This window comes from Centropristis striata, chromosome 19 (assembly GCF_030273125.1).
Source record: "Centropristis striata isolate RG_2023a ecotype Rhode Island chromosome 19, C.striata_1.0, whole genome shotgun sequence".
Classification (NCBI taxonomy): domain Eukaryota; kingdom Metazoa; phylum Chordata; class Actinopteri; order Perciformes; family Serranidae; genus Centropristis; species Centropristis striata.
This window is the reverse complement of record NC_081535.1, coordinates 31,079,337-31,367,694: the sequence shown is the minus strand read 5'-3', so window position 1 is coordinate 31,367,694 and position 288,358 is coordinate 31,079,337. Positions and strand designations below refer to the sequence as shown.

The following is a 288,358-nucleotide window of genomic DNA, read 5'->3' as shown; positions in this document are numbered from 1 at the left end:
GGACATTTGTGTCAATACATACTTTCAATATAAAGTGTATCAACAATACCAACAATACCTCGGTTAAGCCATGGTCACCTAACACACACATATATATATATATATATATATAAAAAAAAATTGCTCTTCTTTTCTCTTCTTTTCTTCTTTAACATATAGCACTCCTGTAGCGATGACAGTTAGCTCTTGAAGTTATGTACTTACTTGATTCCTGTGGTCTATGTCTAGTACCTTCAGGTTGAATGCACTTATTGTAAGTCGCTTTGGACAAAAGCGTCTGCTAAATGACATGTAATGTAAATGTAATGTAATATCAATGCATATTGCAGGTTTTCTTCTGGAGTCGGTGTAAAAAGGGACGTCCACATGGACAGAAAAGGTGAAAACTGGTTATTTTATAACATTTTTACTAAAGAAAATGTGGCTTTTGAAAGATGAAACACATGACTTATTTTCTGTAATTGACTTTGCTGTGGTGGTAAAATAATCTGATCTCTGGGATTTAGCCTGAACCAGAAGGAAGGAGTCAGCTAGAGAAGTTGAACAGAAGACTGAAGCAGGTTGCTGCTGGCTGAAACTGACCAAATGCACCAATAAAACCAGACTCACCATCTGCTCTGATTCTGCTCACAGCTCGTCCAAAACAGAGCTCCAGTTCTGTTGTCTGGGTTGAAACAGACGGAAAGAAAAAGAGCGCGACACCCAATCGACCAAAGTTACATCTGGTCACAAATATAAAGCTAACAATCAAGGAAATCACATAAAGTTGATTATAGGGGACATCAGATTATTGCATAGCATGTAAATATTTCATTAAGATTTTTAATAGTTAAAAACATTAGGAACTATGTTTTCTGTTATGACATTTTTGATTTGCAACAAAAATTGTATTTGCAACTGAAAATGTTTTGATTTGCAAATAAAAAACGTTTGTTTGTGAATCCATTTTTTTTATTTGCATATCAAAAAATATGTTTGTGAATTAAAATATTTTTTTTTAATTTGGATTCGCAAACAAATGTTTTTATTTGAAAACAAGTTTTATTTTGCAAACTTTCTGTTATTTGCAAATGAAAATGTGTTTGCAAGAGGACTTGATTTGCAGCTTTTTTTAATATATTTTAAAATTTTTTTGATTTGCAAACAGTTTTTTATTTACAAACAACAGCAGGGGCAGCAGATCGTTCTCCAACAGACTCTTTCAGGTTCGGTTTAACAAGTCAGCTGTGTTTATATATTTAATGTTTATATAATTTCATTACTCTCTGCACGAGTCTGTCTATAGAGTTCTAATTATCATTATTATTGTTATTATGATAATGTTGCACAAACCTTTATTATTTTCTATGTTGCTCATCTTCTTTGCTTCTTAATTTTATTCATAACAACTCCACTTACAATAACAGTGAATACAGTGGAACTGTTCAGGGTCAGACGAACATGTTTCAGCTTCTGAAACTCGTTACAGACACAAACAGAGAGCTGGTGTTGCTGCTGAACGGATCTAGAAATGTTTGTTCTTTTGGTGGAAAATCACACAAAAAGATATCAAGATATTCATGCAGGGTATCATATTAAAGTCATTATTTTGGTATTTTAACAACACGACAAGCTACTTAACCACTGATTTGGAAAATAATTCCGGCTTCAGTTTCTGTCGTTGGACCCAGTGAGGAGGAGCTGTTGCCTCTCTAACATCCAGGTCAGAGGGTTCTAGTGAAGCTGTGATAAAGAACAGGAGAACGCACACATGGAGCTGATGTTCATTTCACAACAAGAAAGATTTATTCTTCTTATTTTTTCCAAAAATCATACTTCAGGTTTCAAACATAGCTGCAAACTAGAGGCCTTCAATTCAGTCCCGTTTCCAAAACATGGCCATAGGATCACTAAGCTAGGAGTATAACAGTCTCTTCACATTCACCAATAACAAATCATTCAGTTAGGCTTATTTAACCTTTTTACAATCTCATTTTGCAGTATTCTTGTTAACATGTTCACTTTAAAATTACATTCACAAACAAAAATATATGTTTGGTACTTTAACTTATTGTGTTTTTTTCTGGCGGCAACCTCCAGGTCTGAGCAGGGAGGCAAACAGGAAGATCCTGAAGCTGCAATCTACCAAAGACTCCAGCAGGGGGCGCTGACGGCGGCTGCAGAAGCATTTTGGTCCATTCATTTCAATACAAAATTAGAAAACTTCTCACTTGATTTATTACTTCAGAAATGTTTTTTAGTACAACACTATGGTCTCAATCACTAGTAGAAAATCTCCTTCAAGACAATTTGATGTTAATAGTGTAAATAATGGCCCCATTTAGAAGAAAATAGAAGATAAAGAATCGTATGATTTGGGGCGTGGCTACCTTTGATTGACAGGTGGCTAACAAGGCGAGTCATAATCAGGAGAAAAGCAGAACAATACGTATCCACGGCAACAAGTCAAAAAATACAGTGAAAGGGTAAAAGTTATGAGACCAAACCGATAAACCGCCTTTATATATATATAGCTTCATTTACCAGCATGTGCAAACTATCTCATGGCAACATTTTATACTTTGAAAGTCTGCAATGTGCCCTCAATTTACTGACCTGTGATAAAGAACAGGAGAACACACACACTGATGTTCACTTCACGAGAAGGATTTATTTTTCTTTTGTGTGCTTACGCAACTCTTTACCACCTGCCTGATTAGCGCTACTAGTGGCCTGTATGTGGAGTAGAATTAAATATTTAAGCTCCACTGAACCAAGTAAAGGGCTACACGGTGGTGTCGTGGTTAGAGGGTCGCCGGTTCGACTCCGTCCTGCAGCTCTTCTGTGTGGAGTTTGCATGTTCTCCCCGTGTCAGTGTGGGTTCTCTCCAGGTCCTTCGGCTTCCTAACACAGTCCAAAAACATGCTCTTAGGTTTAATTGGTGACTCTAAATTGCCCGTAGGAGTTAATGAGAGTGTGATAGGCTGTCTCTATGTGTCAGCCCTGTGATAGTCTGGTGACCTGTCCAGGGTGTACTATTCATTAAGGATAATGAATTAACCAAGTGAATGATTGAATCAATAAAGTAAGTAAACAAAATGTATAAAAAGAAAACTTGATCTAATTTTGACGTCCCCACAGAGGCTTATGTTATTTGACTTGTCACCCTTTTACTGACTGTACTGACAGTTAGTAATTGAATTTAAAACTTTTTATCTGGCCTAAAACTATTAATTGGAAATGTATTAATACCACATTGACAAAATCCATCCATCCATTTTCTTCCTCTTATCTGGAGGCGGGGCACAAGACCAGAGTCTGGGTGTGAAGGTGAAGGTGTCCAACAGGTTTTCTGATCATGTGATTTCAGAAAAATCTGTGGTGAGTGAAAGCAGAGCGGACTGTTTGAGCTCCCAGTGCTGCTTCACCTGCACCGTCTCAGACACACAGGTAAGAGCTGCTTAATTTTTATCTGTCATCTAACAGAGTTTAAATCAGCTTGGTGTCTGTGTTTTCTCTTTTCCTTTCGCTGTTCTGTCTGAGGGCTACATGGTGGTGTAGTGGTTAGCGCTCTCGCCTCACAGCAAGAGGGCCGCCGCCCGATTGCGGATAAGCGGTTAATGGTAATGAATAATGAATGTTCTGTCTGAACCTGTTCTGGGTTTCATCTGCTGCGTTGACTCCGTCCGCTCTTTCACATTTTTTTTTTAAACATATGTTTATTGCACATTTTGTTAATTTACAAACGGTGAACAACATAGAACAAGAAGGCACATACAAGAAAAAAATAATAACAATAATGATAGCAATAATTATGATAAAAAATAAATAAATAAATAAAAATAATAAATAAATAACTGGGGAAAGAAAGAGAGAGAGAGAGAGAAAAAAAAGGGGGGGGGGGCTTTATAACCACAAAATAAATAAATTAAAAAATAAGTAAATAAATATATACATACTTATATCTATACACACACACAGATACATATACATGTCCGTAAAGCTCTAAATGTGTATGCTAAATCAAGATAAAATAAAAAGATAAAAAGATTAAGATAAATAAATCTTCAGTTCAGCTCATCATTCCAGCCATCTACTTCAATATCATTTTTCTCAAGGAAATTACAGAAAACCTTCCAGATTTTCCAAAACTTGTCAAGCTTGTTTTTCGAGGTGTAGCTTATTTTTTCTAAAGCCAAGTAGAAAGACATCCCTGTTAGCCACTGTGAAGTAGTACAAGGTTTATCCTTTTTCCATGCACAGGCTATACATCTTTTAGCTTCCAGAAAACAAATATTGAGTAAGGATTGTTCATTTTTGGAGGTCACAAAATTGTCCGGGTAAATATTCAGTAAACATAATTTTGGTTTGAGAGGTATTTCTTTTTCGATGATTTGACTGGCCAGGTTCAACACTTTTCCCCAAAAAGAAAGTATAAGAGGGCATTCCCACATGCAATGGAATAAAGAACCTATTTGTTGCTTGCATTTAATGCAAGTATCTGGAATATTTGGGTTGAAAAGGTGCAGCCTACTTGGGGTTATATACTGTCTGCTTATCCATTTGTATTGTAATAATTTAGAGTTTGTATTCACTGTTTGAGTTTGAGCTGTTAAACAAGCTCTACCCCATTCTTCCTCTGTTAGATTTTCTTGCACATCGGATCTCCATGATTGTAATATGTTTTGTGATGACTCTTTGGATTTACTTACAAACAAGTTGTAAAGAAAGGACACCTGCCCCTTGGAGTCTGAAAATCTCATTGAAAAATCTTCAAGAGTAGACAGCCGGGGAAGTTTCAACCTATTACATTGCCTAGACAGTATGAAACTTCTCAATTGAAGATATTTAAAGAAGTGTTTTGAGGGCATTTCATACCTGGCCTTAAGTTCTTCGAAAGACATGAAAGTATGATTGTCTTTAAAGAGGTCAGCTATTTTAGCTACGCCTCGAGATGACCAGATTTTAAACCCGCTGTCTGCTCTTCCAGGCTGAAACTCGTCATTACCAAAGATAGGAGAAAACTGTGATAACTTGGAAGTCTCTCCCAAGTATTCCAAAGCACTGTGCCAAATCATTACTGTATTTTTGAGGAAGGGGTTTTTGGTCTGTTTGACTAATTTGTTTTTGTTGGCTGAATATAAATACAAATTCAAAGGAATATTAATTGAGTGAGATTCTAATGAAACCCAGGCTGGGGGATGGTCTTTCACAAAATAAAATATTCCTGCTCTGATTCGAGCTGCCCAGTAATACCACATAAGATTTGGCAGCTGTAACCCACCTCTATCATATGGTAGATATAACAATGTATTCCTAAGCCTGGGACGCCTGTTGTTCCAAATGAAAGAGGAGAAGAGCTTTTCAAGTGACCGGAAAAAAGAAAGTGGGGGAGCAAGTGGAATAGATTGGAAGAGATACAAATACTTGGGTAAAATTGACATTTTCAAAACATTGATGCGCCCGAACATAGACATAGGTAATCTCGTCCACCTGTTTATGAGCTCTGTAACTCTATCTGTTAAGGGATTGTAGTTCACTGGGACAATTTTGTCAATGGTAGGAGTGATCATCACACCCAAATATACAAAGCCTTTCAATGAAACCATAAAAGAAGTATGAATTGGAGGGTTGATCCTCTCATTTTCATTCATAAATAATATTACTGATTTGGTGCTATTTATTTTGTAACCTGCAAAGACCCCAAAAGTGTTTGTGAGAGAAAGTAAAGTAGGTAGGGTCTGTTTCAAGTTAGAACAAAACAGAATAACATCATCTGCATATAAAGCTATGCGATGTTCGATATCTCCTATCTTTATTCCATTCAGGTCGGTGCTTTTTCGAATCGCCATAGCAAGTGGCTCGATAGCAAGGGTAAATAACAGGGGCGACAGGGGACAACCCTGTCTTGTCCCCCGGTGTAGTTCAAAAGGTGTTGAAAATAATCCGTTTGTTAAAACTACGGCCTGTGGAGCAGCATAAAGAAGTCGAATCCAGCGAAGAAATATACCCCCTATACCAAACCTTTGCAGAGTCTCGAATAAATACAGCCACTCCACCCTGTCAAAGGCCTTCTCGGCATCCAATGACAGAATGGCAGTGTCCGTACAGCCAGATTTGTTAAACACTATATTAAGTACTCTACGGATATTGTGAAAGCCCTGCCTTCCCTGCACAAAGCCATTCTGGTCAGAGTGAATTATTTCCGGCAAACTCAGTTCAAGCCGCCTAGCCAATACTTTACAAAGAATTTTGAGATCATTATTAAGCAATGAAATTGGTCTGTAAGATCCACAGAGAGTGGGTGTCTTCCCTGGCTTCAACAACAAAGTAATTACCGCAGTATTGAGAGAAGGAGGAAGGGATCCGCTAACTAAAGACTCACGATACATATCAAGCAAAGGTGGTATTAGTTTAGTTCTAAAGGTTTTATATATCTCGATGGGAATCCCGTCCGGTCCAGGGGTTTTCCCCCCCTTCATGCTACATATAGCCGCAGACAATTCTTCGGCCACTAGGTCTAGCTCTAGAGCAGCCTGAGAGTCTTCCTTTAAGGGGAAAAAGTCTAATAAATCAAGAAAATCCTTTTGTTTTTGAAAAGCTAAGGTTGAATAATCCGAACTGTATAAATTTTCATAGAAGCTTGAAAAAGTCTTATTAATTTCTTTAGGGTCACTAGTTACCAAGCCTTCATCTGTTTGTATTGCATTTATTGCCCTTTCAGTTTCCATCTGTTTAATACGCCAAGCTAGGAGCTTACTAGCTTTCTCACCCTGTTCGTAATAGGACTGCTTCAGTTTCATCAAGTTTTTAGTTGCCTTATTTGTAGATAAAACATTGTATTTAGCTCTTAGCTCATTAAGTTCCACAAATAAGTGTTGAGAAGGATTTGCAAAGTAGTTTGTTTCAGTATCCTTTATCTTTTTTTCCAGTTGTTCCATCTCCAATCTAAATTGCTTGTGTTTAAAGCTTGTGAAGCTAATCATCTGGCCCCTCAAAAAGGCCTTAAAAGCCTCCCAACGTATAGCAGCTGATGTCTGATTTGTATTAATTTCAAAATAATAATCAATTTGTGTTCCAATAAATTCTATAAATTTTGGATCCCTAAGCCAAAATGCCTGGAGACGCCACCTTGGGGAGTAATTCAAAGATTGGGGCATGTTCAGGATAAATGAAACCGAAGCATGATCTGAAATTATAATGCTATCATACCAGGATCGTGAGATTGTAGATACCAAGGAGGCAGAAACCAAATAATAATCGATTCTGGAGAATGTCTGACATGTAGGGGAGAGTGGGGTAAGATGTGCCACTTTTTACTTATGTTGTCCTGGAGGTAAGGAAAAATGACACAGAAACAGAATGAAAACATATACCTTTATTTCTGGATGTCTCCCATCAAATGAAATGATCAGAATGCATATCTGACAAAGCTGCCCAAAATAATGACTTCTCAAAAAAAAGTTCTCCTGTGGCTCAACTTGCCCCAGGTAAGGGGTAAGTTGAACCAAGTTAGTGGGTAAGTTGAGCCATCTGGGGGTAAACTGACCATCTGAGTTTTAAAATGTAAACCTGAGCATATTGTGCTAACTAACAATTCTAAAAGTTTTGAACTTGTGAGGACAAACCACCAGTTAGTTTCAGAACAGTTAGTTTCAGAACCATTTAACCATTTTATCAAAACAACTACTCAATATTCCAACTGTCAAGGTCGCAGGGAAATATGAACTGTTGCTCCCTTCTTGCAGTTCCGCCAGCCTTTTGAGGTTGAGGTAGTTTCTTCAGCACATCACTCTGTGGGAAAGATGCCTCATCCTTTTCCTTGAATGCAAAGGTGGGTTTCTTACTGTCAGTGATCCCTCGGATTCTTCTGAGAAATCTGGCACTCACTTCGTTGCCTGCAAGGCTGTCAACCAAGCCAATGTAATGGTGGCTCCTGCATTTGGATGCAAATTTTACAATGACAAAGTCACCAACTACCAGATCTGAGAGATCTGGTTCACTTCTTTCATCGCTGGAGCTCTCATGCTCAGAAGCGTCATCAAATGGGATGGCAACATCACTCTCCTCAGAGCTGCTTTCCACTGTAATTTTCCTCTGGGTTTGTTTTCTCTTAAGCTTTCCTTGTGCTTTGATGGTTCTTTCTGTTTTGCCTTTCTGTTTATTTTTCCGCTCTTCATGGGCACGTTCGATTGCCTGCTTTTCAGGTGTATCAGTCAGGATTCTTGTCTTCACACGCTTTCGGTTTGTTTGTTTCCTAGGCTGCTGACTTTTGGGTAAGGGTAGAATCTCAGTAGGAGACACATATCCAGCATGGTTGGGGTGTGAATCTGTGTCACTTGGTGAAGCACATGCATGGGCAGGGCCTGGTGAAGGTGGCTCAGCAGAAAGGGAGGTGGAAACCATGGGTGCATCACCTGCAGCTGCAGGCTGCTGCTCCAGGTTGGGCCTGTCTGACACCATGGATGGCTCAAACTCTGCATCAGAGAAGACTTCTCTGTTGTAAGGGAAAATACCAGTGGATCTGAATCCAGAGGAGATATTCCGTGGTGTCACTGCTGACATGAAAGCCTCATTCACACAGCCAGGGATTTGGTATATGCTGGCTGTTTTGCCTGGGTTGGATCTCATCCAACCATCAAGAGCTCTGTTGTAGTAGGTCTTAAATGGACCATACACAGTCTTATCCAGAGGCTGCAAGCGATGGGATGTGTGGGGTGGAATTGTGAGCATAACAATACCATTTGTTTTTGCTATGTCCAAAGCCTTCAGTGAAATGTGGGCTTCATGGTTATCCAAGATTAGCAGCAGTGGCAGGTCAGGGGAGCACTTGGTCTGCTGAACCAGATGTTCAAGGAACTCAACAAAGGTGTCTTCATTGATCCAGCCTGATCTGGTGGAGGTACCAATTGATCCTGGAGGTGCTCCTGTAATGAAGTGGTCCTTGTATCTAACCCTTGGGAAGATAAACATGGGAGGGACTGCATTACCAGTCGCATTGACTGCACAGACCACAGTCACAAGTTCGCCTCTTTCAGCAGATGTGATGGCGCCCACTTGCTTCTTTCCTTTTTCTGCCACTACCTGCTTTGGTGTCTGTACTGTTGTGACACCTGTTTCATCAACGTTAAAAATCATGTTTGGGGGGAATTTATGCCTGCAAAACAAAGAAAAGTGCAATGACGATAATCAGAATAGTTCAACTTTAAGTAATGCAAAAACATATTTGCAAGTACACACTCCTTAATATACCATGGTAATTATAGCTGGTAAGTAAGTTGTTATAAATAGTTATTAATGTTTTCAAATATATGAATTATGTTACCTGTCCATCACCTTTGCGAGATTGTCAAAGAACTCCCCAACTGTAGTTTTATTGAAGGCTGTAGCCCTTCCCAAAGATGTCGCTTCAGGCATACGGCAGGAGAGATGGTGGCGTGCCATAAAATTCTTGAACCAATCTTTACCTAAAAAAAGTAATGGTACTGTATTGAACTACACAAAATAAATGAGATGCCAACCTAATGAGTCATGTTATTTCTTGCACATCCTACCGGCTAAACCTTTCTCTATCCAGTTGCTGGGGGTAGGAATATTATTCCTTTCTGCCAATGCCAAAGCCAGTTCACGGCATTTCTTTGGAGTAAGGCCATGGAACTGCTCCGAGAGCTTCTTGATATGCTCAGCTAGCTCCTTCTCCACCTCCTCTGAGAAGACTCTCTTTGCTTCTGCTGTTCCACGGTACCCTACTGTTTTCACTTCCTTTACCTCCCTCTTTTTCACGTATCTCCTCAGTGTTGACCTGTCAATATTTCTCTCTTTTGCCACTGATCTGATGGACTTTCCGCCCTTAACATCAGTGGCTGCTCTCTCCATCTCTTCAAGGGGTGTTGAGCCCCAGCTTGTTTTCCTCTTGTAGGTTCTCGGCATGATACCTTTTCTACAATGGTTAACATATGACAAACACACCAAACCAGTTGAGTATACTCAATTGAAATATAATTTTACATGTCAGAGACATAACTGAATTTCAGTGCCTTATGGTGGGGTAAGTAGAACCATTGGATCAATTTACCCCATAGCCTTTGGCTCACTTTGCCCCATAGCCACCATTTTGGAAAAAACGGGCTAGCTTAGAAATTCAGGCTAATCTTAAGTGAAGTGATTCACATGATTTTATACGTTAGCAGATCACCAACATGTATAATATATAATTTTAGACCTGGATAAATTTGTTTTGACATGACAATGATTTTACCTCATATGCAGCAAATTTACTATGGCAAGCAAAAAACAGTTTTTTGTGTAAAAAAATACTTACCACTTCTCCCATGTGCTTCTCTGCATCACAGCAAGATGGAAATGATGTGTACTTCCTGAATTTATGGTCACATGACAAAACATGTGCACAGTTACCTAGATACAAGGGGTGGGTCAACTTACCCACTGGCTCATCTTACCTCACTCTCCCCTACTAGAGTAACAAGAGAAAGTTAGTTGGTCAGGATGGTTCTTTCTCCAAATGTCAATTAAATTAAATTCTTTCATATACTGTAGCAGCTCCTTTCTTGTCTGATTATGGGAAACATCGATTCCAGTAGATCTATCCATTCCAGGCTGTAGAGCCCAATTAAAGTCCCCACCTATGATAAAGTTGCCAGGTAAAGTGGCCAAGGACAAAAACAGGTGTCTAAAAAAAGACGGATTATCTTCATTGGGCCCATATATATTAACCAGATTTAATCGAACTGAGAGAATTTCACACTGAATAATGAGGTATCTGCCTAATCGATCTTCATCCACACTAATAAGGTGAAAAGGCACAGAATTGTGTATCAATGTAATTACTCCACGTGAGTGTGAACTGAAAGAAGCTGAGAATACTCGACCAGGCCACCTCCTCCTCACTTTGATTACATCTTCAGGGGTCAAATGCGTCTCCTGAATAAAAATTATTTTAGCTTTTAAATGTTTGATCCTACTCATAACCTCTTTTAGCTTGACAAGTTTGTTTAAACCTCTTACATTCCAAGATGTAAACTGAAGTTCAGATGACATATAATGACAAAGAAATTGGCTGTAATAAACTCGGAATGACTGAAAACTAAAGGCAAAAGATAATAAATAAATGAAGTGAAAAATATGTGCCTTATAACACTATGAACATAACTGAGTGTACATCCCCAACTGAGATACACCCATCCCTCCCACAATACACACATCCAAACCATGGAGCCTAACTGGTCCGCCTGCGTCCACCGTGCAGCGAGGAACAGCATGCCCAACAACCGTAGCAGAGCTCCACATGAGATATTATTGATATAGGTAAAACTACGTTTATAGCAACCAAACAGCTATTTGCACGATTTAAACAGTGTTTAAATTAGCTCCCTGGGAAGTCAGAGAGCGTAGTTCAGTGACTTAAACAAACATACCAGCCATACAATCAGGTCTCAGGTAGTCTCTTTTTCCACGGATCCCGGGACACAGTCCTTCAATCCACGCACAAAGTCCTTTGCTCCCGCTGCGGTATCAAAGATGTGTCGTCTCCCCTTAACAGTCACCAGAAGTTTAGCCGGATGAATTATCCCATAGCGCAGAGTCGGGATGGAGAGGGAAGCCAGCTCTTTTTTCACCGAGTCAAAGATTTTCCTCCGTCTGACCAGATCGGTAGAAACGTCGGGGAAGAACATGACTCTCTGGTTGTCGTAGAATATTTCCCCCTTGCTCCTGGCAGCCTTCATGACCCGAGACTTGTCCGCGTAGTTTAGGAACTTCATTATTACCACTCTGGGACGCACACCAGAGCGGCCGCCTGCCGCAGCCTCGTTAGCGCCAGCTCCGCCGATTCTATGCGCCCTCTCTATCAGTGCGGGTCGTGGAAAATTATGTTCACCTAGCATTTCAGGGATCCACCTTTCCAGAAATGCACACATATCAGACCCTTCTACCTTCTCTGGGAGACCGACCAGGCGAAGATTCGAGCGGCGGGCTCGGTTTTCCAGGTCATCCACCTTTGAAACTAGCTCTTCGATGGCCGCTTTCATGGTGTTGGTCTGAGTTTTCAATGATGCTACATCGTCTTGATTGGTGCTAATTCTGTCCTCCGCTTCAGTGACACGTGCTGACACTGCCTTTAGATCACTCTGTATTCCTTCAATGGCACTGAGCAGGCCGTCAAACCTTAGTACAAATTCTCCTTTCATTGCGCTAATGGCGTTAAGAATTGGGCTAGCCGCCACATCTGAGTCGCAACTGCTAGCATTAGTATCTGCCATTCCCGGATCACCCGTAGCTTCTGCTTTAGATGATTTCTGAGTTTTTGCAGCATATTTCGGAGGCATTAGGGCTGGTTGTTCTTGATTCCGCACAAATTGTGACAATTCACAAGTCCTACACTGGCTATTTGGTTAGATTATTCTCTGAATTTTCATGGGAGCTCCTTCACACGTGTGTTCAGCACAGCGCCATAACCGGAAGCCTCCGCTCTTTCACATTTAGTCTGTGGATGGAAATGTTTATTTTATAATGACAACTCAGAACGCTTTAGTCTAAAGGAGACCTTATATTCAGCTAAATGCTTTTGTTCTGTATGAAATGTCATTTTTAGTTTCAGTTTATTTCAGATTATATTGAACATTCCAGCCAAAACAAGTCATTTGTTAAGAACAGAGCATTGCAGTCACTCAGAGTGCTCCTGAACCTGATGAGGTCAGTCGATCCACCCAGTTGGCACGAGAGCCAATCAGCAACAACAAACATGCAGAAATATGATGATCAACCAGATGAACCTGACCAGCAAACTGCAAACTTTATGCATTATGAAAGTATGATTTGCTGACTGAATGCCAGCAGTAAAAGGATTCTAAAGTTTCTGTGCTGTGAACTCTGACAGCCTGAATTCAACGCTGGACACATTCATTTCAGCCAACATGGTGGTGTAAACTAAATGAAATAGTTTATAAAACATTACATGACAGAGAAGATGTTACAGTTTTTCTCAGTCGCTTTGGTGCATTTCTCACATCACTATTTACATTTGCACAACAGTTAATACATTTCTCAAAACAATTAGTACAAACTGCAAAACCTAGTTGCATGGGCTTAGCACCCCTAAAACTTGGAGTAAGAAATGTTGTTATTCTAAAATTTTTGTTCATCTTTGAAAAGCTTAAATAATGTCCAAAACAACTCCGTAGTTTGTGGTTTAAATGTATATGTTAGTGATTATAATGAAAACACCCCCGCTTAGCAAATGGTATCATCCTCCTCTCACCAGCTCCCTCTCCTGGCTGCAGCGCTCCGCTTGCCGAGCGGCATCCAGCGACACGCAGAGTGAGAATCCTTTAGTTGTCGTGTTGTGAATCAACTAAGTAAGTTGCTCCAAAGCTCTGTCTCATACTTTCCTTTTACCTACAGTTGTTCTGATTCCAACACCATATCGGCGAGTACTGGAGTAATAATACCGACATAATCACTGTATAATACCAGTATTGAACATGAACAAAATAATGCTTTGGAGTTAGAAAAGTTGAGACAGAATGCTCGCCTTCAAGAAGCAGAACTGGCTCATGTGGAGAGAAGGAGTCAGTTAGAATTGGAACGTTACAAGTTGGAGCTTATAAGTGAAGGGAAGCTTCAACCTGAGTCATCAAAGGTTAAAGGGGCTGTAGTTTCTGATTTTCAGATTCCGTCATTTGATGTTGCTCTTAATTTGCGGTTAATTCCCAAATTTAATGAAAAGGACCCTGATATTTTTTTTGTGTTGTTTGAGCGTTTGGCAGAGGCTCGAAGTTGGTCTGACACAGAACATACCTTGTTGCTTCAGTGTGTACTTAAGTGTTAGAGATAGCGGTATCTATCAGTTGGTTAAAGCGGCAGTACTTAAAGCGTACGAGTTAGTACCAGAAGCTTATCGCCAGCGGTTCAGATCTCTCAAGAAAGAGAGGCAGACCCACACTGAGTTTGCTCGTGATTTAGCCACTCATTTCAACCGTTGGTGTGCTGCTTCCCACGTAGAGACTTTGGAGGATCTGCAGGATCTTATTTTGCTTGAACAATTCAAAAACACGTTGCCTGGTCGCGTTGTTACCTACATTAATGAACAGAAAGTAACCAAGGTTTCTGATGCTGCCCAGTTGGCGGATGAATTTGTCCTGACACATAAGGTTTTTTTTGCTGAGAATCATGGTCGTAGAGAAAGTTTTGTGGGGGCTTACTCCAATAAGTGCTTTTCTGAAGACACAGAAAAGGTTCCTGTTAAAGCTGATCGTGGTTTACAGGGAAGATTGGACCCTAATCGTGTATGCAACTACTGTTTTGGTAAGGGTCACTGGAGAAATTAATGTCCTGTGTGGAGGAGAAAATCCAAGGCTGGTTTTCCAACAGCAAAACCATCTGGGGCTGCTGTATCTTTGCGTGCAGAAGAAAGAGCCAGTGTCATTGCTGCAGTGCGGGCACCTACAAAACCCCATTCCACTGAGTCTGTGATGGAGTTTCCTGTAGTGGACCAAGAACAGACGGGTTCATTAGCTGATGAGATTGACTCTGGTTATACTCCGTTTGTGTCTGTTGGTTTTGTTTCATTGGTGGGGAGTGACACAAAGGTGCCTGTGAAGATATTAAGAGATACTGGGGCACTGGACTCATTCATTCTGGGCTCTGCGTTACCGTTCTCCCCTGAGACAGAGACTGGTTTCAGTGTTGATGTCCGAGGGATGGGTTTGACAGTCTTTGCTGCTCCACAGCATAAGTTGATGTTGTGTTCAAGTCTAGTGACAGGTGATGTGGCCATGGCAGTGCGTCCTTCTTTGCCTATGGGGGGTATACAGGTCATCTTAGGGAATGACCTGGCTGGAAATCGAGTGTGGCCTGATGTTCCTGTGCCAGTAGACACTTTCATTTCCCAGGTGGAAGATTCTGAGTCTCCGAGAAATGCGTTGATCCTTCCAGCTGTGTTGTGACACATGCTCAGTGCCGCCCAAGTGATGGTTCTGATATGGACAAAACAGATAGACGGAAAAGGGAGTCTGTGTCTCCTGTGTCCACTCCTGGTTCATCACTGTTCTCTGTTGCTAGTGCTGTTACGCTGGGTCATTCATCCTCACCTCTTGTGCCAGAGGGGGAAGTTGAGGAGGGGTTGCATATACCAGATGATGGGATTTTGAGAGGTCGTCTGAAAAACTCGGAGTCACTTGCCAATCTGGAGGAAATGTTGAGGCATTTACCTGAACAAAGGCGTACAGAGTTGGTGAATCTCATTAAAGAATATACCTGTCTGTTTGCAGATACTCCATCTTGTACTCATGTAATTGAGCATGACATTGATGTTGGAGATGCACCACCAATCAGACAACGCTTCTACCGCATATCTCCAGACAAGTGTGTGCAGTTGGAAGCAGAAGTTGATTACATGTTGAAAAATAATATTGCTGAACCCTGTGCATCTAGTTGGTCTTCCCCATGCCTGCTTGTCAGTAAGCCAGATGGTACATCTAGACCGTGTACTGACCTCAGAAAAGTAAATAAAGTGACAAAGCCTGACTCTTTTCCATTTCCGCGTATGGAGGATTGTGTGGATCAGGTTGGTTCGGCAAAATTTGTTAGCAAGTTTGACTTGCTTAAAGGTTATTGGCAAGTTCCTTTGTCTCCAAGAGCTAAAGAGATAGCTGCCTTCATTACATCCAGCGGGTTGTATTCATACAATGTTATGCCTTTTGGGTTACGCAATGCCCCAGCCACCTTCCAGCGCTTAATGAATAAAGTGGTGTCAGGGCTAACTGGTTGTGCTGTTTATTTGGACGATGTTGTGATTTACAGTGACTCCTGGGAAGATCATTTACAGCGCATCCGGGCATTGTTTGACCGTCTGGCCTGGGCTCGTTTGACCATCAATCTGGCAAAATGTGAGTTTGCAAAAGCAACAGTCAATTACTTGGGAAAAGTTGTTGGCCAAGGTCAGGTGAGGCCAGTAAGGGCAAAGGTGTGGGCAGTTGACCACTTTCCTGTTCCGACCACCAAAAAAGAGCTCTCTCGGTTCTTAGGTATGGTGGGTTACTATCGTGGGTTTTGTAACAACTTTTCCACAGTTGTTGCTCCCCTTACTTCCCTGCTTAGCCCGAAGGTTAAGTTTGAGTGGTCTCCTGCATGTCAACAAGCTTTTGAGTCTGTAAAGTCTTTGTTGTGCTCTGCCCCTATACTTGCAGCTCCACAGATGGACCGGCCTTTTTCGTTGTATGTGGATGCTAGTAAGGTGGGAGCTGGTGCTGTGCTCATGCAGACCAATGGAGATGGTGTCGATTGTCCGGTGAGCTTCTTTTCTAAAAAGTTCAACTCATATCAGTTGAATTATTCCATCATTGAAAAGGAAGCACTTGCACTCATCTGGGCTTTAAAACACTTTGAGGTTTATGTGGGAGGTGGAGTCACACCTTTAGTGGTGTACACTGACCATAACCCTTTAACTTTTCTCCACTCACTCCAGAACCCAAACCAGCGGCTTATGCGTTGGTGTCTTTTCCTCCAGCCTTTTCATTTGGACATACGGCACGTAAAGGGAGTTGAAAATACTGTTGCTGATGCCATGTCCAGAGCTATGACTTAAAGTTGACTTGTGTTGTCTTTTCTCCCAGCAGAGTCTCTAAACCATTCTAGCTTTTCTCTCTTAAATTGTGCTTCCTAGGTACCAAGGTTGCTGAGAGGGTGGTTTTGATGGTCCAGGTTTGCGACTCCCTGCAGGTTGAGTAGACATTTCACATGTTGACATTAGAGTACTAGATTGTATTGGATTAAAATCCATAGTTGTATTTGTTCGTAGTTTTTCTGTTGTACCTAAGTTGGGAATCCTAGTGAGGACCTCCCCTCTGGGGGGGGGGGGGGGGGGGGGGGGGTGACGACCCCTCCCACTCTGCCTACATGTTTACCTCTGCTTTTGTTGCAGGTACTGGGAGTGGTTAGGAGGGTAGAGTGGGAGGGTCGTGATTGTACCTGCCTATGTGGGCTGGGCTCTCCAGAAGGCATCAAGGAGGCCTTCTGCAGAGCTTCACTCTCTCTCAGCAGGCTCCAGGCCCAACACTGTGGCTTCCTTTGTTTGGTTTGTCGCACCATACAACACAAACCTCACCATATTTTCCACGCATCCACACACTGCTGACATGACTGACTCCTTTCTTATCTACACACCCCACTCATTTGAAAATAAGTTAATTAAATGATGTTAAATAAACTAAGTTTTCATGATCTATCTGTGTGTGACCTCCCTCCTTGTTGCCACCTTAGAGCCAGGTGGTAACACTAGTTTATATTTGCTATTTTTCAGTTGTGTCTTACTGTCAAAGTAGACAATAAAAATAGTTAAATGTTTTTCTTTGCTGTATTTATTCATGTTTTACAGAGGATTTAACCTGAAACAGACTTTGCAACAATAATAATCACATTACATTCATGCAGGCACACACAGACACACACACACACACACACACACACACACACACACACACACACACACACAATAGGTCTATATATGTAGGCTATTTATAACACACAGGTATGAGATGTGTGAAAGATAACCTCTCTCTCTCTCTCTCTCTCTCTCTCTCTCTCTCTCTCTCTCTCTCTCTCAATGGACATACGACAGTTCTTTAAAAGAAAAAAGACAGATTCAGGTGAGAGACTAGGGACAGTCCATAATGATCTCTGTCTTGTTTTTTTTTCTTCTTCTGAAGAGTGTTAAGCTAAAGTAACAGATAATATAAACCAGCTATCTGCTTGTTGTATCATATTACTTATGTAGGAAATGGTCTGCTACACTATATTTGTGTATGATTGTCAGTATCAAGAGAAAGAGAGAAAGACAGAGAAGGAGAAAGGGAAAGGGAGAACACACAGGAAGAACCAGGTGAGAAAACAACAACAATAAATTGATATATAGTGAATAGTGGCGAGCAAAATAATAACAACTCATACTCCTATACTAATTTATTAGCATTACTTTAGGTGGCCTATATTTTGCATTTTGTTGTCCAAGTAGCTGTTACTTTGTTCAGTGACAATAAAGTTCAATCTAATCGAATATAATGACTGTTGTTTGAGGGTGGGTGGTGGCAGCGGGGCTCAATGGGTGCTCAGCACCCCTAAAGCTCTGACCCTAGAATCGCCCCTATCAAAATGGATAGTTCATTCCTCAAAAGTACGTATTCATGTAAATGAAAGTGTCAGTGTCATCAAGATGAAACGTCCTGATACCATGTTTATGAACAAGATAGTCAAATGTCTCTGTCATGTTTTCATTATGACACTTTACTCTGGAAATGTTTTCCAGTGCAAAAAAGTCAGATCTTGGTGACATTACCTGAAAATGCTCAAGACAGACACTATTTTGTATTCATTTGAAAACTACTTTAAAGTTACACATTACAGTGTTTAGTGAGGTAACTGAGTACAAGAAACTGAATATGATTGTTTCATATATTTATTGCATATGCTCTTTTTAATTCTAATTTGTTTACAGCATTGTGCAAAATGAAAAAAAAAAAAAAACCCAGTTGTGCACAGTAGAAATGGTCCACACTATGTCCTGCTGGTTCATATATGTTGTAAAGTGTTTATGGTTTATGGATTCAGCTCTGAGTGATTGTAGAGAAGTGGCTTATCATTGGTTCAACTAATGCTTCACACAGCCTTCTCATCAGTGAATGCTGAGGATCACCTGTGAGATATTGTTCAATTTAGGAGACATTTTCAGTAAAAAATAAAGATTTAAAATAATGTTCAAAATTTGCTTGACAGATTTTGACAACTAGTTCAACATTTTTGTATGTAATGACATTAATGTTCCTACCAAGGTTATAATAGTTTTGGATTTTTCATTAGTTTTAGTTTTCATTTCATTGTGAATTTTTGTTTTCAAATTCAGTTAGTTTTAATTAGTTTTTAGAGTGAGTTTGCTAGTTTTAGTTAAGTTTTTAATTATTTATATATATAGTGTTGGGCTTAGTTTTCAGTGCCGCTGCAAAAAAAAAAGAGGTTTGTCATATCATGGGCGAATTAAAGACTTCTACTAATGCACAGTGAAAGCACAACATCCAAAGTTATAATAACTGAACGGTTTACGCTATTTGAAAAATTCCAGTAGTTTCTGAATGCTGTTGTTGCTCTTTAAAGATGATATGGTGTAATTTCAGTAATTTCACTTGCGCCTCTCCTGGAAGCCCACAAAGCAGGAATACACCCACTCAGCAATTGAGAAATAGAAACACTGGATTATGTATAAGAAGGTTGACAAAGATGAAAATGAAAGACATTTTCGCAATGATTTTAGTTAGTTTTTGAACCACACAATACAGTTTAGTCATCGTTTTTTAAAAACTCTCGTTTTTATTTTTATTTCCTGCAGAGCCTTCATGTTTTAACCATTAGATCAGGGTTGCTGAACTACAAGCTGAACTAAATCACTACCTGAAACGATGCGTTCATTTCTCGCTCAGCGACAATCGAACAGCAGACTTATCTTATATTAGACACTATAAGATCCTTTCACAGCATATTAATGGATCCATCACTGCACCGACAGACCTGATGCACCATCCCTCATGCTCGACCTCCTCCCTCTCATGTTTTGAAGCCTTGAGATAAGAAGTACAACCAACTTTTTGAATAATGAGGTATCACAAAAATATACATAAAAAAGGTCGGACTTTAGCTTTTAGTTTGAAACAGCATCTTTATCAGTGTACTAGTTCGTAGGGCTGAGTAGAGTACTTGGATGAGTTAGACCAGACCTGGGCATTTGGCAGCCCGCGGGCCACATCCGGCCCATTGGCTGTCCCTGTCCGGCCCCCGTGAGGTTACTCAGAAATTAGAAATCAATACAACCGCAGTGCTTTTATTTTGAAGGTGATTTACGTATATCTGAGTTACCCGAGTTACCTTGGTACCTTGTCAAAAACATGTATTGCTTTTTGCATAAAGTTAATAAATTACTGTTTTACTGTATAACATACATGCTCTATATTGTTTCTGCGGTTTGAATGTATATTTAGTAGCATTCCTGGCTGAATGACGCTTGACTCTTTAACTGATAGTTCACAAGATTTATTTAAAGTCGCTCCATGACAATAAAAACTAGAAAATTTCCTCTGGGGAAATTCTGAAAGGGCCACGGGGGCTACTGCCGGTGTGTGTACACTATAATTAGATTCTTCAGAGATTTCAAACTATGCCCTTTAACCTCAAAATGTGCGTGTGTGTGTGTGTGTGTGTGTGTGACTGTGTGTGAAACGTGTATCTGGAGGAGAGTGCGCGCTTACGCGTGCATTTGTGTGTGTAGCGAAAATCGCATAAACTTACCTGTGTGTGTGTGTGTGTGTAATTAAAATCACATAAAGTTACCTGTGTGTGTGTGTGTGTGTGCGCGCATGTGTTTGAAGCATATGTGTGTGCGTATGCATGTGTGAGGAGTGTGCGCACTTACGCGCATGTGTGTGTGTGTGTATCTGTAACTGTAATCACATCAAAGATCAAAGGCAATCAGATCAAAGCAATCAACAGAGTTAACTGCCACCTGTCCCGGCTCAGTGACAGCAGAGGTGGACAGACTGGAATTTCCGGCCTCGAACAGAAAGCATTTTTGGCAAAATCATAATACCTATCATTGATCCGACTTCACTTTGAGCGTCCTGAGTTCTTCCTGAAGGTCTACATATGTTTTTTTGTAAGAAAAATTAAAAAATAGCTTTGTTAGAGCGATCTAAAAAAACTGTTACATCTCCCTTTTTCAGAAATCTTCCTGTGTTTTTAATATGGGACCCAATGAGGCTGTTGGTGCGTGTTGGTGGATCATCTGTGCGTCCTACGCCCAAACTATAACTCATTCATGTTTGTTGATTCTGATGATCTCTTCTTGTTTCCACAGAGCCTCTGATCAGCTCATCACACTTTAATCACACAAGAAACTCCTCAACACATCCAGTCCACAGGAAACTGTTCAACACATCCAGTCAGCAGGAAACTGTTCAACACATTCAGTCCACAGGAAACTGTTCAACACATCCAGTCCACAGGAAACTGTTCAACACATCCAGTCCACAGGAAACTGTTCAACACATCCAGTCCACAGGAAACTCCTCAACACATCCAGTCCACAGGAAACTCCTCAACACATCCAGTCCACAGGAAACTGTTCAACACATCCAGTCCACAGGAAACTGTTCAACACATCCAGTCCACAGGAAACTGTTCAACACATCCAGTCCACAGGAAACTGTTCAACACATCTAGTCCACAGGAAACTCCTCAAAATGGCCTCAACATCAAGAAGAGACAGCATAAACCTGCCTCCTGACCTGTCTGAACTGATGAACAGACTCAGTGATATTGCAGCTTCTTTCAACAGAGAGTTTGACAGCAGAGAACCCAGGATGAGAGAGATTGTAGGAGAGTTTCAGAGGATTGCTGAGCAAGTAAGAGAGATGCAGGAATCAACAGATACATTCAGACAAGTAGGAGCTGTTGTTGTTGTAGGAGCTGGACTAGTCGGCATCATGGTCGTTGCAGCTCCGTTCACTGGGGGGCTGAGTTTATTATCAGAAGCAGCTGTTACTGCTGCTGCTGTAGGAGGTGCTGCTGCTGTTGGTTATGCAAACACAATCAAATCAATGAAAGAGAATGAAAGTGCAAAGGAAGTAGAAGAGCTGGAGAAAGAGTTCATAGAGATTGTTGAACCTCTGAAGAACAAACTGCAAGAAATGAAGACAGTGTGTGAAAAGCTGCAGCAAATATCATCTAAAGTTGAGGCAGTAAGCACTCTAGGATATCTGGAGAACTTTCAGCGGATTCTAACACGAGTGTCTGAGCTGGCAGCAATGAGTGAAGAAGTTTTTGATGGAACTCTCTCAGTGGTGACTGTGATTAAATCAATGAAAGAGAATGGAAGTGCAAAGAAAGTAGAAGAGCTGGGGAAAAAGTTCATGGAGATTGTTGAATCTCTGAAGAACAAACTTCAAGTAATAAAGACAGTGTGTGAAAAGCTGCAGAAAATATTGTCTAAACTTGAGGCACTATGCCCTCAAATAAATCTGGAGAAATTTCAGTGGATTCTAACAGGAGTGTCTGAGCTGGCAGCAATGAGTCAAGAAGTTTTGGATGTAACTGTCTCAGTGGTGATGTTAATACTCAGTGTGAGCAAGTTTAGACTCACTGCGACCCCTGAACAGGACAGAGAGATAACACAAGCCATCATCAAGTCAGCTGATCGCTGTCAGAAGGTCACTGATCAGTTTGTGATGATGAAGGAAGAACTTAAAAAAAGTGTCATGAGACTGTGATTATCCTAGAGGTCACAGCAGCTCATTTTATACATTGAGCTCAAGTTTCACTGACTAACATCATTACACGAGAAAATTAGGGAAACTGTTCAACACATCCAGTCCACAGGAAACTCCTCAACACATCCAGTCCACAGGAAACTGTTCAACACATCTAGTCCACAGGAAACTCCTCAACACATCCAGTCCACAGGAAACTCCTCAACACATCTAGTCCACAGGAAACTCCTCAACACATCCAGTCCACAGGAAACTGTTCAACACATCCAGTCCACAGGAAACTCCTCAAAATGGCCTCAACATCAAGAAGAGACAGCAGAGAACTGCCTCCTGACCTGTCTGAACTGATGAACAGACTCAGTGATATTGCAGCTTCTTTCAACAGAGAGTTTGACAGCAGAGAACCCAGGATGAGAGAGATTGTAGGAGAGTTTCAGAGGATTGCTGAGCAAGTTAGAGAGATGCAGGAGTCAACAGATAAAGTAAGAAAAGTAGGAGCTGTTGTAGGAGGAACTGGACTAGTCGGCATCATGGTCCTTGCAGCTCCGTTCACTGGGGGGCTGAGTTTATTATCAGCAGGAGCTGTTACTGCAGCTCCTGTAGGAGGTGCTGCTGCTGTTGGTTATGCAAACACAATCAAATCAATGAAAGAGAATGGAAGTGCAAAGAAAGTAGAAGAGCTGGGAAAGAGTTCATGGAGATTGTTGAACCTCTGAAGAACAAACTGCAAGGAATAAAGACAGTGTGTGAAAAGCTGCAGCAAATATCGTCTAAAGTTGAAGCAGTATGCACTCTAGGATATCTGGAGAACTTTCAGTGGAGAGTCTCAGCTTTCCTGTCAGACCCAATTTATGCAGCTCACAGACTGTTTAGGGACCCCAGGATGCACAAAGATTCTCACACAAGAGGACACAATAACATACTTTACTGCAGGTTATCAGCATAAAGTGGCCATGTCTGTAGAGAGTACCCATAGAAGTTTCATGAGCTGCCAACATCTTCTCTGTAGCATTAAAACTGTTCACGCTACTACCAAAAAGAGAAAAGCATCGGCTTTGGACAATAAGCAGTCTTTGGCACTGCAGATGTTTCATCTCAGGCTTCCTCCAACAATTCATGTTAAATATGTTGAAGAAGAAAAATCAAACAAATAATAAAAAAAGAGATAATCTGATAAAAAAAACTAGGGCATCTTTCCACAAGTGTCTCAGCTTTCCAGTCAGACCCGATTTATGCAGCTCACAGACTGTTTAGGGACCCCAGGATGCACAAATATTCACACACAGGGGGACACAATAATGAGAGAAACTGTGGGTTTTATGCACTACTATGATTTTTTTGCTACAGCCTCTTATAGACGAAAAAACTGCCACAAAAAAATAATCTGATATTCTGTCTCTGCTGGTTTGTTTGTGTTTTTCATGACAGTAAATATGTACATTTTAAGCTTTAATTCTAAATGTAAACAAATCAATCAGTCTGCTGATTGCGAGCTGTTCAGGTCTAGATCTTGAAAGTGTTCTGTGTATACGTTTATGTAAATCAGTTGGTCGCCATGGCAGCATATATGTACATCAGCAGGAGTGATTTCCATGATTAATCAGAGAGAATCTGCTCGCTGTGTGTCCTCTTCTGTGTGCTCTGACACTTCATTAAACCTGCACATTATCAACGCCACAAACCACACAAAGACAGTTGTTGGGTTCTTAATATGCAGGAAATTGTCCACAAATTTATTATTCATGTTCCTGAGTGCATGTGCAGATTCTGAGCCAGCAGGCCGCTGGGCACCAACATGTAGACCACCCTGACACGGACTTTAGAGTCATTTAGCTGCTTCTAGTTATGTTAGTTACAGTTAGTGGTTTTCTATTGTCTTTTAGACCATTTATAGAAGGAAAATAGTGACGAGCTTCTGCAGGGCCACCCAGCAGGAGTAGACTTTTATATTTGGTAACATTTTGCAATCTTTTTATAGTCATTTTGTGTTTTTATTATTTTCAACCTCTTTAGATTGTTTAGAGTCTTTGGGTTGTTTTTCTAAGTCTCTTTTTTTGGTGTTTTGAGTCTCTTTTTGGTTGTTTTGAGTCTCTTTTTGGCTGTTTTAAGTCTCTTGGTCTTTGCGTGATTGTGAACACTCCCTGTGCTTCAAGCAGGCGGCAACCTCCGGATCTGACCAGGGAGGCAAACCAGGAAGTGCCTTAAGCTGCATTCTACCAAAAATTCCAGCAGGGGGTGCTAAGTGTGGCTGCAAAAACATTTGTATCCATTCATTCTATGCAAAAGGAGAAAACTTCTCACTTGATTAATTACCTCAACATTTTTTTTAGGACAACAATATAGTCTCAATCGCTAGTAAAAAATCTTCTTCAAGACAATTTGATGTTAATAGTTCAAATAATGGCCCCATTTAGAAGAAAATAGAAGATAAAGAACCATATGATTTGGGGCGTGGCTACCTTTGATTGACAGGTCACTAACAAGGCGAGCCATCATCAGGAGAGAAGCAGGACAATATGTATCCATGGCAACGTGCCAATAAAATTATATATAATGTTATGTAGAGATAAAAAAGGACGTTTAGCGGTTTGGTCTCATAACTTTGACCCTTTCACTGTATTTTCACTTATTGCCAGTTTATTTGAACATTTTGTTCAGTAAAAATGTCTTGTTCAGCGTTTGGTTGGGCTAACAGACACTCCAAGGAGTCACTGTTCATTTTTCTGAGGTCAGTAACATACATTTAGTTTTTTACTTGCCAAAACTAACATCCTAGTTAGTGCTCCAGTTAATGCTAACATGAATTAGCAGCGACTTCGGTCAGTCAGGTTGAGGTGTAGAGAGGCGTTTAGGTCAGTGATCAGATCCCTCTCCTCCTCCACAGTCCAAATATGGTCTGCTCCCCGTATCTGAAACAAGATGGCGGCGATGCTTCCAACGGGCAGTCCACAACCAACCATTATTTATATACAGTCTATGGCTCTAAGGTTATTTAATCATAGAACAAGGTTTACATTTGGTAACCTTACATTCCACTAAACTGCATTTTGCATTAAAAGTTGAGGGAGAAAAGACAAAAATGTTGCAGGATTACGTCCAACACGTTTAACAGCAGTGAGGACACCATTAGAGTTTAAATATTTATCCATTATAAACGTTGTGAACGGAACGTCTGTGCAGCCCTTTAGCTCTTTGCTCGACATTGGAACAGCAGCGAGTGTGACATGTGTTTTCTCTGTAAAAGGCTCCAGGATGGAGACAGAAAGCCTTCAGTGTGAGTCCATCATGAGCTGGCAGGAAGCTGCACACGGATGGTGGGAAGAGTCCATTAGGAATCAGAACACCTTTGACACGGAATATTCTCCAACATGTACTGACTGGTTTTCATCAGCAACATGTTGGATCTGGATCTGCGTGTCTGTTGGCTCTGACGGTGACTGGACACAGTTTACCGCAGGATCTCCTCCAGCCAGAGTTTTCTCAGCCAGTGAATTATATTTTACACAGCTCCAACAAAAAGCTGCTCAGTGGGACGACAGCGCCATCTGTTGTCTAAACACGAAAAACACAGAGAATATGTTTATCCGGTGGGATTGTTTCTGTTCCGCCCTACAATGTTTGATTATAGATTATAGAGAGGGGGTTAATGTTAATGTCGTCAACCTTGGTCATAAAATGGCCGGCCAAAAAAAGAGAAAAAATGCTTTAATAGAGTCACAAACCTTATTTAGGGCCTTACAATGAAAACAAAACAGCCCGCTAAGTCTAAATTAGCCTACCAATATTACTAACAGCTCATAATGCAGCATTTATTAATATGATTTTGTCAGAATGCACCGAGGACTTATGTGCAAATGAGGCTGGACACTGAAGAAATATCTCAGGAGATGTGGGATCGACAGCTGGACTAGCGAGGAAACTAAAAACTAGACTTGAAGTTGGTAAATTTAGAGGTTAAGGCTGCAGACTTTTCGTCAGCATGCACCTTTTTGTTGACTAAAATGTTAAAACACTTTCCTTAATGCTGTTTATAAGCTGCACATTTTTACAACTGAAGAATACAAATGTATTTGGACCTGCCCCAGTGATAAATTAAAATATAAAGAATTCATTTTATTTGGTACAATTTTCTGGTCACAGCCTCAGGGAGCGGCTGCAGACACCCTTAAGAGGTTGCCTCTCCCTATCTAAACCTGGGAGGAACAGGAGTGATGAACCACATTTAATTGTCAAGAGAGGAACATTGGATTCATGCAAACCACTCATGCAAACAGATTAATCAATTATAGAAAAGATTACTCTATAATTGATTAGAAGATGTCTCTTGTCTTTTAATTCTCTATTTTGCACAAAGACAATTTACAAGAACGACAGACCTGTTATACGAGGCACGTGCAAATTTTCGCTCATGCATTGGATATTTTTTAATTACAAATTCTTAAAATTGCAAATGGCAAAGTAGATAGGAACAGGAAAATGTTCTTGCAACGAGGCCAAACGACCTGCTGGAGGAAACAACAGCTTTTGGGTGGATTTCGTGGCTGTCAGCATGAATTTAAATTCACCTAACAATCACAATACGGGAGTAGATGTTCAGATATGTGAACAATGAAGTGCAAGAAGGAGTGTTTGACCTTTCTGCTCCGTTCTGACTGTGTAATAAAGCTGCAGCAGCTTCATTCATTCAGCTCGTGGAGGTCACACACACACACACACACACACACACACACACACACACACACACACACACACACACACACACACACACACACACACACACACACACTGATGCTGACTGCTTTGTGTGTGTGTGTGTGTGTGTGTGTGTGTTTGTGTGTGTGGTAGGTGATGTAAGCTATTGTTGTGAAGCTGTCAGAGCTTATCAAAATGTGACAGTCGTGGAGAAATGGCAGAAAATGTTTCGGGGCTATGAACACCGCCAGGAGCTCTAAGTAATTTGTTTTGGCGAAGCGGAGCCGTGATGGCCATTTGCCGCTCGCCACCATCCTGCACACGGCCCCGAGCCCATCACACTGTTGTGACAACTCTCCTCTGCCACGTTGCTTCCAGCAGAGTGGCCAGAATAAAAAAAAGGTCTGTGTCTGAGTGTGGTCAGAGCAAACAAGACATCAGGAACTCAAAGGTAAAAGTGTCTATTTTCACATGACTTAATGGATCCATCAGTGTTCCTTCTGTCAAAATCTCTAAAAGATTATTATGAGGCAGAGATCAGGTGTTAGAACCTGTCCTCTAGAAATGTTTATACCAGAAATGTAAAATAGTTGAGAGATAAATGTAAAAAAAACTGATATTGTCATCAGCATAATGAAGAAACATTTTTAATATCGTGTCTGTAAAATGTTTACTGGCAACATTTTCAATCTATTTTTCCACAATAACCACCTGTTATTAGTCTGGGTGAGTGAGGACCAGCAGGTTGTTATCAGCTCATTCAGTGATAACAAAGTGGGAACGTTTAGTTTCAAGGCTGCAGTTTCATTACGACTAAGCTACAAACAACAACATCTAACATCAAGACATAAAACCTCCAGATTTTGTGTTATTAAAGACAGTTTAAAAAGGTGGTATCGTAAAAGCATGATGCACTGAAAACCCTCTGACTCCAACATCATCACCATCGTGATCGGCTGGAGATGAGACGGCCCACAGCGAAGAGGTGGAGAGGCTGGTGACCAGGAGCCGAGACAACAGTCAAAAGAAATGACCCTGGACTGCAGACGCACACACAGCGGACACCAACCAATCAGCATCGGAGTAGAGAGGGTGGAGACCATCCAGAGGTTCAAATACAAGGGAGTCCACATCAGCCATGAGCTGACACGGTCCACCAACACAACACTGTTGGGCAAGAAAGGTGCTGATCAAAATCAAAATTACTTTATTTATCCCCGAGGGGAAATTCAGTTAGTCTGGTAGAATATCTGTTAGAATGAGACAGCCTGATGGCTGTAGGAGAGAAGGATCTTTTGTATCTCTCCGTCCTGCAACACAGAGAGAGGAGCCATCCACTGCTGTTTTTTTGGTCCATAAAGGTTTTGTGTAGCGGATGATCTGGATATTTCAAGTTTACAGATGCGCCATAGAGTCCATCGTTATGTACAGCATTACATCACGCTACACAGGCTGCACCCTAGAGAACAAAAAGCACTCCAACACATCCTAAAGACAGCCCAAACGATCATTGGATCACAGCTCCCATGCCCAACCTTGAACTAGTTATTTGCTTTTCGACTGCCAAATAACTGGCTCTCAGCCAGGAAAACTGGTTCCAGAGCGGCATGTAGGGAATTTAGGATGTCCCAGAATATGTGTATGGTTACCTCTAAACGGGGCACCATTTGCTGGGATATCTGGTACAGATATAGGATACAAATGGTGCCCCGTTTAGAGGTATCAATACACATATTTTGGGAAATCATAAATTCCCAACAAATTGTGCCCCATGTGAGGCATCATTTATTTGCAATTCTATATCTGTACCAGATACCACATCATTTCACCTCTCAAGTAAAATGATGTTCCTTGACAGAAAATACATTTTTTTAAAAGTTTGTTTCCTTGTAAATTTTGTGTTACATTTGCAAGTAAAAAAACTAAGAAATCTCAGATAATATTTGATCTTTTTTTCATGTAATTTTTTTTTTTGGATACATTTCTGACTTTGAGGCTTTTTTTTTGGAAATATACAATTTCTCAACATTTGATTTGATTTTTCTTATATCAATTTGTGATGTTTTTCTCGTAACTTTACAGCCTTATAGTCATACATTTGTGAGAAAGAAAGACTTGATATTAATCTGAAAGAATATTTTATATATATATTTTACAACTTTCATCTCTCGTTTTTTTTTCTCGTAGCTTTGTGACTTTTTCCTTGTAAATGTACAATTTTATACCACCTTTTTAAGTAATAAATTTGCAAGTAAAATAATCAGTTTCAACTCTGAAAACATTTGTTATTTTTTCTGGTTTTTCTTATAAATCTACAACTTTTTAAAGTCACAAATTTGAAAGAAAAAAAACCTCTTATTTACTCTTATTGTAAATTATTATTATTGTAAGGCATTACACTCGGATATTCTGAGAGTCTTTCCCTGAATATTGCCCCCTAATCCAGCTTTATTATTATTTATGATTATTATTTTTAAAGCTACATGTTCCTGATACGCTGCCGTGCTCTCTGGTGCTCGCTCTTCCTCAGCCGGGCGAGCTGCCAGCTCAGTAACAGCAGTCAGAGTGAAGCTGAGGACGGCTCCACCGGGAACTCGTCCTCCACGCTGAGAACATTAAGCCTGTGCAAACACTTGATGATCTCTGTGAGTGTGAAACAAGCTGCATGGAGAGCGGATGCTGATGTGTCTTCAGTGACCTCCATCAGCACTAATGTCTGCTAAACGACACGCGAAGGAACCAATTATTCTCCCTCCGAACACACAGAGGTAACATTCATCCACTGGAAGTTAACGTTCAGACATCTAATCTGACTTCTTCTTCATGTGCATTTTACAGCAGATTCACACAGATCACACCTGTTGTTGCCATTTTATGTTTTATTTTTAATTGTGGTAGCGTGGAGGCTGCAGTGGAGAGGCTTGTTCCTCTTGAAAACCTCTGATATCACTCAGATAATTCATTAAATAGCAACTGTGAGGTAAGATCAGCAGAAAATACAAGATAGAAACTTTAAAAACCTTTAAACTGAGATCAACTATTAAAACTATTAAAAAACTTCTGCAGGATTTTATCCAAAGAATATTCTAGTGAAGTAGAGGTTCACCTCAAATTAATCAAACTCTTAATAGACAAAATCGGGTCCTTTTAGATAAAAAGTTACCTGTAACTTTATACATTTACACTTTAAAATCATCAGAAATCATAAAATGAATACATTTGAACCAAAATAGATGATTTCTGTTCCTGCAGGCCTGTTTTATTGTCTTTTTCATGAATGAATATGTGATTTTTTAGTTTTAATAGATAATAAAACCTTTCAATCAGCCTCAGATATGATTAATAGAATGTGTACTTAGTGCTAAATAGCACATGCTAAGTTGCTAATTTGAAAAAAGTGGAAACACATGATTGTTCTTGTAAGAATCCTACCATGAAACACCTGCGTTATTGTGGTTTATCAGCTGTTTGGTATTCAGTGTTTGTACACGTGGAGCCTGGAGGTCTGTGGGTCAGCCGGGAAGAAAGTCATTAAATTAACTCCTGGCTCCCGGGACACTGAACCTCACTCATTAAAACCTCGGACTGGAACAAATAAAAAACATGATTTTTTAAATTCATTTTTAACATGCTAAAATAAGGCATCTAAGCAATTATGTGTTCTCCCCTGCTCCGCTGGTTATTTTAAGCTGCATTTTAAAATGTCTTTGAGCACACTGAAGGCTCAGCTGGCTCTGGCTGCTGGCCATATCACAAACCTTTTCCCTCCCTGTCAGCTGAAGTGAAGCCTCCTCTCTGCAGGCGTGGCCCCTTTTGGTCCTGACTTTTGTTTGGTACACATGAAATGCCCCCCTCCCAAAAAAAAGAATAAATTTAGCTCCCTTGTGGCGAGGACGTCAGCACACTGAGTGAACCTGTTTCAGACTTTAGGAACAATCAGCTTAAACTTGAAAGGAAATATAGGAGCACATGTACACGTGTTTAAACCCTTTAGCTATAGAGAAGAGCCTAAATGATTATGTTATGAGAGGGACAGTTCTGGTCCTTGATTATGATTATCAGAGAGTTCAAAGATTTAAAAGTTTTGTCATGGATTCTAATTTGCTTTGAGGGAAATAAACACAGCAACAGGAAACCAAGTGCAAACCGAGTCACTTTGATTCGAGCTCCTGTTGAGGCTCCGGGGCGTCAACAACGTGTCGATCCATTATTTCCAGAGACGATATGCTGCGATCAGACAGCTGTAGAACCAGAGAAGAAGAGCCTTGATGCTGCTACCACCATCTGCTGCTACCACCTAGGAAATATTCAGTTATTCTGAGCAATATGTTGATCATTCTGAGCAATATGTTGATCATTCTTAAGTAGCGTTTTAGTTAGTTCATTAGTTTCTTTAGATTCTGGTCGGTTTACGTTTACAGTGAATCAACTGCTCCAGAGACAGAGACCCTCACAGGAGGTCTGGGACCAAACCAGAGTACGACTGGAGCTTTCACAAGAGACCAAACAAACCGGAACAAGGATTTAACCAGCAGAGTTCCTTTAAAACGGACTAAACAACAGAACCTAGGATAAAAAAATCAAAGGACATAAGGTCTGTTTGCTGTGTTCAGAGCTGGTGTGCAGAGAAACATCTGGACACTAGTTTTTAAAACAATCACCAAAATAGAGCAGAAGACTCTTCTCCGTTAGTTTTATGCCACCTGTGGTATCAGCAGTTGTTGGTTTACAAAATATTTCGGGTTTAGATTATAAACTTTGTAAAGACCACAGACTGTATATAAAGATGGAGGACACTCGTGAGGCCAAAACATCTGATGCGCCCCCTGGTGGCGGGCTGCAGTACAGGTTATGAACCCTGCCTCCATGTTACTGGATGGGACATGAGCCAAACTACAACACTTGGAGTAGAGGTCAAATAAATATTTCCCAAAGATAGATTACAATTTTAGATTGTTTTTATGACGCTGATGTTTTTTCAAATGTTAATTTTCTGATCAGTTTGGTCTTAATTAGTTATTTGATTCTATAAAACCGGGCTGTGACATCATGATTGACGGCTGTAACTGACTCCTGATTGGTCAGGTGAGTGTTTGAAACTTGATGGAATGTGCGGCTTCACTCCATTTCCAATTTTTCAAAAAAAAAATTATATGTATTGATGCCATGGCATCAATACATTGGAAGCAAGAGGAGCCACACCCAACAAGCAACCAACTCTTCCAGACTTTTCCTGCCTATCTTCATCGTAGGATGAGACACATTGTTAGTTTTACTGAACACAGATACAGGCTATTGCATGCAATCTAACCATTCCCTTTCTAACCTAGCACCACCAGATCTCACACACAATATACTTTGAATTGGCTTTCTAACAGACATAAATCTTTGAAGACGAATTCAAAGTTCATGGCACGTGGTCCTTTGTTCTGACACACCAAAGAATGCTCACTGTGTGGTAAGATTTCCATTTTATGGTATTGAAAGTAAGAAAGTGGTCTGTGTATTATTTAAACTATATTTTATTGAGATATTGGAAATGTGTTAATAGACAGGACTGCAAGTAAAAAATTAAGCAAAACACTTTAACCTTAACCTTAACCTTAACCTTAACCTTAATTACAAAACAATTAAAAACAAAATCCTACATTACAGAACAAAATCATGGAAAACCCTTATAAAATAAGCTAATTCAATAGTTATAAAAATACATATTTAAAAGGGAGCTTCAAAGTTGAAACATCCTCAAATAATCATCTTCATAAAAACCTTTTCTTCAGTCATTATGACTATGACCATACAAAAGTCCATATGATTTTACTGTTCAGCTTTTTGTGAAATTCTGAAAAAAAAAATCACCTCAAAATATATTATAACACGTTCATAATTTACCTTAAGATGTGAGAAATTCTCAGTGGATTCTTGTTCATGATGACTGACTTAAACCATGTCAAATCTTATATTTTACTGAGCAGTGTTACAAAACAATAATTACAGGTTAAAGGTGACTTATTGATATTTTGACTTTAAAGCTCCCTTTAAAAAAACAAATAGAGAAGAACAGTACAACAACTTCAGATATTATTAACCTAGAAAATGTATTAACAATGCAAAAAACAAATAACACTACAAAGCTTAAAATAAAGCCTGTGTTATGAACCGAAGCTAGTCAATCATAGTTCTATCTTATCTTATCTTATCTTATCTTATCTTATCTTATCATTCAAACCAGATGGCTTCAAATATATGGTTCTCACAAGAAAATCAAGACAGAGCTGCCTGGTTGAATTTTATTCAGCCAGAACTGTCTGCCAGATTTATACACAGAGGTTTGGAATAAAGTGATGAATGAAATTTGGGGCTTGGATGTTCTCAACATCTGACAGTGGTGCAAACATGATGCACGCTCTTGAAATCAATAAATGAAGAAGACTCACATCACTCTTGGTAAATTACACGATTCAAACCCCATTTAAAAGGTCCAGTGTGTCCGTACCAGTGGATCCTTTACTTAAGTTAAAGTGCTGATACCACATTTCTAAATGACTCCACAAGTAAAAGTCCTGCATTCAAAACGTAAATGTAAAGTAAAAGTACAAAAGTATCAGCATCAAAATGTAATTAAAGTATTAAAAGTAAAAATACCTGTGTTGCAGATTGACAGCCTATATATGTTACATTTACAAATGTATAATTTGATTATTACTATTGATTCATTTATGTAGGCAGCACTTTAATGTTAGAGCGAATTTCAACCTGCTAAATATATATGTGCTTTTATTTATAATCATTTTAAATTGATAAATAAATGCATATTACCCTTCCATGTCTCTGTTTGATAAGGATACATACTATTTACTTATTATATTTCTCCAAATATTGGCTTTATTTACATAAGGGGACAGGCCAGGCTACTCTTCACAAAATGTATCAAAACAAATATTATGATATAAAACCGTCACAGTCCAAAGGGTTAAAAAAATGACGTGATAATAATTTTAGTTCATGTCGCTCTCCCATAATCAAGGGTAAGCTGGTTCCAGTGATTGGTGATTGACCCCAAAAAACCTTGATTTTGGCATTTCAGCCGCCATCATCTTGGTTTTTGGCCATCTCCATCATTTTCTGGAGCCAGAAGTGACCATGTTTAAAGAGCGGGGGATCTGCTAAGGAATCAGCTAGCACTAGCTAAGTGTAAAAATAAACAGCTGACTTCTTATGTCTTTAGTACCAGAAGAAAAATGTTACAAATATTACAATTAACTTTGATGAAGTGACAACACACACTGTGAAAGAGTTCATAGATAAAAACACCTGAACCAGACATTGACATGGTAACAACCTGTCAATCACAGGGAAACGTACGGTTTTGTTACCCGTTTTTTGTTTGACTATTTTTCTCCCAAAATTATCTCTTAATATTTCAAAAACTGCATATCACAGTAAACAAATTCCAGTATCACTGGTGTACTGAATAATACAATTTTCCACAGACTAGAGAGCCATGTCATTACGTCACTGTTTACGCCTCTATATGTCTCTGCTCACTCAGCAGTCGGCGGACTGCAAAGGCCGTTTACAAATGTTGCTCCTGGCTTTGTAAGCCTACATTGGCATCCAAGCACGACATGCAGAACACATCTGTGCTGTTCACCTTGACTGCTACGACAGCAATTATATTCTTATTAACACTGAACGTGAGATGTTAACCTTGAAGGTGCTCAGCACTGGCCTGGAGGTTGCCTCTTGGGTGCTCCTCTGCCCCCTGAGCTGCTTCCTCTTCAGCCAGCCCTCCCTCAGCAGCAGGAACACCCAGGTTATAATAATCCATCTCCATGTTCTCCCGTCTGCTCGGCTTCTGCCCCCTGGTGGCCTGGAGAGACATGACAGCACTCAGATATGACTTCCTGCATCACTCCTTTCAACCAGTTTCAGTTATGTAAAGCACTTTGGTCAACCTTGGTTGTATATAAGGTGCTCTAGAAATAAACGTGACCTTGACCTTGAACCAAGAAACAACACACAGTCAGTACCTTACGGTAGAAGTAAAGGGCAGCGTTCAGCAACAGAAGAGTCAGCAGCAGGACGACCACTTTGATGATAAGTGGTGTTGGATCTGAAACACCTGGACAGTGACCACATCACACAACTCAATGAGTCCAACAGTATATTGGTTGCTGTTTGTACACATTGTACAAGTTTGGTTACTGTATGCCATGTAACCCAATAACAATAGTCACAGTGGAATTTCGACAACAACAACATGAATATTTTCACGCAGTTTGAATCATCCTTTTGAATCCTTTTTCAAACCTGTAAACTTAGTTTACCTGAGACAGAGACAGAGACAGAGAGCTGACGGCTCTCAGAGGAGATGTTATGAGGAAAAACGTAGACATGATAAACACAGCTGTAGCTTCCTTGGTGGGCGGGCTCTGCAGCAGGAAACAGGAAGTGGGCAGAGTGATTGACAGCTGGCTGGGTGTAGTTGATTGCAGAGTTGGAGGAGGTGAAGGAGAGCTGGAAGGAGCCTCCTGGGTACTGTGGCTGGATGGAGCAGCTGATGGTGAAGTTGGAGCCCTTGAACACCTGAAACTCCTCCTGCTGCTGCTGCTGCTGCTGCTGGGCCTCAGAGACCTCATCCATGGAGGAGGACGCAGAGATGTTGGGCTGATGCAAAAGGTCTGTAAATACAGAGAGATGATAAATTCACATTCACATACACACATTCACACTACGGTCCTGCTACAGACACTTCTGCTGTCATTCTACTTTCACTTGTTGTGATCATAACACAGGTGAATCTTGGGTTCATTTGTGAATTTGAACTGATGTGGATTAAATGCAGCAACATTTCCATCCACCTTCATTTTGGCTCTCCAGAGATCTCCACTCCAGTTTGGGCATCTTACAAGGAACAGAGAGATGCCTCTCTCCCAGGATGCCTTGCGTTAATGACACCTACAGATGAGTTAATTGGTCAGGAGACCTATGACACCATAGGTGGTCTACTGTAAAAAACCCAGCACACCTCTAATCTCTCTCTTTCTCCACCGGCCTCAGAGAGATACAGAGCTCTGGGTTCCCCAGAGACAAGAACCCTATCCACCTCTTGCTCACCTCCTGCAGAGAACCCCCGCATCTCAGGGTGAGGCCTTTTCAGAAAGACTCCTTTTCAAATAAGGAGTAATATCATTGCAAACGCCAGAGAAGACTTCCTCAACAACAAGGGCGAACCAGAAACTTAATCTGCATGACGGCAAATTATTGAAACCAAACCGAAGCCCTCTCTGACATGACTCCTACCCTTTCTCAACTTGACTATGAGGAATGTAACTGGGCCTTGATAACAAATTCAGCAAGGACTTTAAGTACAAATGATTTGACCTTTAATCAATTTTTTGGTTTATGTATTTAAGTATAATTGTTGTGATATTGGCCTACATTAGATAAGACCTTGTATAAATCTATACTCCATAGATTGTGTGCCTTTTGTTTGCGTTACTTTGTTTATTTAGAATAAATACCTTTTTGAACATACATGCTGTCTATTTAATGATGTACACTGTGAACGATATGTCAAAGTCTTCTATGAAAAGTATTCCAAATTCCTTCAACCATTACTAAATATAAATATGGTAATTTGATTATAATTATTAAGTTAATTATTAATCAGTGTTCCAAATTGATAGTTTACTAACTTTATGAGACTGATTTAAGTGAATTGGCTATATTTTCCTAAGTGGTGCCCCGATAGAGATGACTTAGAGTAAATCATCATATCAAGTCATATCATTTATTATAATTAATAATTATTTATGAAAGTTATTAATAATTCTTATAGCCATCTAAACACACTTTTGAACCGTGATATCCACACAAGTGTTGCTCAGGTTCATCCTTACATATCTGATATCCTTATGGGAGGGATAGCATTTATGATAACCTTCTTTTTACATATTTGACGCCGCATGCAAGGTATAATTAATTAATACATGAGGCCTCCTAAATTCCCAACACACTACTATGACTATTATCATTAGTCCTATTCTTTCTATTATTACTATTACTACTGTTAATACCGCTGTCATTTGACTTGATCTACCAGCACCACATCTACCTTCATTAGTCACAGACTTTACTGTTGTTATCCATTTTTAAATGCTTTCAACATAATTTCTAACAACAACACAACATCATCATCTGCAGATTTCTCTGTTCTGTTCATTCTGCTCAGGTACTCCACAATCTTTGATCTCCACACAGAGAAACTGAAAAGTTCTTATTCTTGCTTATTTTCTCTGTAACTGAGAACAAAATTCTCTTTTGAAAATGATCCCTGAAACCTAACAGTGATGTGGGCTGCACGTGCACAGCGTCACTCACTGCTGAAAGTGAGGAGCGTTCAATGACAGAAACATGGTATTAAATTGTTTATTTAAATCAGTACGCGCATCACGCATAGAGAGAGAGAAAGGCGGGCGAGCAAGAGAGGCCTAAGTTTTACAGTTAGTTAATTTACTTCATGTGTAATGTGTAGGTGTGTTATATATTAAAAAATTAAATAAAAATACCAATACAAGTAGTTATGTCTCATATTAGTTTATCCTCCTGTTATTGACATAATGCACATACGCAAATATTCATACATATGTGTTTTTTAGAGTGAATATTCGAACGTCATTTTGGAGCTATTTTGACAGCCCTAGTTGTCACCTGATTATTTTCCCGTAGTTCGGATCATCTTTTCCAAACCTGTAAACTCAGCTTACCTGAGACAGAGACAGTGAGCTGATGGCTCTCGGAGGAGAAGTTACGAGAAAAAACGTAGACGTGATAAACACAGCTGTAGCTTCCTTGGTGGGCGGGCTCTGCAGCAGGAAACAGGAAGTGGGCAGAGTGATTGACAGCTGGCTGGGTATAGTTGATCGCAGAGTTGGAGGAGGTGAAGGAGAGCTGGAAGGAGCCTCCTGGGTACTGTGGCTGGATGGAGCAGCTGATGGTGAAGTTGGAGCCCTTGAACACCTGAAACTCCTCCTGATGCTGCTGCTGCTGCTGGGCCTCAGAGACCTCGTCCATGGAGGAGGACGCAGAGATGTTGGGCTGATGCAAAAAGTCTGTAAATACAGAGAGAAGATAAATAGGACACATTGAACAGAATGGACCATGGTTGTGTCTGGACTGTTGCTGCACCTGCTATGGTCCTGCTACAGACACTTCTGCTGTCATTTTACTTTCACTGCTACTTTGACTATAATCATTAGTCCTATTCTTTCTATTATTACTATTAATACTGTTAGTACCGCTGTCATTTGACTGGATCTACCAGCACCACATCAACCTTCATTAGTCACAGACTTTACTGTAGGGTTAGTGCTATTATTGTTGGCATTGCTCATCTTGTTCTTCTCTCTCTCTCTCTTTCCCTCTATCCTCCGTCCCTCTCCCCTCTCACACTTTACCTCTCCCGGAGGTTTCTTCTTTTTTTCCTGTTAAAAGGGTTTTTTGAGGAGTTTTGCCACCCACTCTAACCTCGCCAACTGCATCACTGAAATAAAATCCTGGCTACAAACCATCTTGCTCAGACCCAACCACTCTTTGACCGAAGTGAACTCCTCTGAGCTGCATTTCTGTGAAACTGATCATCTGATAAGAAGCTGGCACATTACAGGCCTGTGGTTTCAGGGCAGACGGAGACGTCAGTGTGGTCATGTTGTTTCCGACAGGTGTCAAAATCAACAGTGTCATTCTGAGGAAAGTGAATTACAGCTGCAACTAACTAACTAACTAACTAACTAACTAACTAACTGACTTGTACTAACTGACTTGTACAATTTTAACACAATTTTCTTTAATTTTGAGTCTTGTTGAAGACTAAAGACTTTGTTAAATTGCTCAATTAAAGATGATTTTCACTCTCTGTGGTCTGAAGTGAACTTCTCTAAACTACCTGGGAAACTTGTGTTTGTATGACCAACAAACCACACTTAGATGTTCCTGTTATATAAACACTGTCAGTGTGGTCAATGTGTTTACATCTCTCATGAGTAGTGGCCTGTTTTTTTGTATTGAGTATTTGATACATTAACATGTTTGATTTATCAGATAATGTCAAACTTTTTCATTTGCATTCTCTGGCAAAAAAATGCTCTCTAAAAGTAAAAGTATGTTTGTAAAGTTTTCATATGAACTTTACCAACAAATGCAAATTAACGGTAGTTGTTTGTTTTTCTTGTTAACAGTAGTGATATCAGTTTTATTTACAATGGAATATTAAATAATCCATTTTTGCTCACTTTATCTTAATCTTTCTTACCCTCAGGTTTGAAAGAAAGTACAGGTTGTAAAAAATGTTTTATATCAAATGTGAAATTGTTTGTGTGGTAGGTTAAGCACATTGTGATTGTCTATAATGGGCAGTTAGATGCAGGTCAGATCACATTTTATGACCACCAATCTGCTGTTCGGCAAATTTTGTCATTTTCTGTAACCAGTGTAGAACGAAAGGATAGAGCTAGCCCGCTAACTAACTTAGCATCTGTGAGTTTAATTCATGGAGGTACAAAGATAATTTAAGGCTTAAATTGTCAGCTGGCAGCCAGTAATGTTAAGTCAAGGCAAGGCGTACTAGCCGATCACAGCACAGTCTAGTCATTCATGAAGCAGATATTTACTGTTTTAGATAAACTGGGTTGGAAAAATCATAAATGCACCCAAAACAGGATGTGATGTCATGAGTCAGATGTTAGCTGTCAGCTGACTATGAACCCACTGCTCTCAGGTTCAGCATTGACCTCACATGGTTTGGGGTCAGGATAGCTTATTGGCCAGGGGACAGGACCTGAATAAATCAGGTTTCCGATACCTTGTGTGAGCAGGAATGCCTGGCTATTCTGTGTTTGACCCTTCCAGAAACAAGTCCACTTATCTACACTAAAGAAAGTCATCATCACTGACTGCCATTATAACAGATGAGAAACAAACTGGAAACATTACTGTTATAGATAACGGCACTGATAGGTATACCTGAGCAGGTGAGCTGCAGGAAGGAGGAAGAGTGAATTATTAATACACACTCCCTCAGAGCAGATCCAGACTGAACACAGCGAAATATGACTCCCCACACATCTTTGGCTAAGGATGTCCTTCCGTCTCCCACAGAAACAGAAGAGCCACAATCCAACTGTCTGCAGACAACGGCTGCTTCCTTCAGGGTCCAGCCAGAGAAACGTTGATTCACTGGTCTCCACTCTCCCTTATGTTTCAGCTCCAGTGTTCCTGCACAGCTACTGTCTCCTCCCACCAACCTGAAACTATCAGGCTCTAAACAGAGCCAAGAAAGTAATCAGAAAAGGAATAAAGTGAGTTTCATCAGAACAGAAATGAACTAAATGAAAGCTGCAGCTCCTCTTCTACCTGAGCAGGTGAGTCCAACAGCCCTGCCAGGTGAGCAGGTGTTTCTATCTGAGCCTGAGTTTCTACAGTCCAGGAGAGCAGGCTCATCTCCTCCACACTGGAACTCTTTTGTCCACACTGGAGTCTCCACTTCTCCATAGGGCGCCCCCTGGAGGACTGAAGGAGCCCCACAGCCAAGCTCCCTGCAGACCACCTCTGCATCCTGCTGGTCAAAGTCAGCTTCACACACTGAGGACCAGCTCTGGTTATACTGGTCAGACTTAACCTCAAGTCTGCCTGAGCACAGACTGGTCCCATTCACCAGCCTGACAGAGTCTGGAGTGATGAGAGAAGAGAAACAGAGAGTTAAAAGACACAATTCCAGCATCAGTTCATCATTAACAACAGAACACATAAAAGCATCAAACTAAATCTCCTCCAAAGATATCCTGATCTGAGCCTCTACTCATCACACAACACTAGACATGACTGGATACATGAAGTCATGTGGAAGACAGAACAAAACCAGGAGGTCACCAGAACTCCACACAATGCCCAAAGGAATCAGCTGTTAGCTCCGTAGCCACACGGCTGACTATCAGCTAACCAGCTCTCATCCTGACAGTTACAACACAAAACTTATTCTAACCACCTTAACAAAGGCCTACCCTAACAATGTTATACTCGTTTGTGTGTACGCTGAATTAACGATATGTTCACTGATGTTTGTTGCTATCCACAGTCGTTTTATTTGGCACTATTTTTCCTCAACTGTAGAACTTCCATGTTCCTATGCACGAGTGCAGCAGACTATTTTGGTCCGAATCAAACAGAAACAGGTCCTAGTCGTGTCAGCAGCAGCTCTCTCTGTAGGTCTGTAGGCAGTTTACAGTTTACACAGTGGAGCCATCAGGTAGCTTTGGCTTCTTCTTGGGCTTCATTTTGGTGTCTTTTTTCCACAGAAGTTTCCCCTCTCTCTCTTTCAGCCCGTTCAGTTTCAAACTGCAAAAGATCTTCTTCTGTAATTTCCGGTTCTTGAAGATATTTTGTCTCCATATTGAATGGCATTTCATTGTCGCTGTCATAATCCCTCATTTTGATTTTCTTGTATTTGTTATCTCTTATAAAAACTAGTGACTGGATTCTGACCAGCTGATCTACAGCAGTGCACGAAGCATAAACATGTGCTTATGTGTAGGAACATGGAAGTTCTATGGCTGACAAAAAGTAGTGCTAAATGAAACGGCTTTGTGTAGCAACAAAAATTGGTGCACAGATCAATAATATAGCGTACACATAAGACGTGTTATGACTGAGTACTTTCTGAGTACTTTTTGGAAAGTGGCTGAGTGTTTTGGCTCCGCCCACTAGTTAGTTCCGCTCGGCCTCTGTTCCCATACAGGTACTTTTGTAGTGGCTAACCAACGGAGTTAATGTGACAACAGACCGACGAGGCAAGCAGTGTTGCCAACTTAGCGACTATTCAGACCCTCTATCGACTCCTTGTCTCTATATTTTGACTATTCAGACCCTCTAGAGACTCTTTGTCTCTAGACTATTCAGAACCTCTAGAGACTCTTTGTCTCTAGACTATTCAGAACCTCTAGAGACACTTTTTCTGGTGTTATTGGAGACTTTTGGAGACTCGTTCCTCCTCTTCTAAACGAGTAGCTGGTGCCATCCCAAAGCATCACAAGGCCCAGTCTCTCCCACCCCTCAGCGTCCAGTCTGCAAATGAATCACGCATGCGCAAACTTGCCGGTCAGTAGCGGCTCAGAAAGAACCTACCCAAGGCAGACACTTTCTGAGCCACTACCTGAGCCGCTAACCGGTGAAGATGGGCGTATCCTCTCTCCCAAGCCACACACATAGCGGCTCACTAGTGGGAAAAGTACCTAATGGAAACGCACCTATAAACATGTATAACATTGTTAGGGTGGGCCTTTGTTTAGGTAATTTAAATAAGCTTTTTTAACAGTTCCAATCTGCAGTCTGCTTCCTGTCTGGAGCATCTGGTTCTCCAAGCTGGGAGACCGTCATCTACTGCAGGTAATACACTGACTGTAGGTCAGTACCTCATACAGCTCCACTTCAAATATTCTGAACTATCCCTTTAAGAAGTTGCCCAAGGTGATGAACACCACGTAGGTGTGGAAATACTGACGAGCCCCCGACTGGCTGAGCTGAGCTGCTTACAGTTGGGGCCATTAGGTCATTGATGGTTGTTTTGGTGATAAGTGAAGAACCAGCTGGTGGAAACCAGTGGCCAAGAAAGCTGTCAAGCTAAAGGAGTTCTTTCAGGCTGGTTGGTGGGCGATCCAGGGGGCTCCTGCAGCAGCAGAACTGCTGGGGACAGTCTGCTGCCATTCTAGCTGCTGCATGTGAGTCAACCTGGGTACATTACTGTCATGGTGTCACTGATGGCCTTACCTGAGCAGGTGAGATGCAGGAAGATGGAAGAGTGCCATGATATTAAACACTCTCTCACAGCAGATCCAGACTGAACACAGCTAGGCCAGATCCCCCATGCAGATCTGTAGGGGAACTCCTTTCTCTTCGCTAAAGAAACAGCAGCGCCACAGTTTAACTTTCTGCAGACAAGATCTGCTGCCTTCAGGGTCCAGGTAGGGCTAAAGAATTTAACATCTTCAGTCACTGGTCTCCACTCTCCCTGTTTCACATTCAGTGTTCCTGCACAGCGACTGTCTCCTCCCACCAAACTCATAGGCTCTGAACAGAAACAAGAGAGTCATCAGTAAAAGAATAAAGTGGTGGGATAAACAATTATCAAGGTTTATTTGGGCAGGGGTAAGACCAAGGGTAAGATTTAAAACGCTCCAAGTTGATAAAGACCATGGAGGCCTTGTAGTTCCAAACTTTAAGGAATACTATTTTGCTGCCCAGATGAGATACTTTGTCTGCTGGTGCTCTCTGGAGTACCAAGCTAAGAAATAATAAAAATAAACACAGACCGAAAGGAAGGAGATTCTATCATGGAGGATGCATTTAAGAACTGGTATGAGACAGTTAAAAAATATAAACTAGAACAAGACAGTAAACTTCTAATTTGGCCTCCCCAAACATCTCAGTTTAGTTCCGGAGAAACTGACATAACATTTGCAAGGTGGAGAGAAAAGGGGATTACAGCCATGTGTACACTCTTAGAGGGGAAAACATTTAAAACTTTTGGAAAACTCAAAAGACAATTTGATTTAGACAATAGTAACATGTTTAGATACTTACAGCTAAGACATTTCTATGAGACACAAATCAAAAAAGGATTGTCAAAAGATTGTCTCCAAGCTATATAGAGGTCTACAAGAACGAAATGGAAGAAACTCATTGCATGTGAAGTTGAAATGGGAGCTAGAACTGAACACTAAACTGTCAGAGGGTGATTGGCACTATACATGTAGAATCCAGCAAACCTCCATCAGCTCTAAAAGATGGAGGGAGTTTGGATGGAATAATTTGATTAGCTTTTTCATTACACCACATGTCAAAAGTAAACAATTAGGTGAACAACAGCATTGCTGGAGACAATGTGGGGAGATTAGTAACAATCACACTCATGTTTTTTGGACATGTGTAAAACTACAGGGATTCTGGGACAGAGTGGTTCAAATTCTTGAAGATATTTTTTCTTACAGGATACCCAGGGACCACCGGATCATGTACCTGGGCTGGACTCTAGACAGTACTATTCAAAAGAAGGACTTGTACCTCTTCAAAATACTGATCCTGGCATGTAAAAAGGCCATAACAAGAAACTGGCTGAAAATTGACCCTCCAAGCCCAACACAATTGCTGGATATTGTTGAGGAGATCTACTCAATGGAAAGACTAACGTTCGAATAAAAGCGGGGACCCTGGACCAACAGTGGCATAAATGGACTGTGTACACGAAAAAAGTTGGGCCAATTACTAGTACTAGTAGTAGACAGAATGGAAATTGATAAAAGCTGCAACTAGAGTGGTGTGCCCCACCCCTACCCCCCTTTTTTCCTTTAACTTAAGTTTACTTTATTTTACTCTATTTTCTACGTTACTTTCTTCTTGTCTTTCCTAGTTGTCTTTTTGGATATTTGTATGTTTTTGTCTATAAGTAAAATGCAAAATAAATCAAGAGTTTTTTTAAAAAAAGAAGAAAAGAATAAAGTGAGTTTGATCAGAACAGAAATGAACCAAATGGAAGCTGCAGCTCCTCTTCTACCTGAGCAGGTGAGTCCAACAGCTCTGCCAGGTGAGCAGGTGTTTCTATCTGAGCCTGAGCTTCTACAGTCCAGGAGAGAAGACTCATCTCCTCCACACTGGAATTCTCTGGTCCACGTTGGAGTCTCCACTTCTCCATAGAGCGCCCCCTGGAGGACTGAAGGAGCCCCACAGCCAAGCTCCCTGCAGACCACCTCTGCATCCTGCTGGTCAAAGTCAGCTTCACACACTGAGGACCAGCTCTGGTTAGACTGGTCAGACTTCACCTCCAGTCTGCCTGAGCACAGACTGGTCCCATTCACCAGCCTGACAGAGTCTGGAGAGATGAGAGAAGAGAAACAGAGAGATAAAAGTAGTGGAGCTGGACATAAAGCCTAGTGATGTTAGGCAAGGCAATTTTATTTGTGTAGCCCATTTTTACAAATAATTTGTCTCAAAGGGCTTTACATCACATCATAACAACATCCTCTGGGGACAGTTCCCCATTGACAACCAAAAAAATAATTGGCACAGTATACTTGATACTTGTTTATATCTGCAATGTTCAGTCAAACGGTTGTTTTACTTTACAGTGAAAAGCCTAGGGGCCCTGTTCCCTCAGTTGAGGCTGAACAAGGATAAGATGAGCGAGGAATTTACAGACTACCAGGTGACAGATAGACAGCAACTCCCCCAAAAACACAGAATCAACAGGTTCTGGGGCCTGGTAGGAAAGGACATGAGGTTCAGTGAGTTGCCAAAATGTATGAAGGCTATGCATCCCCCATAGCAATGCAAGTTCAGAAAGGGTGTTTAGCATGGTTCGAAAGATTGTTACAGAGAATAGGATGTCGTTAGACAACAGAACTGTTTGCGCTCTAATCTCATGCAAAATGAACCACTCTGGCCGAGCCCACAAATACACTCCTTCCAAAACAGTCTTAAAGAATGCAAAGTCTGCAACAAATGTGTACAACAAGTCACTAAAAGAGTAAAGAAAAGTTATGTGAAATGAAAAGAAAAACTGTAAACGTAAAGCAATATGAAATGAAAATAATGTGTGGAATGAAAAAAATTGTAAATATAAAAGACAAGCAATGTTAAATGAACAGAAAATATGCAAACACGCCTTTAAATAAATGCTCTTCATATATACCCTATTGTGTTTTCATTTAGGCTATAATGAATGTTCACAGCATGTCAATGTCAACAAAGGTAGGCCTATCATTGGCTTTATGCACAGCTGCACTACTTCCTGAACTTCAGCCAGCTCCTTTGTTTCCTGTCTGCCATTACTGGACAAACGGATTAATCCAGGGGCCTATTGCACAAAAGTAGGATTAAGACATCCAGGATCAGTGACTGAGCCGGGCTCAAAGAATCCAAAACAACAGCGTCCAGGCTCAGTTGGTTGCACAAAGCCCAATCCAGGATGAGCAGACACGGATTCATCAAGCCAGGTGAAACCTATCCTGGATCAGTGCGCGCTCGCGGCTCCTCAGATAGACCCCGCCACCGATCACTGATTCATTGATTCACCATGACTAGTAGAGCGGCGTACTTTACCCCGTCGGAGGGAGAAATCCTGATGGAGGCGTACGAGGAGGTCAAAGAAATCATAAAAAAGAAAGGAAACACCGCCACAGTTATTAAGCAAAGAGAAAACGCGTGGCAAAGTATTGCTGACCGTCTGAATGCGTAAGTAAACACAACTACACACTCACCGCTCCGCTGAAACCTCACAATTACAATCCAAAATATTTAATTCACAATTTAAAAAACGCAGTTGTACTCTGAGAATGAGTCAGTTGAATTTTTAATTGAAATCGACTGCAAATATGAGTGAAATTGTTTAAATTGAACTCCAACAGACTGTATAATTATTTGATAAATAGATGAGCTAATAATAGTAATAACTCTAATTTATATAGCGCCTTTCAAAGGACTCAAGGTCTCTTGCTCACTGGCTTCATTTAATTTCCTTTTGGGATAAATAAAGTTGTTCTTTTCTTATATTGTGTGTGTGATGTAGATTAAACATGACTGGGCCGAAACGGACATGGCAGCAAGTTAAAACAAAATATAAAAACATTCTGCAGAATGGTAAGGGCCCTGACTACTACTTAACAATGCACAAGCACATATTGTTCCCAGAAGGTGCCTGCTCACACACTGTCTGTACTGTTTTAGCGATTAAAAAGAGAAACTATATAAAAGGCACAGGTGGTGGGATCCCAAAAGCGGACCTCACCCCAGCAGAGGACATGGCTTTAGGGATGAATAAAGGCAGGCCCGTGTTGGAGGGGATCCCTGGGGGGACAGAGACGAGCACATGTCCCTCCCAAGATGCCACCCGCTTCATACAAGGTATATTCTTCCATCTCTACATGGGACACAACCACATTCATATTGAATCCATTTGGACTGTCTGACTTTGGTTTGCCTATTGCCTTGCAGTTTCTGGCACCACTGTGTCACTGTTGGAGCCACCAGCACCAGACGATGCTGATCCAGTGAGTACTCCATCAAAGGCATACTGTAGGCCTGGCATGTTTTCTTTACTAGCTTCAATATGAATCCCATTAAATGTGATAGGGTGAAGGCACCAGTGCTGCTGCTGCTGCTGCTGCTGCTGCTGCTGCTGCTGCTGCTGATGATGATGATGATGAGGAGGAGGAGGAGGAGACCGTCTCTCTGGATTCCAGATGGCATGAGGTATCATGTCAAGCCTGTGAAAGTACTATTCAGTCTACAATGGTGAGGAGTCATCATTTGGAGCCCACACAAAATCACAAACTCTTAATTCTGTAACAGGACCCAGATGCTGTACAGGGGGAAAGCCAGCCTGGTGACATAGTGAGTATTAATGGAAGGACACTCAATTGTGCAAAATTCCCGCTGTGCTAATTGTCATGTGTTTACAGAACTCACAAGCTATCAGACAGCTGTATGCAAGACACCTCAAGTGCCAGATACAGCTGTCCCAACTGGAGATGCAGTACAAGCGAAGAAGGATGGAAGACCTTGCGCTTGATTCAGAGATAAAAAAGAGGACCATAAGAAAATTGGACCTTGAAATAAAAAAACTTGAGCGGGAGGTGAGTTATGCCTTCAATGCACACTGTATGCTGACTGTAACACAAATGTATTAATCATTATTCTCCGTTCCTCCCCTAGCTCAAAGAAGATGATCCATCTTAAATAAAAGGTCAATCTGAATTTTTGTGTTGTCTATTTGTTTAATGTATGCAGTTAGGGCTACCATAGAGATGACACAAAGCACACGTACTGTGGAATTTCCATCTGTCATCCTAAGTGCTATGATTAGTTGGAAGTTGAAAGACTGTATTAAGGCTAGTAGAGAGGCACATAATGTACCCTGAAATGCAATTTCCCTGATGTATCAAAACACCTTATCACATTAAAAACATTATAAACATTTAAAAAATGAGGAGAGGGAACAGTTTCATTATCTATTCTTAAAGGTAGTGGGTGTAATGATGACTTTAAAAAAAAAAAAAAAAAAAGGGTATCATCATGTCTAAGCATTTGCAGCATGTGAGGGTGCAAAGGTGTCCCTCATAAAGTCAAATGAGCCAATTGCCTATAAGAAGGCCCAAAGTGTTGAGTTCCTTTCTACTCTAACAATGGCGTGCCCATTCTTGCATGACATTATTGATGAGGAAGCACTTGTGCTCAGGAGAGCCTTCAGGCGAGAGAGGGTCTTCAGGGACCGGTTGGACCCCCTTGCCTTCCCTGATGACCATCTGTATGAGAGGTACAGGTTTTCAGCTGATGGCATCCGCTATCTCTGCAGACTGCTGGGTCCCAGTATAAAACACCGCACAGCACGGAGCCACGCATTGACTGTGGAGCAGATGGTTTGTGTGGCCTTGCGGTTCTTTGCAAGTGGGGGCTTCCTGTATTCGGTGGGGGACTCAGAACAGCTTAACAAGGCCACAATTTGCCGCACAGTAAGGCGTGTGTGCCTTGCTATTAAGGCATTGTCTGATGTTTTCATCTCGTTCCCTGGCCACAGAAGACTCCGTGACATCAAAGAGGAATTCTATAGGATTGCAGGTGAGAGAATCTACAAATTACAAGACAACTGTTACCAGTCATAGTAGGATACTCATTACTTTGTGTTACAGGTTTCCCCAATGTCATTGGTGCACTGGACTGCACACACATAAGGATAAAGGCCCCCTCAGGTGCCCATGAGGGGGACTTTGTGAATAGGAAATCCTTTCACAGCATTAATGTTCAGGTGAATATAGCTTTTTGATATTGTCAATTGATGAAAACTGTTCATTGCTTGCAATGTGCATTGATTGGTTTAATAATCCTCATCTGTCTATAATTACAGATGGTCTGCAATGCTGACCTACTGATCAGCAATGTTGTGGCAAAATGGCCTGGCTCAGTCCATGACTCCAGAGTCTTTCGGACCTCTGTAATCTGCCAGCGCCTATCACAAGGTGAGCCACACAACCATTAATAACCACTTTTTACATCATGGCTGTGTCTAGAATGTCACTCTGTTAATGATGTTGTAATGATGAGATTTTGTGCTGACAGGTGAATTCTCTGGTGTGTTGCTGGGAGACAGGGGGTAAGCCTGCCAGCCTTTCCTCTTGACACCATTCGCTGACCCCCAGGAAGCACAGCAGGCCTATAACCATGCCCATGCCAAGACCAGGGCCAGAGTTGAGATGACCTTTGGCCTCCTGAAGGCACGCTTTCAGTGCCTTCATAAATTAAGGGTCAGCCCTTTGAGGGCATGTGACATTACTGTGGCTTGTGCTGTCCTCCACAATGTGGCCTGCCTGAGGAAGGAGAGGGCCCCCAGAGTGCCCCCAGCCATGGACTGGGACAATCCAGCAATAATCCCAGATGACGACAGTGGTCGTCTCATGAGGGAGCAATATGTGTTGAATTATTTTAGTTGATATGCATACTTTCAATTTAAGTTAAATATGTCCTGCAGTGGCAGAGGAATTTGTGTTTATTTATTTATTTTTTATTTAAATTTATTTGGCCTCTTATGATGATTGTGCTGTATACTGTGTGTATACAAGCCTGCAGGGAGGCTACTGCATCATTCGTCTGTTCATTTCATGTGTATGGATTTGTCCTGCATTTATTTCAGTGTGCAGACATGCAGGGTGTAATATATTCAGACCTTTTAATGTGTATTTATCCTTGTGTTGTATAATATACTTTGACTCTGTGCTTTCTATCTTGAAGAGTCACTGTGTCTTCAGTTTTGAAAGGAGCTGATAGTTTACCTGTTTTGATTTATCCTTATTCAATAAAGGAACATAATGTTACACTTTGTGTATATATTTATTTATATGGGATGTGTATTTTATACGACCGAGTTTTAGGGCCACATTGAGGAAGACAACAAAAGTCATAAATTTATGAGACTGATTCTTTCTGTGGAGAAGATGTATTGTCTTGCATCTTTTTAAAGTCCTGATACTTCTTTTTTAAGATAATTTTTTTGGTATTTTTCATGCTTTATTGAAAGTGACAGATAAAAAGGGGGTGACATGCGGCAAAGGGAGCACAGGCTGGATTCGAACCCGGCTCCGCCACAGCAAGGACTCAGCCTTAATGGTAACGTTCTACCAGTGTGAGCCACCGGGACACACTGAAGCCCTGATACTTCTGAAAATCTGATGCTGGCTGATGTGCCAAAAGATTAAGTATCTCCTTGTTGGTGAAACCTATACTGAAGTACAATTCCACAAAAAGCTTCACGGCCCTCATTTTAACAACTCTCAAGCCTTATAGTCTATGGGAAACTGTAAATTATCTAATGATTGCAACATCATCTAAAATAATTAATTATCCAAAATGATTGAAATGAATGATCACAAACGTTTAAATAATGACAGTGGGTCTAGTTCTATGTGATAACAATGTGTAAAGGGCAGTGGAATAACTATTGGTGTCCGTTTGTGGTGACTGCTGACTGAGATAAGGGATGAGATTAAATAGATCCTGGAACATAACCTGGTCTGGGGCAGGTTTGCTCCACAGACTAAATCTCCATGGTAACTTATACCATAACATATCCTACTGCCCCCTATCCTGCTTTTGTGCAACCGGATCACAGATAAGTTGAGCCAGGATAACCAACATATCCCGGCTTAATCCCTTATCCTAGTTTTGTGCAATAGGCCCCAGGTGTGTCTGATTATTGTTGTTGTGACAACTGAGGTCAGACACACCTGGATTAATCAGTTTGTCCAGTAATGGCAGACAGGAAACAAAGGAGCTGGCTGAAGTTCAGGAAGTAGTGCAGCTGTGCATAAAGCCAATTGTAGTTTATAAGTGGTTGACAAGTGGTGATTTTAGCTTTCTTGTACACCTGTCTTAAAATGTAAGGGAAACTGGAGCTTGGTTGAGGTGGTGGCACTGCTCGCGGCGGGCGCCGGAAAAATGTCCTTATTTTCAAATTCAGGCATGATTAGAATGTGTACAAAATTATCTCCCGGACCCCCCTAGATGGTTAGGTGCCCCCCGACTCTCATTAAATCCTGTTGGAAACACTACCTAGGTACATTACTGTCATGGTGTTACTGATGGCCTTACCTGAGCAGGTGAGATGCACATTGGTGAAACGTGGCCATGATTTTACACAGTCCCTCAGAGCAGATTCAGATTGAACACAGTCAGTGTCGATCCTCCACGCAGATTTCTCTGAGGACACCTTTCCCTTTCTCTGTGGTACAGAAACAGCAGAGCCACAGTCCAACTTTCTGCAGACAACGTCTGCTTCCTTCAGGGTCCAGTCATAGCCATCCACTGATCTCCACTCTCCCTGACGTTTCACCTCCAGTGTTCCTGCACAACGACTGTCTCCTCCCACCAACCTGACAGGATCTGAACAGAAACAAGAGAGTCATCAGTAAAAGAATAAAGTGAGTTTGATCAGAACAGAAATGACCATATGAAATGAAACCAAATCAGAGCTGCAGCTCCTCTTCTACCTGAGCAGGTGAGTCCAACAGCTCTGCCAGGTGAGCAGGTGTTTCTATCTGAGCCTGAGCTTCTACAGTTCAGGAGAGCAGACTCATTTCCTCCACACTGAAACTCTTTGGTCCACATTGTAGTCTCCACTTCTCCATAGAGCGCCCCCTGGAGGACTGAAGGAGCCCCACAGCCAAGCTCCCTGCAGACCACCTCTGCATCCTGCTGGTCAAAGTCAGCTTCACACACTGAGAACCAGCTCTGGTTATACTGGTCAGACTTCACCTCCAGTCTGCCTGAGCACAGACTGGTCCCACTCACCAGCCTGACAGAGTCTGGAGATATGAGGGAAGAGAACCAAAGAGACAAAAGACACAATTCCAACATTAGTTCATCATTAACAACAGAACACATAAAAGCATCAAACTAAATCTCCTCCAAAGATATCCTATTCTGAGCCTCTTCATCATCACACAACACTAGACATGACTGGATACATGAAGTCATGTGGAAGACAATACAATACCAGGAGGTCGCCAGAATGCCACACAGTGCCCAAAGAAATCAGCTGTTAGCTTTGTAGCCACACGGCTTCTAACAGCGAGCAGATAACCAGCTCTCATCCTGACAGTTTCCACACAGATTTGTTATTTACATTGAAACATTAGTGTGAGTTTACTGTGTCTGTTCAGATTTTACAGTTGTTATCCATTTTTGAATGCTTCCAACATGATTTCAAACAACAACACAACATCATCATCTGCATATTTCTCTGTTCTGTTCCTTCTGCTCAGGTACTAACTGAAGAACCAGCTGGTGGAAACCAGTGGCCAAGAAAGCTGTCAAGCTGAAGGAGTTCTTTCAGGCTGGTTGATGGTCGGTCCAGGGGACTCCTGCAGCAGCAGAACGGCTGGAGACAGTCTGCTGCCATTCTAGCTGCTGCATTTGAGTCAACCTGTGTACATTACTGTCATGGTGTCACTGATGGCCTTACCTGAGCAGGTGAGATTCAGGGAGGAGGAAGAGAGCAATGATGTTACACACTCCCTCAGAGCAGATCCAGACTGAACACAGTAAGGCCAGATCCTCCACACAGATCTCTCTGAGGAATCATCTCTCTGTGCTAAAGAAACAGCAGAGCCACAGTCCAAGTCTTTGCAGGCAAAGGCTGCTTCCTTCAGGTTCCAGTAAGTCTCAGCGGCCTCTACTGGTCTCCACTCTCCCTGATGTTTCAGCTCCAGTGTTCCTGCACATCGACTGACTCCTCCCACCAACCTGAGAGGCTCTGAATAGAAACAAGATAGTTATCAGCAAAGAAGTGAATTCCATAAAGACAATATAAAAATTAAACTTAACTCCAAGTTCTTCTTTAATTTAAAGTTCCTTCAATTTCTTTCTGATTTTGTCTGTGTACCTGTTGAGCTGTGTTGTCCTTCAGCCTGGTGTCCTGAGGAGACCAACAGAAGATAAATATCAGAATAAAGCAGCATGATCAGATTGTCCGTCCTCTCAGTGAAGTAGGTTCAGAGTGGCAGGAAGTGAGCCTGTTACGTCACAATTCTGCAATAAAATGTTATATGAACGACCACACCTGTTTTATATAATTTTTTAGTATTATAATTTGAAGTAATTTCATGATCCCAAATGTTTACAACAATTATCAACCCAAAAGATATGTTTAATTTAAAAAAAGTAACTCTTCCTGTCTTTAGGCTGCCAGTCAATGTCATCATAAAATGGTTAACCTCTCTAGATGCTCTAACTTCCGGGGAAACACAGTAACACCAGATGATAAGTTGGATTATAAATGTCACTGAAGCATAAAAGTAATGCTGCATTCTTCCTGCCACAGTGTCATCAATTTATTAACTGCATGCTTGTGCTACTATGACAACTGACTCATGAAACCCACCAAGCGGCTGTGTACGGTAACGACATAATGTTACAACAATGTTAAACACGCTCATGAAGGTAGGGCTAATGGTAGTAAGAGAAAGTTTGCTGGTGCAGCAGGGAGTCCAGGGTGGGGATCAGACTACAAGTGCCAACAACCAAGGTAGTGTCTCTATGACGGCGAGTATCTGACATCAGAACAGCTTCCCCCAGTGCTAAGCAAAAAGCCCAGAGGAAAGAAAGAAATATATTAATTGCGTGGCGCATTACAACACAGTAATCTATTAGAGATTTTATTAACTTATATATTTAAATATCGACCCATATTACTGCAATACTGTACCTTAATGACAGCTGACTCATGCAAACTACCGAGCTGATACATACAATAATGATGTAACGTTCAACACGTTCATCAAGTTATTTTTAGTGTGACTGCTCTGATGATCTGTTAGGGTTAAAACAGAAACAATGACGCTGACACCAATCAGATTCATCTACAAACAATAACACTGACCACATGCTGCACTCATTTGGCCCTTGCAGAAATTAAAATTGATTCATAATAGAGTCAACAACTTGGTTTCATTTGATGGAAATCTGAAGGATTACAACTTTAATGTGAACAATTTTACAAGGTACATTTTCCATAATTTGTTGTCTCTTTTTCTTTGATAAATTGTTCCATTGAGGATATTCACACTCTTTGACCGAAGTAAACTTCTCTAAACTGCATCTGTGGAACTGATCATCTGATAAGAAGCTGACACACTACAGGCCTGTGGTTTCAGGGCAGACTGAGGTGTCAGTGTGGTCACATTGTTTCCGACAGATGTGTGAAAAAATCTGCATTAAAAAAAGCAATGAATGTTGATGTTTTTCTGATGAAAGTGCATTACAGCTGCAACCAATATTGTAATAATTGCTGATGAATCTATGGATTGCGTTTTTTAAGTAATCAATCACTGAAGCCTGATTTCCACCAGGCATGGAACGGTTGCTGACACTAATTATTGAGACCATTTCCAACGGGCGCCGCACAACATCTCAGCAGCGTCCCTGCTGCGGCTCTCTCTGCAGCGCGATCAATCCCTAGCACTTCTATTTTTGCCGCAAGCCGTTGTTGCTGTAAAGTTTACACACACAGTTTATCATGCGGTCTCCCGTATGTTCAGGATTATCGCATGTTCTCGTTATCTCATGTGTATACGGCTGGCTCGCTACACTGCTTTTCCGCGCCCCGTGAGTCAATAAAACACAAGCAAACAGTAGAAAATGTGCAGCACAGGTCGATGTGGTTCTCATCATTCATTTTCATCATACCATTATTATAGGTTAACTTTCATAGAATTGCTTGAAATTTCAGCATGTGCCCCTCTGCATCCTTTATAGATAAAACAAATTTAAACTTTCTTCATACACTTGTTTTATAAATTTCTATAGCATCCATGGTCTTCGTGGACTAACCCCGGGATTCCACTGGATGCGGTGGATTGCGGGTCCGCCCGCAATGGACACGCCAACCCCCCTCACACACACACACACACACACACACACACACACACACTCCCTCTCTTTTGTAATGTACTTCTATCTATTGTTTATAGATTTGTGCTTTTATTTGCTTTATTTTAGAATAAATACCTTTTGATCATGTAATAATGCCCACCAACGTAATGAACCACAAACGTAATGAAAATCTGCAGCTTTTAATGCAATAATCCCACAAACGTAATACATTTCCACAAACATTACATTACATTACACTACATTATTACATTACATGTCATAATAGCCACTGCCTACTACAAATGTAACACGTGATTTCCCAGAAATGTAATAACTATTATGTTTGCAGGGACTTATTACATTTGTGTGGCAATTAAAATCTTCATTTATAAATATTGTAATAAGTTCCCACAAATGTAATAATGCAATGAATAATGGTTGTTGTTGTTTGCTTGTTTGCCTAAACACACACTACTAATACTGACAGAGGGTGCAAAATCCATCTGCTGGCTCTCCACCAGTTGTAACATGTATAGAATACCTTTATTTGAATAATAGGCTAATGTGACTCGTATAGTTTTCACACCCAAAAAGTTAAATTATCTTGTTAAAATCCTTTTCTCTCATTAAAATCCAGAATCAAGAAATAAGCAAATATATGGCATCCCAAAAGTTTGAAACTCAAACATTCAAGTGTAGCAACAATATGAAAAACACATTTTTGAGTGAGAGAGAGAGAGAGAGAGAGAGAGAGAGAGAGAGAGAGAGAGAGCGGCTGGATTTTGCACCCACGGTCATTAGTGTGTGAATAGACAAACAAACAACAACCACGACCATTATTTATTGCGTTAATACATTTGTGGGAACTTATTACAATACTGAAAGTTGAAGATTTCCATTTCCCCAAAAACGTAATAAGTCCCTGCAAACATAATAGTTCTTACATTTGTGGGAAATCACGTTTTACGTAGTAGGCAGTGGCTATTACGTTGGTGGAAAATGTATTAAGTTTGTGGGATTATTGCATTAAGAGCTGCAGATTTTTTATGTTGTTTGTGGTTTATTACCTTTGTGGGCATTATTACATTCATTCGCATTACATTATTACAAGGATTGTAACTAATTTGTAGGATTTTAACTCTATTTTCCATCATTTTGAGCCTTTGTTTTTCTTAAGTTGTTCATTTAAGGGTGATTTTCAGACTGTGAACTTCTGAACAGTTTTCCTGTGAAATTTGTGTCCATGAGTCATTCTGAGGAAAATACATTACAGGCCTGTGGTTTCAGGGCAGACTGAGGTGTTAGTGTGGTCATGTTTCTGACAGATGTGTCAAAATCAAGTGTCATACTAACTAACTAACAATCTAATTGTATTAAATTCTGATGAATGAAATTGTGTGTTCTAAGTAATCACTGAGACAATAAAACAGCAAGCAAACAGTAGAAAACATGCAGCAGTTTGTACAAGGTTGACATCTTTAAATGTCTCATATTGTCTGAACAACAGTTAGGACCCTTTACATATGTTGTAATCTGAAGGATTCTAACTGATTTATACAATTTTAACACAATTTTCCTTAATTTTGAGCCTTGTTGAAGACTAAAGACTTTGTTAAATTGCTCAATTAAAGATGATTTTCACCCTCTGTGGTCTGAAGTGAACTTCTCTAAACTGTCTGGGAAACTTGTGTTTGTCTGACCAACAAACCACACTGAGATGTTCCTTTGAAATAAACACTGCTAGTGTGGGCAATGTGTTAAAACTCACAGGCTAAAAAAAGTTTCGCTGAGTAGTTCTTGAGAATGCTGCAACAGCAACAAGCAACCAGTTGCCCCGAATGGGAACGTCCTCCGACGTTAAACGTAGATGAAGAATGCAAGAATCAAAAAAAGGAAATTTAAACTAGCCTTACCACCATTACATTAGCATCTTAGCTAATATAACCGTTAAATTCATTGTTACCAAACCGCTTTGACAAAATAACAGAAACGCTGCTTCACGTTATTTACAGACATCTATACACTACACCGGAGTTATAGTTTTAAAGTCTAACTACATTACTTTTTTAGCAGGCTAACTAGCATTAGCAACCACCAGGCTAACGTTATGTTGTTACTTTCAAGAATTTAATTTGGACCGTTTGGCGTTAGCATACATTAACAGAAGTGGCACACAAGCACTCAGTAAAGGTTTTACACCAGAGTATTTTTATATTTATTTTTACATTTAGCATTTATAGTGCAGGAATAGCCATTAACCTTACCGTCTGGCAGGTCAGGCTGATTAATTATCGGCTGATGATGGGATTTGGTGATCTTATCGGTATCAGCCACGAGAAATAGTATATATTATTGGCAATCTGTAATGGCTGAAAAAATATCATGAAATTGTAGCTTTCATTGACCTATCAAGTGCAGCATCTACATAAATTACGTTACGCATTTTGTCAACCAAAGGGAAACAGGACATGTGGTCACTGTTCAACAGATAAAATGCTTTTCCATTTCCATTAAAGTTTGGTCTGTAAAATCTGAAGCAAATTCTGAATCCTTGATGTTTGTATCTAAATCAATCTTCTGCTATTTTTATTGTGTCACCAAATTTCAGCTGAAAAATCTCTGGACCAAAAAGGAAAAAGTTGCTTCTCTGGATTCTTGAGGCTCTGTAAAGTTTAGCTTTGGTTGAACCCCAAAGTACGGTTAAATCTGTCAGTGTGTCTGTGTGCGTATGATTCTTCTGTGAATATCTGAAGAGCCTTTCACCACATTGACTTAATACTTGGTGCGTGTTTGGCTGAGAATTGAGCGGAGAGCTTTGTTTAGTGTGTAGTTGGTTGGATGAGCGATGAATGGGTACGCTCCGTGTCTTTGTTTTGTTGTTTATTCAAAGATGATTTTCACACTGTGCTCTGAGGTGAACTTCTCTGAACTGTCTGTTAAACTTTGATTTTCATGACCAACAAACCACACTGAGATGTTCCTCTCAGATAAACGCTGTAAGTGTGGTCGAAGTGTGAACATCAGCAGAGAGTCACTCACAGACTAAATTGCAGCTGCAATTTATGATTATTTTTCAACTGATTTGAATCAAGTGTAATTGCTTCTACTATATATATTCATGTATGTTTACTTCTTGCATTTTATAATCCTTGATGGTTTTGCAATATAATTTACCTGACATTTGTGCCAAAAAAGCTAATCGAAATTGAAAAAAAAAAAGAATTGTAACTGAAATTTTGAAATAATAACACGTCATCTTTAGAGCAGAGTCCTACCTGAGCTCCACAGCAACAGCAACAGCACCAACAGGTGATCCATGTCCACCTGGACCGTCTCTATGCTCTGATCGTCTGTCTTCTTGTCTCTCTGCTCTGATCGTCTGTCTTCTTGTCTCTCTGCTCTGATCGTCTGTCTCTCTGTCTCTCTGCTCTGATCGTCTGTCTTCTTGTCTCTCTGCTCTGATCGTTGTCCTCAGTGTATATCAACGTACAGGAAGGGGAGGGTCTTTGCTATGTGTGATGTCACTTCCTCCAGCTGTGTGGGTTGGTAGAGACATGTTGTCTGAACCAATATGGCCCTCTGACATTTTGATGATGTGTGAGTTTAAAAGAGAAAATGGGTTAAAAAACTAGTCTCAGTGTTTGTGCAGCAAATTTCAGTTTGCTGCAAAACTTTCAGTATTACAATCCTGAAAGTTGAAGATTTCCATTTCCCCACAAACATAATAAGTCCCTGCAAACATAATAGTTCTTACATTTGTGGTAAATCACGTGTTAAGTTTGTAGTAGGCAGCGGCTATTATGTTTGTGGAAAATGTATTACGTTTGTGTTATTGCATTAAAAGCTGCAGATTTTTATTACGTTTGTAGTTTATTATGTTTGTGGGCATTATTACATTTGCAGGCGTGACAGTGCCTTTTATAGAAAATGAAAATGCACTTAGAGCTGTTACCCTGTACACACACTATTTAGTTGGTTTTCTTTTTAACACTCAATTTAAAAATGGCACTGTTAAAGACAAAAACATAAAAAGAGGGAATTATTAAAAATAAATACATTAGATGTTACAGAAATAATAATCTAAAGGATTGTAACTAATTTGTAGGATTTTAACTAACACTATGTTCCATCATTTTGAGTCTCTGTTTTTCTTGAGTTGTTCATTTAAAGGTGATTTTCAGACTCTGTGAACTTCTGAACAGTTTTCCTGTGAAACTTGTTTTCATGAGAGTCATTCTGAGGAAAATACATTACAGGCCTGTGGTTTCAGGGCAGACTGAGGTGTTAGTGTGGTCACGGTTTCGGCAGATGTGTCAAAATCAAGTGTCATACTAACTAACTAACAAGCTAATTGTATTAAATTCTGATTTTTCTGAAATTGTGTGTTCTAAGTAATCACTGAGACTATAAAACATCAGCAAACAGTAGAAAACATGCAGCAGTTTGTACAAGGTTGACATCTTTAAATGTTAGGACCCTTTACATTCGTTGTAATCTGAAGGATTCTAACTGATTTATACAATTTTAACACAATTTTCTTTAATTTTGAGCCTTGTTGAAGACTAAAGACTTTGTTAAAATGTTCAATTAAAGATGTTTTTCACACTCTGTGGTCTGAAGTGAACTTCTCTAAACTGTCTGGGAAACTTGTGTTTGTATGACCAACAAACCACACTGAGATGTTCCTTTGAGATAAACACTGCCAGTGTGGTCAATGTGTTAAAACTCAAAGGCTAAAAAAAGTTTCACTGAGTAGTTCTTGAGAATGCTGCAACAGCAACAAGCAACCAGTTGCCCCGAATGGGAACGTCCTCCAACATTAAACATAGATGAAGAATGCAAGAATAAAAAAGCACAGAAAAAAAAGAAGAAGAAAAAAGGAAAAGCAATGCAATTTTTAAAAAATGGTAGTGGAAAAAATCGGAATTTTAACCAATTAAATAATATTTTCCTCTGCAGCTTTTATTCATTATATTTGCTCTCAATATGAGCTAAATATAAATGACATTGAGTGCATATTTATTCTTGCCCACATTAATTATATAATCTAATATATTTTATGCACCCTGCAGAATAGCTATCAAAGCATTTACTGGATCCAGAATAAAAGCATCAGAAAATAAATCCATAATGTTTTTGAAGAAACTCAGATAAACAGCATGTTGACATATCTTCTTCCCACAATGCACCTCTGAGAGAACACAAAGCAAACAGCTCCATGTTTGTTGTTTTCACATGACGTCCCTGAAGGTTTGTTTCCTGCTTCATCATCTGCGACACTTTGTTTCCTGTTCGTCTCCTCACATCAGACTGATTTCCTCCATCTTCCTTCTGTCTCATTTATTGTTATTGTGGGATCAGCAACAAAAACGTTTCTCACAATAACTAACAGCTTTATTTATTTATTATTTATTATTCTAAGGATAAAACCAGGTGAATCTGCTTTCTGTGTTCTGGTTTTTCTTCAATCAATCAATCAATCAATCAAGAAAAAATAATAAAAAATTAAGAATTTATCAAATAAGGACCAATGAGGACTAGATAAGAATAAAAAAAGAATAAAATAAATATATAAAAACAATAAAAAGTTCTAATAAAATATTTTTTACGATACACATACACACAAACACACACACACACAAACATATTTACATATATGAAATAAATAAATACATGATAATAATACTTATTTAAAAAGCCAAATGATAAAAAAGGAAGTAAAATTGAAAAAGAAAACGCTCGATAAATAAATATATTGAGACCAAAAACGAACAATAAAATCATAACAAATAAAATACATAGGATGACAATAAAATAGATTTAAATGCTATTTATTAAAACAATTTAAAAAATAGTAAAATAGATGGATAAAAAGACAAAAGTGGAGAAAATAAAAATCAATAATAATAATAATAATAACAACAAAGAAATGAAATAGTATGAGAAGTAACATTACAACAGTATAAATGTAATATTAAAAAATTAAAGGGTTTGTAATTTAAAGTCAAGCTGAATTAAATGGTTTTTAGTTTGTAGATGTAAATAAACTAATTTTATATTATCTTCAGTCCAGCAGTGATCTGTAATATTATTATTATTACTACTATAAGGGAGTGCAGTCTTCGTATATAGATCTCTCCTTATAATATCAATAAATAACTTAAGCAGCTTTACGTTGTTATTATTATTGTTATTATTATTACAACGTTGTGTCCTGTGTGAGAGTGATGGACGTCACAGTTACTGATTGAAATCTTAATAAGTCATTAGGTGCTGTCAGAGTGAGTGGCGACCTTTGACCTGATCATTCAGTGTGTTTGTGTCCTGCAGACGAGCCGCGGGGCGAAAAAACCCACGATAGATTTCACCTTCTCACACTGGAATCACTTCGATATTCACTCACATGATTAGATTGTTATCGGCTTCTGATAACAGCCGCGAGCGCCAGCCGTCAATAATTCATAATGGAACACACACACACACACACACACACACACACACACACAGACATAGAGAGGTCATTGTATATATCTATATCTGTATATATCTATATTGCAGTGAACATTTTTAATTTGTAAACTGTTTTGATTAACTGTTTCTGATTTTCCAAAAGTTTACAATCTATATGAATAAAATGTATAATTATTATACAATCCAATCGCTGAAAATACAGAAATCTTCAAAATGACCAACGCTTTTAAACCCAAATCACTGCATGGATTATTCTCTGTTGTTCCAAAAGTCTTAGTGTATTATCGTAATATTCTGGAGGTTTTTAACCATTTTTCACCATTCTCCATATGAGTAAAACAGCATTATTCAGCAACAAATGTGTGTAACAAATGGTGTCAACCCAAAAAATGCTGCAACAATTCATGGGACATAGTTGAACATGGAAATGGACTTCCAAAGGGGCAGATATTAATGTTCTGAATCCTTATAATCCTGATAAGGTTCAATTCATTAATTAAGTCGTGTTTGTTGACGCTCAGTGCTGAGCTGCATCACATTAATCTTCAGGTCCACAGCTTTTAGATGATGTCCACCAAGTCTATGTGGCATTTATTGTTGACCTGCTATCTCCCCCTAAACATCCACTGCCTACAAACACCAATTCTCTCAATATTTACTGTGATAGAGAATGTCTCCATCATGCTTCCAGCCTGTTTTCCATGTTGCACCAAAACTGACACGATTAGTTGGTCTCGCCCACGTGAGCCCAAATGTCCGGCTGGGGAAGCACCAGCACCAGCACCAGCACCACTACCAGCACCACCAGCACCACTACCAGCACCACCAGCACCACTACCAGCACCACCAGCACCACCAGCACCACCACCACTACCAGCAGCACCACTACCAGCAGCACCACCACCACCACTACCAGCACCACCAGCACCAGCACTACCTTTTAGTCTAAAATTGATATATATGAATGTAATTTTATATATGTCTTTGAATTGATTTTAATGTTTTGTGAATTGCCCTGTTGTTGAAAGGTGCTTTATAAATAAGCTTGCCTTAGGTGGTCTTGACTACAACACTGGCAGCAGCAGCAGCAGCAGCAGCAGCAGCAGCAGCAGCAGGGGCTATCTGAGCGACTCCATCTCAGCGATCTTCAAATCCTCCAGTGGGGTTACTGGAATCGTTTCATTGTGTGTTTTATAAGTAAAAAGCTGCTCTGAGCTTATAGATATATATATGTGTGTGTGTGTGTGTGTGTGTGTGTGTGTGTGTTTGTGTGCCTGAAGCGAGGCCGCGGCTGTGTGTGTGTGTGTGTGTGTGTGTGTGTGTGTGTGTGTGTGTGTCTGTGTGTGTGTGTGTGTGTGTGTGTGTGTGTGTGTGAGCGATCAAGGGCTTGGTATCACAGCCAGTTTATCAGCAGCTGGGTCTGATTGGAATTGGGCCTGAGGACAGCAAAGTAATATAGTGTTGAACTGAGATCTGCTCTCATCAGATCTCAGTGTGTGTGTGTGTGTGTGTGTGTGTGTGTGTGTGTGTGTGTGTCATGTGTGTGCATTTGTGTGTGTGTGTGTGTTTTGTGTGGCAGATCTCTGATAGTCTGGAAAGGTTACTCTTCAGTCACTGTGTGTGTGTGTGTTATGCTCTGAAATCAGGAAACAGAAATATAAAAGAAACAAACCTTAACTATACTTCAATGTGGTTTGGATTGTTGGAAAATTAAAAAAGAAATACGATTTAAACTGTGAACTGTGAACCCACAGACACAAAACATGTGTGGGTATCTTTCAGTGAGACTTACACTTCCAGAAGATACCATGATCTCTGATGTGCATCCAGAATAAACGTCCTGAAATCCAACAAGAAATCATAGAAAAACAACACAATAGAACCTGCCTGAGAATATTTATGTTTTTAACGTTTCCTTCGTGTCACAGTAATCCTGTGATGGTTGTCTGTACATGCATGTGAACACTGCAAACAGGAGCTGCACAGACTCACTTTTAATGTAAAATAGGACTAAAAGTAAACAAAAAGGGCTTGAAAGAGAAAATCGGCTAAACTCAAAACATCATTTAACCATAGTTTAATTACCATAATAATATTCCTCTAACTTTAGATTACATTGGATTTAGTGGGACTTATGTTTTTAACGTTTCCTCCGTCTCATAGTAATCCAGTGACAGTTGTCTGTACATGCATGTGAACACTGCAAACAGGAGCTGCTGATAGCTATTTCTGCTCACTTTTACTGTAAAATGTGATGAAACATTTTCCCCCGTAGCTGAATTACAGTACAGATTATTTGAAGCATTTTTAGAAGGTGTTGCGATCGTTTTTTTGCAGAACAGAAGAGAGGAGAGTAAAATCTGCTTTGCTATTTATTAAGCCAGTAATGAAAGAGTGAGCATGGACATTAATCTGATCAGAAATCTCAGTCTGCAAGACAGTTCGTTGCAACCACCGTCAGAGAAAGGATGATTATCTTAGTGTCACACAGAGTTTTATAAAGTGCATGTACAACTATCTGATTGGTCAAAACTGTTGGGGCAGCACGTATAGGCCTGTTTTTAGGACGATTTATTTATTTATTTAGTTTTTAGGACGATATATTTTCCCAGAAACTATCATGATGAACGATAGTATTGTTGTATCGATGTTGTTTTAGTTTTATAACAATATTAGAGCTTAATAAGTTAAATTTTTAATTGAAATGCTGAAAATAAATATTAAAATATCCTAGATAAATAAAATATAAATAAATAAACCTAAACAACCAAAACAAATTAAATAGACTTTCAGGCACTGAGATAAACATTATGTTTTATATTTTTTATTATTAAAATAACATAAAACAGCTGGAATGGCTGATGGGAAATATTGTTTTTTTTCTGCAGTTCGTGCTGCCTGTCAAACATTTGCAGCTTTACTTTAAACACAAAAAAGCACAAAAATTCACGCATGTAAACAACAATATATTGAGAGCAGCACGATAAAACTATCGTGTCCATTTTTGTATATCGGATGATAAGTTGATATAGTAACTATGGTGACAGGCCTAGGCATGTGGGCACGTATCGTGGCTCGTGGTACAGCGGCGCCATCTAAAACTAGCACACACGTACAGTCAGCAGTTGGAATGAAAAGCTGCAGTTTCTGTGGATTTTTTTTGGAAAACAACTGACCTAGGTTTAGGGCAAAAAAGTCATGGTAAGGCGTTATAAAAGACAGTTAAAACAGTAAAAAATGTTTGTGTCATTTTGTGTATTTTTTGTGTTTTTTTGTGTCATTTTGTGTCTTTTCTGTTTTTTGTCTCATTTTTTTTGTAATTTTTGTCTCATTTTATGTATTTATGGTGTTTTTTTGTGTCTTTTTTGTGTCATTTTGTTTCTTTTTTGTGTCATTTTGTGTCTTTTTTTGTGTGAATGAGGAGCTCAACAAGGAAAATGGGCCGTACGGAGCGAGAATAAAGTGATTTATCTGAGATCAAAAGGATGCAGAAATAACGACAACATGGTGCTGATGTGGGAAAAGTCTGCTGGAAAACTATTGTTAAAATGCTTGTTTTTCTGAATGGACATTTTTCTTTGTAATCACACTGTGAAAACGTGACTGTGTGTAACCTGTCGGTGACGAACACTTCTCTCTCTCTCTGCAGGGTTAAAGCAGCGAAAAACACTCTGGACTGAGTTTTTGTCTTGTTTATTTGAGTTTTTTAAATCTATTTTTATCAAAGTGAACAATAAACACAACCACACAGACAACAAGACGTTGTGTGTGTGTGTGTGTGTGTGTGTGTGTGTGGTGTGTGTGTGTGTCTGTTGCAGTGCATCATTACTCAGCCTCCTCTGGGGTTGCTATTGCACAACAAATTTGCTAGAACATTTCCCTGATTACAGCCTCTGGGTTGAAGTGTGTGTGTGTATGTGTGTGTGTGTGTGTGTGTGTGTGCGTGTAGGTACTTAGAGGGAGTCGAGGTAAAGGAGTTCTGACATGTCTTTCAGCGGAAGCATCAACAGAACAACTCTGTTTGCCCTCGTGTGACTCCACTGGGCACATGCGTGTTTCCTTCATGTATGTTTGCATGTGTGTGTGTGTGTGTGTGTGTGTGTGTGTATGTGTGTTATGAGCCCATAGGACACTTCAGTGGCTTTCTGTGTTTGTTGTTCCCCTGGTGGACTCTTTAGCTGTGTGTGTGTGTGTATTGTTCTCTGCATTTATCTCCTCAGTCATAAACAATTAGTCTGCTGAGCGTGAATACAAAGAGTCATTTAGAAACATTAAAGCAGCAAACACACACACACACACACACACACACGCTGTAAGAGAGTGGAGACAACAGACTGTCAGCTGCATGTTGGTTACAAAAGTATAACAAACAGTTTTAAATTCTTCTTATTAATATGTGATTGTGATGATCCAGCAGCTGGCACAACACACATCAATGAGAGGAAATCAAACAAAACTATTTTCTTTTAACCCTCTGAACTACAACATATTCTCCTCTCTGTGTCCTGTGTCCAGCTCAATCAGAACAACTCAAACATGTCTTAGTGCAGAATAACACGGTTAGAATGACAGAAATCAGAAAAAAGTTGAATTTCTCTGATGTTTTTTGTCAATGGGAAGAAAATGAATTTTATAATTAAACACTTTTCCAAGTGTCATACATGTTACTAAAATCCACACAAATGACCAAAACACCTGAAGTAAAAAGAAGAAACAAAATGACTAAAAATTATTATTACAAAAAAACCCCACACAAAATAACTGACCAAAAAATGAATAAAATGACTAAAGAAAGACAGTCCTCTCTGCTCTGTGTAAACAGCCTCTCCTGTCCTCTCCTCTCTGCTCTGTGTAAACAGCCTCTCCTGTCCTCTCCTCTCTGCTCTGTGTAAACAGCCTCTCCTGTCCTCTCCTCTCTGCTCTGTGTAAACAGCCTCTCCTCTCCTCTCCTCTCTGCTCTGTGTAAACAGATTCTCAGTGAATATTTGTCACGTGACCGTTGGTCTCAGCAGAATCAATCATGTCTTCACAGTGTCTCTGAGGAGCAGAATTTAATGTTTTCAACAGGATCTGGTTAGTGCAAACACTTTATTTTAAACGACACATGGAGAATAAAGAGATTCAGACACAGATATCAACCTTTCAACATAAGTTTTGGTCACTTTTTATAATGGAAACTTTGATAACTGATGATCCATTCAAGTACCATCAGAAAGTTGAAACTCTGATGATAATGCCGTGATGTTTTCACAGTTTCTTTCTACTGTAAACTTTGTAATTTGTTATTTTAATCGTGACGATTGCTGTGAAATTCACTGTTAGTTAAATTTCTTTGTCATTTTGAGTTTGTTTAGCTTTTTTTGTGTATTTCTTTGTTTCATTTTGTCTTTTTGAGTCTTTTTGTTTCTTTTTTTGTGTCATTTTGTGTCTGTTTAGATATTTTGTGTCTTTTTTGTTTCATTTTTTGTGTCTTTTTGTGTCATTTTGTGTCTTTTTTGTATCTTTTTTGTGTTATTTTTGTGTCTATTTAGATATTTTGTGCCTTTTTTTAAATCATTTTATCAAAATAAAAATTTCTTTTGTCTCTTAAAAAGAACCTTGAAAAAAGATTTTCGTCTGGTCCTCATACATGCAGAAACACAGCAACACAAGGTGAGTGTGTGTGTGTGTGTGCATGCGTGAGTGCGTGTGTGTGTGTGTGTGTGTGTGTGTTTGAGAAGGCTTGCTGTTACATAAGTGTCTGCTGAGACCAACAGGAGCAGCAGAGAGGGAGCAGGAGGACGTGTGATTCAGGTGGATCAGGACAGGAGGACACTGGAGAGGGGACGGGCAGCTCCGGGGCCCTCAGGGGCCCTCAGAGGCCCCGTCGATGTCTCTCTGAGTGACTTACAGCTTGTGATGGTCGGCTAATGAGGCCCTCTGACCTCAGGCTGGGCTGCAGGGAGCTCCGCCCCCCCCTCTCTGCTGTATTGATGCTATCAGACTCCAAATGTTCTCCACACTCAATTATCTGTGACACACACACACACACCAGCTCTGTAGTCGATTCCAAATGAATCAAACTGAAAAATTCTGAAAAGACTCATTGGTTTGCATTGTGCTATTTGTGTTTTTTTTTGTGTCCTTGTTGTGTCTATCTAGATATTTTGTGTCTTTTTTGTGTCATTTTCAGTCTTTTTTGTGTCATTTTTTTGTTTTTGCATCTATTCTTTAACTACTTTTACATTTCTGTGTTGTCATTTCATCACTTGCAGCTGGTGTGTGTTTGTTTTTTGTGATTTTGTGTCTATTTTCAGTCTGAGGCCTCTCCTGAATGTAAACATGTTCGTGTTCAGCCACTAGTACAATCGACCTGAGGACGTTTTTAAGGGGACACAACAAACAAGAAGCAAAAAACTAAAAATCGTAAGAATAAACTAATGAATTAATGAATTAATTAATGAAGTCAGTGAGAAGTAGATTAAAAAGTGCAGAGTTGCTGCAGAAACAGTGTGTGTGTGTGTGTGTGTGTGTGGACAGAGTGAAGTGTTTTGGTGACAGAAGGTGTGACAAAGAGAGAAACATTTACGGTGTCGATGCAGAGCGACAGATTAACTGCTGCTGCCGGCTCCATGACTTTTAATCCCCTTAATCTCAGCACATCCCACTGGAGTCGTTTCAGACTGCGTTTTGATCTGCTGTGTGTGTGTGTGTGTGTGTGTGTGCTGTTTGTCTGCACTGCTGCATGCAAATGTGGGTAAAGTCTGAGATTATGATTAAAAGAAGCAAATGATACGGAAACAGAAGTGAAGCTGTTTACCTCAACGAGCTCCAGTTACCACTTTTCCTTCTCCTTCTTCTTTTTCTTCGTCTTCGTCTTTCTCTTCTCCCTTTTTCATCCTCGTTCAGCTTCCTCTCCCGGGGCTGCAGCTGAAGAGAACATGAAGGATGCTCACAAAAACTTCCCACAGGTTAAGCACACACACACACACACACACACACACACACACACAGAAGATTTCACTTTCATCTTGAAACATTTCCATCAGATTTCCCCGCCGGCTGTTTGAACCACTTGTTAAACTTAAATGTTTTTTAAAAATCATTTTTATTTTAATATTCTATCAGCAGCATGAAAAAAAAAAACATCATTCATTATTATTTAATAAATCAAATAAAAATGTTCCTATAAGTTTACTAAAAAATCAATCAGCTCTTTAGAAAAGACATAAAAACAGTTTAATTCAGTTCTAATTCTGCATATATATACCTGTATATATGGCTGCAGTATATGTTATAGGCCCCGCCCCCTGGTGGAGGGCTGAGTACAGGCTATAAGCCCCGCCCCCTGGTTATAAGCCCCGCCCCTGCCGCTTGCAGTACAGGTTATAAGCCCCACCCTCTCCATGTTATTGGATGGGACATGAGGTCAAATAAATGTTTCTGTCGTTCTTATGGCGCTGATGTTTGTTCATTTGTTTATTTTTCTGATCAGTTTGGTTTAAATCAGTAATTTGATTCTATAAACGGGGTTGTGACGTACTGCAGATACTACTGTGTGCGTGTGTGTGTGTGTCTGTGTGTGTGAGTGTATGGTGTTTCCCACAGGATTTTATAAGAGTCTGGACCAAACCAACTAGGGGTCCTGTCCTTCACAACTAATGACCCCACAGTCTCAGCCCGTATCTCTGACAAACCAAGATCTTCAGTTTAACCTCTCTAAGGCGGAGCTTCTAGTCATCCCGGCCCGCCCAGCAACATATATGAGCCTATCAATCTTCAGCTTGGATCCATGCACCTTGTGCCCACAAGCTCTGCAGGGAACCTGGGTGTCCTGACTGACGACCAGCTGACCTTCAAGGTTCATGTGTCCTCAATTGCCTGATCTTGTCGATTCGCCCTGTACAACATCAGGAAGATCAGACCCGACCTGTAGGGTCACGTGAATCAAGTAACTTACATTTTTTACATAACTTTTGACCGTTACGTAACCCTTGTAACTACCTCATTTCCAGCATTTATGTACATTTATTAACTGTTTAAACTGTCTTTCATAACGACTTACCAGAGGTTTTTTGCCCTAAACCTAAGGTCAATGGTTTTACAACATATATCCACAGAAACGGCAGTCTTTTTTTACAACCGCGGACCATACGTGGTGCACCCAGCCCGTGCCGCGATACGTACATATGTGGTACCCATAGTACTATTGGTCATGTTAATGAACAGTTAAAAGAGTACACCCCCCATTATAATGTTAATGTACTATTCTATTCATTTGTTCCTGATTTTATTTTTGTAATCTTTAATTTAATTAACTCATGCACTATGTCCTTTCACATTAGAAGCTAGTTTTGATCAGGCAAAGTTAGGGTGTCTATAAATGAAGTTTATACAGGCACTGTGGGCTGCACAGGGGTCCATGAGAAGAGTCAAGAAGACCGTGCATGTGAGATGAAAATGTAAACAGTGAGCAGCATCATGCTAATGTGCTTGTGTATACGTGCAGAGGAAAACGAACCCAAGTAAACTTTATTTTTTGAACTTATGCACGCCTGGAAATCCCTTTTTGTGTCCAAGTGTGCAACAAATATTGGAGGCACCGCTGGGATGATTAACGTCGTGCTCAGTGTGACAAACCAGGACTAAATCGCCTAACTTGATGACAACGGGAGCGCGCAGCGTCGGGGGCGCGGCTGCAACACACACGATGGATCTGGAAGAGTTTGCAGAGACGGTATCACAGAGACTGTGGCTTTTGCAACTTGATCAGCTCAAAGAGGTGTGTGTGGAAGCTAAAATCCCGAGTGGAGATGTCACAAGCAGACGAGCGTTAATCAGACAAATAACAAAATGCATCGATGATGTAATTAATGTTGAAGAGAAGGATGTTTCAACGTGTTTTCTAAAGAGGATGCTGAAACTTGTTGAACAATTGATTGAAAATCCTGGAAACACAGAAAGTGAAGTTAATACAGAAAATACAACAGAGACAACACAGATTAGCCAGGAAACAGATGAAGAAATGAGCTTAGCAGAAAAATACAGACAGCTTCAGCTCAACAGTCAAGCTCTGCAGGATGAAGTTAGGAGGCTGAATGAAAGAGTGAGCAGTGCATCAGCAAGTAAAGCTTCAGCTCCTCAAAACGTGTTGCCTACTGCTGTGAACAGACTCCCTGAAGTGACAATAAGGAGAGAATTCAAGATTTGTGGTCAGATTGGGGAAAAGGGGCAGAAGGACAGACTGTCATACACAAACCTGATGCATCAGATCGACAGAGGCCTGAGTAAAGGACACAGTGAGGCTGAGGTCATGGAGGCCGTGATCAAGTCCATCAGTCCAGGTTTGAGTATTCGTGATATGCTTGAGATAAAGAGTGGCCTTACCCTTCCCCAGCTGAAAGGCATATTAAAGGGACATTTCAAAGAGGACAGTTCTACAGATTTGTACCACAGACTAATAAACATTACACAAGATAGTCGTGAGTCTCCTCAAAACTTCCTCTTCAGAGCCATTGAGTTGAAGGAAAGGCTGTTACTTGCTTCAAGAGAAGTGGAATCAGATGAACAGTACAGTGCCGAGCTCATCCAGAAGAAATTCTTGAGGTCAGTGAGTACTGGACTGTTAAGTGACCACATCAAGTTTCAGTTAAAGCCTTATCTTGATGATCAGAGAGTGACAGATGAAGTACTCATCGACAGAATGAATGAAGCTGCTAGTGTTGAATTAGAAAGACAGTCCAAGCAACGAAAATACACAGGCAGCAAGGCTCCAAAAGTAACTGAACTACAGACAGAAATGCAGTTTAGTCAGCTGTCTCAAGGTGCAGCTGAAGCCAGAGTTGGGATCCAAGAGCAGTCAGCTGAAGTTATGAAGCCCAAGAGCCGAAAAACACCGGCAGTCGGCAACTCAAGAGACTCAGAGCTCTATGAAACAGTCAGACAACTAAGAGAAGAAATGGCTGAAATACGGAAAAGCATAACGAGCCGGCAAGTCAGAACAAGCATTCGAAGAGGATGTAAAGTCTGTCAGGAGCAAGGAACAGGTGACCAGTGTGAACACTGCTTCAAGTGTGGACAATCAGGGCACTTCTCCAGGGGCTGTAGAGGACAAACAAGGCTAGCAGGCAAACCTGATGGCAAGAAAGTGACAATTCAAACAGTCACTCCACCAAAAATGTTGACTCCAAGCCAACCCGAACCAGACAACAAGGTGCACGAGCTGCTGTGTGATAGAATCAGGCAGCTAGAGGCAGAGTTGGAGAAAAGTGGGAAAGCTGAACCTCTGTGATTGTATTGAATCTATTTTCAATCGTTTTATAGTTTGTTTTGTTTGTGTTTGTGGTTGTTTTGCATCTGTGAAGTCATTTTGGTTGATTTGCTGTCATTTTGTATGTGTTTGTGGTCATGTATGGTTCCTTTGTAGCTGTCTGTCTGCAGCGTGTTGTGAGCCGGCTGCTGTGACTCCATTAGATTAATTAACAGATGCAGCGTCACGACAAACAGAATGACTGAAGCGAGTGAAGCGCGTCCTGAAGCAGCAGGAGACGAGTGTGAACATGTGAAACAGCAGCAGCTCGGCTCTGCTGCTCTCTGGCTGCAGGCTCATTACAGTGTCTGATGCTTTTGATTGATAATATTCCCTCCCCTACTCTATCTCACACACACCTGTTTGTGCTATGTGTGTGTGTGTGTGTGTGAGGGAGCAGCAGGTTGGTGTTGATTCAATAAGAAAGCTATTTTCTCTCCTTCTGCATCTGAGCTGGAAACAATCAGTCTTCAGGGTGATGTTCCTCTTACCCCTATTGATTTTATATATGTGTGTGTGTGTGTGTGTGTGTGTGTGTGTGTGTGTGTGTGTGTGTGTCTGTGTCTGTGTCTGTGTGTGTGTGTGTGTGTCTGTGTCTGTGTCTGTGTGTGTGTGTGTGTGTGTGTGTGTGTGTGTGTGCGGATCCACCAAATAATTCTCATCCATCCCCTCATTCCTCCCTCTCTGGTCCAGCTGAGTTAACCTACACAATTGCAGAAGAGGAAATCAATGGCTGCCCTTACACACACACACACACACACACACACACACACACACACACACACACACACACACACACACAGAGTCTAAACTATCGGAGTAATGAGCTTGACACAATAGAAGACAGTCAGCTTGTACACATTCTGCCTGTTGGCTCTTAAAGATTTATGGCTGATGTACTTCCTCAGTGTGTGTGTGTGTGTGTGTGTGTGTGTGTGTGTGGTGTGTGTGGTGTGTGTGGTGTGTGTGGTGTGTGTGTGTGTGTTAGAGGACCTTGTTACATGCTAACAATTGCCAAATTCCTGTAAAGTCCAGCTGAAGTTGATGGGAATGTCATTAGTTCACTGACTATATGAAGTCCATTCTCCTGCTCAAGTTTTAGGTTGATACCATTTGTTTCACACATTCGGTGCTAAATATTGCATTATTTTTACCGAAGCATGGAAAAAAATGTTTAAACTCCCTCCAGAATCCAACATTCAGACTCCAAGACCTTTAGACCAGCAGATAAACTCAGAAGCTTCATCTCCTCATCCTCTGAATGCTCTAGGTCTCTAGTTTGTGGTTGTAAAGTTTCATGAGACTTCTAGAGGTCACAGCAGCTCATTTTATACACTGAGCTCAAGATTCACTCACTAACATCATCACACATGAAGAAAATCTGAATCTGCAAGAGTCTCAGCTTTCCAGTCAGACCCGATTTATGCAGCTCACAGACTGTTTAGGGACCCCAGGATGAACAAAGATTTACACTCATGAGGACACAACAATAACATTTTACTGCTAGTTACAGCAAGTCTTTAAATAGACTTATGGGGAAACATATAGAACTTATTTTCATTCAGATATCTGCAGGTCAGTTATTAACCAGTGTAGGGATTTTAGGATGCCTTTTACGGATATATGGTCAAAAGTTAATAAACATTCAACGCGCTAGAGCTCTTGAGCTAGAGTTGATACACAGTATCACCACTTGAACTCAAGTAATGGGTGGTCTGCTGTTAAATTATTACAATATTGGGGAATTATTACATTATCAGGACTTGGGAAATGAAGGCTAACCTGATAATGTAATAACCTCCCATTAATGTTATACTTTATTAGATTATTGGTAAAAAGTGTATTACATTATTGGGAAATGCACTTTATTACATTATCAGGAAGTTATTACATTATCAGGTTTTATTACATTTTCAATGGACTCAAGTGCAGATTTTTATTACATTATCAGGTTTTATTACATTTTCTACAGGCACCAATAATGTAGAGATTTTATCTCAAACAGTTATAGGATGCCTCACACAACGGGGCGTCAAAAATGTAAATAGGGGTAAATCATAAATGCTATCCCTCCCATGAGGATATCAAATATGTGAGGATAAACCTGTGAGATTGGACTCATTGAATCCACAAGAGTCTCATCTTTCCAGTCACACCTGATTCAGTTTTTAGATCCAGTTTTCAGCCTGTTCCTGACATGAAATTAGGACCTGCAGGTTTAAACTGAGACAACAAAACCCTCTGAAAGACAAAGAGTTGTTAATCAGTTGTGATGGACCGCTGGTGGAACACTGAAAGGTTGAAACATGCGTTTTTAGAAGTCATTCTCTCCAGGTGTGATGGATTTTATATTGAGGTATTTTGCAAGTGGAGAGTGTTTCATGTGTGTGATAAATATTAAACTTTAAGTGTTGGGTGCAACCCTGAAATACACAGTTTTATTTCTTTCTTTTAGGTCTTATCTGTTTTATTATCTTTCATATTATTTTTCCATTTTACTTTTCATTATTTTCATTTTATTCGCCTCCTGAAATGTTTTAATCCTGGAACAAACATTTGTAGCACCTTGTAGCCTCGTGCAGTTTGTGATGCACAAATAAAGTTGATTATTTCTATTATGATTGTGTGTGTGTGTGTGTGTGTGTGTGTGTGTGTGTGTGTGTGTGTGTCCTTCAGCAGCAGTGAGGGACTGAGGAACCACAGCCCTCATTACGGTCAACAAGTGAGATATGCAGCGAGAGCGCTGATCCTCGCTGTAATTCACAGTTTTAATCAGCACAATCAATCTTCACCCCTGTCCCTGCTCTCTTTCTCTCTCTCTCACACACACACACACACACACACACACACACACACACTGGAGCATTTATTTGTGGGCACTTGACTCCCCCTCCAGATGAGCTGGTCTACAAGCAGGCTAATAAAGCGGCTAATTGTGTGGTTGTCAGGGCGGGATTGATTTGTCTGTTTCAACACTGATAACACAAGCAATCATCTCTCTCTGTGAAGCTGCTGCACTGTAACTAGTGACATTTGACAGCCACCACTCTGTGTGTGTGTGTGTGTGTGTGTGTGTGTGCAGAGATGAACAGACTTCTGCAACAAACTTGTGGTGACAACAAGGACAAATGAAGGGTTTTGGAGCTTTTTGTTTATCCCCAGAAGAACGAGTGACGAGAAAACAAGCTGAAGAAGAGAGCGACGCTGTTTATCTGCCTCTTGTAGCTTCATGTAGCTCTACAGGACTCCATCTGAAAAACTAGATTTATTTATGAACTGTTTTTTGCCTCATGTATCAGCACAGAGACCTTTCAGAGATCCTCCATAACCAGGTCTAAATATAAGGGGTATTAGATTTTTTAAATTATGATTAATATGGATACATTCTCCACAGATAATACGCCTCAGTCTCAGAGTCATGACCACCGACGGTTTCGTTTATCATGGAGATGTGAACTCTCCAGGGCTACACGGTGGTGTCATGGTTAGAGGGTCGCCAGTTCAAATCCGGCCTGAGGCTTTTCTTTGTGAAGTTTTCAGCCTGTCCCTGACATGAAATCAGGACCTGTAGCTTTGAACTGAGCCTACAAAACCATTTGAAAGACAAAATAATGAATATAATAGAATGAATGAATCCTAACTCTCCCCGTAGAACAGACGTAGTCCATACGTGAGGAGTCATCAGGGCTCCAGATCAGCTTCCACGGGTATGTTTTCAGTCAGTTGGGATGAGTGTTTGAGAAACTCTCCATGGGAAGTTAATTTTGGAAATATTTTGGAAAAGAAACGTGACATTACAACAGATGTATTTGTAAGTAGAACTTCATCAAATTTTTATCGAAGCACCAATTCTTTCATTGAACAACAAAAATATGAGCAGGCTAAATATTACTCATACCAACCCGACCCAACCCATTAAAAAAAAAAAAAATCCCCAAAATATATTTTCCCCAACTGTATTTAAGTTCCTTGTTGAGGACCAACCTTCAATTTTGTAAATTTCAGTTTACTCCCATAAATTAATGGAAAGTTTCCAACTTTTAAAATTCCCAGATGTTTGCAACCCTAATTGGGATGTATGAAGGAAAGGTGCACATGTAATACATTCATTCATTCATTCATTCATTGTGGATGACAATGAAGACAAGCCTTATTTCTTGGTGATGGAGCTGTTTTATTGTGCATCTTTGGAGGGAAAATGAGATGAGTTGGGAGGAGCAGCGCTGCACGATACACCACTTAAGAGATTTATGTAGGATGTTTGGATCATTGTAAAAACTTTTTCAAATTTAGTTTCTATTTAGTTTTATTGTTCTAGTGTGAGGAGGAGATCACATCTTTGCTGTTGTTGGAAATACTTATTTTCTTTCTTCCCTACAACCAAATAAGGGAAGAAAAGGGGTACAAGTTTAGGTCCAGTTTGTTGTAATAATAATTATTATAATGATCTTTATTTATAGAGCACTTTTCAAAACACGTTACAAGGTGCTTTAAAAAGACAAGTTAAAAACAGACATAAAACAACATCCATCCATCCATCCATTTTCCTCCGCTTATCCGGGGCCGGGTCACGGGGGCAGCAGGTTAAGCGGTGTCCAGATGTCCCTCTCCCCAGCCATAACGTCCAGCTCCTCCTGGGGGACCCCGAGGCGTTCCCAGGCCAGGAGAGAGATATAATCCCTCCACCATGTTCTGGGTCTTCCCCGGGGCCTCCTACCAGTTGGACGTGCCCAGAACACCTCTAACGGGAGGCGCCCGGGAGGATCCTTACCAGATGCCCAAACCACCTCAGCTGACTCCTTTCGACGCAAAGGAGCAGTGGCTCTACTCCGAGCTCCCTCCGGATGTCTGAGCTCCTCCCCCTATCTCTAAGGCTGAGCCCAGCCACCCTACGGAGGAAGCTCATTTCAGCCGCTTGTATCCGCGATCGTGTTCTTTTGGTCACTACCCAAAGCTCATGACCATAGGTGAGGGTTGGAACACAGATGGACCGGTAAATCGAGAGCTTTGCCTTCAGGCTCAGCTCCTTTTTCACCACGACGGTCCGGTACAACACCCGCATCACTGCTGACGCCGCACCAAACCTCCTGTCCATCTCACGCTCCGTTCTACCCTCACTGCTGAACAAGACCCCCAGAAAATACTTGAACTCCGTCGCTTGAGGCAGTACCTCTCTCCCCACCCAGAGGGGGCAGTCCACCATTTTCCGGCAGAGAACCATGGCCTCAGACTTGGAGGGGCTGACTCTCATCCCAACCGATTCGCACTCAGCTGCAAACTGCCCAAACGAGTGCTGGAGGTCCCGGCTTGATGAAGCCAAAAGAACCACGTCATCTGCAAAAAGCAGAGATGCAATTCTTAGGTCACCAAACCGAATCCCTTCCTCCCCCCGGCTGCACCTTGAGATCCTGTACATGAAGACCACAAACAGAATCAGCGACAAGTGGCAACCCTGGCGGAGACCAACACCCACCAGGAACGTGTTTGACGTTGTGCCGAGTATGCGGACACAGCCAATTTAGAGTCACCAGTTGTAACTGCATGCACGGAGCCGACCAGGAGTCCTAACCACTGCACCACCGTGGAAGTAAATCTGTGTGAATCTGGGGAGCGAGTGCAACTTCATCTGTATCTGCAGCTGCACTTAGACTGGGCATGGCTTAAACTGAAAACTGAAGTTGATTTTTTGAGCCTAAACTTTGATTATTAGATGCTATATTTATCATTTCCTAGAAAAAGCAACTCACAGAACAGACTAATCATCAGATCTATAGAAAACTATGAACACAAAACAGCTTCTGATGAGGATTTTCCTTCATCATCAGTACAGTGGAGCCAGTAACTGTCTAGTTGGCAAAACAGTTCAGTCCCGATCCGGTTCACAACCACGAAAAATAGTCAACTTAAAAGTACGCTGCAGGTTTCTCTGATCCCTCAAAACAACAAAAATCAGGAAATCAAAAGAGAAGCAAGTCCGAAGTCCAGTTCAGTGAGAACTGCAGCTCCTGGAGAGGAAATACCCGATCAGGACTATTGCTTTTTATCCTGACACTAACTCCAGAGCTGGAAAACTCCTGGAAAGCCTTCTACTGGGAAATATAACGTTCCACAGTCTCAGAGCTGCAGAGAGTCTGCTCTGTTTGACCCACAACAGCAGAAACTGTGAGTCCTAATCCACTTCACAGCTTCAGAAAAAAAGAGGTTCAACAGGTAAAAGTTTTACTGCAAAATGAAACGTTACATCCACCAGATTCTTCCTCTCTGACTTGCTCCAGAGACCAGGCAGGGTTCACAGCACCATCAGGAAATATTTCTGTAATGGACAGATTCATGTCACGATTAAACACTTCACATAAGATTTCAGTCTAAATGTTACAAACAAGCCACTAGGACCAAAGGTGGACAAAAAGAGCTTTAAATATCTTTTTAGTTTGCAGTTTGTGGTTAAACACTTTGGTTTGTACAGAGTGGAAACATGCTCATTGATAATGACACTCAGCTCTGAAAAGTTTGGCTTTCTGAGACGCAGACAGGAAATGTGTCGCAAAACCAAAACCAAAACCAGGAGCTAAAGAGGTTAAAAAAAAGCCTCTATACAGCTGCAGAGTCACTGATAATTCTCTCTACAAATGGCAGCTTGTAGAGTCATTTTTAATCAACTGTGAATATAAAAACACATCAGTGCACACAAAGATCAGACAAATATCAATATTATAATCTGACTCCAGCTGACATTAAGAGTATTTTTCAAAGGATATCAAACTGCTGATCACAAATATTAACCTTCATTAAAATAGTTTTAAATGATCTCTAAACGAGGCATCTGTCGTTATTATTTTTCTTTCTCTCTCTGTGTATTTCCTCTTGTCTCTCGCCCTCACTGCTTCTTCTTTTTTTTCCTTTTTAGTGCTTATCTGAGGCTGACAGGTACTTCCACAGTAGAGCTCTGAATTGTTACGCTCCTCTATCGAATATAATCAATCACGCCGCAGTATAAATAGCTTACAGTCTCTCAGCACAAACACAGGGAACACACACACGGTGATGTGTCGAAAGGTGGAAAACGATGGCACTTAAAAACATCGGATCAACAGGAGAGGTGAGGAGACAAACACGCAGCAGATCTGCAAATTAATTTATTCTGGGAATGCATGAAATAAAAACAGTGCTTCTTCTTAATGTGTTTCCCTCGTTCTCACTTTGAGTTTCGTTCATGCACAACTGGCCTGTAAGAACGACAATTCCCTCTGAAAAGTCCTGCTAATTAAAATCAGAAGCAACTCCTGGAAACCGCCAGTCGAACCAAAACAAAAGGCTTAAAACGCTCTGATTTCCCAGCGCACCCTTGAATACAGATTAACCCTGTAAATCCCTGCGCTGCACCGCGCTCAAACATCTTTTCACATCAAGGTTTGCATATTTACTTCAAACGTTAACCTTGGAGCGGCGTGGGAGTCTGTGGATGAAGACGCACCGGGGAAGAATCAAAGGAACAACGTGTGTGTGACAAAGTCTGCTGATTTATAAAGACAGTTAAAAGAGAGAGCGGAGTGATCTGCCGCTCCGTGTTCAGGCTGTTTCTGGCTTTGTCTGTCAGAAGGAACAGCAAGAACTGAGGATGTTAAAGCAACTTTAATACTTTACTGCTTCAAAATCATTTTGATGCTACGCTGACTCATGAAAGGAACAACTGTGCCTCTGTCATTCCCACTCTGCAGCCAAAACACGTTTTCAAACCATGACCGGGTACAAACTACAGCGAGAAGTATCGTCATAGCGCTAACACACCACCAGCTTTAAAATAAAAAGGCTGGACTTCTTGTGAGTAATATTAGCTGACTTGCTGTGTCTTGGGTTGTTGCACTTTGCCTCTGTCATTCCCATTCTGCACCCAAAATATGTTTTCGCACCATGAGTATGAACTGCAGCGAGAAGCATCTATACGGTGCTAACACACTACCAGCTCTACAATAACAAGGCTGGATTTCTTGTGAGTAATATTAGCTGACTTGCTGTTTCTTGTATTGTTGCCGTTCTGCACCCAAAACATGTTTTCACAGCATGATCGGTTACGAACTGCAGCAAGAAGTGTCTTTATTGCGCTAACACACCACCAGCTCTACAATAAAAAGGCTGGACTTGTTGTGATTAATATTAGCTGACTTGATTTGTATTGTGTTTTTGCACCCAAAACACGTTTTTGCGCCATGATCGGGTACAAAAAGTTTCTTTACGGCGCTAACACACCACCAGCTCTATAATAAAAAGGCTGGACTTCTTGCTTGACGTCACTAGTGAGTAATATTAGCTGACTTGCTGTGTCTTGTATTGTTTGCATTCTGCACCCAAAACACGTTTTTGCACCATGATCGGGTACGAACTACAGCAAAAAGTTTCCTTACGGCGCTTACACACCACCAACTCTATAATAAAAAGGCTGGACTTCTTGCTTGAAGTCACTAGTGAGTAATATTAGCTGACTTGCTGTGTCTGGTGTTGTTGCACTTTGCCTCTGTCATTCCCGTTCTGCACCCAAAACACGTTTTCGCACCATGAGTATGAACTGCATCGAGAAGCATCTTTACGGTGCTAACACACTACCAGCTCTACAATAACAAGGCTGGATTTTTTGTGAGTAATATTAGCTGACTTGATTTGTCTTGTATTGTTTCCGTTCTGCACCCAAAACACTTTTTCGCAGCATGATCAGTTATGAACTGCAGCAAGAAGTGTCTTTACTGCGCGAACACACCACCAGCTCTACCATAAAAAGGCTGGACTTGTTGTGAGTAATATTAGCTGACTTGATTTGTATTGTGTTTTTGCACCCAAAACAAGTTTTTGCACCATGATCGGGTACGAACTGCAGCAAAAAGTTTCTTTACGGTGCTAACACACCACCAGCTCTATAATAAAAAGGCTGGACTTTTTGCTTGACGTCACTAGTGAGTAGTATTAGTTGACTTGCTGTGTCTTGTGTTGTTGCACCCAAAACATGTTTTCGCACCACGATCGGGTACAAACTGCAGCGAGAAGCGTCTTTGCAGACACCAGCTCTCAAATAAAAAGGCTGGACTTCTTGCATCTTGCACGTTTTTGCACCATTATTTTCTCAGTTTTATCCCTCATCAACATGTTTTATGTTTATTACAATATAAAACAGAGGTGAAAGAAGTACTTTATTGCAGTAAAAGTACTAATACCACACTGTGAAATGACCCCACTTCAGTAAAAGTCCTGCATTCAAAACTTACTGAAGTAAAAGAACAAAATTATCAAAATGTACTCGTTCTGCAGATTGGACCCGCTTAGATTGTTTTAAATATTCCAAAGAGAGTTTAATTTCAAATAAATGTTTTAAACATGTTTATATGTTAAACCTCTGAAGTCCAGGATATTTTGGTTCAAATTTGTCAACTTCCTCTGCATTAATTTCTGTCTGTGTTTAGCATCTTTCAGTCTGTCCTTACATCACATGCATGGCTCCTTTTTCTCGACACAAACTTGGCTATCAGTCAGATTTTTCATTTTATTTTAATTAACAAAGTATAAAGCTGCCAGGGACCCAAAATACAGACAAAAGACACAGGTTTCTATGGAAATTTACCTTTTTTTTTAAAAAACCATTAATACACACAAAAACAGCAGGAAAAAATAATAAACAATAAAACTGCAAATCAGTCTATTTGCATTTAAATTAAAAATAGTAATAGTTTTCATTGCAGAAAGAACATTCACATTGCAAAAATGGTCTAGAACCATAAATGGCACAGTGAAAGCTCCTATGATTGAACTTTAACTGGCTTTCTCAGCTTATCTACATATCATATATAAATAAAGTTATTACTGTAAATAAAACATCTGTATTTTCAATAAATCGATGGACTCCTCAGGGTTAAATATCGACACAAATCTCATGCAATATTTGTCTCAAAATGTAGTGAAGTAGAAGTATAAAGTTACATAAATGGAAGGTTAAGTAGACGTGCCTCAAAATTGTACTTCAGTGCAGTTCTTGAGTAAATGTACTTAGTTACATTTATAGTATTATTTTTATTACCTGAACAGTTTGCACTAAAGAGCAAATTGTTTGTAATTGGCAACTGTTTACATGTCATTTTGGATTTATGGTTGATTTTAATTTTGTTGTACGATTTTTATTAATACAGACTCAAAAAAAACCCCTATTTTCTATATTTTATTTTTGTTTGTTATTGCAAAAATACCCTGAAATATCGTGATAATTTTTTAGGCCCTACGAGCTGCACAAGATGTGTCTTCATGGCGCTAACACACCATTTAGTGAGTAATATTAGCCAACTCGCTGTATCTTGTGTTGTTGCACTTCCTTCATGTTTGGCTGTTTTGATCATAAGCAATCATAGCAAATGCACGTGTGCAGCAGTTCATGTTTAAGTGAAAGTGCAGCAGAGCAAAATCACAAAAACAACAACTCTACATGATGTTACTTTGAGTCACTTAAAGTATAAATGTGGTAATACTCTAATATAAATATATCTGCCACTCATCCATCCCTCCTGCAGTGCTCAGCTGATTCAGATCATTCTGGAGCCTTTTTCAACATGAAACTTTATATTTGTGTTCTTTCAAGATCAGCCTGGGGCTGAGGGACACAGACAGGAAGTGTGAAACAACAAAACAACAAGAAAAAAAAAAGGAGAATATTGCCGGCTGAATCATCTAAACGGTGAAATAAATTAAAAACACCCAACGGATTCTTTTAAACTAATTATAATAGGCAATTAGCCTGGAAATAATCACATCATTAACGTACAAAAACTGCTCACAAGGTCTCTCGTTTCTGTGTTTTAAAGCTTTCAACATCCAGCAGCAGAGCTTTTATATGTGTGCAGCTCTGAGGAACAGGACAGGTGATGGAGACAGCCTCCTCTTTGTCTGAAATTCAATGCTGCGTTTATTAGACTGAATGCATGACGTGTTGGACCTGAACAGACCCTCTGCTGCAACAGCATCATAATCCTACAGCCAGCCAACAACATGTGTCTGTAAAATAAAATAATCACCTTATATGGGGCCGGAAACAGTAAACATGAGAGATAATGATCAGAGTTGGAGGCAGTGGTGGAAAGACACTGAGTACATTTAGTCAAGTATTGTAATTAAGTACAATTTTAAGGTATTTTACTTAACTTGAGTATTTCCATTTTATGTAACTTTATACTTCTAGACTACATTTTGTGGCAGATATTATACTTTTTACTCCACTATATTAAGCTGACAGCTTTAGTTACTTTTCAGGTTGATATTTAACATAAAAACATGATCAATTTAAGCCATGACACATTTTTTAAGTTAAACCTAATCACATTTTATCAAGTATTTAAAATGAGCCCTGTCTTTACAAAATTAGAGTGCTGCTTGCATACATGCATCACTACAAATAAACTATCACATCACTACATCACTACATTTATAACTTCATAATTTTTACATTTATCTGCCAGCTTTAGTTACTTTTGAGGTGAATATTCAACATAAAAACATGATCAATTAAAAGTGATTTTCAAAAATGAAACCACATAAAGACTATTAAGTAGTTCAAATGAACCCTACACTGACAACAGTAAAATGCAGTTTACATAAATGCATCAATAATAGCAGGACGGCACCTGTTACCCCACAAGAAGAAGAAGAAGAAGTAGTAGTCTAGAGTCAGGCTACTTACTATACTGCACTAACAGTCTAGAGAGAGAGGAGACGGGACGGGAGTCTGAAGTTGACAAGAGGAACTTTTCAGTGACCGTTAATGAAAGAGACATCACTGAGTTTATGTCGTACAAATGGCGTGCAGACTGTCAATGAACGACCTGTAATGGTCACATGGTGGCAGCAGGAAACATCTGCAGGAGAGGCTCCCTGCTGCTCTCACACACACACACACACACACACACACACACACACACACACACAGTTTCAAGAAGTTGTTTTAAAAGAGCTCCAACACCAACTTAACAACATAAAATGCACTGTAAAAACGATAAACAATAGCTACTCAATAAAATTGAGGCAACAGATTGCACGCAATATTATTTATTAAATCTAACTAGGTTACAAGTTGAGTTAATAACTTAACAAGAAGTGCCTGTCAATTACAAAGGACTAATTCTATTGTGTTGGATTCATTCAAAATTCTCTTGATTTAGCATTACATACACATAAAGATTATATTTAATGTAATTAAAATAAGTAGATTCTATCTCAAACATTTTTATATTAAAGTTACTTAAACAACTGCCTCAAAAACAAGGATGCATTTATATTTAATACATTTTATCAAATATATTAAGTAAAATTAAATGACTACAGAATAATTTATTACAGGGTGATTATTAACTTTTATGTATTAGTTTCCGTTGGTTTGTGAGCTGTGCAGAGCTTTTTCCAAATGCTGCACATACAGTATGTGTTGTCTAGTTGTTGTTTGTGTGTGTTAAGTTGGTGAAGATGATTCTCAGAACACTTTCACAACCTGAAGTTTAGTCCGCTTGTTTAGCCTGAATCAGAGTGAAATTGATACATTTGGTTCATTTTGTATTCACTCTGGTTTCTTTCACAGAGCAGAAATGATAAAAACTAAAAAAAAAAAAGATCTGCAGAGGAACATGTACGAAGGTGGAGGGCTGAAATCTACTCACACTATTATTTCTTATTGGTTGGAAAGTTGGAGGCGAAAAATGTAACCACAGAAATAAACAAAGCAACACGAAACAAGCACAAACCGAGTCTGTTTGATTCTAGCGGCAGTTATCTGCTCTGGTGTCACCAAACTAATGTGAGGAGAAACGGTCAGAAGGAGATCCTGTTGAGGCTCTGGAGCATCACAGAAATGCTCCTCCTCTCTCCAGAGAGCCTGAGAGGGAGCTGACGAGGAGGAACAAGATTCAGAAAGAGGAGCTGCTTGTGTCCAGTAGTTATAAATAAATATAATTCAGAATTGTTTTCAGAATGTTTTCAGAATGTTTTCAGACTATTTTTAGACTTTTTTCAGACTGTTTTCAGGCTGTTTTCAGACTGTCTTCAATCTGTTTTTTTAAGACTGTTTTCAGACTGTTTTCAGACAGTTTTCAGACTTTTTTTCAGACTTTTCAGACTGTTTTTAGGCTGTTTTCAGGCTGTTTTTAATACTGTTTTCAGGCTGTTTTCAGACTTTTTTTAGACCGTTTTCAGACTTTTGTTAGACCGTTTTCAGACTGTTTTCAGGCTGTTTTTTAAGGCTGTTTTCAGACTTTTTTTCAGACTTTTCAGACTATTTTTAGACCGTTTTCAGGCTGTTTTTAATACTGTCTTCAGACTGTTTTCAGGCTGTTTTCAGACTTTTTTTAGACTGTTTTCAGACTTTTTTTCAGACTGTTTTTAGACTGTTTTCAGGCTGATTTTAGACTTTTTTCAGGCTGTTTTTAAAGACTTTTCTCTGTGTGACAGTAAACGTCACGCTGTCAGAGCTGAGACAGATATAACGCTCTACAGATCAGGCCAGGCTCCACTGACACAGAATCTCATTTAGAGCCATAAAACGCTTCAAAAATAGAAAACCAGAGCGAGCTCTTATCTCTGCTGACACGGGTCACAAATCAAGCCGGTCCCAGCATCTGTGTGCAGGTTTTAGAGTCCCCCGGGGCCCCGATGGGACCGGATGGGCCCCTCATTACATCACAAACATCACCGACTCATTAACTCTCCCCGCAAAGCAGCCAAATCCAATTGTGATACTGGAGCCTTATGAGGAGCAGAGCAGGACACAAACACTGAATCATCTCAGAACACAAACAGATCCTCTCTCCTCCGGGACTCACACTTTATGCTTTAATCTAACTGTTTAATAACTTTATTATGAACTGATGAAGACCCACTGGGACCCTGTGTGCAGCTCTTGGTCCCGGATTAGCTCTGTGTGTGTGTGTGTGTGTGTGTGTGTGTGAGTGTGTGTTTACTGCCTGCGTTCTATAATCTCACTGCAGCCTCTGACACCGCCTCACTAAACCAGAGTTACACCTCCCACAGAGAGGAGGAGGAGGAAGAGGAGAAGGAGGAGAAGTTGCATGTAATGTGAAAGAATAAAGTTGAGTTATTTGCAGCTTGGAGAGAGCTGCTTGAATGGAGAGTCATCGTAGAGCAACATGTTTGTTGAAAAGCACAGACTGTTTAAATGATGGACGTAGTGACCGTGATGACTCGTTGGTTTGTGGCCCATTTGAGGCATCAAGTTCATCATTACACTCTTCTCCATCTTGTTCCTGGTACGGGGAGCAGACTGTGGAGGAGCGACAAGGATCTGATCACTGACTACAGCCTCTCTACACCTCAACCTGACTGACTCATGTTAGCATTAACTGGATGTTAGCTTTGGCAAAACACAAAAACTAAATGTTCGTTACTGACCTCAGAAAACTGAACAGATACTCCTTGGAGTGTCTGTTAGTCATTGTTAGTGATAAGTAATGAAGTGAAAATACAGTGAAAGGGTCAAAAGATATGAGACCAAACCAGTAAATGTCCTTTATATTTCATATATATATATATATATATATATATATATATATATATATATATATACACACACTACTGGTCAAAAGTTTTAGAACACACCAACTTTTCCAGAATTTAATTGAAAATTATGCAGTTTAATGTCTCAGTGTACTCTGAAATTAATGCACATTTACAACATTTAAAATTCTTCATTAAGCATGATAGTGTTTTGAACTTAAAAAAAAAGATTCAAAATCACATTTAATGTTGGACTAAAGGACTAAAAAAAGACACAAAAGGACACAAAATGACAAAAAAAGACACCAAAAGACACAAAATGACTAAAAAAAGAGACAAAATGACCAAAAAAAGACACAAAATGACTTACAAAGACATGAAAAGAATTCAAAAATGGACAAAATAGCCCGAGACTCCATAGAGTTAAGTTGTTAACCGATTTCTCGTTCCCTGAAAAAGGCCTTCTTGTATAATTCTGAAATGTACATTATTTTTCAGTTTTGGTTAAGCTTACCTTTTTTTATTTACCTCTGGCAGTTCACCACTTACCTTTGTACCCTGCTTGAATTTCAATAAAAAACTGGAAAAATTGGGGTGTTCTAAAACTTTTGACCAGTAGTGTATACTGGTCAAAAGTTTTTATATATATATATATATATATAATCATCACCACCCTCTGCAGGACTCTGCTGTGATGTCATCACAAGCTGCATCCATGGTCACTAGCAGGGCCAGATATGTGGACGCTGGTCATACACCTTCCACCTCCAGGAAGAGAAAAACTCCTCTATTGGATTCAAGAATGGCGAGTAGGGAGGGAGATATTCCACCAGCATCCCGTCATGTGCTGCAAACCACATTAGAGTGGTGAAAACGAACATTATCCCAAACAACAACATAGTTGTTCAGATGGTCTCCAGTTCGTTGTGTGTTGTATGGACCAAGACGGGGATATGGGTGACGACGCCATTTACTGAGATGACTGCACACATAATGTGTGCAGCGGTTCCCTGGCCTCCAGCTCCACTACACGCTTGAATAAAAGAAGAGAGGGTGAGAAAAGCTATAACAACTTTTCCTGTGTAACATAATGCATTTTGGTCAACATATTGTACAGTATGCACTGTGAATACACACACAAAGAACTGTCATGTAAGTGTAGTGCATGACACTACACAAAGTAAACAGTTTACAGCACTGAACATTAGAGTATGCATAGAACACATACATGTCTTACCTGTACACACTTCATTCTGTCGCTGTTCCGTTCAAATGGCACTTTGTACAATTCTTTCATGCTCATTTCATTTATTTTGAGCACTCTGTCAATTGTAGCGATTGAAAGAGATTATTACAAATATTCCTAAAGATGTTGTCATCCTCTATAACAGCACTTTGTATCTCTCTCAACCTTATTGCATTGTTTAAATCACCATTGCACAAATGGCTTCCTCTTGTTGCAGAGTATAAAGGGGCCCTCTTCCACCTCTGCCAGGTTGTCTTGCAATCCTATGTGGTGCAGAGTAAAAAACAGTTACGTAATATGGCAAATGACACAATGACGGTAGTGCAGTGCAGATTGTTTAGTGCGGAATTATTGTCCATTTACACCTGTTCTCCCGACGAAATGTTTGTATAATTGAATTTACAGTGGTTCTCCCAACATTTGGCTGCAGCCTTCGACCAGCCTCAGCCATTGTGAAGCCATGATTAACAACATGGTCCACCATTGTAGCCCTGATTTCATCAGTAATCTGCCTATGTACTTGGCCTCTTCTTCCTCTTCCCCTGTTTACTTTTTCCTCCATCACTTTGAATGTTTAATGGATGTGTTCAATAAAGACATGAAATATGATAATTGTTTGTGTGGTATTAGGTTAAGCACATTGTACTATATTTCTATACTTTGGGACTTAGATGCAGATCCGATCACATTTCATGACAATACAGAAAACCAGGTAATTTCAGAGGGTTCATATACTTTTTCTTGCAACTGGATATAACTTTACTGACACGTTGCCGTGGATACGGATTATTCTGCTTCTCTTCTGTCAATCAAAGGTAGACACGCCCCAAATCATATGATTCGTTATCTTCTATTTTCTTCTAAATGGGGCCATTATTCACACTATTAATATTAAATTGTCTTGACGATTTTTTTTACTAGTGATTGAGATCATAGTGTTGTCCTAAAAAACATTTCCGAAGTAATAAATCAAGTGAGAAGTTTTCTCATTTTGTATTGAAATGAATGGACCCAAATGCTTCTGCAGCCGCCGTTAGCGCCCCCCCTGCTGGAATTTTTCAGTGGAATGCAGCTTAAGGCACTTCCTGGTTTGCCTCCCTGCTCAGACCTGGAGGTTGCCGCTTGATAAAAAAGGACACTTCTGCGTTCTGTACGTTAAAAGTAATGAACAAGTTTCTTAAACAGTCCTGTCTGTGAGTGAGTCCGTCTGTCCCAGATTTATTTTTTTATTTGTTTATTGTTGTTTGTGTTTATTCAGCAGAAAGTCTGTGTTTGTTTCTCCCTGTGGAGCCTCACTAAGCCTGTTTCTCTCTGAGGATTCCTGTTGGAGTGACACTCTGCAGATCGCTCCTCATTTCTTCCTTCAACAACTCTAAAGTGACGTCTTTAAAAGCATTTCACACTAACTAGGGAGTTCTTTACTTCTATTAAGGCCGTTGCTAGGAAACAGACTCATCCTGTCTTTGTACATATACAAACTCAGAGTAATCTCAGTTAACTGCATCCTGACAGTCAAACAGCAGAGAAACACTTGATTTAAGGTTAATTTAAGGCACACAAACATTACTGGTAATAGAAGGATTTTCACTGAATCAGCTGTGTGTCTGCAGCTCTCTTTAGTCTGTTGGATTAAGAGCAACAGTCACAGAGGATATCATTATTTTTATTATTACTATTATTTATTAAGGAAAAGAATCTGGAAGAAAAAAAATGCTTATTAAGTGACATTTTTTTCTTAACTTTGCTCTTAAAAATCTAAGAACTTCCTAAGTGAGAAAACTAAGTTCCTAAGACATACGACAATTCTTTAGAAAAAAATGGTGAATAGCATTTAAGAACATTCTTAGGAACATCTTAATTTATATCTTAAGAACATTTTTGTGAATGTGGCCCCTGGTCTAGGCAGACCTCTCCCCTCAGGAAGAACAAGATGACTCATGTTTACATTTCAGACATTTCTAGACAGTGATGTGGAGTTTAAATGGTGATGTCACACTCTGGGAGGGAGAGGAAGGGAGGACTTTCACCAGGGACTGGTTCCAGAAAGCAGGTTTAGTGAAAACCTCGTGTTTGTTAACCTGAAATGAGGGAAACTCAGCCAAAACTGAGTTGCCGCAATAACTGACTCTGAGAACCTAACCTGCAAATCTTTTTCTCCTCCTTTTCCTCCTCCTGCCCTCCTCCACCTCCTCTGAGCTGAACCTGAAGATGTTTTCCTTGTGCCGCTCCTCTCTCAGCGTGTTTTAGTTCTGAGCTGTCAGCGCTTCATCGAGCCGCCGACAGAGAAATAACTTGGCAGTTAATGTTGATGTTTGGTGGAAGGTTCTTGAAATGAATTGCAGTAATTGCAGCTTCAGAGCAGCAGCTCCATTAAAAACAGGCAGCAGACAGTTCGCCTGTCATTTCTAAAAATAAGCGACAGTTTGGACAGACGAGAGCCGAGCCGTCCGTTCTGTTTGCTGGCGATGGAAAACATTCAGCCGGCGAGAGGAAACTGAGAGTAGAGCCTCTAGACGTTCGAGTCAGGCTGAGAGGAGTCAGGAGGTATATTAGTACTGGACGATCCTGCTCCGAACTCTTTACACCCCAAGCAGAAAACAGAACCATCAGAACCACAGACAGACTGAGGCTACGTTTACATGATGACGGTCTGAGCAGAAGACGCAAAGTTGTGTCTTCAGTTTTTATTGCGTGTTTAGACGAGCGTTTTTGGGAGGAAATCTGTGTGCATACGGTGACGCAAAAGTGTGTGGAATTCGATTGGGGATGCATGCCAAAATGTTGAGAAATGCATTGAGGAAACCTTTCAAATTAAATTATCTGACACCAACACAAGGTCCTCACCTATTTCTCTGCGCTGATTGATGGGGAATGATGAGCAGGAGAGTTGAGAGTCACACCAAGGTTTTTAGCTTCTCAGTGGAGGTAACCATTGTGTTCTGGACAGTGATGTGGAGGTCAGTGGTGGGAGAGCCTTTCCCTGGGAGGTAAAGCAGCTCAGTCTTTCCCAGGTTGAGTTTGAGGTGGTGTGTGGACATCCACTGGGAGATGTCAGATAGACGTTCAGAGATACGTGCTGCTGTCTGAGTTTCGGACTGGGGAAATGAAAGGATTAGCTGGGTGTCGTCGGCATAGCTATGATAGGATAAGCCATGTGAGTGGATGAGAGAGCCGAGGGAATTGGTGTATACAGAGAAAAGGAGCGGACCAAGGACAGAGCCTTGAGGGACCCCAGTGGTGAGTGGACAGGGTTCTGACACAGAACTCCTCCAAGTCATACAAAAGGTGTGGTCCTTGAGATAGGACTTGAGTCGAGAGAGGGCAGAGCCAGATCCAAGGTGGAGAAGGGTTGAGATGAGGATCTGATGGTCAACAGTATCAAAAGCCGCAGAAAGGTCCAGTAGAACCACCACAGATGAGAGAGAGGCCGCTTTCGCCTTGTGAAGCTCAGTCACAGCAAGAAGGGCGGTCTCTGTTGAGTGGCCCTTCTAAAAACCAGACTGGTGGGGGTCAAGGAGATTATTCCCATGAAGATAGGAGGAGAGTTGAGTGAAGATAGCACGTTCCAGAGTTTTGGAGAGGAACGGCAGGACAGAGACGGGTCTGTAGTTGTCCACTAATGATGGGTCGAGGGTGGAGTTCTTTAGGAGAGGATTCACCCTTGCTTCCTTCAGAGAGTTAGGAAAGCAGCCAGTAGTCAAGGAAGTGTTGGTGAGATGGGAGAGGAACGGGAGGAGATCAGGAGCAATAGACTGAAACAGGTGGGAAGCAATGGGATCCAGTGGACAAGTGATAGTTTCGCTGTTCATTTTGTCATTTTGTGGTTGATTTACAACTGCTTTTAGTTTTTTCGTGTCTCTTTGAAGTGACTTTGTGATTCTTTTTGGTTATTTTGTGTCTTCCTGTTCTTGCTTTGTATCTATTTATTTGAGTTTTAAATTTTCTTTGTGGTTGTTGTGGCTTATTTGCCACATGTGGCTCATTTTGTTGTTTTTCTATTTTTAATCTTTTTTGTTCTCTGAAGTAACATTTGGTCTCTTTGTGGTTGTTTTGCGTCGCTGGAGTCATTCTGTGCAGTCTGTAGATGTACGAGTTCCACCCATTGTCTTCAGTCGGTGATGATTAGTAACTCCTGTAATCAGCGAATGCAAACACATCTTCATCAGCCTGCAGCAGTGGATTCTGTCTGAGTCCTCCTGGTTTGTTTTGCCCCTCAGTCTGGATTAATTTTAAGCCGCTGTAGTTATTTAACAATTTACATGACTGTCTTAATGTTTCTTCTCCTCATATCTATAGATTTGTTTACAGTTTCCACACAGGAGAATAATTATAAAGCCATGAGTTATTGAATATAAACAGGTGTCAGCACTATCAGGACACAGATATGGATGTTGTGTTTTAAATGTAAAGTTTGTGGAATAAAACATGTCAGAATGTATAATTAGTGCGTGAAGCCTCGGGCAGGAACAGAACAAACACGTCTCGTCTGCTGCTGGATTATGTTTCTGCTTCTGTTCTCAACATCAAAGTAAATAAGTTCACTCTGATGAGTTCTAATGTGATCGGGTTCAGGACTCTGTGTGCTTTGGGTTTAAATCAGGAGCTACTGAGGTCAGAGGTCATGCTCTCTGCTGTTCCTCACGCAACACTTCTGATGTTTTACTTGACTTCCTGTGGATCCAGATCAGGACCTGCTGATTAGATCCACCTGCTGCCTTGAAATCTGAGTCCTGGTCAGGTCCGTTGGTTGTTTCTCACTCCAGATCTCAGACTGTCATCGAGTTCTTTGTTTGTTGAAAACAGTAGAGAGCAGATCTGACTGTGGAGCAGCAAGGTGATCTAAAAAATAAACTGTTAACACTGAAACTAAATGTACATTACTTGGTAATTTTTCCGTCTTTTGTTGCTCTTTTTTGTCATTTTGTGTAGTTTTTTCTTCTTTTAATATATGTATATATTTTTTGTCTTATTCTGGTATTTGTTTTTCGGGTTTTGGTAATTTTGGTCATTTTATGTCTTTTGTTGCTCTTTAATGATTTTTTTGTGTATTTTTGGGTCATTTTTACATCTTTTTTGTCATTTTGTGTTTTCTGGGTAATTATAGGTCTTTTCTTTTTTTCTCTTTTTTATGACTTTTTTTCGTCATTCATCTATTTCAGTTAGTTTTTGTATTTATTTATTTTTTTGTAATTTTGTGTCTTTTGTTGCTCCTGACTGCAATTTTTTGTCTTTTTTTGTTTTTCTTTAGTATTTTTTGGCTTTTTTTTTAGTAACGTTATGATTTTTGATGATCTATGAGTTATTTTTTTCCATTTTGTGTCTTCTTTTAGTCAATTTTACATCTTTTACTGTAGAAGGTGAGCAGCGAGTCCTTGGAGTCTTTGAGTCTGACCGAATGACGAACAAGACAATTTCAAATGAACCAAATGTCAAAATAAATTGTAATGAATGAAAACACAGTGAAAGGGTCAAAGTCGTGTTTAGATGTCCATGTTGCAGTGGATAAGCATTGTTCTGCTTCTGTCCTGATGACAGCCTCCTGTCAATCAAATCACACCCTGCTTCATCGTCTGTTTTCACCCTAGAAAAACAAAAATACAAATCCAGGAGATTTGTATTTGTATTTGTAGGAGGAAAGAAAGACGTAAAATTACCAAAAAAAGAGACAAAAACTACAATAAAGTCACAAAATTACAAAAACAACACAAACATGACCCCCCCCCCCCCCCCCCCAAAAAAAATCACAAATTACAAGAAAAATCCACAAAAAATGACCAAAATGGTAAAAAAAAAAAGAAAGAAACCCTGATGAAATTACTAAAAGATACACAAAATCACAAAATAAGACACAAAATTATGAGAAAAAGACACAAAACTACCGAAAAAGACACAAAATCACAAAAAAGGACACAAAATTACCATAAAAAAAATCAAACAATTCCAAAAGAATATCACAACATTACTAAAAAGGACATAAAACTACCAGAAAAAGACACAAAATTACAAAAAAGGACACAAAATTACCATTAAAAAAAAATCACAAAATTCCAATAGAAAAACACAACATTACCAAAAGGACATAGAACTACTAGAAAAAGACACAAAATTACAAAAAATGGGACCATTATTTACACATAAACATCAGATTGTCTTGAAACTAGAGACTGAGACCAGAATGTCTCCACCAAAAGTTTTTAAAGGTAATAAAAGAGGTGAGAAGTCGTCTCAGTTTGTATTGAGATAGAGAGGACCGGACGGTGGCGCCCCCTGCTGGAGGTTTGAAGAACTGCAGGTTGAAGACACGAGTCGTGGTGCTCTCAGCGGTGATTGTCCCCTTGTCTCTTAATGTGTCCCTCTTTGGAGGTCAGACGATCGAGAAAAACCCTGTAACTTCACAGTAAAAGCACTTCATCAAGACTAAATGTAAGAGCTGCATCGCCGGCTAACGGACGCGCAGGACGACCTTCGCTGCCTCCCTCACCGTTATCTGAGTGCCGGTGACATTGGGGGAAGAAAAAGAATTGGTAAAAAGCTGCTGACTGGAATCCTTTTAAAATTCACCAGGATGTCAACTCCTTTGTTTTGTGCTGTGATTTCTGCTGAGTCTCCTCTCACAGAGGGGAGGGATTCTTCATTGTTTGGAGTGTGTCGCCTCAAGTTATGCTTTTATGAAGTGAGGAACGCCTACCTCCAAATCCCCCTGCCTCTTCCTCCAACAGGCTGCTAAGAGGAAGATGCTTTGAACACACACATAAACACACACACACATCTTCCATTAACATGCAAAAGAGAGATTATGTTTTTTATGGGCCTTTAAGTCACGCTTCAGTATTTATGAGTATGTATATAGGTGCATGTGTTTGCATCAGAGAGCTTTAAGGTCAAAGTGGGATCGTCTTCTGCTTGAGGAAAGACTCTCGGTGGAGGAAAAGGCTAGTCTTGCGTAGGTAACTCTGTGTGTGTGTTCCTAATTTGAGTCAGTGGGGAGGTGGAGAGATGAAAGGAGAGTGCTGCTTCCAATTTCCTCCTCATGCAGAGATCTCGACGTGACAAAACAAAAAGTGCGTGCTCACAGAGGCGCTAGCTCCACTGAAAGCTTCCGAGTCTTTGGAGTGGATTTTTTTGTTTCTGCATCTTTTTTATTTTTATTTCTGCACACGTTTGGAAGCTGAAACTCGCAGTATGTACGCAGGAATGTGATCAAAGCTGCTTTGAATCAAAGGAGCCGTTTGCCAATATGGCTTCAGTCCACTGTCAGAATTAATTTAAATATATATTTATATGAAAAATAAACAGGCATATAAGAGGTTTGGAAGAGAGCACGTCGCCCACAGATACCTGCAGCTCTGCTCAATCAAACACATCTGATCTGAATTAAAGGATTATGTTCAGCAGAATAAATAAACTGGCAAATGTGAAATTAATTCAAGTTAAATCACAAACACACGTCTGTGGAAACATTCAACTACCTTTACTGCTTCAAACAGCAGAGCAGTTATATAATAACATCTTGTTGTCAAGAGGTGTGGCCAAAAGTGAGACATATTTGATCTTTTTCCACCATTTTCTTTCGTTTGGATTCAGATGACCCAACCATGCTGTCAAATAAATAAATCAGAAAGCAGGAGTCCCAACTATTTTGGAATCTGTGTTATCTGATCGGTCCAAGTTTAATTCATTTGGTTCGTCCCAATCAGAGCGAAACTGATACATTTGTGTTTAGTCTGGTTTCTTTCACAGAGTAGAAATGTAAGCGACCAAAAAAAACAACAAAGATTCGCAGAGGGCTGAAGTATCCTCACAGTTTAATTCCTTATGGGTCGAAAAGTTGGTGCTGAAAAATGTAAAGAAATGTTAAACTAAAAGTATGTTACTTGGTCATTTTTGTATCCTTTGTTGCTCTTTTATGATCATTTTATAATCATTCTTTGTTGTTTTTTTGGTAATTTTATGTATTTTTATACATCTTCTTTTTGTCAATTTGTATCTTTTTTTTGGCGTATTTTCTGGGTAATTTTGTGTCCTTTTTTGTTGCTCTTATAAGACTTTTTTGGGGGTAATTTTGTCTTCTTTTTTTTTTACATTTTGCCACCTCTCAATCAAACCATACCCTGTTTTATCATCTGTTTTCTTCTAAATGGGGCCATTATTTACACAGAAACATCAGGTCTTGAAGAAGAACACTTGAAACTAGAGAGTGAGACCAGAATGTAATGTAAAGACATTGAAGGAAATGTTGAGAAGGAACTCCTGTTGAGGCTCCGGGGCCTCAATAATGTGTTGATCCATTATTACTGACGTGCTGTGACCGGCAGCGAGACGGCCAGCCTCAATGGAAAATATCACATTATTCTAGAATGAAAGTATCTTTACCTCAGCATTAGCCTGCAGAGAAAAACATCTTCTTCACCATCTGATCAGGAGCCACAATCTGCTTCAGGTCCTGTAACTGGGTCGGGTTACGTTCACAGTGAATGGAATTGCATCATAGACTATATATAAATAATGGACGTAGTCCCCGTGACGTCACCCATTGGTTTGTGGCCCGTTGGAAGCCTCGAGTATAGCGTATAATCGTTGCCATCTTGCGTCTCCATCTTGTTTCACGCTGGGATTCCACTGGATGCGTAACGACTCCGACAGGGGTCCGTCCGCAACGGCTGCGTATCTACGCAGTCCGTCAACACCCACCGGATCCGTCTCTGTCGGAACTGTTGCGGACAGCAGAGTCCCGAGGACGCACGAGATCTCGCGAATTCACGCCTAATCAATTGATATAACTGGAAGATAATCAACATCTCCTCGTTAATGACTGGAGACAAATCCAGCGACTCCGTCTTAACGAGCGCTAACGAGGTCAGCCGGCTTGTTAACGAGCTGGCCGACCTCGTTAGCGAACCCGAGGTATTTTATTTTGAAAATATACCGGTGTTTTATTTTGTGTCTGTGCAAGACTTCCTGTCCCGAACGATCTGCTCTGTGCTGAATTTATGCATCGTGCTCCGTCGTCCGACAAAAATAGAAGCTCTGCGCAAGTGTTGCGAGGGCTGTCGGATGGCCCTGCGTTGTCGGACTCATTACGCAGCGGATCTGCAGTCGGTGGAATCTCACACATCAGATACGGGGAGCAGACCATGGCTGTGTCCCAATGTCAAGGATCCTTCCTTGGTAGGATCCTTCCTTCAGAGTCGGGTCCTCCGAAGGCAAGGCAAGAGTCCTTCCTTTGACTGGTGTAATGCACAAATGGGACAGCCTTCGGAGTGTGCAGCTGTGCGTCATTGCGTAATTGGTCGTCCTGCTTAACTTCAGTGCTGCTCTCGGCACTTTGGCTAAGATCAAGTGTAGTATCTGTTCTTATCAGTTTAATAAAAAAATAAAAAAATAAATTCAGCGCCGCAATTTCAAAATCAGTTCACGACATGAGTGTGTCTCTGGCATCAGCACTCTGACACATATTTGTGAAAATGGAAGAAGATGCTTTAAGGTTGAATCTCCACAATTTATCAAGTAAAAACCATAAAGTGGATTAAACCTGAATATTTAACTGATCCTGGCTGAATTCGGCCGCTACTTAGTGCCATGAATGCAGCGGCGCATAATTCATCATGGAAATATGTTCTGTGATTTTTTATTTTTTATTTTACAGTACAGTACAATAACAGTTATTTATAAAAAACAATAACGGATAATGGCGGACTTTCGGTCCCTGTAAACACAATAAAGAAATGTATAACTTTCTGAATGGCACAGTTGCACATACTACATCATCATCGGACACATATAAATGAATAAACAATAACTTTAGCGACTGAGACGGCATTAATTAACTAAACCGGCAATGTTAATGATGACGTTTATTATCTTTAAGCTTAATATTCTGGCATTTGTTTATGTTTATGTTTTTGCTTGACTTTGAACACACGTTTTGTAAGTTATGTGATAACATTCAGTGTAAACTGAAAATATCTACATATTTAAATGCATATTGCACCGTCGGCGTCGCTGTTTCTACGCTCGCCATTTTTAAATCTCCCGGTAGACCGGTGTGCGCAATGCTTTATGGGTAGTCGGAGCGCACGGAGGATACACACATGCATCCTCGGAATTTGGGCAAAAGAAGGACTCTGTCCTCCGGAGCATCCTCGACATTGGGACAGTCCTTCGGCGGATGTCGATGACGTAGTGTCCTTCAAATCCAGCCGTTTGAGCATCCTTCCTTGACTTTGGGACACAGCCCATATCTGGACTGTGGAGGAGGAGAAGGATCTGATCACTGACTACAGCCTCTCTACACCTCAACCTGATTGAGAGAAGCTGCTGCTAATTCATGTTAGCATAAACTGGAGCATTAACTGGGATGTTAGTTTTGGCTAGCAAAAAAACAAAACAAAATGTATGTTACTGACCTCAGAAAATTGAACCGGACTAAAGTTTGTGTTGTGAAAGCGCCCTTAACCCTTTATGGGGCACTCATTGAAATACTTGCAAATTCCAAATTTCAACCCTAGAGAATATTGGAGGATATTACATACTGACAGAATGTGTAAAAAAAAACAAAAAACATACGGACTAGGGGGAGGGGGGTAAAATTTTGAGAAAAAAGTTTATGAGATTAAAGTGGTGAATCTGCAAGAAAAAAGTTGCTTTGTTTTCACTTTTTTCTCGTAAATCTGCGACTTTTTTCTTGCAGATTTGCCACTTTAAATCTCTTAAATCTGCAATTTTTTTCTTGTAGATTTGCCACTTTAATCTAGTAAATGTGCAACTTTTTTCTCGAAATATTATTTTATTTATTACTCATTTATTACTCATTTTAGATATCCGCTGAAGTTACCAAATATAGTTCTTCGCCTGATAAAGGGTTAACAACCAGTCCTTGACCTCTTCTCACAGGTGGTCTGGGACCGGTTGTTTTGGGACAAAGGAACCCTGGTGCATTCAGAGTGCATTTGTAATAATAACCTTGGTGGTAGAAGCATGGAGGCTGTGCTTCTCTGGCTCTACAGCTGTCTGATCGCAGCTCGTCACAAATAATGGATCAACATATTATCGAGGCTCCGGAGCCTGAACAGGAGCTCCTTCCCAACATTTCTTTACACTGGTGTTAAGTGAACAGCAGAGCAGATTACAGCCGATAGAACCAGAGGTCCTCGGGGTGTTAGGTTCAATATTTGCTCGACACCTGGGCTGAAGAACACATACAGGACACGAATAAAGTCCACAAAAACAATGATGCTTATAAAATCATGTTTGTTTACAATAGATCCGAGAGAGTCGAGGTCGACAAAACTTTCACAGCAGTATGTCATGGTGCGTCCAACCAATAAGAAATTATACTACGAGTTTATTTCCATGACACTCTGAAAATCTTTTTTTTAATTTGCTCAGCTCACATTTCTGCCCTATGAAAGCAAACCAGACTAAAAACTAAACGAACCAGAAGCATCAGTTTCTCTCTGTTTCTCACTTAGCAGGCGGACTTGGTAGTTTTTGGCTGCAACAGACAGCTTTTTTGTTTCATAACAGCAGCGTGCACAACTCCACATCTTGAATGGTGTGTTCAGGTGCATGGCAAGAACACAAAGGGAAAATAAGTATTTATTGTTGGCAGTAAAAACACAGAAGCTTTCATCGGCGTAATTAGTTCTGACTATTTTTCTATGAGTGCCAGAATATCTTTCCTTTGAGCTTTCTTTTTTTTTTCTTTAGAGAGAGAGAGAAAAGATACAAAAACCCACTGAACACACACACACACACACACACACACACACACACATAGTTGGAACCTATTTTACACTCAGAACAACAACTGTCATTGTTATTTTACACCCAGTCTTCATGTTTTGTGAGGAGCAAATATACTTAAAATAAGGTGTGGTCATGCCATAGACTGTATATAAATAATGGACGTAGTCACCGTGACGTCACCCATTGGTTTGTGGCCCGTTGGAAGACGCGAGTTCAGCGTTACACTCGTCGCCATCTTGTTTCCGATACGGGAAGCAGACCATATTTGGACTGTGGAGGAGGAGAGGGATCTGATCACTGACTACAGCCTCTCTACACCTCAACCTGACTGAGAGAAGCTGCTGCTAATTCATGTTAGCATTAACTGGAGCATTAACTGGGATGTTAGTTTTGGCTAGCAAAAAACATAAAACAAAATGTATCTTTCTTACCTCAGAAAACTGAGCAGCGACTCCTTGGAGTGTCTGTTAGTCCAACCAAACGCTGAACAAGACATTTTTACTGAACAAAACGTTCAAATAAACTGTCATTAAGTGAAAATACAGTGAAAGGGTCAAAGTTATGAGACCAAATCGGTAAACGTCCTCTTTTCTATCTATATAACGTTATATATAACTTTATGACACGTTGCCGTGGATACGCATTGCTCTGCTTCTCTCCTGATGACGACTCGCCTTGTCAGTGACCTGTAGCCCCGCCCCAAATCATACGATTCTTTATCTTCTATTTTCTTCTAAATGGGGCCATTATTAGAACTATTGACATCACATTTTCTTGAAGAAGATTTTTTACTAGTGATTGAGAATTTAACCATAAAACCTTTATAAATCTATCAGTCCTGCAGCTCTGTGGAATCAACAATCAGAACAGCTCAAACATGTGTTTGTGCAGAATAACACAGTTAGAATGACAGAAATCAGAAAAAAAGTTGAATTTCTCTGATGAATCTCACTCGTCTCCTTCTCTTCCATCTGTTCTGGTTGATAAAGCTGCACTGAAGGGAGACGGTTTTACATTCATGACTAATAATGAGCGTCCATCTACAGAAAAATAACTTAATATTTGGACTTTTGTTCTAGTACACCTTAACAGTGTACTTTAAAGCAGGATCTTTAAGGGGTTCTAGTGTTCTTTAAAGCTGTTCTGTGATATCTTTAGGGGGTTCTAGTGTATTTAAAGCTGTTCTTCAGGTTCGTTAGGTGGTTAAGTGTCTTGAAAAGCTGTTCTTTGGTATCTTTAGGTGGTTCAAGGGTCTTTGAAGCTGTTCTTTTTTTTTTTATCTATAGGGGGTTCTAGTGTATTTAAAGCTGTTCTTCTGGTTCTTTAGGTGGTTCCAGTGTTCTTTTAAGCTGTTCTTCAGGTTCTTTAGGTGGTTTATTGTCTTTAAAGCTGTTCTTTGGTATCTTTAGGGGGTTGTAGTGTCTTTAAAGCTGTTCTTGTTGTTCTTTAGGTGGTTCTAGTGTCTTTAAAGACATTCTTCAGGTTCTTTAGGTGGTTGTAATGAATTTAAAGCTGTTCTTTGCAACTTTTGGGTGGTTCTAGTTGTTCTCCAATATATTTAGGTGGTTCTAGTGTTCCTTAAAGCTGTTCTACATGATCTTTAGGTTGTTCTAGTTGCTCTCCAGTATATTTAGGTGGTTCTAGTGTTCCTTAAAGCTGTTCTACAGGATCTTTAGGTGGTCCTAGTGGTCTTTAAAGCTGTTCTACATGATCTTTAGGTTGTTCTAGTTGCTCTCCAGTATATTTAGGTGGTTCTAGTGTTCCTTAAAGCTGCCCTACAGGATCTTCAAGTGGTTCTAGTGTCTTTAACTACTTCGTTTTCAGATGAAATTTCCAACATTTTCTCTGTTTTTTGTTTGTTTGAGTACACTGAAACAGAGGATAAGTTTAGGCAGAGCACAAACACTGGAGAGTTTTTCCATCTCAGTATAACTAATTAATATAAACTGACAGTTCTTTGAAGAAAGTGTTTCTGACTGAAGTCAAGTTTTTCCCGTTTCCCCTGTTTCCCCTCCACTGTTAAATATACACCTTGCAACAAGCGACACAAATGTGTGTTCATGCTGGCCGACTGAGCAGACAGAATAAACAGCTCTAACAACCCGGAGATGGAAAATAAAAACAATATTTGTCTGGATGGAAGGCCTCTGGACGTGTGCCTCCACTGTTGTCAGGTGTTAATATGTGAGTGCGATATTCTCATCGGACCTCTATCTGTGTGTCCGGGGCGAAGGAAATGGGTGACATTATGCCAAAGACAAAGACGGCGAGTGGAAATGTCCCGGGTTTAAACGAGGGTCGTCTCACACGACGCAGACTCCACCAGCAGCTATCTTCCTGCCATTTCCTAAAAGGAATGTAATTTCTGCAGGAATCAAAACAAAAGCCAAAACAAATCTCTTGTGAGGCAATTTTCAGCTATTTACTTGTCAGACTGAGCTTTTAAAGATGCCAGACTGATCAGACTCGGGCGCAGACAGCAGCTGACATTCACAGATGCAAACAAATTACAGACAAACACTCGAGCTGAAGAGAGCAAAGACAAAGACGAGTACAAAGTATTCAAATACAATCACAGACTCTGAGCCGGAGCTGCGTTCAATCAACTATAGCACGGACTGCTGATTCCGGGACCGGCGCTGCTTTCATGTCATGTTGTTCACAGGCTGAGGACGAGCACTGGGAGCAAACTTTGTCATCTCTTCTACTTGTTTTAAACGAGACCTGAAGTGCTCAAGCTGCTGACAGAATGACTGCAAAGACCCTGCCTTGATGTTCCACACAGAACCATCAGAACCACAGCAGCTCCATCAGAACCACAGCAACCGCATCAGAACCACAGCAGCTCCTCCAGAACCACAGCAGCAGCATCAGAACCACAGCAACCGCATCAGAACCACAGCAGCAGCATCAGAACCACAGCAGCTCCACTAGAACCACAGCAGCTCCATCAGAACCACAGCAACCGCATCAGAACCACAGCAGCAGCATCAGAACCACAGGAGCAGCATCAGAACCACAGCAGCTCCATCAGAACCACAGCAGCTTCATCAGAACCACAGCAGCAGCATCAGAACCACAGCAGCTCCACTAGAACCACAGCAGCTCCATCAGAACCACAGCAGCCGCATCAGAATCACAGCAGCTCCATCAGAACCACAGCAGCTCCATCAGAACCACAGCAGCTCCATCAGAACCGCCAATTAAACTATGCTCACTTACCTGTCCAATCCTCGGCCAGCTGTTCTTTAGGTGGCTCTAGTGTCTTATAAGCTGTTTCCCCGGTTCTTTATGTGGTTCTAATGTCTTTAAAGCTGTTCTTCGCAACCTTTAGATGGTTCTAGTGTTCTTTAAAGCTGTTCTACAAGATCTTTGGTTGGTTCTAGCTGTTCCGCAGGTTCTTTAGGTGGTTATTGTGTCTTTAAAGATGTTCTTTGGGTTCTTTATTTGGTTGTAATGACTTTAAAGCTGTTCTTCACGACCTTTAAGTTGTTCTAGCTGTTCTACAGGAGCTTTGGGTGGTTTTCCTGTCTTTAAAGCTGTTCTCCAGGATATTAAGGTGTTTCTAGCTGTTCAGATTCTTTATGTGGTTCTAGTTTCTTAAATGCTGTTCCTCAGGTTCATTTGATGGTTTTAGTTTCTTTAAAACTGTTCCTCAGCTTTCTTTAGGTGGTTCTAGTGTCTTTAAAGCTGTTCTTCAGGTTCTGTGGGTTATTCTAGCTGTTCTCCAGGATCTTAAGGTGGTTCTAGCTGTCCTCCAGAATCTTTAGGTGGTTCTAGCTGTTCTCCAGAATCTTTAGGTGGTTCTAGTTGTTCTTCAGATTCTTTAGGTGGTTCTAGTGTATTTAAAGCTGTTCTTCAGGTTCTGTGGGTTGTTCTAGCTGTTCTCCAGGATCTTTAGGTGGTTCTAGCTGTCCTCCAGAATCTTTAGGTGGTTCCAGTTGTTCTTCAGATTCTTTAGGTGGTTCTAGTGTATTTAAAGCTGTTCTTCAGGTTCTGTGGGTTGTTCTAGCTGTTCTCCGGGATCTTTAGGTGGTTCTAGCTGTTCTCCAGAATCTTTAGGTGGTTCCAGTTGTTCTTCAGATTCTTTAGGTGGTTCTAGTGTATTTAAAGCTGTTCTTCAGGTTATGTAGGTTGATCTAGCTGTTCTCCAGGATATATAGGTGGTTCTAGCTGTTCTTCAGGTTATTTAGGTGGTTAAAATAAATTCAAATAAATTCACCTTTTCCTTAAATCTGCGGTTAGAAAACTGCTTCCTGTCACAGCTTGTCGAAGTTGTTGAAGGGAAGATGAATGTGTTGTTTCCCAGACAACACAAACAGCCCACAGAGTCACAGTTTCATGACGTCAAACTGCATTTGAAAGAGCACAGCTGAAAGATCAGAACATTCTGAATTATCTTCCTTCCCATTACTACACTTGACTGTAGTGTCTATATATATATAACATAAAGAAGACATATATTGTGTAGTAGCTACGTTCCTGGACACTTCACATGTTCAAGGACTTGTTTCTGCCTGAACACATCCGCTGCGTTCGTCTCTCAGCTTCTTAAAGAGACTTCCTCTTCATCCTCCTCCTCCTCCTCCTCTCTCAGCTCTTCTGTGGGTCTCTGAGGAACGCTCTGAGTTTCTTCTTCTTCCATCAAACACTCAGGTGGCGGTGTCCCGGGGCTAAATCTGTTTGTGATAGAATGTGTGAAAAAGTACTGCTGCATAAATACAGCAACACAATACATTACGATGCTTCTAAAAATATTCTTTGAGTTCAGTCTGTGGCCTGTTTGCACAAAATCTGTCGACGAGTTCACATGAAGACATTAATTAAGGACTTCATTAACATTTCAAAATGAGCGAGGACGTGAATTAATCTTCTACACCGCAGGGCGCCTCGATAATTTCAGTTATAGATCACTTCACTGTGTGCTGGCCAAGGTTTAACATAAACAAACTTTAATAACACTGGATGCTTTTTTTGTTCATTAAAGCTGTTCTTTAGGTTCTTTATGGGGTTCTAATGTTCTCCAAATGTATTCTTTGCATTCTTCAAGTAGTTCTAGTGTCTTTAAAGCTGTTTTATGGGTTCTTTATGTATTTCTAGTGTCTTTAAAGCTGTTTTTAGGATTTAAGTTGGTTCTAGTGTTCTTTAAAGCTGTTCTTTGTGGCTCTCGTGTCTTTAAAGCTGTTTTTCAAGTCCTTTGGGTGGTTGTTGTGTATTTTAAGCTGTTCTTTATGTTCTTTATGGGGTTCTAATGTTCTTTAAAGGTGTTCTTTGCATTCTTCAAGTAGTTCTAGTGTTCTTTAATGCTGTTCTTTGGGTTCTTTAGGTGGTTCTAGTGTCTTTAAAGTTGTTTTATGGGTTTTTTAAGTGGTTCTAGTGTCTTTAAAGCTGTTTTTTAGGATTTAAGTTGGTTCTAGTGTTCTTTAAAGCTGTTCTTTGTGGCTCTTGTGTCTTTAAAGCTGTTCTTCAGGATCTCTAGGTGGTTCTAATGTCTTTAAAGCTCTTCTTCAAGTCCTTTGGGTGGTTGTTGTGCATTTAAAGCTGTTCTTTAGGTTCTTTATGGGGTTCTAATGTTCTTTAAAGGTGTTCTTTGCACTCTTCAAGTAGTTCTAGTGTTCTTTAATGCTGTTCTTCGGGTTCTTTAGGTGGTTCTAGTGTCTTTAAAGCTGTTTTTTAGGATTTAAGTTGGTTCTAGTGTTCTTTAAAGCTGTTCTTTGTGGCTCTTGTGTCTTTAAAGCTGTTCTTCAGGATCTCTAGGTGGTTCTAATGTCTTTAAAGCTGTTCTTCAAGTCCTTTGGGTGGTTGTTGTGTCTTAAAAGCTGATCTTTGGGTTCTTTAGGTGGTTATAGCTGTTCCTTAGGTTCTGAGGTATCTTTCTTTATGTAAAAAAATAGTTTACTTTGTTTCGCAAGGCACACAAACTCCACTCTTCTGGATGAAAGTTTGTTTCAGCTAAAGCCTGATTTCCACCGGGCGCGTTACTGCAGCGTAACGTCAGCGTCGCGTATGACGTTGCAAATAGGTAACACTCTAATCAATGAGAGCATTTCCACCGGGCGCGTAGCGTAACGTTACTGCAGCGTCGCGTCATCGTCTCTACGCGAGCATTAGGTAGGACTTCTATTTCTCCGCGAGACGCTGCCAACTCGCGTGAATTTCAACAGAGCAGATCGCACCAGACAGGAAGTCCGACTCAGATTCAGCGTAAAACACTTCCGCCCCTTTCAAAATAAAACACAATACGCAGTTCATGCAGCCTAAAACTACTTCACATCAACATTATGTTATGACCGGGGCACCAGATCGGCAATCAATCAATCAAAGGGTCTCAGAGGATCGGCGACACGGAAGACAAGAGACTAATTTTTGAAGTGGAACATCATACAATCATTTATGACATAACATATTGTTTTTATAAGGATAGATGGTCAGATCAACATATCTTTCACCTCAGAGAAGCAAAGTAAGTTGGTTTTTGTTGTTGTTGTTTACTTTATACACACAGTTTATCCATAGACTGTATAAATAGAGTTTAAAGTTTATCACGGGAGCTTGCGGTCTCCGGTATGGTCAGGATTATCGCGTGATCTCGTTATCTCGCGTGTATACGGCCGGCTCGCTAAACTGACGTGCTGCTGCAGTAACGCGTCCGGTGTGAATTGACAAGACGCAGCAAAAACGCTGTGGAGACGTGCTGCTGCAGTAACGCGTCCGGTGGAAATCCCCAGTAACTGTGAAAAAAGAAGTAACTTACTTATTAAAAGCTGTAATGTAATTACTGCACGCTGAGATAAACTAATAGAAGGAAGGAAAGTGAGGAAAATGAAAAAAAGGAGAAGAAAAAACAACAACAACCCCAAACTAAATTTTAAAAATTAAAGTAAAAGCAGGATCTCAGAACCATAAAATTAATTTTGCACCAACAATGACTTAACTTAATGATTTTATGCTCATCAATGAATCGATTAATTATAAGTTAATTATAAGTATTACTTGTATAATAATCTATGTAAAACAGTAAAAGAAAGGTACAATATTTCACTCTTAGATGTCATGAAGATAAATTAAGTGAAGGACAAGAACCTTAAATGAAGTGCAGTACTTCAGTAAAGGATTACTCTCATGGTTCATGGTTCAGTGATCAGTTCAAACTGATGGAGCGCGATGGAGAGTGAGCGTGAGTCCGAGGGAGAGCGGCGTTCCGCGGAGCGGGCCTCCAGTCCTCTAATGAGCAGAGTGATTACAATAATGACTGTTTCATGTTAATCAGTTCACTCACATGTCTCCGGTTCTCATGCAGACCGAGCAGACCTCCACATACACGACTGATCCGTCTCCTCGTCCTGCTGCACCGCCGCAAATACTCCCAACAAAAACATCTGGTTCTAGTGTCATGAAAGCTGTTCTCCAGGATCTTCAGGTGGTTATAGTGCATTTAAAGCAGTTCCTCAGGTTCTTTAGGTCATTCTAGCTGTTCTCCGGGATATTTAGGGGTGGTTCTAGTGTCTTTAAAGCTTTTCTTCAGGATCTTCAGGTGGTTCTAGTGTCTTTAAAGCAGTTCCTCTGGTTCTTTAGGTCATTCTAGCTGTTCTCCAGGATCTTTAGTGGTGGTTCTAGTGTCATTAAAGCTTTTCTTCAGGATCTTCAGGTGGTTCTAGTGTCTTTAAAGCAGTTCCTCAGGTTCTTTAGGTCATTCTAGCTGTTCTCCGGGATATTTAGGGGTGGTTCTAGTGTCTTTAAAGCTTTTCTTCAGGATCATCAGGTGGTTCTAGTGTCTTTAAAGCAGTTCCTCAGGTTCTTTAGGTCATTCTAGCTGTTCTCCAGGATCTTTAGTGGTGGTTCTAGTGTCATTAAAGCTGTTCTCCAGGATCTTCAGGTGGTTATAGTGCATTTACAGCAGTTCCTCAGGTTCTTTAGGTCATTCTAGCTGTTCTCCAGGATCTTTAGGGGTGGTTCTAGTGTCTTTAAAGCTTTTCTTCAGGATCTTTAGGTGGTTCTCGTGCCTTTAAAGCTGTTCTAGCTGTTCTCCATGATTTTTATGGGTGGTTCTAGTGTCTTTTAAGCTGTTCCTCAGGTTCTTTAGGTTGTTCCAGCTGTTCTCCAGGATCTTTAGGTGGTTTGTGTGTCTTTAAAGCTGTTTTTCAGGTTCTTTGGGTGGTTCTAGTGTCTTAAAAAACTTCTCCTCGGGTTCTTTAGCTGGTTCTAGTTTCTTTAAAGCTGTTCCTCAGGTTATTTAGGTTGTTCTAGCTGTCCTCCAGGATCTATAGGGGTGGTTCTCTTGTCTTTTAAGCTGTTTTTAATGTTCTTTAGGTTTTTGTAGCTGTTCTCCAGGACATTTAGGTGGTTCTAGTGTTTTTTAAAGTTGTTCCTCAGTCTTTAGGTGGTTATGGTGTCTTTAAAGCTGTTATTTGGGTGCTTTAGGTTGTTCTAGCTGTTCTCTAGGATCTTTTGGGGTGGTTCTAGTGTCTTAAAAGCGGGTCCTCAGGTTCTTTAGGTTGTTATAACTGTTCTCCAGAATCTTTGTGATTCTAATGTCTTTAAAGCTGTTTATCATGTTTTTAAGCTGTTATTCTGGTTCTTTAGGTGGTTATGGTGTCTTTTAAGCTGTTCCTCAGGTTCTTTAGGTTATTCTAACTCTCCATTATCTTTAGGGGTGGTTATAGTGTCTTTAAAGCTGTTCTCTATTCATTTTTTTTTCCTTAAATCTGATGTTAGAAACTGCTTCCTGTCACAGATTCTCAAACTTGAAGCGCACAGACAGTTTTCGTTACGTTTTGAAAAGGAACAGCTGAAGACCTCTGCTGTCACACGGCACTGTGCAGGAGCCTGTTGAATGCTGGAAGGGTTGCAATTCTTTCCCACTGAAAGTAGCTGACAGAGGCTCCAAAAGTTGCCAAATGATGTAATGCTCTAATTTGCATATTTATGACATCACAGCACATGCTCAATTTGTTTCTATGTGTGACTCTGGCTGTCAAGCCCTGTGACCATATCAAAAGCCCCTTTCAGTGAAAAGGTTTGTCTGCAGGGGTCCACTGTGATTGGCTCCTTTGCTTTTCCCTGCTTGCAATTTCACAATCAAAGCAATCAAGTCAAATCAACTCAACACATTTTCTCGGAAACAAATTGGCATGTTCGCTCTAAAACACAATGTATTCTCTTATTCTATAATGTGTGCACAGAACTAGTCAACCAAGTGTTTGAGTTGATTGAGATTTTATTACCACATGGAACTCTGGCGTTTCCTCCATCCCACACAGAAAATTAAAAAAAGGTTCTGCACTTCAGAGAAGTGTAAGGATGCAGACTCGCTGCTGGTGGTCTATATAACCCACTCACACTTAAGGATAATTGGTTTGGAAAGACACTTAACATGGCAGACCCTCCAGCTGAATGCACAAATGGAGAGAGAGGGGGTCTGGGGGAGGGGCCTGATTTGGCGTGCACTCTCAGTGTTGGTCTCAGGAAGTTGGGAAAAGAGTTGGATGCAGATGCTTCGGCTATGATCCACGTCCACAGTGAGACACAGACAACTGACACGTGAACATCACACATCTCACCAGAGAAATCAGACCGTTTGAAAATACCGGGTTTAAAGATGTAAAGAACAAACATAGCAACACTCCAGGAGGTTAATAAATCCAAAGGTTCTGAACTGTCTCTGCTATGCTGACTTCTGACTTTAATGTTGTTCTTCGCAACATTTAGGTGGTTATAGTGTTCTATGGGTTCTTTAGCTTGTTTTAGTGTATTTAAAAAGCTGTTCTTCAGGATCTTTAGGAGCAGAAGATAGACCTTATGAACAAAAACTAAATGGCTGTCAAGGAAGCATTTAACACGTAACACAAGGAGCTGGTTTAATAATGACCCAGGGCAAAGAACGAGAGTCACAGAGCTCTGAAGCTGCTGCAGATACAGACCTCACACAGCTGAAACACAAAGGATCCTGTAGAACGGCCTTAAACTCCAGAACCACCTAAAGAACCCGCCCTGCAGAACAATAGAACCAGCTAAAGTTTCATTGCGTTCTGAATTTCAATCAACCAGCGAGTAGCAGCAGCAGACTGGTAAGCTAGCTACGTTAGCCAGCTGGACAGGTGAGAGCTTTTAGAAAAATCTGAAAATAAAATAAACATTCCAGGTAGAACTTAATTTATAGTTAAAGGAAACCTGAAATTTTCAGATCAAGCAGCAATTTCTGAACCTGCAAAGTGAAACTGATGGTGAAGTGACTCAGACCTGCAATGTTTCTAACGTCCAGCAGGGGGAGAATCCACTGATCCGACCTCAGGTTCTTTAGGTGGTTCTAGTGTCTTTAAAACCTTTCTTCAGGTTCTTTGGGTGGTTCTAGTGTCTTTAAAGCTGTTATTCAGGTTCTTTAGGTGGTTCTAGTGTCTTCAAAACTGTTCTTCACAATCCTTAGGTGGTTCTCGTGTCTTTAAAGCTGCTCTTCGGAATCTTGAGGTGGTTCTAGTGTCTTTAAAACCTTTCTTCAGGTTCTTTAGGTGGTTCTAGTGTCTTTAAAGCTTTTCTTCAGGTTCTTTAGGTGGTTCTAGTGTCTTTAAAGCTGTTATTCAGGATCTTTAGGTGGTTCTAGTATTCTGTAAAGCTGTTCTACACTTACATGATCTCCAGGTGATATGATGTCTATGATATCTTAAAAGCTGTTCTTCAGGTTCTTGATGTGGTTCCAGATGTTCTCCAGGATCTTTAGGTGATTCTAGTTTCTTAAAAGCTGTTCCTCAGATCCCTTGGATGGTTCTAGTGTCTTTATAACTGTTCTTCCAGATCTTTAGGTGGTTCTAGTGTCTTTAAAGCTGCTCTTCGGGATCTTTAGGTGGTTCTAGTCTCTTTAAAACCTTTCTTCGGGTTCTTTAGGTGGTTCTAGTGTCTTTTAAGCTGTTATTCAGGTTCTTTAGGTGGTTCTAGTGTCTTCAAAACTGTTCTTCACAATCCTTAGGTGGTTCTAGTGTTTTTTAAAGCTGTTTTTCAGGATCTTTAGGTGGTTCTTGTATTCTGTAAAGCTGTTCTACATTTACATGATCTCTAGGTGATATGATGTCTATGATATCTTAAAAGCTGTTCTTCAGGTTCTTGATGTGGTTCCAGCTGTTCTCCAGGATCTTTAGGTGATTCTGGTTTCTTAAAAAGCTGTTCCTCAGATCCCTTGGATGGTTCTAGTGTCTTTAAAGCTGCTCTTCGGGGTTCTTTAGGTGGTTCTCGTGTCTTCAAAACTGTTCATCACAATCCTTAGGTGGTTCTAGTGTTCTTTAAAGCTGTTCTTCAAGCTCTTTAGGTGATTCTAGTTTCTTCAAAGCTGTTCCTTAGATCCCTTGGATGGTTCTAGTGTCTTTATAACTGTTCTTCCAGGTCTTTAGGTGGTTCTAGTGTCTTTAAAGCTGCTCTTCGGGATCTTTGGGTGGTTCTAGTGTCTTTAAAACCTTTCTTCAGGTTCTTTAGGTGGTTCTAGTGTCTTTAAAGCTGTTATTCAGGATCTTTAGGTGGTTCTAGTATTCTGTAAAGCTGTTCTACACTTACATGATCTCTAGGTGATATGAAGTCTATGATATCTTAAAAGCTGTTCTTCAGGTTCTTGATGTGGTTCCAGCTGGTCTCCAGGATCTTTAGGTGATTCTGGTTTCTTAAAAGCTGTTCCTCAGATCCCTTGGATGGTTCTAGTGTCTTTAAAGCTGCTCTTAGGGTTCTTTAGGTGGTTCTCGTGTCTTCAAAACTGTTCATCACAATCCTTAGGTGGTTCTAGTGTTCTTTAAAGCTGTTCTTCAAGCTCTTTAGGTGATTCTAGTTTCTTCAAAGCTGTTCCTTAGATCCCTTGGATGGTTCTAATGTCTTTATAACTGTTCTTCCAGATCTTTAGGTGGTTCTAGTGTCTTTAAAGCTGTTCTTTAGGTTATTTAGGTTATTCTTGCTTTTCTCCATGATCTATAGCTGGTTCTAGTGTCTTTTAACCACTTATAACCGAAAGAGTTCACTGGACTTGATGATAAGTGGCTGAAGGCAAATTAAGGAAAGATTCAGAAAGTCCAGGTTTGGTCACGCAGAATTTCCATACTGCAGTTTGGAAAATACTTTAGTGTGCTAAGAAGTCTGCATGAGACTTCTCTGTCCTGAACTTTGAACAGCAGAAAAGCTTCTTCAGCACATTAGCAGGAGAGTAGAAACACAGAGTGCTCATGTCTCTGTGTGTCTGACAGCACGGTGCTCTGCACTGATCTGTCCTCAGGTGGTGACATGGCGTCCGCAGTGTGGAGGCAGGCGGCGGCGGCGGCCGGGCGGCGGCCTCCCTCAGCCTCCTGCTGTGAGGCTATTAGGGCTCCCAGCTTCTCCTCAGCATCACTATATTCACCCTGACTGCCTCCTCTACTCCTCGCTCCACTGCCCGACACTTCAACCTCTCAGTATTTTCCTCTCTTGTACCTTCTGCCTGTGATTATCTCCTCTCTGCTGACGTTTAGCATCTGAGAGCTGGATGTGTTTATAGCAGCGGTGCCGCCATCATCTGTCACGGCCCCCCTGCGCCCCTGTGTTTAGGCACAGTGGGAGCCGCTCTTTGGTATTCAGCGGCGGTCGCTTCAGAAGTTGGGTCGCCGGGCTGGCAGCCGCTGTCGCTTCAGCTCGGTCACATGGCCTGTGTCTGACGCACAGAAGCACTGACCGCACGGGCACGCGAAAACATATATTAAGTCACGGAAAATAGGGTGTATGTGTGCACGGAAACGTGGCGGAAAACATGGAGTGATTTTCTGATTGGTTGTGTGTGTGTGGAGATGACAGCAGGCTCAGTGTTTGATGTGCAGCTAGCTCTGAGATAACAGCAGGAGGGAAAAGGCATGCAGCGTGTGTGTGTGTGTGTTTGTGTGATCCCACTGAGGCATATATAAGGTACATTTGATGTCTCCACCGTCCTCACTGGGACAGTCATCAGATCACCTTGATGCTGTGGTCTTCTTCTTCTGCAGCAGTTTAATAACGCTGACTGGAGAATGAGCTCCTCCACACGCTGTCAGTCAGCTGCTGCTTTAGGAAAGCTTTTACATTATTTTGTATTTCTGCTGCTTAGAAAGCCGTGTACAAATAAAACGACTTTAGTCCTTCAGATTACGTACATATGAAGCAGAATGATGGCAAGGTGGACTATAAAGCACAACAGTGTCAGTTACGGAGGGAGGGTCACACAAACCCAGGACAAAAAATGACACAAAAACATGTGAAATTATTATTATTTTTTTAAAAGACACAAAATGACCAACAAAAGACGTAAAATGACAAAAAAAAGAGGTAAGATGACCAAAAAAGACAAAAAATAAACAAAAAAAACCCAAATGAAAAAGAAAAAGACACAAAATGACCAAATAGTGACAAAAATGACAAAAAAACAACACAGAATGGCCAAAAATGACCCAAAAAAAGACACAAAATGACCAAAAGAGACACAGAACGACAAAAAAACGCACAAAATGACAAAAAAAAAGGAACAAAATCACCACAAAAGACTTAAAATGGCCAAAAAATTACACAAAATGACCCCCCCCAAAAAGATACAAAATAGTCAGGGGGATGAGGTATGGGACACAGTGCAGACTCTGCATATCTTTAAGTTTAATCGATTGGATGGGAGGAGGGAAAGGCCAAGCAGCTGACTTAAGAAACTAACTCAGGGAGCTGAAGAAGCTGTTAGACCTTATGAACAAAAACTAAATGGCTGTCAAGGAAGCCCTCAAATAACACAAGGAGCTGGTTTAATAATGACCCAGGGCAAAGAATCAGCACACTAGAAGACATGAGTAAACACAAGGGAGAATCGCTAAATGCTTGAAAGGGAGAGGAGACGCTCTCACTGACTGAAGGTGAGACAGAGAGTCACAGAGCTCTGAACCTGCTGCAGATACACACCTCACACAGCTGAAACACAAAATAACCTGTAGAGAACAATAGGACCACCTAAAGAAACTGTAGAAAAGCCTAACTGGGGATTTCCACCGGGCGCGTTACAGCAGCAGCACGTCAGCTTAGCGAGCCGGTCGTATACACGTAGATAACAAGATCACGCGATAATCCTGACCATACGGGAGACCGCAAGATCCCGTGATAAACTCTAAACTCTATTTATACAGTCTATGGATAAACTGTGTGTATAAAGTAAACAACAACAACAACAACCAACTTACTTTGCTTCTCTGACGTGAAAGATCTGTTGATCTGACCATCTATCCTTATAAAAACAATATGTTATGTCATAAATGATTGTATGATGTTCCACTTCAACAATCAGTCTCTTGTCTTCCGTGTCTCTGATCCTCTGAGACCCTTTGATTGATTGATTGATTTATTGATTGATTGATTGATGATCTGGTGCCCCGGTCATAACATAATGTTGATGTGAAGTAGTTTTAGGCTGCATGAACTGCGTATTGTGTTTTATTTTGAAAGGGGCGGAAGTGTTTTATGCTGATTCTGAGTCGGACTTCCTGTCTGGTGCGATCTGCTCTGTTGAAATTCACGCGATTTGGCAGCGTCTCGCGGAGAAATAGAAGTCCTACCTAATGCTCGCGTAGAGACGCTGCTGAGACGCTGCTGTAACGTTACGCAGCGCGGTAGCCCGGTGGAAATGCTCTCATTGATTAGAGTGTTACCTATTTGCAACGGCGAACGCGACGCTGACGTGACGCTGCAGTAACGCGCCCGGTGGAAATCAGGCTTTACGTAGTAGAGAAATTCAGAGCGAAACATGCAGGAAAAGGCTCCGAGTTGGATTGGAACCTGGCCTCCGAAGACTGAGCCTCTGTGGTATGTGCTCAGGTGTGCCACCGGGACACTCGCTGTAGAGCAACCTTAAAGAACCCAGAACCAGCTAAAGAACCTGTAAAAAGCCCTTAAGAACATTGATAACATTAGCTAAAGCTGAAGCTGCTGAATAATCCGTAGAACAACTCTAAAGAACACTAGAACCTCCTAAATAACCTGTAGAACAGCCTTAATGAACACTAGCACCAGCTAAAGAACCCGTAGAACAACCTTAACCTTTAATAGGACACTCATTGAGATACTTGCAAATTCCAAATTTCAACCCTAGAGAATATTGGAGGATATTACATACAGCTAGAATGTGTAAAAAAACATACGAACCCGGGGGAGGGGGGTAATATTTTGAGAAAAAAAGTTTACGAGATTAATGTGTCAAATCTCCGAGAAAAAATCTGCAGATTTATGAGACTTAAAGTGGTGAATCTGCGAGAAAAAAGTTGTTTTTTTCCCCACTTTTGTCTCGTAAATCTGTGACTGTTTTCGAGCATATTTGCCACTTTAAATCTCTTAAATCTGCACATTTTTTCTCGTAGATTTGGCACTTTAATCTAGTAAATTTCCAAGAGGACCAGACGGTGGCGCCCCCTGCTGGATGTTTGACAGACTGCAGGCTGAAGACACTTCCTGGCTGTATCTCAATGTCAAGGAAAGATCCTCAAACGGCTGAATCTGAAGGATACTATGTCAGGATGTCCAGGATCTTTTGAGGACAGAGTCTTTCTTCTGCCCAAATGCCAAGGATGCATGTGCGTATCCTCTGTGCGCCCCAAGTACCCATAATGCCTTGCGCACAACGGTCTAGAGATTTAAAAATGGCGAGCGGAGAAACAGCGACACCGGCGGCGCAACATGAATTAAAATATATAAGTATTTACACTGAATATTTGTTGTCACATAACTTACAAAACTTGTGTTCAAAGTCAAGCAAAACATATGCATAAACAAATGCCAGAATATTTAGCTAAAAGATAATAAACATCATCTTGATACATTGCCAGTTAAGTCAATTGATGCCGTCTCAGTTGGCTAAAGTTATTAATGTTAATTCATATATATGTGTCAGATGATGATGTACGATGTGTAAAGTATACGTAGCTATACCATTCAGAGAGTTATACATTTGTTTATTGTGCTAACGGGGACTGAAAGCCCGATATTATCTGTTATTGTAATCTATAAATAACTGTTGTCGTATTGTAATGTTAATTTAAATTAAAAATCACAGAACACATCTCTATGGTGAGTTATGCGCCGCTGCCAAATTCATCCATGATCAATGAAATATTCAAGTTTAATCTACTTTATGCTTTTTTTGTCGTGGAGATTCAACTTTAAAGCATCTTAAATCTCATTGTACATATGTATAGTGACAATAAAGGCATTCTATTCTATTCTTCTTCCATTTCCATAAATATGTGATGCCAAAGACACATCCATGTCTGAACTGGTTTTGAAATTGCGGCGCTGAATTTAAGCAGAACGTCCAATTACAAAATGATGCACAGCTGCACACTGAATGCTGTTCCATTAGTCCGTTACACCAGTGATAGGAAGGACCCTGGCCTCGCCTCTGGAGGACCCGACTCTGAAGGAAGGATCCTACCAAGGAAGGATCCTTGACTTTGGGATACAGCCTCTGTCTCTCTGGTCAGGCTGGAGACTTCTCCCTGGTTGATATTTAGCAGCCAGTGTGCGTTCAGGAGCCAAATGATATTGAACTGAACCAATTAGGGCACGCTGCTGGTGGCGGTGTGATGGCGAGTGCATGCATTAATGTGTGTGACCACGACATCAAAGCCTCTGGGACACTATGAAGTCAACAGGATCAATATGTAGCCTGCAGCTGCAGAACCCCCCCACACTGTCAATATGTACAAACACTGATGCTCTCCAGCTCCTCACAAACATATCTGCGTGTAAACACACTGCGGCTGTCCTGCCCGCTGATGAAAGGAAATCATTTTAATTGCTTTTGTGCAATTTGTTGTTTTCTTCATTTTAGAGCAAAACAAAAGCAGCCTGATGTTTTGGTGCAGTGTAGGTGTGCCTCAGGATTACAGCGACACGTGGAGAGAAACATTTAAAAATCATTATGTTCACTCGAGTCATTTAATTTCTGTCGCAGTGAGATGAAAACGGTTTTTTATGTCCTCTCTGGAGCATATCAACTTTTTCATGTTTATTTTTCTCTGTGGTTTATCATTTCTTCAGTGGAGAAAAGTTCCTGCAGGTTTTTGCAAAGTGTGGGTTGTGTTTAGTCGTATTTGATGATTTAATAACATATTCATGCTGACGTGCAAAAATCCAAAACATCATTTGACATGAAGGAAAACTAAGATTATCTGATCGTTTGTTTTTTCTCCTGCTGTAATTTTGCCTTCACTGCCAGTGAGAATTATCAGGACACTACAGAACATGATTCTTTACCTGAGCGAGTGTCAGTCAGTCATCCAGGGAAGAGCGGCAATAATCAGAATATCACAAATTAAAGTCGCAGGAAAAACATGGATATTCTTTGAGAATTAAGTGGTACAATTAAATGAAGAACTCTCAGTTTCCAAACAATTTTTTGCTCATTAATTTACCACTGTAATTTCCCTCAAAAATATATGAATTAATAATCTCAAAGGCTGTAGTAATGAGGCGGAGTATAAGGAACAAATGTTGCAGTTGAGGTGGATGGGTCAAACAAACCAGGGCTTTCACCAGGAGACATTAAAAAAAAACACACAATGAACAAAAAAAGACAAAAAATTACGGAATGAAGATGTAAAATGACCAAAAGAGACACAAAATTACCCATAAAAAAGATACAAAACTACAAAAAAGATAATGACCAAAAAACAACTTAAAGAGACGCAAAATTACAAAAAAAAATACATAAAATGACCAAAAAGACACAAAACTACTCAAAAAAGAGACAAAATGACCAAAAAAGATACAAAATTACCAAAAAAAGAGACATGAAATTACCAAAAGGGACACAAAATTACTAAAAAAGACACAAAATGACAAAAACAGCCCTTAACTGAGAGCAGGAGAACAGCATTGGTGTTTCATGTGAAAACAAAAGTAAAGCACGTGATTCAAACATCACTTTACTGATCTATGAATGTCATAATTACTTTTTTCTTGCAAATTTGCAGTTTAAATCTCAGAAAAGATCCAACACTCATAGTTTGCAGACAAGAAGACATTCACTGTGCAGGCTAACTGTCTCGTTAGCTCCATCAAGTTATGACTCAATGAATAAACTACAGTCCAGCTCAGAGTAAAAAGAAATAAGTTCAGTATATTTGTGATGCTTCGAAACATTTGCCTCTTACAAGTTTTGCAGAACACGAACAGAACAGACATCTCAAGATAAAAACTGACAAACATCGGCAACAGTTCCAGTCCCGAGACGACTGTGGTGGATAATTTGTTCCCTCATCTTCCCCTCAGCTGTCTCCTCCTGCGGTTTGATCTCCTGCTCCGACTCAGAACAAACATAACATAAAATGGGTTATCCTGCCGAGAACTAAAGTGATTTACATGGAGTCAGTAGCCTTTAATTAGTTTTAACCATCATAATAGATGGGTTTGATATGGAGTGCAGCTACATGATGTAACCTCTTCTGCCCTCGTTCCTGTTCCTCTGGATAGAACGTAGAACACATCAGAGGGACTGGTGTTCCACAGGTTCTAAAGGTCTGCATATAAACGCCATGCTGTCGTTGAAACGGGAAAAGACCAACACTCCATGTGGAATCTGAACCCACAACCTTCAGACTATAAATAATACTTTGTTACAGTTCCTCAGTTTACCAGTGTCACAAGACAAGCGGAACCTCCTCTGACTGCTAGAACATCTAACAGGAACACTAGAACCTTCTTAAGAACATGTAGAGTCTCCCAAAGAAGCCTCAATGAGCAACGAAACATCCTAAAAAGAAGAAGCCTCAAAGAACACTGGAGCAAGTTAAAGAACCAGTTGAACAACCTTAAAGAACACTAGCACCAGATAAATAAACTAAAAAACAACCTTTAGAACACTAAATGAGACAGAGAACCTAAAAACAGCCTTAAACACTAGAACCAGCTAAAGAACCCGTAGAAGAGCCAAAGGAAAACTGGAACCAGCTAAAGAACTTGTCAAACACAAAAAGAACACTGGAACAAGCAATAGAACTTGTCGAACACCCAAAAAAAGACTGGAACCAGATAAAGAACCCATAGAACAACCAAAAGAACACTGGAACCATCTAAAGAACCAGTAGAACACCTGAGAGAAGACTGGAACCAGCTATAGAACCTGTAGAACAACCTTAAAGAACACTAGAACCAACGAAAGTACCAGTTGAACAGCCTTAAAACCTGTAGAACAGCCTTAAAAACCCTAGAACCAGCCTAAGAACCTGTAGAAGAGCCAAAAGATCACTGGAACCAGCTAAAGAACCTGTTGAACACCTGAAAGAAGACTGGAACCAGTTAAAGAACCTGTAGAGCCACCTTAACCAACACTAAAACCAGATAAAGTACCTAAAAACAGCCTTTAATACTAGAACAAGCTAAAGAACGTGTAGAACAGCGTTAAAGAACCTGTAGAACAGCGTTAAAGAACCTGTAGAACAACCTTCAAGAACACTAGGATCATCTAAAGAACCCGAAAAACAGCCTTAAACCCTAGAATCACCTGAAGAAACTTTAAGCAACCTGAAAGATCACTAGAACCAGCAATTTATGACCCTGCAAAGTGAAACTGATGGTAAAATGACTCTGACCTGCAGTGTTTCTAACGTCCAGCAGGGGGACACTTGACTAGTCCGACTGTATAGAAGTCTATGAGAAGTCAACCCTACTTCTGACTTGATTTATGGCCTCAGAAAAAGTCTTAGTGTATATATATATATATATATATATATATATATATATATATATATATATATATATATATATATATATAATGATATTACCGGTATGATTTATTTTCATTAAATCCCCCCACGAAGATCTGAAATGTGGCTTTAAGACCTTTTAATGCAGAAATGTCACATATTATATCTTTAATTTGCACACAGACAGATTAGAGGTTGAAGGTGTTATCATCCACATAACTTAAATATTTGAATCTTTGCAGCAGGACTGAATGGAAACAGATTCTGACCTCGGGAGGATGCAGGTGCATTTTAACCAAATAATCATGTTGATTCTACAAAATAAAGGTCTGAGAGCTCGGAGTTGTCTGGTCGGGGCCGGGAGGTCTCTCCACAGATCTAGTCAAGGTATTTTAAGTATTCGGAGATAAAAGCCAGAGCGCAGCGATTCCTTTTATTCCCTTCCAGTGTTTGCCTCCCCCTCTGTCAAACATAATTATATAGCAGTCATAGCATCAGTCCCGGGCTTTCACAAACACATTTAAAAGCTGGACTGTATCCATAACTACCACCCAGACTGCCTGTGTCAGGAAATATTTATGTGTGTGTGTGTGTGAGTGAAATAGCTCCTGTCAGGACTGCAGGTCGAGATAAAGGTGAAAAATAATGTGCATGTGAGGGCGCGACGGGGAGATGGGCAGACGGATGCTCAATCAAGAAGACGGACAGCAGAGAGACAGGCAGAGAGAGATAAACAGACAGACAGACAGACAGGCCTCACAGGTCTCACTTTGCATAAAAGCCGCAGGAACACAAGGGTAGTGTTCAAAAAGTTAAAAGAGAAAACCTAATTAATGTTATCTGAGCGTCCCTGTGGAGGAGAGTTGAAATTAAATTAAATTAAATCACTGTCTGCTCTGCGGAGGGAGTGAGAAAGTCCCCAATTACAGCTCCAAGCTTTGTAACCTGACGAACATGTCTCACATTGATACTGCCTCACAGGTGTGTTTGTTCCTATAGCCGCATGTGTGTGTCTCTGTGTGTGTGTGTGTGTGTGTGTGTGTGAATGTTATATAAAACAGAAAGGCGAAGCAGGGAAGAAAATAATCAGTCAGCTTGTCGAGAAAAAAATGTATTTTCTACGTGAAGAAATTGTCATTGCTCACACATAATTATGGAAAAGGAGTGTGTGACTGTAACAGCATGTCGTGTGTGTGTGTGTGTGTGTGTGTGTGTGTGTCTAAAGCTGTGCGTCACGTTGTGAGCTCGTTGCCACCGGTGGGGGTATGATGAGCCAATCTATTCTCATCAGCAGCAGTGATTGCCACGAGTCCAAACCACCTGAAGGCATCGATCAGTGCAGATGACCCATAGTGACCCCCCCCCCCCCCCCCCCACAGAGGTCAGGGTGCTCTGAGAACATTTAGGACGGTATTAAAATGTTCTTCAGAAATGCTCGATTGTATCAGCCTCATACCTCTGACATCAAACTCACTGAAATCATCACAGTCTGTACATGTACAAAAAACAGCTCCACTTCACTGAAACCTGAAGACCTAAGAACCTTAAGAACAGCTTAAGAACAGCCTCAAGGAACCCTAGAACCAGCTAAAACACCTGGAGAAAAACCTTAAAGACCTCTAACAACATAAGAAGCTCCTAAAGAACCTGTAGAAAATCCTCAAAGAACCCTAGAACCAGCTAAAGAACCTGTAGAGCAACCTTAAAGAATCATAGAACCGGCTAAAGGAGCCGATAGAAAGCCCTTAAGAACACTAACAAAATCATAAGCAGCTAAAGGACCTGTAGGACAGCCTTAAAGGGCTCTAGAACCAGCTAAAGAACCTGTGGAACAGCTTTAAAGAACACTAGAACCACCTAAAAAACCTGTAGAGCAACATTAAAGAGCCTTAGAACCAGCTAAAGAACCTGTAAAAAAAGCCCTTAAGAACATCAATAACACTAGAACCACCTAAATAACCTGTTGAACACCCTTAAAGGACTCTAGAAACAACTGAAGAACCTGTAGAATAGCCTTAATGAACACTGGCACCAGCTAAATAACCATTAGAACAACCTAAAGAGCACTAGAACCAGCTAAAGAACCTGTAGAACAGCTTTAAATAACACTATAACGTAAAACGACCTTAAACGCAAGAATCAGCTACAGAATCTGTCGAACAGCCTGAAGGAACCCTAGAACCAGCTTAAGAATCTGTAGAACAGCCAAAATAACATAGTATAGTACAGGAATGTAGTATAAAGCACAAACAGTTTCCATCTTTCACATCAATTATTTAGTTTAAACTGTCTTTACTAACCCTAACTAGGACTTTTTGGCCCTAACCTTAATAAAATTGAAGCATAAATCAAACAATGCTGAGTCATTTTAAAGAAACCTCTTAGTTTTCATCGAGCGGCCTTGAATGGTCTGATAACAACCTGCTGATCTACTGGCAGGTGGAGCAGGTCTCTACTCACCCACTGATGGGACGATAATAACAAAACATTCAATCGTGTGATAACCACATTTCTCTTTCTGTGTTCCTTCATTTTTTTGTGGTTTGTGGAGAAAAAACCCCAACTATTAGAACAACCAGGATGCACACTAAGCCAACAGAATCTAACTCCTGAAGCACACTTCATATGTTTGGTCACAACTAGCATAAGTTGTGGATTGAAATTTGATTAAACTGGATGTGAGATTTAATTTTGAGTTTTAATTTAAACAAGATTTGATGAAGCCTGCGTGACGGGACCTGAGTGGATATTAGACCTGCAGAGAACTCCCCAGCAGACATCTGAATCTTCACATATAATTACATCTTTATTAAATGAACAAAGCTGTGCGTAACTGAAAATGACAAGTAGTGTAAGAAGCGTTTGAAGACACAGCGTTACCTATGTGAGTGTGATACAGGTCTGTGTGAATTAATGAACTTGATGAGACAAAAGCTTTCGGGAGAACACGCTGCCTTCAGGTCAGTCAGCTGAAAAACGGTGGTAATCACAGGAATGTAGAGTCTGTCTCCACAGCAGTAAAACTGCCTCCAGCTGGTTAACGAAAATGCAAAAGTCTGATTCCAGCTGGAAACATGGTGTACTCAAATAAAGCTGAAGTTTAATTAAGTCTTGTACAACAACACCAAGCTGCTGCTGCAGGAACAGACACCTTAACGCCTGCACTTCCACATCAAAGTGTCGCCTGCAAATGCTGCAAACCATTTGATAAAAGATGGAGACACACTTTTCTTTTAGTTTTTTTTTAAAATTTTAGACAGAGTTAACTCTTTGGCTCCACTCAGATGGCTTTGGCAACACATGGCTCCTCTGTCAGGACATTTTAACCACAGTCAGACGATATTATGGTCTGAAATAGATAAGAAAAAGAAGAAAAGAGAAAGAAAAGAGTCTCTGCAGGGAGAGTCAGACCTCAAACTACACTTTATAGAGTAAACTGCTTTTGTCAGAGTTCTCAGAAAATGTAGGTTTGAATTGAAAGACATAAGTTTGGCATTTCCAGCATTATCACACAACTGAATGTGTGTTTATCAGCAGTTATCCAATCCAACAAGTTCTCCAACAGAAATGGCAGAAGAGGTTGTGTGTCAGTACCACAAATTATGGCATGTAGGTTCGTATCGCGGCTCGCGTTTTTTTAGGGCACATACGTACATATCGCGCAACAATGGCGCGTTCTGAAAATAGCACAAACGTAGGGTCCGCGATTGTAAAAAAGGCTGCAGTTTCTATGGATTTATGTTGTCAAACTACTGACCTTAGGTTTAGGGCAAAAAAAACCTCTGGTAAGGCATTATAAAAGACAGTTTAAACAGTGAATAAATTTACATAAATGCCAGAAATTAGGTAGTTACAAGGATCATGTGCCTGCCGCAAGTTACGTTAAAAAACGTAAGTTACGTAAAACCACGTAACTTAAGCTAAAAATAGATTACTTTTGATTTCACATGTGACGCAAACCCCACTAAATCAAATAAAATACTTTTCATAAGTGCAACATTGCATTCTTTAAAGCAGGGGTCTCAAATTACCTGGGGGCCGCAGGAGGCAGTATCTGGGTGATCTATATATATATATATATATATATATAAAATGAACGATGAACCGTTCATTCGGGTCTACTCGGGACAGTTCCGGAGGAAAAGTTACCAGTTAAGTGCGCCGCTGCTGCCGCACATCCTTGTCTTTTACGGCAGAGTCAAACTGAGCCTAATCATAACTGTTATCACATAGTGGTCGTTGAGCGTGAGTACAAGTTATTTGCATCGGTTGATTATTATTATTTGCTGTATAATGTACGTTTTTATGGATCCGGACCGGTCACCATGTTGTTTTATTTTTGTGAAACCTCACCACAGCAAGTCCTGTACCTTGTTCATGTGTGAACCAATTAAAGAGGATAAAAAAGACACAGGCAGACAGTGCAGCACTAAAGAATCAACATTAATTCATTATAACACAAATCTATTTGTGCTGGTAGATTAGTTCTAAATCGCTGCCGTGTCGCTTGCATGCATTGCATCTTTTTTTTTTTTTTGCATTTTTTTTTTTTGCCCGACATTCTAGCCCGGGCGCCTGGTTGATTTTTATAGTCCAAATTCAAAATTTTTCTTTAAATTTTTTTTTTTTGCGCTCAAAGAAAGCAACAGGTTGCTCACCTTCAGCTCCTTCCTTTAAACCATCAACCCTGATATTGTCCCGCCTCGCCCTGTTCTCCATGTTGTCTGCTTTTTCAGAGAGAGTTTGTAGCTTCTTCTCAACTTCCCGGAGCTTGTTTTCAGTGGTAGCTAGCATGTCCTCCGGTGTGGACACTCGGTCCTCAGCTTCATCCAGTCTTTTACTGTTGCCTTCCACCCGGTTTGTCATAGCTTCCAGGGCATTCGTAAATTTGTCCAGCTTCTCCTCTAATAACTTGCTGATGCAAGTAACTAGCTGTGAGGAGTAGCCACTAGCACCTGAGCCGCCAGCTTGCGCCTCGATGTTCGGTCGGCCCCTTGTTGGTCTTTGAGATTTACTCGGAATTTCGGGCGGAATCGAGCCACTTTCCTTGCTTGACATTGTTAGGAAGCTTAGCGCAGTGAGCAAGATATAAAAAAAGCGAGTCAGTGGGTAAAATTTAAATTCTCAGCTCAGTGACGTCAAACCGGAAATCGGATATGGACTTCCGTACTTTTACGTACTGTTCTTTAAGGCTGTTCTACAGGTTCTGTAGCTGGATCTCATGTTCTTTAAGGCTGTTCTACAGGTTATTCAGCTGCTTCTAGTATTCATTAAGGTTGTCTACAGGTTCTGTAGCTGGTTCCAGGGTTCTCTCAATTTTTTGGTTTGGAAGAGAGTTATTGATGTTTACTTATATTTTGAGACTGTCCTCTCCCATAATATGTGTAATATAATAACATGCATGTTCCCTTTGACGGCATCGCTTTCTATATTTTGTTGCAAAGTTTATTATTGACAAGATGGATTGATTTAAGGAAAAAACAAACAAACCTCACACCTTAGTCAGAATGTATCCTGTATGCATTAACATGAGCCAAAAATGATGGAAACAGAACAATTAAAAGGCAGAACGGTCCGTGGTGAGGCCCAGGGGTTAATGCAGAGTGTTCTCATCCAGCTGAGAGCTCGTTCACATCAAACCGCTTCATAATGATGCAACATCACCAAGGCTGCACATTTAACACCAGGTGAGACATGAAGCCGTGCTGAGGCGAGAGCACAAACAGAGAGATTAATCAAGAAATGAGCGGATATGAATAAGAGTGGGAGATAAGATATTATTATATATAGCTGACATTTTAAACATGCATTAATGACATTTATTCTCCCATATGTTGAAATGAATCATTTAATGACAAAATAAAACTTTAAATTAAAACAATTGTGTTCTTTAAGTCTGTTCTATGGGTTCTTTAGCTGGCTCTAGGGTTTTTCAAGGCTGTTCTTTAGGTTCTTTAGCTGGTCTGCAGGTTTTTTAGGTGTTTTGAGTTTTCATTAAGGTTTTTCTTCAGGTCATTTTGCGGGTTCTAGTGTTCTTTAGGTTGTTTTACAAGTTTTCTTGGTGCTTCTATTGTTCATTAAGGTTGTTCTACAGCTTCGTTAGCTGGTTCTAGTGTTCTTTAAGGCTGTTCTTTAGGTGGTTCTAGTGTTTTTTAGGCTGTTCTGCAGGTTCTTTAGGTGTTTCGAGTTTTCATTAAGGTTTTTCTACAGGTCATTTTGCGGGTTCTAGTGTTCTTTAGGTTGTTTTACAAGTTTTCTAGGTGCTTCTATTGTTCATTAAGGTTGTTCTACAGCTTCGTTAGCTGGTTCTAGTGTTCTTTAGGTTGTTTTACAAGTTTTCTAGGTGCTTCTATTGTTCATTAAGGTTCTACAGCTTTGTTAGCTGGTTCTAGTGTTCTTTAAGGCTGTTCTAAAAGTTCTTTAGCTGGTTCTAGTGTTCCTCAGGCTGTTCGACAGGTTCTTTAGGTGCTTCTAGTGTTCATTAAGGTTCTACAGCTTCGTTAGCTGGTTCTAGTGTTCTTTAAGGCTGTTCTAAAGGTTATTTAGCTGCTTCTAGTGTTCCTCAGGCTGTTCAACAAGTTCTTTAGGTGCTTCTAGTGTTCATTAAGGTTGTTCTTTAGCTAATTTTGCAAGTTCTAGTGTTCTTTAAGGCTATTCTACAGGTTCCTTAGGTGCTTCTAGTGTTCATTAAGGCTGTTCTTTAGTTGGTTCTAGTGTTCTTTAGGCTGTTCTACAGGTTTTCAAGATGGTTGTAGTTTTTTTTAAGGTAGTTCAAAGAAGATTTTTTATTATTTTCTTTTCTTTTTCTTTCACCAACATCTTTCCTGAGCATGACGACCAAATATTAATTAATCCATCAAATGTTTGTTTACATAATCCTACAATGCAGCTGGCAGCTCCAGCGTGGTGCTGGCGATGCTCATTTTATAGCCATATTTATTCATATTACAGGCAAACATATTCCTTTCTTTATGAAATGTTGACTTCAATGGCAGCAGTGTGTGTTTATTTAGCGTGATGAGCACATGACCTTCCCTTTATTAATGAGTCCATGAAGACACGGACACGCCCGCTTGCTGTGATTCTCATTCTGTTTGGCAGTTTAAACTTTCCCCACAGAGTCCTCCTCTCACCACCGTGGCTGTGGTTCACTTCATTCCACAGCACCGTAATTGTCCCCTCCTAATGTCGTCCAATCACTCTATCACCAATGTATCCACTGACTTCACCTTGTTAATCAGCGTTAATAATAATTGCCTTTTCTAGTGCTCGCTGTAATTGAATTAGAGCCAGGAGAGCAAGGTAGCAGAGGTCAGGAAGTTCAGGTTCGTTGTGGGCCAAAGACAAAGACGAGAGGAGAGGAGAGCAATCTCAGAGATGAAGGCTGAATCAGGGAACGTCATGACGGACTGATCCCGGAGCTGCTCTTCGTGTTTTGAAGCTGATTTCCCAGCAGACTGCATCTGGTTCAGGTTGTCACACTTTATCTTCCTAATTTTCGCACACAGGAACAAAACACATTGTGCTTCATCTCTTCTTATTCACATAGCAGAATAATATTCAGTTCCTTTTTCTAAATGAGACGCAGTGATGTGTCTTTGTATTCCTGTGATGTGAGGATTATGTTTTACTTCTTCAAGGCTGTTCTACCAGGTCTTTTGGTTCTTCTAGTGTTCATTAAGGTTTTTCTACAGGTTATTTTGCGGGTTCTAGTTTTCTTTAGTTTGTTCTACTGGTTTGTTAGCTGGTTGAAGTGTTCTTTAAGGCTGTTTTTTAAGGAAATTTTGCAGTTTCTAGTGTTCTTTAGGCTGTTCTACAGGTTTTCAAGATGGAACAAAACACAGTTTGCTTCATGACTACTTATTCACATATCAGAATAATATTCAGTTCCTTTTTAAATGAGACGCAGTGATGTGTCTTGGTTATCCTGTGATGTGTGGACGAGTGTTTAACGTCTTAAACCCTACACTGGAACCAGCCGAGGCTCTGCTGCGGGCTCTTCATGAACCAGAGGGTTTTTTTTAGTGTAGCATGAATTAAACTGATCATGCAGCAGTAAAAACAATGTGAATTCAAAGACTGCATGGACCAAGTCTTCACTACATATTTAAGGATCCTTGATAAACAGTTAATATAACCTCCAGGTGACTCTCTGCTGATGTTCACACCTCGACCACACTGACAGCGTTTATCTGACAGGAACATCTCAGCGTGGCTTGATCATCATGGAAACCAAAGTTACACAGAAAAACAGAAGTTCACTTCAGAGCACAGAGTGAAAATCACCTTTAAATGACAAGTTTAACAAGGACAGAGACGCAAATAATGGAAAATATAGGTAAAATCATACAAATGAGTTATAATTCTTCAGATTATTTTTTTCTGTAACAGGCATCCACACTGTAAACCCGAATAAGTAAGCAGAACTCAAAAAAAGTGAGGCAATCAGTTGCCACAATTTTTTTGAGTTCATTAACTCAAACGTTTGAGTAAATCAGAGCTCAAATATTTGGAGTTTATGTTAAATATACTTTTGAATTTTACTTCAATTAAATTTATCAATTAAGCCAACTCAAACATTTTCAGTTTCTGCTACTCAGAATATTCATTCATCTTTCTCATTGCAATAACTAAAGAGAACTTAATCATTTCAAGTATGAAAACTCAGGATTTTATGTTCAATAAACTTAATATTTATTAGTTGCTTCTTTCAATCTTTTAATTACACATTACTCAAAAACATAGACTTGTTAAAACTCAAAATAATTTATCCCAAACTTAAAATATTTGTGGCAACTGATTGCCTTAATAATAATAAGTATTCTTGACTTAAAATTCAGACAAAAAAATCATCAAATTATAAGTCAATATTTGTTCTATTTAGAAAATATACAAAATATGAAATAAAAAAACAAATAAATAAAATAACAATTAACAAGTCTACTTCAGACAGTGATGGGGACCCTATGCCCTGCATGTTTTAGATATTTTCCTCTTCCAGCACACCTGATTCAAATGATCCGTTTGTTAACATGCTCTGCAGCCTGAGAACAAACCATTCATTTGAAATCAGGTGTGTTGGAAGAGGGAAATATCTAAAACATGCAGGGCAAGATGTTCCCAGGACCAGGGTTGGGAAACACTGCTTTAAGATGAACCATGTAATAGAAAATATTAAAACTCCAGCTAAAAATACATTAAGAAAATATCTTTGTCGCAAATAGCTTATAAACTGTTAATACAACATTACCAGGAGTCCATCAGTCCTTTTTGGATCTTGACTTACACTTATAACAACAGTTCATTTTTGAGAGTCTGCAGCTTGGGTGATAATTTAGAGTCATCAAGACCAAGTAAGATTTTCTGTGTGAACTCAAACGTGTTGGTCAGTCCCTTGGGATAGCTGAGATGTAGTGCGTAGATTAGGCCGAACACTACCAGGAAGGCATCAGCAAGCCTGGGGAGATCGACGATCACCTCACCCTCTAAGATGACAGAGATTTGCAGCGGCTGGTAGTGAACAGGACTAGTGACATCATCACTGACGGTTGTAAGGACGACGACTGGTGCACCCCCCAGGTCTGGCTCATCCAGTTCATCCTTAAAAAAATGAAAGGGAGATCATATATTATTCACATTTACTGAACCTATGGCTGCGGCAATTTTGATTAGTTGATTGTCATATAAGTCACAATAAATACACAAGTCTGAAAAACTCCTGTTTATTCTGCTGCTTTGTGCTCTCGTTTGCTGAGAAAGTGACAGTGTGGACATCATGCAATTCCTAAGAAGATTAAAACAGTGTAAATGCAGTGACAAGTTTACTAATCAAACCCAATGCCAAACAATCTTGACTAACTACTAGTTACAATTGTGGAATTCAAAAGCTTATTTGAAGCATTAAACTCCCAACATTACACAAAGACTTTAACTGTGAAATGTATAATCACCTGTGTATCATGGACTTTGAAAATGGCAGCCAACGCACCGCAGTCTTTCCAGTTTTGGAAGCTTTCTGTGTCAATAAAGCCATCAAACGAGGAGTGTGGCGATCAAGCTGGACGTAGAAAGTGTTAGGAAGGTTCTGGTTCATTATGTGTTGGAACTCTGCATACACCTGCATCGAGGAAAGGACAGTACAGTAACAGCAATTATTAATTTGCTGATGAATGAAATTAGGCAACACTACACACAATGTGACATACAAGATAAAAACAGATGTAAGAGGTGATCCACATTACCTCAGATTGCATATGAAGAGCAGGCCAGAGGTCCAGTAGCTCCTTCACCGGTGGGCAGGACATCACAATAGTGTCTGAAATGTGCACATGCAATCATCATGGAGGCATGGGAGTGGGCTAATTTTTGAAAAGTGGCTGTGTTGCAGTCTGCAGTGTTTAAATAAATATGTTCGAGTGGTAAAAGAAACTGAACAACTTACAGTGCCAAGCCATGTTTGCTGCAACAACCTGCAAACAAACAGAAAAAATATTATTTTACAGGACATGAAATTTAAACCTCCATCAGAACTATCGAAAACTGCACTCATATTCCTCATACTAAAAGAGAACAACAAAATACACCAACATTGGTTAAAAAAAAAATAGACATGTAAGATGCCTGTTAGTCTATCAAATTTGCAACATTTTACATAGCATTACACAAATAAGTCAAAGTTAGGTAAAGTTGGGGTGGTAGCATTCATAAATTCTTATCCTAGCAATTACAAAAAAATAAATACAGTTTCTTTAACCAGCTAATATAACTCGCAGAAAATAACTATCAGCTAGCCTTACGTTAGGGCGTTAGGTAAGTCCGATTTAGAGATTTCAAGTAGGATATTTCAAAAATGGGCAAGTTAAAGCATGTGTCACTTAAACTATTAAGAAATTAAGTCCCCATCTACATGTGTGATGTACATATTTTTGACTGTACACATTTATCTGATTTATTTCAACAATCACAACCCTGCGTCACGTATCAGCTCTGCCACAGTGAGGGACTTGTTTTAACCATTTTAAAACATATAGGAGTCGTTTTCAACACAGTTTCATGTAGTTTTTACATATTGGAGGGTCATGTAGCAGCGCCAAGTGCCACAAAAATACTCCAGCACACATAAACTTGAGGAGCCACGTGGCTCACGCGGGCAGTGGGGCTGCCCTTCAACATGTACAAACTACATTGAACTGTGTTGAAAACGAGTCCAATATGTTTTAAAATTAGTGAATCAAGTCTCTTACTGTAGCAGAGCTGACATGTGACACAGGATTGCAATCATGTTAGTGTTTGAATGTTAAAATAAATCAAATAAATGTGCAGTTAAAACGATTTAAATGCACAATACACTGTAAAAGGGGGCATATTTTGCTAATAGTTTAAGTGACATGTTTTAACTTGCCCATTTTCGAAATTTCCTACTTGAAATCTCCTCAAAATCTCCACAGCTGGCACGCAGCAACTCGCTGCACTGACAGACTGGTGTAGCTGGTAAATCAACATCATGTCGCGCCGCTTAGCATGCTACGCAGCCCTAGCATTTAGCACAAGTGGTGCTAGAGTTAGCTTCTGCTTTCACTCACACAGCTCCAACACAGACTTCGAGATTTCATTACGAGCACACTTACTTTCCACTACTGCACGTTGGGCATCACATTTTTTTTACGAATACATTCGCCTAGCCATGTAGCTTATACAGCTAACTGGTGGGATGACTTTGCATGTTAGCTTGCTAACCTAACGGTCGACCGTTTTTAAATGTTGAGGTGATTTACTTTTTCCGTTTTAAAAACACATTGAACCTCCTGAAACAAACATTCAAGCAAGTTTTATGTTGACTACTTACATTCACAACTGAAAGGTGAAGAACTCCCCGTTAACGTACTCCGGTCATTAGTCTCCCGCTCTTCTCCTCGGCTCCGGTCTGCTGGCTGAACAGGAAGTGCACGCAAATACTACAAAATAAAATATGTGGGCACTTCCGTTTTTTTTGTAGCTGTAATTTATATTAACTAGCCAACCTTGTAGCATAAAAAAAAATATATTTTTTAAATAAACCTGTACATATGCGCGTGTGTGTGTCGGGGTGATAATTCATACATACACACTCACAGTATATTAGCTGTATAATAACAATACAAATCTATTGACTTATTCTTAATTTTATTTATTTGTTCTTTCAAAATAAGATATAAATTCATGTTTAATCCACATAGTTTTAAGTAACCTTGGGTTAATTACTTTAAGTCTCAGTTACATAAAATGCAAAGAAGTTAATATTAATCAAAAATTACAAGTTTGATAAACTCAGAAAGGAGGAAATAGTTACTGGCACTCAATGTTTTTAAGTAAGTACAACTTTTTAGAACATTTTAAGTTTACATTACTTATTCCAATTAATTATTTTGAACATTCGGGTTTACAGTGCAATGTATTTAATTGAATGTGTGTGTGAACGGGTGAATGAGCGTAGTCTGTAGTGTAAAGCAAAGCAACTAGAAAAGCGATATATAAGTGCAGGTCCATTTACAGTGGTGGGCCGTCAGGGCCAGCAAGGCCTTCTCTGCTACATAACCAGAAATCATGATCATAATTATGATAAAGGTTAATTACTTTTTTTATTTTCTTTCCCTAAATATCTAAAAGTATTCATATTCTCTTCATGTCATATTATGCTCCTTCCAGTGCTGTTGTTTTTAGGTTAGAGTTTTTATCCAATCAGAATTCAGCTATCTTATGTTGCCAGGCTGTATGAAATCTGCCCGGGCCTTCAGAATCAACAATGCAGGCGTCTGTGCACTGTGAGTGAACGGGCAAATACAGTTGATAGATAGTTGCGATAGCCAATCAGATCACGAGTTGTGTCAGTAAGGCCCTCCAGCTGGCCTCACGTTGAACGTGACATTTACGCGTCCTGTGATTGGATATGGATACTTACTAGTTTGAGCCACGGCAGTGCTATGCAGATCAACAGAGTCACACCCGGCCGGGACTGTTAACGGTATGTAAATAATCTGGCGCATTGGCGCAGCTGTGTGGTTGTACTCAAAGCAACAGGTCACAGAAAGTCGTGATACGTCACGTTTTGACATGAAAAAGTTTTTTCACAAAGAGACTTGTTTATTGTGTTGCTGTCGCCAAAGTATGGCCGTCTTGTTAGTGCCTTTCTGATATTAAACTGCGATTTTGCAATTTATTGTACAATCTTGTTAAAGTTTGCATATTCTTTGTGAACTCATTTAATAAAACTTTTTGGAAAGATAATTTTAAAGACCCTTTTATTTTTAAGTTTTGACAGTAGCATACCAGATATGTTTTAATTGCTGATGCGCCGGATAATAGCCCATTTTGTACACAACTGAGGTGATGCAATGTGTGTAGTGGTGCTTAAGTATGTTTCTAACTACTCTCCAGTCCTGGTGTTATAAATGCTGGCATAATGAATGGTATTTATTGACTAAGTTGGACATCACTAAAGGCCTAAGTGTGAAATGCACCGCCCGCCACTGTCCATTTGCCATTAACATTTTTGTTCTTTAGGTAATTTTGCGGGTTCTAGTGTTCTTTAGGCTGTTCTACAGGTTTTCAAGATAGAACAAAACACAGTTTGCTTCATGACTACTTATTCACATATCAGAATAATATTCAGTTCCTTTTTAAATGAGACGCAGTGATGTGTCTTGGTTATCCTGTGATGTGTGGACGAGTGTTTAACGTCTTAAACCCTACACTGGAACCAGCTGAGGCTCTGCTGCGGGCTGCAGGCAGTGTGAGCACAAAGCTTCTGTACAGCACGCTGAATTATAATGAACACGATGGTTGTGCCAGTTGGTGCTTTAAGTGCAGCTGGTTATTAAGCCAACAACACGTGTTATTGTGTGTGTGTGAACATTGAGCAAACACTCTGATACTGATCAATAAAACACAGGAAACGGCTGATTCACACTCATGCAGAGAACATACTGATGCAGTTATTTTCTACTCAGGGAGGGGCAGAAATCACACATCCTGCCCTGTTTGTCCCCAAAATGAATCACTAAGGTAGCAGATAATATGAGCGATATGGGACTCCACTTGAAGACATTAGTGCTGAGGAGACCTGATTTAGGTCTATGTTCACACTGCAGGTCTTCAACCCGCTCTCACCAATATACTGCAAATAACTTTACTCTTTCACATTACACGCAATGCAGACGGCAAACTGTTTGGTTGTATTTGTGCTTTGTCAGCACTTCTCTGAGGTTAGGGCCAAACAGTTCCTGATTAGGCTCCAAAAAGAATTTTAAGTTTAAACAGGAAATAAATGATGTAAATGCTTGAAGTGAATAAGTTAGGAGTATGACGATACAACTGGAAGACATAGTTCAGCAAATCACAATTACTACTACTAGTATTATTGCAGTGTTTTTGCAGTATTGTTGCAGTGTTATTGGAGTGTCATTGCAGTATTATTGCAGTGTTATTGGAGTGTCATTGCAGTATTATCCCAGTGTTATTGGAGTGTTATTGCAGCCTTATTGTAGTATTATTACAGTGTTATTGTAGTATAACAGTGGCTTGATTGCAGTATTATTGCAGTATGACTGCAGTCCTATTGCAGAATTATTGTAATATTATTACATTGTTATTGCAGTATAACAGTGGCTGTATTGCAGTTTGATTGCAGTATTAGTGTAGTATTATTACAGTGTTATTGCAGTATTATTGCAGTTTCATTGCGTATTACTGCAGTCCTATTGCAGTCTTATTGCAGTATTATTGTAGTATTATAACAGTGGTATTGCAGTATACCAGTGGTTGTATTGCAGTATTGTTGCTGTTTTATTACAGTTTGATTTTAGTATTAGTGAAGTATTATTACAGTGTTATTGCAGTATTATTGCAGTCTTATTGCAGTATTACTGCAGTCCTATTGCAGTATGATTGTAGTATTATTACAGTGTAATTGCAGTATAACAGTGGCTGTATTGCAGTATTGTTGCAGTATTACTGCAGTATTATTGTAGTATTATTACAGTGTTATTGGAGTGTCATTGCAGTATTATTGCAGTGTTATTGCAGTATTATTGTAGTATTATTACAGTGTTATTGGAGTGTCATTGCTGTATTATTGTAGTATTATTGTACTATTATTACAGTGTTATAGCAGTATAACAGTGGCTGCAAAAGAACAATAATTTGAGATTTTCAAACGTCTACTTCTCTGGCATAATTTCACCGAGAGACTCCATTTAAACTTTAAACAGTAGACACAAGTCTTGTGTATCGGTGTATTAATCCACGTTTCGATAGGACATATAGTTTTTTATCAATCCCTGTTCAATGACCACAATCATTTTTGGAGAAATTCTGAGATTATAATGGGTGTGTATTGCATGGAATGATCGTGTCAGAGTGTGTGACATCATCACCAGAGTGTAGAGGGAGAGAAAAAAAATGTCAAAAAATGAATTTGAGAACTGCGCTCCAGGCCGCAAATTCCACTCTACAGAAATAATTTATACATAGAAACGTAGGAAAATTTGTCTTCTCAAAGTTATAGTTTGGGCGTAGGACGCACAGATGCGCCACCAACACGCACCAACAGCCCCCTTTTTCTTCACAAAAAACATATGTAGCTGTTGAGGAAGAACTCAGGACACTCAAAGTGAAGTCGGATCAATGATAGGTATTATGGTTTAGCCAAAAATGCTTTCTGTTCAAAGACGGAAATTCCAGTCTGTCCACCTCTGGCTGCCCTCACCATGGTGGAAGATTCCACAGCTGTTCATTTCCGTTGGTTGCTCTGCTCTGATTGGTGACTCCAAAGCCTTTCATCCTTTCATCCATCTCTCACAGAAAGAGAGAACCAGACACACACACACACACACACACACACACACACACACACACACACATGCGCGCACAAGCGCGCACACTCCTCCAGATACATGTTTCATACACACACACACACACACACACAAATTTTGAGGTTAAAGGGCATAGGTTGCTGTATAAATAAATACTTGAAGAGGAATGCTTGTTGTAGGTGTGCTCCTTGTATATTATATAGTATTATAACATACTAGTATTAATTGTTATAAATCTCTGAAGAATCTCATCATAGTGTACACACACCGGCAGTAGCCCCCGTGGCCCTTTAAGCATTTTCCCAGAGGAAATTTTCTAGTTGCAGTATTACTATAGTATTATTGTAGTGTTATTGCAGTATAACAGTGGCTGTATTGCAGTAGTATTGCAATGTCATTGCTGTAATAATACAGTGTTATTGCAGTATTATTGCAGTTAACAGTTGCTGTATATATTAGAAGAAGAACCATGAAGAGTGTGCATTTATGATGATGTCTTTAGCCTGCGGGGAGGATTATAGCAATTAACAGACTTCCTGTAACACAAACTGTCACAAAATATGAATCTCATCAGGGGGAAGTGATTTGTCACATAATGTCCTCCCGGTACACTTCAGTGAAAGTGAGACAGTTGTTGTATGAACAGAAGAAAAGAGTGATGAGGTGTTCCTGAGCTGCTGCTCTGTTACACACAGAATAAAACCTAAATGGTTGGATTTATACTGAAATATGAAGTTATGGGAAACTACGAAGCTGTTCAGAAATGTGACTTCATGTCGGCTGCATGCAATAAGAGCTGTGATTATACCTGCACAGAAATGTTTCATTGTCACTCCTCTGCTGAAAAACTATTAAATAAACTATTATGCACAGCTGCCATAAAATAAACTATTGTGCTACAGGAATATTCATTTTAATAAACAGCTTAGGAGCAATGTTGTCTTTTTACGAATAAGGGCAAAAACTGGATGCAGACTGTAAAAAAAAAAAAAAGGGTTGTTGATTGACATGACCTTGAGACCCCAAAACAACTTCAGATATTAATGTATCAACCCGCAACACATTTTCCTCAAAGTGACATCTGAAAACATTTTATTCTGGCCAACCACAAGACAATGTAAAAAATATTTAATTTAGCTTTTTTATTTGTATAAAATGTACAATTTGCAAATCTTTAAACTAGAGAGGGTTTAACATTTTTATGATGATATAATGATATCAAAGAATTCGTTTTTTAAAAATAAATAATAATATCAGTGTAGTGTATCCGTATTTTTGCTTATTTGAATCTTTTAAAATCCTATTTTTTTATTTTATGTTGTGTCCCCTCTTCTGTCTGATGTTGAGAGAATTGATCGAACGTGGTCTGAAGTGAATTTAGGGCGTCCAACAAACATCCGCTCATTAATCGGAGAACAACCTCTTCATGAACCAGAGGTTTTTTTTAGTGTAGCATGAATTAAACTGATCATGCAGCAGTAAAAACAATATGAATTCAAAGACTGCATGGACCAAGTCTTCACTACATATTTAAGGATCCTTGATAAACAGTTAATATAACCTCCAGGTGACTCTCTGCTGATGTTCACACCTCGACCACACTGACAGCGTTTATCTGACAGGAACATCTCAGCGTGGCGTGATCATCATGGAAACCAAAGTTACACAGAAAAACAGTTCAGAAGTTCACTTCAGAGCACAGAGTGTGAAAATCACCTTTAAATGACAAGTTTAACAAGGACAGAGACGCAAATAATGGAAAATATAGGTAAAATCATACAAATGACTTATAATTCTTCAGGTCATTTTTTCTGTAACAGGCATCCAATGTATTTAACTTTAATAATTCATGTTTTGAATCTTTTTTTAATCTGCATTCATTTTGCTTTTTGTTCAATCTTGTATGCTTAATCTATTTTAATAAATTTATTTATCTTGTGTATCTTTGGTGCTACTCTGGCGTGTGCTTTGCTTTCAGTATTTCTGCTTGCAGCGTGTTGGGAGGGCATAAACACTCGAGCAAAACTTTTTTTTCTTTGTGTACCCCCAACCCCCGATGTGCAGGTGAGTTTGAGAAATTATAGCATGGTTCCCGCAAGACAGACGGTAAAATATGTGGGAATGTGGGAACAGACGGGTTTCGGAGCTCAAAAGATGAAAATATTGCGACCTCAAGTTTGAATAGTAGAACAAAAATATCTTCACACAGTAACAGCAGAGCATGTAGGAGGACGGACCGAAGGGACTTTTTTAATACGTTTGAACACCACATGTTTAATATATATGTGCAGGGGAGTTGAACAGTGTTCAATGTTGTGTCCCCTCTTCTGTCTGATGTTGAGAGAATCTATAGAACATGGTCTGAAGTGAATTTAGGGCGTCCAACAAACATCTGCTCATTAATCGGAGCACAACCTCCATGTAGAGTCCGACACAAGGGCTTGTTTTTATTCTCTTCATGAACCAGAGGGGTGTTTAAGTGTAGCATGAATTAAACTGATCATGCAGCTGTAAAAACAATATGAATTCAAAGACTGCATGGACCAAGTCCTCACTACATATTTAAGGACTTTTTATAATATTTTAAGATGGAACTTTACAGATGTTTTACACTCAGTGATTAAAAAAATAATCAACAGTTTGATAAATATATAACCTCCAGGTGACTCTCTGCTGATGTTCACACATTGACCACACTGACAGCGTTTATCTGACAGGAACATCTCAGCGTGGCTTGTTCATCAAGTTTCACAGGAAAACAGTTCAGAAGTTCACTTCAGAGCACAGAGTGTGAAAATCACCTTTAAAAAACAAGTTTAACAAGGACAGAGATTCAAAAATGATAGAAAATATCGTTAAAATCATACAAATGAGTTATAACCCTTCAGATTATTATTTCTGTAACATGCATCCAATGTATTTATTTTCAATAATTCACCTTTTGTATCTTTTTTTATCTGCATTTCTCTTGCTTTTGGTTCTATCTTGTATGTTTAATCTATTTTAATAAATGTATTTATCTAGTGTATCTTTGGTGCTACTCTGGCGTGTGCTTTGCCTTCAGTATTTCTGTTTGCAGCGTGTTGGGAGGGCGTACCCATTCATAGCAGGCCCATCGCTCATCCAACCAACTCCACACTTAACAAAGCTCTCCGCTCGATTCTTAGCCAAACACGCACCAAGTATTAAGTTACTGTGGTGAACGGCTCTTCAGATATTCTTAGGAGAATCATACGCACACAGGCAAACTGTCAGATACAGTTAGATAATGCTGCTACAGCGCCACCTTTTGGCCAAATGACACCAAATTTGTCGTGATCACTCAGACATCAAATCTCTACATGTCCACCAAATTTGGTTGCAGTAGCACAAAGAGTTCAGAAGATATGAAAAGTTTGGTAATAGCCCTGCCCACAGCATTTGACAGTTCTTTGGGGTTCGGCTAAAGCTAAACCCGACAGAGCCTCAAAAATCCAAAAAAGCAACTTTTTTCGACTTGGTCTAGTTATATTCCAACTGAAATTTTGTGATGACCACGGCAAACTTGTCGGAGCAGTGTAAAAACTGATTTGGACACAATTCAAAATGGCAGAACATTATTCTATATACAAAAGGGCTTTTCTTGATAGTTTCATCCACAGAATTAAGGATTCAGAATTTGTTTCAGATTTTAAGACCAAAATTTAATGGAAATGGAAAAGCATCTCAAATATTTACATTGAATCTTTAAATAAGAGAACAAACTGCTCAAACAGATATGACATTTATTTATTAGCCCCTCCCACAGCATTTGACCAAGCTTCAGCTATAGCAAAACTTTACATAGCCTCAGAAATCTGGCTTCCCATCTCATCCAAATTGCTCTCCCTTTGGTTCCCCAGCAATTCACCCACCAAGTAGATCAGATGAACGGTTCTCCTGATATGCCGAGGACATACTCACGCACAGAAATGTCTTGCTTTATAGTTCGATGAAAGGTCCTATACAAATAAGCTTATTATTATTAATATGTCTTTTCCCAGGAATGGATCGTCTCATGATCAGCCTGTTCTTACAGTGTGTGTCCAGGGTTAGAGCTCTTAAGTGCATTTTTTTAATTATTTTTTTTTAATAAAAGGCATTCTGTGCATTCATGCTGATATAAAAGTGAATTTGATGCCACATTTGACACAACAATCCAAAGCTGCGACTTCAGAAGTCCTGGTTTATCTGAAATACCAGCAGAAACATGTTGGAATACAGATGCATTTGATGCAGTTTACTCAGTGTTAGAGAACTTTCATGAACTGAGGAGCTGTGATTCCAACTCAACTGATAGAAATTACTTTGAAAACAGATCAATTCTACATTCAGGTAATGGTCCGACTGCACAAACACTGAGACTAGTTTTTGAGCCCATTTTATCTTTTAAAATCACACATCATCAAAATGTCAGAGGGCCATATTGGTTCAGACAACATGTCTCTACCAACCCACACAGCTGGAGGATGTGACATCATGTATAGTTAAGCCCCTCCCCTTCCTGTACGCGGATATACACTGAGGACAACGATCAGAGCAGAGAGACAAGAAGACAGACGATCAGAGCAGAGAGACAAGAAGACAGACGATCAGAGCAGAGAGACAAGAAGACAGGCGATCAGAGCAGAGAGACAGAAAGACAGACAATCAGAGCAGAGAGACGGTCCAGGTGGACATGGATCACCTGTTGGTGCTGTTGCTGTTGCTGTTGCTGTGGAGCTCAGGTAGGACTCTGCTTTAAAGATGACGTGTTATTATTTCAAAATGTCAGTTTCAATTAATTTGATTATAATTTCAATTAGCTTTTTTGAATGAATGTCAGGTAAACAATATTGAAAAAGCATCATCATTTCCCAGTTTGTGGTCAAAAATATTTGTATTGAATTGAACAAACTGCTCAAACACATCAAAGTCTGTTTTTTATTCTTCCTATTTAATTAATGTTACATCTGTTGGACCACACTGACATCTCCATCTGCCCTAAAACCACAGGCCTGTAATGTGTCAGCTTCTTATCAGATGATCACTTTCAAAGAAATGCAGTTCAGAGAAGTTCATTTCAGTCCAAAGAGTGTAAATATCCTCAATGGACCAATTTATCGAAGACAAACAGACAACAAATTATGGAAAATGTACTTTGTAAAATTGTTCACATTAAAGTTGTAATGCTTCAGATTTTCATCAAATGAAACCAAGTTGTTGACTCTATTATGAATCAATTTTAATTTCTGCAAGGGCTGAATGAGTGCAGCATGTGGTCAGTGTTACTGTTTGTAGATGAATCTGATTGGTATCAGCGTCATTGTTTTCTGTTTTAACCCTAACAGATCATCAGAGCAGTCACACTAAAAATAACTTGATGAATGTGTTGAACTTTACATCATTACTGAATGTATCAGCTCGGTAGTTTGCATGAGACAGTTGTCATTAATGCTCAGTATCGCAGTAAGCTGGATCAATATTTAAATATATCGCCTCTAATAGATTACTGTGTTGCAATGCGCCACACGATTAATGTATTTATTTTTTCAGTGTTTGCTCTTTTTTTTGCTGAGCACTGGGCGAAACTTTTCTGATGTCAGCTACTCACCGTCACTACTTTGAGAGACGATATAAATATTAAATATTTCAGAATTTCAGACAAAGCTTACCACATTTTTGAGAAAATATTCATATTATATAATATAATTTAAATTATGTTTCACTGATACAGAAATTCATAATACACACACACACACACACACACACACACACACACACACACGCTCTCTCTCACACACACACACACACACACACACACACACACACACACACACACACACACACACACACACACACACACACATACACACAGTTATAAACCTTTCCTTAAGCTTTGATAACAGAACTTGAATCTGTTGTTTCTTTGTATGTTTTGTTTCATTTGTTATAATTGTAACTATATTGCTATTTGAAGCATTTGAAAAGATCAAGCACATAAACATGATATAATCAATAATGTGTGATGAACTTGTGTCGGTGTACATCATGGGTTGAATTTGTTGGTGTCATTAGGACATAAATTATGAATCCCTGATATGTTTTAACCACAATGCAGTGAGAAAAAAAAATTCTGGGTCTAACAGCCTCACTTCCTGCCAATATGAGCCTACTGCTTATAGAGGGCGGACAATCTGATCATGCTGCTTTATACTGATGTTTATCTTCTGTTGGTCTCCTCAGGACTCCAGCCTGAAGGAAAACACAACTCAACAGGTAAACAAAAAAATCAGAAAGAAAGAAGCATTAAATTAAACAGGAATTGTATCTTCTTTATAGAATTCACTTATTTGTGAATGACCCTCTTGTTTCTGTTCAGAGTCTGATGTTGTCAGGTTGGTGGGAGGAGACAGTCACTGTTCAGGAACACTGGAGGTGAAACATCAGGGACAGTGGAGACCAGTGACTGATGAGGCCCCTAAATCTGCCTCGGTCGTGAGGAAAGCAGCAGCTGTCTGCACAGAGTTGAACTGTGGCTCTGCTGTTTCTGTAGCACAGAGAGAGGAGTCCTCATACAGATCTATGTGGAGGATCTTGCCTCACTGTGTTCAGTCTCCTCTGAGGGATTGTGTAGAATCATGGCTCTCATCCTCCTCCCTGGTTCTCACCTGCTCAGGTAAGGCCACCAGTGACACCATGACAGTATTGTACCCAGGTTGACTCACATGAAGTAGCTTGAATGGCAGCAGACATAACAACAGATAACAACTGTAAAATATGAAAAGAAACTGTATTCACTTGCTATTTTTTTCTGAAAGCACTGCAATGTAAATAACAAATTTGGTAGTCAGTGGACTGAGAGGTTAGGAATCTGGCTTGAAACCAGAGGATTGCAGGTTCCAATCCCAGGACTGACAGGCCAAGGACAGAAGTGTCCTTGAGCAAGGCACCTAACACAGAAATGTGCTGCCCACTGCTTCTAAGCATGCTGTGTTCACTGTTGTATAAAAAAGGATGGGTTATATGCAGTGTTTGAATTCCCCAGTTGTGGGACTAATTAGGGAATCTTAAATCTGTGTTGAAACTCTAAAGAGGAGAGCTGGTTATCTGTTAGCATTCGTGTGGCTACGGAGCTAACAGCTGATTTCATTGGGCACTGTGCAGCATTCTGGCGACCTCCTGGTTTGGTTCTGTCTTCAACATGACTTCACGTATCCAGTCATGTCTAGTGTTTTGTGATGATGAAGAGGCTCAGGATAGGATATCTTTGGAGGAGATTTAGTTTGATGCTTGTATGTGTTCTGTTGTTAATGATGAACTGATGTTAGAATTGTGTCTTTTATCTCTCTGTTTCTCATCTCTACAGACTCTGTCAGGCTGGTGAATGGGACCAGTCTGTGCTCAGGCAGACTGGAGGTGAACTCTGACCAGTCTAACCAGAGCTGGTCCTCAGTGTGTGAAGCTGACTTTGACCAGCAGGATGCAGATGTGGTCTGCAGGGAGCTTGGCTGTGGGGCTCCTTCAGTCCTCCAGGGGGCGCTCTATGGCGAAGTAGAGGCTCCAACGTGGACCAAAGAGTTCCAGTGTGAAGGACATGAGTCCGCTCTCCTGGACTGTAGAAGCTCAGGCTCAGATAGAAACACCTGCTCACCTGGCAGAGCTGTTGGACTCACCTGCTCAGGTAGAAGAGGAGCTGCAGCTTCCATTTGGTTCATTTCTGTTCTGATCAAACTCACTTTATTCTTTTACTGATGACTCTCTTGTTTCTGTTCAGATCCTGTCATGTTGGTGGGAGGAGACAGTCGCTGTGCAGGAACACTGAAGGTGAAACTGGGAGAGTGGAGACCAGTGGATGACTCTTCTTGGACCATGAAAGAAGCAGATGTTGTCTGCAGAAAGTTAAACTGTGGCTCTGCTGTTTCTGTAGCACAGAGAGAGGAGTCCTCATTCAGATCTGTGTGGAGGATCAGTTCTGACTGTGTTCAGTCTGGAACTGCTCTGAGGGAGTGTGTAACATCATCGTACTCTTCCTCCTTCCTGAATCTCACCTGCTCAGGTAAGGCCATCAGTGACACCATGACAGTAATGTACCCAGGTTGACTCACATGCAGCAGCTAGAATGGCAGCAGACTGTCTCCAGCAGTTCTGCTGCTGTACGAGTCTCCTGGACCGACCACCAACCAGCCTGAAAAAACTGTCAACTTGACTTATCACCAAAACGGCCATCAATGACATACTGGCCCCAACTGTAAGCAGCTCAGCTCAGCCAGTCAGGGGGTCGTCAGTATTTCCACATTAACGCGGGGTTCATCACCCTGGGCAAATCCTTAAAAAGAAGGAAGTCCAGCCCCATCACTGTTAGGTTTCAGGGATCATTTAAAAATAAATGTTTATCCTCAGTTACAGATCTACAGAATTTTTCAGTTTCTCTTTGTGGTGATCAAAGATTGTGGAGTAGCTGAGCAGAAGGAACAGAACAGAGAAATCTGCAGATGATGATGTTGTGTTGTTGTTTAAAATCACGTTGAAAGCATTTAAAAATGGATAACAACTGTAAAATCTGAAATGACACAGTAAAAATGCCCCATTTTTTCAGCTAATGCTTCATTGTAAATAACAAATCTGTGTTGAAGCTGTCAGGATGAGAGCTGGTTATCTGTTAGCTGTTAGCAGCTGTGTGGCTACAGAGCTAACAGCTGATTCCTTTGGGCACTGTGCGGCGTTCTGGCGATCTCCTGCTTTTGTTCTGTCTTCCACATGACTTCATGTATCCAGTCATGTCTAGTGTTGTGTGATGATGAAGAGGCTCATACCAAGATATCTTTTGAGGATATTTAGTTTGATGCTTTTATATGTTCTGTTGTTAATGATGAACTGATGTTGGAATTGTGTCTTTTATCTCCCTGTTTCTCTTCTCTCATCTCTCCAGACTCTGTCAGGCTGGTGAATGGGACCAGTATGTGCTCAGGCAGACTGGAGGTGAAGTCTGACCAGTATAACCAGAGCTGGTCCTCAGTGTGTGAAGCTGACTTTGACCAGCAGGATGCAGAGGTGGTCTGCAGGGAGCTTGGCTGTGGGGCTCTTTCAGTTCTCCAGGGGGCGCTCTATGGAGAGGTGGAGGCTCCAATGTGGACCAAAGAGTTCCAGTGTGGAGGAGATGAGTCTGCTCTCCTGCGCTGTAGAAGCTCAGGCTCAGATAGAAACACCTGCTCACCTGGCAGAGCTGTTGGACTCATCTGCTCAGGTAGAAGAGGAGCTGCAGCTTTGATCTGGTTCTTTTCTGTTCTGATGAAACTCACTTCATCCTTTTAGTGAATACTCTCTTGTTTCTGTTCAGATCCTGTCAGGTTGGTGGGAGGAGACAGTCACTGTGCAGGAACACTGGAGGTGAAACAGGGAGATTGGAGACCAGTGGCTGACAGTATTTATGGCTTTGGCATTGACTGGACCCTGAAGACAGCAGATGTTTTCTGCAGAAAGTTAGACTGTGGCTCTGCTGTTTCTATAGCACAGAGAAAGGAGTTCTCAAAGAGATCTGTCTGGAGGACCAGGTCTGACTGTATTCAGTCTGGATCTGCTCTGAGGGAGTGTGTAACATCATGGCACTCTTCCACCTTCCTTGATCTCACCTGTTCAGGTAAGGCCATCAGTAACACCATGACAGTAATGTACCCAGGTTGACTCACATGCAACAGCTAGAATGGCAGCAGATTGTCACCAGCAGTTCTGCTGCTGCAGGGGTCCCCTGGACCGACCACCAACCAGCCTGAAAGAACTCCTTCAGCTTGACAGCTTTCTTGGCCACTGGTTTCCACCAGCCGGTTCTTCACTTATCACCATAACAGCCATCAATGACCTACTGGCCCCAACTGTGAACAGCTCAGCTCAGCCAATCAGGGGCTTGTCACTATCTCCACACCCACGTGGTGTTCGTCACCCTGGGCAAATCCTTTAAAAGAGGATGTCCAGCCCCCATCACTGTTAGGTTTCAGGGATCATTTCAAAAGAAATGTTTATTCTCCATTACAGATTTTCTCAGAAAAATAAGCAAGAAGAAGAACTTTTCAGTTTCTCTGTGTGGAGATCAAAGATTGTGGAGTGCCTGAGCAGAAGGAACGGAACAGAGAAATCTGCAGATTATGATGTTGTGTTGTTGTTTGAAATCATGTAGAAAGCATTCAAAAATGTAAAACAACTGTAAAATCTGAAATGACAGGGTAAACATGCCCCATTTTTTTCTGATTATGCTTAAATGTGAGTAAGAAATCTGTGTTAAAACTGTTAGGATGAGAGCTGGTTATCTGTTATCTGTTAGCAGCCGTGTGACAACGAGCTAACAGCTGATTCCTTTAGGCACTGTGCGTCGTTCTGGCGACCTCCTGCTTTTTTTCTGTCTTCCACATAACTTCATGTATCCAGTCATGTCTAGTGTTGTGTGATGATGAAGGGGCTCAGACCAGGATATCTTTGGAGGCTATTTAGTTCTATGCTTTTATGTGTTCTGTTGTTAATGATGAACTGATGTTGGAATTGTGTCTTTTATCTCCCTGTTTCTCTTCTCTCATCTCTCCAGACTCTGTCAGGCTGGTGAATGGGACCAGTATGTGCTCAGGCAGACTGGAGGTGAAGTCTGACCAGTCTAACCAGAGCTGGTCCTCAGTGTGTGAAGCTGACTTTGACCAGCAGGATGCAGAGGTGGTCTGCAGGGAGCTTGGCTGTGGGGCTCCTTCAGTCCTCCAGGGGGCGCTCTATGGCGAAGTGAAGACTCCAATGTGGACCAAAAAGTTCCAGTGTGGAGGAGATGAGTCTGCTCTCCTGCACTGTAGAAGCTCAGGCTCAGATAGAAACACCTGCTCACCTGGCAGAGCTGTTGGACTCACCTGCTCAGGTAGAAGAGGAGCTGCAGCTTTTGTTTGGTTCATTTCTGTTCTGATGAAACTCGGGTTATTGTTTTCCTGATGACTCTCTTGTTTCTGTTCAGAGCCTGTTAGGTTGGTGGGAGGAGACAGTCACTGTGCAGGAACTCTGGAAGTGAAACAGGGAGATTGGAGACCAGTGGATAGCACTGACTGGTCCCTGAAGGAAGCAGAGATTGTCTGCAGACAGTTAGACTGTGGCTCTGCTGTTTCTGTAGTACAGATCAAGGAGTCCTCATACAGATCTGTCTGGTTGATCTGGTCTGACTGTGTTCAGTCTGGATCTGCTCTGAGTGACTGTGTAACATCATCACGCTCTTCCTCCTCCCTGAATCTCACCTGCTCAGGTAAGGCCATCAATGAGACCATGACAGTAATGTACACAAAACAAAATACAACACAAAAAGGACCAATGCAGCACAGAAAAAATTCTGATCCCTGATCCCAGCTAACTTGTGCTAACATTAACTTTAAGTCAGCTAACTTTACTTGGTCCATGAGGCACGCTGGTGCTGGTCTGCTGGCAGCACAACTTATTCAGCCCTGACTAACCCATCAACCAAGCTTACACCCTTAGAAACATATACTTCTTCATGTTTCCACTTTCATTTAGATTCAGCTTTCCTCTATTTGACCTCTTGCATAAACTTCTCTGCCTCTGTCCATCCCCAGAATGTTTTCCTCCACCCGTCCCACATAAAGACGTGTGTCGATGGATAGACTAGACAGTGCTTCACGTTCAGCTCGCAGACACATTTCCTCCCTGGATGAATTCCTTCCTTTTTTCCAAATTTTCCTTGACACATCCTGTTAGAGAAAGACAGCTTGCAGTTTTACCATTCAAGTCTGCGTTTCTCCTTAGCCACCTGAAGCACTTTATATCGGGCCGATGAGTGTAGAAAGCATAACATTATGGTCCTTGGAGGTTCATTTGGGCTTGGTATCGGCGTGAGTGACCGGTTGGCACATTCAATTTCAAATTCACTGCCCGTGAGCCTGAGTCCCTGAGACAAAATTTTACCAACATACTGAGCTCCTTTTCCTGCCTCCTTCTGCCTTCTTTCAGTTCTACCAGCCTGACATTATTCATTCGGCTTCAGCTCTCATGGTCCTTCACTCGTGTCCATAATATTTCCAGTCTTTTATCACATTTTAACATTCTTCCCTCCACCTGAGTGTAGGCGTCCTCCATGTCTGATATGCACTGTTCTGTCTCTTCCAGCCTCACTTGCATGTTTTCCACCATGTCTTTCACCTCCTTCATAGTTTCTTTAATTGCGACCACAACCACCACCACCACCTGCAGAGTAGCACTCATTCTTCGTATTTCTTCAAACATGATCATGTGGTCACTCCTGTCATCTGTCGTGGTATAACTTGGTAAAGGATTACTCTCTGTGTGCATCTTGATCGACATATTTCCTGGTAGCGTGCTGCTATTGCTATCACTAGCTAGCTTACTTCTTGTCAATGTGCCTTTGAAAAAGACTGCCTTGTTTTTACTGGACATATCGGCAAGAAGCTGCAAAAGGTAGATCTTTTAGTAACAATAAAGATTTGCTTCAGTGGAGGATGCTGAATATATGCACGAAAGCACAAAACATATTTCTAATTTTATGTCTTTAGTTGATGAGTTTCGGGAGCTCCTCTAGTATGCTGCAATCTTCCCTGGCGGTCCCACGTGACTCTCAAAAGAGTTCTCAGTTACAGATCTTCTCAGAGAAATAAGCAAGAATAAGAACTCCTCAGTTTCATGTTAACATCACTGTTAGGTTTCAGGGATCATTTAAAAATAAATGTTTATCCACAGTTACAGATCGACAGAACTTTTCAGTTTCTCTTTGTGGTGATCAAAGATTGTGGAGTACCTGAGCAGAAGGAACAGAACAGAGAAATCTGCAGATGATGATGTTGTGTTGTTGTTTATAATCATGTTTAAAGCATTTAAAAATGGAAAACAACTGTAAAATCTGAACACACACCAAAGACTCACCCTATTTTTTCCTGATAATGATAAAATATGAGCTTCAAATCTGTGTTGCAACTTTCAGGATGAGACATAGTTATCTGTTAGCTCTAAGCAGCCATGTCGGTACAGAGCTAACAGCTGACTCCTTTGGGCACTGCGCGGCGTTCTGGCAACCTCCTGGTTTTGTACTGTCTACCACATGACTTCATGTATCCAGTCATGTCTATTGTGTGATGATGAAGAGGCTCAGACCAGGATATCTTTGGAGGATATTTGTTTTATGCTTTTATGTGTTCTGTTGTTAATGATGAACTGATGTTTGAATTGTGTCTTTTATCTCCCTGTTTCTCTTCTCTCATCTCTCTAGACTCTGTCAGGCTGGTGAATGGGATCAGTCTGTGCTCAGGCAGACTGGAGGTGAAGTCTGACCAGTCTAACCAGAGCTGGTCCTCAGTGTGTGAAGCTGACTTTGACCAGCAGGATGCAGAGGTGGTCTGCAGTGAGCTTGGCTGTGGGGCTCCTTCAGTCCTCCAGGGGGCGCTCTATGGCGAAGTAGAGGCTCCAACGTGGACCAAAGAGTTCCAGTGTGAAGGACATGAGTCCGCTCTCCTGGACTGTAGAAGCTCAGGCTCAGATAGAAACACCTGCTCACCTGGCAGAGCTGTTGGACTCACCTGCTCAGGTAGAAGAGGAGCTGCAGCTTCCATTTGGTTAATTTCTGTTCTAATGAAACTCACTTCATTATTTTACTGGTGACTCTCTTGTTTCTGTTCAGAGCCTGTCAGGTTGGTGGGCAGAGACCGTCGCTGTGCAGGAACACTGGAGGTGAAACAGGGAGAGTGGAGACCAGTGCATGACTCTTCTTGGACCATGAAAGAAGCAGAGGTTTTCTGCAGAGCGTTGAACTGTGGCTCTGCTGTTTCGAAATCACAGAGAGAGGAGTCCTCATACAGATCGGTGTGGTTGACCAGGTCTGACTGTGTTCAATCTGGATCTGCTCTGAGGGAGTGTGTAACATTGTGGCGCTCTTCCATCTACCTGGAACTCACCTGCTCAGGTAAGGCCATCAGTGACACCATGACAGTAATGTACCCAGGTTGACTCACATGCAGCAGCTAGAATGGAAGCAGACTGTCTCCAGCAGTTCTGCTGCTGCAGGAGTCCCCTGGACCAACTACCAACCAGCTTGAAAAAACTCCTTCAGCTTGACAGCTTTCTTGGCCACTGGTTTCCACCAGCTGGTTCTTCACCTATCACCATTACAGCCACCAATGACCCACTGGCCCCAACTGTAACTAGCCCAGCTTACCCGGTCGGGGGCTCGTCAGTATCTCCACATTCACATGGTGTTCATCATCCTGGGCAACTCCTTAAAAGGAGGAAGTCCAGCCCCCATCACTGTTAGGTTTCTTATTTTCAAACAAGATTTTTATTCTCAGTTACAGATCTTTTCAGAAAAATGAGTAAGAATAAGAACTTCTCAGTTTCCATGTGAGGATTTAATGATTGGGGAATTCCTGAGCAGAAGGAACAAAACAGAGAAGTCTGCAGATGATGATGTTGTGTTGTTGTTTGAAATCTGGTTGAAAGGATTAAAAAATGGATAAGAACTGAAAATCTGAAAAGACACAGCAAACTCACACTATGTTTTCCTGATAATGTTTCATTGTAAATAACCATCTGTGTTGAAACTGTCAGGATGAGAGCTGGTTATCAGTTATCTGTTTGCAGCCGTGAGGCTACGGAGCTAATAATTGATTCCTCTGGGCACTGTGCGGCTTTCTGGCGACCTCCTGGTTTTGTTCTGTCTTCCGCATGACTTCATGTATCCAGTCATGTCTAGTGTTGTGTGATGATGAAGAGGCTCAGACCAGGATATCTTTGGAGGAGATTTAGTTTGACGCTTGTATGTGTTCTGTGGTAATGATGAACTGTTTGAATCACTGATTTATTGTTTCATTACATCTTTTATTCAGTGGCTGGTGCCTTTTGTCTCTCCCTTTCTCTTCTCTCATCTCTCTAGACTCTGTCAGGCTTGTGAATGGGATGAGTCTGTGTTCAGGCAGACTTGAGGTTAAGTCTGACCTGTCTAACCAGAGCTGGTCCTCGGTGTGTGAAGCTGCCTTTGACCAGCAGGATGCAGAGGTGGTCTGCAGGGAGCTTGGCTGTGGGGCTCCTTCGGTCCTCCAGGGGGTGCTCTATGGAGAAGTGGAGACTCCAGTGTGGACCAAAGAGTTCCAGTGTGGAGGAGATGAGTCTGCTCTCCTAGACTGTAGAAACTCAGGTTCATATAGAATCACCTGCTCGCCTGGCAGAGCTGTTGGACTCACCTGCTCAGGTAGAGTAGGAGCGGCAGCTTCCATTTGGTTCATTTCTGTTCCGATGAAACTCACTTTAATCTTTTACTGACGACTCTCTTGTTTCTGTACAGAGCATGATGATGTCAGGTTGCTGGGAGCATACAGTCGCTGTGCTGGAACACTGGAGGTGAAACAGGATGAGTGGAGACCAGTGAATGGCCCTGACTGGACCCTGAAGGAAGCAGATGTTGTCTGCAGAAAGTTAAACTGTGGCTCTGCTGTTTCTATAGCACAGAGAGAGGAGTCCTCATTCAGATCTGTGTGGAGGACCAAGTCTGACTGTGTTCAGTCTGGATCTGCTCTAAGCCAGTGTGTAACATCATCGCACTCTCCCATCTCCCTGAATCTCACCTGCTCAGGTAAGGCATCAGTGACACCATGATGGCCAACAATGACCTACTGGCACTAATTGTAAGTAGCTCAGCTCAGCCAGTCTGGGGCTCATCAGTATCTCCACACCCACGTGGTGTTCATCACCCTGGGCAACTCCTTAAAAGGAGAAAGTTCAGCCCTCATCACTGTTAGGTTTATCGGAACATTTCAAAAGGAATGTTTATTCCCAGATTTAGAACTTCTCCAGAACTTTTCAGTTTCTCTGACTGTAGATCAAAGATTGTGAAGTACCTGAGCAGAAGGAACAGAACAGAGAAATCTGTAGATGATGATGTTGTGTTTTATTTTATCATGCTGAGAGCATTCAAAAATAGATAACAACTGTTAAATCTGAAAAGACACAGTAAACATGTCCCATTTTTTCCTGATAATGCTGTTGTTACGTCCACCAGCTCTTAAAGGGGTAAAAGGAGGTAACATAAACCAGATGTAATGGATTTAACAGAGGTGTTTTTGATAAGAAATAAAATAGCAGTAAGATATATGAACAAACAAAGGACCCTTCAGGCTAAAGGTTTAACAAAATAAAATAACAACAAAAACCAGGGTCAGTTTAACTGTTACACAGAAACTCAAGAACAATCACAACTAATCACAGTATACACTACAACGAAGCTGAGCACAGACAAAGGCTTGGGCGACGGTTCACATCAGATCCAGCCGCCTTGACTAAAGCTCCAGCCAGCCTTTTGACAGTTGTGGAAGACTAATTGCAGAATCTGATTGGCTCCAGTTGTCGACGGAAGCTCCAATCATCCTTCACCAGCAGCCTGAGGGGAGGGAGCAAACACACACGCATCCGCACAGACACACGTACAACCACAAACTATATGGCTGGGGCCGTAACAGCTGTAATGTAAATAACAAATTTGTCTTGAAAACTGTCAGGGTGAGAGCTGGTTACCTGTTAGCTGTTAGCAGCCGTGTGGCTATGGAGCTAACAGCTGATTCCTTTGGGCACTGTGCGGCGTTCTGGCGACCTCGTGCTTTTGTTCTGTCTTCCACATGACTTCATGTATCCAGTCATGTCTAGTCTTGTGTGGTGATGATGAAGAGGCTCAGACCAGAATATGTTTGGAGGAGATTTAGTTTTAGGCTTTTTTGTGTTCTGTTGTTAACCCTATAAAGCCTGAACCATGAAATAATTGCCAGAAAATTCAATTTTTGTAAAAACTGAGTGCTTATTAACCTGCTGACGAATTTTAATAAATAAATAAATTGCATATATGAATTCTAATTTGTATCATATTTGATACATCAGGTCTTTTTGTGCATTTTGTTGCTCACAGTTTGTTTTTCTCGAACTAACAAAAACATATAAACCCTAACATTTTTTAACCTATTAAGACTTTGACTTTTCCTTTTTCCTCAACCATGCAAAATACATATTTTTTCCATATAACACAACATCATACATCTGCAGATATGAAGTTTTTTAATGCAGCAATGACTGATCCATTCGTGGAACCTGCATATCATTTTTGCTACATCTGGTATTTTTGTGCAATTTGTTGCTCAGTTTGTTTATCTTCAACACATGTATACATCAGGTTTTTGATGATGTAGAGGTCTCAAAAATAACTGTATCTAATATGATACACTTGGCTTTATAGGGTTAATGATGAACTCATATTGGAATTGTGTCTTTTATCTCTCTGTTTCTCTTCTCTCATCTCTCCAGACTCTGTCAGGCTGGTGAATGGGACCAGTCTGTGCTCAGGCAGACTGGAGGTGAAGTCCGACCAGTCTGACCAGAGCTGGTCCTCAGTGTGTGAAGCTGACTTTGACCAGCAGGATGCAGAGGTGGTCTGCAGGGAGCTTGGCTGTGGGGCTCCTTCAGTCCTCAAGGGGGCGCTCTATGGAGAAGTGGAAACTCCAATGTGGACCAAAGAGTTCCAGTGTGGAGGAGATGAGTCTGCTCTCCTGCGCTGTAGAAGCAAAGGCTCAGATAAAAACACCTGCTCACCTGGCAGGGCTGTTGGACTCACCTGCTCAGGTAGAAGAGGAGCTGCAGCTTTGATTTGGTTCATTTCTGTTCTGATCAAACTCACTTTATTCTTATACTAATGACTCTTGTTTCTGTTCAGAGCCTGATGGTATCAGGTTGGTAGGAGGAGACAGTCATTGTGCAGGAATACTGGAGCTGAAACATCAGGGACAGTGGAGACCAGTGAATGGCCATGCGTGGACCCTGAAGGCAGCATCAGTTGTCTGCAGAAAGTTGAATTGTGGCTCTGCTGTGTCTGTAGCAGAGACAGATGATATATCAGAGAGTTATGCATGGAAGATCAGTTTTGACTGTATTCAGTCTGGATCTGCTCTCAGGAAGTGTGTTACTTCATCATTGTTGACCAGCTTGCTGAATCTCACCTGCTCAGGTAAGGCCATCAGTTACACCATGACAATAATGTAGCCAGGTTGACTCACCTGCAGCAGCTAGAATGGCAGCAGACTGTCTCCTGCAGTTCTACTGCTGCAGGAGTCCCCTGGACCGACCACCAACCAGCCTGAAAAATCTCATTCAACTTGACAGCTTTCTTGGCCACTGGTTTCCACCAGCTGTTTCTTAACCTATCACCATAATAGCAATCAATAACCTACTGGCCCCAACTGTAAGGAGCTCAGCTAAGCAAGTTTGGGGCTCGTCAGCATCTCCACACCCGTGTGATGTTCATCACTCTGGGCAACTCCTTAAAAGGAAATGTCCAGACCCCATCACAGTTAGGTTTCAGGGATCATTTCAAAAGAAATGTTTTTCTCAGTTACAGATTTTCTCAGAAAAATAAACAAGAATAAAAACTTTTCAGTTTCTCTGTGTGGAGATCAAAGATTGTGAAGTACCTGAGCAGAAGGAACAGAACAGAGAAATCAGCAGATGATGATGTTGTGTTGTAGCATTCAAAAATAGATAACAACTGTAAAATCTGAACAGACACAGTAATCTTGACCCATCTTTTTCTGATAATGTTTCCATGTAAATAACAAATCTGTGTTAAAACTGTCAGGATGAGAGCTGGTTATCTGTTAGCTGTTAGCAGCCGTGTGGCTATGGAGCTAACAGCTGATTCCTCTGGGCACTGTGCGGCGTTCTGGTTACCTCCTGTTTTTGTTCTGTCTTCCACATAACTTCATGTATCCAGTCATGTCTATTGTGTGATGATGAAGAGGCTCAGACCAGGATATCTTTGGAGGATATTTGTTTTATGCTTTTATGTGTTCTGTTGTTAATGATGAACTGATGTTTGAATTGTGTCTTTTATCTCCCTGTTTCTCTTCTCTCATCTCTCCAGACTCTATCAGGCTGGTGAATGGGACCAGTCTGTGCTCAGGCAGACTGGAGGTGAAGTCTGACCAGTCTAACCAGAGCTGGTCCTCAGTGTGTGAAGCTGACTTTGACCAGCAGGATGCAGAGGTGGTCTGCAGGGAGCTTGGCTGTGGGGCTCCTTCAGTCCTCCAGGGGGCGCTTTATGGAGAAGTGGAAACTACAATGTGGACCAAAAAGTTCCAGTGTGGAGGAAATGAGTCTGCTCTCCTGGACTGTAGAAGCTCAGGCTCAGATAGAAACACCTGCTCACCTGGCAGAGCTGTTGGACTCATCTGCTCAGGTAGAAGAGGAGCTGCAGCTTTGATTTGGTTTATTTCTGTTCCGATTAAAACTCAATTTATTGTTTTACTGATAATTCTTTTGTTTCTGTTTAGAGCGTGATGATGTCAGGTTGGTGGAAGGAGATAGTCCTTGTGCAGGAACACTGGAGGTGAAACAGGGAGAGTGGAGATCAGTGACTGTCAGTGTTGGTGGCTATAGCCCTGCCTGGTCCCTGAAGGAAGCAAATGTTGTCTGCAGAAAGTTAGACTGTGGCTCTGCTGTTTCTGTAGTACTGAGAAAGGAGTCCTCAGAGAGGTCTGTGTGGGGGATCAGTCGTGACTGTGCTCAGTCTGGATCCACTCTAAGCGAGTGTGTAACATCACAGCTCTCTTCATTCTCCCTGGAACTCAACTGCTTAGGTAATGCCATCAGTGACATCATGACAGTAATGTATCCAGGTTGACTCACATGCAGCAGATAGAATGGAAGCAGACTGTCTCCAGCAATTCAGCTGCTGTACGAGTCCCCTGGACCGACCACCAACCAGCCTGAAAAAACTCTATGAGCTTGACAGCTTTCTACAAAACTGTTCAGTTTATCTGTGTGGAGATCAAAGATTATGGAGTAGCTGAGCATATGGAACAGAACAGGGAAATCTGCAGATGATGATGTTGTTTTGTTGTTTGAAACCACGTTGAAAGCATTCAAAACTGGATAGCATTTGTAAAACCTGAAAAGACACAGGATATGATATCTTTGGAGGAGATTTAGTTTGATGTTTTTGTGTTCTGTTGTTAATTATGAACTGATGTTGGAATTGTGTTTTTTTCTCCTTGTTTCTCTTCTCTCATCACTCCAGACTCTGTCAGGCTGGTGAATGGGACCAGGCCGTGTTCAGGCAGACTGGAGGTGAAGTCTGACCAGTCTAACCAGAGCTGGTCCTCAGTGTGTGAAGCTGACTTTGACCAGCAGGATGCAGAGGTGGTCTGCAGGGAGCTTGGCTGTGGGGCTCCTTCAGTCCTCCAGGGGGCGCTCTATGGAGAAGTGGAGGCTCCAATGTGGACAAAAGAGTTCCAGTGTGGAGGAAATGAGTCAGCTCTCCTGGATTGTAGAAGCTCAGGCTCAGAAAGAAACACCTGCTCACCTGGCAGAGCTGTTGGACTCACCTGCTCAGGTAGAAGAGGAGCTGCAGCTTTTGTTTGGTTCATTTCTGTTCCGATGAAACTCGTTTTATTGTTTTAGTGATGACTCTCTTTTTCTGTTCAGATCCTGTCAGGTTGGTGGGAGGAGATAGTCGCTGTGCAGGAACCCTAGAAATGAAACATCAGGGAGAGTGGAGACCAGTGGATTGGTTTTCCATGACCCTGAATGAAGCAGATGTTGTCTGTGGATTGTTGAACTGCGGCTCTGCTATTTCTTTAAAATTTAGAGAGGATATCTCAAACAGATCTGTGTGGGCTATGCTTCCTTTCTGTGCTCAGTCTTTTTCTGCTCTGAGGCAGTGTCTATCATCAGATTCCTCTCCCGACTCCAGGGTCCTCACTTGCTCAGGTAAGGCCATCACTGCCATCATTTATGACAATAATGTTTCCAGAGTGTTCCTCCTCTTTCATAGTGACAGTCAGCGGTTTCTTTGGACTGAGCAGTAGAGGACGATGACTTAAGTGAAGATAAGATGAATGGTTTCTGGAACTGTTAGACTGCTTATGTCCATCAGATGGGACACACCTTTCATTCTGTCTCAGTGGAGTTGAATCCCACTGCTTCTCTTAGTAAGACCTGCCCTGTTTAGCATTGAAACATTAGGATTAGCCAGGTGTCCATGCTCATATAAGGTACTGGAAACCTGATTTATTCAGGTCCTGTCCCCTGGCCAATAAGCTATCCTAACCCCTAACCACATGACGCAATGCTGAACCTCAACTGACTAATCAGGGTGGGTTTTACCAAGGTGAGCAGTGGGTTCATAGTCAGCTGACATATATGTTTGTCAGACCTGTGACATCACATCCTGTTTCGGTTAAAGCTATTGTTTTTTTCAAGCCAGTTTATCTAAATCCATGCCATATGACCAATGGCTAGACTGTGATCGACTTGTGCCTTTACTTAATGTTACTGGCTGCCAACTGGAAGTTAAGCCTTGAGTTCTCTTTGTACCTCAATGACTTCAGCTGATCAATGCTTATGTTAGATGAGTTAGATGAGAGCGGATATTTATTCTTGAGGTGCCAGCTCTGACTAGCTAGTCAAGCTAAAGGCTGGCTAGTTAGCAAGCTTCAGTGAAATGATACAACTAAAAACTTAATCCACACACTCATTTAACAGTGTGGCCTTTTACATCAGCCAATCATCTCTCTGTATTTACAGACCTTTTGCATCAGCCCAACATCTCTGCTTCCTCCTCCATGGACGAGGTTTCCGAGGCCCAGCAGCAGGAGGAGTTTCAGGTGTTCAAGGGCTCCAACTTCACCATCAGCTGCTCCATCCAGCCACAGTACCCAGGAGGCTCCTTCCAGCTCTCCTTCACCTCCTCCAACTCTGCAATCGACTACACCCAGCCAGCTGTCAATCACTCTGCCCACTTCCTGTTTCCTGCTGCAGCGCCCGCCCACCAAGGAAGCTACAGCTGTGTTTATCATGTCTACGTTTTTTCTCATAACTTCTCCTCTGAGAGCCGTCAGCTCACTGTCTCTGTCTCAGGTAAACTAAGTTTACAGGTTTGAAAAGATAATTCAAACTGCGTGATGTAATTTGTTCCAGAATGACTTCATCCACAGACTGCGAAATGACTCGTTTCACTATCAAAATTTTGATCCATTCAGTCCAGTAACATTTCGAAAGTCTAGAACTGTATGAAATCGTTTTTATTCACATTCAAGTTTGCGGAGTACTAAACTACTGGGCCTGCGGAGCAGCAGGCCCAGTAGATGCAGAAGATCAGCAAAAGATACAGGAATTTTTGTCACACCGGAGTCTTACCTTTTCTGTCATCATGCACCACTGAACAACTTTCATAGAGAAAAAGCAGAGCCTCTCAGGTGCAGACATTAAAATAAAGTAAATATGAAGTGTAATAACTTTAGGAGACAAGTCTCCATGATGAGGTTTGTGTTTAACTAGAGCTGTAAGACTCATTGAGTTGTGTGATGTGGTCACTGTCCAGGTGTTTCAGATCCAACACCACTTATCATCAGAGTGGTCGTCCTGCCGCTGACTTTCCTGTTGCTGAACGCTGCCCTTTACTTCTACCGTAAGGTACTGACTGTGTGTTGTTTCTTGATTAAACTGAAGAAAGGAGTGATGCAGGAAGCCATATCTGAGTGCTGTCATGTCTCTCCAGGCCACCAGGGGGCAGAAGCCGATCAGACGGGAGAACATGGAGATGGATTATTATAACCTGGGTGTTCCTGCTGCTGAGGGAGGGCTGGCCGAAGAGGAAGCAGCTCCGGGGGCAGAGGAGCACCCAAGAGACAACCTCCAGGCCAGTGCTGAGCACCTTCAAGGTGGCGACTCCAGGCAGCAAGAAGAGGTCAGACTGTATAGAAATCTATGAAAAAAAGGACCGACCTCTCACTTGACGTACCTTAGTTAACATTTTCCTCCTGAGTGTAAGTTCAAAGTGAAACAGATGATAAAGCAGGGTGTTTTAGGGCGGGGCTTACCCGTGATTGACAGGTCGTTACCATGTCAATGTCTGGACCCGGTGTTTTCATCTCAGAACTATGATCTCTTTCACAGTGTGAATTATAGTATTTGTAACATTTTGGTCGTCCTGTTCAGTGTTAAGGTACTAAAGACATTCTAAGAAGTCAGCTGTTTATTTTTGCACCTAGCTATACAAGCTAGGCAGCTAGTGCTAGCTGATTCCTTAGCAGATCCCCCCATTCTTTAAACATGGTCACTTCTGGCTCCAAAAAATGATGGAGACGTTTTTTGGGGGCAGATTACCAACTGCTGGAAGTAGTGTTGGCCTCGGTACATATCACTGGGATAATTTGAAATATTCTATCGTTGTTTTTCACATTGTTAATACATTTTATTAGCCAATAATATCTGAAGTTGTTCTACTGTTCTTTTTGATTGTTTTTAAGGGAGCTTCAAAGTCAAAATATCAATAAGTCATCTTTAACCTGCAATTATTGCTGACTTTTCATTTAAATGTCTCAAACACTGTTCTGTAAAATATCATGAGATTTGACATGATCATAGTCACAACAATCCATTGGAAATGTCTGACCTCTTAAGGTTCTTTAAAAAAATAATCTAATATGAAGAAATAATGAACAGATTATATTTTTTTTTTTCAAAAAGCTGAACAGTAAATTGTGAACAATTAACTTTTAAAGAAAAGGTTTTTTCGACAGGTCAAAGATGATTATTAGATGATATTTCAACTTTCAAACTCCCTTTTAAATATATATATATATTTTTATAACTATTCGTTTGCTTATTTTAAAGTATTTTCCATGATTTTGTGCTGTAATTTAGGATTCTGCCTTTAATCTTTTTGTAATGAATGCAAATTTCATTCATTTTTTTTTGCCTAATGCTATTAAAAATGTTGTTTAACTTTCTACAAAAAACATTCCTGTCTATAAAGTACTATTAACTAAGTAACATATTTCCAATATCTCAAGAAAATACAGTTTCATCATACCTTTAGTCCACAGACCACTTTCTTACATTCTATTACTATATGGAAATTATTCGGTCAGAAAGACTAATTATGAATGACTATGGTCAGCGGTGAAAAGATGTTAGGAAGTGAATTTTTCTTTCACCAACTATTGTAAGTCGTTGATTGAATGTTTAATATTTAGACCATGTTTCGGCAGGATTTAGTGAAAATGTTCATGTGCAAAGAAAAGTACATACAGTTGAAAGCAGAAGTTTACATACACTATATAAAAAGACGCATATGCTTTTTTTCTCACTGTCTGACATGAAATCAGACACTCACTTTTCCTGTTTTAGGTCCGTTAGGATTACCAAAATTATTTCTATTTGCTTAATGCCAGAATAATGAGAGAAGGATTTTTTAGACAATTTTTATTACTTTCTTCAAAGTCAGAAGTTTACATACACTAACATTATTATGCCTTGAAACAATTTGGGAAAGCCCAGATGATGCTGTCATGTCTTTGGAAGCTTCTGATAGGTTTATTGACAACATTAGAGTTAATTAGAGACACACCTGTGGACGTATTTTAAGGCACACCTGAAACACACTGCTTCTTTGTGTAACATCATGGGAAAGTCAAAATAAATCAACCAAGATATCAGGAAGACAATTGTGGACTTGCACAAGTCTGGTTCATCCTTGGGTGCAATTTCCAGATGCCTGAAGGTGCCACATTCATCTGTTCAAATAATTATACCCAAGTATAAACACCATGGGAATGTCCAGCCATCGAACCGCTCAGGAAGGAGACGGGCTCTGTGTCCCAGAGATGAACGTGCTTTGGTACAAAATGTGCATATCCACCCAAGTATAAAAGCAAAAGACCTTGTGAAGATACTGGCTGAAGCTGGTAAAAGTGTGTTATTATCCACAGTGAAACGAGTTGAGACATGGACTGAAAGGCCACTCTGCCAGGAAGAAGCCATTACTCCAAAAGAAACACAAAACAGACAGATTTTTATATATTTTATATAGTGTATGTAAACTTCTGGTTTCAACTGTATAACACAATACATACATGGCATATATGTCTATTTTAATGTTTAAAAAGTCGAAGTTGAATTGCCTTAAGTACTTGTACATGCACATTAAAGCAGTATGTGCAATTTCATATTTAATATATATGTACAGAAGTAATCGCATAAAGATGCTTCTACCTGAATTCTTAGTGGTGGTGACAATAGGAGACTATCTGTATTGTTCACTACTGTACTGTGTTATTACAGGTTTGTGCATTTGCATTATTTTTATTTCACTATTCAATTTTGTTATGAAAATTGCACACTGTCATGTGGTTGAAAATACTGTTTTGAATGAAAATTATTGCAGTTTATAATATACTGTGTAAAATGATTATGTATTTTTTTTATTTCTCTCTTTGTTTTGGATCTTGAGAGTGAAGGTAGTGACAGTAGGAGGTGATCTGTGTTGTTCACTACTGTACTGTATTGTGTTATTATGGAGAACAGGCTTAACGGCTGAAATAAACAGAGCTTCAACTATCCTGTCGTTGTAGTGTCCTCAATAAAATGTAAATTCATCACACACAGAGTGACACACACTACATTAACTTACTTCCCGCTTTAGCAGAGATTATTATAAGGGATGGGAATGATTAATCAATGATCGATTAATGTTCTTTAAGAATTTGGTCGCTCAAGTGGAATTTTGAGCCGTTTCCCGCTAACTTGTCAGCTAACGGAGGTTAGCTAGCTAATGGCTAACGGCTCATTGTCACACATTAAATTATCTTATTGAAGAATAGAACAACACTCTTTTTACATTACCTTGATTTAAACAATAAAACTATAACTTCTCCTAATTACATCATATAAAAATGCAGGTTTACACAGTTTTTCTCCGTTTTCTGTCCGAGTGAATGGAGCGCTGACACACACTTCCACTGTGGATTTTCACAATAAAGCAGAACCTTGGTCGCAATTAAACCCAAGTTTAACAGCAATTTAACAACAAACATGATGTAAATATTAACACTGTTGCACTGAAATATATATAGCCCATAAATAGAATTTATTATTTTATTTGTTTTTTTTGATGCATCACCCCTGGGTGCATGGACAGAGAGAGAGAGAGAGAGAGAGAGAGACGGTCCTCCGGTGTGTGTGTGTGTGTGTGTGTGTGTTTTGGGGGGAGGAGGGGGGGCTGTTTCTAGGTTTTCCTCCCTAGTTTCACGCACTGAGTTTGCTGAAGGAGACACGAGCGGACGCACGAGGCAGCTGGATTGGATTAAGAGCGATATTACCGGGAGACGCGCCGCGTGCAATTACGCGTCAGGCGGCTCCGGAGTGGAGTCCACCTTATTGTTATCATCATCATCATCATCATTATTATTATTATTATTTATTATTTATTATAATTATTACTTGGGCTGTTCGTGTGCAGGCGGGGAGAGGAGCAGCCCACCGAGTAGCGGGGAAAGTTGGAGTAACGGCGGATGTTTAACGAGCCGTGGAGGCTTTAACCGGGACATGACGGACCCCGCGGTGCGGGTCTGAGTCCAACCGAGGAGCGGCGGCGGCGGCGGTGGTGGTGGAGGTGGTGGTCAGGGGGGCGGAGAGGGGTCCAGACTCCCCGGTAAGACCGTCTCCAGGGGTATTTGCGCACTCCACCATGTCGGCGGCGGCAGTTTCACCGGTTCTCAGCGCAGGAAGAAGAGAGAGAGAGGGAGAGAGAGAGTGAGTGAGAGACACCGGGAGATAGATAGATAGATAGACAGAGAGAGAGAGAGAGAGAGAGAGAGAGAGAGAGAGAACCGGACCGGACCGTTTTCCGTCTCTTTGGATTATTTCTGCTGCACGAGACATGATCCTGATCAATATCATCACTCTGGTGTTTGTGTGGGGTGAGTAAACCCTGAGTACTTCACCCACACACACACACACACACACACACACACACACACACACTGGCACAGCGACGTGCACGGGCGCGCGCGCGCGTACACACACACACACACACACACAGGTGAGGGCGCAGGTCCCCCCCCCCCCCCCCCCCCCCCTTTATTACACAGGTAAAGGTGCACGATCCAGATTTAAAACACTCGAGTAATGGGATTACATTTCTGTTATTTAGTCTGTGCGTGTGTGTGTGTGTGTGTGTGTGTGTGTGTGTGTGAGTGTCCTATTGTCTCGTGCTTGCAGAGGCTGCACAGAAGAAGTCCTCTGATCCTTTGACTTTAATTAAAAGCAGTAAAAAATGCTCAGTTACATTCTAAATGTTACTTTTAATAATGAGTAACAAATATTAATGCATAGATAATAAACAGATAACACTGATACATGATGACAGCTATTGATTTTCTTCACACAAACACTTTAGCACATAAGATTCCTTTTAACTGCATCATTTTTTTTTTAACTGTGATGTTGGAAATGTTGCAGTTCAGCTGCAAAGAGGATACACTCATCCTTGTAGTTAAATGAGAAGCAGTAAAATAAATACTCTGTGACATTATAAATGTTACTGAAGTAAAATACTGGAGCTGAAGTCATTTTTCATGCAGAAAATGTTTGTTCTCAGCCTTTTAAATGTGCAGATTTCCATCTTTTAAAAAAAATTATAAACTGAATATTTTGGGGGGTTTAAACTGACAAAACAAGACATGTAAAGATGATTTAACTGATTATTTGAGAAGATAATCAGCAGATTAATCCATAAAGACAATCATCATCAGTAAAAGTAAAAGTGTCTGCTGTCAGATTTATATGCAGGAGTTTAGATACAGATGATGATATAATGACAAACATTGATTTTTTTTTATCACACAAACACCATTTTTATAAGATTCCCTTTTCCCTTTCATAATTTTATTGTTATTATTATTTTATTTATGATTAACATCTTTTAGCAGAAAATGTTAAATAAACTCCTCACTGCCCTCTTGTGGATAAACCAAGAAAGATTTTTATTAAAAAAACAAAACATTTATTGGTTTTTCAACAAAATCAGCATTTAGGATGTAATTGCAAATATTAGTTATTTAAAGGAATAAACAATGAAAACAACAATACAAAAAATAAATAAGAACATACACATTAATAGTTATGTAAAATAATAAATTACAATAAAAAGGTCTGGTTATTTAAAGGTCAACATCAATTTTATCTTATTTATCAGCTTTAATTTATCGGCAATTTATCTGAATTTATCTTAAAGAGTGAAAGAGGAAGTAATCAGATTACTTTACTGCAGTAAAAGTACTAATACCACACTGGGAAATTACTCCACTATAGTTAAAGTCCTGCATTCAAAACTTACTGAAGTAAAAGTACAAAAGTATCAGCAATTCATTATTTAATTAGCAGGTAGTGTGATAGTATTTGCCTTTATTATTTGTTAACCGTTAATACAAATCGGCAAATTATGATCAAGTTCCCAGAGTGCAAGATGAGAGTTTTTATACAGCAACCTATGGCCTTTAACCTCAAAATGTGTGTGTGTGTGTGTGTGTGTGTGTGTGAAACGTGTATCTGGAGGAGTGTGTGCATGTGTGTGTGTGTGTGTGTGTGTGTAACAAAAATCACATAAAGTTACCTGTGTGTGTGTGTGTGAAGCATGTGTATCTAGAGGAGTGTGCGCACTTACACGCGCATGTGTGCGTGTATCTGTAACTGTAATCACATCAAAGCATCAAAGGCTTTGCGGTCGACCAATCAGAGCAGACCAATCAACAGAATTAACAGCTGTGGAATGTTCCGGCACAGTGACAGCAGCCAGAGGTGGACAGACTGGAATTTCTGGCCTCGAACAGAAAGCATTTTTGGCAAAACCATAATACCTATCATTGATCCGACTTCACTTTGAGCGTCCCGAGTTCTTCCTGAACAGCTACATATGATTTTTGTGAAGAAAAATAAAGAAATAGCTTTGTAAGAGCGACCTGAAAAACTGTTAAATCTGCGTTCCTACAGAAATCTTCCTGCGTTTTTAATATGGCTGTCAATGAGGCGGTTGGTGTGTGTTGGTGGTGCATCTGTACGTCCTACGCCCAAACTATAACTCTGACAGCTTTACCAGAGGATTGTGAGTTAGAAGACAAATTTTCCTACGTTTCTATGTATAAATTATTTCTGTAGAGTGAAATTTGTGGCCTGGAGCGCAGTTTTCAAATTTATTTTTTGACAATTTTTTCTCTCCCTCTACACTCTGGCTATGATGTCACACACTGTGACACAAACATTCCGTGCAATACACACCCATTATAATCTCAGAATTTCTCCAAAAATTATCATGGTCATTGAACAGGGATTGATAAAAAACTATATGACCTATCGACACGTGGATTAATACACCGATACACAAGACTTGTGTCTACTGTTTAAAGTTTAAATGGAGTAATAGCACACCGATCCTGATCAAACCGCACGTTTTGATATATAATTTGTCCTGCAACTCAAACAGACTAGTAGCAGGACGAAATTGCGTCCGGAAGAGGAAGAAGAAAAAAAATCCACATTATAACAATAGTGCTCAGTGCGATTGCCCCGTGGCCCTAATAAAGTGATTGAGATGAAATATCACTATTTTAAGCTCAATTTTATTTTTTTTCTCCCTGAAATGTTTATTACACAAAGGTCGTTCAGGGGCTGTCGGAAATGGGAAAGTCTGATGATATGATTATCTAATTTTTTGCAATAAAAAAAAAAAAATTGAAACCATACATTCAAATGACTGAAGGGTCGCTGACAGATGATAAAAATCATAAAAAACACTATGCAGTTTGTCATTTTAACCCCCATGACATCAAGAAAAAAACAGTCAGCAAGTGTTTTGGCACCTGCGAACAGAAACTTCACTAACTGAGAGTGAAAGTGTTACTGACAGTAAATGTTCCAGTTTAAAGACCGACTAGAAGCTTCTGACCTGTTTAGCTGCTCTGATTCTTTATTTACATCTTATGGTAATAATCAGCCCACAGCCACACGATTAAAGTAGAAATAAGGAGCATTTTTGGATTATTTACATTAAATAAAAAGTTTTACTGTAAGACAGAAAGTTTCCTTAATTTTACATTCAGTAATATGATGTGTATTTTGTCTTTTTTTTCCTCACAGAATTCACTGTTATTTAACGTTCAAGACCATTAAGTAATTTAATAAATCTACAATTTCTTTATTAATTATGCTCATTTACAGATTCCAATTAGTATTCATTAATGTTATTATCAATAAATATTTTTTTTATGAAGCTATAAAGCTAAAGCTTATGACAGAGTATTAGGGCCACATTTAGAAAAAAATTGTCTATATATATTTAGACACATTTTAAATGGGACATGTAGAACGAAGACTCGTTCAGGGGTGCTAAAATTCAACAATAATTTCAGTTTTTACAGTTTGTCTACGATAAAAGATCAGATTTTTTCCAATCGGAACAAAAAGAAAACCCGCCTCCTAAATGATTGAACTGTGATGCTCGTATGATCACATTTATTTCAAACACACACACCTTGTTAACATGGCGTCTGTCTCCTCTCCAGATGTGTGTGTGTGTGACTCGGAGCTGGGCTCCCCCGGGTGGCGGGAACCTCTGGACTGCGTCCGGGCCTCCGAGCTGTGCAACCAGAACAGCCAGTGCAGCTCGCGGTACCGGATCATGCGCCAGTGCCTGTCGGGCGGGGACAAGGAGCGCAGCGCCATGCTGGCCTCCAAGGAGTGCCAGGGGGCGCTGGAGGTGCTGCAGGACTCGCCACTCTACGACTGTCGCTGCAAGAGAGGCATGAAGAAGGAGTTGCAGTGTCTGCAGAACTACTGGAGCATCCACATGGGTCTGACCGAGGGTAAGTCCACGCTAATGAAGCCTCCTGCCGCCTGCTGATCTCCTTCACTGTTCTCAGCCGAGAGTCACGTGTGCAGAGATCAGAGTCCGATCGATCCGTGTGTGGGCTGTCTGAATGTTGCCTCCAGCGCTGAGAGGAAGAGCGCGCTGATGTTTTCACTGTAAAGATTCTACACATCAGCGTGTTTCAGTGGCCGGGGAGTGAAAAGTAGCAGAGAGTGTCTCTGAGTTATGTCCTCAAATGATGTCACGTGAGTCCATCGTAGACGAAAACGGCGTCAGGGGACGGCCGCGTAAACGTAGCCCCTGGTGGAGGGCTACAGTACATACAGGTTATAAGCCCCGCCCCCTGGTGGAGAGCTGCAGTACAGGTTATAAGCCCTGCTGGAGAGCTGCAGTACAGGTTATAAGCTCCGCCCCCTGCTGAAGGGGACTGCAGTACAGGTTATAAAGTCAGAGTAGTGGTAAAATAAATGTTTTCATCATGTCAGGTCGTTCTTATCATGCTGATGTTTGTTCAAGTGTTCATTTATTTGATCTTTGACCTTTTTTTTGTACTAAGTTCCATTCAGTTTCATATGTCCCATGCTCTTGAACTCTCCATAGCTGTCCCTATGCCACTGCATGCACCATACTTGCCATGCGAATTGCCGTGCTGTGAATGTTAGTTTCCTCTGGATGCAGTGGCGGACGGATAGATGTAATTTTATTTGCCTTTTTTCAATATTCACCTGTTCCTCCCTGGTTTATTGCTGTGTGTTGATGCCAGAAAACCGCAGCTAAATAAATTAATCTTAATTTAGGACATCTGTATGTGTTCTTTAACGGGAACACCAACCCCACACCCTTCTGCTCGAAACCAGTTAAATTCCTGGAGACGACCCTTTCTCTTCTTTTTAACCACTTTGGAAATAAGTGTTATTACTGCTTTAAGGTGCCGTCCTCTGAGTATTTTGAACATGATGTTTTTGGAGTTGTGGGGCACCTCTTTCTCTCTCTCTCTGAGGGTTGGCCTTCGTTGTTTAGACCAGTGGTTCCCAAACTTTTTCTTGAGGGACCCACATTTTTACCATTGTAAACTTTGTTGACCCCCCCGATTTCATGGTACCCTCTCTTTTTCTTTTTGATATTTAGCATTTTCGTCTCCCTGATGCTTCGCCATTTTTCCATTAGCTCTGTGTTTCTGTTGTTAGGTGAGGTTACCGCTAGGTGAGGTTACCACTAGGTGAGGTTACCGCTAGGTGAGGTTACCGCTAGGTGAGGTTACCTGTGTATACTGCAGGAGGGATGTTACACATGTCCTTATTCTCGCGATATAGCCTTTATTTTTAAACTTTTCTATAGTGATTTTTCTATTTAAATAAATGAATGAACGTTTAATGTAGCCCTTATTTTGTTGTTTTTGTCCCACTAATGAATTAAATGCTGACTCATCTATATTTAACACATTAGATTTATTACATCTCTTAAAATCAAGAGGGCTTCGCGACCCCCCTTGGATCTTTGGCGCCCCCTGGGGGGGTCGGCCCCCCCTGTTGGGAATCACTGGTTTAGACCACTGTTGGTTGTTGATGCGGTGTGTCCGGAGGGGTGGCGGGCGTGGAGCAAAAAGTCATCCGTTGAGTAGACCTGTCACGATAATTACTACAGTCATGGAAAAAATGATTAGACCACCCTTGTTTTCTTCAATATCTTGTTCACTTTAATGCCTGATACAACAAAAGGTACATTTGTTTGGACAAATATAATGACAACAACAAAAATAGCTGATAAGAGTTTAATTTAAGAACTGATATCTAGACATTGTCCAGGGTTTTATTGATTATGATTTTGGTCAGTATCAAGAAAACCATGGAAAATGTATAGATATCAGCTCTTAAATTAAACTCTATTTTTGTTATTCATTATATTTGTCCAAACGTATGTACCTTTAGTTGTACCCGGCATTAAAATCAACAAGAAATTGAAGAAAACAAGGGTGGTCTAATCATTTTTCCCATGGCTGTATTATGCTCTGATATTGTTATAAAACTAAAACAACATCAATGCAAAGATACTATCGTTTATCGTAACAGTTTCTGGGAAAATAAATCGTCTTAAAAAATGTGTAATGGTGACAGGCCAACCGTTCAGTCTGTTAATCCTCCATCTCTTTCGGTTGCATACACCATTTTTTCTCCTCCATAAAGTATTAAAGCTGTTTAGACGGAGAAGCTTCATGCAACAGGTGTATTCAAGTTTCTATACAGGTCTGGCTTTAAGCTCCATTCTGGTCAGTTTTTTCTGGTTTTCAGGTATCTGAGGTTCTGCTGCATCCATTCTGAGTCTTTTTTTGTTTTCGAAGCGAGTCTGACAGTGTTTTAGGAGCTCAGTGATAAACCAGCGGAGGACTCTTTTAACAGCTACTTGTTCTGCTGTTGTGTGTTTGTTGTTGTCGTAATGTGCTGAGGGAGTTTTTAAAAAAGAACAAACCGCCTTGTCACATTAAAACATTCTGCTCTGTTCCGACTCACCTGGCTCACGTCTCCGCTTGGTCCAGGTCCCACTGCTGGTCCTGCACTGTGTTCTGTGTGTGTCAGCACCACACACACACACACACACACACACACACACACACACACACACACACACACACTGGGCCGGTTGGCTGGCCTAGTTTGGGTCTCAGCAGTGGCAGAGCTCATTAAGAGCCTCTCTCTTTGTTCTCCATTCCACTAAGGATGTCTCTGTAGTGCCAGCAATGCTTGCAAAGCCCCTGCATTACACACACACACACACACACACACACACACACACACACACACACACACACACAAGCATGCTTGGCGGCCACACACAGGACATACATTTAAGCCAGACTAAGAGTATAAAAAACACAAACACAGAGTCTGAGACGTCTGTAACACTCTGATTCAAGGACGTGTGTGTGTGTGTGTGTGTGTGTGTGTGTGTGTGTGCAGAGAGTCACAGCGATTAGACAGAGCAGCTGATTGTTGTGTGTGAGGTGTTTAGGAGTGGAGACGTGTTACAAAACATTAAAAGTCGCTCTTCTTCATGTTCTTCACGTCTGAACACTCAAACTATCAACGCTTCTGTTTTCTGCACGACTCGTAAAAAGTCTCCGGTCTGCAGGTCTCTGGTCTCAAGTTTCAGGTCTGCAGGTCTCTGGTCTGCAGGTCTCAGTTCTCTAGTCTCAGTTCTGCAGGTCTCTGGTCTCAAGTTTCAGGTCTCAGGGCTGCAGGTCTCTAGTCACAGGTCTATAGTCTGCAGGTCTCAGGTCTATAGTATTCAGGTCTCAGTTCTCTAGTCTGCAGGTCTCTGGTCTGCATGTCTCTGGTCTCAAGTTTCAGGTCTCTAGTCAGCATGTCTCTATTCTGCAGGTCTCTAGTCTGCAGGTCTCTGGTCTGAAGTTTCAGGTCTCAGAGCTGCATGTCTCTGGGCTCTAGTCTCAGGTCTCTAGTCAGCAGGTCACTGGTCTGCAGGTCTCTGGTCTCAAGTTTCAGGTCTCAGAGCTGCAGGTCTCTGGTCTCTAGTCTCAGGTCTATAGTCTGCAAATCTCTGGTCTGCAGGTCTCAGGTCTATAGTATTGAGGTCTCAGTTCTCTAGTCTGCAGGTCTATAGTATACATGTCTGCTAGTCTCTGGTCTGCAGGTCTCTTGTCTGGTCTGCAGGTCTCTTGTCTGCAGGTCTCTGTTCTGCAGGTCTTTTGTCTGCAGGTCTCAGGTCTCTAGTCTGCAGGTCTCAGGTCTTCCCAACACTTCAACAGAAGTGCCTATGCTAACGTTCCTATATTTAATGACTATAAGTTGTCGTAGTAAATCTGCTTTCTTGGTTTGTCATCCATCTGAGTTTTCATGTCTATGTGTTTTATCTCGCTGTTAAGAAAATACATCTGCAAATGACTGATGGAAACTCAAAGCAAACCTCCAGCTGAGGATCAGGGAGAGTTCAGTTTGTGGACAGAAACTGATGAAGATGTTTCCCGATGACACTCAGGTGACGGCTTTAAGATTCAGCCTCGAGTCTCAACACGTCTTCTCAACAATCTGTGCTGATATGTGATTCTAACTTCATCATAAAGGTGCTCAGGAATGATTTTGATTTCTCAGAGGAAGGTTCATCCACCGCACGCTTAATTACATTGCAGATTTATTTTCCATACGTCTGATATAAAGTGTGCGTCTCTTACACTTTTAATTTCCAGCTCTTTTCTTTTCTTTCATGTGACAATGAACAAAGAGTTTTTCCCGCACTGCTCTTCCTTCTGTCTCTCATTCATGCATGAATATTTAACAAGGCAGAGGAGGATTTGTTGGCTTTTCAGCTTAAAACTTATAATAGAAACCAAAGAGGAAGAACAGGTGAGACCGAAATAATTCACAAGTTTCTCTGCGTCCAAGGTTAGGGATGTGTCGGAGCGGAGCCGTTTGGGTTTAGGAGACGGATTAAACATTCAACAAGGACAAAGTTTGGCCAGTGTTAGAAAGCAGATTAACTATAACTACCGTAAAGTATTATACACAAAAACCACACAGTCTGTTTATACAAAGTGCTTTACACAAACGGAGAAGAAGAAGCAGAGTATTAAACAAGTGAAACAGACCAGACTTAGGTTTAAGAAGTGATTTAAAAGAAGATTATGGTTTGAGTGTTTAGTGTGTTCACAGGAGAGCAGCTGATCCACGCTGACAGTGAAGAAAGAAATAACTTCTCTGCTCCTGGTTTTAGTTTAAAAAGTTTTGTATCCTGACTTTGTGACCACAGGAGGACCGTACTGTGCATAGTGTATACGTTCTAATACTGAAAATAATTACTTATTATTGCACAAATCCGTATTTTATTATTTGTTACAAACAATATGATGCCTTGTTCAATATGAAATGAGTTTTCGCTGCCCTCCACTGGAGACACAAAACAACTACAAAAAGATGGTGTAGAACACTTACAAAGGGACACAAAACTACAACAAAAAGATGCAGAATAACTACAAAGAGACAAAAAACAACTCCAAAAGATGCAGAACAACTACAAAGAGACACAACAACCACAAAAAGATGCAGAATAACTACAGAGAGACACAAAACAACTACGAAAAATGTAAAACAACTACAAAGAGACACAAAACTACAACAAAAAGATGCAAAATAACTACAAAGAGACACAAGACAACAACAAAATATGTAGAAAAACTACAAAGAGACACAAAACAACTACAAAAGAGGCAGAACAACTACAAAGAGACACACACAGACAAATAATGGAGCGTCTGGTGGTCGGAGAGAGGATGTCATTTGTTTTTGTATTTTGGAGTTGCATAGGATATCTTGTTTCTTGTCCAGAACAGACATGAAAGAGTGTATAAGTATTATTTGTGTTATGTGTTAAAATTAAAAAAATAAAAACCCTGATGAAGAAGTAAAGTGTAAGAGTTCACGCCTCATTATGGCTCATTAGGAGATGAAATGACAGAAACAGATAAATAAGGACATTAAAAAATGGGCATTAATTTAGATTTTGTCTCGTTCTGAAGTAATTATCCATGATGAGGTCAAGGTTTAAAAATATTTTCTTTTTTATCTATAAACCTGAGACATAAACGGTTGAATCCTGATGATGTGTCGGCTCGATGAGGACAGTTTGTTAACCAGCAGGTGCTGGTAGTTACATCGTGTTCGGCGAATCAGCAGACTTCTGGTTAATGAAGAGGGTCGTGATTGACAGCAGCGTCTCCACTCTCTGTGATTACCCTGCAGATCCTCAGAGAGCAGTTTAGAAGGTGGAGATGACTAATGAGCTGAGGGACAGGAAAGTGGCTGTGGGTGGAGACAGTCTGGAGTCATTCCTGCAACCTTTTCCTCTTTTTTTCTCTTTATTGTTTCTTTGAGGAGCTTCTCTCTCAGCCTGAGACGCTGCGGAAGAAATACTTCCACTTGACTGTGATGTAAGAGTCGGTATGTTGATAGAAGCGAGTGAGCACTAAGGTCAAAAAGCGGAGTCAAATAAATTGGCAGCGTCGAAAGCTTTGTGTGCAAATTAACAACTCATTAAATACCACGAAGATACACAAAACAACCTTTAAAGAGACACAACACCACATAACAATGTAGAAGAAATACACATAGATGCAAAACCACCACAAAGTACCACTAAAGCAAAACAAAAAAGATGCAAAGCGAGTTTAAAGAGACACAAATTTAGCCCAATAAAACACAAAACCACCACAGAGACGCAGACACAACACCAAACCAAAAAGATGTTGGAACTGAGATGACAAACAAACAAAAGGAAAAGGATGCAGAACAACTACAAAGAAGACACACAAAACAAATGATGCACAAGAACTACAAAGACACAAAAATGATGACAGACATGCAAAACAACTACAAAAGATGCAGATCAACTACAAAGAGACACAAAACAACAACAAAAAGATGTAGAAAAATACAAAGAGACAAAACAACAACAAAAAGATGCAGAAAAAACTACAAAGAGACACAAAGCAACTACAAAGAGACACAAAACAACAACAAAAAGATGCACAATTACAAAGACACAAAACACGTAAAAAAAATTGAATAAAAAAGATGCACAACAATGACAAAGAGACACAAACCAACTAAAGGAAACACAAACAACTACTAAAAGATGCAAAACAACTACAAAGAGACAAAAATAACTACAGACTAGGCCTGCAAGCAGGACTGAATGGGACAGAGCAGAGTGGAGCCGTCGGGGGAGGCCATGTCGGGCGCGGCGCTGTGGGCTCAGTCCCTATGCGTACCAAATGGCGTGTCTCCTACCACTGTGCTCGGAGTAGGTGTAAAACATGTTACTTGCTGCAGCCAGCAGGGGGCGCTATGACTGTGTGTCAATATTGACACGTGGGTGTGTTCAGGGCTGGACCCTAATCACGTGTGTGAAATTTGGGACAGATTGGACAATGTATGGTCAAGTTATAGAGTCTTGTCTATTATGGCGAGATGCCATATTTAGCCATCATGCCACGGCCACATTTTGTGAAGGTCAGTAAAGGTCTTTCTAAGATGTATTCCCCAAGGCCTTGTGATGGTACCGACCAAGTTTGAAGTCAGTAGGGTTAAATCTGTAGGAGGAGTTTGTTAAAGTATGTGGGGTGGAAATGGGGAAAATGCCATCTTCAATCCAAGATGGCCGACTTCCGGTACATTTTAGGGAATAGCTTATCCAGACTTTTTGGTGCGTCTTCCCATGATACACGTATGTACCAAATTTCGTGCGTCTACGACAAACCATTGTGAAATAATGGCATTTAGGGGGCGCTAGTGAGTCACGTTTATTCCAAATATGGTGAATATGATAAAGCTTCCAAATTAGCAATTTATTTTTGGGAAGGACAGACCAATAACAAATCTGCATAAAAATGCAGAATGACTAAAGCCAGCAGCAGCACAGTCAGTCTGGGTCTTGTTCCTCTGTGGGCGACCTGTCAAATGTCCGTCCTCGGCTGGAGGATATTTAGTTATTTAACTATTTATTGATATTTTTACAGCAGAATGTTTCGAGTTGTTTATTTGATGTTTATGAATTACGCTTGGATAAACTTTTAAAATGGTAATTTATAATTGCCGAGAAGCAGGGATTTAAATTAGAATCTGAACAACCACTCTTCTTTAAAATGCATCTCGCTGAGATCTTCCTCGTTGCTTTTCCAGACTTTCATGTTGCTTCTAATTCGAGCTCCGTCACCTCCTGTGTGCCAAACAGATTTTCCGCCCCTCTGCAGTTCACCGTCAGCAGCAGATTTTGGTTTAGGTAAACAGGGTGAATCTATGACATCTCAATTAGGAGGCGTGAGGCTCGGCTCCTCTCGCTGCCCTACTTTATACTCCAGCCTGATAAAACGGCTGTTTTTTAAATCTAAATCTTGTCTCATCCAGCTTTATGCCCTGAATTCTGAGAAGCTCGTCATCCTCATTTCTGTGGCGTTGGCAGTCTTCATCGCTCTGATTCCAAACGTTTCTCTGCAGCCTGCAGGTGACCATGAGAACAATACAGCCCGCACCACAGAGAGAGAGACAAAAATGATCAATAAATTATTAATAATAATGAAAATAAAACAGAAAATGACCAAAAAAGACACAAAATGAGTAAAAAAAGACACAAAATGATGAAAAAATATGTAAAATTATCAAAAAGACATTAAGTGAACAAACCCCCCACCCACAAAATGTCCAAAAAAAACATTAAATAGCAAAAAAACAACACAAAATGACCAAAAAAAGTCACAAAATGACCAAAAATAATGTAAAATCACCAAAAATAGATGTAAAATAACCAAAAAAGACATTAAGTGAACAAACCCCCCACCCACAAAATGTCCAAAAAGAGACATTAAATAGCAAAAATAGACACAAAATGACCAAAATAGTCATCAAATGACCAAAAATAATGTAAAATCACCAAAAATAGATGTAAAATAACCAAAAAAGATACAAATATGACTGAAAAATATGTAAAATGACCAAAAAAAGACATTAAATAACAAGAAAAGACACAAAATTACCCTATGAAAGACTGTTTTAAAATAAAATTCATATCTTGTCTCATTAAGCTTTAAGCCCTGAATTCTGAGGAGCTCGTCATCCTCATTTCTGTCTTCATCCCTCTGTTTCCAAATGTTGCTCTGCTGCCTGCAGGTGACCATGAGAACAATACAGCCTGGACCACGGAGAGAAGAGAAGCAATATTCTACACAACTCATTGATGCAGAGTTATTTATCATTTCAGAGCGTATGAACAGCAAATAACAGATCGCCCTGAGCTGTGAGCCAAGTCTCCAGAGCAGGAAGCAGCGGAGCGACTGCAAATATATATAATACATAAACAGAACGAGGTGAAGCTGCAGGGAACAAACAGAGAGGAAACTTTACACGCAGCTATTTATAACACACCAGAAGAACCTAAGAGCACAATTTAGGAGCTTATTACCCAGCAGAGACATTTCTGTCTCTTTATTTTGCAGGCGGGACAGAGGGTGTTTAGGGGGAGACAGCAGGTCAACAGCAGACGTCATATATAATTGATGTTCATCATCTGAGAGCTGGAAATTGAAGATTAATGTGATGCAGCTCAGCACTGAGAGTCAACATGTTACAGTCATAAATGTGTAACAAACACTGAGAATGTTGCAGCAATGTTTTGCATTAATAACATTTGTTACAAGGGTTTTTTGGCTATATTTTACTTGAGAATTAATAAAAAATAGTCAAAAATCCCTCCATAATCCCACACTCAGACTCCAGCAAAGAAAAATCCATGCTGTGATTTGGTTTCTGAAAATTGTAACATTTTGTAGATTTGTGTATTTTGTATGATTGTATGGCAGCACTTGTGTTGTGTTGCCTGCTGAGAAAGACCCTTATCCATCCTCTGAACGCTCCAGGTCTCTAGTTTGTGGTTGTAAAGTTTCATGAGGCTGATTCTCATAGAGGTCACAGCAGCTCATTTTATACACTGAGCTCAAGTTTCACTCACTAACATCAGAGTGTCAAACTGACCTCACATCTTCTTACAACTGCAGTATGAACCCTTACCTTGTTGCAAATACACAAATACGCTCCTCAGTGCTAAATGTGTGGCTGGTGAGAATGATGTGCTGCTAATTTTCGTGGCAACAGATTCATCAGCTCTGCTGTCTGCAGTCCGTTGAGAGGGAACAACAGTGAGTGTCTGAACGGAGGATCAGACTAGATAACACTCTGATATCCGGGGAGACACATCACATGGGGGTGGGGGGCAATCTGAGGATGAGGAACAGGAGGAAGAGGACTACAGCGGGGAGGACCTGTTTATGGAAGGACAGAGGACGGCGTCTCCGGCAGAGGTTAAACCAGCCAATTCCTGTTTAAATTGGCCCATTATTTGCAGTTTTTACCAAAAAAGACATTTAATAACAAGACAGACACAAAATGACAAAAAGACACCAAATGCGGGGGGGTCAGACACCCGTTTATTTGTCTGTAGAAAGACAGAGGACGGCGTCTCCAGCAGAGGTTGAACCATCCACTTCCTGTTTGAATCGTTTATTTGCAGGTTTAAAGTTTGATTGTAAAGTTTTACGAGGCGCTTGGCGGCAGGAGCGGTGACACGCTCAATGACTCTCTGTCTGACTCGGTGATTGCAGCCCCCCCCCCCTCCTCGCCGCCACCGCTCAGCACATCGGAGGAGACACACAGATCTGATTTCTGATCGTCCCACAATGATCCATCACTCTGCTGCTGCTGTGTGACGTCTGCCTGCTGGACGCCGTGATGTTTGTTGTTTGCCGGCCCATTAAACCGCCGATCATTACCCTATTAACTGACTGAGTGTGTGTGTGTGTGTGTGTGTGTGTGTGTGTGTGTGTGGCTGGACAGAGGCAGAAACAGTATAGAACAACAAGGAGTTCACAAATCGTTAATATTTAATGTGAATATTTATATTCCTGTGTTGGAGGACAGATTTACAGCTGCAGCTGTTTTCTCTGGCTGTGAGCTCGAGTGTCTCCTATCCAGAAGAGATCGAAGACGCTTTAAATTAACTCTCATGTCACATGTCGGCCTCATGAGTCAAACATGTGGCTCAGAAAATAATTAAAAGAGACAAAAAATTCTCAATAAAATATTCAAAATTACAAAAAAGTCACAAAATGACCAAAAAAGACACAACATAACAAATAAAGGTCACAAATGACCCAAAAAATAGATTAAATAGTAGGGGTGTGACGAGATCTCGTTGCACGAAATCTCGCCGTGGCACGAGATCTCGCGAGATTAAACTCGACGATATTTCTCGTCGCATTAAAAATCAGTCTTGCGAGATTTGTGAGCTATCCAAACTTCTATTTGTGACCTGTGGGGGCAGTAAAAGGAAAATAAGAAGAGGAGGAGAAGGAGGAGAAGCAGCAAGCAGCCAGAATGACGTCGCAGGAGACAGCGGCTCGTTAAGAAGAGTAAGAACGGATGGAATCGGCACAGTCCTGCTAACAGGCTAACAGTTAGCTCTGTAGCAGTACAGTGTGTATGTGCTAATAGGCTAACAGTTAGCTCTGTAGCAGTACAGTGTGTATGTGCTAATAGGCTAACAGTTAGCTCTGTAGCAGTACAGTGTGTATGTGCTAACAGGCTAACAGTTAGCTCTGTAGCAGTACAGTGTGTATGTGCTAACAGGCTAACAGTTAGGTCTGTAGCAGTACAGTGTGTATGTGCTAACAGGCTAACAGTTAGCTCTGTAGCAGTACAGTGTGTATTTGCTAACAGGCTAACAGTTAGCTCTGTAGCAGTACAGTGTGTATGTGCTAACAGGCTAACAGTTAGCTCTGTAGCAGTACAGTGTGTATGTGCTGCTGCTGCAGGAGGTGTTCACTTAGCGATCTCTGTTTGTTTACAACAAGCACCGGACACTCTGTTCACAGTTAGCAATGCCGGTCAAGATCGCTATGTTTATGATAATTAGCCATGCTGCTTTGTTTTGATCAGCTGCTGATGTTGTGCACTTAGCAACGGCGGCCACAGTTGAGTCTCTAGTCTTTAACTGTATGTGATCACGGTTGAAACGGTTGCTAAGCAATTACGCAACGATCGAAAACCATAAATCACCTCTGGAGTCTCATTAATCCCTCTGGGGGATTTTATTTTTTATTTGTCTTATTTTAACTTTGATAAATTTTAGTTTTAGTATCAATTTGGGGAAGAAGAAGTTTATTAAAAGCTCATGCTTACATCATGCATGTAAAGAGTTATAATAAAACATTTCAAAATGCATGTGCAACTCGGTTAAATAAAGTCTGTTGGTCCAGTCATATATTGTGTCATTGTAGTTTCCTTAAAATCTCGTCTCGTCTCGTTCTCATGAATCCAATATCGTGTCTCGTCTCGTGAGCTGAGAGTATCGTCACACCCCTATTAAATAGCAATAAAAGGCACAAAATTTCCGAAATAAAGTGACCAGAAAGAGACACAAAAGACATGGAAATATCAATAAAATATTCAAAAGATGAAAAAAAGACATTAAATAATAGAAAAGACACACCAGCTCCTTGTTCCGTACGACAGCTCTTTAGGAAGTGAGTAGGGAGTAAAATGTGAAGGTCAGACGGAGAGAAACCATCACAGACGACCAGCAGGTGAGTCAGCGCTCGCTCAGACGACGCTCAGGGTGAAACTGCACAAAGAAGAAGATAATTAATTTCCTCTGAAATGGATTTGATACACTTTGATAAAAAGCAGTTTTCAGAGAGTCTTAATCCCTCTGAGATCCAGAAGCACAAACAGACACATTCAAACTGTTTGCTGCATCAAAGCGTGACAGATGATCACACTGCACACATTTGTTTTCAGGAAGATAAATCCTCCGCTGCACAAACCGTCTGATAATTGTTCAATGTTAATGAGCAGCGTGTCTCCCTGCAGACGGCTGCGGCGTCAGTCCCAGCCGCCTCGCTGCTGCTTCCCCTCTGCTCCGAGCTCCTGCTGGGACACGACGACCCGGCCGCCCGAACGGCTCCGTTAGCTGCTCTGACCGCCGCTGACCCTGAGAGAGCAGAGGCAGCAGAGGGCTGAGCTGAGAGGAAGCTTCACCTCAGAAATGCTCCGTTTGTTCCAGAGCTGACTTTATCAGTCACGTAGGCAGCCGAGCAAAAGGGAGACATAATGAACAGAAAGACACAAAAGACCAAAAGGCCATCAAATTATTAGTAAAATATTAAAAATGACCCAAAAAGTACACCAAAATGACCAAAAAAATGACATAGAAAGACCAAAAAAAGACACAAAATGACCAATAAAAGACAGAAAATTATCAAAAAATGCACTAAATAACAAAAAAGACACAAAATGACAAAAAAATGACTAAATACATAAAATAACAACAAAGCGCCAAATGACCAAATGAAACACAAAATTGCTAAAAAAGACACAAAATGACCAGAAAAAGACACAAAATGAACCAAAAAGACACATAATGACAAAAAGACACAAAATGAACCAAAAAGACATAAAATAACAAAAAAAGACACAAGATGACCAAATAAAACACAAAATTGCCAAAAAGACACAAAATGACCAGAAAAAGACATGAAATGACAGAAAAGACACAAAATGACCAAATAAAGACATATAACGACCAAAAAAGACATTAAATAACAAAAAAAGACAAAAAAAAAATGCCAAAAAAGACAACAACAAAAAAAGCAACAAAAGACATTAAATACCACACTGAGCACGACTCCTCTTCTGGCAGCAGGTCTGGATTTCAGACTTGTGATTCACCAACCAGATCTCCAACCTGAACCACAGAATACAGCATCTGTCAGCACCACCCATAGACTCCTATGAGCGTTTGGCGGCTTAGAGCAAGGCGACTTCTAAAAAGCTGCAGTTTCTGTGAATTTAGGCTACAAACACCTGAGCTAGATTTAGAGCAAAACTCTTCCTGGTTAGGCTCAAAAAGACATTTTAAACAGGAAATAAATTATGTAAATGTTGGAAGTGAAGTTAGGAGGACGACGTGACTACTGGAAGTGACATAGTTCAGTAAAAACCTGGTGCAGGAAGTGTTTTTGTATCTCTTTGGTCATAATTTGTAATTTTTGGTAATTTTGTGTCTTTCTTTGGTAGTTTTTCATCTTATTTTGGTCATTTTGTGTCTTTTTGGTCATATTGTGTCTTATTTTGGTCATTTTAGTGTGAAGTGGTTACGAGGATGATGTGAGCCATGGAAGCTACGTAAAAAAACACAATTCACAAACCGTGAGTTATGGAAGTTACGAAAAAAAAAACTTAAGTTTGTGATGATGAAATTATTTAATTTTGTTTTCACACGGGACTTTCTCTGTCCTCCTGGAGGAAAGTCCTCCGTTTGTTTGACTTAACTTATAGATTTCACCATGAAACTTCCTGAGTTTGTTATTTACATTAAGAATATATTCTTTTTGCATTACAAGTTTTCTGAAATTTTTTTGTTTAGATATGCAAATGAGTGGGGACTCAAATTTTTTTCGCTCAATCTGAACATTGGATGAAAAAAAATTCAAGTTATCATTTGATTTTGTTGATATATTAGATACAAACATTTTTACAGAAGGAAATTGGGATATCTCCTTTTTATCACTTCATGAATTAGAAAATACTGTCAAAAGCTATTAAAAACACATTTTGGTCATGTTTTTAGGAAAAATGTATAAATCAGGGTATGAATGATTGTAAAAACATTAAGAATATAGTTATAAAACTGATAAGGTTTGGTGTCTGGGAGTGGAGCAAAAGTTGAGATTTATAAGTAAAAAGTCATTTTGAGAAAACGGCCTTTAGAGGTTTTCATAGCTTCTTAATGGAGAGTGGAGCTTTGTAGCGAGGAGCTTGCGATACAATGATCATTTTTTTAAGTGAATGAATTTTAAGTGAATTTAGGAGAAATCTACAAAATAAACACCCAAATGTTTTCTGTCCACTATTCAGAAAGAAGAAATGTTTATGGAAGAATAATAGCCCAAAACTAAAATAAAATTCCCAGTGCATAAGAAAACATGTTTCTGCTGTAGAGTGACTTTCAGACTTAGTAGTAAAAGTAAAATGCATTTTTTGTGTGTGTTTTCTTGAGGATTTTGTTGTCATTTTATTTTGCAAATTGAATGGACTTCCTGTGAAGAAAGGAGAGCTGATCAGCTGCAGCTCAGCAGGAGGAACAGCACGAGGCAGCAACAGATTCTGTCGTCTCACTCAGAGAACTCAGAGTTTATTCAGATGCTGGTTGTTTATAAAGTGTAAAGACTCGTTTGGCGGGTTTGTCTTTCAGACGAGTTCACTCAGCTCGTCTTAGCTCGGTGGAAGAGAGAAATATCAATGTTATATTTTTCTGTTTAATAAGGTGCAAGAATATTACCTTCTTCATAAGAACTTGTGCAACGCAGCAAACCTGTTGCAGGTCGACACAAAGTTTCAAACACAGATTTTAAAGGTGAGAACAGTAATGGCTCACATGCAATGCATACATTAAACTCCAGTCCTGCTGCGTATGATGATCCAATCCTTCCCTAAACAAAATGACATAAAATAACCAGAAAAAGACACAAAAAAGACCAACAAATACGTAAACGAGACAGAAAATGATCAATAAATTATTCATAATGACCGAAAAAGACACAAAATGACCAAAAAGGACAAAAAAAATTACCAAACTAAGACACAAATTGACAAAAAATGACCCAAAATGACCACAAAATGTAAAAAAAAAGACACAAAATCACCAGTACAATCTCTAATCTCCTGGTTGTATCTGGTGATTCTTCTCCTTAGTTCATGTAACAATCTGTTTCAGATGGTTTATTTGGTCTCCTTGCCTATACGACCTCACTGAAAAACTTCCCACTGGAACAAGTTTAACGCAGGTTTTTTTTTCTCCTGCTGCTGTATGGATCTTTATTACCTTCGGTGTTATGCTTAGTATGTAATTGGTATATTAGTGATGATTAATACTTCTATTTGATGTATATTTAGTACGTTAGATTTCTCAGGAGTTGAATAAATGAATCTACTTGACTTGATTTGTTGGCTGTGTGATGGAGCGGAGCGGCTCAACGAGTCTCTGACCTGTCGGCTAACGAGTCCGCGTCATGTTGAGAGCCTGACGACAACAATCATCAGAGTTTACATGGAAATGCAATTAAAAAGTCATTAAGACAATAAAGGCTGAGCTCATTATGTTAATGTGATCAGCTCAATCACAGTAAACACAAACAGTGTAAACTGCAGCAGCATGTTCTCACATTCACCAGACACACTGCTGCTCTTAAACAGAGTTTATAATGTGGCCATGCGGGTTAACAGACAGGAGGAGCTCTGTGCTGAATAAAACGGCTTGAAGAGATAAAAGGTTGACGTTTTTTTTTTTTTACATTTTCTGAATTTCATTCCAAGCACACGATAAGAATAAAGTGTATTTATCTTTCAACACCTCTACCTCCAAAATATAATGATATTCAGAATTATCGTGCAGCTGCATGCTGACAGAGATGAAAAGTGGACTGAGAGCAGAAAGCAGAGCGGCTGCAGGCTACAGGAGGTTAGAGAAGGCTAGAGGAGGCTGCAGGAGGCTGCAGGTGGCCAGAGGAAGCTGCAGGAGGCTAAAGGAGGCTGCATGAGGCTAGAGGAGGCTGCAGGAGGCTAGAGGAGGCTGCAGGAGGCCAGAGGAAGCTGCATTAGGCTGCAGGAGGCCAGAAGAAGCCGCATGAGGCTAGAGGAGGCTGCAGGAGGCTAGAGGAGGCTGCAGGAGGCTAGAGGAAGCTGCAGGAGGCTAGAGGAGGCTAGAGGAGGCTGCAGGAGGCTAGAGGAGGCTGCAGGAGGCTAGAGGAGGCTGCAGGAGGCCAGAGGAAGCTGCATGAGGCTGCAGGAGGAGAGAAGAAGCCGCAGGAGGCTAGAGGAGGCTGCAGGAGGCTAGAGGAGGCTGCAGGAGGCTAGAGGAGGCTAGAGGAGGCTGCAGGAGGCTAGAGGAGGCTAGAGGAGGCTGCAGGAGGCTAGAGGAGGCTGCAGGAGGCTAGAGGAGGCTGCAGGAGGCTAGAGGAAGCTGCAGGAGGCTAGAGGGGGCTGCAGGAGGCTAGAGGAGGCTAGAGAGGCTGCAGGAGGCCAGAGGAAGCTGCAGGAGGCTACAGGAGGCTAGAGGAAGCTGCAGGAGGCTAGAGGAGGCGGCATGAGGCTAGAGGAGTTTGCATGAGGCTAGAGGAGGCTGCAGGAGGCTAGAGGAAGCTGCATGAGGCTAGAGGAGGCTGCAGGAGGCTAGAGGAGGTTGCATGCTGCTAGAGGAGGCTGCAGGAGGCTAGAGGAGGCTGCATGAGGCTAGAGGAGGCTGCAGGAGGCTAGAGGAGGCTGCAGGAGGCTAGAGGAAGCTGCATGAGGCTAGAGGAGGCTGCAGGAGGCTAGAGGAGGCTGCAGGAGGCTAGAGGAGGCTGCAGGAGGCTAGAGGAGGTTGCATGAGGCTACAGGAGGCTGCAGGAGGCTAGAGGAGGCTGCAGGAGGCTATGGTTTCCGCTCTGCCTTCATAAAGTCTTCTTTGTTGGTGCACTGTGTGTGTGTGTGTGTGTGTGTGTGTGTGTGTGTGTGTGTGTGTGTGTGTGTGTGAGCACCTTGACCCGCTGCAGAGCTCTGGCCTGCAGGTGAGGCTCTACGAGCAGTGGCGCCCGTCACATCAGCTGAGAGCCTCTCCATCGCCACCACCTGTCACGTCCCAATCCTCTTCACATTCAAGTGACTGTAAAGTGGATGTTCAGGAACACGACAAAGTGGTTATTGTTGTCGCAGCTTCTGGCGAGTCACACAGCACCATAGAGTCCACAGCTACAGCGCCACTGCTCCACATGTTTTTGTCTGTAATTTCAGACAATGTTCAAATCTTTGGGCTTTTTTGCACCATTACTTTCTGTCTAGTGGAAATTAAATTGCCAGAATCAGACGACATCAGACGAGTTTTGGCCCATTTGGTTTCCCTCCTGAAGTCTTGGATTGGAACCAATGTTCCAGTTTATTCTCACCAATCTGCTTCAAATATCACAACTTCACAAATAAATTCATTATTGATTCACTGAAATATTCACTGAAAATCTGTTTACACAGAGCCGAGAGGAGAGGACAGGAGAGGCTGTTTACACAGAGCAGAGAGGAGAGGACAGGAGAGGCTGAAAATCTGACAATACTTCAAGAAACAATATGTGGAGAAAACTGGTTTAGGTCCTTTTTGTGTTTTTTTTTCCATGTCTTTTTTAAAATGTTGTGTCTCTTGTAATTATTTTGTGGGTTTCTTTTGGTAATTTTGTTTCTTTTTTGGTCATTAATGTCGTTTTTTGGTTATTTTGCCTCTTTTTGTGTCTTTTTGTAGTTACTTTGTGTATCTTTAGTTATTTACGTCTTTCTTTAGGTCATTTTGTGTCTTTTTTTTTTAGCAATTTTACATGGTCTCTTTAAAAAATTTGGCACAGAAAGGTGTTTATGTATAAATTAATTTTATTCATATTTTTAAATAATAATTTAAAACTTTTTTTTCTGATTCCTGTCATTCTAACTGTGTTAGTCTGCACAAAGACATGTTTGAGTTTTTCTAATTGTGCTGACTCCATAGAGCTGCAGGACTTATGGAGGAGGAATTCATATAGATTTTATATATATTTAACTACTTCTAGCTACTTGTTGGGCTTCAGAGGGTTAAACTGAGTGAATGAATTGATGCAGAATAATGAGACGTGCTCCTAATGAAAGAGTTTCAGTTGTTTGTGGCTGTGAACAGTCAAAGCTGCTGAAGCTGCAGGATTTAGTGCGTGCAGCTCCGGCTCACAGTGACCAGTCAGTGTTTAAGTAATTGCTCGGACTAGATTGCCAAATCCTCGAGCTAATAGATCAGGGCACTTAGTATCGACCCGGGCTCTTTAGCATGCATGCTAATATTTCAGGCTCTAAGTATTCTGTCCGGTAACTGGGCCAAGCCGGAGCCTAATCACAGAGGTGCTGAGAGTTCAGCCCGCTAAATTACACATTTAACATTGACATTGGCATTTAGCATGCAGTCAAATAAACGGCTAATTTACCAGCCTGACTAATGACTGATGTGTTTAGCATGCAAGCTAATGAGCGAGCTGCAGGCTGATTAGTATTGCTCCGCAGAGAGACGAGACGCCGCTGTTTGCTGTTTACTCATCTCATCCTCAGCTGCCTCACACACACACACACACACACACACACACACACACACACACACACACACACACACACACAGAGCTTGAGCTTGAGCTTTGCGTGCATATCAGTGTGGACAGCGTGTTTCTAACTGTGCATGTGGAGACGACGGACTCAGAAAGATTCAGAATCTGATCTGGTCCTGTCACGGCTCATTTATTTCTCTCAAATTGGAATTTTTTTCTCTTGCTCTGGAAAGACTTCCTCCTCTCTCTGGAACTCCTCCGGGGATAAGTGGCTCTAATCACATGTAGAAAAGAGAATCTTCCGTTTTCATAAAGTCTCTTATTTCCACGAGAGGAAGCCAGTTTCCTGCAGAGGAACTCTCAAACTGTTTACACGTTTATGTCAGAGAAAATCTATTGCTCTCAACGTGTCAACATCAAACATGAAAAAGAATATTTCCTGAAGTTTTAAACCTCACTAACATCGTTCAAAAACAGAACTGAAGTTTATTCATATTAACGATGACTTGAATGAAAAGTATCTTTATAAATATTCGTCAGCAAAAGCACTGCGTCTCAGCAGTAATCTGCAATATTCATTAATTAATCAACTAATTAAAATGGTGAAGGTGTATAAGGGTTTCAAACATTTTGATGATTGTATGAAGTCTGATCTCATCATCGATTATGTCTCATAAAGTGTTGCAGCAGTTTTTGGTTTGATAATGTTTTTTACACACATTTGGTGCTAAATTTAACCATTTCTGATCATTTGAGGATCAATAAAAATGTCGAAAACGCCTCCAGAACCCCTCATTCAGAAACCTTTATATTGAGGAACAGCAGAGGGAAATCCATGCTGTGATCGGGTTTCAAAAGCTTGTGATATTTCTGAGATTTCAGATTTTTTTTTTTGGCATTTGTCTTACAAAGAAACCCCATATTGTGTATATACTGAAGAAAGCTTTTAAATCCAACAAATACAAAAAATAAAAATGCACAAAATGTCTAAAACTTACGCCAGAATCCCACAAACAGAAACCTTTAACTTGAGGAACATCAGAGAGAAATCCATGCTGTGATTTTGTTTCAAAAGCTTTCATATTTTGTAGAATTCAGCAAAAATTCAATTTTTTTATGTCGAAAACTTGTTTTGTGTTAACTGCTTAGAAACCTCTTATTGTTAATATACTAAAGAAAGCTTTTTAAATCAAATAAATAAGGAATTAAACATGTTATTTTTAGTTTCTGTAAAGATAAAATTGGTTTCAGAAGCTTTCCATATTTTTTTACATTTCTGCAAGAATTGCATTTTATTTTGGCGATTATATGTCGAGCTGTAAAATGCTGAGAAACCACTTATGATCATAAAGATTTCTTAATGAAATAAATAATAAATAGGTTCATAAAAAATAGTCATTTTTTGCCAAGATTTAAAAAATTTTTAGCAGGATACCAGTAAAATTTAAGAAAGTTTTCAAATTTAATAGATTTCTGCAAGAATTTTGTTTTGTTTTTGGTGGTTGATGAGAAACAACCTTATTGTTAATAAACTTAAAACAGCATGATAATGTTGGAAACTCCTGCAGTTTAAGAATTGTGTTTTTAATGATTGTATAGTGAGAAACTCCTGTTGCATAAACATGCATGAATGATGTGGGAAGTTTAGTTCACGTTTCTCTGGTTGTTATGCTGTCTCACTAACAGGAAGTCACTTCCTGAATTACATGATATAAAAATATAGTTTAGTGACTGTTTAATGTAACAACCATCACTTAACCAGGCTGCTGCTCTGTACTTATTTCATTATGTCAAAATGCCCCATGTTTATTAACACACACATACACACACACACACACACACACACACACACACACACACACACACACACACACACACACACACAGAGATGGTTATTGTCAAGCTGCAGAAGTGAAATTGGTGATATTGATTATGTGGAAGCAGACAAACTTAAGTGCTCATTTTGTTCAATGCTGACTCACAGGAAACTTCTGTGTGTGTGTGTGTGTGAGAGAGAGAGAGAGAGATGAGTTTTCTTCTAAACATAGATTTGTTTAACTTTCAGCGTTTCCTCTAACAAACATGTTGAACGTCCTTTGACATACAACAAAGTCAAACGACCAAAAATTACGAAAAACCAAAAACCAAGTCTGCAGCTAATTACCGCTGTTATTTAGTTTGGTTAGCAGTGACCTCTAGTGGCCGGAGTGACACACGTCATTAAGCCAGGCCACCGGGGGCTGAGGGGGTGGGGGTGGCAGAGGCTTGTCAGGGGGCATGAGATGGCTCCTGGGTGTTTTTTATGTCTTCAGGCCAGAACATGTAGCAGGGAAAGCTTGTGTTTTCAGTATCAAACTCTTTTTGGGGACGTACAACAAACAAATGCCGTGGCGAAAGGATTCTGAGAATGGAAAAGTTTCTTACTGGGACAAAAGAAACTAACAAGACAATGTCGGCTGATGTGATGATGATTCATCAGCAAAATCGAGTGATCGCGATGTATCCAGAGAAATCTAATGTTCACAGCACGGCAATTCACACACAGGTATGGTGCATTCAATAGCATCGGAATGTCGGAACGTTAACAGCTTGGGCTTTCTAACAACAACTAATTTGTTTAATCATTTGGGGAAGTATCACCCAAGTGATTATGTGGAAAGCAGAAAATGGTAGCAGAGTCTGCACAGCCTACCACTGCTGCCAGCACATGTAGCATTAGCAGTTCAGCCACTACTAGCGGTGCAGCCACCAGACCAAAGCAGCAATCAATCACGTCATCTTTTGCAGAAATTGCGCCGTACGAGCTACATTCCAATAAAAGAAATTAGGCTCACAATTTGTTTATTTTGGGTCTTGCATACCTGCAAAAAACACTCAGGTCTGTAAAGTAGTTTGCTGTGTTATTTTATATTTTTCTACATTGTTGTACTGTTGAGTAAAATTGTTTTGATATTTTTCTATGTTCATCTTATTTGATTTGCTTTGTTATTTACTTCATATGTTCATATGAATCAGTTATCGAACTAATCTCTCGTTTCTTTAGTTTTCAGTACAGATGCTTTAAAACTGGTAGTTAGGGTTAGGGTTACAATATATAAACAATCTATAAATAATCGTGATAATTGGACAATATGAAAAAATATATTGTGATTATTTTTTTTGCCATATCGCCCAGCCCTACAACATGTATGTCAGTCTTGGATTCATATGAATGTAATGGGAGATGAAAAATACCAGTGTGTGTGTTGTGGCATTGAACTGGATCCATTAGTGACACAACTAAGAGAATATATACAACCCAGCTGAATCTCCCGCATGTTTAGTCGTTTTTTTAGTCATTGAAATGCAGAAATGTTGCACATTTAAATTTAAATCTCACATGATGTACTTTTCCTGTAAAATTCAAGTGTTTTTTCTTTGCTTCCATAAACAGCAGTGGAAGATGAACTTTATGTAATGAGGCCTCAGGAGGACACAGAGACACAAGCTGAGCACATATGGCATGTGTTGTATGTAAAGCTGTTTCTCTCTGTCTCTCTCTCTCTCTCTCTCTCTCACACACACACACACACACACACACACACTGCTGAGCACTGCCAATGAAGAAACTGAGAATAATTTCAGCCCTAATCACTCTAATTACTGTGTATGTATGTGTGTGTGTGTGTGTGTGTGTGTGTGTGTGTATGTGTGTACTCATTAAGGGTAAAGAAAAACAAATTTCTCCCTCTGTCAGCTCCCCCATCACACACACACACACACACACACACACTGACAGGTTTAGCCTCTGTTGAACATGTCGCTCTCACCAAAGTTTCATCAGACGTCCTGATCACTCGATGATCTCTGTTGATAAGTTCACGGATTAGGAGACGGCAGATAAACGTGAATCTAATCACGACTTCTCTGAACAGTATCATATATATAAGATGTAAATGTTGAGCTTTGTAAAGTAATTGGTCCCTCTGCAGCCTGTCACTCCACACACAAACAGATTTATTTGTCTGTTTTGTATATTATGTGTATAATATACATCTTGGGAACATGAATAAAATAAAGATAATCAACACATTTTCAGCGGTGGAAAGTAACTAAGTACATTTTCTCAAGTACTGTAATTTTGAGGTACTTGTACTTTACTTGAGTATTTCAATTTAATATAACTGTATACCTGTACTGCACTACGTTAAGCTGACACTTTAGTTACTTTTCAGGTCGAGATTTAACATAAAAACATGATTTTAAGAGATTAGACTTTTGTCTATCCAAAGTAAAAAATTTAACCTTGACTTTTTGCAGTTTTCTTCTTCAATTGTAGGCATATACTGTAGATATACATATATCTATGAAACTAGATGATCTAAGGAATCTGTTGGATCTAATCATGTCAGGATATCATGTCAGGAAGTTTTCATAATTACAGCAGGGAACACGACACAACACTCGCCAAACAATCTCTGAAAATACAGAAAAGTTCTTTAAAATAAACAAGATTGTTTTTTTTCATTTAAGTTTTTAGTAACATCTGCACACAGGTGGATGTTTGTTGGTCCAAAGTAAAAATTAATCCTTTGAACGCCATCAAACACCTTTGGGTTGTTTTTTTGTTGCTTTTGTCACATTTTACGAGCTGTGTACTTATTTTTTAAATATTTAATATGGTAAACTCATTTGTGCATAATAACACAGTTATAATGGCATAATATCTAACATAAATTGTCTCTTGGTTCCTCTATGGGACAAACATTAAACTCTACAGAACATTCACAAATTTAGTTTCATGAGAAAAACCAATCAGATCAAATGTTGTACCTGCTTGTTGTTGAAGTCAGTCAGAAAAACCTTCAGTTTAACACCAGTGGCTCCCAGTCAGTCTTAGAGAGGGTTTTAAAAGTTTAATGATTGCTTGTTGGAGGTTAGAAATCAACAATTCTGTCAGTTACATCTCACAAGTTGTTGCAGTAATCTTATGGCTTGATACCATTTGTTACACAGATTTGGTGCTAAATTTAGCCGCTTTGTTTTGCTCAAATTAATAAAATGTCTTAAACTCCCTCCAGAATCCCACATTCAGACTCCAAGACCTTTAGAACAGCAGAGAAAAATCCATGCTGTGATTTGGTTTCAGAAACTTTTGACATTTAGTAGATTTGTGTATTTTGTGTGATTTTATGACAGCATTTGTGTTGTGTTTCCTGCTGAGAAAGCCCCTTATTGTGAATCTAGTGTCTCAGCCATCCATCCTCTGAATGCTCTCGGTCTCTAGTTTGTGGTGGTAAAGTTTCATGGATGAACAAAGATTCACACACGAGAGGACACAATAACACATTTTACTGCAGGTTACAGCTTGTCTGTAAAGAGACTCATGGGGAAACACATAACTTATTTTCATTCAGATATCTGCAGGTCAGTTATTAACCAGTGTAGGGATTTTAGGATGCCTTATTAAAAATATATGATGCCTCACACGGGGCACCATTAATGTAGGGATTTTATCTCTAACAGTTATAGGATTCCTCACTCAACGGGGCGTCAAAAATGTAAATGGGGTAAATCATAAATGCTATCCCTCCCATGAGGATATCAAATATGTGAGGATGAACCTTGTGAGATTGGACTCATTGAATCCACAAGAGTCTCAGCTTTCCAGTCAGACCCGATTTATGCAGCTCACAGACTGTTTAAGGACCCCAGGATGCAGAAAGTGCTGCTTTAGATCTTGTAGTTTTGCTATAATAAATTCAAAGGTTTGTTGATACAGTTGATTAATTGTTTTTGCAACAATATGAATAATGGCTTCTTAAAGGAATTAAAAGAGGAACGAGCATGTGGAAAACTGATGCTGCAGCTCTCGATCAGACGACAGAAACCAACCTGACGGGACAGAAAACAGATTCAGAGGGTGGACGCTCTCTCCTCTTCTGTCAGTAATTATTAAAAAGGGGGCAGTGAAAGCTGAGAGGAGCAGCAAGGAGGAGTGCAACTAAGCACTTTGAGATTCCTCAAATTCAGCTTATTGCACGCACCTTGACACACAGATACACACACACTTCCTACATACAAGCAGTTAAAATGCACACATGCAGATTTGTGTGCAGAAGACGCAGTGCAGCACGGCATCCTGCGTCCTGCACACAGGAATAAAAGGTGTCTGGCAGCAGCTGGAATGGCCTCCCAATTAAATGGGTGTGTTCCTTAAAGCAGCGTTGCTTCAGAATCATGTAATGCAATCAACATAATTCAAAACACACTTGAGCGTCTCATTACACTCAGAGTGATTGAAAACATCTGCTGTCTGCTCCCACCGTCCTCATTTGTTTTGGAGGAAAAGTGTTGACTGCTGTGTGACGCTCATCAGCATTCATCCCTTTAAAGCTGCTGGACGGCTGGAGATTAAAGTTTGATACGGAGACGAGTTTTGCATCCAGGCCTTTAATCACTTATATTTTAGTTCTCAGATTTTATCAGAATAACCACAAAAATGTATTTTAATTTGTCTTCAAATTGACTCAAAATTCAAATTGAGTTTTCCAAAAGATGATATATTGATGCTGTGTCAGCATCAGTCACTCCTACTCACACTTGTTCATTATATATATATATATATATATATATATATATATATGTATGTCTGTATGTATGTATGTATGTATGTGTGTGTGAGGTGACCAAACTGAGTTTCAGATTCAGAGAACCAGTTTTTATTTATTTATTCATTTTTAAATTTTCTAAAAGTGTTTTATTAGTGGTTAGAACGGGCCCTGGGGGTTCATGTCCATGTCGAGACAAAAATGAACAATGCTGTTTGAAGTAACGTATTTATTATATTGCAGTGAAATAAAAGGCCACAGTGGGAAAATGTAAAAAAAATAGAAGTTGCGTTGTTACAGTTGGTGCTGTATAAGAATAGAACATAAATAATAATAATAAAATGCAATTATGAAATAAATATAAATTGTGCAGCTCTATGAAAACAGCACAATCATGGCAACAAGTAGGGAGAACTCTAAAATTATATAATTCTAGTATTTAAGGCTGTTATAAATGCTAGCTGCTTCGAATGATCGTTAGGAGTACAGGTTCTCAGGTGGTTCTAGGGTTCTTTAGGGCTGTTCTTTAGCTTATTTTGCTGGTTCTAGTGTTCTTTAGGGCTGTTCTTTAGGTTATTTTACTGGTTCTCATGTTTAAGGCTGTTCTACACATTTGTTAACTGCTTCTAATGGTTGTTAAGTTGTTCTACATGTATTTTAGCTTGTTCTAGTGTTCTTAGGGGCTGTACTTTAGGTTATTTTACTGGTTCTAGTGTTCTAAGACATTGCTTGCAAGAGTAACAATAAAGCAGCAAAAAAAAAGGAATCTGAAGATGAAGAATCTTTCAGAGATCTCTTCTCCTGAAAGATTCCCATCCAATAGATTTAATATTGTGATCATCCAATGAGAAGGCCCCACAGTGTGAGTTTGCTTGTTTCTCTCTGAGCTGAGAGGAACCTGACTCAGCTGCTGGGTGTGGCTGCAATCACACATCAGGACGTTTGAGTTGTTTATTATTGTATAAATATGACATCAGAGTAAACTGATAAATAAACTCTGTATTTTTGTGTTGAGCTCCGGCTGCAGCAGGCGAGCTTAGCATCGCCTCAGCTGATCAAAGAGCTTGTTTTCTTTTTACCTTTTAACAGGAAATGGACTGAGGATTACAGCAGCCTTTATCCTGCAGGTAAACACTCAGCACGGAGTGGCTTATTCACGGCGCCGTGACACTTCCCCTGGCGTCTGCAGGAACACTCTGTGCCGTGCCAGGATCCCCCAACTCAACAACATTTTGTCTTTAATCTTTGGCACATTAACATTGACTACAGTCCCGTTTCGAACACTGCCCTTAATTCCTCTCCACTCATTCCCTCGTCGCCCGTGACGTTATTTAGCTGGTTCTAGTGTTCTTAAGGCTGTTCTTCAGGTTCTCAAGATGGTTTAAGGTTCTTCTACAGGTTTTTTAGTTGGTTCAAGCATTCTTTAGACTTTTCTACAGGTTTCCAAGATGGTTCTAGGGTTATTTAAGGTTCCTCTACAGGTTCTTTAGCTGGTTCAAGAGTTCTTTAGGCTGTTCTACAGGTCCTGAAGATGCTCTAGGGTTCTTTAGGGTTGTTCTACAGGTTCTGAAGATGATTCAAGGGTTCTTTATGGATGATCTTTAGGTTCTTTTGCTGGTTCTAGTGTTTAAGGCTGTTCTACAGGTTATTTATCTGGTTCTAGGGTTCTTTCGGACTGATCTTTAGGTTATTTTGCAGGTGCTAGTGTTCTTTATGCTGTTCTACAGGTTCTCAAGATGTCCCGTTTCAAACACTGCCCCTAATTTCCCTGCACTCACTCGCCGCCCGTGAGTGTGGAGTTGGGCGTATGTGTGTGGCGTAGGGTGTGTGTGTGGGATTGATCATGTGCGTGGCATTGGGCGTGTGTATGGCATTGAGCGGTATTGGGCGTGTGTGTGGCATTGGGCGGTATTGAGCGTGTGTGGCATTAGGCGTGTGTGTGGCATTGGGCGTGTGTGTGGCGTAGGGCGTGTGTGTGGCGTAGGCCCGTGTGTGGCGCTGGGCGTGTGTGTGTGACTTTTGGCGTGTGTGTGGTGCTGAGCGTGTTTGTGGCGTTTGCCGTGTGTGTGGCGTTGGGCATGTGTGGTGTTGGGCGTGTTAACGTTAGGCGTGTGTGTGGCGTAGGGCGGTATTGGACGTGTGTGGCATTAGGCGTGTGTGTGGCATTGGGCGTGTGTGTGGCGTAGGGCGGTATTGGGCGTGTGTGTGGCATTGGGCGTGTGTATGCCGTAGGGTGTGTGTGTGGCATTGGGCGGTATTGGGCGTGTGTGTGGCATTGGGCGTGTGTGTGGCATAGGGCGTGTGTGTGGCGTAGGCCCGTGTGTGGCGCTGGGCGTGTGTGTGTGACTTTTGGCGTGTGTGTGGTGCTGAGCGTGTTTGTGCCGTTTGCCGTGTGTGTGGCGTTGGGCATGTGTGGTGTTGGGCGTGTTAACATTGGGCGTGTGTGTGGCGTTGGGCATGTGTGGTGTTGGGCGTGTTAACGTTAGGCGTGTGTGTGGCATTGGGCGTATGTGTGGCACAGGGCGTGTGTGGCGTTGGGCACGTGTGGCATTTGGCGTGTGTGTGGCGTTGGGCGTCCCTGGCATGGCGCCCGTCTGCAGTCACAGAGCGGGGATCATCACTGTCCTGCCGAGCTCGACTAATTCACTCCAACACTGTCACATGAGACTGGATGAGACACAAACAAGGCTGAGACGTGCTCCGGCTGCAGAGGAGCAGGCTGCTGCTGCTGTCGACTCTATTCCTGTCCGTCTGTAATGTCCATAGATTGCTGCTGAGGGGAGATGAAAGGAATAAAAAGAGAAAAAGGCGGATGTATTGGCAAAAGTAGTGCTCTGTGTCTGCAATTACTGGCAGCAGCTCCGTTCAGAGAGCAGCAGCTTCCTGCAGGAGAGTTACCGTCTGCACCAAAGCTGAACTCATTACCCAGGTTGTTATTATCTGCTGTAGGGTTATGTTTGTTCGAAAAGAAATAATTAAATAATACAAATAATAACAATAATAAGGGAAATGACAGCAATCTGTGAGAATCTTTAATAATAATATTGATTATTATTATGAGAATAATCTTATCCAGGTTTTTATTAACTGCAATCTCTCTCTACATTTATATCTTTATACCATATAACAGGTTATGGAATAAAATCACAAATAAATAAGTAAATGACTCAAAAAAATAGAAAAAACAAAATAATTAAGTATTAAGTATTTTAAATTAATAAATAAAGTGTTTATATAATTATATTTTTCAGATTTCTGCCATTATATATCTATATATATATATATATTCTGCACAAAGACATGTTTGTCTCCCAGCTCTCAGTGTGTCACAGGTTCATGAACTACAAAGATCTGAGAGGTGTGAAGTGACGAGATGCTCATTCTTCACACTTGTTGGCTCCATCTGGGACCGCCGACACACACACACACACACACACACACACACACACACACACACACACACAGACACACACCAAGTCAATAATTGCAATAAGAAACGCCTCCAGCACAAAACATACAAGTGTTTTTTCATAATGTTCTTCACATTGTTTGTGTGTGTGTGTGTGAGTGTGTGAGTGTGTGAGCGTGTGTGTGTGTGTGTGTGTGTGTGTGTGTGTGTATGTGTGTGTGTGTCCATGCCTGCAGGTAGAATCACTTTTACAGCTTCATACATAAACATCTGCCCTGTTTATCATCAGTGCTGCTCACCTCCACCTTCCATCCTCAGGCACACATACACACATACATACACACATACACACGCACACACACACGCACACACACACACACACACACACACACACACACACACACACACACACACACACACACACACACACACACACACGCACACACACACTCCTGCTGGTTTCAAGGTGGCTGATAATTCAGGAACATGTCTGTGATAATTAACCTTCAGGTGAAACAGAGAGCGTGTTATCATTAACCGTACGGCTGAGCAGAAAATTTAAATGAGTCCATACGAAGGAGTCACATCTGCATCCTGATCACAGACTCAAAGTCAGCGTGATGCACCGAGTTTAACCCTCTGAACCCCAACAAGCAGCTTCAGTACAGAATAACAATTAGAATGACATAAATCAAGTGTCCTGAATGTTTTCTCCACATATTGTACATATTTAAGTATTGTCATGTTTCCAGCCTCTCCTGTCCTCTCCTCTCTGCTCTGTGTAAACAGCCTTTCCTGTCCTCTTCTCTCTGCTCTGTGTAAACAGCCTCTCTTGTCCTCTCCTCTCTGCTCTGTGTAAACAGCCTCTCCTGTCCTCTCCTCTCTGCTCTGTGTAAACAGATTTTCAGTGAATATTTGTCACGTGACCGTTGGTCTCAGCAGAATCAATCATGTCTTCACAGTGTCTCTGAGGAGCAGAATTTAATGTTTTTAACAGGATCTGGTTAGTGTAAACACTTTATTTTAAATGACACATGGAGAATAAAGAGATTCTGACACAAATATCAAAATTTAACACAAGTTTTGGTCACTTTTATAACAGAAACATTGAAACTTATGATCCATTTAAGGACCGTAATGAAGTTGATCATAATGCCTGTTTTTACAGTTTCTTTCTATGATTAAAGGTGTTTTAGTCACCTCTCTGGTGCTCAAAGGGTTAACAGTTGTTATACAGTATAACGTCACTTTTGATTGCAGCTAACAAACTTAGCGCTGCACAGATGAACATATTTCCACATAAAACATTTACGTTTACTTCACTTCAGATCAAAAACTTGAGAACTCAGCAACTAACAGCCAAACATCAAGCAAGTGCAACAACACAAGACTTAACAAGCAGCTAATATTAGCCTGATTGTGTTTAAGTCAGCAGGAAGGTGGATGAGGACGAGGATTCAGCAGGTCGTTGGTGGTTTGAAGGGTTCAGAGAGCTTGTGGCTGCTGGGTGAAACAACTCTTTCAGGGTTTCACTGAGAAAAGAAATGCTGCAGACTTGAGCCACTTCTTAAGAATCTGATATATTTTATAAACAATCAAACAAAAACTGGGTCTGCAGTCTGTAAATGCTCCACATATGTGACAACATGACATAAAAAGGCAAAAAGAAGAACTCAGAGAAGAGTGTGAACAATGCTCCTCACAGGAACACACCTAGTTTTGTTAAACACTGAATGTAATCTTAGAAACTTTTCTTTGAAGCTTTTAAACAAGATTTTTTTTTCCAATTACAAGTTGCGATGATCAGAAACACTGCTTTAACACCCGAGTTCAGCCGATATGAAGCAGACAGCTCAAATCACAGCTGCTGCAGGCTACACACACACACACATACACACACACACACACACACACACACACAAACCTGTCTGCCTCTGGATGAACTCAGTGAAGCCGCTCAGGTTTGTCAGACTGTCATGAATGTGTCCAAACACATATCCTGCAGATATCCGTTTTCTGTAAAATGACATGAGATAAATCAACATAAGGAAAATAAACCAAACAGGATGAAGCGTGAGTCTCTCAGAGAGCATGAAGCTTCAGTTTACAGAAATCCTGCTGATGCCTGATGCAGGATATAAAGAGTCCTTTCACTAGAAATCAATATGTTTCACTTAGTTTAGTTCGTTGAATGACATGCACATAACATTTATTTATTCATGTATTTTTTATTACAGGCCACTTAACAAAAAGTTCCTCAAGAAATAATACAGCAGGGTTATGGTAGTTAGAAAATAAATAATATGATAATAATAATAATAATAATAATGCTATAATAATAATAATAAATATGGTAATAATCCTAATTATAACAATTATAGTAATAATAATAATATTGTTAATTTAAGTAGAAAAATTTGCAGTCTGCAGACGTTTTTGAACATTTAACCTCCATGTATACCAGTATAACATGGTTTAACACTTTATTAAGGTTTTCTGGAAAACATGCATGACCAGAGTTCACCGTGTTTATTTGTTGTGTGAAAAATATTAACACAGCCAGGCTAGCAGTTTCCCCCTATTTCAGTGTTTGTGATAAGCTAAGCTAACAGGAAACTCTTTTCTGTTTCATCCCAGAGTGTGTGTTCTGGAGCTATCAGAGTGTGTGTTCTGGAGCTGTCAGTGTGTGTGTTCTGGAGCTGATAGAGTGTGTTCTGGAGATCTCAGTGTGTGTTCTGGAGCTGTTAGAGTGTGTGTTCTGGAGCTAGAGTGTGTTCTGGAGCTGTTAGTGTGTGTGTTCTGGAGCTGTTAGAGTGTGTGTTCTGGAGCTGTTAGTGTGTGTGTTCTGGAGCTGTTAGTGTGTGTGTTCTGGAGCTGTTAGAGTGTGTGTTCTGGAGCTGTTAGTGTGTGTGTTCTGGAGCTGTTAGTGTGTGTGTTCTGGAGCTGTTAGAGTGTGTGTTCTGGAGCTGTTAGTGTGTGTGTTCTGGAGCTGTCAGTGTGTGTGTTCTGGAGCTGTCAGTGTGTGTGTGTGTGTGTGTTCTGGAGCTGTCAGTGTGTGTGTTCTGGAGCTGTTAGAGTGTGTGTTCTAGAGCTGTCAGTATACGTGTTCTGGAGCTGTCAGTGTGTTCTGGAGCTGTCAGTGTGTGTGTTCTGGAGCTGTCAGTATGTGTGTGTGTTCTGGAGCTGTCAGTGTGTGTGTGTGTGTGTGTGTTTTCTTGAGCTGCTCTGTTGTCCTGAAGTGACATCTATCTGTGTTTGTGTGTGTGTTTTTCTTCTAGCTGCGACTCAGACAGAACGATGTGAATATGTGATGCACAAACAATTAAGTGCTAACACAGCAGCAAAGTTTAGCACTTTTGTGACTTATTGCGATTTCGAAACTTTTTGGTGCTAAATTCAAAAGTCATTTTTTTGCTGCTGAGCTGAATTTGGTGTGTTGAAACCAACAGAGACATCTCCTGTCTCTCAGACTCCGTCATAGGATTTAAAACAAGCCATTTAGATTTCAACACGATTCACAGGCAAAATTTTAGATTTGGACACAAAATTTTAGGTTTACAAGAAACAAAACTTTTAGATGTAGATCATTTATGGATTTCAGATTTACCAGAATTGTTTTTTGATTTGCAAACAAAATTTTAAGATTTTCAAATAAAGGTTTTAGATTTTTGATTAAAATTCTCAGATTTGCAAATAATAATAATAATAATAATAATAATAATAATTATAATTATTATTATTATTTAAAAAAAATAGAATAGCAAACAAACACTTTTTAGGTTTGCAACCATTTTTGGATTTCCAACAAAAATGCAGTTTTTTAACACAAAACTATTTTACTTACAATTAAAAAATTTTTTCATTGCAGTTACGATATTTTTGCTTTAATTCTGTTTGACATCACGATAATAATAAACACAAAAAGACAAAGAATTAACATAAAAACAGGAATAGAACTGAATAATAATTATAATAATAATAATAATAAAACTTGATACATTAAAATCAGTGATGGGGATTTGATTTGAAGATGAAAACTCAAAGTTTTCTTTCTTTCTCTCTGAACAGATCGACCTCAAACAAAAACACTAAAACGTGTTTACAGTTCAGTCAGAGTTGAGATGGTTTCTGTTGCTGTGGCAACAGCCTCCGTGTGGATGATGCTTCAAAGACAGATGACTTTGTGAATGATCTCTGTGGGAATCTGCTCGCTGTCAAATGGTGACACCTTTTTGTATTTGCTGCAGCTGTCACGTCAGATGACGAAAACACCAGCTCATGTTTTTGTTGGTAAAACAAGAGGTTCATTTTCAGAAACAACAATACCAAACAAATGGCAACATGAATATTACTGGAGTTCTGTATCAACACTAACAGTCTGAACTCGTTCTGTGCAGGAAAATGTTTTTATAGAGGATCCAAATTAACCGAAAATCTTAAATTCTTCTTTTATATCATTTTAGGTATTTTTTTGGTGATTGTGTGTCTCTTTATACCATTTTATCATGGTCATTTTGTGTCTTTTATAAACTGTATGTCTTTTTTGGTAATTTTGTGCTTGTTTTGACTATATCACATCTTTTTTTTGGTCATTTTACATATTTTTTTGGTCCTTTTACATTGTTTTTCTTGGTCATTTTATGTCATGTAATCTTAAAACCTGAGCATGAAAATCACCTCCAACATGTGGCTGAATTCACACACACCAGGCTGCAGCAGCTGCATGCATGCAAAGGTTTTATTAGATGAAGTATAATTTGCCTACTGTCCCTGAAGTGTTTTTTGAGCTGCACCCTGCTGTAAGCTTCTTTTTTTTGTTTAGTTGTTTTCACACGACAGCACGGACAATTTGACTTTGAAGGTAGTTTCCAGGTAGAGCCCAGATGGTGAGGTGTGTACCTGGCAGCGCCGACAGAGCTGCTGCTGCTGTGTGTGTGTATGTGTTTGTGTGTTTGTGTTCTCTCACTGAACGCTTTTTTGTCTTCTTTTGTTCTGCAGGAGAAGAGTTTTACGAGACGTCTCCCTACGAGCCGATCCATTTCTCAGAGGAATTCCGACATGCCTCCATCATCTCAGGTACCGCTGCAGTGTGTGTGTGTGTGTGTGTGTGTGAGAGCAGATAGACACACACACTTATCCAGGCTGCAGCAGCAGTGAGTGATAGTCTCTGGGATGTTGGGGGGATTAGCAAGAAGAATACAGATCTCAGCGACTCCCTGCTGATGAAGATGAACTGACCCCCCCACCTCGCAACGCCGCCACCCTCGGCCCACTCGCTCCATCTGTGTGTGCGTAAATGAATGCGTGTCTTTGTAATTTATAACTGTGTGTGTGTGTGTGTGTGTGTGTGACTGAAGCCCTTTCATGAAAACCTGTTTTCTTTCCAAAACTCTTATGAGCCTCAAACACATGTCTCATCACTGAAAGGTTACAGAGAGATAAGCCTTGTTCATTCCTCATCATAGATTCATCCTCCGTATTATTTCTGTATCCAGCCATCCACAAGACTTTACACTGTCACATTACAATATAAAACTCTCTGACCCTCAGTGTCTCTACCACACCTCCCATAGAGTCCTATGAGAGTCTCCACCACAGCTCCCATAGACTACTATGAGAGTTTCACTGCTGGAAAGCTGCAGTTTGGTTGAATTTGTGCTCCGTCAGCACTTCCGCCTCCAACATCTGGCCTTCTGTCAGAAATGTACAAATCAACTCAAAATTACTTTATTTATCCCTGAGGGAAAATTCAGTTAGTCTGGTAGAATCTCTGTTAGAATGAGACAGCCTGATGGCTGTAGGAGAGAAGGATCTTTTGAATCTCTCCGTCCTGCAACAGAGAGAGAGGAGCCGTCCACTGCTGTTTTTTTGGTCCATAAAGGTTTTGTGTAGCAGATGATCTGGGTATTTCAGGATGGCCTGGAACATGTTGACAGGTCATCTCTCCACCACCTCCTCCAGTGTGTCCAACCTGGCTCCAACCACAGAACCAGCTCTTTAGACCAGTCTGTCCAACCGCCTTCATCTCTGTGTGTGATGCTGCCTCCCCAGCAGACTGCAGCATAAAACAACACACTACCACCACAGACTGATAAAACATCTGCAGCATCTTACTACACATGTCCAGAATCTGAGCTTCAAGAAGAAAAAGAGGCAGCTCTGCCCCTTCTAGTAGAGAGAGTCTGTGTTTAGGGACCAGTCCAACTTATTATCCAGGTATACACCTAGATACTTATAACTTAGCACCACCTCCATGTCCACCCCACAGGTATTCACTGGCTAAATGGGGGGCTTGAACCTGCGGAAATCTATGATAATTTCCTTAGTCTTTGAGGTGTTCAGTAGGAGATAGTTCTTGTGACTCCAGCCACTGAAGGCTTTTATCAGATCCCTATAATCAGATTCCTGTCCAGTCCTGATACACGCCATAATATCAGTGTCATCTGAGTACTTCTGGATGTGGCAGGACTCACAGTTGTATTTGAAGTCTGCTGTGTACAGTGTGAACAGGAATGGAGCCAGAACAGTGCCTTGTGGAGCTCCTGTGCTGCTCATTAATGTCCCAGAAACACAGTTGCCCAACCTGACATACTGTGGTCTTCCTGTCAGGTAATCTGTGATCCAGGAGATGAAGGAAAGATCCACTCCCATCTCTGTCAGCTTGTTTTTGAGTGTGTTGGGTTGGATGGTGTTGAATGCGTTTGAAAAATAAAAACATGATTCTCACATAAGCACCAGTTTCCTCCAGATGAGCAAGGAGGATGAAGCATGTAGAGGACAGCATCGTTCACTTTAATGTGTTGTTTGTATGCAAACTGAAGGGGATCGGGTTTGTCTCTGACTTCAACTCTCAGTAGGTGTAGAATCAGCCGCTCCAAGGTCTTCATGATGTGAGAAGTGAGGGTTACTGGTCTGTAGTCATTAAGTTCAGCTGGACATTTTATTTTTGGTACCGGCACACAGGAAATCTTCCACAGTGCAGGCACTCGCCCCAACTGTAGAATGAGGTTGAAGATCTTGTGGAGAGGTTGACACAGTTGGGCAGCACAGTCCTTGAGCAGCCTTGGACACACACCAACTGGGCCAGCAGCCTTCCCAGAGCAAAGTCTTCCCAGCTCCAACCTCACCCCCATCTCTGTGACAGACAAGGGTGAAGGCTCAGGTGTAAGAGGAGGGGTGGACGCTGCTTTGGAAATGTACACATGTTGAAGAGGAGGAGGTGTAAGTGAAGGAGGAGGAGGTGAAGCTACATTGGAATAGGGCGAGGCCGCTGTACTGAATCTGTTGAAGAACTGGTTGAGTTCATCAGCTCTTTCTACATCACCCATCTTTTCTTGTTGTTGTTGTTGTAACCAGAGATGGTGTTGATTCCTCTCCACATTTCACGGGTGTTGCTGTTCTTGGCGTGATTTTCGATAGTGCCTTCAAGTTTGAGCAGCAGGTTGGTGCAGTAGTTAGGAGTTTTTTTACCCAAGAACACTAGCTAAGATCAAAGCCTACCTGCCTCGGAGTGACCTTGAGACCATCACTTCTCAACTGGACTATTGAACGCTCTCTACACCGGCATGGATCCATCGCAGCTTCGTCACCTGCAGTTGGTCCCGAACACAGCCGTCCGACTCCTCCCCTGCAGAAAAAACGCGATCACATCACCCCTCGCATTGGTCCACTGGCTCCCCATCCGTTACCGCAGCAACTACAAACTCCTGCTGATAATTTATAATCCCTCCATGGTCTGGCCCCAACGTACCTGTCTGACCTTCGGCACCACCACACCCCCTCCAGAGCACTACGGTCAGCTGATCAAATGCTGTTGGAGGTGCCCAGGTCCAGGTTAAAAACAAGCTCCAGACTCTGCCCCCCTCCACATCCGAGCAGCACAGTCCCTAAATGTTGTTAAAACGCTGTTTTAAGTCTCACTTGAAGCCTCGCCTCTTTTCTCTTGCCTTCCATTTCCGTCTTCCTCTAGCAAATGCTAGCTAATAGTGTCCCTTTGTAATCAGTTCCTTTAAATTATCCCTTTTTCTTTTGCTTTATTTTAATTCTTGCAGGCAATGTCTTAAGCCCTTTTTGTTTCTTTTACCTTTGTCAGTCCTGTATTTTATTGTACTATTATATGCACTTTTATGTGAAGAACTTTGTCTCTTTTTTTTGGGTAATTTTTTGTCTGTCTTTTTAGACATTTTTTTTTTTTTTAGATTAACAAAGAGAGACGGCTGAAAGAATACACAAGAATATGAAACGTTTGTTTAAAAAAATAAGTGTATAAACAGTTTTTAAATACATATAAAAGAACCAATGCATTCACATAATCTCCTCTGTGTTTGTTTACGTCTCACTTTGTGTGCAAACATGTTTCCATTTCACTTGTTCGCCCCTCTCGCTCTCCATCACTCCATCAGTAGCTCTGTGATTGGTCATACTACATTACACATACTCACACACACACACACACACACACAAACACTCCTTCGCCGACTCTGCGTCTGCCTCACACACTCACACATGTTTCTGAGGAGTGTTTAAATGTCAGAAGCCCCGAGCAATACATCGTCATTTACACTTTCTCTCTGGGTGTGTGTGTGCGCCTGTGTGTGTGTGTGTGTGTGTGTGTATGTGTGTGTGTGTGTGTGGTCAAACAGCTGTGAAATAGACTCGCAGCTCTGTAAATTGGGTTCTGCTCTCTCAGATTAACACAACACAAGTACAAACATGGTCAAAGCAGGAGAGCTGCAACCAATGCAACTTCAAAAGCACTTTCTTTCCCTCTCTCTCTCTCTCTCTCTCTCTCTCTCTCTCTCTCTCTCTCTCTCTCACACACACACACACACACACACACACACACAGAAACAGAGACAGTGCAAGTGCAGGTAGTGTGTAACATCTCAATTTTTTCCCCAAAATCCGACCAATAACAGCATCAATCTGCACACGTCTGCTCAAACTTACATGTCTCCTGCTGCAGATAGCGGTGTGTGTGTGTGTGTGTGTGTGTGTGTGTGTGTGTGTGTGTGTGTGTGTCTCTGTGGAGACTGTCTGTGCCTCTTAAATCACCTGTCGACTGGAATCTGAAAGCATGATGTGAAGATTCAAAGTCAGAGAGATGGAGAGAGAGAGAGAGAGAGAGAGAGAGAGAGAGAGAGAGAGAGAGAGAAAGAGAGATAAGAGGATAATACAGCAGTGTGTTAAATAGCGGTGGCAGAAGAAAGAGCACTGGAACATTAAAGTATGTTTCAGACAAGAGTGTCGCAAATTGATTGGAGGGAAAGGCTCAGCGTGACAGAGTGTTTGTGAATATGGAGCTGTGTGTGTGTGTGTGTGTGTGTGTGTGTGTGTGTGTGTGTGTGTGTGTGTGTGTGAGAGAGAGAGAGAGTTATAAAAGAAGTTAACTGTGTGCATGCTTCAAAGTGAGAATATTTACCTTTTGGGGAGCGTAAAATGTGTGCTAGTGAATAACGACTGCAATCTGAAAAACAAATGAAGCTGAATCTGATTATCATTGAAGATTTTAGCCATTCATTTTTAAAAATTTAAAGCAAGTTTGATAACCGTGCTGGGGAGTGGGGCGTGGGGAATAGCTGGCTTTGTCTGCCACCCCTGCGACCCAGACCCGAATGCTTGATTTTAGATTTTCAGTGACGATTTCAACCACATGAAGACATGATTGATTCTGCTGAGACCAACGGTCACGAGACAAATATTCATTGGAAATCTGTTTACACAGAGCAGAGAGGAGAGGACAGGAGAGTCTGTTTACACAGAGCAGAGAGGAGAGGACAGGAGAGGCTGTTTACACAGAGCAGAGAGGAGAGGACAGGAGAGGCTGTTTACACAGAGCAGAGAGGAGAGGACAGGAGAGGCTGTTTACACAGAGCAGAGAGGAGAGGACAGGAGAGGCTGTTTACACAGAGCAGAGAGGAGAGGACAGGAGAGGCTGGAAACATGACAATACTTTAATATGAACAAATGTGGAAAAAAATGTTATTTTTCTGTCATTTCAATTGTGTTATTCTGCACAAAGACATGTTTGAGTTGTTCTGATTGTACTGATTCCATAGAGCTGCAGGACTTATAGATTTATATAGATTTTATATATTGCAGTGAAAAACAAGGACAGAGTGCAAACAAACAAATGCCGTCAGCGTGTTGTTTGTTTCCTTGTTCTTATTAATCAGACACAATCACTTCACAGCTGATGAGCGGACTGTAAATAAATATGTCTTATCATCTCCAGCTTCATCAGAGCTCCCTGTGTTTTCAGCCTCACTGACGAACCAGAAGCTTCTCTAAATTCTGTCGACAAATAATAAAATCTGAGGCTGTTTGTTGAAAAGATGTTCGACAAGCTTCAGCTTTTTCAGCTTTTGCCCCGATTTGATGGTCAAAGTACTTTCTGTAAGACAGCAGGACATCGAAGAGGAAAGGAGACAAGGAGAGGAAACAAGGAGAGGAGAGAAGGAAAAGAGTTTTGGTTTTCAAAGGCCCTTTATCAAATCATTTTGAGGAGAAACCAGATTACTGTTACGCTGTCACCGCGGACACATTTGCATCCTTCTTTACAGCAATCAGCACCCAATTCTCTGACCAGCTCACTCCCCACCCAACTCCTAACACTGTGACCTGTAGAAGTCCTACTACATGTCTCTCTGTATCTCAGCTGGGCGGCACTGAATCAGTTGCTACCACCTTAGCCGTCCTACTACATGCTCGTTGGACACTATAGCTCGACCCCTCAACCTGCACAGCAAGGGCTCGATGGCTAAACTATAGAGTTGTCCTGCAATAGGACAACCCTGTCTGATCCCTCGCTGCACAGGGATAGGTCGGCTCAGCCCCGCCCCCATCTTTACCATGCACTGGGCCCCACTGTACAAAACACCAACCCAAGACACAAAACCATCACCAAAACCAACTGTCCTCAGTGCAGCCAACAAATATGATTGATTAACCCTGTCGAAAGCTTTTTCCTGATCCAGGGACAACACACCACAGTCAACATTGTACAATTCACATCAATAACGTCACACAAGAGGAAAACGTTGTCCATTATTGTTCTGTCCGGCACGCAATAGTTCTGGTCGGCATTAACAATAATCCCCAGAACCTTGAGCCTGTTTGACAGAGCTCTGGATAACAATTTGTAATCTGTGCATAGTAGAGCTACTGGTCTCCAGTTCTTCAATAAGGCCAGGTCTCCTTTCTTGGGCAGCAAGGAAAGTACTGCCCGCTGACAGGAGACAGGAAGAGACCCTGACCTGAAACACTTCAAAAACACACCGTGCAGGTCAGGCCAAATGGATTGCCAGAACCGTTTTTAAACGTTTCATCGAGGAACTGTTTCATTTCCTCCAGAGAGTACAGATCTGTATACTTCTGTCTTCCCCCAAATGATGAAGTGTCCGACTCAGAGTCAAAATCCATCTCTTCCCCCTCACACGAAGGCTTGCTGGACTCTCCCTACTCTACATTGGTATTTCCATCCTCAACATTTACAGCTGCTCCAGTGACTGTGACTGCTGGCTGAGAGCTACTCAGCTTTTCTGCAGCCACAGAAACCTGTTGCCTCTCAGACTGGCTCTGTTCCTCTCTATCTACACCATTTTCTACACTGCAGACCTCCGCATCAACCGCCAGCAAAGAACTTCCAGCTGCGGTCCCGGCAATGGCCGTGGCGTCAGTCGTCACTGTGGCAACGCTAGCGGAGCCTGCCCCCACTGTCGCATGCACGGTCTCAGCAGCAGCTGCGGCAGCTGCACCCGACATGCTAGCTGCCGTGCTAGCCAGCGACTCAGCGGCAGCCACTGCTAAGTGCGGACAGTTAAACCATTTATGACCAACATCTCCACATTCAAAACATTTCATCTGCTCTGTACTCACGTACACCATATACGAGCCATCCCTGTGTTTCACTCTGAATGACAGAAAGAGGAAACAAGGAGAGGAGAGGTGAGGAGGTGAGGAGGTGAGGAGACAAGGAGAGGAGAGGAGAGGAGACAGGGAGAGGAGACAAGGAGAGGAGAGGAGAGAGGAAAGGAAACAAGGAGAGGAAACAAGGAGAAGAATAGAGAAAACAAGGAGAGCAGAGGAGACAAGGAAAGGAGGAGAGGAGACAAGCAGAGGAAGAGAGGAGACAGGGAGAGGAATGAAGGTGAGGCAACAAGGAGAGGAAACAAGGAGAGGAAATGAGGAGAGGAGACAAGGAAAGGAAACAAGGAGAGGAGAAGAGGAGAGGAAACAAGGAGAGGAGGAGAGGAGACAGGGTGAGGAATGAAGGTGAGGAAACAAGGAGAAGAAACAAGGAGAGGAAATGAGGAGAGGAGACAAGGAAAGGAAACAAGGAGAGGAAAAAAGGAGATGAGAGGAGACAATGAGAGGAGAAGAGGAGAAGAAACAAGGAGAGGAAAAAAGGAGATGAGAGGAGACAACGAGAGGAGAAGAGGAGAGGAAACAAGGAGAGGAGACCAGGAGAGAAAATAAGGAGAGGAGAGGAGGAGAGGAGACAAGAAGGAGAAGAGGAGAGGAGGAGAGAAATAGAAAAGGAGTGGAGATAAGGGAGGGGAGTTGAGGAGGCAAGGAGGAGAGAAGAGGGGTAGTGAAAATAAGATGATGAGATGAAAGGAAATAAGAGTACACAAGAGGAGAGAAAACAAAGAAATGAGGAGAGGAGAGACTAGGAAACAAAACAGGAGATAAGGATAGAAGGAGAGGAAGAGACAAGACAAGAGAACAAGACTTGAAAAGAAGATGGAAGACAACATATGTGGGTGGAAAATGGGAAAGAAAATGAAAAGAGGAAACAAGAAGTCAAGAGAGGAGAGGAAGATGAAAAAAGAGACCAGATAGAATAGGGGAGAAAGAGGGAATAAGAAAGAGAAGAGGAAACAAGGAAAAGAGACAAAGAGGAGAGGAAAAAGAGGTGAACAAAAGAGAAGAAAGGTGAGGAGAAATGTGAGAGGAGAGGCTGGAAAAGCAGAAAGCAGAGGAGATAATCTATCCACAGGGGAGACATTTCCTCCTGACACAGCTACATCTGTGTGTGTGTGCGTGTGTGTGTGTGTGTGTGTGTGTGTGTGTGTGTGTGTGTCGTACTGTAGATTCTGAGAAAACAACATGGTTTCTCTCTTCTGTATATTTTCTTACATTTTTCTCACAATGAAATGAAACGCAACTTTGAACAGAGTTAATAATCCAAAAAAACACACTTCAGACTCAAAAACAGTTTGATGGTGTTTACAAAGGAAAGGACTTTTTTTTTTTTTTTTTTACAGAGGAAACACCTAAAATATATTCACTTCAACTGTTATTTTTTATCTTTATTTCCTGACAGTTTATTTGCTTTCAATCTACCGTTTTTAATCTGTAATTCTTCAACCAGCAACAGTCATTCCTGTAATATTGACACATCACTTTATTTTCTTAATCACATTAACAGGACAGAACAGATCTATTGACCAGAATAATATCATTTCTGAGTTTTCCTTGAGTTAAAGGAAGTCATCCGGGTCAGTTTATTTGGCTTTTATAGATACGTAAAGCTGCGTGTTGTCGGCATAGAATCAAATTATTATTACTTATGATTTGCTCTAATCCCTCAAGAGGATACATGTAAATACAGAACAGAAGAGGACAGAGGACAGATTCTTGGGGTACTCCCATCTTCATAATGGCAGTCAATGATTTTGTTCAATTATTATCTGTAATTCTTAAACTTTTTACAGAAATTATTGTAACTGAAACATCACTTTATTTTCTTACTTACACTAAAAGTAGAAAGACTTTCTATAACATTTTTAAACCATTTTAATTTGATGAAATGTGAATAAAGTACTCTAACAGCACTGAATAAAAACAGTTTGATAGTGTTTACAAACTATGTTAACTATTCACAGAGAAAACACCTGAATTAAATGAAATTCAACTGAAATGTTTACCTTTTTTTTCAACTATTCATTTGCTTTCAGTGCTATTTTGAGTTTTTTTATCCTTAATTCTTAACTTTTAACAAACCAAACAAGCTACCGCACTCGTTCTTCAGTGCTTGCTGGAAACGGGGCTATAATCCAGATCTCACCATGGTCACAAATAACATCGCTGGGCTGTGTAAAAAGACTGTGCTGGACTCTATCCCATCAAGCCAACACTGTCCAACTGGGATCCTAATCAATGCAGCTGTATTCATAACCATCATGCCCTGTAAAAGGCGTTTCAACTACAAGAAAGCAAAGTGGGAAGGTTTCACCAACAAGCTGGAAGAGAAGATCAAAAAAAATAATACCACTGACACAAACTATGACCTATTTGCTAACCTGGTGCTGAAAACTGCTCGGAAACATATCCCACGTGGCTGTAGAGTTAAATATATACCTGGTCTTTCAAATGACTGTGCAGGACTCTATGACAATTATGTCAGCATGTTTGAATCAGATCCCTTCTCAGAGGAAACAACTGCCCAGGGCGAGAAGGTGGTGAAAAGCATTGCTCAAGAGCAAGACCTGGAACGCTCTTATTGAGTCCACAGACATGTCAAAAAACAGCAAGAAAGCATGGACACTTATTCACAAGCTACTGGGTGACCCTAAAGCAGCTCCTCAGCACCCAAAAGTCACTGCCAACCAAGTTGCCAACCAATTGCTTGAAAATGGAAAGAGTGGAAAGAGCGTGAAAAAGATCAAGCTGAACAATGCTCCCTGCCGTCTTATCACTGGCTGCCTAAAACCAACACCTACAGAGCACCTGTACATCCTGGCAGGAAAAGCCCCACCAGAGATACGACGACAAGCAGCAAGCAAGAAAGAGCAGCAACAACAGTCCACTGACCAAAGACATCCTCTCTTCGGCCATGTACCAGTTTCCTGAAAAGTGTCCCACCCCTCAGAACACCGAGCACAAGCAGTGAAAGAGTCACTCGGTGGGAAGAAAGACTTGACAACCTTCCACCAGAAACAAATATGGAGCTAAAGGCAAGCGAAGCACTGTCCCCTGGAGCAGACACCAACTACACAATGTGGAAATGCTTAAACAAACTAATTTGATGTTGGATGTGCAAAAGCCACTCTCGCCAAATAGGGGACATCTGAATGATGGAGACCCCGTGTGTGACTGTGGCACTGAACCACAGACCATGCAGCAACTCCTGATATGCCCCCTGCTGGAACAGCCCTGCACAGCATCGGACTTAGCGGAGTTTAATGAGAAGGGACAGAAATGTGTTCAGATGTGGCTGAACCACATCTAGCCAAGCCTTGTAACTGACTGTCGTGTGGACATGATAAGAATAACTTTTAACAGCAATTGTGTAACTGCCACATCAATTTATTTTCTTACTCTTGCACTCAAAGTAGAAACAGACTTTAAAAACAGTTTTTAAACCATTTGAAGTTGATAAAAACAGGACTGATCTTACCTTATTGACAATGTCAAATTGTAATGGAAGATCTCTCAGAGAGTTTTTGCATTAACAGAACATATCTAGTGAACTGAAAAATATTATTTAGAAATATTATAGAAACACAAAGCTGGGTGTCATCAGCATAGAATTGAATTATAATTACTTACGATTTGTTCTAATCTGTCAAGAGGAAACATGTTAATACAGAACAGAACAGGACCAAGGACAGATCCTTGGGGTACTCCACTCTTCATAATTAATTTTTTTTACCTTTTCATATCGGTAATTCTTTAAGTTTTAACAGTAATTATTGTAACAGACACATCACTTTATTTTCTTACTTACACTCAAAGTAAAAACATACTTTCCAAACATTTTTTAGACCATTTGAAGTTGATAATAACAGGACTAAAATACCTTATTATACCTATCTGATTTCTCCTTTAGATCCATTACATTTAGTAACCAGAAAACACTGAGTTAGTAAATGTGTCACTGTCCCGAAAGAGTTTTCTTCATTGAGTTGGAGGAAGTTCTTAGTGTTTGGTCTTCTTAAATTCAGAGCAGAAGAGGACCGAGGACATACCCTTGAGGTACTCCGATCTTCATAATGGCAGTATATGATTTCTGTTTGCCTGAAAGATAAAAGATGAACCACTCAAGAAATGTGTGTGCAACCCCCATGATCTTTTAGCAATTTAAGATTATGTGATCTACTGTGTCAAAAGCAGAACTGTAATTGAACTTTAATCAATATAAATGTTGTTGATATGAAATAGAAAGAGAAGGGAGCAGAACAGATCCTTATTGAACATAAAATCAGAAACATCACCAAACCTGACATACTGTACACTGTCAGTTAAATAATTATTTTTTACTTTATGACACCAGCAGCCTTCAGCAGGATGTTAATTAACAAACGATGCTCTGCTTTATGAAATGTTTCCATCAGAACTACAAGGACAACTGAACTTTTTTGAAGACTTTTTGTACTTTCTTATATTACTTCAGGGTTTAAAAAAAAGTACATTTAGCTTTGGCTTTCTTCTTCAAAGTCACAATCATATTAAAACATTACTTTTAATCTGGCTAATTGTGTATGAGAATTCACTCCGGGCTCTTTTGAGCAGTGGGATGAGCAGTAATAAGTTTGAAAACTTTAAGTGAGTCCTAAATGTTCCTGGCAGCCGCTGAAGACCGGCTAAACTGAGAGTAATGAGGAGCTGAGCAGCAGCTGCAGGCGGAGCAGGTGTTTACACTCCCACAGTGATGTAGACATGAAGACACACAATGATGTACAGTACAGATCTAAATTAGAGAATCTCCGCCACTCGTTTTTCCAGATTTGCTGACGACAAGATGCTGCATTTTGAGGTCAGATCTAAGACAAACTTATGGAAAAAATATTTATATTTTATTTGATTTACATTTGTTTACATATCATGTTCTTCATACATGTTGCATTCCTGTGAATGTTTAATATTGACTGTAAAAAGTTGAATAAATAACAAAGAAAATAAGTTTATAAAAGCACAAGTAAAATAATAATGAGGTTGGGAAACAGTGGGGCAAAAAGGAAAGAACGAAAGAGTAGATTAGTGTAATGATGTACACTTATGTAGTCAGAACTTACATATATGTCTACATATGCATCTGCACCAAACCTACACATATTAAAAACACACACGTATTAAAAAAGGAAAAGAAAAACATACAATTCAGGAATGTATACTGTAATATTATTTAATCCATCTATGCCATAGTTTTAAATGTTATTTAGGTGATTCTGTCTAAAATAATATTTACTTTTGACTTGTAGCTGTTAAATGAAAGTGGCAGAACCAGTTCAGTCCTTGATAGTCTGTAAATGAAAATCGTCATGATCAATTTAATAATGAGTTGCCAGAATGTGTTTACTAAAGGGCAGAAAAAGTACAACGTGTGAGTAACTTCTCCAACAGTCCAGTTTAATTGCTGTTGTACATTTTGATTTCATTTTTGATGTGATAAAGAATATTGTATGTATTTGGTGTGTGTATTTCTCAGCAGAATCAATCATGTCTTCACAGTGTCTCTGAGGAGCAGAATTTAATGTTTTAACAGGATCTGGTTAGTGCAAACGCTTTATTTTAAATGACACGTAGAATAAAGAGATTCTGACACACATATCAATATTTTAACACAAGTTTTGGTCACTTTTTTTAAGGAAAACTTTCAAGCTTATGGTCCATTTAAGGTTCATCCTACGATTAAAGGTGTTTCAGTGCCCTCTCTGGTGTCCAAAGGGTTAACGGTTGTTATATAACGCTACTTTTGATTGCAGCTAATAAACTTAATGCTGCAAAGAAGAACATATTTCCACATAAAACTTTTACTTTTACTTCTGATCAAAATCGAGCCGAGAACTCAGCAACTTAAGGCCAAACATCAAGCAAGTGCAACAACACAAGACTTAAAAGAAGCTAATATTAGCCTGATTCTTTAACGCTTGTTGTAACGCTACTTTTGATTGCAGCAAATAAACTTAGTGCTGCACAGAAGGACATATTTCCACATGAAACATTTACATTAACATTACTTAAAATCTAAAACTAGTCAAGAATTCAGCAACTTAAGGCCAAACACTGCTGAATCCTCGTCCTTCTTTAGTTTTCTGCTGATTTTCAAACAATCAGGCTAATATTAGCTGCTTTTAAGTCTTGTGTTGTTGCACTTGCTTGATGTTTGGCCTTAAGTTGCTGAGTTCTCAACTACATTTTGATCAGAAGTAAAAGTAAAAGTTTTATGTGGAAATATGTTTTTCTTTGCAGAACTAAGTTTGTTAGCTGCAATCAAAAGTAACATTATATAATGACCGTTAACCCTCTGAAAACCAGAGGGGGGACTACAAACACCTTTAATCGTAAAAAGAAACTGTAAAAACAGGCTTTATCATCAGATTTTGAACCTCCCAATGGTCCTTAAATGGATCATAAGTTTGATTGTGTCTGCTAGGAAAAGTGACCAAAACAAAGCTTAAAATAATGATATTTCCACATGTTTGTCTTACCATTCAGGTCTAGTTAGACAAACATGTTTGCGTCCTTGTGGACGAGCAGAGAGAGCGAGTGAGCGTCAGCGCCTTCGGTCGTTCTTCACGTCTTCTTTCGTTCTTTTCATTTTCTCTCTTTCTGTCACAACCCGGACTCTTTCCCCTTATTTTGCCCACTCTTCTCCGACCCCCCCCCCCCCCTCTGTTACTCCCACTTCCTCCCTCCAGTTCTGCTTTTGACCTTGTTAGATCATGTCTCAGTTCTGTGTGTGTGTGTGTGTGTGTGTGTGTGTGTGTGTGTGAAGGAGAAGGGACACTGGAGCACACGGTGTTTTAATAAAACATGTGAGTGAGTGCTTGTATATATATATGCGTGTGTGTGAGTGTGTGTGTGTGTGTGTGTGTGTGTGTGTGTGTGTGTGTGTGTATGTGTGTGTGTGTGAGCGCGCACCCCAGGGCAGGGCTTTGTGTGTTGATCCTGTTGAGGCTGTGTGTGAGGAAGATAACAGGACAACCTAGGGCAACTCTCTAATTGGCCCGCACTCCTGCCCCGGATACTTGCTCTCTTTCTCTCTATATATATCTGTTCCCTTTCAAACGCTGCCCTCCTATTGCTTCTTCTTCTTCCTCTTCTTCTTCTTCTTCTTCTTCTTCTTCTTCTTCTCTCTGCAGTAAAGACAGAGGAGGGGGAGGAGGGTGGGAGGTGGGAAGGTGCCTCGGGTCGACAGGGTTAACCAGCGAGTGTGATGCTAATGAAAATATCACTCTGAAATAAAGAAACGTCTCTATTTGAAGACGGTTATGTATCCAGCTTGTGTCAACACACAATTAGTGCGTCTCTACAGCTGGCTGCTGTGGGAAATAGGCTTCGCCGTGTGCTTATTTCGGGTTGCTTATTTTTAATTTAGAAGGCTTTTTTTTCCTGATGTTTGTTCGCAGCTCAAGTGGAATTAAAAAGTAACTCGGCACTAAATGACACGTTCAGTCGCTTCATTACACCCTGAATTAATCCGGGTTCAGTTTTCTAGCAGTTTAAAACCAGAACCTCCAGTTTACATCCATTGGAAGCACGGACACTAAACTGTTTTAAATCATATTTCTCTGGTCATACGTAGCTTATTCGACTTAAAGCCTTCTCATCCCAGCCGTCCCCAGTACTTCAGGTATTCCTCAAGGTTCTGTTTTGGGGCCTCTTACCATTCATTATCTACCTCCTCCCCCTCAGCCATATCTTCAGAAAGTTTAACATCCACTTCAATTGTTATGCAGATGACACCCAGCTCTATGTCTCCACCAGACCCACCTCTTCAGAGACAGAGACAGTTAGAGACAGAGACAGACAATTAGAGACAGACAGTTAGAGACAGTGACAGTAGAGACAGAGACAGTTAGAGACAGGGACAGTTAAAGACACAGACAGTTAGGGACATAGACAGACAGTTATAGACAGAGACAGTAAGAGACAAAGAAAGTTAGAGACAGAGACAGACAGTTAAAGACAGAGACAGTCAGAGACAGAGACAGACAGTTAGAGACAGACAGTTAGAGACAGTTAGAGACATAGACAAGCAGTTAGAGAAAGAGTAGAGACTAATTGGCTAAAAGATCATAGGGGTTGCAGACACATTTCTTGAGTGGTTCATCTTCTATCTCTCAGACAGACAGAAATTATCTACCGTCATTATGAAGTGCGGAGTACACCAAGGATCTGTCCTCGGTCCTCTTCTGTTCTGTATTTTACATGTTTTCTCTTGGCAGATTAGTAAAAATCATAAGTAGTCATAACTCGATTCTATGCTGACAACACGCAGCTTTATATTTCTATAAAACTGAAGCAGAAGGAGTGGATCTGGTGTGCACTGGATTTGTTTATAGTTTGACGTCCTGGTTCTGACTACGTAAACTTTGTGTTGTTGTTTTTTAATCCTCATATGTAGCCACAACTCATAACCTTCAATGTGTTTTCAATGTGTTTACAATGTGTTTTGCACAAGGTGATTCTCAACCAGGTCGGGGAATCTGGACACAACACATATGAGAAAGAGTGAAGCTTGTTTTCTGCCCTTTTAATGTCAGATATTTGTGAGTTCCAATACGATCTGCCATCTTCTCATTGGAGCTGAAGTGATGGCTGATGATGAAGTGATGGCTGTCCTGTCCCAGGACACAAAGAAAAGGAGCCGGTACCACAGTTGGTTCTTGTGGATCCGAGCAGTGGCATGCAGTGGGAACACTTCTGAACGTCCAACAACAGGAGGTCTCTTTCTACAGTGATGTGAGCCTGATAAACTCTCATTAACCTGCACCAGCGAGAGCAGCTGGAGCCGCTGTGAAGTCTTTATTCTGCAGTCATTAAGTCGTGCCTCAAACTGTAACAGGGAGCTGCACAGAGCATTAAGCCGAGTGTGCTTCCAGCAGTGAAACCTGCCTTCATTTCACACAATCAATAAGCTCGGGTTGTGGGGAGGTGTGTGCGCCACTCCTCCGAGACCAACGCGCTCGTTTAACTGCCTGCATTAAGGCAGGAAGCTCTGAAGCGGCTGCAGAGTTTATTATGTGCTGGAAGCATGTGTTTTCCGTCCAGCCCTGAACACATCATCAGATATTCTACATAACAAGTGCTTCACAGACCTCGGAGCTGCTGAGACAGACCTCATTTAGCTTTCTGGACCAACACAGTGAACCAGAGAGACATTATTGTTCTGTCAGTGGGCGAAAATGTTGCAGATTATCTGGAAGTGAATGACTCCAAACAAAATCTTTCAGAGTTTCTGGAGAATTTTTCTTTATGACAGAAACACTCGGAGCTGATGAACACAAGGACAGAAGCTGTGTTTCCATTAAAGTCCAAGCAATTTTTGAAGCAAAAATGTGAATTTTTGAGTTTCCATCAGCTGCTTTAGAGCAAATTAACAAAGCTGCAGTAACGTTCTTTGGTCAGCTGGTGACGGGGTAATTTGTTTCTGTAGGTTAATCCGTCAGTAAACAGGAGTTAAAGAAGAGAAAAAACAACAACAAAAAGAGAGAAGATGGAGAAGACTTCAGGAATTAGATTCAACTATTGTTCTTTCATGTCAGAGGAAACAACTGAAATTTATTTACAGAATTTATTCACAGAAATCACCTCTCATTTTGGTGTTTCCATCCAGCTTTTGTCATGCGAAACACGACTACAGTGAGTAAAACATAGAAACAGTTTCATCTGCACAATGGGGGCTCGTCACTGACTGATATCAAACCCATCGCATCGTCTCTCTGCTCATGTTTCTTGTCTGTTTTTGTACTTTCGCAAATTTATTATGAATTTTAAGAATGAAGCTCCGAAAATAATGCTCCTTCAATAAGCTGTTGATCAGCAGTGACTCTTCACCCTGAGACACCAACAGACTCATTGAGTCGGCTCGTTTGTCTGATGTGTCAGAGACTAAATGCGCCCAGAAATCTGACTGGAGGAACAGCTCATGTTCCCTCTCTGCACATTGATTTATTTCTGCCTCTGCTGTCTCTTCCTCCCCTCCGTCCGTCCGTCCGTCCGTCTGTCTGACAGATGTTTTCTGCTCTGTTGGATAAAGTGAAAAGTTTTGCAAAAGTCGACAGCGGATGGCTCCGATATCAAACTTCCCTGACTCCTCTCTTCATGGAAATGAGGGATTATTTTTACTCTTCCACAGTAAAACTTTGTATAGAGTGAAACTCAAAGATTACAAGACATAAAAACACGAACAATCCACCTGCTGGACAGAAATAAATTACCACTGGAAAAAAAAGAAACCTTAAGGAAAAAGTTATAAATCTGACATGAAGATCATGTTGAATATCCCTCATTAACTAAACTAGATTTCACTAAAATATTCCTAATCCCAAATACAGAAAATAAAGTGATGATCAAAGTTTTGAGTGCCTCTGATTTTAAAAAAAAATATAAATAAAACCCTGTGCGATCATTTGCTAAACGTATGTGGCATATATTCAATTAATAACTGGTCAAAGAAAATATATTTAATGTTCAAATAGATAAACTTTTGTTTTTGTAAATAGAAACTTTTGGATTGGGATTGTATTAGGTCTCATTTGCCCATTTCTGCATAAATTGGGTATCAGTAGAAAGCTGAGACTCTTGTGGATTTAATGAGCCCAGTTTTATTCAATCTGTATATCTTATCGGGAAGGGGGTGAAATAACACCTCTAAACTGACATGCCCACTTGATGCCGCTTCTTTGCATTTAGTGTAAATGTGTTATTTTGCCCTACTGTATGTGAATATTTGTGCATTCTGAGGTCCCTAAACAACATCAATCAGGTCTGACTGGAAAGCTGAGCCTCTCGTGAATTCAATTTGAGTCCAAATGAATATTTTCAATGGGGTCCCTTTACCTCTGACCTCAAGACATCTGAATGAAAATGGGTTATATGGGTCTCCATGAGTCTTCTCTTGTTAGACATGCCCACTTTATGCTGATAACATGCTGATACAGAAACCTGTAGTTTTTTTGTCATACATTTTCACCATTCCTGCATCCTGGGGTCTCTAAACAGTCTGTAAGCTGCATAAATTGGGTTTGACTGGAAAGCTGAGACTCTTATGGATTCAATGAGCCCAATTTTCTTCACGTGTGATGATGTCAGTCAGTGAAACTTGAGCTCAGTGTATAAAATGAGCTGCGGTGACCTCTAGGATAATTACAGCCTCATGACACTTTACAACCACAAACTCGATACCTAGAGCATTCAGATGGTGGATGGCTGATACACTAGATTCACATTAAGCACCAACACAACAGAGTGTGTGCTGCCATACAATTGCCAAAAGATGCAACTCTTGCAGAAATCTCTAAAATATGAAATTATTCTGAAACCAGATCACAGCATGAAATGTTTCTCTGCTGCTCTAAAGGTCTTGGATTCTGAATGTGGGATCCTGGAGGGAGAGTTGAGCTCCTGAGGGCTCAAAAAATGTGTAAATACTGCTGTCCGACCTGCTATCTCCCCCTAAGACGCCCTGTCCTGGCTTATACACCATATACACCTTATACACGTCTTCCACCTGTGTTAACTGACAGAGATGATGGATATTCACGAGGACTCAACTGTACGGCTCTGACTCTGAGTGTTACAGACATGTTTTTACATTCAGTCACCAGAGGAATAATACAGGATTTGTTTTTATTCAGCAGCTTCTCCTCAACACAGAATCAGCCTTTCCTGGAAACACACAGCTACACTGCTTATCTCTACAGCTGAGGGCTGTGTGTGTGTGTGTGTGTGTGTGTGTGTGTTGTAAACTGCCAGTAGATGTTTGAGTTTGAAGAAGAACATGTTCCATTAAAGCAGACTTTGTCAGTGATAATAAAATGCTCACTGTACAGTACTTCTCATCTTGTAAACTCCTGCGTACAGAGTACACAGAGAGACTGTGTTAGTGTGTGTGTGTGTCTGTGTGTGCGTGTGCGTGTGTGCGTGTGTGTGTGTGTGTGTGTGTGTGTGTGCTGTCAGTGTTTGCATTCACTCAGACGAGTGCCAAGGTTATCTGCAGGGGAAGCAACACAGTGTGAAGCTCTGACTGAACACACTGATACTGCAAACACCAAGATGCCCCCCTCCCCCTCCACACACACACACACACACACACACACACACACACACACACATGCAGACACAGACGTACACACGATAAATGCGGCCATATTCATATTTAATTACATGTGACATCACAGACGGAGGTGATGACAGCTCACAGTGGCGGCCTCTCTGTCACCTCACTCTCAGTTCCGTTCAGTGAGCTTCGTTGTAATAAACCACAGCGTGTTACTGTGACAAATCTAAACACACACACACATCAAACAAACATTTTCATATTCAACGTGACTTACACTTCCAGAAAATATCATTATCTCCAATGTCCATCCATAATAAACGTCCATACTACATACACTTAGAAATCACAGACAACTTGACAGCTGGTGAGGCCAAAACATCTGGAATGCCCCCTGGTGGAGGGCTGCAGTACAGGTATAAGCCCCGCCCCTCAAATAAATGTCTCCGTCATGTCAGGTTGTTCTTATCATGCTGATGTTTGTAGAAGTTTTAATTTCTTTGATCAGTTTGTTTTTTTATCAGTTATTTGCAGAATGCCCTTCATGGAGGAGCAGTTTGTAGTTTGTAGTAGTTTTTGCACAAATTTGAAAAGTTTTTATGTATTTTTTTAATCATATTTTTAATGGATACTTCTGTGGAGAGAAGAGTTTATTCAAGAGAGGAGCTTCTTTCATTGAAACGGAGCAAGTCTGGAGGACAAAATCACCCTATTCCAGCTGAGTTGAAGAGGTGTTTTCTTGTTTCGATCAGTCATCATGGGGAATGTCAACTCTCTGCCCGACAAGACTGATGAGCTGGAGATATTGGTGAAGGCTAGGAAGGAATAATGTGAGTTTAGTCTCTTGTGTTTTAAGGAAATGTGGTTGAATCAAAACATCTCAGACTCCAATGTGGATCTACCTGGCTTCACCCGCATAAGATCAGACAGAGACACTAAATCTAGTGGCAAGAAGAAAGGTGGGGGATTGGCTTTATTTCCGAACCAGAGGTGGTGCAGTCCTGCACATGTTACTGTCAAGGAGAAGATGTGCTGTCCAGACATTGAATTATTGGCAGTTAGTATGAGACCATATTATGTACCAAGGGAGTTCAGTCATATCATAACAATACTTCTGTACATTCCATCCAAGGCAACTGCTGAAGTTCCATGTGAAGGTCTACATGACATCGTTGCTAGGATACAGACTAAACACCCAGAAGCATTCTTGATAATATCAGGAGACTTCAATCATGTTTCCCTTACCTCTCACCTGACTGGATTTACACAGTTCGTTAATTGTCCCACCAGAGAACCCTTGGGATAAAACCCTTGATCTGCTGTATGCTAATGTCAAAAAAGCTTACAGAACTACTGCCATGCCCCCAATAGGACAATCGGACCAACAACTTAGTTCTTCTGGAGACTTGTTACAAACCCTGTGTGTGGAGGCAGCCTGCAACTAAACTCACAGGCAGGAAATGGACACCAGAGGCAACTGGGGCTCTAAAGGGCTGCTTTGAATGTACAGACTGGAATGTGTTGCTGGAAACAGAGGAGAACAGTATGGTCATTGACAGACAGGTTGACTGCTTTACTGATTACATCAACTTCTGTAGAGCCACAGTCATACCCATTAGGACTGTACGCTGTTTCCAAAATAACAAACCTTGGGTTACTAGTGATTTAAAGGCAATCCTCAATGACAAGAAGTCAGCTTTTAGAGATGGTGGCAAACCATTCAAACAAGTACAATATAAGTTGAACAAGAGATTAAAAATGGCAAAGGTGGAATACAAAAGAAACTGGAGAGAAATCTACAGAACAGCAACATCCGTGACATGTGGAGAGGAATCAGCACCATCTCTGGTTACAACAACAAGAAAAGACAGCCAGTGGTGGGTGATGTAAAAAGAGCTTATGAACTCAACCAGTTCTTCAACAGATTCAATACAGCAGCCTCACCCAATGCCAATGATGCTCCTCCTCCTCTTCAACATGTGTACATCTCCAAAGCAGCATCCACCCCCCCCTCTTACACCTGAGCCTCCACTTTTCTGTCATAGAGATGGGGGTGAGGTTGGAACTGGGAAGACTTTGCTCTAGGAAGGCTGCTGGCCCAGATGGTGTGTGTCCAAGGCTGCTCAAGGACTGTGCTGCCCAACTGTGTCAACCTCTCCACAAGATCTTCAACCTCATTCTACAGTTGGGGCGAGTGCCAACACTGTGAAAGATTTCCTGTGTGCTGGTACCAAAAATAAAATGTCCAGCTGAACTTAATGACTACAGACCAGTAGCCCTCACTTCTCACATCATGAAGACCTTGGAGCGGCTGATTCTACGCCTACTGAGAGCTGAAGTCAAAGACAAACTCGCCCCCCTGCAGTTTGCATACAAACAACACATTGGAGTGAACGATGCTGTCATCTACATGCTTCACCGTGCCCTTGCTCATCTGGAGGAAACTGGTGCTTATGTGAGAATCATGTTCTTTGATTTTTCAAGCGCATTCAACACCATCCAACCCAACATACTCAAAAACAAGCTCACAGAGATGGGAGTGGATCTTTCCTTCATCTCCTGGATCACAGATTACCTGACAGGAAGACCACAGTATGTCAGGTTGGGCAACTGTGTTTCTAGGACATTAATGAGCAGCAAAGGGGCTCCACAAGGCACTGTTCTGGCTCCATTCCTGTTCACACTGTACACAGCGGACTTCAAATGCAACTGTGAGTCCTGCCACATCCAGAAGTACTCAGACGACACTGATATTGTGGCGTGTATCAGGAATGGACAGGAATCTGAATATAGGGATCTGATAAAAGCCTTCAGTGACTGGAGTCACAAGAACTATCTCCTACTGAACACCTCAAAGACTAAGGACATGATCAGAGATTTCCGCAGGCTCAAGCCCCCTCTTCAGCCAGTGAATACCTGTGGGGTGGACATGGAGGTGTGAAGTATCTAAGTGTATACCTGGGATAATAACTTGGATCGGTCCCTATAAACACTGACGCTCTCTACAAAAAGGGGCAATAAGGAAGCTCAGATCTCTGGACATGTGTAGTAAGATGCTGCAGATGTTTTATCAGTCTGTGGTGGTAGTGTGTTGTTTTATGCTGCAGTCTGCTGGGGAGGCAGCATCACACACAGAGATGAAGGCGGTTGGACAGACTGGTCTAAAGAGCTGGTTCTGTGGTTGGAGCCAGGTTGGACACACTGGAGGAGGTGGTGGAGAGATGACCTGTCAACATGTTCCAGGTCATCCTGAAATACCCAGATCATCCGCTACCCAAAACCTTTATGGACCAAAAAAACAGCAGTGGACGGCTCCTCTCTCTCTGTTGCTGGACGGAGAGATACAAAAGATCCTTCTCTCCTACAGACATCAGGCTGTCTCATTCTAACAGAGATTCTACCAGACTAACTGAATTTACCCTCGGGGATAAATAAAGTAATTTTGATTGATTTGATTGATTCTATAAATCCAGGCTGTGACTTCATGATTGACGGCTTTAACTGACTCCTGATTAGTCGGGGGTGTTTGGGCGGGAAGTTGATACTGTGGCTCCACTCTCCGGCTCTGTGTGAGGTCATAGACTACAGTCATGGAAAAAAAAGTATTAGACTACTCTTGTTTTCTTCAATTTCTTGTTCATTTTAATGGCAGGTACAACTAAAGGTACATTTGTTTGGACAAATATAATGATAACAACAAATATAGCTGATAAGAGCTGACAAAGACATTTTCCATGGTTTTCTTGATAATGATTTTTGTTATCATCAAGAAAACCATACATGTACTTTTAGTTGTACTAGGCATTAAAATGAACAAGAAACTGAAGAAAACAATGGTCTAATATTTTTTTCCATGACTGTATATTTTGGATATTTAGGCCTTGATGTTGGACAGTAGAAAGAAGTGAAAACGCAGCAGCTGTCTTTCTATATAGTTTTTGGGTGAAACTACTTAGTTATTCATTCATTCCCATTAACCGCTTATCCGCAATCAGGTCGCGGGGGCTGGAGCCGATCCCAGCTGTCATTGGGCGAGAGGCGGTGTACACCCTGGACAGGTCGCCAGACTATCGCAGGGCTAACACATAGAGACAGACAATCACACTCTCAGTCACACCTACGGGCAATTTAGAGTCACCAATTAAACCTAAGTGCATGTTTTTGGACTGTGGGAGGAAGCCGGAGAACCCGGTGAGAACCCACGCTGACACGGGGAGAACATGCAAACTCCACACGGAAGAGCCGCAGGCGGGAGGCGAACCGACGACCCTCTTGCTGTGAGGCGAGAGCGCTAACCACTACACCACCGTGTAGCCCCTACTTAGTTATGTTAAGATAAAATAACTAGTTGATAAGGTTTAGGGTTAGGATCATGGTTTGGTTCATCTTTAATTTTTTGTGTGCTGACGGTTTCAAATGATATCGGCCTGTGTTTTCTGTTTTTCTCACCAGTAACTCCATGTTGCTCCATAACTTCTACTATCATTTTTTAAGCAAGGCCATAAGTACATTAGCAGTTTAACAAATACGATGTAACCAGTTAAAATGCAGTAATTCTGAGGCTTTTAAAGGCTCCTCGGGGCCTGGGGCGGCTTTTATTAAATCACATAACCATCCAGGACCATCAATCTGACCTTTATTCACCTGATCTTACCTGATTTGAAGCTCTGTCATCTCTGTTTTGTTCTGCATGATCAAACCGTGCACCAACAGTTCAATCCCTGTTTAAATATGTTACTTCACAGACATTATAACATCATCATTTTATTTATGTATCTTCACAGTGCCCAGTTTCTCTCCATGCAGGAAACATGTCATTTCTCTGCCCTTTCTCCCTCCAGAAGACATTTCTCTGCCGTCTCACTGATAAAAATATGTAATAATGTTGGAGGAGGCTGCAGCTTTAACTGAGGGAAATGTCATGGTGCCTTTAAAGGCCTTCCCTGGGCCAAGGTTACAGTTGTCTTTTCCATTAGACTTGTGTAATTGGATGTGTTGGATTGGATTTTAATGGTGTCCACATTTGGTGTGTTCACACTCGAAGCTGTGATGTGACATTCACACGTGTGATGGGATCTCGCTGTGACTCTGCAGCACCTTCATATTAGGCAGTCACAGGATGGGAAGCTGGAGACGATGCATTCATGTCAGAAAACACTTCATTTTGCTCTTGAGGTTTGACTATTAATCACTCCATCAGTGTTTTGTGCTTCATCCTTTCTATGTTTGAGCGCTTGCAGAGTATTTCCCTGGCGTCTTGTTGGTCTCTGTAGGTTTGGACTCTTGTAATGGTGGCAGACTTCATCTCAGGTCTGCACAGTCGAAGAATCACAATCTCTTTGCTTTCATGCTGATTCTTCTGTGGAGGTGCAGCTCTTCGTCTGCTTTAGAAATAATGTTTGTGAAAATCAGAATCAGAAATACTCATTCTGTTCTTGTTTAAATAAAGATACAGAAAGTGTGTGTTCAACGATCAGAGAGACACATTGCAGCACGTCGACACTGGTTATTTAAGCTTTCACAACCCAAAGTTTAGTCCGTTTTAATGGAACTCTGGTGGTTAAATCCTTGTTCCAGTTCGTTTGGCCTCTTGTGAACACTCAAGTCGTACTCTGGTTTGGTCCCAGACCTCCTGTGAGGGTCTCTAGCATGGTTCCATTCAATTTGAATGTAATCTGACCAGAATCCGACCCGATTAAAGGAAATCAGCCAAAACGCTGCAGTTTTATCAACATATTGCTCAGAATAACTTAACATTTCCTTGGTGGTAGCATCAGATGATGGTCGGAGCATCAAGGCTCTTCTTCTCTGGTTCTACAGCTGTCTGATCGCAGCACATCGTCTGTGGAAATAATGGATCGACACGTTGCTGACGCCCCGGAGCCTCAACAGGAGCTCCTTCTGACCGTTTCTCTCCACATTAGTTTGGTGAACACCGGAGCAGATAATGGCCGCAAGAATCAAACAGACTCCAACCAATAAGAAATAATATTGATCGTAGATTCCAGCCCTCCACCTTCATACACGCACCTCTGCAGATCTTTTTGTTTATTTGGTCCGCTTACATGTCTGCTCTGTGAAAGAAACCAGACTAAATACAAAACCAACAAAAGTATCAATTTCACTCTGATTCAGACAAACCAGACAGACTGGAGTTGTGAAAGCACCCTAAATCAGAGTCAGAGCCAGACCAGCTGATTGGCCAGAAACTAATATTAATTATTGTTCTGTGTTTGTCTACACACACAGTCCACGTCCACACAGTGAGCGTATGTGAGCGCAGCGCCTGTGGAAATCACAAGAGTCAGACTGAGACATCGTTTTTAATTTATTTTCAAAAATGACACACAGGGGAGCTGAGAGGAGCCTCCTGTCACTGAATCCCAAAATAAAGAATTTGAGTCAACCTTATAGTCATCTTTACAAATGCTTAATTCTCTAGCAACTCTCTGCAGACGGTCATGTTTCCACTCTAACTGCACATGGCTGTTAGTGCTGCTGTTTGTGAATTTTTTTTGCAATGAGGCTGGTTTGCTTAGAAAGGGAAAGAATTTTCACCAAATATTTGCATATTTCCTCATTTAAATACTTACAAACGGAACCAGAGCAGCAAGACGCCATTTGCTTGGCAGCACGGTTAGAGTTTTCTCTGCAGCTGCTTTTAGAATTTCACGGTCTGTTTTTTGCTTCATTTGCACATTTAGTGGCTGCAAAAGCATCCCAAAACTGTTCGGAATTTGTCCTTTTTTATGTTACTACACAGTTTTTCTGGTTTGTTTTTCAATTATGCATTTTAAAATTTGATGTGTATAGCATTAATGGTTAACACTCAAACATATTCATGATACAGAGTTTTAGTTTACTTTGTTAACATAAGATGACCAGTAACACAGACGGTAGGCTCTCAGAACCAAAAATCATGGAGGATATTGTGAATTTGTGCCGTTATGCATGCTGCCCTCCCCAAAGAGAAGCTCCGACACTGAAACTGAACATATCTTTTGATCAAATCATAATATGATTTAATTGGTATTTTAAGGGATGGAATTTACGGCCAGAAACGTCCCAAACACTGTTTAGCAGTGTTACAGTGAGACTTTTCACCAGTTTTATAAAATGTTTTTCCATTTGAGAAGAAAAAGGTGTTAAAGGTCGCTGATTGTGATGTTTGGAAGTTTTTAGCTGACCCCCTTGACTCCCATTCATATTGATTCCAGATTTAATTAAATTTGATACAACCTTATTTATTCCTGCAGGGCAACAGTGCACTACCCAACACACACACACACACACACACACTGTTGATCACAGAGCTAATGAAGGCTATAAACTGTATGTGGGATTGGTTTTAAACACAAAAATAAAATAATAACAAATAAAAAAACAGTCAAAGCAATTAAAACATGGCTAAATTTGGTTTAATCTTTTCTCTTACTTCTGTTTCTGTCTTCAGATTCATCTCTGTCGAAGATGAGCCCCTGCTCGGAGGCGGGGAAACCCTGTAACCCGTGTCTGGACGCGGCGAAGGCGTGCAACCTGAACGAGACGTGTAAACGCCTTCGCTCCGCCTACAACTCCATCTGCAGCAAGGCCACACCCCCTCAGCCCTCACTGGCCAATCAGGAGCCGTGCAGCCGGAAAAGATGTCAGAAGGTGTGTGCAGAATTATATTCTAATTATATTATATTAATTATATTTGGTTGAATGTTAAAAATGCAACCATTTATGTAATAAAAGGCTATTAAGAACAGGAGGAGGACGTTTAAAAAAAGGAAGAAATAATGTTTTATAATGCTATAGAACAGAAACAAATAATTCGATTTTGAGTAAAACACCTGTCCCTCTGACAATATGACAAGAAGAAATAATTCCAATAAGTGTATCATTTCTTCAGTCGCTACTGTGAGAAAAAAATTAGAGAAAGATATTCAAATTAAAGTAAAAAACTGTAAAAATGTAAAATCAGAAACTGCTGTGAGTCTTCAGTGTCCTCGCCTGAAATATGATTATTTGCTTCTTTATTTTTCACAGTGACACTTTGTTTATTTAGTAGTTATTAAAAAAAGAATAAGTTTCAGAAGTTTGCTGAGAAAATAAGTCTATAAATAGAGTTTATCAAGCTACACACACACACACACACACACACACACACACACACACACTTTAAACACAGATTTACATTACATTTACACACAAGTTTAAAATTAAGTAACAACACCAAAACAGCTTCTCTTAAATGTTCCGTCTTTGCACTAAATGCTGTTATATGCATAGTACACATAGGGTTTTATATATTCAATTAAACACACATATAATACAAATACGCACAGAAGTTAGTTTAAATTTGAGATGAGTTATGTCTTGTTTCAGCAACATTACAGCAGCCAAATATTACAATAAAATAACAAAACTGTGAGTCTGAAAGCAATAAAATGTTGTTGGAAGCTGTAATGTTTTAATCCAACCAGAGGCGGAACAAGTATTCAAAGCCTTCTGAGAGGGGACAGTTTCAGTGTCACAGCAGCAAAAGGCAGAAAGAAGCATAAATAAAATAACAAAAAATAGAAACAAGCAATATAAGTGCATCTGAATCCATTAGATGAAAAGTGCATTTCCAGTAGTTCAAGTCAAACAGCCCCAACCAAGTATTGAGTCATATAGATGGACATACTTTTCAGAGGCCAACATTTCCATATTAAACGTCATCTTAAAACCTATTTTTATTCCTTGGCTTTTAACCACGCATGAGACTCTGCTCTTGTTTTTAGTGTTTTATGGTTTGCTTTTATTTATTGTTTTTTAAATTGTCTTTTAAAAAGCAATGAATCTATTTATTTTAGTGTTTATTTCCTGTTTAATTTATTTTATTGTCTCTTGTTCTGTTTGTTTATGTACAGCACTTTGTTGCAGCTGTAGTTGTTTTAAAGTTGAGTTGAGTTGAGTTGAGTTAAACATGCTTTTGAAAATTGGTCTTTTGTAATTGTAATTTTTGAGACACTGAATTTTAGGTCTTCATTAAATGTAAGCTATAATCATGATAATTAGAAGAAATTAAATACATTAAGACGTGAAATGTTTAATTCTATGTGTAATGGATATATATAATGTGTAATTTCACCTTTTTGAATTTAATTACTGACATAAATAACATTTTGTATGATATTCTTATTCATTGAGATGCATCTGTATTAACAAGAAATATAAAAATATAAAATTAGAAACGTTATAGACAGCTGAAAATTACACAAAGCAAAATATTTATATTTCAAAATACCTGCAATCAAAACTTACTGAAGTAAAAGTATAAAACTATCAAAATGCACTTAAAGTATCAATAGTAAAAGTACTCATTGTGCAGAATGGGCCCACTCAGAATGTCCATTTTCAACATATTTTTGGATCGAAAATGTAGATATTTAGTGATTTCTGTGGTTTGCAGAAACACACAATGCCAATATTAATACTGGCAGTCAGAGCTCAGACGGGGGCAGAACTCCACCGTGTCCTTACTCATGTTTCAGTTGTGAATGTGGTGCACAGCAGCTTTCACTTGTTAACACGATGACGCAGATATCCACACTTTATGTTCTGACTGATTGTGAACATGAGGGAAAAATATACCTTTTCATAATGCAGTAATCTGCAGCCGAAGACAACCATCAATCATCCCACTTCCATAATAAGGGATGAGTGAGAAGGCAGGAGAAGCTTTTAGTCACACACACACACACACACACACACACACACACACACACAAACACACGGAGCAGCTGATTGGTGACCTTTGCAGTCTTCAGTGGTGAGATCATGATGCTCCTGCAGGCTGATGGAGCTGCTGTGGAAACTAAAAGCTTATTTAAGGCTAAAAGGTTATTAAAATTTCATTTTCTGCTCCCGTTCCTCATCATTCTACTGAACTAAACGTTTAAGCTGAGTGTAATTTCTCTTCCTCGCCTTCACTTTTACATAACCGCACTCTGAAATGTGAGAGTTTTTCAAGAAGTGACCTCTGCTCCGCTCCTGGATGTTCCGCTCCGGCTGTTTGAAATATAACGCTGATGATTAACTCTGCATGTGTGTGTGTGTGTGTGTGTTTCAGGCTCTGCGTCAGTTCTTCGAGAGGGTATCATGGGAGCTCAGCTACCCGCTGCTCTTCTGCTCGTGCCCGGACCAGGCGTGTGCCGAGCGCCGCCGCCGCACCATCGTCCCGTCCTGCTCGCACCAGGAGCGCCACAAGCCCGGCTGCCTGGAGCTGCGGCGCCTCTGCCGCTCCGACGCACTCTGCAGGTGAGTCAGCAGCCAATCAGATGTGATTGTGACCTGCAAGTTTGTTGTGTTTTTTCTCCCTCCATTCGCACACTCACACACACACACACACACACACACACACTCACACAACTCTGGAGGAGTTTTGAGCTTGATGCAGCGTGATTATTATCAGGCGAGAGGAGGAACTAATCAGTGAAATCAGCTGCTCGAGGGTTTAATTGGAAAGAAATCTCACACACTCTCGGGTCAAAATTGCACGTTTGATTGATAACGACTGGCTTTAAAGGTTAGAATAAGCTTGAAGTGGAGGAAGTGAAGGGGTAACACGCCCCCCCTCCCCCGCTGATGACAGCTGAGGTGCCCTTGAGAAAAGGAAAGCGTCTGATTGGTTAACTTCCCCTCATAAATACATGTTGAATACATGAGAGTTCCTCTTCCTCTGCACTTTATTTACATGTGCAAACATTTAGACATGATGACTCTGTGGTGTGAAGACAGCTGTGATTTCTGCTTAATGAAGACGTGTGAGAGAGTTAGCAGGTGTTTGCTGACACTGTTTTTAGATAAGTTACACGTTCCGAACCTTCAATAGCAGTTGGGTGTTCCGTCACATTTTCCTCAGCATGGCATCGTTTTAACGACCATGTATAAATATATTACAGATACAGTAGTGTTCAAAATAATAGCAGTCCAATGAGACTAACCAGATTAATCCAGGTTTTTAGTATATTTTTTATTGCTACATGGCAAACAAGGTACCAGTAGGTGCAGTAGATTCTCAGAAAACCAACAAGACCCAGCATTGGTGATATGCAACTCTTAAGGCTGTGCAATTGGGCAATTAGTTGAAAGGGGTGTGTTCAAAAGTATAGCAGTGTCTGCCATTGACTTTACAAACTCAAAACTATTTTGTTCAAACTTTTTTGTTTCTAGGATTTAGCAATCCTGTGAATCACTAAGCTAATATTTAGTTGTATGACCACAGTTTGTTATAACTGCTTCACATCTGTGTGGCATGGAGTCAACCAACTTGTTATTCCACTCCAAGATTCTTTAACAACATTCCACAATTCATTTACATTTCTTGGTTTTGCTTCCGAAACAGCATTTTTGATGTCACCCCACAAGTTCTCAATTGGATTAAGGTCCGGGGATTGGGCTGGCCACTCCATAACATCAATGTTGTTGGTTTGGAACCAAGATTTTGCTGGTTTACTAGTGTGTTTGGTTCATCTTATCTTGTTGAAACACCCATTTCAAGGGCATGTCCTCTTCAGCATAAGGCAACATGACCTCTTCAAGTATTTTGACGCCCCTTTTTTCAGTTTCTGGTGTTTCCCTGTGTTGATTGCCCCTCTGGGATAATAAAGATTCCTTGATGCTTGACTCCATCAAGCTCAATCAAGTCGTTTCTCTCATTCGAACATCTTTAGAAAGTCATTCAGGCCTTTATATCCAGCTTGAACCACCTGCTCTGGTCTGTGCAGCACTTGAACCTCTCTCTTTCAACCAGGAGAACTCTGTTTAGTGCCCAGTTGTTGGAAGTTAATTTAATAAAATAGAGTTTATAAAGTCTGTCCAGTTTCTTTGGTTGATGGTGTCATTTTTAGGAGACAGCTTTGGTCTCTTTGGGTTTTGAACTGCTGGTTGGACGAAACAAGAGATCTGAAGACTTTATTTATACGACGGCCACTATACGGTTTAGTACTCGTTTTGCTCGTCGTTGCACTTGTTTGCTGTTTGTCTGTGTTTATTGGATATGTTTAAGGACTTTTCTGTCTGTTTGTTGTGTTTGCCCTTTTTATTTCCTTTATTTTTTTCTGTCATTTATATTCACACCTTTTTCTTTAGTTTTTGCTGCTGTGACGAGTACATTTCCTCGTTGTTGGATCAGTAAAGTATTACCTAATCTAAGATGTCACTTTGACTTAAAGTGAACTCTGAAAGGGTATTTATTCACTATTTTATGACATTTTACATACAAATGATGATTGGTTGAATAGGAAACGAATCTGAGACAGAGATCGTTGAGCCTCTTTGACCCCGCTGTGTTGGAGGACTGAGCGGGGAAGAAACGATGAAAAGTAAAAAGTCAACGAGTGTAATGAGTCCGCTCAGCGTGCAGCAGCTCCTCATTCACTCAGTCTGCAGCTCACATCGGATCATTTCCCTTCGCTCGCTCCACTGCCGCCGTGATGCTGTTTTCCTGCTGCACACTTGCTGCTTCTTTGAGTCTCACGGTCAAGGCTGAGGTCACTGCTGCCGTCTTTTTCTAAAGCCTCAACATCCTTAGCAATTAGAGAGCTAAATGTGAATAATCGCACCTAGAGAGGAGAACAGGAGCGAGTTTCTGCACAAGATTGATGTGCAGAACTGATTCCTTTCAAAACACAAAGATATGCATCAGCGTGGTTTGTGTGTGTGTGTGTGTGTGTGTGTGTGTGTGTGTGTGTGGAGGTCAGACTGTGTGAGTCCTGAGGGTCGAGGTTAAAGCCTTCAGCACACTGTTGATTAACCACAGAACAATCTCTGTTTTCATGCAGCCGGTTTTTTATTTTCATCACTTCAATCAGAGATAATGACCAGTATGGATTTTATTATAATAAAGTCACCAGTAAGCCGTTTCAGGGCATTTTCCTTTTGCTCACTGTGTCCTTGTGTTTCACTGTAATATATAAAATCTCTATAAATCCATAAGTCCTGCAGCTCTATAGAATCAGCACAATCAGAACAACTCAAACATGTCTTTGTGCAGAATAACACAGTTAGAATGACAGAAATCAGAAAATGAAGTTGAATTTCTCTGATAAATTACTCTTTAAAAATTGAAATTAAATGTTATTTATACATAAACACTTGTTCAAGTGCCCATAAGCATCCAGAATGTTGTAAAAAAAGGACAAAATTACCAAAAGGTCACAAAATAACCCCCAGAAAAGACGTAAAATGACCAAAATAAGTCACAAAAAACAAACATACATATATTATCCCCAAAAATATATTTAAAAAAGACACAAAAAGACCAAAAACTGTTATCTCCCATATTGTATATATTCTCAGTATTGTCATGTAAACAGCCTCTCCTGTCCTCTCCTCTCTGCTCTGTGTAAACAGATTTTCAATGAATATTTATCACATGACCGTTTGTCTCAGCAGAATCAATCATGTCTTCTGACACAAATATCAACATTTTAAACACAAGTTTTGGTCACTTTTTATAATGGAAATGGACATAACCGAAGATCCTTTTGAGGACTTTTTACAGTTTCTTTCTACAATAAATTGTGTATTTTTGGTGATATTTTAAAGAAAATGGAATTTTCCCTTAATATAGAACAAAAACAGAATCCCTGATAAATAACACAGTAAATTATTATCCTTAATAAACCTTTAATTAAAAAAATATATGAAACACAAACTAATTTTTCTACCAGCTAAATCAAAGTAATTTCTGCTTTTATTTCAGACTAAAGAATTTTTTTTATTCTGTTTGTTTATTCTGTTTTAATTAGACGAAGCATGAAGTGATTCATGAATGAAACGTGAGGTTCTTTATAATACGGTGTTTTTAATAATGAGTAGTGTTCGGATTTAGAGCCCGAACCTGTCACCCAGTTTTAATCCTCACTTACCGTCTGTGTGTGTGCGCGTGTGTGTCCATGTGTGTGTGTGTGTTTGTGTGTGTGTGTGTGTGTGTGTGTGTGTGTGTGTGTGTGTCGGGCTGCCAGATAAACTTGTAAACAGTGACACATGTAAACAAGAAGCCCGAGCCACTCTGAGCTGCTTCTGGCTGCAGACAACACAGAGTGAGTGAAGTGAAGCCTGGACGAGGCTGAGACACACACACACACACACACACACACACTATGAGAGGTATTTTATGCCAGCGAACTGTACTGAAACGCGTTTACGGCGTCTATGCGATGACATCAAACCTCTAACGTGAACATGTAAATCATGTAGGGGTCACAGCTATTCCACAAGTTTCATTTGGATTTAATGACTGAATGCATTGAGGATTATTTCAACAATTTCTTGATTTCATGCTTCCAAGATGGAGGTCTTTCTTTGTTCCCCTCCAAACAAAGACAAATGACCCCCACCCCCACAGGTATCTGCATCTACACTCTCATTGGCCAATTCTAACAGGAAGTATAACTCCCAGGTAGAGACAAAAGTCTCCTGCAGCCATCTTTTCTCTCTCTTCTCCTCGACTCCTCAGAGGGTCAGCACGTCTGCTGTCCTGGTCTGCACTCCAGAAGGTAGACCAGACCATCTCCCTCTCTCTCCAGCTCTAAGGGAAGGCCGGCAAGGCCCCAAACCAAGCTTGGGCCCACCACCACGCTCTAAGTTTCCTGCCTGTGATCTATACTGGATATAATCACAGAGACCTTCACCAAGCTTTTGGAGCCAACGGCAAACAACTCTGGAAGCACCAAAACCCAACCAGGACCGGATTCTTCTTCAAAAGGATTTCTGCTTCCCCCTTTCAACTCTGGACTCTGTGGTACAGTTTTGGGCAGTTAGTACAAGCAAGAACAAGTTTGTTAAGCTTTAATCAATGGTGTTGTGTGTTTAAGTATATTTGTTGTGATATTTTGTGTAGCCAGATCCTTTGAAGTTGTATTATTAATCTTGCTCTATTTTGTTTATAAGAAAGCAGAACTTATAGATGAACTCCAAGCCCCAACAGAGCTGTCAGGATATTTTAAGGCCCATTTTTATTTTTTTATAAAAAAAAAAAAAAGAAAGAACGCAAAATAACACATAACCTCCTTTTTTTTAATGTAACTTCCCGTAACTCCCAATTTCTTATCCATGTTTCTCTGAATAACTTCTCTAGCTCACATTTTGTGAATAATGTTATTTTTCTGTAACTTCCGTGTCTCACATTGTCCTCATCACTCCCTTCCAGCATTTCCATTATGTATTTCCTGTTTAAACTGTCTTTTAGAGCCTAACCAGGAACCGGGCGCAGTAATGTGCTGCCCACTGCTCCTTGGTGTGTTCACTTGTATGTAAAAAAGGATGGGTTAAATACAGTGGTTGAATTTCCCCATTGTGGGATTTATAAAGTAATTAATCTAATCTAATCAGGAAGGTTTCTGCCCTGAACCTAACTCAATGGTTTTGTACCTAAATCCACAGAAACTACAGCTTTTTTACAGCAGTGAACCGTACGTGTCTGTATAATGACGTGTGACACTGCGCTCTGTACCGTGAGCCGCCAAACGTCTCATAGGAATCAATGGGCGGTGCTGACAGATGCTATGTTCTGTTGTTCAGGTTGGAGATCTGTTGAATGTTGCATCATTCATGTTCTCATCAATAATAAAAAAGACAAATAACATCATGTCATCTCTTTATAAGTTTATCTTCTGAATGTATTTTTCTCCACATTTTTCACGTTGGTGCCTCTCAGCGTGCCCCAGGCTGCAATAAATGAGTAATCCCGCACAGTTTTTTGATTTATTATTGATTATAAGGAGGTGATATTGATGTCAAAGGTGACAGTTGATGGATTCTGATTGGCCGATAGTGTTTTTATTGACAGTTAAGGATGAAAACGAGGTGTTTCTCTGCTGTCTCTGTGGCGTGGAGTCCTCCAGCCTCTGCAGATGGCTCCACCCTCTTGTCTGGTTCCTCGGCAATAAGAAGAAGCAACATTTCCATATAAATCAGAGGAGCATTAACCTTTAGCCCTGTGAGTGAAGTCAGTGTTTCATTAAGCAGCAGTAGCAGCTGAGTCACAGCGAGCAGGTCGACAGCAGTTTCCAGCTTTAAAAAAACCTGTAAGACAAAAAGATCTGCATGAAAATCAGATTTAAAAAATGCAAAACAGTCTGTAAACCATTTGTTGTTTGTGATTTATTCTAAGCAGCTTTGTTGCATAATGAGAGGCTCATTTTCATTTCTCACCACTTTCTATTTCTGGAAACCTTCCCTGAGCCTGCACGGCAGAACAACAACAACTTGCATGTTTGGGCTCATAAAATCTGCTTTTAAATGATAAATCTGGGTAGGTTTTTTGGCGAAGGTTGTGTAAGAGGTGTTAACCCTCCGAACCCCACCAACCTGGAGATGTGTTTCCTGATTAAAATTGCATTCATTAAGTGGAGAAGTAGAGCAAAACTCCCAGAGACACAAAACCCTCTGTGTTAAAGCCTGGAGTCAGCTGTAATAAGCCTCCGGCAGGTTCTTTGAAAAAAAAAAAAAATCAAGTTTGAACTTTCAGTTGGTTCTTTGATCATCAGATCTTTTTATTATATAAAATGACCAAAAATTGTGTTAAAATGTTGATATTTCTGTCAGAATCTCTTTATTCTACATGTGTCAATAAATCCATGACTTCACACTTCATCTAATTAAAACACAAAAGAATAAACAAACAGAATAAACCTTTTTAATTCAGTCTGAAAGAAGAGCACAAATGACTTTTAACTTTGCTTTAGTTGGTATAAAATAAGTCTGTGTTTCATATACTTTTAATTAAAGTTATGTGTCCATAAGATAATAAATAAAAACCTTTTAATTATATGAATTTTACATCCTATACTAGCTTTTCCATCTATCTATACTATCTTCAAAAAATTGCCAAAAATCCTCTGTTTATTGTAGAAACTATAAAAAAACAGGCATTACGTCAGAGTGTGAACTTTCTGACAGTCCTTGAATGGATCATCGATTACGAATGCTTCTGTTATAAACAGTGACCAAAACGTGTCTTAAAATATTGATATTTGTGCCAGAGAGGAGAGGACAGGAGAGGCTGTTTACACAGATCAGAGAGGAGAGGACAGGAGAGGCTGTTTACACAGAGCAGAGAGGAGAGGACAGGAGAGGCTGTTTACACAGAGCAGAGAGGAGAGGACAGGAGAGGCTGTTTACACAGAGCAGAGAGGAGAGGACAGGAGAGGCTGATTACACAGAGCAGAGAGGAGAGGACAGGAGAGGCTGTTTACACAGAGCAGAGAGGAGAGGACAGGAGAGGCTGATTACACAGAGCAGAGAGGAGAGGACAGGAGAGGCTGTTTACACAGAGCAGAGAGGAGAGGACAGGAGAGGCTGGAAACATGACACATTGGAAACATTTTTCCTGATTTCTTTCATTCTAACTGTGTTATTCTGCACATGTTGAGACATGTTGAGTTGTTCTGATTGTGCTGATTCCATAAAGCTGCAGGACTTATAGATTTAAAGAGATTTTATATATTGCAGTGAAATTAAAGTCAGGATAAAAGAGTCTCCTGGACTATAATGTGTGCAGATGACATGGTGATCAGTAGGAGAGTAGGAGCAGAGAACCTGGAGAAGTGGAGGTTTGCATTGGAGAGGAGAGGAATGGAAGTAGGCCGGAGTCAAACAAAACCCCCCAGAAAATAAAAACAAAGTCTCAAAATTACCAAAAAATGACAAAAAAGTCATAAAAGAGCAACAAGAGACACAAAATTACCCATAAAATACAATTTATTTATTTATTTTTTACAAAAAACGAGCAACAAAAGACATAAAATAACCAAAAGAAATACTAAAAAAGTCATAAAAGAGCAACAAGAGACTCAGAATTACCCAGAAAATAAAAGAAAGACACAGAATTAAAAGGAAGATGTAAAAATTACCGATAGAGCTGCCAGGCCAGAGGAGGAGCAGGGAGCTTTATGGATGCAGTGAGGGACGATGGAAGGAGGAGACAGTGAGGGTGCTGGAAGAAGATGATCTGCAGTGGCAACCCATAACAGGAAAATACCGAAAGAAGAAGATATTTAGAAGGACACAGAAAGGATAAGAGATCCTGAAACAGCTCGTTCCAGAGCATTAAACGTTGACGACTATCAGCTGCTCCTCAGTTGGACTAAAAGACTCAGAGGAGTCGCTGTTCAGTTTCTCTAGTAGAAGACAAAGAAATAACAGGAAAAGACAAAAAAATGACCAAAGAAAGTCATAAAGTAATGATCGTATTACTTCGTAAATCGTAAAGTAGATAAAAGACACAAAATGATAAAAACATTGTGTGTGTGTGTGTGTGTGTGTGTGTGTGTGTGTGTGTGTGTGTGTGAAAAGGACCCAAAAATACACAAAATAACCAAAGAAAAACAAAAAAGTGCTAAAAGAACAACAAAAGATATAAAATGACCAAAGGAGACACAGAATTACAAAAAAAAACACACAAAACACAAAAAGTAAAAAATGAACCAACAAAACAAACAAAAGAAAAGAAAAAAATAATACCAGAAAAACAGTAATAAAAGAGCAACAAAGGACGAAGGAGGAAAAATGAATAAAAATTACACAAAATTACCAAAAAGTCCTGTCATAGGTTTCAACAAACCTAGAATTATGTGTATACAGTCTGTGGGTAAACAACTGGTTTCAGAGGGTTAAACGTTGATGACCATCAGCTGCTGCTCCTCCTCCGTCTGTTTCATGCATCACATCCACCTCACCAAAAGCAAAACTTTATATAAAAAGCACCATTTAGTCAGAGCCAGAATCATTTGGACCTTGAGTTTGTTTCTCTTGTGTCTCAGCACAAAGGAGGCAGAAAGCAAGATGAGACACTGCTGAAAGAGAGAGGATCAGCACACACACACACACACACTGCTGAGTAGGCGTAGGTGTGTGTGTGTGTGTGTGTGTGAGATAAATCGATATTTTAAGAGCGTCTCCTTGTGTTTAGCTGCTCAGAGAGACAACAGGTGACCGCTTCTCATCACCACCGAGCGTGAATCATGTTTGATTGTCAGTAAAAAGGGAACCCAGTGTCTTCTGCTGGTTTTAGCCTCCATTAACCTGAGACAGAGAGCAGCGCTGCATAATGAGGAGTCCCCGCAGGTCCAGAGGGCCTCGTCTCCTGCTGAGGATGGAGCGGCTGCTGACTGACAGGGAGAGTCATTAAATACACCAGTAATGGATGAGAAACCTACAGGCAGCGCTAAGAGGTTTTAAATCAGTTTCGTATTTAAATAAGAGTTCACACAGTTACAGGTAATATAAAGTACTAAAAGAAAGACACAAAATTACCAAAACAATTACAAAAGATTACCAAAAAGTTGTAAAAGAGCAACAAGAGACTTTTGAAATGGCCAAAAGAAGAAAGACAAAAATACCCAAAACTACAAAAAAATTACCAAAAAGTCTTAAAAGAGCAACCAAAGACCGAAGGAAGACAGAAAATTTTCAAAAGACACAAAATGACCAAAGAAAAGAGTAATAAAAGAGCAACAAAAACACAAAATTCCCCAGAAAATGAAAGGAAGACACAAAATTACAAAAACATGTAAAAAAAAAAAAAAAAAAAAAAAAAAACAGTCATAAAAGAGCAAGAAGTAACATAAAAATATCAAGATACAAGATACATCAAAATACAAAAAATGACAAAATTCCCCCCAAAAATGCAAAATACGACATAAAATTACAAAAAAAGACCAAAAGAAGACACTAAATTACAACAAAAAAAAAAACAGAAAAAGACACAAAATGACCAAAGAAATACTAAAAAAAGTCACAAAATTACAAAAAAAGTCGTAAATGAGCAACAAAAACACATAACTACTTAGAAAATAAAAGAAATATACAAAATTATGAATAAGATGTACAAATTACCCAAAGAGACACAAAATTACAAAAATGTCATAAAAAGAGCAAGAAGAGACACACAATTATCCAGAAAATATTAATACTAAAATTACAAAAAAAAATTGCAAAATAAGACACAAAATTACAAAAAAGAAAAACCAGAAAAAAACAAAAGATCATGAGAAAAGTCATAAAAGAGCAACAAAAGACACAAAATTACCAAAAACATGACAAAATAAATTTGCAAAAACGTCATAAAAGAGCAACAAAAGACATCAAATTTACAAAAAGAAGACACAAAATTACAAAAAAAGTCCCCAAAAGATACAGGGAAAAGACACAAGATGACCAAGTAATGTACATTTATTGCTCGTTTATTGCTTTATTGCTCCGCTGGGGACGGAGCAGCTGCTGACTGACAGTAGGAGTCATTAAAAACACGAGTAATGGATGAGAAACCTACAGGCAGTGCTGAAAGGTTTTAAATCAGTTTGCATTTAAAAGAAGAGTTCAGTCACCTGCAGTTAATCCTCGGAGAGAAACATCATGAAGGTAAAAATGATGATGAGAAGTCGACTCAGGAGGAAAATATTAGTGTCCCTAATGGGTGCAGCTGGAGGAGAGAGGAGGAAATATTATAAATATAACTACTGATATTGATTATCTATTTTTGTTTTAGCACATTTCAGTCTCTGCAAAGCCACCAGACTCCTTAAATAAAAACAGTGATTTTGGCTGTCAGAACACAGGCACCAAAATGACATCATCTATCACAACCACAAGCTGGAAAAACAGAAATAATTATCAGATCTTTATGTTTGTGACATGATAGAAGAAGAACAATGCGTATCCACGGCAACGTGGACATCCAAACACAACTTTGAGCCTTTCACTGTGTTTTCACTTCACAGTTTATGTGTTATGAGTGTGCACTATAAACTCTCCACCGGGCTTTTTCCTATATATTCTTTCGTTTCTTCTGTGTGTTTTTTCCGGTTCACTACTCCTCCCATAGTTTTGGTCACACATACACTAAAAAGGTATCAAATCGACCGGCTCGGCCATGACAAGTCTGCTATGACTTTTCTAAGGGTTTCGGCAAACGGTTTTCAAATTATTTGGCAAAAACATGCCAAAAAAATCCCCCCAATGTAACCCTATGGAGAGACTAGAGTGCATGACATCATTGCTAGAGTGCAGAGGGAGAGAAAAATCTGTCAAAAAATAAATTTGGAAACTGCGCTCGAGGCGGCAGATGCAGGGAAATTGGTCTTCTCCCTCACATTGGTGTGGTAAAGCTGTCAGAGTTATATTTTGGGTGTAGGACGTACAGATGATCTACCAACACCACCCACAGCCTCATAGACCTCCATGGTAAAAAGGAGGGAACATTTCTGGAGCTGAGGTACCAGTTTTTTCTGATCGCTCTAAAAAAACAATTTCATCATTTTTCTTCACAAAACACATATATAGACGTTCAGGAAGTACTCAGGATGCTCAAAGTGTTTTAATGAGAGGAGCTACCGTTTGGACAGAAATGCTTTCTGTTCGAGGGGAACTTTCAGCTGTTTTTCTCTCTCAGTGGCTTCAAATGTCACAGGAAGAGCTGTGGTTGATTGCTCTGCTCTGATTGGTGGCCGCCACACAGACACAGACAGACACACACACACACACACACACACAGACGTGTTGAAGACTTGATCCGTCACATACCTCAGCAACAGAAGAGATCATAAACTGTAAACTATTTGTCAGTGTCTATTATGTGATGCATAATGAGAGTTACGGGCCAGAGTCAAGCACACTCAAAATATCTTGAGACCTTTTCTAGGTATTATTAACCTTTTTAATCAGAATCTTTCTCTTGTCAGTTAACGTTCTGCTGACCTTTACACCAAAGGACTTGATGTGGACAGTGCCGGTCCTGATCAGTGAGCCACAGAGATCAGAGCATTAATGCCTTATATCACTCTGTGTCACCCACACAGGTTTGTTATGTATCACATCCAAACAGTCACAGACTATATAAATGATGGCTGTGGTTACACTGACGTTGGTTTGTGAACGTTTGAAGCATCCAGTTCTTTGTTTGTTGAAAGCAGCAGAGAGCAGATCTGACTGTGGAGCAGCGAGGACGGGTCCAAACATAAACTAAATGTTTGTTACTGAGCGGAGAAAGTGAGCAGCGACTGCTTGGAGTCTTTCAGTCCGACCGAACGCTGAACAAAACGTTTTTAAATGAAGAAGAAAATATACAAAAATGACAGAAAAAAAGACACAAAATTATCAAATAAAAGACTCAGAAATTACCAAAAAAAAAGAAAAAAATTACAAAAAAACACAAAAGACGTAAAGTGACCAAAAACTGACACAAAAAATACCCCCAAAAGACACAAAATCATCAAAAAAGACACGAACTGATCAAAAACGAGACATAAAATGACCAAAAAAGACACAGATTTTTTTTAAAAAAAATAAACAAAATTACAAAAAAAGACACAAAAATGACCAAAAAAAATTACCAAAAGAGATGCAGGCTTTTCAAAAAAAGACACAAAAGTGACTACATTATAAAAAAAATACACAAAATTACCGAAAAGACACACTTAAAAAAAAGACACAAATTTACTAAAAATGACGAAAATGACAAAATTACGAAAAAAAAAGACAAAATTAGCGAAAAAGGCCATTATTTACACAATAACATCAGATTGTCTTGAAGACGGCTTGAAACTAGAGACTGAAACCAGAATGTCGCCACCAGAAGTTTTTCTGAGCTGGTAAATGAGGTGAGAAGTCGACTCAGTTTGTGTTGAGATAGAGAGGACCGGACGGTGGCGCCCCCTGCTGGGGTCTTTCATAGAACGCCGTTTTAATGCCCCTCTCGGTTGATTGAGTCGTATTCTGCTGCTGAACAGACGTCCTGTATTGATGTTTGGTCTCGTTCTGTTGCTCCTGCAGACGGTTCGACGTCAGTCTGTGAAACAGCCGCCGCAGGAGCAAATATGTGCGTTTGTGATTTGTGTGCGGCGACCCGTCTCGACCTCTCACACACACAGAACACACAGCGCCGCTCCGATCCACTCAGCATCAGGACACATCTGGTGATGTGAAGATTTATGTGTATCGGGTTCCTCGTGACCCCCATCAGAGCAGGAACACTCCCTCTAATGACAGTGGTATGTATGCAAACACACACGCCCGCGCACCGAGGCATGCGGCACCAAACTGCTTTCCCGGAGCCGGCGGCGGCGGCTGAGTGGTGTTTTAAGGCGAGGAAGCCAATCTAGCGCCTGCATCGCTCCATTACACGGTCAGTGAGGTGAGCGGGTGGCGTGATGGAAATAGCTGCCTCTCTTCTGGAGGTCACAGAGGACGCCGCCGCGCAACAGGCCTCGCACTCCACTCCCGCTCTGTGTGTGTGTGTGTGTGTGTGAGAAAGTTTACACAAACACACTCCCTGATTCATCTCATTTCCTCTGAGTGCGTCCGCTCGCTCTGCAGCAGCGGCGAGGAGCGACGGACGAGAATGTGAGGAAAATAAGGCGAGTTAACCCCGAGGAGGACAGGAAGCAGGGAGTGATGATGTCACCGAGAGTCTTAGTCACACACACACACACACACACACACACATTAAACTCATATGCTATGCAAATATGTAAACATGTTAATGAGCAGCACCACTGAGGGACTGTTAATTAAAGACAACATCGAGACAAAACAAAGCAGCTAATCACCAGACAGATGTCACACACACATAAACACACACACACACACACACACACACATGCGCACTAATGCATGTAGGGTTAAAGCAGCCAAAAAGACACAAAAAAAACACAAACTGACAAAAAAACAAGACACAAATGACCAAAAAAGACACAAAAATACCCACCAAAAGCACAAATTCTCCTAAAGATGACATAAAATTACCACAAAGACACGAAATGTACCCAAAAAAGACAAAGAAAGATGTAGGGTTACCAAAAGAAGACACAAAAATTACTAAATTACTTTAAAAAATACACAAAATTACCAAGAAGACACAAAATTTAAAAAAAAATCACAAAATTACAAAAAGATATAACAAAATTACTAAACAGCCTCTCCTGTCCTCTCCTCTCTGCTCTGTGTAAACAGCCTCTCCTGTCCTCTCCTCTCTGCTCTGTGTAAACAGATTTTCAGTGAATATTTGTCACGTGACTGTTGGTCTCAGCAGAATCAATCATGTCTTCACAGTGTCTCTGAGGAGCAGAATTTAATGTTTTTAGAAAAGCTTTGGTCACTTTTTATAATGCAAACTTTCATAACAGATGAGCCGTTCAAGGGCAGAAGGAAAGCTTAAACTGTGATTATAAAGCCTGTTTTTACATTTCCTTTCTATGAAAACGCTGGGTTTTTGTTCTTTAGAGAAAATGATTTCTGCAAATGTTTCTGTGGGCACAACTTTTGCTCTGCAAACACAATGTTAAACAGTTTTTCTGCATCCAACTGCTGAAGAAGAAATGAGGCTCGTTGCTTTTATTAATCTGCTGAAAATGATGCGTGTTCCCTCTCAGCGTTAGTCGTGAAGTTTTATGGAAACATCTGGAAATTGGTGCAGCTGCTGCTGTTGAACTCTGTGCAGCTTCCTGCAGAACAGCTGCTTTAACTGTGTATTTATAACTTCATTAGGATGCCAAGGTGACCCGGATCATTGCCTCTGTGTCAGGACATCTTTATGTCTTTCAGAGTAAAACGAGATGAAACATGATGTTTGTTGCTCTGGGAAGAATTAAAGGGACATTCGAACTTTTATTCTTTTCTCTGACGAGGGATTGATTTCTTCTGGAAATAGTTTCTGTTATCAGTTTCATTTCTGCATCCAGAAATAAATCAGTTATTGTTCCTTCTGCACCGGTAGAGGACGACTGTTCTGGTGTTCCAGGTTTCAGTCCTGCAGCCTCACCGTGAACACAAACAGAACACTCAGCCAGATATAGGACTGTGTGATAAACATGCATATATTCATCCAGATGTTCAGTGTGAAATGTTTCCTTCAACCCTCTGAACTCTCTCAACCGGAAGAGTGTGTTTACTTTAGAATATCTGCAAAAATCCATCAATTATTGAAGAAAGAAACTGTAAAAACAGGCTGTAACGTCAGAGTTTGAACTTTCAAATGGACCTTGAACAGATCATCAGTTATAGAAAATGACCAAAACTTGTGTTAAATGTTGATATTTGTGTCAGAATCTCTTTATTCTCCATGTGTCATTTAAAATAAAGCGTTTGCACTAACCAGATCCTGTTAAAAACATTAAATTCTGCTCCACAGAGACACTGTGAAGACATGATTGATTCTGCTGAGACCAACGGTCACGTGACAAATATTCACTGAGAATCTGTTTACACAGAGCAGAGAGGAGAGGACAGGAGAGGCTGTTTACACAGAGCAGAGAGTAGAGGACAGGAGAGGCTGTTTACACAGAGCAGAGAGGAGAGGACAGGAGAGTAGAGGCTGTTTACACAGAGCAGAGAGGAGAGGACAGGAAAGGCTGTTGTACAAAATGAGGAGAAAACTGGTTTATGGTCATTTTATGTCTTTTTTGAGTCTTTTTTTTTTGTGAATAACTTTTTATTGAACCACTGCGAGTGAATGAGTCTTTTTTGTTTTTTAAATTGTGTGTCTTTTTTGTAATTTTGTGGGGCTTTTTTTACAACATCGTTGACACTTGCGTGGGCACTTGGAAAAGTGTTTATATATATATTCTGTTTTATTACGATTCAAAATAATAATTTATCAGAGAAATTCAACTGTTGTTTTCTAATTTCTGTCATTCCAACTCGATTATTCTGCACAAACACATTTTTGAGTTGTTCTGATTGTGCTGATTCCACAGAGCTGCAGGGTTTTCATTAGAGTTAGAGTTTATTATTTTGTAGTGAAACACAAGGACACAGAGAGGAGACTTTAAAAAGAGTAAAAATTGACAAAATAGGGTAAATATTTCTTCTTTACGGCTTCATCTTTTTGTTCAATCATGTTTCTTTTACAGTTTGTGTGTGTGTGTGTGTGTGTCTGTTTATCCCAGTCAATGGCGACATGATAATTAAATAACACTCGAGGGACGTGTGAGTGTTACACCATGACTGACACGTCAGGGTCACAGAGGGAGCACACACACACACACACACACACACACACACACACAGAATAAAACTAAATGTACGGGTTGAATGTTGAGTGTGAATCACACAATAGTCAGAGCTTCGCTGTAATTTCATTTTAATATTCTTCACCTTCTCTCGCTCACACGGAAATAATGAGAGCATCACATGCACACACACACACACACACACACACACACACACACACACACACACACACACACACACACACACACACAAACACTCTGGCTGTGGGTTTAATCCATGTTTATATAAGTAAGGTATTCAGGGTGTGGCTCCATTTGTTCTCCCCGCTCTTACCTGAAATGTCACTGTTAAAGAGTAAGAAACGTCAGCTGGTCGTCACTGAGCTATTTTTAGTTTGTTTCCTCTGAGGAGTGATGAGCTGCAGGTTAGTCTGAAAGGATCGATTCAGAGAGCTCAGAAGCTCTGCAGCTCCGCAGTAGGACTCAATCCGAATATTCTATATATACATATCTCTTTCTCTCTCTCTCTCTCTCTCTCTCTCTGTATATATGTATATATATATACATATATACATATATACATTCAATATTCTTAGAAAAAACATACAACTTTATGAGAAAAAACTGATTTTACAAGAAAGAAAATTTACAAGAAAAAAACTGCACAAATTATGAGGAAAAAAATGGAAATTTATGAGTAAAATCACAAATTTATCTTTAAAAAAATCACAAATTTATTTAAAAAAATGTACAAATTTATGAGAAAAAAATCACAAATCATGAGAAAAAACATACATTTATGAGAATACTCACACATTTATGAGGAAAAAAATCATACATTTATTTTTAAAAAATCACAAATTTATAAGAAAAAAATCTCAAATGTATAAGAAAAGAAACGTACAAATGTATGAGAGAAAAAAATCACAAATTATGAGAGGAGAATGTAAAAACACAACAGAGTCAAGTTGTTTTTGGCCATTTTCATGTGTGAATGTTACATATTAAACTAGATATTGCATCAAAACATGTAAACACACAGACTTCCTGAGAATATGATCTGGTGTGAATGCTTTTGCTTATTATTCAACTTTTCAATGATTCATACTAACAAGACTTGTGCAAAGAAGTATAAATGATTTTTTAACTGATGCAAATCAAAAGACTGTTATTTTGTAGATGAAAAACACCCAAATTTCTGATATTCAAACATTATAAAATGGGTCAAATTTGACCCAACGACAGCAGGAAGTTATCTCTGAAGTCCATAAATCCACCTTCAAATCACAAAACCCTGCAGAATTGTCCTGAGGATCATCATGTTGTTCATAAAGTGATCGTTCCACTGCAAACAGGAGCTGCATATATAAGATATGATATATGATATATATGATATATAACTCCACTGGTGATGGAGATCATTTAAACCTTCCTCTCACTTGTTGCAACTCAACTCTCTCAACTTTATTTGTAAAGCACTTTAAAAAACAACCACAGCCGCAACAAAGTGCTGTACATAAACAAGCAAACAAGAAACAATACAATAAATAAAACAGGAATACACACTAAAATAAATCGTTGCATTGCTTTTTCTAAAAACAATTTAAAAAAAAATAAAAGCAAACCATAAAACACTAAAACAAGAGCAGAGTCTCATGCGCAGTTGAAAGCCAAGGAATAAAAATAGGTTTTAAGATGAGTTTTAAAAAATATGGGTAACACTTTACAATAACCAACTAAGTAATGTTTATAGATGGTTTATAGACCAATTATTAACCATTTACATTAAGTGCTATACATATTTAATCTTTAAATGTTTTAAAACAATTTCTTAAAGTTCTATGAATCATTTCAAAATCATTAACATACTTAATATGATGTTAAAATGTTAAAATGTGTGCACCTAAAACTACTGATAAACTATTAATTATAATTGAATTGTTTGTTAATGGTAAAGTAACTATAAACTTACATTAATATACCATCTATTTGTCATTTATGGATGATGTAGTCAGTTAAACATTAATAAATGATGTATGTATCCATTCTAATTGGTCTATATACGGTTTATAAATGATGATTAAACATTAATAAACTATCTGTTTACCATTTATAAATGATGGTCATTGTAAAGTGTTACCAAAATATGAAGGAAGTTTCAGAGTTTCAAAGTCCTGTCAGGCGTTGATGGAACCTCTAATATGAGCACTAATGAATAGATGAGGCTCTAATTGATCTTTAAACAACACAAGTGAAGGGCAGAGGTAGCCGGCGGCGAGCTGCAGACGGCAGCAGGTCGCAGCACGCGGCGCTGAGTGAAACCACTTGATCAAATCCTGCCGGAGATTTCTCGTTTCCCCACAGGGCTCGTTAAAGATTCATCTCAACTAATCACCAACCCGGAGAGCTACTGTACTCTCTCTGACCTCAGATGTCTCCTCTGAATTACATTCCAGACGCTCGTAGTAAGAGCGAGGAAGAGGGAAGATACTTGAAAAAAATAAACATATTTTAAATAAGGCATGACTGACGCTTTCTGCAGGAAGATAAAGGCTCAGAGGTTTTTCATGTGAGCGCTGCAGGGTTCATTTAAAGCTTCTTTCTCGATCTTTCAGTCTGTCAGTTTGTTGTTTTCACCCTAAACATTAACAGGTTGATAAGTCAAGGCATGAAAGGTATGCAGAATTATCTGTCAGCAACTCCTGTTTGCAGTGCACACATGCATGTACAGATAATTATTACTGGATTACTTTACTGAAGAAAACTTAAAAACATGACCATTTTCAGGCTGGTTCTGCAGCTATAAGTAACATATTTTCCCTGGGATTTCTAAGCTGATTTATGAACATGTATTGATGAAAAATGAACTTTTGAACTCTTGAATCTTGTTGAATCTTCCTCTTCTTTCTTCAGCTCTATGGAAGTACAATACAAAATAGTTGTGGTGCTGCTTTAAAGGGACAACCAGGGACTTTTAAGCCAACTTTTGCAAATTTTCTCCATTTAAAGTGAGCAGAAGTATCTGTTAGCAGCTCCAGTTTGCAGAGTAAACATGCACATACAAATAATTATCACTGGATTACTTTAATAATGAAGAAAACCTAAGAACGCTACCGCTCGCTGCTGTAACCACGGTGATCAGACTACGAGCCGGGGGACAGCGGAGCCGCCCAGAGACCCCCAGCAGCTCGTCTATTGACCATAAAATCAGTGGATGTGTGGCTGAATGACATGAGGGGGAATAAGGCGTAAAAATAAATAATCTTGTAGAAAGCGAGAACTGGAGAAGCAACGCAGCAAGCAACACTCTCTCTCTCTCTCACACACACAAACACACACACACACACATACACCAACACTGCCGGTAGACTGTGAGCAGCCAGAGTCAGAACATGCTGCAGAAAAACGTTGCAGAAGCAGGATTGAACATTTTAGTCTCAAAGTAGAGATGCAGAACAGATATCTGCAGGTCAGTTGTTAACCAGTTTTGAATGAGACTCTGACCTGATAAACTGTTGTCTTAAAGCTCCGCCCCTTAGCTGACTCATCCAAAACAAACCAGGAAACAGTTATTCTGCCACACTGAGACAACACACACACACACACACACACACACACACACACACACACACACGCTGAGAGACGGACGATCAGATTCAGCTTCAGACTAAAACCTCCACTTTGACTGAAAGAGGACGACTTCAGGAGGTTACTGGGAACACTGGAACAGCTCCACTTCACCCAGCTGCCGAATCCACAAACTGAACGACAGTTTTACAGGAAAGTAACTTTGAGAGAACAGGGAGTGGCTGAGCTGTTTGTCTGCTGTGTTTCAGCTTCACTCAGAGACTAAATGGCTTCCAAGTTAGAGGAGGATCTCTGCTGTTCTGTCCGTCAGGACATCTTTAAAGATCCTGTTGTCCTGTCATGCAGCCACAGCTTCTGTAGAGACTGTCTGCAGAGCTGGTGGACGGGGAAACAAACCAGAGAGTGTCCGGTCTGTAGGAAAAGATCTTCAAACAGTCCTCCACCTTGTGATTTGGCGTTAAAGAAGCTGTGTGAGAGTTTCTTACAGGAGAGAGATCAGAGAGCTTCAGAGTCTCTCTGCAGTCTGCACTCTGAGACACTCAAACTCTTCTGTCTGGACCATCAGCAGCTAGTGTGTCTCGTCTGCAGAGACTCAGAAGAACACTCCAACCACAGATTCAGACCCATCGATGAAGCTGCACAACAACACAAGAAGGAACTTCAGGAAACTCTGAAGCCTTTAAAGAAGAAGTTAGAGGTTTTTAAAGAAGTTAAAGAGGAGTTTGATCAAGCAGCAGAACACATTCAGGACCAGGCCCGACGCACAGAGACGCAGATTAAGGAGCAGTTTAAGAAGCTTCACCAGTTTCTAGAAGAGGAAGAGGAGGCCAGGATGGCTGCACTGAGGGAGGAAGAGGAGCAGAACAGTCAGATGATGGAGGAGAAGATGGAGGCTCTGAGCAGAGAGATAGCAGCTCTTTCAGACACAGTCAGAGCCACAGAGGACGAGCTGAGAGCTGAACACGTCTCATTCCTCAACAACTACAAGGCTGCAGTGGAAAGAGTCCAGCAGCGCCCCCTGCTGGAGGATCCACAGCTGCCCTCAGGAGCTCTGATAGACCAGGCCAAACACCTGGGCAACCTGGCCTTCAACATCTGGAACAAGATGAAGGACATGGTCTCCTATAGTCCTGTTGTTCTGGACCCAAACACTGCTGGTCCAGACCTCATCCTGTCTGAAGATCTGACCAGTCTGAGAGTAGGAGAAGAAGAACAGGAGCTTCCTGATAATCCAGAGAGGATTGATTATTACTCTGTTCTGGGCTCTGAGGGATTTAACTCAGGGACTCACAGCTGGGAGGTCGAGATTGGAGACAATACATGCTGGGATCTGGGTGTGTTAGCAGAGTCTGTCCAGAGGAGACGAGGCCTTTGGTCTGAATTATGGAGAATATGGTTCTATGGAGATAAATACTTATCAAAGTCACCATCAGAGGAAGAAACTGTTCTCGTAGTGCAGAAGGAGCTCCAGAGGATCAGAGTGGATCTGGACTGGAACAGAGGAAAGCTGTCCTTCTCTGATGTTGACACTAACACACACATACACACCTTCACACACACTTTCACTGAGAAGATGTTTCCATATTTTTCCAGTTTTGATCAGAACAATACCCCACTGCAGGTTTTACCAGTGAAGGTCTCTGTGGCTGCAGGACAGCAGGAATAGACGATCAGCATCGTCCTGAAGTCTTTGAGGAACATGTGACCACGTTGTCCTTGTGATGTTTGTTTGTCAGTGTGAGGAAATGATGTCAGACGAGCTGTCAATCACTCTGTGACTGGCAGGCGTCTCTGTGGTTTCCTGTTCCATTATTGATCAATTCTGTAAAAACTTTGTTCTCATTGATTGTTTTTTGTTTATTGGTGTTCAAGAGCAAAAAATACTCTCAACTATAAGTTATTTAACAGATAATTAATTAAAAAGGTAATTTACAGTTGTACAGTAATATTTGTAATTAAAGTAATTCATTTTATGGCATTTGCACTGTTAATTCATTATTGGGCTTTTATTGTGAAGGGCCAGGGCAGGTTTGTGGCAGTGGGCATGGCTTCATGTACGGCGGCTGACAGTAACCAGAAACCCCACATTCAGAGCAGAGAAATATCCATACTGTGATTTGGTTTCAGAAACTTTTGACATTTAGTAGATTTGTGTATTTTGTGCGATTGTATGGCAGCAATTGTGTTGTGTTGCCTGCTGAGAAAGTGTTGCCCCTTATTGTGAATCTAGAGTGTCAGCCGTCCATCCTCTGAACGCTCTAGGTCTCTAGTTTGTGGTTGTAACGTTTCATGAGGCTGATTATCCTAGAGGTCACAGCAGCTCATTTTATACACTGAGCTCAAGTTTCACTCACTAACATCATCACACATGAAGAACATTGGGCTCGTTGAATCCACATTTTTTTTTTCTCATATGTTTTATTTGTTCCTTATTTATGCTGTGTAACAGTGTCTGTTGTGTGTTGAGGGTATAGGTTTGGATATTATTTTGGTTTTCTGAGTGGTGTGAAAGGGACCAGCCCCCCGGTTAAGATTGGAAGGTGTCTCGCTTTCTGTAATAAGTTTTTGACTTTGGCAAGCTCGTGTTTCTGTGAATATTATTAGAGCTATTTTGATTTACCCTATGTGAGGGAATATGAGTTGTGGGGGTTGGAGTTTTGTGCATATCCTCTGTAACCTGTTGATTGTGTGTGGTAAAAAATATAAAAAAAAAAAATAAAAATAAAAAAAAAGTCTCAAAAGAGTCTCAGTTTTCCAATCAGACCCGATTTATGCAGCTCACAGACTGTTTAGGGACCCAGGGATGCAGAAATGGTGAAAATGCATGAAAAAAAACCTGCAGGTTTCTGTACCAAACTGCATGTTAACGGCATAAAGTGGGTTTGTCTGTAAAGACTCTTGAGTTATTAGAACCCGTTTTGTTCAGATATCTGGAGGTCAGAGGGTTGCTGTGGCTGTTTTCTCGCTTTGGAGCGTTTCTCTTACTTGGGAGTATTATTTAAATTCCTTCCTGAGAAGATACCATGACATGTTTGGTACTAATAGATTCTTTAGATCTTCTTAAATCCAGTCTGCAAGACCCAATTTATGCAGCTCACAGACTGTTTAGGGACCTCAGGATGCACAAATATTCACACACAAGAGGACACAATAACACATTTTACTGCATGTTACAGCATGTCTGTAAAGAGACTCATGGGGAAACACAGAACAGATATCTGCAGGTCAGTTATTAACCAGTTTTGAATGAGACTCTGACCTGATAAACTGTTGGGTTAAAGCTCCGCCCCTCAGCTGACTCACCCAAAACGAACCAGGAAACAGTTATTCTGCCTCACTGAGACAACACACACACACACACACACACACACACACACACACACACACACACTCTGAGGGACAGACAATAAGATTCAGCTTCAGACTAAACATAGAAACACAGAATTTATTTTCATTCAGATATCTGCAGGTCCGTTATTAACCAGTGTTGGGATTTTAGGATGCCTTATAACAAATATATGATGCCTCACACGGGGCACCATTAATGTGGGGATTTTATCTCTAACAGTTATAGATGCCTCAAGCAACGGGGAGTCAAAAAAGAAAAAAGGGGTAAATCCTAAATGCTATCCCTCCCATGAGGATATCAAACATGTGAGGATGAACCTGTGAGATTGGCAACATTGAAGCCACAAGAGGATGCGAATAGAGACACATAGAACCTCTTTTCATTCAGATATCTGTATCAAAGTTTGATAATGGACATCATTTCTTATTTAACCTCCTTCCTAAAAAGATATCCTGACACGGTACAGAAGGATTCCTCAGATCGTCTAGTTTCATACGAAAGAACCTCTGATGACATTAAATGTAACATTATGAAATACAAGTCGTTTGAATTGTGAAGATTGGCTGTCAAACCGGGACTGAACCGACCATCTGAGTCACTCCTCACACTGCATACAGGCCAAGGGTGTGTGTGTGTGTGTGCAGTACATGTGTGTCATTCAGAGAAGCACAAAGTGAGACAGAGGGACTGGAGGAAAGTGTGCTTTTGTCATTGTGGATTATGGTTGTGTCTTTTGTCTCGAGTTGACATCGTTGGCAGGATTACTCAAGCAGGACAACACACATACACACACACACACACACACACACACTGACCTCTATGTGAAAGTCAAAAGCACAGCACTCAGGCTGTCAAACTGCATCATTCCTGCAGCCGACAGACGAGCAAACACAACAAACACTTTCACAGTGTTTGTGTATGTATGTGTGTGTGTGTGTGTGTGTGTGTGTGTGTGTGTGTGTGTGTGTACAGCACTCGTAAACACACACACACACACACAGGTGGACAGCGTCTATCATGTGGTGTCAGATATCGACAGGATCACACATTTGTGTCAGCGTGCTGGGAGTAAATAAATCACAAATTCACCAGAAAAAAACCCCAAAAATGTATAAGAAAATAAACGTACAGATTTGAGGAAAAATGATTACACATTTATTTTAAAAATCACAGATTTATGAGAAAAAAAATCACAAATTTATGAGAAAAAAAATCACAAATTTAAGAGAATAAAAAACACACATTTATAAGAAAATACTCACAAATCAATAAGAAAAAAACACAAATTTGAAGGAAAAAAATATAAATCTATGCGAAAAAAACACAAGTTTATGAAAACAGATTCTCTGTTTTTTGTTAGAAACAAATGTAATGTAATGTATTGTCGGCATGATTACTGAAGCAGGACGACACACACATGCACACACACGCACACACACACACGCACACACACACACACACACACACACACACACACACACACACTGACCTCTGTGTGAAAGTCAAAAGCACATTCTATAAACTGCAGCATTCCTGCAGCCGACAGACGAGCAACACAACAAGCACTTTCACAGTTGTTGCATATGTGTGTGTGTGTGTGTGTGGACAGCGTCTATCATGTGGTGTCAGATATCGACGGGATCTCGTTTGTGTCGGCTTGCTGCTGCGACTGTACGACGTGTTTCAGCAGCGTGACGTTCAGGAGAAGAAGCAGCTCAGCAGTTCCAGAGCCGAGAGAGACAAAGCAGAGGCAGGGTGGTGAAAGAGAAAAGTAGGACAGGCAGTAGATTAAGCTCAGCAGCTGTACAGTTATTGCCTGTGACAGCTCCTTGTCATTAACATATGCATGATGTCGTGGATAGTGCAGGACGAGGGCTGGAAATGCACAGATAATCTCCACACGGCGTCTGAATCAGACGTTTTTTTCCACCAGGATGTTTCAGCTGTCAGGCCAGCTTCCTGTGCTTCTGTTTGAGCTGTTTCAGTTATTTATCTATTTTTTTACAGAAGGTTACAGTGCTCAGATAACACGAGCAGAAGAGAAGAGAAAAAGGTCACATGACATCTTCATGACTAGATGTTCTCCTCATCAGAATCACTTTATTCTATATGTGTCATTTAAAACGTGTATTTTCTTTGAAAGATTGGCTAAAATCTAATGTTTATAATGTAAAGAATCTGTACAAACAGACATTATCGTCAGAGTTTGACCTTTCCGACGGTCCTTGAGCAAAACTTGTGTTAAATGTTGATATTTGTGTTAGAATCTCTTTATTCTCCATGTGTCATTTAAAATAAAGTGTTTGCACTAACCAGATCCTGTTAAAAACATTAAATTCTGCTCCTCAGAGACACTGAGAAGACATGATTGATTCTGCTGAGACCAACGGTCACGTGACAAATATTCACTGAGAATCTGTTTACACAGAGCAGAGAGGAGAGGACCGGAGAGGCTGTTTACACAGAGCAGAGAGGAGAGGACAGGAGAGGCTGTTTACACAGAGCAGAGAGGAGAGGACAGGAGAGGCTGTTTACACAGAGCAGAGAGGAGAGGACAGGAGAGGCTGTGTAGAATATGAGGAGAAAACTGGTTTTACTACATTCAGGACACTTGTGGACACTTGGAAGTGTTGACATAGAAATTCTGTTTTATTCACATTTTTGAAAAATAATTAATCAGAGAATCCACTTTTTTTCTGATTTCTGTCATTCTAACTGTTTTATTCTGCACAAAGACATGCTTGAGTTGATTGTGCTGATTCCAGAGAGCTGCAGGACTTATAGATTTATAGAGATTTTATATCTTACAGTGAAGTACAAGAACACAGAGATTAATGTAAAAAAAAAAAAACGTCCTGAAACCGCCCATTTGGGTTCAGAGGGTTTATCAAGAAGATCCAAAGACCAGACTTTGTGACCCTATTTTTGTCCGGAATAAGAGTTTTGTTTAATCTTAACCCTTTTCTTTTCCTCTTGTGTATAAAAGTGTTTAAAATGTTTGTCTTGTGTCACACTGAGAACAGGTACGTTCATATTCAACATATTTGTGATTTAAAAATGTTGAAATTCAGTGAATATGTACATCATGAGCAGTTTGTCAGATAAATTACCAACTTTGGGGTCATGAGACTTGTTGCAGCGGGGACTGAAGGAGAAACACATCAATCAATTATTTTTCACTTTCAGCAACTTGCTTCATCGTGCTGCACGGCCTCGGCAGAGATCTGCTTCTTGTTTTTTAATTAATTAACCAGAACCCAGAGAGTGTTTCCCATGGTGACAGTGTGTGTGTGTGTGTGTGTGTGTGTGTGTGTGTGTGTGCAGGCAGTGGTGGAGTGTAACTAAGTAGATTTTTACTCCACTTCATTTATCTGACAGTTTTAGTTTTTTTTCAGGTCAAGGTTTAACATAAAAAACGTGATTAAACATTTTTATAAAACGTGATAAATTTAAAGTGAGAAGACAGTTTTTCTGTTATTAAACATCATAACAGTATTAATGAGTTAAATATATTTGGAATATATATAAAACATTCTGCTGAACGAGTACTTTTACTTTTGATGCTTTTGTACTTTCACTGGAGTAAAGTAATCTGATTACTCTCCTCAGGTCTCGGCTGGCTGACTTCCACATGAACTGCCAGGTGACGCCTCACACCGTCACCAGCTGCCCGCACGACAACTACCACGGCTGCCTGATGTCGTACGTGGGCCTCATTGGTGAGACGTTTGTTTATTTATTAACCTAAACACTGTAAATAAACAACTATTCCCCAACAACAAACCCACACACACATCCAACAACACTTCTGAAATACCTCCATGATGTCAACATACAAAAAAACAACCATCCAAGACTCGAAATTTCTCTTTTTTAAATATTTATTTTGTTTTATTTTTATTTATTCTCAGTTCAAACAGTTTTTTTCCTACTCATTTTTAGAAATTACTTTATTTTAGGATTTTGGTCTAGTGCAAACTTCTTTTTTCTTTTTCCACCTATTTGAATATTTATTTTGATTTATTTTGATTTATTCTTAATTCAAACTCATTTTTTTTTCTTTTTCTACGTATTTTAACGCTAAGTTCAAATTTTGTTTTTTTGTTTGTTTTTTGTTGTTCTACTTATATAAATATTTTATTTTTAATTATTCATAGTTTAAAATATTTAATTTTTAATTTTTTCTGCTTATTTAAATATTTATTTCATTTTTAATTATTCATAGTTTAAGATATTTTAGTTTTAGTTTTTTCTGCTTATTTTAATTATTTCATTTTCTATGTATTCATAGTTTACAATATTTTTAAAAATATAAACAGTACAAACAACACATAGAAACTGTTTATATTTTCTAAAATATTCTTTTGTATGTTGACTTTTTCTTTTCTTGCTGTTTCCTTATTTGTTTGTTTTGTTTTGATTGTTTGTTTGTTTGGTGGTTTTATTTTTGATGGTGTTTGAATCTGTTTTGTTTACTTTTCTTTTGTTTTCTTTGCAGTTATTTTGCTCCATATGTCTTCCTATTCAGTGGTGAAATTTACTTTCAATTAATTAATTTAATTTAAAGATTTACTCAAGTACTGTATTTAAATACAATTTTGAGGTACTTGTACTTTACTTGTGTATATTGATCTATTGTAACTTTGTACTTTTTACTCCTATTTATTTATCTGACAGCTTTAGTTACATTTCAGGTCAAGATTTACCATCAAAAACATGATACATTTAAAGTGATTATCATTAATAAAAGCATCTAAAAGTATATTTAAGCATTTTAGAAAAGCACAATATAAATTAAATGTATTATTATTATTATTATTATTATTATTATTATTATTATTATTAATATTATTTTCATTTAGTTGTCTAAATGAGCCCTACCTTGACGACACCAAAACGCTGCTTACATAAATGCATCAATAATAATGATCCAATAATATATTCAGAATATATAAAATAATATATTCAGAATATATAAAATAATATTTTACGGTTAATGCTTTTGTACTTTTACTTCAGTAAGGTTTGAATGCAGGACTTTTACTGTAGTGGAGTATTTCTGCAGAGTGGTATTAGTACTTGTACTGCAGTAAAGTAATCTGATTACTTCTTTCACCGCTGGTTCTATTCTTGTCTTCACCTGTTCTGTAATCACTGTAATGCACACTAAAAAAGAAGAAAAAATATAACCCCTGAAACACACAAAAACCTGAAAAATAAGGCAGTATTTATTGGGATGTTACAGTAAAGAATCATTTCTGAACCTCGGCAGCTCTGAGAGACTTTAAGTTCTGAATACATTATTTTTATATATATTATATTCAGCTGTGATCGTGCAGATAATTCAGGCTTTATTGGGCCCAATCTCCTATTTTTCCTGCTTTTATCTGAAGCTCAGTGATGATTCGGATCTTTCTGAGTCTTTGTTGCAGGTGACTCACTTCCTCTCTGGAAACCATCCAGTGATTCAATTCCCAATTTGCAGAAATCCTCTTTAGCTTTTATTCTCTAATCTGCATCCTAATTCTTATTCCTCCCCAACATCAACTCCTCCTCCTCCTCCTCCTCCTCCTCTCTCTCTCTCTCTCTCTCTCTCTCTCTCTCTCTCTCTCTCTCTCTCTCTCAGGCTCTGATGTGACGCCGAACTACGCCGACAGCAGTCCGTCCAACATCACGATGAGCCTGTGGTGCAGCTGCAGGGGAACCGGCAGCCAGGAGCGCGAGTGTGACGCCTTCCACCGGGACTTCACCCACAACAGCTGCCTCAGTGAGCCGCTGACGCACTCACACACACACACACACACTCACACACAGAGACTCAGAAACACAGGATACACTTCTGGTGTTCGGTTCAGGACCTTCTGGGTCTCTGTTGCCAAAATACACAAACATTTCATACCATCTGTCACCTCAACTCTGTGAGGAAAAACAACCATTTAAGACTCGAAATATCTCAAAACTGTTGATTTTTTGATTATTTTAATATATATATAATTTTATATATAAGTATATAAGTTCAAACTCTGTTTTTTCTAGTTATTTGTTTCATTATTTTTGTATTCTAAGTTAATTTTTTTCATTTTGTACTCATTTATTTTATTTATTTTATTGTTTATGTTATTTCATTTTTTATATGTCTTAGTTGAAACTCTCTTTTTCTTCTTTTTCTACTTATTTGAAATTGTTTTTTTTTTTTACTTATTTATTATTAGTTTAAAGACTGTTTTTTATTTTTGTACTTGTTTTCATTTCATTTTTTTTTTTATTCTTAGTTCAAACTGTTTTTAGATTTTTTTTTCTACCTACTTTAGTATTTTTTATATATATTCTTAGTTCAAACTTTTTTCTTTTCCTACTTAATTGATTACTTAATGTATTTTTTAAATTAATTAATTCTCAAACTCTGTTCTTCTCTTTTTCCACTTATTTATATGTACATCTTTTTTTTCATTTTCTACTTATTTTAATTTATTTTTTTCCATAATTTAAACTCAGTTTTTTTTCTCTTTCCTTTATATTATTTGAGATGACCTTGTGCTTTACTGATGTGTAGCCAATTGTTCTCTCAGGACAAATAAACTAAAATAATACTGTATATTGTCAAATATCTGCTCATACATATTGTATAAATCTACAGAAAGTGTAGATGATGTCCAGTTGCTCTGTCTGTTTCTTCCAGACGCTCAGAGTGAACAGTTTATTTTCCAGACTTATAAGAAGATAACTGCTGATAAACACTGAGCCACTGAGAGTGGACTAATGCATGCAATATTATTTGTTAATAGCTTGCACTTTCTGCCTTCACCTTGTAATTATATTAAAATACCACGAGTGACCTTCATGGTCACGTTAAAAGTCTTACTGCCTTTCAGTTATTTCTGGGCTTTTAATGTGAAAGGGCAGGAGGAAGCTTTTGTTGACTGGAGAAACGACCAATTAATCAAACTGAAAATATAGTATAAAGCAGAAAATATTCTTTTATTTTGCGTTTAATGGCATATTCGTGTATCTATTGACTGATTTATTTATTTATTAATTTTGTTTTAAAAGCTTCAGTCCTCCAGAGACCAACAGGTCAAAACTCTAAAAGGGAGATTAACAAGAGCTTTTCATCTATTTAAAAGACTTTATGAATCTTATGAAACTTTGATTACAGAACGTTTGTTTCTTTTATTCGTGACATGAAAGCTCAGAAACAAATCAATCTAACTAAACTTAAAGTGCAGAACATCTCGATCGTTTTTTCCCTCTGTGAGCCGTGTGATTAAAATCCAATAATGTTTAATGGAAGATGAAATATAAAACGTAGTGCATGTGCATGTTGCCATCAGGAGGCGGAGGAGCCTCAGAGGTGAAGCTGTTATTGACAGAAAGTGTCTCGGGATCTTCAGCTCCTCCTCCTCCTCCTCCTCCTCCGCTGACCTTTTCTCTCACTTATCTGACTCACTCACGCCTTCTGTTATACATACAGATCTATACATTTCATATTTCACGCACACTTTTAAACTGTCCTGAGGAGGACCATCCACTCAGAGATGAAACAACGCGTCCATCAACAGATCAATCATTCAGCCGCTCTGCAGAAGATTCACCTGCACACATTTTGATTTGATTTTGATTCTTTTTTCAAGCCACAAATGTGCTGATATCAACTTCTTAAATGTAATGCAGAAAAAATAATAATGTAATAGAGGTAATGTTTGGTAAACAAAGCCAGGACTTTCCCCAAGGAGATGTAAAAAAAAAAGGATGTCAAATTAAATAACACAAAATTGCCTAAAAAAAAAACACAAAAAGAAAGTGATAAAACACCATCAAAATATGTAAAATTCCCATAAGAGACAGAATTCCCCCCCCGCAAAAAACAAATTTACCAAAGAAAGGATATAACATTCCCAAAAGAAAGTGATAAAAGACCAACAAAAGGCTTAAAATGACCAAAATAAGACACAAAATCACTAAAGAAGACATAGAAAACCAAAAAAATACGTAAAATTATCAAAAAAATATGTAAAAAGACAGAATAAAAGCCCTAAACTGTCTCCCAGCAGAACAGTGTTGGTGTCCCATGATTTACCAAAGTGCAACATGTGATTAAAACATCTCTTAACTTCCTGCATCAGGTTTTTACTGAACGATGTAGCGACTCACGTCGTCCTCCTAACTACTTCACTTCCACCATTTACATCATTCATTTCCTCTTTAAACTGTCTTTTAGAGTCGAACCAGTAACTGTTTGGCCCTAACCTTAGAGAAGTGCTGACGGAGCACTAATTCAACCAAACTTCAGCATTTTGTCCGAGCAGTGAACCTTACCATGTCCTGCAGCTGGATTGTGTGAAGGCGTGTTATTATTAGGCAGATTGAAGAGAGCAGCTTGTCACAGAACAAACAGAAACCCTGAATTGAAATAGAAAGTTTCTGTCACAATCTCATGAAAATTAGACAATTTTCTGACTTTGTGTTTGAATACATATAAATAACAAATATAACAATGATATGAACTCCTTCTGTGTCTCTGCTGCTGTCACAGAGAACGCCATCCAGTCGTTCGGTTACGGCTCAGAGGGAGGAACTCTTCTGGTGACGGAGCCAGCGTCCACCTTCCTCCCACCCGCCCAGCCGCCAATCATCTCCAAACCCGCCCCCTCTCTCCATGGCAACGCAATCAAACCCATGGACAGTGCGTGCATGTTCTCCACCTGTGCTAACCTGCAGGTGAGTGTTCTCATGCTTTCTGCAGCAGAGACAAGCTGCATTTAGTTAACCCTCTATGGAACGGTGTTGCCCTCAGACAACATACTGGTACTCATTTTTGGCCTGTCAAATTTCTACAACGCATGTTTTTGAGTGATGCGATACTTTAAAAAAGGGGAAAAGTATAGTCACATGACCTCCAGGAGGCCATATTGAAACCCTATTTTGCAGATTTTTCCAAAGGAAACAGCTTTGACATTTTGCGCCACAAAAAAACACTCAAAACATAATTTCCTGGCCTTTTTCCATCTGAAAAAATATATTCCTACTGATAGGTGAGGAAACCTTCAGTTTGGATAGTTTCATACACTTAGACTGTTCAAGACAATCATTTCAATGGCTCTACATTGCCTACAGGAAACATTAAGACAAGAAACCTGTTTTAAAATGTCAAAATTAATTTAAAAAACTTTCTTTTTCACTTGTGCACCGTTATGGTACAATGTTGCCTACGGGCAACAAACCCCAAAAACTTATAAAATGTCTTCAGATTATGTTTATTTAGTAGCCTGGCTAACACCAGACCAATCTCAAACGAGATTTGGTCTGGAAACCAGCCATTCATTTCTCCGTAGAGGAGGTGTGGTTTACGATCCTCCGGAGCCGTTTATTGGGCGCTTAGAATGTCTATCAATAGCGTCTGTAGGTAGCTCTTAGTCAATCAGATCAGTTATACCAGATGACGTAGTAGAGCAACAGAAATGGATGTTTGTTGTGTGTGTGTCTGTGAGAGAGTGTTGCTGCTGCTTTGCTCCTCCAGTTCTTAGATTTAGAAGATTTATTTTCACGCTTTATTCCCCCTCATGTCATTCAGCCACACACATCCACTGATTTTATGGGCAATAAACAAGCTGCTGCGGGTCTCTCGGCGGCTCCGCTGTCCCCCGGCTCGTAGCCAGATCACCGGCGTTACGGTAGCGCCGGTGATTAGCGCCGCTAATAGCCCCGCTACCGGTGATCTCGCTACGAGCCGGGGGACAGCGGAGCCGCCGAGAGACCTTTCGCCTTTCAACTTTGGCTCTAAACTATTTAAAACACCGTCTACAGCTAAAGAGAGTTTCGTGTCTGCAGCAGCCATGTTGGATCCGTAAGAAAACTACAAGCTTCCAAGTGCCGAGTAGTACGCGTCATTGTCTTGCTGTCCCTCCCCGCTCTGTGATTGGATCCCTAAAACAGGGCTAAGAAACCTCCCTGGTTGCCAGACTGGATGGAGGTTCAAAATTAAATTCGAGCATGCAAGGCAGTATGGGTATACCCAGGCTATTTATTTAGTCTATTTTAAGACAAAAAAACACCCCAAACTATTTTTTCTTAACTGGCATCATAATGCGTATCATAGAGGGTTAAATAATCAGAAGCAACCTCTCTGTCTGTCTGTCTGTCTGTCTGTCTGTCACAGCTCCTCAGCCAGCCTGAAAGCTCTCCTCTCACCTTCACTGCCTCTGTAGTGTCTCTTCTCTGTCTTCGTAGGACAGAACATCAATACAACGCAGCAGTTTTGTCTTGTATCTTATCGGAGAGAAACTGAGGACGTGTCCGGCCGACTATAGAAAGAAATAAATGCGCGCAGTGGAAACACATCCAGACAACAGGGACATAAATCTGCTGTGCTCTTCTTCACCTCGCCACACATTAGCCTCATCCCGCCTGCATCCAGGGAGAGCCGCCATCCATTATGTACAGGAGGAGGTGCAGGGCTGCAGGTTAAAGGACAATACAAATGGCTTTGCATTATGTAAGAGCTTTAAAACATGAATTATAGAAATGCCTCCACAAATATAATGTGTCGTGACGGCGAGATGGTTTACACAACTGTTTTCTAACTTCTTTTACATATTCATACATTTGTTGTGGAGAAAAAGAAGAAGAAGAAGCTTTGACTTATAACAACGCGTCGTCAGGAATAATGGAGACGAGCTGCAGTTTGTTCTGCATTCTAATTTTCTGAGACATTGAGTTTTGAGTTTTCATTATTTCTAAGCCAGAATAATCATAATAACAAGAAATACAGGCTTGAAATATTTCACTTTATGTGGAATGAATTTATATAATATACAAGTTTCACTTTCTGAAATGATTGGCAAAAAAATATTGAACTTTATCATGATAATCTGATTTTTTTTTTTTAGATGTACCTGTATTGTTATCTGTAGGGGTCATAAATGTCACATACATCATGGGGAGCAGAGTTTGCTGACTTCTATCTCTCCAGAGAACGAAGGGGCCCCAGACCCCATTTTTGAGACTTAGATGAGAATTAATGCTGCATTTTCCATTTAAGTCAGTTCAACATGCACAAATAAACACATTCCATCTGTGGCCATAGTAACTATTTCACTGGTCAGCCTCCGTTCGGTACTTTATCCATCTTCTGTCACATCCTCACTGTTAATAACGGTGATATTTATTTGGCTCTCACAGACTATCCAATTTCCCCTGAAAATCATTGTTTTACAGCGAGGAGATGGAAGTGACAGAGATAGTGATAGACAGAAGTTAGACTCTACTTTCACAACACTTTATTATATTACAGTTTGCACAACAGTTAATGCATTTCTCAAAACTATTCGTACAAACTGCAAAACCTTGTTGATAACCTGTAAAAGTGTGTCACTTGCTCCAAATGGATAGCTCATTCCTCAAAAGCAAGTATTCACGTCATTGAAAGTGACAGTGACACCAAGATGAAAAGTTGAAAAAATCTTGGTTCCAAACCAACAAAATTGATGTTATGGAGTGGCCAGCCCAACCCCCGGACCTTAATCCAATTGAGAACTTGTGGGGTGACATCAAAAATGCTGTTTCTGAAGAAAATTCTGTCTTGGAGTGGAATAACAGCTGAAAGGAGCCAGAAGTTGGTTGACTCCATCCACACAGATGTGAAGCAGTTATAAAAAAAAAAAACTGTGGTCATACAACTAACTATTAGTTTAGTGATTCACAGGATTGCTAAATCCTAGAAACAAAAAAGTTTGTACAAAATATTTTTGAGTTTATAAAGCAGACACTGCTATATTTTTGAACACACCCCTTTTAACTAATTGCCCAATGTCACAGCCTTAAGAGCTGCATATCATGAATGCTGGATCTTGTTGGTTTTCTGAGAATCTACTGCACCTACTGGTACCTTGTTTACCATGTAGCGATAAAAAATATACTAAAAACCTGGATTAATCTGGTTAGTCACATTGGACTGCTACTATTTTGAACACTACTGTATGAGCTATAAGTATGAGCTATGAGTATATGGGTATGTTTATAGTATATCTCCGGTTTGACTTGTTCTGTCATCATCAAACAGAAACTGGCCTCGTGGAGTTTTGAAGCAGCTGAAGGTCATGTGATCGGTGACTCTAGATCAGACCTGGGCATTGGGCGGCCCGCGGGCCACATCCGGCCCGTTGGCTGTCCTTGTCCGGCCCGCATGAGGTTACCCAGAAATTAGAAATCAATACAACCGCAGTGCTTTTATTTTGAAAAAAATAGCAAACATTAGCATTAGCACTAGAGCTAACAAGCACTTTTACTATAGTTAAGACAACAAATATAGCCACTAATATATATGACAGAATAAAATAAACTCTAACAAACCTTGTGTCCTGTCAGCCGCCACTATAGAAGCTTTTTTCATACTTTATATCAACTTTATATGAATTACTACGCACTCGTTATTATTTACCGTTCGTTTTTTCATTTAACCGTTCTACCGGTTATTTCCTGTCACTACCTTTCAAAATTAAAGCACCCGTTTCACACTGGTGGGCACCTTTTCAAAATAAAAGCATCACAACATTGTAAAACACCCTGAAAATGTACAAACATGAAAAAACAAGCTATATAATACAAAAACATAAATAGGAACCTTGCTAAAGGTCATTTACAGTTGTGTTTAAAATAAATGGAAAAGTGATACAGTGATTGGAGTATTTACTACTTTTTACTGCTATATTTGATTTACTCCATATTAACAGTCTTATCATAACATGTGTTCCTATCAGTAGCAGCTCAAAACCAGATAATTTACTATATTTTATAAAGCAATTACATTAATATTGAGCAGAATTTATTTCCGAGTTTTGGTCCGGCCCCTGCAACCTTCGTGGTATTGGTCATGTGGCCCCTTGGGAAAATGAATTGCCCACCCCTGCTTTAGAGGCTTAACAGCAAGATAAAGATCCTTTCAACTTCCACATGTTTGTTATTGCCACCAGGATGATAAAGTAGTGATTTTAAACTCAGTTTTGTCCTTTAATTTGGAGGACTTATTGAATATTTTTTGTCCTGAATTTGGAGACGCTGTGTTTTTCTTTCCTGGCTCGCGGGGCTTTGTCCAGAACAAAGAGTCCAGATGAGCTGCAGTGTCCCCCGTCTCCTCCCACAGCTCATATCTCCTGTTTGCTCATTGTGATGCTCTCCTAACTCGGCCATGCCTCAGGGTCGCTGGTGATTCCCTTTATGTGCAGCCTGCAGACATCCTTGTAGCTCAGGGATGGTGTCTGGTGCCGCCGGCTAGCTCAGTAAACAGCCGGGGTTTTTTTAGGGGATCCGGATGTTTTCCATTCAGCCGACACGACTCAACCACTGCAGAGACTTTAGCCTGTTTTTCTTTACATTTTGATGAATTTTCTCCATCAAAAGTATGCAGAATAATCAATTAGTAGCTTGTGTTTGCAGTGTACACATGGACGTACAGACAAACATCACTGCATTACTGTCAGACTGAAGAAAAGTATGATAATACTGTATAATGATATAATATAATGAAATATGATAATTCTAAGGCAGGTTCTGCAGTTACAGAGAGCTTCTGTTTGTCTATAATTTCTAGGCAGATTTGTGTTTATCCACGATGGAGTAAATATGGTGTGTATGGATCACGTGTGAGTTCAGATGTGACAGTGACTCATGTTTGACTCCAATCGCAGGCTTTATTAAACCTTATTTTCCTGCCACATCTGCTGCAGCTGCTCCTGTAGTTTTCTGGACACCTGCATGTCTCTGTCCTCTTAGCCTCACCACTCTCCCTCCGCTCGCCGCCCCAGGGACGCGTCTTACACTGTAAAAAAAATCAGTTGAATTTACGGTAAAATACCAGCAGCTGTGGTTGCCAGAACATCACCGTAAAAAATACAGTGAGCGTATGTAAATGTAAATATCAGCAAAAACTGTAATTTATACTGAATAATCCCATTACTTTTAGGATAATTGTGTCATCGTGGTATTTCTCCATTAACTTTACATGAAAAATTTATATTTTTACAGCAAAACTGTGTGTTTTCTACAGTTTATGGCGGTAGAATTGAAAGTTTTTTACTATTCTTTGATTGACAGTAATTAAAAGTATCTGCTACGGTGATGTACAATGTTTAATTTTACGACCTATTTCTGATGCAAATTGACAGTGTTTTACTGTTATTTCTACAAACATTTTTTACAGTGTACGCTCTGAACCTCTGCTGCAGAGGAACGCGTGCAGCCACAGTGGTAGATTTAGTACAATTGACAAACTCAGTGCCTGCTGTCAGGCTGATGGAAGTCCTGCAGGACGCCACACCACGCACACATCTGGTCACATCTGGTCAAGGGCAGAGGTTTGGTTTTAAAGGAAGACATCTGACTGACTGTTCTTGCTAAGAGTCAGTATGTTTATATCCAAGTATACATGAAACTACCTAACATTATATTAACCCTCTGAACCCCAACACAAAAAAAGAAAAGCTGGGTGAAGTCAAGATTTCAAGGCAACAAACTTCGATAAAATTTTAAGATGGACAATTAAACTAAATATTTTAAGTTTTGTTTTTGAGTCTGCTCAACTCCTAATTCAGATTTTTGTCAACTCAACTGTAAGTTGTACTAACTTATAATTTTACATTGTAATAACTTTTAATCCTTACTTCTGCTAACTTCTGCATGTGCTGATTTGGCGCGATTGTAACGCCGCTATGAAATGTCAGCTAATGTTGCGACCACAATTTTGAGTTAGCATTGATACGCTAATGGCTACTCTTGTAGCTGTAACAAGCAGCGCAGCTAGCATCAGTTAGCCGCTAGCATCAGTTAGCCGCTAGCTTTCGCTAATGTCAGAATTTCACCGCTTTCCCACATTTCACAACAAAGAAATAAGAGTTATCAGAACTATTGCTCCTTGTTGTGAACCCCAACTTAAAGATATAAGTAACAACAACTCACCAACTTGTTTTTGAGCAGACAACTGGCTTCCTTTGTTGTGCTAACTTACATTATTGCCCTAAATGTCAATCATTTATATTTCCAAGTTTTACCAACTTAAATCACTGTTTTAGGACAAAAAATACAAGTTGGCTTTTTCAGAGTGAACAAGAACTTTACTTTACATTTTCCTCACTGTGTCCTTGAGTTTCACTGCAAATTATAACAAAGTCCTGCAGCTCTGTGGAATCACCACAATCAGGGCTAGAAATGGGATGAACTCAACATGTCTTGTGCAGAATAACACAGTTAGAATGACAGAAATCAGAAAAAAAAGAAAAAAACACAAGTTGAATTTCTCTGGAAAGTTATTTTTCAAATATTGTGATTAAATGGAATTTATATATCAACACTTTTGGAAGTGTCCACAAGTGTTACAAATGTGTGAAAAACAAAACAAAAAACAAAATACAAAATTACCAAAATAAAAAGCTGTAAAATTTGGGAAAAAGACACAAAATTACCTAAAAAAGTTTGCTTTGTTTTTTTAACACATTGTATTTAATGTTTCAGGTCTTTATCAAGGAAAATATAAAGGATTATTAGAAGATACTCATGATGACAGTTAGCAATATATACATATAAATATTTATTTAATTATTATTATGTAAAGCATGATAACCATGCAATTGAATCCCAATATATGCATCATTTTCTGGAGGATTTTTACATGTTGTACATATCTTTTAGCATTCCTGCAAATGTATACATTTTATAGTGAGTAACTAATAACTGTACATTCAGAATTAAAAAGGGAATGCCTGATTTAGTTCATATTATATAAGTATATAAAGTCTGCTGCACATAGTTGAGCCTCCCACCTGGATCCATGAAGAAATGTGGCTGCACCTGTAAACTGCTGCCTGTCAGCACTTTAAACATTTCTAAATACCTGGGATGAGTTCATTTCCAGCAAATATGAATCATGGTTGGCCACACAGCAGCAGCAGAGATGAAGTTACATGTGAACAGACAGTGAAACAGATAGAAACTGAGATATGATATAAGGAGAGAGCGATGGCGTCCCTCAGGATGCCCAACGCTCCCTCGTGCATGCTGCTGTGAATTTGTTTTTTAAATTGTATCATTTTCCCAGAGCACATGAATATAGCTATCATTTCTGTGCGAGCTGTGCTGAGCAGCCAGTTTACAGGAAGCAGACCTGCAGAGGCGTTCGGTGTCAGAGGAGGCTGCTGCAATAACAGTCGATATGATAATGATTCATCCGCATGCTTTAATGATCGCTCCGATAACCTGTGTGCATGTGCACATGGATGCATATTTGTGGGTTTGCAAATGTATATTTCAGAGGAAATGGTAATGATGTGGCTCCTCTCTCTCTCTCTATCGCTCTCTCTCTGCTCGCCATTATTCCCCGTCACTGAAAAGAGTTTTCTTCCTTCTCGTGCAGCGATAAGATCTGATTGGCTCTCCCACCCAGGTACCAGGAGGAGATATGCTAATGAGGCGCTGACAAAGAGGCTGATGGAAGACGCAGATAAATGATGCTCTGTGTGTGTGTGTGTGTGTGTGTGTGTCTGTGTTTACGCTGGCATTACTGCTCTGCATTTCAATGACGGTGACTCCAGTGAAGCTCATTTAACAGTTTGTTGCTCTTCCTGGAGACAATGGAATAAACAGGCCTTTCCCAGTAGATTTGCACATTTTAGTCAAATTTTAAAATGCCTAAAAATGCTTTAATTATGTCAATTATAGTCTGTTGATACATATTAGCGCATAATACAGCCAGAAATTACAGAAAAACACCATATTATAAAATGTCCAAAAATGACCTCCTCAAAAAAAAGGAATTGTCAAAAGTCGATTTTGTGTCAAAAATGAACAAATCTCAAAATGCCTAAAAATGTTTAAAATGGGTCAATTATATTCTGTTGATACATGCGATAGAACAGTATGTCCTAAACCCAAAAATGGCCCCCGCGTCATACTATAGCATGTCAATTTTGGTGAAAATTGTCAAATTTTAAAATGCCTTAAAATGATAAAAATGGGTCAATTATCGTCTTTTGATACATATTGCAGCATAATACAACCAGAAATGAGAGAAAAACACCATATTATGGGATGTTCAAAAAAGACCCAATCAAACAAAAGTCATACTTTAGCATGTCGATGTTTACAAATTTTTCTTTTAATTTTAATATGCCTGAAAATGGCTAGAAATGGGCCAATTATAAATGATATGAGATAAATGATGCTGTGTGTGTGTGTGTGTGTGTCTGTGTTTACGCTGGCATTACTGCTCTGCATTTCAATGACTCCAGTGAAGCTCATTTAACTGTTTGTTGCTCTTCCTGGAGACGATGGAATAAACAGGCCTTTTTCTGTAGATTTGCACATTTTAACGAGATGCTGGTTGCATTATTGTCAATTCTCATTTAAAATTCATCTATAAATGTTGAGAAACACAGAACGCTCCACGTAACAGCATGTACAGCTGTCAGTTTGAATAATTTCAACTTCTTATTTCTGAGAGCTCAAGCTGTTTGTTAGACTGCTGTAAATACCTCAACTGATCCCATGATACCATGAGCCTCAACTGTTGTTGCTATGAGAAAGGCAAGTCAGATGCATGAAGCAGACAGGAAGCTTTGGCGTTTGGTTCCGGAAATAATCACAAATCACCCCAGAATCTCAATAAATTAAATCTGCACTGTGATTGTGATTTTGTGAACAGAATTCAAAGTTCTGAGATTTGATATTTTTTTGTCAAATTCACTTTGGGGTTTGTCGTTGACTTCTGACCTTCAGTGTTTCTTGAATCTTAGATTTGTTTTTTTATAACAGGTCTTCCAAACCATACAACCACAAGTTTCTCCACACAACATATCCACATACCTGAACATAACCATTGCCTTTTAAAACATTGTTAATGTTGTGAAACATGTGTCCACCAACGACTTCCTCTGTGCATTTTGATGGTTCATCAAAACATGACAAACAGACTGAACTTTTTCAGTAGTAAAAGTGGGTTCATGTTCTCCTCTGGTGTTCCCCAAGGCTCCAGTCTCGGCCCAAACTTTTTTGAATTTTCTTTCCTGCAGGCAGGTGATACAAAATATCCCAAAAGATAGTATGATGTGTCGTTCAAAGAGGCAAAATCACACAAAAAAATGTCATAGTTGTTTTATAATACCAATTGATGATTTTAATCTGCTTTTATTATCTGTGGAAGACAAATAATCTTCATAATAAAAATAATAATAATAATTGCATTATTATTATTTTTTATTATTATTATCATCATGGAAGTAAACTCCCAAAGCATCAGTTACAGACTGAGAAAGTACAGGCTCTGTCATCTTTCATTGGTTGGTTCTGCTGTTAATGAGACAGACCTAATTACCCTGACAGAGAGTGGGCAGACAATGAGCAGTGTTGAGCTGCAGGGCAGTGATTATGTGTTTCTGATTCTTACTTCTTGTTTTACAGGATGGAGGCCAAAAGTGCAACCCTGCCGATGAGTTTGAGTGTGAAGAGGTGAGGAGCTGTGATTACACCTCAGTGTGTTTTTAAAAACTAATTATGGAAGTAGCAGGTTTTATTTATTTATAACATTCACCATTCCCTCTGTCTCCATCACACACACACACACACACACACACACACACACACACACACACACACACACACACACACACACGTGCTAAATGTGCTGTGTGGATCATCTTTTTTTTCTTCTTTTTTTTTCATTTTTTTTGGTTTGAACAATCATTTAATAGAAGACCAAGAGTGTGAGGTGAACAGGTTCAATTTTTCCTTTGGGCTTCAGCTACGTCATCGACAAAAAAGATCAGTTGAAAAAAAGGAAAGTCGTGTTAACTTTAATTTGAGCACTATAAGGGCCGTTAACTCGATTGTCTATTATACAACATGCCATGACATCATCACGGTCCAGTAATGTGAAACATATTATTAATATTATGACCATTAATATCACATTGATGCGGCGTTCTGTATCAAAACATTGAAATTAAAATGTCATAATATAATTTTTTTTAAATCTTATGAGCATTGTCGTTCAAAATTGTGCAAAAAGCGTCTAAGAAATGGTCCAATTACAGTCTGTTGATACATGTGGTAGTGTAATTTGTCCAAAATAGGCTAATGGAATAACACCATATCATGTGATGTCAAAAAATGACACCTTCAAAAAGTCAGTTTTTGTCAAAAATGGTCAAATTTTGAAATGCCTAAAAATACTAGAAATGGGCCAGTTATAGTCTGTTGATACGTGGTTGTATAGTTTGTCCGAAAAAGCGAAAAAACACCATATTATGGGATGTCAAAAAATGAACCCCTCAAGAAAAAGTCATGCATGGCATGTTGATTTTTGTCAAAAACATTCAAAATTTTAAATCCCTAAGAATGCTCAAAATGGGTCAATTAAAGTCTGTTGATACATGTTAGAGCATAATACAGCCAGAAATGTCAGAAAAACACCATTTTATGGGATGTCCAAAAATGACCCCTTAAAAAAAAGGCATAATATAGTTTGTCGTATTAAATCACAAAAAGGTCACGGTATAGTAAATCATATAATAATGTTTTCAGATGTCATATATTTTTAAAATTGTCATAAAACCTGAATGAGAAAGATCTTTATTTTTTTTGCCTCCTAGGATTACAGATACATATAATTCTTTAATGATTTATAACAAAGGAAAAAACAATGCTCAAAAGACATAATATATAAACAAGAAAGTGTGAAGAAACATATAGAAATACACATAAAAATGAATGTTTTTCAAAGTGAGAGCTGCTCAGTTTTGTGCTGAAATGTATGAAAATGTTGAGCAGGGAACGTGCAAAGATTCACAGTACAGAGTTCACAGAACATGAGCACGTTGGGAGATGTTAAGGGTGTGCATTAATGTAACTCATACATGTTAAAGGTGTGCATTAATGTAACTCATAGATGTTAAAGGTGTCCATTAATGTAACTCATAGATGTTAAAGGTGTCCATTAATGTAACTCATACATGTTAAAGGTGTGCATTAATGTAACTCATAGATGTTAAAGGTGTCCATTAATGTAACTCATAGATGTTAAAGGTGTCCATTAATGTAACTCATAGATGTTAAAGGTGTCCATTAATGTAACTCATAGATGTTAAAGGTGTGCATTAATGTAACTCATAGTGCCGGCACCCATGGAGGAGGATCAGTCTGTGTCTGGAGGAAACTGTTATTGTGGTGTCAGGTTGTGGTCCTGATGGACAGCAGCCTCCTGTAGGAGAGGAATGGCACAAAGAGTTTGTGTTCAGGGTGTGAGGGCACTGCCACAGTCCTCTCTGCCGGCTTCAGGGTCCTCCAGGGGTTCAGGTCCTGAACCAACAGCAACAGGCTGCCAGTAAACCTTCTCCACAGAGTGTACCACATCGTGATGGACTCAGACTCAGTTATGGCTGTGTAAAATGCATATCGTTAAAAATAAAAATAAAAAAGTCACGTTGATTTTTGTCCAAAATGGTCAAATTTAAAAATGCCTCAAAATGCTTCAAATGGGTCAATTATGGTCTGTTGATGAATATCAGAGCATAATATGGCCATAAATGACAGGAAAACACCATATTTTGGGATGTCAAAAAATGAACCACACAAAAAAAAGTTGCCTAAAAAGGCTTCAAATGGGTCAATTACAGTCTGTTGTTACATATTAGCACATTATGTAGTAAGAAATGACAGAAAAACACCATATTATGGGATGTCAAAAATGACCCCTTCAAACAAAAGTTCTACCATAGCATGTCGATTTTTGTTAAAAATGGTCAAATTTTAAAATGCTTCAAATGGGTCGATTATGGTCTGTTGTTACATATTAGGGCATAATATGACCAGAAATTACTGAAAAACACCATATTATAGGATGTCAAAAAATGAACCACACAAAAAAAAAGTTATACTATAGCATGCCGTTCAAAATAACACAAAAAAAAACACAGGTTTTTCATTCAAGTCCTAATGATAAACGTGACATCATCTGTAATAATGTAGAACAAGAACATCAGCTGCTGCAGTTTGAGTTAAAGGCAAAGAAAGTTGAGCTGTTATTAAAACCTTCAGCCCCGGAGAGAGAGTGTGTGTTCAGCTCCCAGCAGCCCTAAATGTCTGGTCTCTTCCATATGTTCTGGGGGCGGACGGCGAGGAGGGCCGTATATCTGTGCTCAGAGGGTTCCACAGGCATCAAACACTCAGCCTTTAGAACAGCTGCTGGGTATAAAACAGTGCAGGCCGGAGCTCCAGGTGACCGTAGACATATGGGCATTAGATGGGCTCTGAACCAGAAACACCAGCACTGGATCCTGTCCTCAAGGGGAAAGAGGGACGCTCAGACCAGAGTCCAACCTGTGGACAGCTCCACAACACTGATTTATATTCATTTATACACTGTAAAAAAGGGTAAACAATAGCTACTCAATAAAATTGAGGCAACAGATTGCACGCAATAATATTATTAATTAAATCTAACTACGTTGTAGGTTGAGTTAATAACAATTTAACAGGAAGTGCCTGTCAATTAAAAACAGACTAATTCTATTGTGTTGGATTCATTCAAAATTCTCTTGATTTAGCATTACATACATATAAAGATTATATTTAATGTGATCACAATAAGTAGATTCTATCTCAAACATTTTTATATTAAAGTTACTTAAACAACTGCCTCAAAATCAAGGACGCATTTATATTTGATACATTTTATCAAATATATTAAGTAAAATGAAATGACTACAGAATAATTTATTACAGTGTATCTGAAATACAGTAAATACTGTGAATGTGAAACATGTAATTTGTGCTATTTGTTCATGAGGTTTTTACTTAACCTATCGCGTACATATAAAATATAATGTAGGTTTATGCTGTGTAACTTTTGGTTCTCTGAGTGAAAAGATCCCATGTTACGCGATGTCACATTTTGAAATGCCTAAAAATGCTTCAGGTGAATCACTTATAGTCTGTTGATATATGTAGTGGTATAGTTTGTCCAAAAATAGCGAAAAACATCATATTATGGGTTGTCGATTTCTGTTGAAAATTATCAAATTTTAAAATGCCTAAAAATGCTTAAAATGGGTAAATTAAAGTCTGTTGATACATATTAGTGCGAATTACAGACCAAAAATGACTGAAAAACACTATGGGATGTCCAAAAATGACCCCCTCAAAAAAAAGGAATTGTCATGTAGATTTTTGGCAAAAATGGTCAAATTTGAAAAATGTATTTTTTTATTTGTAGTAGTATAGTTTGTCCAAAAGTAGTGGAAAAACACCATATTATAGGATGTCTAAAAACAACCCCCTTAAAAAAAAAAAGTCATATTATAGCATGTCGATATTTGGCAAAAAAGGTCAAATTTTAAAATGTCGAAAAATGCTAGAAACGTCTTTGTATCATCTCAACATATTTCCTATGTACGCGGTAGATGGAGAGATAGTCTCTTCACTCAGAGAACCGAGGTTACAAGGTAACCATACGTTATATTTCTTACAGAATTTATATTAAACATCCAACCAGATCTCCAACCTAAACGGCAGAATAGAGTGTTTGTCAGCACCACTCATTGACTCATATGAGCGTTCCTGGTTGTAAAAGATCGTTTAAACAGTAAATAAATGATGTAAACGGTAAATGAGTGTGAAACATGTCATTTGTGTTAATTGTTCAGGAGGTTTTTACTATACTGAATATTGAAATGTCTTCTTAAGGAATTTTGGAATCAATCAGTTAACAATATTTTAAAATTTAAGCTTTAATTAATTGATATTTCGATAAAAAAATGTAATATTATGCCTTTATTCTCAAAATAATCATATATTTGTATTGAGATTTATATCCGCTTTTTTCCCCACTAATGCATTTATTTAAATACACATAGTTTAGAAAATAACAATTGCGTGTTTTATTTATAATATTATAATTCAACATCTAATACAATGACTTTATTCTTAAAATGTCACACTCCAGTGGGGCTGTCGTATGATATATCATATTTTTATCAGATATTTATTCAACTAATGGCTTTACCTTTTCCTCCTCTCCTCTCCTCTCCTCTCCTCCTCCTCCTCCTCCTCCTCCTCAGGCTCTGCTGGCTCAGGGGTCAATAGACTCTCAGGACTCTGCAGGACCGAAGAGCAGCAGCCGGCGATCAGCTCCACTCGTCCTCCACCACGTCTCTGTGGCCGTGTGTGTGTCCGTCCTGCCAACGTTTCTACTCCTCCTCCTCTCATAAACATGAACTCACACCTACATACTGTACAAACACCCACACATTCACTCACACACACACACACACACACACACACGCACACACACACGCACACACACACACGCACACACATTAACACACAAACACACACACTTATAAATGGCAAGACCCAGAGAAAGTCACATGACTTGGCGCCCTCCGCTACAAGAAAATGTCAACCAACAGACATCCAAACGTCAACAACAGGCTTTCGAGGAGGGAAAGTGTTCTGGAGGACATTCAGATTATCCGTCTCTCTCCACCACACACACACACACACACACACACACATAGACGATGGAGGAGGAGAATAGAAGAAGAAGAAAGTGTGTTTTGTGAGAGAGAAATAACAAAGGCAGAGACAGAGAGACTCTTGGGATTTTGGATCACAGTGACTTCATTTCCAATGCTCCCTGTCTGGAGGGTTTGTATGCTTTTTGTGCAGCGCGGCTGTGACTCACTCCCTCCAGCTTTTTTGGACCTGAGACAGCTGGACAGAAAACACAGGAACACACACATACACACACACACACACACACACGCACACACACACTTGGACAACAAGTCTTAAAAAACGGAGACAGAGACAACAGGCTTTCTGGGCTGGACAGATGGGACGGATCCTTCCACGGTGTTTGTCAGCTCAATTCATCACTCCCCTGGACCTCTCTAGTGGCAACAAATCTATACAACATACATACATACAACACACACACACACACACAGACACACACAGACACACACAGACACACACAGTCGCCCTCCCCTTAGACCTCGTTAGCGGGCAAACAGGGTCCCCACACGGACACAAACACTCATGCTGTACACCAGTGTGCTTTTTGCGGGTCTTTATCTTACTTTTGTTGTTGACATTCTGTACAAACTTCATTTACTGTGAAATATAAAAAAAGTCTCAATCTCAATGGAAGAGTGTATATTTCACAAACTGTAAGTGTATAGTTGTGTGAGCGCAAGTATGTGTGTCTTCCTTTATGTGTGTGTTGGGGGAAATGTGCGTGTGCGTGTGTGTGTGTGTGTGTGTGTGTGTGTTTTTGTGTGGTAGCAAACAAAGGCACAAAGGATCCAAATCTGAAGTGACTGAATACCAAAGTGTGACAAAAACGCGTCATGTGGACATTGAGATATTGCTGAATTGATGGCATTGAAATGTGTTTTGAAATATCATCTTTTATGTTTTCTGTTAAACGTACAAAGACAGTTTGAGGAGTAAGTTATTAGTTCTCTATCATCTCGAAACTAGCTCTCCAGGAACTGTGTACATATGATATATGTAACGGAGTGGTGAGATAGTCTCTTCACTCAGAGAACCAAGGTTACAACGTAACCATACATTTCTCTATAGCCTCAAGAGCACAATGGCCAGAAATGGCAGAAAAATAACATATTATTGGATGCCCAAAAATGATGTTGATTTTTGTCAAAAATGGTCAAATTTTAAAATGTCTAAAATACTTCAAATGGGCCAATTATAGCCTGTTGATATATGTGATAGTGTAGTTTGTCCAAAAAAAAAAAAAACGAGAAAAAACCCCCAAACAAAACACCATATTATTGGATGTGCAAAAATGACCCCCTCAACAAAAAGTCATGTCGATTTTTGTCAAAAATGGTCACATTTTAAAATGACCAAATAATGCTTAAAATTGGTCAATTATAGTCTGTTGATACATATAACAGCATAATATGACCAGAAATTACAGAAAAACATGATATTATGGGATGTCAAAAAATGACCCCCTCAACAAAAAGTCATGTTGATTTTTATCAACAATGGTCAAATTTAAAAATGCCTAAAAATGTTTCAGATGGTTTAATTATAGTGTATTGATACAAGTGGTACGATAGTTTGTCCAAAAATTGTGAATATTAGTACCATATTATAGGACGTCCAAAAATGACCCCCTCAAAAAAAGTCATACTATATATACCATGTCGATTTTTTTGTCAAAAATTGTCACATCTTAAAATGCGTAAAATGCTTAAAATGGGTCAATTAAAGTCTGTTGATACATATTAGCGCATAACATGGCCAGAAATTATATTATGGGCTGTCCAAAAAAACGAAAATGAGTCATAATATAGTATGTCGATTTTTGTCAAAAAATAAAAATAAACAAATCTTAAAAAGCCTAAAAATGCTAGAAATGTTTCTTTGTCGTCTCGAGACTATCTCTCACCACTCCAGATAGTCACTTAGAGAACTTAGGTTACAACGTAACTGTACCTTATATTTCTTACAGAATTTATACCAAACATCCAACCAGACCTCCAACGACAGAATAGTGTTTGTCAGCACCACCCATAGACTCATATGAGCGTTCCTGGTTGTAAAAAAAGCTGCAGTTTTTGTGGATTTAGGTTACAGAACAACTCACCTAGTTTTAGGGCCAAAAACCCTCCTGTTTAGGCTCTAAACGACAGTTTAAACATGATATAACGTTGAAAATGTTGGAAGTGAAGTAGTTACGAGGGTGACGTGAGCCACGGAAGTTACATAAAAAACATTATGTTTAATAAAGGAAATAATAAAGGGAAAGTCCTCTGTTTGTTCTTTTAAAACTTTTCTTTAATGCTATAATTCAGCTGTATTAAGAATTCTGTATTCAGTGGTTTCTTTTTTACAATCAGGTATTCAGTTGCTTATACCAATAAAATAGTGATGCCCTTTTTTTGCTTCCATAAACGTCTGTGTGTGTGTGTGTGTGTGTGTGTGTGTGTGTGTGTATACTTTACCTCTGGCCACTCTGTGGGGTATTTTTTATGTTTCATAGATGCTGCCAGTAAGTGGAACATGAGCAAAGGCCTGTCGCGCTGTGAGACGTGTCCGGAAGGCAGCGTCATCACGTCCTGCCCTCCGTCCGCTGGAAGTAAAAAAAAAAGAGAAGAGAGATCAGTTTCTGTGACTATATGGTGTGGCCTTACTTTACTGTTCTTTCTTACATACTTGAAAGAGATATAATGAGTATTATCGCCCTGCTAGCAGACAACAAAATGGATTGCAATGTCCACAGAAGAAGTGTCCTGAAAAGGGGGAAATGTGTTTCGAATTAAAGGGTACCCAAACTTTTAATCTACACGTTTGGATTAAAACATGTGTGTGTGTATATATATATATATATATATATATATATATATACATATATATATACAGAAAGAATATAAACAGAAAGAATATTCAATTCTGTCTAATTCAGTATTTGTCTCATGATTAACTGTTAACGTGAAAGAAACACGGCAGTATCATCAGCAAAAAGTTACACCAAAAAATTAAGGTTCAGGGAGTTTGAGGGTTTTTTCAAATAAAAGGGGCCTAAAAATGGATCCTTGAGGGACACCAGGAAACTTGTGTGAAATTACAACCCCTATTATTATTTCCATCATTTTTTTCTTTCTTTCTGATTAGAAATATAATCTGAAAGCCATAATCTAATAAGTAAAACACCAGCCTTGCATCTTAAAACCCAGACTGGACTCTAATGAAAAGTAAAATTTTCTGTTTATTTTTCCATCTGTAACTTTTGTTGCGTTGATTTTAATTGCAAACACTGCAGCATGTAGGGGCTGCTAGCAGGGCTTTAAACTTTATGATTATGTGGAGGGAAAGAGAAACAAGTACATGAGTGAAGGAAAAAACTAGAAAAAGAAAGTGAGGTTGTAAATTTGCTGATATATTTGTAAACTTTAACAGCGCTACAGCAGTGTAACTGAAATATGTGTCTGGAGATCTAAATAAAAGTAACATCTGTAATGGCTGTTGGCTTTATTTGTGTGCAATTTTCCTTAGCATCAATACTGAGGAAAGGCTACAACTCCATCAAAAATTCACACTGATAACATCACAACCACATTTATATTACAGCTGTGTTTTGGTGGCGGTGGTGCTCATGGAAAGACTACTGCTTTTGTCCACAGGGGGCACCAAAATCAGCACAAAAAGTACAAAAGCATCAAAGCAGACGAGAGCAAGGGGACGAGAGCAATGGAGGTCACCTGGTATAAAGAGCGACAAAGTCTATGCACGGAGCCAATTGGGGTGGATGGATGTGTCGAACAAGTACAAGACTTTGTGCCGATGTTTTTGTAATTAGGGCCCGAGCACTGACTCAGTCAATGAGGGACCTATTGTATCCACAAGGGTTCTTTTTCCGTTTCTTCTTTTTCTTATTTAATCACTTACTAGGAAAAAATGAGGTGCTTGAGCTACTCGAAAACAAACAAAATTTGGAACAGTTGTCGGGCTTGGCGAAAATTGCGATCTGATATGGGTTTTAGGAATGGGCGTGGCAAATTGGCTCTGTAGCGCCCCCTACATTATTTCCTGAGCTCCAAGATTGACGAAAATTCATAAAACTCGGTAGGCATATAGAACTCTTGCAGACATACAAAAAAGTCAGCAGGACCCATATTCTAAACTCAACAGGAAGTCGGCCATTTTGATTTGTATGGCCATTCTTCAACATTTCCACGTGTAATACTTTAAAGAACTCCTCCCAGAGATTTAACCCGACCGGCTTCAAATCTGGTCAGTCATGTACAAAGAAAAGTTGCGAAGCTTTTAACTTTTTATCAAATTGCGCGGCCGTGGTGAGGCCTCAAATTTCACTCTATTGCCATAAAAGAGGAAGTAGTATTAACCATGAGTAAACATTGTCCAATCTTGTCCAAACCTCTCACGTATGATCACAGACCGGGCCTGAAGACTTTCTTGAGATCTTTGAGACAATAATGAGTTATAGTCACAGCGCCTCCTATCTGCTTCAGGAAGTTACTCTCTCTGTACTTTGATGTCCTTCTCCGAGGTGGTTGATCTGATCCACCTCAAACTTTGTCAGAACAGCCTATATATGATGCTTCACTGGAGAATTAAAACTTTTGACTGGGGGGCGTGGCCTTGGCGGCACAGCGAAATTCGATGTAACACCATGACTTGAGAACCTGCTGTTACTACACTACACATGTTCAGATCTTTTCCAAACTTCTCAGGTTTGATATAAATCACGGCCTGAATACATCTGCAGGACCATTTTGAATAATAGTCATAGCGCCTCCTGCTGGCAACAGGAAGTGACATGTTTTATACTGTGATGTCTTATTCCGTACCGGTTGAACAGATCCACCTAAAATCAGGTCAGCAGAGACTTAACCCCTCCATGATGCTAGATCGTGAAGCTTTTGTCTTTTTACTGCATGCTGTTGCCGTGGTGACCATCCACGCCGTGAAACAGGAAGTTGCTGTGACTTCACCATACATTGTCCAATCTTCAACAAACTTGTTATGATTCACTAGATTCCATGCCTGAACACATCCCTATCTCAACATGCAGTCAAAGTCATAGCGCCCCCTACTGACAACAGGAAATCAGCCTCATCTGACACATCCGATTTACATGACATTTTCAATGTCTGAGACCACCGCAGTGCCTGCTGGCGACCAGCCAGCTCCCCGACGCGTGTTGGGTGCGAGGGCCCGTTCACTGTTGCTTGCAGCCCTAGTTTGAGATGAAACCACAAGTCAACAATGACTTTTTAAATTACGTGAGTTAAGTAATGTACTTGTCTTTTCGTGTTCTTTTCTTAAACCGAAGCAAGGACTTTAACCAAACAGTGACGGTTTCCCAACATTAATCACATGTTTAAAACAGCATTTGCTAAAGTATTTTAGGACTAGGAATTAGTTGAATATATATTTATGTTCTAAACAGAAACAATATTCAAATGCTATTTGGTCTGGCAACCGAATGTTGCAAGTCTGGAAAATCATTAAATTATTGACGTATAAGGAAAGTTTGTTCAAGTTAAACAATTCAGGGGTATCAAAGTACAAAAAGTAAAAGTTCTCATTATAATCCATTTCAGTATATTGTTTGATTAAAATTCTTGCTATTTACTTGCTGCTGGTAGATTTATTTATAGCAAATAAATGTATTTGTTTTATTAATCTGAATCTGGAAATTAACTGCAGTTATCAAATAAATTTACTGTAGGAAAAGGTTAAGATGTAATTGAGTATTAAACAAGATAAAATATATGGATATCCTCAAGTAAAGTACAAAGTAAAATAAGAGTAAATGTCCTCAGTGATCTTTAGGTCACAGTGACCAATGGACTTTAAGTTTCCTCAGAATGTTTTCAAAGTTAGTTTTTCCGTCTGTGTGGGCTCTTATCGTCTCCTCAGGAACCTTTTCCCAAATATATTTGGACCACTCTGCCCTTGGCTCAACGTGAGACCTCCTTCCCTCTAATGTGCTCAGAAAACAGAGTAAGAGGCTTTTAAAACTGTGACCTCTGACTCAACTTTTCCAGTTCCATATGTTGTTGTTTTTTCCAGCATAACTAAAAGCACCAAATAAGTTGAGAGTGATTCAGAACTCGTGTGCGGCAGCCAGGAGACGAGTGGCTGACGATTAAAACCTGCGACTCCCTCTCCAACAGATTAGCGAGGAGAACGAGCGGGACGCTGGTGTGACAATCGTCCTTTAGAAAGAACGATTAAATAAAAAGAATCAAACACACTTGTGACCCAACGAGTGTGTGGGAGCGTGTCTGCGTCTCAGAGCTCTTATCTGTTTCTCACACTGTCTCTCCTTTACATCTCCTCCTCAGCATCGCTCCGCCTAATCCCAGCTCTTATTCTCTCCGTTTGATTGAGACGACAGTGATAACAGGTTGTGTGAAATCGTCCTCCATCCATCCATCCATCTTTATTTCCTCTGTTTCCACACTGAATCCCTCTGTCACATCTGCTTCATCCTCCTTTACATCTCCATTTATGTGATCCATCAGCACCTTCCCTCATCTCTCCTCTCTCATCAGCATCCTTTAACTCTCTCAGTGTGTCTTTCACTGAAGTGTCTTTCTGTGTTTGGGTTTATACTGATATAGCTTCATTTTCTGCTCCACACAAATCTATTAGGAGAAAAATGACCCAATGGGTTGCTTGTAAAATGTTATTGTTAGGTGACAACCTCTAATGGATGAGTGCAATGGAGGTTACTTGGAGTAAAGAGCGACAAAGTCCATGTAGGGAGCCGGTTGGGGAATGGATAGATAGGTCAATCAAACACAGGACTTTGTGCCGATGTTTTTGTAATTTGAGACTGATGTTCTCCACAAGTCAACAATGAGTTTTAAAATTATGTTAGTTCATTTATGTACTTATTTTAACCCAAATTCTGATCTTTTTCTAAACCTAAGCAAGTACTATAATCAAACCATGATTGCTGGAATATTTAATGACTAGGAATTAGTTGAATATGAATTTATGTTATGAACATAAAAAGAATATTAAAATCCTGTTTGGTCTGGCAATCAAATGTTGCAGGTTTGGAAAATCATGAAATTATTGACGTATAAAGGAAGTTTGTTTTAAACAATTCAGAAATTCTATCTAATTCAGTATTTGTCTTAAGAATATCTGTTTATGTGAAAGAAACAAGCCAGAATCATCGGCAAAAAGTTACACAAAAAAATGAAGATTCAGCGAGTTTGGGGTTTTTCCAAATAAAAGATGCCCAAAAATGGATCCCTGTGGGACACCAAGAAACTTGTGCCAAATAACAACCCCAAACTATTAACATTTCCACCAGTTTTTCCTTTCTTTCTGATTAGTAATATAATCTAAAAGCCATAATCTAATGAGTAAAACACTGGGAACATGTCTAAAGCCCAAACTGGACTCTAACGAAAAGCAAAATAATTTTTCCATCTGAAACTTTCATTCTGTTGCTTTCAATGAACAATGCAGCATGTATAAAAGTACTTAATAATCAAATCAAACTCAAACCTAATCAAACAGCAGCCATTTCACAACATTAATCACATGTTTAAAACAGCGATTGCTGAAGTATTTTAGGACCGGATTGATTTTTTCATAGTTAAAAGTTTCTGTTGTGTCTATTCCATTTTCCCCAAATAAATACTTCCTAAACAGACAGAAAGGCGACTTTACTTGAGATAACTGATGGATGAGCTGCTCGGCGAGGGTTGGAGCTGTGTGGTAATAAAGAACCTCCAACCTTTTCTGTGATTGCTCATTTTAAATGTCAGTATGCGTGGACACACAGCAGAGCTGCTGTCATTTACCTGGATTTACGCTGACTTTTTCAGACAACGTCCAGTCCATCAAGTAATGATTTCTTTAGCCATCTGTCTGTCTGTCTGTCTGTCTGTCTGTCTGTCTGTCTATTTACTCTTTACATTTCATGGACACATGCACATCGTGTTGCAGCTGAGGTCTGAATGACGTGGGCTCTAATGAAAGTGCTCCTGCTGCAGCAGCTCTCAGGAAGCTGGAACTCTGGGGAGAATCTGGGGTTTCTGTGCCTGCTGATAATGGGACTGCTCATAGATTGAATTAATTGAATACAGTACAAAGAAAATATATCTAATGTTTAAACTGATACACTTTTTGCATGAAACGAATTGACGTATCTTGCTTGACTTTGTATGTTAGTGCTCAGGCTGCAAGGTTTGAAAGACATATCAAATTGCAATTATTTTGATTTATATCGCACTCATAAAATGATTCATGTTGAAAACCATGATTATTTGGCATTATTGTTCTCACATTTAACTAAATAAATATATTTATATGATCATTTTGTGACTTTATTCTGAACATCTGAACCAAACAAAAATATTTCCTTTAGATCTCTGCAGCACCACCAAACATCATCCACAAAGATTTGATTCGCAATTTCCATAAAATCTGCATTATATGTGCAGCCCCAGTTAATGCATGTGGTGTGAACACATCTTCAGTGGGTTCACAAGTTGTTTTTGCTGGAAAACAGCTTTTAAAAAATCTAGACAGCTTAATATAGATGGAGTCAAAGTGGATGATAAGTGTTTTTAGACAACCAGCTTCTAATCAATGTTTTTTTTCAGTATGACAGCTGACTGAATAAAGTGGTCTATGACAGTGATTCTCCCCACAGACTGGATAGAAATAATGGACGTAGTCAGCGTGACGTCACCTGTTTGAAGCCAGATTTATGGGAGTAACTTAATGTTCATTATCAGAGAAAGTGAAGGAAAGACACAAAATGACCAAAAAAAAGACACAAAATTTCAAGAGATGTAAAATGATAATAAAAAAAGACAAAATTACACCCCAAAATTTACAAAATCACAAAAAGACACAAAATTACAAAAAAGATAAAAAATTACCCAAAAATACCCAAAAGGCAAAAAGTTACCAAAACCTGCCACAAAATTATGAAAAAAGGCCCAAAATTCCAAAAAGACATAGAATTACCAAAAAAGTACAAAAAGGCACAAAGTTAACAAATAAATATACAAAATTAGGAAAAAAGGAACATTTTTTGGACAGACGTAAATTACCAAACAATACAGAAAAGGCACAAAATTACCAAAAAAAACCCCAAAATTACAAAAAAAGACACAAAATTAAGAAAAAAAGCCTTAATATAACCATTGAGTCCAAAATGTTGCCACCAGAAGTGGCAAATCTGAGCTAATAAATAAGGTGAGAAGTCATCTCAATTTGTATTGAGATAGAGAGGACCGGACGGTGGCGCCCCCTACTGGACGTTGAAAAGTTACAGGCTTTCGGCTGGTTCTCCCCCTTTTCCGTTTTCAAGGAACCCTTAAATCAACACACATCAGGTGTAGGGAACTCGATCCGAAAAGATTTTGGTTGTTAAATATAAATAAGACACAATTTCAATAATTGCCAGCTACAAAACAGAACAGATTTAATTAGTGAAAATAAACTGTTAACTGCCTGGAAACTTCTTCCAGGACCCCTGAGGCTCCTCCCCTTCCTGTCGGCTGCACAGCACTAAAGTTTTGGTCGCCCTTCTTTGTTTGTTTCCTCCCATGTAACATGTTTTCCCCCCAAGATGTGCTGTTTCTTTGTTTTCTTTTCCCGTCTTGCCCTCCCGTCCCTGCTCCTCCTCCCCTCTTCTCCTCTCCTGCAGCACGGAGCAGGTTGGTGGTGAGCAAGGTAAAAGCCTAACTGTGTTGGACATTAACTGTAATGATTAATGTCAGCCGGGCTCGCAGCGACAGTGTTACTGCTCCACCTCGTTTCCATCAGGACACAGTGGCCAGAGAGGGAGCGGGGAGGAAGCCATAATCAGCCACCAGATGAGGTGAGGTGAGTGCGAGCGAGGCTGCAGGGAGGAAGTCTGGGCCGCGCTTAATGAGAGCTGACACCGCCGACAAACGGCCCACCTCCAAACAGAATAATGAAGTTTAAATTTGTGTGAAAGAGAGCCAGCGCCGGTGAAGATCTCTGCACTGACTCATGGAGCCTCTGAGCCTGCAGCTTCACACATTTAGCATGTTTATTTGTGTGTGTGCGTGTCAGAGGAGGCTTTTTTCACAATTATTTAAAAAAGCATACCCCTGTTTAAAATGTCACTTTGTCTCTGCAGTCATACTCCGGAGTGTGTGTCCTGTGGAACATCTGTCCCTGTGAGGACCTGACTGAGCCATGCAGAGTGAGGACAGTGTCTCTGTGACCTGTGGGACGGTGTCTCTGTGACCTGTGGGACAGTGTCTCTGTGACCTGTGGGACAATGTCTCTGTGACTGTTTGGACGGTGTCTCTGTGACCTGTGGGACGGTGTCTCTGTGACATGGTGGACGGTGTCTCTGTGACCTGTGGGACGGTGTCTCTGTGACCTGTTGGATGGTGTCTCTGTGACTTGTGGGACAGTGTCTCTGTGTCCTGTTGGACGGTGTCTCTGTGACCTGTTGGACGGTGTCTCTGTGACCTGTGGGACAGTGTCTCTGTGACTTGTGGGACGGTGTCTCTGTGACCTGTTGGACGGTGTCTCTGTGACCTGTGAGACAGTGTCTCTGTGACCTGTGGGACGGTGTCTCTGTGACTTGTGGGACAGTGTCTCTGTGACCTGTGGGATGGTGTCTCTGTGACCTGTGGGACGGTGTCTCTGTGACTTGTGGGACGGTGTCTCTGTGACCTGTGGGACGGTGTCTCTGTGACCTGTGGGACAGTGTCTCTGTGACCTTTGGGACAGTGTCCCTGTTACCTGTGGGACAGTGTCTCTGTGACCTGTGGGACGGTGTCTCTGTGACCTGTGAGACAGTGTCTCTGTGACCTGTGGGACAGTGTCTCTGTGACCTGTGGAACAGTGTCTCTGTGACCTTTGGGACGGTGTCTCTGTGACCTGTGGGACGGTGTCCCTGTTACCTGTTGAACAGTGTCTCTGTAACCTGTGGGACGGTGTCTCTGTGACTTGTGGGACAGTGTCTCTGTGAATCAATACAAGCGCAGTGCTTTTATTTTGAAGGCGATTTACATATGTGTGTTGATGCATATGGAGCTGCAGAGAAACACTGACTGACCTTGTTATCTTGTGAAAAACACTTCCATCCTGATGACTGCTCGCTGTGGTAACCACCTGTCAATCAAATCACACACTGCTTTATCATCTGTTTTCACACTAGTGGCCGTTGTCAAACAAACAAACAAACAAACAAATCCAGTATGTTCACCCGGGAGACGTGAAAATAAAGACGTGAAATGGCCCAAAAAAGACACAAAATAACCAAAAAATAATATTTTTTATCATAAAAAGACAAAATTAACCAAAAAGTACTCAAAATTACAAAGATGGAAAAAAAAAACACAAAAATTACAAAAAAATATGTAAAATGACCAAAAAACAAACAAAAAAGATTTAAAAAAATGTTTAAAACAATAGACAAAATGACCAAAAATGACAAAAAAAACAACAACACAAAAGGACACAAAAAGGAGTTACAAAAATAGGCACAAAATTACAAAAAAAAGAGAGAACTTAAAAAAGATACAAAATTACCAAAAAAAAAAGACTAAATTGGACCATTGCTTTTTGCATAGTTAATAAATTTCTGGTTTACTGCAATCATACATGCTCGATATTATTTATTTTGTGTTTAAGAGAAATGGAAAAGTGAGGTAATGATTTGAATACTTATCATAACATTTATGCTTACCAGTTGCAGCTCAGAACCAGATAATTTATTACGTTTCATAAAGCGATTTAATTAATATTGAGCAGAATGAAGTTCAGAGTTTTGGCCCGGCCAGTATCTCATGAGGCCCCTAGAAGAGACGTGAGATTAAATCATTTTATTCACACTTAGGTTATCGAAGCATGAAACAGGATAGTGAATGAGCTTTGACCTGGTGAAAAGAAAATATAACAGTGTAGGGGTATCTGGTTCAGATACACATTGCCTCCAGCAGGGGTACCAAAATATTTAGAGGTAAAGCTAATTTAGATCAATTTTGCTATCAGAAATTGACTAAATTTATATTTAATACTTTAAATGAATTAAAGTTACTCGATGGGGCACCACCTATTCACTTAGGAATAGGAAAAGATAGCAAATTATAGTTAATCAGTCTCATAAAGTTAACAAATTATCAATTTGGAACATTGATTATTAATTATGAATATAATTATAATCGAATTACCTTATTAATATTTAGTAACGGTTGAAGGAATTTTGAGTTCTTTCCATAGCAGAGGTTAGCAAATCACTCATTCATGTGCAACATTAAAGGGAGAAGCATATTAATCCAAAAACATATTTATTCTAAATAAAGCAAAGCAAACAGAACGCACAATAACTAATCTAAAAGACTATTTACAGTGGAAATGTGGGTGAAAGAATGTGTAACAAAATGGCTGCCGAAAGGCGGTCATTTAAATGAATCAAAATGGCGGAAGCCCTTTTGTTCTTGAAGAACAATAGACCATGCGGTCGTGAAGGTCTATGTGTTGTAGGAAGCCAAATTAAAGTATATTTCATGTGGATTAGTGTGTGAGTAAATCAAAGGAGTTATAGCTAATTTACATGTACAACTTGAGATATGTAGAGCAACATTAATCATACAACTTCAAGTGATCTAACTACACAAAATATCCCAACAAATATACTTAAACACACAACAGATCAACACCATTGATTAAAACTTAACAAACTTGTTCTTGCTTACTAACTGCCCAGTACTATACCACAAAGTCCAGAGTTGAAAGGGGAAAGCAGCACTCCTTTTGAGGAAGAATCTGGTTCCTGGTTGGGTTTTGGTGGTTATAGCGTTGGTTGCTGTTGGCTCCAGAAGCTTGGTGAGGGTCTCTGTGATTATGTCCAGGATAGATCACAGGCAGGAAACTTAGAAGCGTTGTGGTGGGCCCACTTGGTTTGGGGCCTCTTAGAGCTGGAGACAGAGGGAAGATGTCTGATCTTCCTCCTGGAAGATCAGACCAGGACAGCAGACATGCTGTTCCTCAGGGAGTTGAGAAGAGAAGAGAGAGAGAAGGGGTGGCTGCAGGACACTTTTGTGTCTCAACCTGGAAGTTGTATTTCTGTTGGTATCAGCCAATGAGACGCCTTTAGGTATCTCCAGATACCCTTGGGGGGTTGGGGGATGGTTTGTCTTTGTTTGGAGGGGGACAAAGAACGACCTCCATCTTGAAGCATGGAGAGAATTTGTTGACAATTCTCACTGAATTCAGTCTTTAATCCAAATGAATCTTCTGGAGTAGCTGTGAGCCCTACAACAGCTTATGCAATAAGGTTAATAATCGTAAACCAGTAACAAACAACAACATGTAAAAACAAGAATTCCCCTATTTTTTTTTTATTGTTGATGAGAAATAACCGAACATGTTTATACTTCAGCAACATTTAGTTCATGTTCGACTTTGATGCTCATCGCGTCTGAACGAGCTCAGAGAGCAGCACTCACTGAGGTGTGATGCACTGTGCAGGTGTGTGTGTGTGTGTGTGTGTGTAAGAAGCGACTTAATGGTATGTACCGTCTGTCTCTGCCTGTCACTATAGCAACAAGTGTGTATGTGTGGGTGTGTAATTACGAAACAAGGTGCAGAGAGAGAAAGAAGGAGGGGGGGGGGAAAGAGAGGGGGAGAGAGAGAGAGGGAGAGGGGGGAGAAAGAGAGAGAGAGAGAGA

General features: G+C 40.1%; 4 protein-coding genes, 1 non-coding gene and 1 pseudogene across 7 annotated transcripts in view; all 6 read left to right on the top strand.

The window, feature by feature from the left end:
- The window catches only part of LOC131992459 (apolipoprotein L3-like), a 5,101-nt gene extending 5,005 nt beyond the window's left edge, over window positions 1–96 (top strand). For all 3 annotated transcript variants that reach the window (XR_009396219.1, XR_009396218.1, XM_059358055.1), the window contains one exon: window positions 1–96. This exon is cut by the window's left edge and continues 1,363 nt beyond it. The gene's annotated coding sequence lies outside the window, so the exon portion shown is untranslated.
- A 48,130-nt stretch (window positions 97–48,226) lies between these two features.
- On the top strand, window positions 48,227–49,528 carry LOC131992324 (putative nuclease HARBI1; annotated as a pseudogene).
- A 47,272-nt stretch (window positions 49,529–96,800) lies between these two features.
- On the top strand, window positions 96,801–96,988 carry LOC131993026 (U2 spliceosomal RNA). The gene has a single exon (XR_009396275.1). It is a non-coding gene; the product is annotated as a U2 spliceosomal RNA (small nuclear RNA).
- A 39,857-nt stretch (window positions 96,989–136,845) lies between these two features.
- Window positions 136,846–157,920, top strand: LOC131992201 (scavenger receptor cysteine-rich type 1 protein M130-like). The gene is made up of 24 exons (XM_059357687.1): window positions 136,846–136,853; window positions 139,467–139,534; window positions 141,033–141,065; window positions 141,169–141,271; window positions 141,875–141,891; window positions 142,156–142,470; window positions 142,564–142,845; window positions 143,719–144,033; window positions 144,127–144,426; window positions 145,363–145,677; window positions 145,771–146,052; window positions 148,042–148,356; window positions 148,450–148,731; window positions 149,698–150,012; window positions 150,106–150,393; window positions 152,109–152,423; window positions 152,515–152,805; window positions 153,718–154,032; window positions 154,127–154,432; window positions 154,873–155,187; window positions 155,280–155,564; window positions 156,381–156,713; window positions 157,186–157,268; window positions 157,354–157,920. The coding sequence occupies exons 1-24, from the start codon at window positions 136,846–136,848 to the stop codon at window positions 157,564–157,566; spliced, it is 5,694 nt and encodes a 1,897-aa protein (XP_059213670.1). The 3' UTR covers window positions 157,567–157,920.
- A 3,540-nt stretch (window positions 157,921–161,460) lies between these two features.
- On the top strand, window positions 161,461–274,641 carry gfra2b (GDNF family receptor alpha 2b; the record flags this gene model as incomplete). The annotated part of the gene is made up of 10 exons (XM_059357685.1): window positions 161,461–161,557; window positions 165,197–165,496; window positions 199,193–199,270; window positions 225,661–225,860; window positions 228,307–228,494; window positions 254,736–254,845; window positions 256,753–256,893; window positions 259,660–259,844; window positions 269,568–269,615; window positions 274,223–274,641. Coding segments are annotated over 10 exons (1,497 nt in total), but the record flags the coding sequence as incomplete, so codon positions are not given.
- On the top strand, window positions 247,819–250,176 carry LOC131992304 (nuclear factor 7, brain-like). Its single transcript, XM_059357838.1, has one exon. The coding sequence runs from the start codon at window positions 248,043–248,045 to the stop codon at window positions 249,441–249,443; it is 1,401 nt and encodes a 466-aa protein (XP_059213821.1). The 5' UTR covers window positions 247,819–248,042; the 3' UTR covers window positions 249,444–250,176.
- Window positions 274,642–288,358: the final 13,717 nt, after the last annotated feature.

What these genes read in the sequence shown, in the direction of transcription:
- LOC131992304 (XM_059357838.1), top strand. Translation starts at nt 248,043, where the DNA reads ATGGCTTCCAAGTTAGAGGAGGATCTCTGCTGTTCTGTCCGTCAGGAC.
- LOC131992201 (XM_059357687.1), top strand. An exon ending in CCTGAATCTCACCTGCTCAG is followed by an intron (nt 146,053 to 148,041) that starts GTAAGGCCATCA and finishes TCATCTCTCTAG; the next exon opens with ACTCTGTCAGGCTGGTGAAT. An exon ending in TGTTGGACTCACCTGCTCAG is followed by an intron (nt 155,188 to 155,279) that starts GTAGAAGAGGAG and finishes TTTTCTGTTCAG; the next exon opens with ATCCTGTCAGGTTGGTGGGA.